The sequence below is a fragment of the Phacochoerus africanus genome, chromosome X (genome assembly GCF_016906955.1).
Source record: "Phacochoerus africanus isolate WHEZ1 chromosome X, ROS_Pafr_v1, whole genome shotgun sequence".
In the NCBI taxonomy this organism is placed as follows: Eukaryota; Metazoa; Chordata; class Mammalia; order Artiodactyla; family Suidae; genus Phacochoerus; species Phacochoerus africanus.
The window spans coordinates 98,277,617-98,565,974 of NC_062560.1; the positions used below are offsets into that span (position 1 = coordinate 98,277,617).

Here is a 288,358-nt window from a genome sequence, read left to right on the forward strand (position 1 = left end):
GTGCGGCTCTAGAAAAAGACACACACACACACACACACACACACACACACACACACACACACACACGAAGGACAGTTGCATCAAAATGACTGCATTAAAATGTACCAGTAATCAGAATGACAACAATCAAATTGTCTTGTTTTGCTATTTAATGACTCACCACTTAAGGTGATAACAAAGATTTCACTTCCTTTGTTTAATATATATTGAAAAATTATTGAAAGTCAGCTTTCCATAAAGGAAAAATTGAAATTTGAAAAGTGTAAAATTAAAAATTTTAAAGAGCCCCAGCAGCTGTCCTGAGAGTGCACAGGAAGTCACTCATTATAAGTTTGTGAAGATCCGACTTTGCCTGCAGATGTTTTCACTGTGTTGGTCAAATAGGTTACCTTGCACATGCAGGTAAGTTTACACACTCAAGCTTCAAATTGTGCCTGCACAAAACCATCTCACCTCAATCAATGGCCTTGTAAGCCTTGCCTTACAACCAAGTAAAAACCAAGATAATAAAGACCAAGGTCAGACTTGGTAGAATGTGACATAAGCCAATTTTATTTTTAGTGTCATTTTTAGTAGAAGCACATTTTAATTGAAAATGTGGCTCCAACCATTGAATTTCTTGATGAGCTGAAAGAGAAAATATGCCCTAAGTCTCATCACATGGGTGCATAAAATTGTTACCTACTTAAGCTTCTCCTAGGGTAACCTAAAAAATATATGTACAATATACTTAATATAAGAGGTTAGAGACTGATTATTTATGGTAAATAATTTTGTTAATATTGTTAAACATGTTAATTCTCATTGTATAGAGAAGAGTACCAACAGTTATAATGTTTGATGTATATGTATAAATTCACAACCTGATACTCTCCAAGTGTTTAAAATGTTAGGTACCTGGTGATTTCTGTAGCTATTTTAAGCTACATAAGATTCAATTGATCTGACAGCATAAGTCAGTTGACCTAATTTGTCTCCAGCTATCATTCGCATTTAGCAATACTTTCCCTAAAGCCCTATCTATGCTACCTTTGCTACTGTGAAATATATGTATCATAATCAAGGTAGTAATTTAGATGATGTATTCAATGTCTTCTGTGAAAAATGATCAGTTGGACAACTGTACTCCTCCAGGAAGTATCAAAGGTAAAAAAATTTTTTTCTGTAGAACCATATCAGCATTTAAAGTTTCTTCACAGAAAGGCTAATATAATAAAGAAAAAGTGTACATTCGTTGGCTCTACACTGTCATGATAGGATTTATACTTGTTGCTCGCTTGACACCTGCATTAGCAATTTAAGAATTTTATCTTTTATTTATGCATTGCTACAAATAAATACAAATTCGCTTAGAATTTTTTCAATATGAGTTCTCTGACGTAACTGAGTATTTATCATTATAGAGTTTGTTTCTCTAGATAATTAAATTACTTTATTTAAAACCTAAATAGACTATAACAAAAACTGAGCATTAACTACACTGATAGGTAATTCCATTATTTTGCTTTGCAGTGTATTGTAGTTATTTGTTTTATTCATAAATAGTTTAATTTCTTGGATTTGATGAAATAAGTATATTTTATCACTATTCAACTCTTCATTCGCTTCAAGTAAATAATACATAATCAGAACTCAACTCATGAAAGGTGTACAGAATTGTGTTAAGTGACAGAATATGGTGGATATCATGATCAAAGAGTTTATGATGTAAACAATGTTGATTTTTTTATTTCACTCAAAATATTTATTAGAATTTAGTACATATTGTTCTAATTTAAGCATATATTTTTAAATAAAATACAGATATTTTAGTGGAGTGGAAGTTTTTACATGTTGTAAGAAATTAATATTTGTGTATCAAGTCATATTTGTATTGCATTTTACTCTTATTTAAAAACATTTTACCTCCACCAAAATTAAACATGTGATCCAGACAAGTAATACATTGTATATGTGAGCTTGCTAACAATTGTTTTCTGAAATATTCCCTTTGTAAATCTAGGTAGTTGTTCATTTAGCTTTCTAAAAATTAGATATCTTTATTTGGGAGTTTCTGCTATGGCACAGTGGGTTAAGGATCTGAAAGGATCTGGTGTTGCCACAGCCATGGCAAAGGTCACAGCTGCAGCTCAGGTTTGATCCCTGGCCCAGGAACTTCCATATGCTGCAGGTGCAGCCAAAAGAAAAAATCTTTATTCGTATTTTTGAGGTACTAATGAACTAATGCTAAACTGAGAAAAAGATAATAAGAACATATGAAAATCAAGTATTTGTGGTATGTTCATTAAAATCTGTATATAATTAATTGCCATTCCATTGAGTTTTCTCATTGACTTCTTAGGGTTTTAATTATGTGAAAACATACTCTTAATGTGTTGCAAGTTTCTTGTCATTGCTAATGGCACTGTCACTTAGAGAGTTGGATTAGCAAGAAACTGTCAGTCATCCTTGAGCCTCTTCCCATTCCTTATGTCCCCTAACCAAATTCATCACTAACTCCTGTCAGCTTTAGCTCCCAAGTGTCTTCATTTCTACCATCGTTATACCAGTTTGGCTTTCCATCATCTTTTGCCTGAGTACTAGGATATCCTTCTAACTAATTTGCACCCAAGTACACATTTACATTCCCAAATTCATTCTCCCAACTTTTTTTTCTCTTAGAATAAATACCCATATTTTTTCATTTTTATTTTTATTTTATTTTGTCTTTTTGTCCTTTTTAGGGCCGCACCCACGGCATATGGAGGTTCCCAGGCTAGGGGTCCAGTCGGAGCTGTAGCCACCAGCCTACACCAGAGCCACAGCAACGCAAGATCCGAGCCACGTCTGCGACCAACACCACAGCTCAGGGCAATGCCGGGTCCCTAACCCACTGAGCCAGGCCAGGGATCGAACCCAGGTCCTCATGGATACTAGTCAGGTTCGTTAACCACTGAGCCACAATGGGAACTCTCTCAGCACCCTTTTAAACACATGAAAATTATTGAGGACCCAATCTAACTTTCTTTCTTTCTTTTTTTTTTTTTCTTTTTAGATCCACACCCGAGACATATGGAAGTTCCCAGGCTAGGGTTTGAATTGGAGCTGCAGCTGCTGGCCTACACCACAGTGACAACAATGCTGGATCAAAGCCTCATCTGCAACCTACACCACAGCTCACGGCAATGCCGGATCCTTAACCCACTGAGCAAGGCCAGGGACTGAACCCACACCCTCCTGGTTCCTAGTCAGATTCATTAACCACTGAGCCACGATGGGAACTCCCAATACCCATATTTTTATCATGGTTTATAAGAGACCACCTGATCTGGCCCCTGTCAACCTCTTCGGTATCATATTTTATCCTTTCCCCTCATGAATGCCCACCTCTCCTAACACATCACCATTTACATTTACCTTCTATTAAGCCTTCAAAACATAGCCTAAAATATGTTTCTTCTGGGAACAGGGAAGCCTTCCTACTCACACTACCTCCTAAGAAGCTTCCTCTGTTATACATTCTCAGAGATTACCCTGTAACTTTCCATCATAGCACTTATCACAGTCCATAATTATATATTTATGTTTGTGATTAGTCGAGAATTGCTATGTCTTCCACTAGATGTGAACTCCATGAGATCAGGGACTGTATTTGTATTGGCTCATTATTATACTCTTAGCATCTAACACAGTGCCCAGTATATGATTCAGTTAACTATTCATTGACTGAGTAACTGAACGAAGAAATAAGTATTATCTATTAGAAAGTCATTTGTGTAACTTTTTGAGATGGTTAATCTGTGGTTGCTCAATTGCAGAGGACTTTTTCTACTCCCCTCTCCCAGTGGTAGTTATAGATATTGCAGCCAGGTGAAAAATTAGACCCCTTGTTTACTAAGGTTTTAGCATAGGGTTGCAGATGTGAGCTATCAATTAACTTTGATAGCAGTAAAAGTATTGCTATGACTTTTTCTTTTTTTTTTTTTTTTTTGCTTTTTAGGGCCACACTCAAGGCATATGGAGGTTCCCAGGCTAAGGGTCTAATTGGAGCTACAGCTGCCAGCCTACGCCACAGCCACAGCAATGCCAGATCAGAGCCGCGTCTGAAGCCTACACCAGAGCTCATAGCAACGCCAGATCCTTAACCCACTGAGCGAGGCCAGGGATCGAACCTGCGTCCTCATGGTTGCTAGTGGGATTCGTTTCCACTGCACCATGATGGGAACTCCTAAAAGTATTGCTATGACTTTAAATGTAACATTAGCCATACAAGCAACTGACATTTATAAATGCCTGATACCACATATGAATATGAATTGTTGAACAGCCCAGCAGGGATATTGAATAGGTCTCTCTTGCCCTGTTTCATGCACCAAGAGCTTCATAATACAGATAATCAAACCATATCACTGCTAAGCATTATCTAAATAAGCAAATTCAAACTTGTGGCAAATGAAGTATAGTAGAACCAGTAAAGTATTAAGAATTATTGCTAATGTGGTTTACATTTCACACTAAAACAAAGAATATATATATATTCAATATACATTGAATTTAATTATGAATGATTATTGCTCTATATGACTGTATGGAATATACATATTGAATATATATGAATATAATTGAAATGTGATGTTACTATATGAATACATTGCTAAGTATTCTAATTCTTAGTTCATATTTCCTCCTGGCTAACTAAGCTTTCTTATTTCTGCTTTAGCCTCATACTGTACTTTATTTTTATTCCACTGAAATGCACTTTGTTATCTTGCAGTGTCCCAAATTTGTCCTAAATTACATGCATCTGCCATAACTCATACATTTTAATATCCTATTCATGTTTTTCCATTTTTCATCTGTTAAAATATTGACAAACAATTTTAAGATAGCACAATGGGTACCAGAGCAATGTTTCACAAAACTTACTGTGGAAAGAATCATCTGGGAGATCCTGTTAAACTGCAGATTCTGATTTGGTAGGTCTGGGAAGAAGCCAGGAGTCTGCATTTCTAACAAGCTCCCAGGTGATGTCGATGCTGCTGGTCCTCAGACTACATTTGCAGTCGTTACAGAGCAGGAGTCAACACACTTTTTCTGTAAAGGGTCAGATGGTAAATATTTTTGAAGTTGTGGACCATATGGTCTCTGGCAACTTCTCAGCTTTGCTGTTGTGGTATGAAGTCAGCCATAGACAACACGAACATAAATGGATATGGGTGTGGCTGGGTTCCAAGAAAACTTAATGAACACTGAAATTTGAATTTCATATAGTTTTCACTTAGTTTGATAAATTATTCATCTTTGTAATTTTTCCCCAACCATATAAAAATGTAAATGCCATTCTCAGTTCACGGGCTGTGCAAAAATAGTCGGCAGTCTGCCCACCACTCTACTGGGCCATAAAAGACAAAAGGACAACGTTGCCAGAGGCTGGAAGTGTGTGGTAGGAAAAGTTTAGAAAAGATGACGGTGGAGCTAGGCCTTGGAGAAGTAAGGCTTTCCTGGATAGAGAGGGGGGAAGTAGTGAAAGACAGAGATATAGGCTGTTTTCTAAACTGAAAGCATAGGAGTGTAACATGAGAACAAGCCCACTTGGGTTGAAAAGTCTCAAAGGAAATGGGGATTCCTTATATGCATATTTAAATAATTTCAAAGTGAGTAGTGGTGTCAGGTAGCAGAATGAGAAGTGGGGGGATGCTATTAAGTTCCAGGATTTTGGAATTTTAAGAGAACACTGGTCCCCTGGGAGGGAGAAAGAGAATGAAATCAGGAAGGAAAAAAAATACAGTTTGAAAGGTCAAGACTCTCTGCAAGTGACTGCAGACTGTTCTCATATGAAAGCTTTGCGGAAGCATTGATATAAATGATCAGGGTTTGTGCATTCATTGATGAATAGTGAAATGAGTATCACAAAGTCAGGCAAAACAAGGCAGTCAAGCCATGTGTCCGTTGTTATGAAGCACACAGAAGACTAAAAAGGGAAACTAAGAACTAAGGATTGAAGATTAAAAAGATTTTCTCCACAAATGTCTCAGCATCTGACAGACTTTGTTGCTACAGAGGAGGCATACACAATGAGGGGTCCAATGATCGTATAGATTTTATAGAAGATGTTTCTATTATTTCTATGGAAGTGGCAGTGGGATGAGATGAAATATTAAAAAAAAAAAACTCCAGAGTTGGGAATTATGAAATATGGACTACCAAGTATAAAATTAACTCAATCCCAATACTTTTGGAGGATTCTTCCTCTTCTTCTAAATCTCTTTCCATTTCACATCTCATCCCTCCCAAAAGGATTTGTCCAGTTATTTTGGAGTTGTGTTTCACTAGAATCCTGGAAGTGAATTAAGATTTATCATGAACTTATTATTATATACAAGAGACTTCAGGAATTTTTTAAATTCTCCCAACAATGTAATAAATGAGGAATATTTACTACCACTTATTTACCCAGATTGCCCCCAGAATAGGGAGTGCAACTACTACTAGCTCTGGCTTACTCATAACCCAGGGGTACAAATAAAAGATGGATGGCAGAGCACAGGGCTAGTTTTCACTTTTCCACACTAGAGGGAAAGCTCAAATTTTGATCAGAAAATTTTATTTTATTTTATTTTATTTTATTATTTTTTGTCTTTTTCTAGGGCCGCACCCGCGGCACATGGATATTCCCAGGTTAGGGGTCTAATTGGAGCTGTAGCCACCGGCCTACACCACAGCCACAGCAATGTGGGATCTGAGCCGCGTCTGCAACCTACACTACAGCTCATGGCAATGCCAGATCCTTAACCGACTGAGCAAGGCCAGGGATCAAACCCGCAACCTCATGGTTCCTAGTTGGATTTGTTAACCACTAAGCCACGATGGGAGCTCCAGAAAATTTTAGGTAATTTAAAAATATTGACTAACCATGAAAGGAAAGACAACATGTTTTTATTAATTGAAGTTACAGAATAACAAACGTAAACATAGGGAATTATAAGTTTCTTTTTAATATCCAAAGGACCTGTGAATAGGTTTCCCATCAAGTGAGAAGAAATGCTATACAGTTATAAATTATCATTTATTGAACGTCTACTCAATAGCAAGCAATATGCTGAAAAATATACAAATTATTCCATTTAATTTTCACAACAGTCCAATGAAAGTGGTTATTATTATACATACTTAATATATGAGGCCTTGAGGGCTTAAGTGAGTTTTCTAAAGTCTCCAGGGTCCTATGAACTTGCCTAAGAAAAACTACCATTATATCAATCCAGTAATAAGTACCTAGCACATACCAGATGTTAGACAGGAGGTAGCTATTGTTGTTTTTCTTGCTATTTTGTTATTAGTATCATTGTCATTTACTTCCTCAAAACCATATCTACCGCAACAGTAACATGGAAAGAAGTCAGTATGATGTAAATTTGTCAGATGAATTATATGAAACTATCCACTTAAAATTTCTTAGCATGTGGAACCTACTTAGCGAATCTCAAAACTGTGTAAACTTTTCTCTACTTTTTATTTTTAAATGAGGCTAAACAAGGCAATTGATATTGATAGTTCTAATTACTTAGTGGTGTGCCCCTGGATATAAACTTGACAGTTTGTCCTCAGAAAATAATGTTTGGGAGTTCCCGTCGTGGCGCAGTGGTTAACGAATCCGACTAGGAACCATGAAGTTGCGGGTTCGGTCCCTGCCCTTGCTCAGTGGGTTAATGATCCGGCGTTGCCGTGAGCTGTGGTGTAGGTTGCAGACGCGGCTCGGATCCCACATTGCTGTGGCTCTGGCGTAGGCCGGTGGCTGCAGCTCCAATTCAACCCCTAGCCTGGGAACCTCCATATGCCACGGGAGTGGCCCAAGAAATAGCAAAAAAAAAGACAAAAAAAAAGAAAAGAAAATAATGTTTGACTAGAAAATGACTTTGGTTTAAGTGCTTGAAATCAGGACATTAGGAGAGCTTATGGCTTAAATATTCAGCACATACTTCAAAGTTTCTGAGCTTTTTTTTCTGCTCCATCTACTACTTCCTATAGTTTGAATCTCTAAGGACTTGTACAGATATGTCCTAAGTATTTTGTGCATTTAACAAAATAGTATTATTTCTAGTGCTACTAAAATATTATAATCCATTCATTTGTGCCCCAGTTTAAACATTATCTTTTTAATGGTTAAAGCAACATTTATCAATAATATGGAAGTGCTCAATAAATGTGTTCAATAAATGTTGGATGAAAGTGTGCACAAATGACTCATGTCCATTATTATTTATTATTTTGATATCTTTAGATTTCTGCAAAGAAACTTCCTTTAAATTGGTTATATACTTATCTCTGCAAATTCATTTTAACAAAACACATCATGTTTCCCTGGATATAAAAGCATAAATGAATTAGTCTTTATTACACTTTATTTTTCAAAATGATATTTAAAATTGACTTTGGTACTTGATGTGCTAACATTTAAGTGCAGCACACCTTCCTTACATTGTTTGCTTCTTGGTACTTTTTTTCATTTAATATTCATTTTGATGAGTTTGGCACTCCTCATGCCTTTAAAGACTAAGCCAAAATTTCAGTTTACAAACAGACCTTTATATTATTGGCTAAGAGTAACCTCTGATTCTAAAAGGAAAAAAAAAATGACCAAGTATTTCTAGCATCCTAAAGAAACCTAAAATTTCAATATCTTCTCCAAATTTTTCAAATAAAGGCAGAGCCAGAAGGTACTATTTTTTTCTGGTAAAATCCATCAGTTCTAGAAAAGAATTTGCTGGAGGGGGTTATAAGACATGTGTTAAAGGAGATTTAGACTTTCCTGTGGAAATGAATTTCTCACACGTATATGGAATTTATTTATAAAGTAAATTCTGTTTCTTTCCAGGACTCTAGTTTATGAGATCAGAAGAATGTTCATTAGTTTTGGTACTGTGAAAGCCTTCGGCAATCTTGATAAGAGTTGTGTAGCAGTGGAGACAAGCCCGATTAGAGAGGGTTGAGATGTAATGAAGTGAGGACAGCATGTCCAGACAACATGGTGGAATGAGGTGGTGGGAATTGAAATGTTATCCTATTTGAAGAGCAGGACTTGGTGATTGGTCAATAGTAAGGGAAAAAGAAGAGCTTAGGATGACTCTCAGGTCTCTGGCTTGAGCAGTTAGTGATACAAGATACTATTGCTGAGATGGAGTATACAGGAGGAGGCAGAGTTTTGTTTGAGGGAAGGTACAGAGATAAATTCAGTTTAGACATGTTGGATTTGAGTTGCCTCTAAGATGCCCATTGCCTGATATCTAGTAGGCAGGTGGGTATGAAGTTTTTCTATGGCTTCCACTTTCATCTCAGCTGTCTTCCATTGTAGACATCACATTCCACTTCTCTGACTTACCTTTCAGTACAAACATATCACTGTCCTTCTAGAAATTTGTTCTCTAGTTCCCTTCCCCTTCTGATACTATTCTTTAAAAAAAAAATGAGATATACTTGACATATAGTATTAGAAAGCACATTTTTAAAGAGAGTGATTCTTGGGGCAAAACTGTTCACTTGAGAGCTTGTCATTGAAGAGATAGCTCAGGGAAAGAAAACTGTAAAGTCAATGAGGAAAAGCAAATGAAGAAAGGGTAAGATTTGTTTGTGTTGTAATAAGGTATAAGAAGTAGCCTCTGGACTTGGCTTTGAAGATGGTGTTGAATTTAGAGTGTAAAGAGGGCAGAAGGACGACCACTTCAAGTGTGTGTGGAGGAGAGGGGGGCTTCATGAAAATGTTGGAAACCAGTGAGGCAGAGCTGATGGGACCCGTGACCTTATTGGATCATACTCAATAACAAAACAAGGTGGGGTAGATAAAGTGAGTGCAACATGGAAAAGATAAAGGAAGCTGCTGACTAAGGGGTTTTAATAATATTTATAGCAGCTCTTTCAAAGACAAACCTCTATAAATACTTAGACTGGATCTCTCGTCTTTGTCTCACATTTCTGATGTTTTGGTATTGTACCCTCCAATTATTACACCTGTAACAAACATTGCCTACCACCAGGTGGCTATAGAGTGATGTGTTGCTAGGGTAGCTTTCTTGTATTTGGGGCTAGTGTGGCAAAGGTCTTTCTAAGCCACAATTTAAAAATATGATCATCTATTTAATGTCCCATCCACTCTCTAGACAACCTTTTAGGAGAAGTTAAATTAATATCATCATTTCTCAATATTCATAAGCTTAAGCTTAATATATTGATTTATATATTAAATTCCCAAGGCAGGCACCAAAGCAAATGAAATAGAAGGATAAATAGGATTTATATTTAGTTTCCATGTACCTTATACTATACGATGTGTTTTCAGACAACTTTTTTGTTTGTTATCCAACATTGAATTCTGCCACTTAGAAATAATTTTTTTTACTCTTCTCTCACAACTGACTGAGATTCCCTATAGCAGAATTATAGCTGTGAGGAGGGATAGCCAATGAATTAGAGGAAAAGAAAAGTATAGCTAGGCTCTCTGGTCAGTGGCAATTTTGATAGTAGGAGTTACCAGAATATAGATCCAGTAGTTCTGCCTTCATTATACTTTATGATATCATGCCCCAGAGAACATAAATTTCTCAATTTATTTTTTTGTGAAAAATACATAAATCTAAGATCATTATTTTTGACTCTTCCTATTAATAGGTGATGCATTAAAGTTTGCATTAGACGCGTTGCTGTGGCTCTGGCGTAGGCCGGCAACTACAGCTCCAATTCGACCCCTAGCCTGGGAACCTCCATATGCCGCAGGAGAGGCCCAAGAAATGCCAAAAAAGACCAAAAAAAAAAAAAGTTTGCATTAGAGCTAAAAATGATGCAACCTAGTTTTTAAAAAGCAAAACGCTACAATTAACATATCAAAATAACTATCACAGGAAAGGGGTGATGTTTATTGCTCTAAATTATTCAGCTTTAACACAATTTGCTGTAAATATTTGACTAATAGAAGAGTCCAGAACTAGTAGTTGATGGCCATAACACTGAATTTTATCTTTTTTTCTTTCCATTTGTGTCTCTGGAGGTTAGAATAAAGAATAAGTGGACTAAGTTACTGGCATAATATACCCTTGACTATCAGATTCATTTAACAGAATAATTATGGGGAATTGCTATGTGATCAGCGTTATGCCAGGTATTATAAGGGTTGCAGATAACTCTTGACTAGGATCTATGACATCTCAGGTTGCTCATAATCCTATTGGTGAGATAAGAATAATTTTGGTAAAACAAACAGAAAAAGTTACAGTGCTATAGAAAGCCAAATAATGAGCTCTAAGCAATAAATATTATACAGGTACAAAGGGGCAGAATCAATGAAGCCTGCATTTTAGCAGGGGAGAATCTTCAAGAAGTAAGCTTGTAAATTGGGATGAATTGTATATATATATATATTGACCATCATTATCTCTTCCACCTCATTAAGCAGTCTGTCTTTTTATATCTTATCTAGGTATTTATATAAGCATCTCATACATAGTAGGCACTGCATAAATATCTGCTGGTTGATTAAATTTTGGGGAAGGACACTAAAAGCAAGCAAAAGAAAGGCATCTTGTTTTTGTGTCAAATATATAATTATCTTGAGAAAAAATCTGTATTGACTGTGGATAGAGTACTTTATCATTAGATCATAGTGGCAGTCTGAAAGTAAACTTATGGATCTGCTTCTTAGAGTGTAGTGCCCAATAGCTTACTCACAACACAGAAGAATGAAGGTAAGAATTTGAATGCTTGTTGGATTCTGAAAACAATTTTAATTCACTGGTCTGCATCAATTAGTCATGAATTAGATTTTATTTTATTTTATTTATTTATTTATTTATTTATTTATTTTGTCTTTTTAGGGCTGCACCCATAGCATATGGAAGTTCCCAGGCTAGGGGTTGAATCAGAGCTGTAGCTGCAGGCCTACAACACAGGCACAGCAACATGAGATCCGAGCCACTTCTGCAACCTACACCACAGCTCACGGCCATGCCAGATCCTTAACCCACCAAGCAAGGCCAGTGATCCAATCCATGTCCTCATGGATACTAGTTGGGTTCATTACCGCTGGACCACGATGGTAACTCCTAGTCATGAATTATAATATCAAGATTTCAGTAAGGCCAATAGTTAAATTTTCAGTAGAAATGTTTCTCTAATGTTTCATATATCCAAAAATTGATGTAAATATTTAAATCGTGTGAGTTTGCTCTCCTTTTAGGAGCAGTATTTAAGTAGTATCTATCTTATGCCTAAGAAAAGCAAGGTTTTTTAAAAAAAACTTCATATATTTATATTAAGGAACTTTTGTTTGTTTAGACATGTTCTTCTTCTACAAAAACAAGAGCATTGAATGTATTGTTGCAATTACTGTTAAGTAAATACATAATTTTATTGCTACATGGTTAGACAGAATAATGACACATCATCAAAAATAGGGATAGAACAGCTGCCACTGAGAAAGCAAAAACTTTGACTAAATTTCTTTTGGGTGAATTATCTTTACTACAACATTACATTTTGATGAGTATGCATATTGGAACTAATAATTCAGTACTAAGGCTGTTGCAATCATACTTACATGTAAAACAATTACTCTAGAAACAACTGCTTTTCAAAATTGTAGAATGACAAACACATTTTTTCTAAACAATGAATTAAATGGGACCACAACTTCATAATCAAATGGTCTTCTAAAGGAAATGTGAACTATTAGAATCCATAATTAAAAAGCAATTTGTCACGTGTTATTTTCCATCTTTTTGTATTTATATCCATCAAATAGTCTGTACATTCAAGACAGGATCTAGGAGTTCCTGTTGTGGCGCAGTGGTTAATGAATCCGACTAGGAACCGTGAGGTTGAGGATTCGGTCCCTGGTCTTGCTCAGTGGGTTAAGGATCCGGCATTGCCATGAGCTGTGGTGTAGGTCGCAGACGCGGCTTGGATCCCGCGTTGCTGTGGCTCTGGTGTAGGCCAGCATCTACAGCTCTGATTAACCCCTAGCCTGGGAAGAGTCTAGGAGTCTACAGCTCTGATTAGACTCCATATGCCAAGGGAGTGGCCCTAGAAAAGGCAAAAAGACAAAAAAAAAAAGAGAGAGAGAGAGAGAGGATCTATATTCTAATCAATTAACCACAGTTTGGAAATCAGTCTCCTTCACTGGAAAAACAGAAACAAATATGAATTCACATTTTTCTCTTCAATTTGCCATTATTCTAGAATTTTAGGCAGGAGTGTTTGTTTTTTATGAGTCCCAGATAAGCATCTATGTGCACTTTAACTTTCGGAGTGCACTTTTTTCTACTCTTAAATTGAGTACTTCTTACTTTTGTTTTCTTACACCTCATTAAAAAAAAAAAATCTTTAACCAACACCGGCCTAGAATAACATCTGTAGTTCTCGTTTTGCTGAGAACTTTCTCATATTTGATCCCATTCTCTTTCAAACATCTAGGAAAATTTCTAAACCTCAACTTTGTTTATGAAACTTCCTTATCTAGGGAGGGCAGGCAAGAAAGAAATGGGACATTTTATACCTGCTGTGTTGATAAAATTTAAAATGTTTGAAAGTATCAAGCACTTGAGGGAACGTGAATCAAGTATGCATTACTGGCAGAAGTGTACATTTGTACAACTACTTGGGGAAAAAAGTTGGCATTAAAATTGAATATTCACAATGTGTATACACTATATTGTTTTAGTTTTTGATTGATTAATCAATTTTGTCAATAGGGCCATGTTTGATAAGATGATAATGGTGATTCACAGACCAAGGGTTATAATTGACCCTGTCCTACTCACTTAAAGCCAGAGTATTTTTAGTATTCCAGGATGGCCGAGCACCTAAGGGGGCATGCATCATTTGGCAAGGCAGCATAACAGGCTAGGGCAAAACTAGAAGGGGTATGGAGAAAGGCTTTTTTAAAAAAATAGGAACACCATACATTTATATTAATGCCTCGTTTGTAGTATTTTATTAATGACTTCATGAAGCAAAAAATGAAGAAAGAAATTAATGGTAATTATTTGCCAATGGCTGCTTGAGGTAACAAATTTTTAGTCATAACCAAGATAAAAAGTAGTAGGCACATCAAGTGGATGGTTTTCTGTTTTGTGCATGTGGAAGAATGTGAGTTCCTTGCAGATGCACAGGAAAAATGTGTCTTTGTCTTTTACATTATTTCAAAGTAATGATCTACAAATTCTCTTCAGGAAACTTTAGGCAGTTTTAAATAGTCATACTCAACATTTAAGCCAACATAAAAAATTAGGTATAAACCAACCTGGCTTTTCTAAAGGAAAATTATAAGAAAAGTAGAAAAATGTGGACTTAATTTTTAAAAAATCCAAAAAATTTTAACTAACTTCCTCACAAATGGTAATTTGAAAAAGAAAAAAAAGCATTATCATTAGTGATGTGGGAGAAATTTAGTTGTGACAATAGCTATTATTTATTGAACATCTACTGATGTCAGGTACTGGATTGGACTCTGCAAGTTATTTCTTCTAATTGTCACAACAGTCATCAGTCAATGAAGTGCTTGTTATTGATCCCACTTAAGATATGAGGAAATATAAGCCAGGAGGGCTTAAGTGAGTTTCCAAAGTTCCACAGCTAGTGAATGATAGAGCCTGAATCTGAACTCAGACTGGCCTGATTCTAAACTCACATTTTCTTCACCTGATGCTGACCTATGTATGCAGTAGCCATGCTGAGTGAATGAAACAATGGATCCTGAGGTGTTTCAGGTTTCCTATCCACTCCCTCATTCAGGCTCGTTCTTTGGCACAAAGCACAGGGTCCCAACCCTGGTTCCACTGTCTGCAGCACTGGCAAGTGACCCATTGGGCTCCTCTTTGACCAATTGGGCATCGAGCAGTGCAAAAGCAAATCCCACCACAAAGCTGGGAGAGTCATGCTGTGGGCTACTCCTGCATGCAGGTGGGTACATATCTTCTAGGTCCTGGGACCCTGACTAAGAAAAGTGAGGCGGAGTTCCCGTCGTGGCGCAGTGGTTAACGAATCCGACTAGGAACCATGAGGTTGCGGGTTCAGTCCCTGCCCTTGCTCAGTGGGTTAAGGATCCGGCGTTGCCGTGAGCTGTGGTGTAGGTCGCAGACGCGGCTCGGATCCCACGTTGCTGTGGCTCTGGCGTAGGCCGGTGGCTACAGCTCCGATTCGACCCCTAGCCTGGGAACCTCCATATGCCACGGGAGCGGCCCAAGAAATAACTAAAAAAAAAAGACCAAAAAAAAAAAGAAAGAAAAGTGAGGCGATGGAGAGACAAACCAAGCAGCTCAGCATCTGCTACTACTCGATAACGATGACTATGTCTGAATCAGCTTAAGAGCAGGTACTGTATAAATGCAAACGTTATTGCATTATTATCATCATTCTTACCGGCTGTAGAGCTCTTAGCAATTCATATTAACCCTCTCAGACTCAGTGTCCTAGTCTAACTTGGAATGATCTAATATTGTCATGGTGATTACGTTACAAAATAAATTCATTTACAATTGCTCATTAAGTGTTAGTAGGAGAAGAGAGATAAGCTATTTTCTCCTTTTGATGAGACAAAAGTGAGATTATAATTATCTTACAGATATTGGCTCCTGTGTATTTCTTTTGCACACATGCCTACAAGATTCCCGACATACTAGCCTTCCCCACTCTTCATTCCCTATAAATAATATAACAGTCTTTAAACCTAGTGCTGGTGAATTTCTTTTCCGGTTATTTCTTGTAATTTAGATCTACGCTCAAGACCCGAGCTCCCTCTTTCTTTCGTAATACCTTGGAAAATTCAAATCTCTGTGAATCTCTCCCTCTACCACACAGGTTAGCAATGACTGGTTTCCCATTTTATGTATTCATTTTTGTTATCTTATTAGCAATGCTGTAAGCTAAAAGCAATGACTTTATGTTCCCATAGATCTTAGTACTTATTGCAGCACCTAGCCCAGTGCCTTGCATAAAGTAGAAGCTCAATAAATAATCACTGATGGATAAACTCATGTAAATTACCTATGAAGTCATTCATTAATTCTTATAACCAGAACTTGAAGAAAGCTCTAGAAAATTGAATACCCTAGTTTTAGTACCATATAAAACGTAGCACTGTTTTATGTGGTAAATAAAACATAGACTGAAAACTCATTTGAGGTCCAGAAAAGATTAATATATGGGAGAGATGAATTTGTAAGTTATTTAAGCAAAAATAATTATTTTGAAATAAGACCTCACACTTTTTTATTGTTTACATCGTGGGTGGTAAAGTTACCTTCCTAGGAAATGTCTTTAGGACCCTTAGTCCAAAAGGACATTGGGGCTTACAGTTCTAACTTCAGGCCAACATTGTAAAATAATGTATGCAACTTATGGCTAATTATGATTTTACTATTTTCAGACAATTGGGATGAAGTATATCAGTGAAAAAATATATATCAAACTACATAATTTCTTGATGATTGAAATATAAAATGCAATTTTAAAAAAACTGACTTTTTTTTCTGGGTTCATTTCAGCTGGTTATAAGTTTTTTGGTTTTTTTTGTTACTCAATGAATTTATTACATTTATAGTTGTACAATGATCATCACAATCCAATTTCACAGGATTTCCATCTCACAACCCCAGCGCATCCCCCCACCCCCCGAGCTGTCTCCTTTGGAAACCATAAGTTTTCCAAAGTCTGTGAGTCAGTATCTGTACTGCAAAGAAGTTGATTGTGACTTTTTTTCCCCTGACAATTGGCAAGGAACAGACTTTTTTATACTATATATATATCTCTCTTGTTTTTTAGGGCCACACCCATGGCATATGGAGGTTCCCAGGCTAGGGGTCGAATCAGAGCTGTAGCTGCTGGCCTACATGACAGCCACAGCAACGCCAGGTCCAAGAGGTGACCTACACCACAGCTCAGGGAAACAGCAGATCCTTAACCCACTGAGCAAGGCCAGGGATCACACCTGTGTCCTCATGGATACTAGTCAGATTCACTTCTGCTGAGCCATTATGGAAACTCCTATACAGTATATATTTTTAAATTTCTTTCTTTCAGCCATATTCAGATACCACCTTTGTCTTGTTTTGTTTTACTTTTCAACTGCCATCTTTATTACCACCATTAAACCAAAGATAAAACAAATTGAACATCAAGAATGTGAGTGATACAAAATGGAATTAGAAAATGGGCCATGTGCTTCTATATAAACTTGCTTATCTTGAGGCTCCAAAAATTGGCCTCTTCTTAAAAATATGAACACAAATATCTTCTTTCTTAGACATATGGCAAAATAGAGCATTCATATGACCTTCTAACCTTGTGAATGAATGTGTTATGATACAGAGTTTTATTTTTCCTCTTATTATTTAAAGCAGAATAAATGCTATTTGAACATCCCTCTATCCCTCCCCAGCCATATACACACATATTACACTGATAACAGGATGTGTGAAGAGAGTGTTTTTAAATAGATCTTTAAAATTTAATTTCTTAAAATAATGTAGTCCAGGGACTTATCTTGGAAGTCCATGTGGGCAGGTGAGAATCTGTCAATTTAATGTCTGTTCTCAGCATTTTTCCTAAGGGCAACATGCTATTTTGCTTCCCACATAATTATTTTTGCTTTTCTTTTTCCTGCTTGTGTAGTTTAATTTCATTTAGAATGATGAGGATGGAAGAGTATGATTGTTTAGATTCTCTTATAATGTAAAACTTTCTTTGTAATGAAGACCATGAATTCTCTTTAATAAACATCTGCTTCTAGTTGAATGAAGTGTTTTTTAGTATAGAATGTAGTATTCAAAAGAAAAAGCAATTTATCTAGGAAATGCATCTTTCCTTGTTGCATTTACCCTCTTGCTGGCTTGATGTATCTGTTTTGCCTATTTGTCCTTCGTTACTGTCAAGACAGCAAATTTCTATCTGGAGCAGATGGTGTAACTGCCATTGATCAAGTGCTTAAAATGCACTCTGCTGCAGGGAGTTTTTATCATTAAACCTGTAATTTGGCAATACTAATAAATTAAAACTATGGACTGTTCTTTCTGGGATGTCTGAACCTTTGTTAAATATCTGAAGAGAAAATATATACTTGTATTATGAAAATTATATCAAAAACTTATTTGATTATTTGCTAACAAATCAATGTAAAGATTTCTTTCATTAAGTTAATACACAGTATGATGATTGGGTAAATGCTATAAAATTTTACTCAGCCATTTATTGTCTGAATTTGTCATGGACTTTGTTTCCTTTATTTATGTCTCCATATTTTATCTCCCCCCCCCCCCTCAAATTTAAATCACAGTGTGTCTTGATACTTTTTGAATGGACTGTTTAAATCTATTTTTAAACTTCAAATTTAGCTCTTTTTGTCCGTAGCTCCTACTAGCACCTGCCTCACCTGCCCCACATGAAAGCCATATTTCATGTCTTATCATCAGGAAAGAATTAAAGACAATGACAATTTTTTTCACTCTTAGCCACATTTTCAATATTGGAATGGTGACGAATGAAGCAACAGAAGTTTTGCACTTAACTTTATCCTTGCAGTTTGAAAGCAACAACTGACTGTTTTGTGGAAACATTCATAATGACTTGTAAGCAAACAAAACATGCATACGCGTATTCAGTAGAATTCCACAATGTTTATGATTTTTCAGCGATTACTTCTTTAGAAATAATTCCACTCAGTATAATAAGGTAAATTATAAACAATACCCCATAGTTTTACAATGAGCAGTGAATGATCCTGATTGAACATGCGTTGAGAAAGTCAGTTGCCCAGGATAGTCACAGTTTACACTTAATGAACAAATATGAATACTTTTTTGACTCTAAAAAGTGTCCCAATTTGTACGCTGTTACATGCTTCTTCTATTTCTTCTGCATCCATATAAACCTAAGAGTTATGTGCTGAGCTACATAAAAGAACTATAAGCAAATGTCCCTTACCCAGAGGAACATGCAGACTTATTAATGACAAAAGAAATGCACATGAAATCATTGCAAAATAATCCACAATTCTTTGTATTAAAATTCCAAATATGTGGTATAGGCAGTAAGCCCTGTGGAAATTCAAAGAGATAAATGGATAAATGGTCATAGTTCCAGTAGGGGATGAGAAGAAGAGAAGTCAAGATTTTATATAGTTGAATGAAAAGCAGAGGTGTCAGAAAAAATAGGAGCTAAAATAGGGTTTGATAATAAGTGACTGCTCTAAAGAAAGCAAATTATTAAGATTTAGAACTGAGGGGTATTTTTTTTCTCCAGATTATACCTGTACATATAGAATGGTGTAAATATTGCTATAAGGGGTTTCCCCTTGCTTTTTTGCATGGTTCAGTATAGAACAGAAAACTGAAGTCCTTTCAGGAAAATATTCCGAATGAATTCCAGGTGCTAAGAAATCTCTACTAGCTTTCCAGGTAGTCCCATTGAAAATTTTAAATTTTCAGTGCATTTTTTTTTTTCAGAAATACATGCTCCTGTACATTTAAATCTGTAAATGTACTAAAGCAACTATATAAATCATTAAATCAGAAATATGAACAGCTGAAAACTGATAGGAACCTAAAATAGATCGTAAGTAAATCATTTGGAATCTCTTTTCAGATATACTGCTCAGAATTTTAAGTCATGTTTTTAAAATTCTGCCAGTCATAGTAGACTATTCTACCTCTTGATTTACAAAATACTTAAACTTTGAAAACTTCTGACTAAAGCTGTGCACAGGGAGGGGGGGCAGTGGTGAGCATAGGGAGAGCAAAAGCAAAAGGCATATGGAATCACTTGACAATGTGCTGAAATATTAACGCACAGATATCTCTAACTAAGTCTGTTTTAAAATTAAGGCCAAATTTGAAAGTAGATTATTTCATCTAAAAATGGCTTCAGTTATTTGGTGGTATAGAAGTAAACACAATTCAAACCCCTATTCATTTTCTCTGTGTGTGTGTGTGTGTTCAATCATTGCTCTGGCAAAATAAGAGCATGATCCAAATTCGATGCCTCATTCCCAAACTTCTGGAGATTGGTGACACCTTATAGAGCTGTTGGAAGGGGGCAGGCATAAAACAAGAGAAGAAAAATTAAGATGTTAACTCACACTGAGATCTGAAGGGTTAACCAGTTATAGATAATCCAAAAAGCTGAGACTCTGAGCAAGGCAAATTTGTTTTTTTAAAAGACAGTATGATTGCAGTTGAAGAAAGCCAGCACTGGCTAAGTGTAAGAACAAAAAGAAAGGAGTCTAAGTGGAGATTTAGAAAGATAGATACTTGGAAGGAAGGGTACTCTCTTCCTGATGAGCTATGAAATTTTCTAGGGCAGAAAGCATTGTAAGAAGGTACATCTGCACCCACAGTGCTTCAGAGCAACTGACTGGACTCTATAACAAAGTTATAGATTACTTTGTCTTCTTTTTTTTTTTCATTTATAATGATTTTTATTTTTTCCATTATAGCTGGTTTACAGTGTTTTGTCAATTTTCTACTGTACAGCAAGGTGACCCAGTCACACATAAATGTATACATTCATTTTTCTCACATTATCATGCTCCATCTTAAGTGACTAGACCTAGTTCCCAGTGCTATACAGCAGGATCTCATTGCCAATCCATTCCAAAGGCAATAGTCTGCATCTATTAACCCCAAGCTCCCAATCCATCCCACTCCCTCCCCCTCCTCCCACCTTGGCAACCACAAATCTGTTCTCCATGTCCATGATTTTCTTTTCTGTGGAAAGGTTCATTTGTGCTGTATATTAGATTCCAGACCTAAATGTCCATCAACAGATGATTGGATTAAGAAGATGTGGTATATATACACAATGGAATACAACTTAGCCATAAAAAAGAACAAAATAATGCCATTTGCAGCAACATGGATGGAACTAGTGACTCTCATACTAAGTGAAGTAAGTCAAACAGAGAAAGACAAATACCATATGATATCTCTTATATCTGGAATCTAATATACTTTGTCTTTTTAATGTAGAAGGGAATGATCGATTAAATGAAATGTTTCACTGATTTTTCAAAACAAAACTACTTACAGAATCTCAGAAATGGGCAGCTCCTTCTCAGATGAACTAATGTGAACCTAATCATTTCCTGAACCACGTATTAAGAACAAAGTTGAGAAGCAGCAACAAGATAGCCAGACAGTTCAATACAATATAGAAATTCATAATTTAAGGATCAAGCTTGTCAGTTTTAATACCTTCAAATAGGGCTTTCACAGCATCTGTCGCTATCCATTTTTGAAATGCAGAGGCATGAGATGTGATATTCCCTGGGCCTAACTGTTAGTAAACATAGAGATCAAATACGTTGTAAATGGATTTTTTTTTTTCTTTTTAGGGTTGCACCCATGGCATATGGAGGTTCCCAGGCTAGGGGTTGAGGGTCCGAATCAGAGCTATAGCTACCACCCCACACCACAGCCACAGCAACTCAGGATCCGAGCTGCAGGTGCAACCTACACCATACCTTGTGGCAACGCTGGATCCTTAACCCAGTGAGCAAGGCCAGGGGTCGAACCTGCATCCTCATGGATACTAGTCAGGTTCGTTTCCACTGAGCCACAATGGGAACTCCCTGTAAATGGAATTCTTGTACAACTTTAAAAGTGATCATTTGTAATATGCCTTTGGCCGTTATGTAATATTATCTCATTACATTATATACTACTATGTCAACTGTTTCAATAATATTCTAAGGGAAGGATGAATATCCTTACTGATCTTTAATATTTTGGGTTTTGCTTTTACTTAAGCAGCTCCATAAATGAATATTCATTTGGTACATTATTTTTATTATGACAAGAAATATCAATGGCTTCTCCTGTTACAATAAATAGCTATGAATATTCTGATCAGATTTATTGATTTCTATTGTGATAAAAACCATGTGAAATAAATATCTCAAATGCCATTTACTGATGATTAAATTGTACATATTGTTAAATTCCATTTACAAATTCTGTGAGAAATTTATTTTTTAAGGAAAACATCATGATCAGAATATAGACCCATCTGTTAGGGGAGTCCAAGTCTTTTCCAGAAGGTTGTATTCTGTCATCATCATATAAAGAATCCTGATTTGTTCAAGGAATATTTTCAATCTAAAATCTAGGAGGCAGGTGCTCACTTGTCCTCCTCCATGCTTAGAAAATACAGGGAGGAGGCCAGAGTGGCAACTGTCACTACGATTGATTTCCTTGGGATATGAGATTGACCAGGTGATTGTAATCAGTGGATTGAGAACTCTTGCAGAACAGTGAGACTTATTTTCAAACTCCTCAAGGTAGAACAAAGCAGTTATGTTTTGAAATTTAAATTTTTGAAATGCAAGATACTTTTCACATGTCATCTCTTCTTCTAAACAGTACAATTAATATTTAAGCCATGTGTTGTTCGCAGACTATAAAGTTGCAATGATAAAATGTACACCCAATGACAAGCATAGTGATAACTTACTGAGATGCTTTGTTTTAGTTTTATATGGAATCTTGTACAATGCTACTTGGAAAATTTTTGATTTGTTAGTAAATGTAAGGTGATTCATATATGACCAAATATTTTATAATCTTTCTGTCCTTGAGTTTGAAGTGTATTACAGGTTAAGCCCAAGCCAGGAAGTAAGATTGTTTAAAGGAACTCTATGACTCTCAAAACTAAAATTTGAAATGACGGTGGTATATCATAATAGTAAAATAGCAATTATAAACTAAATATAATCATAATTAAAAGATAAACTCATCACTCTTTTTTTTTTGTCTTTTTGCGTTTTCTAGGGCCGCTCCCGTGGCATATGGAGGTTCCCAGGCTAGGCTCAAATTGGAGCTATAGCTGCCAACCTATGCCACAGCCACAGCAATGCGAGATCTAACACCACAGCTCACGGCAACGCAGGATCCTTAACCCACTGAGCGAGGCCAGGGATCGAACCCACAACCTCATGGTTACTAGTTGGATTTGTTTCCATTGTGCCATGACAGGAACGCCTGCATAATCTATTCTTAATGATAACCATCTCAACAACCTAGTAATGCAGGTAGTGTTATCTTCAACTGATTCTTGGTAATACATCCCAGAACCATGGAATGTAGAATTGGATATTTCACTCTTTACATTTCTGGCTACATGTATTTTACACTCTCTTTGAATGAAAAGGTGAAACATAAATATCATTAGGAGTTATTATTTAATAGGAACAATCAAGGGAAGCATCCTACATGACATGGACCTCTGGCTCAAGTGAAGTACACAGATGGTTCATTAGGAAGTGGAACATTAAAGACTTGTCTTTTGAAAGGCCACAGATAGAATTGTATCCACATTTTGAATTTAGCAGATTCCAATCTCGTTCTGCTCGGAAGATGAGTGTCACAGAATGTTTCCAGGCTATGCCATGTCACAATAAAGCTTGAGAGCAAAAGTTTAACAGCTGCAGGTTTGGTAACAAATTATGCACATTTTTAAAAATTATTGAAATTCATTTGAATTTGATATTCAGTGAAATCACACAAACATCCTTTGAAATCTTAATGGATACCAGGCTCTATGCTAATGCTATGAAGACAAAATCATATTCTGTGCATTCCGGTAGTTTACAGTTTGGGGGTAGAGAGCTCTTGACCCGTTTTTATTTTTTTTTATTTTTTTATTTTTTGTCTTTTCTAGGGCTGCACCTCCAGCATATGGAGGTTCCCAAGCTAGGGGTCTATTTGGTTCTGTAGCTGCCAGCCTATGCCACAGCCACAGCAAAGCAGGATCCAAGCTGAGTCTGCGACCTACACCGCAGCTCACGGCAACACCAGATCCTTAACCCACCGAACGAGGCCAGGGATCGACCTGCAACCTTGTGGTTCCTAGTCAGATTCGTTAACCACTGAGCCATGAGGGGAATTCCTTGACCCCTTTTTAAAAGTAGGACTTTTCTAAAAAAAAATAGTAGAACTCTTCTACCTTGTGCATTTCAGTTACACTATCTTTTATTTTATTGCGCTTTCTGTTTCTCTTTGTAGAAACAATAAACAAGAATAAACTCAAATAATTGTGTTCATTGGTAGTGGATTTTCTTTCTGCTTAAGTACTATCTGACTACATTGGCATAAGAAATTCACAAAAAAACTCAGATATTTTTTCCTAACATAAAACTGTTTTCTGCTTTTGCTGAGTCCTTATATTTAAGAACAAGAAGCCAGGGATCCTGCACTTTTTTGAGCCTCTTTTAAAATATGGAGACTTTGGCTAGTATATTCTCATTTAAAGGTGAAGAACCAATTCTGTGAAATGCTGAGAGTGATTTTCTGACTAGCTCTTATATTGAAGGGTTTTTTTTCCTAATTGATTAACTTTGGAAATTAAAAAAAAAAAAAAAAATTCCTGTCTTTCCAGGCTTGGCTAGATGCAAGTGGTAGTTCAAATAAGTTTCAACAAGGGAAAACATTTTCTTTCAGTAACTGCTTTCAACATTTTACTTTTTTTCCCCAATAAAGTTCAAATCACGCTCTAGAACAAAGTGTGACTATTTCCCAGTAGCTGATAATGAACACAGTTCATTGAAAAAGAATATTATGGCATTATATATTATGCCATTACATCAAGTGTAGACTTCATTCAGGCAATAATAAAATAAACTGCATTAATAGGTATACACCTTTGGAAATATCAAGTCTAAATTTCATAGTTTAGGTCTTATTACTGTACCTTAAATGAAAAAAGATGCAATTCAGGGAGTTCCCATTGTGGTTCAGCAAGTTACAAACCTGACTAGTATCCACGAGGATGAGGTTTTGATCCCTGGTCTGTCAGAGAGTTAAGGATCCAGCATTTCTGTGAGCTGTAGTGTAGGTGGCAGAGGCAGCTCCGATTCCACATTGCTGTAGCTGTGGCAGAGGCTGGCAGCTGCATCTCCAATTCAAGCCCTAGCCTGGGAACTTCCATAAGCTGCAGGTGCAGCCCTAAAAAGCAAAATAATAATAATAATAATAATAATACAATTTAAACAGAATTTTAACTGAATATTTGTATTAATATTATGTGATATCTATGTCAAAACTTTTTAAAAACCTAAGGAAACTTCTTATTTTGAAGCTAGTGTGGGAATATACAAGTTAGTATTTTATATATAACATGGTGGATGCCATTCAGTGTAATAAATGGGGAGTATTTATTTTTGCATGTTTTTATTGTTTATGTATTTGCTTATGCTTTTAATGGTTGTTTCTTGGTTTTTATTTTGTGTACGAGGTTACTATACCAAAATGATAAGCTTTTTCTAGCTTCTGAGTTTCTTTAGAAAAGTGTATGATGTTATAATTTAGGATTTTGAACCACAGCAGTTTTATGTAAATTAGTTTTTTTTTTTTAAATAAACACAATTCCAACCATCTTAACTAAACCTGGCAAAGGTAGTGGCTCAGCTCATATATCCAAACTAAAATAAGGTAGTAGGGAGTACAGGACTTGGAATTGATGGCATCTTAGAATTTGAAAAGTTGTCATAACTGCTCCCTTCTTCATTTTTTCATTTCTTATTTCAGCTTTTGTCCATGTGCTAGCCTCATTCTCTTAAACTGTTCTGTGTGTCAGGAAATGTGACTATTATCATCTCTAGAGACCCATCCTTACAGATGATCAGCCAGGAAAGCTGAGAATACTTCCCCTTAATTTCCAACTTGGAAAAATTGGGAAGGACTATCAACCTGCTTATTTGGATCAAATCATTGTCCCTAGGATCATTGGCATGACCAAGAGGCTGAGGTATTATTATAGACCCAGACTGATAGAGTAGCCCCCTCTGGTTGGAGGAGGGAGCTTCCACAGAACTGTATTGGTTGGGGAAAGTAGAGTTCCCCAAAAGAAGGGAGGAGGAAATATTGGAAAATCAAAAACACCTGATGTCTGCTACATAATCCAATAACAAAATTACATATACACAAATATCTGTTTATCTGTATCTATACACACATGTATATATACATATATATCTCCTTTTAGAACATTAGTAGATTTTTATAGTCATGTTTTATTAGATCCTAAACACTATCTGTTGATACTATTTTTGATTTTTTCTTTTTTATTATGGTATAATTGCAAATTAGTTTTTTATAGGAAGATTTCTTAGATTGCTAATGAATTTTCAGTTTACTCCTGACACACATATTTGTTTTCTTGTTAACAATAAATTTTAGCCCACCACCCTGATTTGATCATTGACTTCCAACTTTTGCATCTGATGGTGTTGATGAGCAAATGGTGAAAAAGAAATTTAACAATGAATTTTGCAAAACAGAGCCCACATTCTAAGAAAATAATTAGAAAATAGGAGACATGATTTTTTTAAAAGGAGAAACAATGTTATTGTTAATAAAGTGGATGTGACTTTGTGATACCATATATCCTTTGCTTCCTTTCTGTGTGTAATTTTGTTCTATGTAAGTGAGATTTCTGAATAAATCAGCTGTTACTGTTTACAGAGCATCTAAAAGAATATCACATGTCTTTTAGTGTTCATAAGAGCCCTAAAAGCTAGATTACTTATTTGAGTCCAAGAAATGGATGAAGCAGTATTGATTACATTGAGTTCTCTACTTTGTCTTCTTTAATGGATATGCTGCGGTTTTTAATACAGACTCTCACTGTCAGCCTTCACATATTATTTATTAACATCTTGGTTTTTTTAAAAAATGAAAATATGAACCACAGATAAATTGGATGATTTAACCTAAATAGTACAGGTAGGAACAGGGAGGAGTAGAGCCTTTGATCTGAGGTTTTTTTTCTCTTTGCAAAACCAAAATTAGGAGTTACCTTGTGGCACAGCTGGTGTTGTCACTGCAGCTGCTTGGATTGCTGCTGTGGCATGGGTTTGATCTCTGGCCCATGAAATTCCACATGCCATGGATGTAGCCAAAAAAGATTAACCAGTTTTAACAGGACAAAGCTCAGAGTGTGAAGAAACTTTGCTAAGAAATTATGAAAGTACAAGTTAATTAGAATACAGAATTGGAATTCCTGTTGTGGCTCAGTGGGTTAAAGAACCCAACTAGTATCCACGAGGATGTGGGTTCAATCCTTGGCATCACTCAGTGGGTTCAGTCCGTTAAGGATCCAGTGTTGCCATGAGCTGTGGTGTAGGCCAGCAGCTGCAGCTCCAATTTGACCCCTAGCCCAGGAACTTCCATATGCCACAGGAGCAGCCCTAAAAAGAAAAAAGAAAGAAAAAGAAAAAAAAAGAACAGAGCTATTTGTATGGGCTGACAGTTATTAATTACCGTCATTGTATTGGGCTGGCTCAATTTTATGCAATTTGCTGCTAAACAAAACAAAAATAGTTTCTGTTAGTTTTCAGTCTTGTAGAGAAAAACAATCCTTCAAAGCACCAACCAAAAAATAATTGCTCTATAAGGTGTAAAGAAAGCAGATTTTAGATTTAAATTTTTGGGCCAGTGTTTTTGGAGGTTTATTCCCTTGCTATATATTGCAACTCTAATTATAGTTAGTGGAACAGTTTGGGAGCTTGTGTACTTACCTAACTGAATAGCAGAAATTGTTAAAAAATCAGTGTAGCTAATGGGAGATAAATGTGAATTTGCTTTATTTTAGGCAATAGATATGTTTCTGAGAAGTTACATGTAACTGACTTTTTATCAAGCAAGTTATATTTTATGTGCATGGAAACTGTCTATAAAACCTCATGAGCCTCCTGGATTCGCATAGGAGCATTACTAGAACTACTAGTTGAAAAACAAAATTCAACTGAGTAAATTTTAAAGATCTGACAAAAGGAGACTATGTGGCAGTAGTTACCTTATTGGTTTTGACTGGAAAATTCCAAACTGACCAGTTAAGACTACATTTCTGGGGGTGGTTGTAACTGTAATTAGGTTAGGTATTAAGTCTTGGTTTGTTGACATGGGCCTTAGCATAATTAACTCCATTTGGGGCTTGTTGTTTCTTTTTTAACACACTATGTCGTTCCCCTTTAATTTTTTCCCTGTAACACTTTAATCAGATTATCATTTCATTATTAAAAATTAGGTATGCTGTTCTTATTTAATGGTTTAGTAAGTTGGCCTATCACCTGCTTATGGGATCTGAAGGTTTTGGTACTTGAACCTCTGTCAGTAAGACTAACATGCCCTTGCTAATAAAATAAGTACTGCTAGAGGCTTTGAGCTGATTCTTTTCTTAGAACTGAAAGTATTAAAAATTGGTGCCCAGCATATTGTAGAAATAAATGAAAAGTGAGAACATAGAAATGAAGTTTTAGTCCTCGATGCTGAATTTCTTAATTGTGCTTAGTCCATAATCATGATGTAAGTGTCTGAGGGCCTCAGGGTTTGGGCCAGACATACTTTGAGGAGAAGGTGAGTCAGCAGAGAATGGTGGCTCAAATAATCCCCAAAGTGGATTCTCTATGAAAAGCATTTCAGGCGGAAGGAACAAGAATACAGCATTTTTCAGGAAGGGACTGAGAGTAGTAATTGGAGGGGAAAGACGCTTGAAAACAGCCTACAGAAAAAGCCTAAGAAAAAGCAGCATTTAATACCTCTATTGTTTTGGGGGACAAAAGAATTCTGAAAAGCCACTTAACAATTACAAAAGAGAGGGGAGGAAATATAAGGAAGCTCAGGAAGAAACAGAGGAAAAGTAATATAAATATCAGGTAGTATGACAGGAATGAAAACTATAGAAGAAAAGAGATACATTGGGACTCTTGTAAAGAAAAAAGTGCCTTAGGAAAACAGCATGAAGGCAATAGCTCCATAGAGGAGAAAATAATGAATATGAGAAAATACAATAAAAAGCCTGAGAAACAGTCAGCAGCTTCCCCTGGGGATCCACTGGGGAAGCGGGAGAGATGGAAGGATAGGGGGAAAAAATTTAAAAACAAGATCATGAATGAATGACAAAGATTTAAGGAAAAAAGCTGCCCTAATTAGTTGGAAGCTGACTTCAAAAGTATAAAGAGCAAAGTCAAGAGAATTTAAGAAAGTTTCAAGGGACTCTTGAAGAACTAATTAAAATCAGACAACCAAGTGTAATACACTTGAAAGCATGTGTATGTACTGTATAGGATAAGAATGCAAAAAGCAGGATTATAAAAATGCCAAAAGTTGTGGTTTATGCAATTTCAGGGCAATAAATCAAATTTAATAGTGAAAAAAAAATGTTGTGACAAGTGGTAAATATAGATTATTTCCGAATGACCTTTATTAGTCACTAGATTTTTTTTTACAAAACAAACAGAGTTATTACAAAATGTAAGAAATCTAGGAGGAATGATGATTGTGGATGAGATGGAAAACAGGACAACAGAAAATCAGGTTTGTGAATATTAATCTCACCACAAAAGATGAGATTGCTTCTTTTCCATGGATAATCAGATGTTCCAAGGATTTTTACACTTGTTTAAAAAATAATTCTAGAGAATATTAAAGAATTTATGTATGTTATTTATGTTTTCAGATTCACTGCAGCTCATCTTTAGATCATTTAAGAAATAAACATTGGATAATTTAGTTAAATTTTATATTCAGAGAAGTAATTTAAGATCTTATTCAATGACAAATATTGATTGAAATTGTTAGAATTCTCTAGGTTATTAAAGTTATTCAAATAATATTTAAATTTTTGGTATATTCATAGAGGCATCTTTGATTTCACCATATATTTGAACATTTTATATTTAGTGCATACCAGGTATTTGCTAATGAAGGGTAAATTGTCTTTAGGTTCCAGTTTCTGTCTTAAGGAGCTATAATAAATTTAAACTGACTTTACAATTTTTCCTGAATCCAAATAGTAAGTTTAATTTGCTTTAGAAAAATAATATTAAATGTCCTTTGCACACCTGTTTTTCCATCCAGAAGTACAAGTTTTCTAAGGTACACACACTCCTCCAGGCAGTCCATATTATTTTAGAATCTATAGATCTATACCTATAACTCTATATAAAAAAACAATGTTGTAAAAAACAAAAGACAAAAAAATATTTTGCCAACATGATTTGATTCTCATTTTCCAGTATGAAAAAAATTTTTAACATGATTTGATCCTCATTTTCCAGTATGAAAAAAATTTTTAACATGATTTGATCCTCATTTTCCAGTATGAAAAAAAGTTTTTACTCTTTATTGTAAAATGAGCATTTCCATTTTCCTCAGTTTCAGGTATCTGCAGGTAGTTTGCTTAGCACGGTTGAGTTTGGTAACAGTTCACTATGTTGACTAAAAAAATACACAACCTGAAAATTGAGAGTTAAGTTTTATTTGGGGCAAAATTAGGACTTAAGCCCTGGAGACAGCACCTCAGGTAGCCCCAAGAAACCACTCCAAGGCTGTGAGGGAGGAGCTGGGATATATAGAAGTTTTTGCAACAAAGGGCAGGAAGCAGGAACCGAAGAGGCCTGGGCTCACTGAAATCATTCCTTTGATGTGCACCTCAGCTGTCAGGGCCGGTATCCTGAGTTTTCACAGCCTGCAGGACTCACTGGCTCTCACCCTTGCAGGTAACTGCATTTACAGATGACCGTGACATTCTTTATCCTTAACTACAGACCGGGCTGAAATACCACCCAAGGAGGAAAAGGGGGCACATCAGGATAGGATAAAGGGGAGGGGGGGTGTGCACGCAGCACACACACATTTGACAAAAGTTTACTACCAGTCAAAAGGAGCAGTCATCACCGTGAAGGCTTTTAGTGTTTTTCTAGATGTGAGGAGATGCAAGAGTTGGGCACATAAAATCTTCTAAAAATATCTGACTATCTGAAGGCCTGTTCTTCCAGTTTTTCCCAGAGCGCAGAGGGCCTCACTCCTGGTCTCCACCCGGGCTCCACTCAGGGGGGCTGCGGGTTGGTAGCTGCAATGGTTCATGTAGAGGCTGATGGCAAGTGCCAAACTTCAGTTCACAACTAAATGCCTACTGTGTGCCAGGCACTATGCCAGGTATTGGGAACCCAAAAAAGATTTTTATATTTGTTGTTAATTAACTGCTTCCAGTCTCATAGAGGAGAGAAATGTGCAGACAAGTAATCAAAATAAAATGGTATGAAGGTGATGGAATAAGTATGAAGTCCACAAGTAATCTAGAAAAGGGAATGGTTGGCACTGTCAGAACAGGCTTTGCAGAGGACATGATATCCAGCAGTACTCTGTCATGACTCTGAGATGACCAAGTATGGAAAGGGTCATAGGTCATTCCAGACCAAAAAAAGCATGTGCCAAGACAGAGGTGTCTTAAAACAGTGTAATCTGCATAGAAAAGGAAAAATAATTTTCCCTCTACCATTCTGAGTTCTTAGTTGAGAACCCCTTAAATAAAAGACAGATTAAGAAGTTTATTAACAAGTATAACTTCCTGAGATGGCCCAAGAGACCAACTTAAGTACTGTCTTCAGCTAAAGACAAAAGAGGATGCTGGAGGTAGGAGTTCAAAGGGGAGGAAGACAATTCACATGGAGCTAGAGAAGCAAAATATTTGGTAAATAAATATTTACTGGGCCATGCAGAAACAATGGGATACAGAATGGACTCTGATCTCAAGGCACAGTTACACCACCCCTATCCTCACCCCCACCTAGTCCATATTTTTTGCAGATATCTCTGGTGATAGCTCTAATCTGGAAACAGGCTATCTAAATTCTTTTAGGCAGTTGGGGGGAAGGTCAAAGTTTCTTCCTGAGTCTTTTAGGCCATGATTATTTTCACCTTGAAATAATATGCATGCCAAAGAGACATTTTGGGGTGGCAAGTTTTCCTCCCCTAAGTCCTCACTCCAAGGCCATTGTAGTGCATCACTTCATATGTAGGCATTATATTCTCTGTATTTTTCCAATTATTTTGTGTACATATTTTCCACATATGATCATGACAATTATATACTAAATCTATAGTTCCTAATACTCTTTTCTAGCATTTGGGAGGATATCCTATTTTTAATTATCGAATTGTTTTTTTTTTTCAATACTATCTAAACATTATGCAAAAAATATTAACAGTTGGGAGCCCATTTTGTCATTTCTGGCTATTGGCCAACAATGCAAACAGTGGTTTTTATTCTTGTGGGGTTTTTTCCTGATGACGAATTTATTTTGATTATTCCTGATACAATATGATACAGCAATCTTTCTTTTAATATGGAGAAACAGTATTTATTGTACTGTAAATTGCATTCTTCTCTGAATGCTTTGTTTTTTTTCATAGGCAGGGCATGGGTGGGGGAGGGGAGAGGATGTCAACAGGCTTTTAGGTGTAGCTGTAATAACGTGAGAAAAGCAAAGATAGTCTTTAGGCTTTCCTCTTTGGTTTTTAAAAATATCAATAGATCATCATTCTATCATTTCCTCACTGAATGACAGATATGAAGTAGGAAACACAGTTTTATCCACATACTAAGTGGCTTTGTCATTTTGCACGACCTTCTATGAAATGGAAATAGCACAGGACTGATACGTCAGTCTCCTTTTGAAACTGACAGCATTAGCAACCTGAACCTAGCCAGAATGTGAACTGGGACTTGAACCCACGTGCCAGGACTCGAACCCAGCCAAAACCCAGATTGGGACTTGAACCCTCATTTTAAATTAGCACTCGCTCGATGTCTGGACTTACTGAGGTTCAGGTTCTTTATGCCTCCGCGCAGAAAGAATTCAGCAAGAGACAAAGTGATGGGCTAGAAATAGATTTTAATAGGATAGAATGCTTGTGAGAGATGCAAGCTGGCAGGCACGGAAGCTTTGCCTTGTGTATCCGGTAGGCTACAATTTTATCTTCCAAGGGGAATGGGGGTCAGAAAAGACCAGCTCTTCCTTTACTAGCTCCTCCTTGGTATCAAGTAAGGTGTGTATTCAAATCAGCAGAAGGGCGGTCCTCAAACTCCTGCCCTAGGTCTGAATCTGAATGCTTGCCTCATCCTGTCCCCCACCCAATGACCTGAGGCAATTATCACGCCTCCACTAGTTAAGCAAGTCTGCCTTGTTCTGATGGCTTTTTTGAGCAACTTATTAACTTACAGTGATCTCCCAAAGTCCCCTAGATTTCTGTCTTTAACTATGGTCCTTTATCAGGACTTCTACAACTACCTGTGCCTACTCCATCCCTATCACTTTGGCAGATCTGGACAATGAGGCAAAATGGATGGCATAGATCTCTAAGTTGACTAAATTTAATGTCAGTTGTTAACTCTATTGCAAAGTATAATATAAACAACTAATCAATGCTTACTAAACAGAGATAAAAGGAAATCCTAAAGTCTGATTTGCAGATTATTTACAAAGTAAAGGGAACCCAGGTGAGAGTCAGATGAGGGTATTTAAGTGGATTCAGAAGTCATTGGGTAACTCTAAAGATTGGTTTTTTAGTTCATTGTAACACAGCATGCTTAAAACCATTCAGTGCCTTCTTACCTCAACTCTTTATCATGACTTGAAACACCTTAATGATAGAATCCCAGGTTTTTCTCTCTAGCTTCTTCTTATATAATTCATTCACTATTCCCCGGCCACAGTGGTTCACACCCACCTTAAGCCATTTACACTTGATGTTCTTTTTGGAACACTGTTCTCCCAGATCCTCAAAGACTAATCCCCTTCATCCTTAAAGTCTCAGGTCATATGTCACAGCCTCAAAAAATTCTACCTTGACAACCCCATCCAAACTACTCCCACCTCTCATGTTTATCTATTTTATTTTTCACAGCACTAATACTATATAAAATTATCTTATTTGGTCACTTCCTTACTGACTCCCTGCCCCTATACTATAAACTCCATGGTAGCCAGATCTTATCTGTTTTGTCTACAGCTATATCTCAAGCAACTAGTTTGCATGTTTATTGAGGTAAGAATGATAAGTAATACAAATAGACCTCAGCCAACTAATCAATTATCTTACACTGAGTTCAGAGTGGTGAAATTGGATAATGATGTAAGAACTCCTGAAAAGATTCAGAGGAGAAATACAGAGATGATGAACAGATTAGAAAACAAGACCTAAAAAAAGAAAAGAAAAGAAGACCTATGAAGAGGAGAAAATGGTGATGTGAATTGGAGTATCACTACTCCAGAGAAAGAATCCATTATAATTGCCTGTTGTTGTTTTTTTAATAGTCCACAGACCACTACTGCATGTGTAAACTCCCTTAACATTTTACATAATAAATATGTAAATTTGTTATTATTATCCCTGTTGTATAGACTTAGAAACTGCCACACAGAATTTAACTGTCTTGTCCAGAGTCACATAGTTATAAGGTATAACTCATGTTTTTTTAGTCTCATGTCCAGTAGTCTTTTCCATGACACCAGCTCTGGTTTAGTCTGCACAGAAGGAATTTAATTTGGATGTAATAAACAAAGACATTTCTTATCATAAATTCTGATAAGAATTATCCCAGGGAGTTCCCAGACATCTCTGAAATTCATTTGGAATAGATGTTCATCTCTCCGGTATGGTTTGGGAAAGGGTAGAGGGTAGACTAGAGGGTAAGAGATTACTTTAATATGGTCTCTTCAAGTGCTAAGATTTTAGTATAGTCTTTGGGCCAAGTTTTAGACTTTCAAAATAAATCATTTCAAATTTATTTAACATTTAAAATTTGACAAAATGATACTACCTTTTGAGCTTTATATCACAACTGGACTTGGCTCTAGGATGTGCTCATTGCATGGGCTGTGTATATTTTTATTCAATACCCAGAATGTGCAGTGTGAACATAATAGAGATTGAGAGACAGCCAGAAGGGTAAGACACAAATTCTTAAAGAGTAACTTTGTGCTTCATGTAGATTTATTAACTCTCCATTTTAAACTTTGTACTAAACCTGCTTCTGAACTCTCAATTCCACAATCTAGATTCCAAACTCATATGGAATCTGCTGCTTTTATTTGTATAATAGTTTCTTTATTCCTCTTTTATTTAGATTGAAAATTTGTTAAAATTTCACTTGGATAGTCAAAGTTAGCTTTCAGTAACAGGAGCATGCTTTTAATAGAATTATAAAAAGTATATATGAAAAATCAAGCATTATGGTATGTCATCATTTTATTGAAATTTCTTTTGCTAACACATCGGATACTCTCTATTTACAGTAATAATTGAAATTTCCATAGTATGATTTTAACGCATGATAATATTGATGAACATACCAGCTTGTGATCAGCTAAACGGACATTTCTTTAACTCTCTTGTTTAAAATTCTCTATAATATCTAATATTTTTACAATGAGAATTTATCACTTCGATAAGTATAAATTGATCTTATGTCCTTCAATTGAATTAGAAATTTTATTCCTAGAGTATTAGAATGAATTAGTTTGATTTGAAAGCTGTGCATAAAATCCCAAATGTAAAATATATTTGCTCCAATTGTGACTATATTTCTTATAATTAGAGATTTGTTTTGTTATTCTTATTTTGATGTCTACTTGCTTACATTAAGAACCAAAAGCTGAACTTAGATAATTAATAGCAAAATATTTCATCTCATTAAGAGATCTAGTTCAAAACATGAATAAAAAAAGTTATAGAAAAAAACAACAGGAGTTCCCATCGTGGTGCAGTGGTTAACGAATCCGACTAGGAACCATGAGGTTGCGGGTTCGGTCCCTGCCCTTGCTCAGTGGGTTAACGATCCGGCGTTGCCGTGAGCTGTGGTGTAGGTCGCAGACGCGGCTCAGATCCCACGTTGCTGTGGCTCTGGCATAGGCTGGCAGCTGCAGCTCCGATTGGACCCCTAGCCTGGGAACCTCCATATGCTGCGGGAGCAGCCCAAGAAATGGCAAAAAGACAAAAATAAATAAATAAATAAATAAAATAAAATAAAATACGGATACGAAATTATTAAAAAAAAAAGAAAAAAACAACAAAAGTGCATTTGAGTGAACCTATAAATAGAAATGGAAAAGGAGTTTATAAGTAAAGAGGAATTTTAACAAATGCTGATTATAAATATTGGGATTTTTTATAATATTAACAAACAAAATTATAGTATAATAGCTTTAAAGAAAATGTCAGAATATATTTAACACATTGTGTTTCTTCATGCCTGGCATATAGCAGGTCCTCAATAAGTATTTGTTGAAAGAATAAATGAACCAACAAGTCTTATTTGAGCACCTGTTATGTGGAGGATAAAAAACTACGACCCAAACAGAGCTTATGATCTAATATGGGAGAGAAGAAATATAAGGCAGATGAACAAATGACCACCACACAAGAAATTGTGTGATAAGAATAAAGGTGGTCTTGAAAGGTTAGACGAAAGCCAGATCATTTCCCATTTGGGAAAGTTTTAGGGAGAAAAAGGGACTTGAGCCTCAGAATTAGTAAAAATTAAGTGAATACAATTATTTGTTGTAGAAATTACAGCAAATATATACAGGTTACTAAATATTATTATAAGACATTTAATAAATCAAAACAAATATCAGATCATCAAGAAATATTTTTATAATCATCCATTCTTTAAAATTCCATTTGCCTTTTACATTATTAGAACATGAAATAATCTAGGTTCCCGCAAGCATCTTTGTGTCTTGGCTTTCTTTTTTTTTTTCCTTGATATGTTTCATACATCAATTCTAGGGAAGCATATTCAAAATGCTTCAGTAATTACTCTGTCAATCATTTTATTCTTTGGGTTAAACTTCCAGCCTAAGTTATTAAGAATTTAAATAATGAAAACGGCATTAAGTTGTTTCTAGTAAAAACTTGTCACTGTTTTCCGGATTCCTGGGAAGATCAAAGACTTAATTTTTCTCTTTATTTCCTCTTTGGTCATCTGTGTGAGAATTACCTGGTATTTTAAAATGTTGGAGTTCCCGTTGTGGATCAGTGGAAATGAATCTGAATAGTATCCATGAAGACAGAGGTTTGATCCCTGGCCTCGCTTAGTGGGTTAAGGATCCAGCATTGCCATGAGCTGCGGTGTAGGTCGCAGATGCGGCTCGGATCTGCTGTGGCTGTGGTGTAGGCCAGTGGCTACAGCTCTGATTCAACCCCTAGCCTGGGAACCTCCATATGCCATGGATGCGGCCCTTAAAAGACAAAAAAGAAAAAAAAAGACAAAAATGTTGACTTCATCAGAATATTAGGGGTAAAGCAAGCTTATTGCCCCACCCAAGATATTTATGTCTATCATGTGAATGATATGAAGATCACTTGGGTTCTAAGCTAGTTTTCTCACACTTTTCATGCACATTGCTTCTAACCTACTTTCCTGTTTATCAGACAGAACCTATCTATACCCCTTTTATTCTTCCCCTTTTCCCTTCTCTATCCCCTGCTTCTTCTTTTTTTTTTTTTTTTTTTTTTGCCATTTCTTGGGCCGCTCCCTCGGCATATGGAGGTTCCCAGGCTAGGGGTCTAATCAGAGCTATAGCTGCCGGCCTACGCCAGAGCCACAGCAACGCGGGATCCGAGCTGCATCTGCAACCTACACCACAGCTCACGGCAAGGCCAGATCCTTAACCCACTGAGCAAGGCCAGGGATCGAACCTGCAACCTCATGGTTCCTAGTCAGATTAGTTAACCACTGCGCCACAACGGGAACTCCCCCTGCTTCTTCTTCTTTATTTATGAAGTTTACAGAGATCATGCAGATTTTGTTATTTATTATTGTAATATTTCATCATTTTATTGTGAAAATAAATTCAAGCCCATGGGCTTGAGTGGGCATCCATATAAGTGTTTGTTAAATTAATAAGCACTTGGTCTGGAAAAGGAATTGCAATTATATATAGCAATCTAATCTAAGAAACACAGTATAGGAAAAACAATCTGACTTCTGAGTGTACATAGTGCATACTAAAATAAAATGTAAATGCCTTTTTATTTCATTAACTCTTTTGAAATATTTCCCCTACTGCTTCTCTAACTTTGCCAATGAGCACAGAAGACTTAGGGCCTGTCTGCCCCACACCTCTTTAACACTTCTTAGTTGTGTAACCTGGGGGCAGTGAATTAACATTTCTGAGCTTCAGGTTTTCACAATATAAAATGTGACTAATTATATCTTGCCTATCTGAAGGCAGCGGATTGAATGAGAAAATCTATTAATCCAACTCATTATGGATGAACATGGGAGTATAATTTTTTTAAATTTATGTGGAAAAATAAATGTGGAGTATTTTGCTCTTTGCCTATTAATTAAAACCAATAAGTTATTGTAACTAATTCCACATGAGATTCCAAAACCCCCTAAGTGAAAAATAATACACAAATATATATTTTTGTAATAACAAAACTCATGACACCTACTCAGCAATGCTGATTAATATTATCATTTAGAAGTGTGTAATCCATTACATTTCTAAACACAAATTAAGATCAAAAGCTTTCTGAGGTTCCATGGTGGCCTAACAGTTAAGGACCCAGCACTGTGACTGCGGTAGCATGGGTTGGATCCCTGGCCTGGGAACTTCAGTATGCTGCGGGAGTGGCCAAAATAAAGCAATTAATTTTTTTAAGAAAAGATCAAAAGCTTTGTCATATGTGATTGTATCCCTAGATGTTTAATGATATATTCTGAAGGATTAAATGTTAAAGAATGATTACTGATGGCCCTTCAATTGCAGTAAGTGCACATACTTTTCACTGGTGAGCCTTTTTTTTTTTTCGCTTGCACTGAAAGTTTACTCCATATTGTTCTTTGATTCATTCAAAAAGGTTGTACCTAGTGTTTGGTACTGTGCTAGAAGCTGCAGCTGCAGCAATAGATAAGTAAGACACAAAGCCTCTCCCTCTAAGTGATCACATTATTGGAAGAAGTGGGCAAGTAAGCAGACAATTACAATACAAGAGTTCTCTTATGGTGCAGCGGTTACGGATCTGGTGTTGTCGCTGCAGTGGCTTATGTCACTGCTATGGTGCAGTTTCGATCCCTGGCCCAGAAACTTCTGAATGCTATGGGCATGCGCTATGTGTGTGTGTGTGTGAGTGTGTGTGTATATGTATGTGTTTTTTTGTGTTGTAAATGCTACAGCAGGAATAGCCCAGGATGCATTTGGAGCACATGAAATCTCGCCCAATCCAGAATCCAGGTGGGGGAGTCAGTCAGAAGTCATAGAAAAGGTGGTATCAGTGTTGCATGTATTCTGCCTATTCATGTCCTTCCCAGCAATGTTGAAATGCAAATTATTTAAATTTTAATATCTAAATAAGAGATATAATAAGAATACATTGTTTGATTACTTTGAGTTTTGTACTACATGGTACTGCAAAACACATTTCTGGGACTAGAGGTAGAGATGAAAAGAAAAAAGAAGAGAAGAGAAAAGAAGAGAGAAAAGAAAAACCCTAAGAAACAAAGAGGCACTTTTCATGAACTTAGTAAAGAATAAAGTATGATGACAAATCAGACGTTCACTAGGACAATTCCTGGAAATTAAGATTTAGGAGGTTGAGGAGTTCCCGTCGTGGCGCAGTGGTTAACGAATCCGACTAGGAACCATGAGGTTGCGGGTTCGGTCCCTGCCCTTGCTCAGTGGGTTAACGATCCGGCGTTGCCGTGAGCTGTGGTGTGGGTTGCAGACGCGGCTCGGATCCCGCGTTGCTGTGGCTCTGGCGTAGGCCGGTGGCTACAGCTCCGATTCAACCCCTAGCCTGGGAACCTCCATATGCCGCGGGAGCGGCCCAAGAAATAGCAACAACAACAACAACAACAACAACAAAAAGACAAAAAGACAAAAAGACAAAAAAAAAAGATTTAGGAGGTTGAGTAAAATCTGATAGATGACAATGCTAAGGATTTTTCTTAGAGGATGCTGTACTTAGAATTTGAAGTTTCAAGACACACATTTTGAGTTGTGTGCATTAGGTTGTTTATAGAATTGATCACTATTACAAGGGCAATTTGCCATTGCACTACTTCTTTAGATGTGTTAAATAGTCTGGCAAACCACCTGTCCAGTCTGTTAACCAAAATGTGTTGATGTATTATAATGCTTACTTTAATATCTATTCTTGTTTTGGGGTTTTTTTTTTTGGTTTTGTTTTTTTGTTGTTGTTGTTGTTTTGTCTTTTTCCAGGGCTGCACCCACAGCATATGGAGGTTCCCAGGCTAGGGGTGTAATCGGAGCTGTAGCCGCCGGCCTACGCCACAGCCACAGCGACGCGGGATCAGAGGCACATCTGCGACCTACACCACAGCTCATGGCAACACCAGATCCTTAACCCACTGAGCGAGGCCAGGGATCGAACCCGCAACCTCATGGTTCCTTGTCGGATTCATTAACCACTGAGCCACATCAGGAACTCCTTTAATATCTATTCTTAATTACATTCCTTCGATGTGTTCACAACCCATATTAGTGTATTGCTAATGAATTATGTTTATGTTCTTTTGCCATATATGCTCATTTCATAGTTATTCAGTTACTTTTTTCATTGTTCTTCAAGTTCTTATGTATTTTCAGCATATATCATCAACTGCATGTCCCTTTACTATACTTTTATAAATAATTTTACAACTCCCTCATGTACCAATCCCAAAAATGTTAGTAAATGACTGGGCTTACTACAAATCCTAGGGGAGCTCTACCTATATCTGCCGTTTTAGGGAACTGATGAGGCCACACATTGTAGAATTCTTTGCTGCTTCTTAAATTCCTTTGACTCATTTGACTGGATTCTTTTGGAAGATACTGTACCTTCTCAAGTTTTAATTGTGTAAAACTCTACTCATTTGAATTGATCTGCTAATTAAGATTGCAAAAATAACTTGCTGAATCATAACACGTTTATTTTGATTATTCCCATCCTGGCTCTCATATTTTCATTATTACTTCAAATATGTATTTAATTTTTGTTTGCATGGTAATTTTGGCCAACTTACCTTCATTTAGGTCACTTTGTACAAGAAAATGAATTATGTTACTGTGTCATCCCTTTGATTGATTTCTGCTGCTGTGTATACTTTCGAACTGTCTCGATCTTTTCTGAGCTTCTCTGTTATCTTTTCTGAACTTTTTAATCACAGAATCACCTATCATCATTTTCTATGCTCACTTTGCTCTCTTAGATAATTTATTATCTCACTGCTTATTGTTTAACTAGGGAAATTAAAGATGGAGAAAGAGAAAAATAATTAGTTTAATTTAATCTCCCAACTTCTTCCTGTCCTTTCTGCTTTTACACCTAAAGTATTGCTTCAACATGACAAACAAAAGAATGCTCATTTAGTCACCCATCTATTTATTCATTTACTTTATAACTATCATTTGCACAATACTTTACACGCAGTGGGTTACAAATGAATGGAGATATTTATTAGCTTCTTAATGCAATAAAAAGTTCTATTTCCACTGAGTCAAGTTCTCTTTTGCTTTACCTTTAACTCCCTATAGTCTAAAATAAAGAAGAGAGAGAACTCCTGTTGTGGCTCAGTGGAAAGGAATCTGACTAGTATCCATGAGGATGCAGGTTGGATCCCTGGCCTCGCTCAGTGGATCAGGGATCTGGCACTGCCATTAGTAGGTCACAGACACAGCTCAGATCCCGTTCCTGTGGCCCTGGTGTAGGCCAGCAGCTATAGCTCTGATTCAACCCCTAGCCTGGGAACTTCCATATCCTGGGTACGGCCCTAAAAAGCAAATATAAAATAAAATAAAGAAGAGAGAGAAAGGGGAAAAAGAATACATACATATATATGTATATGTGTATATATACATATATATACACACATGTGTGTGTAATGTGTATACATAGATATAGATATAAAAGCTAAAGTATTGCTTAGAAAGGTTTTGTTAAAGTAAACTCGTGTCAGGTAATGTCCGATAATTTTCTTTCTGAAATAAGTTTTACTTTGAGCAAAAATCATCTAATATAAAAATATTCTATGTTTGAAATAGTCATCCATTATCATAAACCTTACATAGAAACCTTCTCATAGAAATAAATACATTTTTCTGAAGTCATTTTTAAATGAAGTCAAACTATATTAGGCCATGTAGCTTGAAAGTTAACACTGATAATTTCATTTAATTTCAATTTTTGTCAAAAGACATCTTGATCTAAAAAAAGGGAATCTGGAGAGTTCCTCTTGTGGTGCAGCAGAAACGAATCCGACTAGGAACCATGAGGTTGCAGGTTCAATCCCTGGCCTTACTCAATGCGTTAAGGATCTGGCGTTGCTGTGAGCTGTGGTGTAGGTCATAGGTCGCAGATGTGGCTCAGATCTTGTGTGGCTGTGGCGTGGGCTGGCAGCCATAGCTTCAATTCGACCCCTAGTCTGGGAAACTCCATATGCCGTGGATGCGGCCGTAAAAAAAAAAAAAGCAAAAAAATAAAAATAAAAAAAGAGAATCTGGTAAAAAACAAACAAAAAATTAAATATACTTGTATCATATTCAACTTGGTAGGGAAAAGGTCTAACTTATCTCAATAAATATTATGTAATAATAAAATAATAAATAATACTTATAGTGAGAGTAGGTAGTCTTATCTCCAAAAATGAACTTTCAAATTGTGATTATGAAACAATTTTATAAATAAATAGCTGTAGCTCAATGACATTTAAAGGCATATATCTTTATTTATTTATTTATTTTGCTTTTTTTAGGGCTGCACCTGCAGCATATGAAGGTTCCCAGGCTAGGGGTCAAATCGGAGCTACAACTGCGGGCCTACACCACAGCCACAGCAATGCAGGATCCGAACCACGTCTGTGACCTACACCACAGCTCATGGTAATGCCATATCCTTAACCCACTGAGAGAGGACAGGGATCAAACCTGCAACCTCATGGTTCCTCATAGGATTCGTTTCTGTGCACCATGATGGGAACTCCACATATGTCTTTAACATAATTCAATTCGTTGCTATGTCTTTTGTCACACTTCTTGATTTTCAAGATACTACTTTTAAATAGAAATATTTTCAAACATTTCTCATAACCTGATTCCTCTTTAATTTCAAAATAAGGATAGATTGGAACCAGAAAAAAATTGTCCTCTAAAAAATATTCATTCATGTGATATTTTATGTTTTTAAAGATAATTGATGTTTTGTGGTATTTACCTAAATTACATTTCACTTTTAATTGTTTGAATTTTTATTTGCCAGTAATCAATAACAGATTACATGTCTAAACCCTGCGGTAATAAGAATATGGGCATAATTTTCTACTTTATAAACAATTCATGAAAATTCAGCAATGTACCCTAAAAATGCATTTTTATGATCTACATGTAATATAGAAAGCATTTAGTGATATTAAGTAGCCAATTTTAATTAATAGATGAAATCTCTTTTAATGTGATGTCTATTTCCTTTAGAATACAGTTTGTCTATAGCAGGCATGAATATATTTCTTTTTCTTTTTCTTTTGCCTTTTTGTCTTTTTTAGGATCACACCCGTGGCATATGGAGGTTCCCAGGCTAGGGGTACAATCAGAGCTGCTGTATATGCTGGCCTACACCACAGCCACAGCAACACAGGATCCGAACCATGTCTGCGACCTACACCACAGCCCACAGCAACGCCAGATCCTTAACCCACTGAGCGAGTTCAGGGATTGAGCCTGTCTCCTCATGGATGCTAGTCGGGTTCATTAACCACTGAGCCACTACGGGAACTCCGAATATATTTCTATACATCATGATCCACCTAATCAAATTCTTCAGGGACAGTAATTATTTTATTTCATTTTCATATTTTTATTTTTTTTCATATTTTTAAATTCCAAAATTTCCACAAAAAAACTTATTATTGATAACTTAGAACTCCTGAAGAACAAGCCAACTGCTTGCTCTTTTCTTTTGATCGCTTCTGTAAAGCTATTGAACCTTAACAATTGATGGTTTGAGAAGCAGTCAATCATGCTCTGAAGATCTAATCCATCTAGACTAAAAACCAAGGTACCTTGGTTTAAAATCTCTTGGTTACTACTGGCAAGGCCCTTGATTTATTCATCTTTGAATTTCTGGTATGTAGACCAGTATATAGTAGTTTCTTCCTAAATATTACTGAGTGAATGAAATTAATTTGTTCCTTTCAGCAGGCATTTATAGGGCAGCCATTTGTCTTCTGTCTCTGAATTTCTATTACACTTCTTATTTGTACTGTCTAATTACTATTTTAATGCTTACCTTGTCTTATGATTGTTTCACTAAATCGTTAGTAGTATTTAGTTTAGTACTTTATTCATATACAGCTTATCAAGAATTAATATGTTCCTTGTAGTCAGGAATCAAGTCACTCATTTCATTTGACCCTTTCATAAAGCCAGCACATAAAAACACAATTTTCTTTTGAAATTGTCAATGAATCAGACAATATATCTATTCTGTTTTGTGAATAAGTGAGGAATCACAGTGAGGAAGGGAGAAAAACAACCTAAAAAAAATTGTGTACAATAGTATTTCCTTTTATTGTAAAGTATTTGCATAAGTAACAAGAAAATCATGATGCCTAATATAAATGTCCCAAGCTTAATAAGAGTGGCTAATCACATGAAAAAGTATTATAAAAAAAAAAGAATTATGAATTGGGGGGAGGGACATTCAAACCCTAGCAGATATGTAATCCCATTCTGTATGAAGCTTTGAGTTAAAATATGGCAAGAAGAGGATCAAAAACAACTGACATTTATGCTTGCAATTTTCATCCATAGCCCTCAGACAAGTCAACAAAAACTGAACACACATTAAAAAGAAAATAATTTACATCCTCTTGGAGAGGATTTTGTTTTGCTTGTGTTTTTGGTGGATTGGTTTTATGTGATCGTAAGACACAAACACAGGTTGGTTAAAAACACTTTTCCCTCACTCTGTGGTAGTTAAAACTGTTTCCTTTTAATTACTTATTTAATGGGTTGGCCTTCCTCCAGAAGATAAGCATGAAGACAATAAGTCAATTTACCTACCTTATCAATTTGCCAGAAGGATAGGTTGGATCTTTGTCTCAGCAGGTAGGACTCTCTAAAAAGAGGAATCAGATGAGATCAGGAGGGCACAGGGAAGGCAACTTATTAAGTTAATAGTAGTAGAAGAATCTCTGATTAGGCACGTCATGAAGAGTGACAGTAGTGAAGGTATAGGCATGTAGGAAGTTTATGTCGAAAGGCCAAACCTATGCATCAGGTAGAAATCCCAGCAATTAGGCCAATCATGATATCAGTGGAGACTAGATAGGTATCTCTCTTGCCATCTGACATACACCTGTGTGAAGTTTTTTGGTTCAGCAACAATTTTTATTTTCTAGCCACAATCACTGTGGCTGCCAATGGCTGTGAAAGTCATCTCACTTTACCCAAGTACTTTAAGTCGCTTCTTAGCTTAGGGTGGAGTTTTTCACAGTGCTGGAAACTGTTTGGTTTTCTACTGTTGATTTTCATGTAAATTTCTGGTAAATTTTTTAAACAGCCTTATTGAGCTATAATTTAAATACTTGCTTAGATTTTGATATGATTTTCTTCTTGGTACATATACCCAGTAGGAAACTAAAGGCCCCTGTGTTTTACTAGTATCCATGACACGTTATTTCCTCCTTAAGAGAGATTTTTTCATCTTAAAATGTATTCTTTATCTGTCTGATACAACAGTTGTTGTTGTTCCACCCCTATCATTTACAATCTAATTATTTCTTGGACTAAAACCTGTTATAAGGAGATAGGTTCACCTATTTCATGTTGTTGATAAAAGATTCATAGCGATAATAGGTAAAGCAACATGTTTGGTTATCAGTGAAATATAATCAGGTAGGGGAAACATATGAGAAATAATATCTAATGACCTAGTGGCTAAACAGCAGATCGAAATCATAAACTACTGTTATGAGTATTAAGCTCATGTCTGTTCTGACCCTGCTCTCTTTGCTTCAGTTGTCTCTGCAGAAATGGAATAAGTCATGCTAACCAACCTTCAGAGATAGTTGTGAGGAATGTTGCCCAAAATAATAAAATGTAATACAAACTAATATAATTTCTAGAGAAATTGAAATGAAAAGTGAACTGAGTTTCTAAATGTAGTTTTTTTGAAGTTTACTCAGAGAATAGCCTTTCTTTCTAACCATTATCTTATTTCTCTTTATGATTATCAAATTTTATCTTATTAGTGTTACCAAGGTGCCATATTATGCAGGATGGGTAGAAAACTTGAATGCTGAGCAAAAATTAGGTTTTGTAATAACAAGAGAAGATTCAAGATATGAGATTTGTGTGTGGTTATTTACATCAATATTGAATGTACTGTGTTTCTTTTTTCCTCTAGTATATTTGGTAGGTTAAAGGTCATTTACATTAGAGCTTTTTTCCCCTAACTCATACACATAACTGTCATTTATTTTCCTCTTAAGTATAATCCATTCTACAGCCAAATTTTAAAATGTTTTGAAAAGAGTTTGAAAATATCTTAAATTCAATGAATAGCAATATTGGATACTAAAATGTGTTGGGTAAATTATTTGTGATAGAACTTTATTTTTAAAGCATAGTTCACGTTTCAGAAAATGTACAGTAACAAAATTATTCCCCTATGCTTTTCCCGAATAATGCCTTTTTTTTTTTTTTTTTTTACTTAAGGTGTAACTTAGTAACTGAAGCAGTAACATAAATAATAGAGTTCCTTTACAACATCCTGGCATTATGTGTTTATTTTCTGCTAGGATTTATAGTATTCTATGTAGTCTATGGATTATCGGAATCACTGAACTCTTTTTTTAAGTCAAAATTTTTTAGTTCAGGGTGGACATATATATGGAGAATGATTAAGAAAAAGCGAAAAGAAAGGTATGAGGTTCAGGAAATATGCTAAAATTCCTCAGGTATAATAGTGTTGTGGGATAGAAACTCCTGACTTTTTCCCTTGAAAACAATTTTTTTTGTATCATGCAAGATTTTTTAAGAATGCAGCTGTCACATTATATAAGAAAAGACAGCTGAGATGATGGGTGCTGTTAATTTGATCTTGAACAATAATTTCAAATAGTCTATATTATGCGATAATATTTATCATTAAAATAGGCTACAGCAAGACCTTTACTATTTACTTCAATCATTATTTGCTATCACCATATAGTTATAAAAATAATTTAATAGTTTTAAAATTATATAACTTGTAGAATCATTGAACTATTAATCTTATTTCTTGAGTTCTAAGTGAACTCTGGGCTCTACCAAATAGAGATAAACATAATGTCACATTCTGAGGAGCTGAATAAGGCTTCTGTAATCAAAAAGTCTAAATATTAGATTATGAGCTAATCTGAAAATAATACTATTGTTTTTAAAATCTGTTGCTTTTTAAATAAAGAAAACCCCTAGAGAACAACAATAAAATATTAATTATTTACAAATGACTTTAATTCTGCTCTCTGGGAAAGGATACTTGGTTTCTGTCTTTGTTTTCCTGACAAATTGAGAATAAGATAAGTAAATTTTGGAGAAGAGGATTTCTTTAGTTGTGTCCCTTTTTAAAATTATTTTTTATTTTTTTGGTATTAGTTACCAGACCTATTTGTAATCTGAAATAAACAGTAAAATTATTAAATTAAAAGGAGCAAAACCAGGCATCCATGATAGGAAGTGGACTTATTTTTCTATTCCTCAATCTAACAATTAAAACTTACTCTTTCCTTCCAGTGTTTTATAAAATATATACTGACTTGTATTTTGAAGTCTAAACTAAATGAAAAAAAAAGGACTAATTTGCTGGACTTTGTAAAGCTTATGAGAATATTTATGTTATTATTATATTTTGACATAACTGAAGGTGAAACAGGAGCTATGAAACTAGATGACATTGAAGTCAAATGCAACAGTAATTTCTAGGAAGCCAATGAACTAAATTGGACCCAATTAACTTTTCTCAGTGTTGTGACCACAGATTGCACACAGACCCCCTTCCAAATGTGTGCCACAGACCTAAGGCAGCTATGAAAGAAGTCAGAGTGTGTGTCCTGATTATGAGCCAGAAACATGTCTTTATTGATAGGCAATGGTATATTTATGGGGTGTTTAAACATTTCTAGAGATTCACAAATTTTTTAATGTTTACATTAAAATAATTTTAGCTAAATTCATTTGCATACTTTCTTCTTTTGTATGGCAAAATTTACTTTCCTCTAATAAAAAAAATCACCTATAATCTGCCCATATCTTGGGAGAGAGAGGACATGCTAAAATTTCTACTTCATTGGTATTGAAGAGCAATATATACAGGTATCCAGGATACAAACATACCTTAGGTTTACTAAGCCTAGTAGATAATGGAAAGATTGTAATAAAATAGACTCTCAATAAATCCTGCGATTTTTTTTCCTTCTCAGTACTTCTTCCTTTATAGAAGATATTGCCTTGTTTCCAAAATGAGACTGATAATGGGTTTATCCTCCTAATATAGATGCCTGACCTGTGCTCCCTTTTAGATTAAAATAAATACTCTCAGGAAGAGCCTTACACAATAGATTTGAAGGTACTTTGCGAACACTCTTAAGAATACCTGAAATTAGTGACTAATCATCCTAATTCAAAATGACAGGTACTCTGATCTACTTTTACACCTCACCCACACATTTTTGTTTTAACATTTTTATTTAGCTCTCAGAGCACTGTGAGGGAAGCCATTCTCCAAAGGACCAAAATTCTATAATTATTTAAAAGATGTATATTTATGGCTAGATTTAAATTTAAGATAAGTGGGTGCAGAACCTGAAAAGGCATGGATAGAAAGAATAAAAGTAAGTTTTATAGTATGTGTCCCAATAAATAAATTCCATTCCATATATTTCCTTCTTGCAAATACTCTAAATCTAGTGTCACTCTATTGTGTAGCAGCAATTTACCATCGAAACAGTAATAATCATAAAAATGGGTACCAATAGTGATTTTTCTTTGTTTATAATATTTCATAAAGATGATCTTACAACTGTTCTGCTTGGGAGGATCTAAAACTCAAAATGGAAGGGAGATTATACAGTCATAATACATCTTTGGAATCACTTAGCTATTTCAAGTAATGTTAATACTTTAGATCAAAAATTATCTTCTACTTCAATTAAGACACATGATATACATTATATATATACATATATATATGATATAGTTCAGGCTATTTTTTAAATCAAGTAATTTTTGAAAGGTATTATTACTGCTGATGAATCAGGGCATAATGAATATTTCCTTTCCAGTGACTTAAAGAGATCAAAAGTAAAGATGTTTGTGTTATATGGTAGTTATGTGGTATATTTTCTATATTTGTGTGCTTTTTTTTTTTTTTTGTCTTTTTAGGGCTGCACCTGCGGCATATGGAGGTTCCCAGGCTAGGACTCCAATCAGAGCTGCAGCTGCTGGCCTACACCAGAGCCACCGCAACGCGGGATCCGATCCGCATCTGTGACCTACACTGCAGGATCCTTAACCCACTGAGTGAGGCCAGGTATTGAACTGCATCCTCATGGATGCTAGTCTGGTGGTTCATTAACCGCTGAGCCAAAATGGGAATTCCTAAAATTTTGATATGTAAAAGAACATAGGAATAATTTGCCTTATTCACTCCATTTCCTTACAACAGGTTTTTTTTTTTTTTAATAAAGTACATTTTAATAGGTAAGACGTCACTGTAAAAACTGATAAAAGATGATAGCAATCACAGGGTGGTTTTTAATCCTACAAATTAAGCTAGGAACTTTATTCACACATAAATAATTTCCCGGCAATAAATTAGACTTAGCATGTGAAATATTACTTTAATTTGATGAGCAGGTTGGTACATTAGAGCTCTTTTATTGGAGTAGAAAAACATAAAGCCTAATGCCCTGGTGATTTATGTAATACTTACTTATGTAAGCCCCCTTTGTCTATTAATTAGATGAATTATGAGTCATTTAATTGAGCATAGTCATCATCAGGTAAGCCAGTACGAGCCATGCCATTGAGCGAATGAAACTCATTAATAATGCAGATTCCAAATTAATATAATATTGCAAGTCAACTATACTCCAATGTTTAAAAAAAGCACTGATTTCTACTCTTCCCATTCAATACTTGACAAACAAGACTGTAGTTTTTCTCTTTAAAGTTTTCTTTGCAGAGAAAAAAATAAATGGTGACTCTGGCATAACTGGTTATTTCCAGACAGTCTTAACCTAAAGACTATGAATTAGTTGCACCTATGAGCTACAAAATTTTCCATGCAACTTTCATTTCTTCTGTATATACTGGGAACCAAGTCAAATCGTTTTTTGAAGAGAGGGTTAGTTAGAATTTACTTTTGAGTGGTACTTTTGAAAAGATATAGTTAACTATTTTATTGATAATATGTGCATTTCTGTCTTTTAGGCACTGACTCCAAAGACCACTTTTGTGCAAACTACGAGTGCTTTGCACTGATAACAACTCACATTCTTTGAACACTTACTGTATGCTCAGCATCATTCTAAGAGTATTACATGCATTTTCACTATCTGCTCCAACAACTTTTTATGATAAGTTTTGTTAGTATCCCTATTTAAAAGATAAGGAAGTAATCACAGAGAGGTTGAATAAATGCCCCAAGATCCTACAATTTGTACATGGCAAAGCTGAGACAAATTTTAATTTCCTTTAGAAATTTATTGCATAAAGTTTTACATTTTTATGCTCAGAGAAATCATTCTTTTTGCGTTTGGTCTTTATGAACTTTGCAAATGTTATACCGACCTTTGCTCCAAAACAGTGCAGTTGTAAGTTAAAAAAGAATTGATTTTTCTTCTTCTGAGCCTTGCATGTAACAACACATCTTTTGGTTTTTACTAATCTGATAGTGTAGATTCACTGTGTATAATGGCTATTCACTGATCAACACCAAAATGTATGCAATATATTAAATTTCATATTAAAAATATACATTTGTGGCAGATCGATGATTAATACTCCCTGTAAGCAAACCCACAGAATGTTATTATGATGGCCATGTGTTTGCTTTTAGGCACTTTGCCTGAATAAAATGTATTCAGGACCAAAATATTCTTCTCTTTCACAAAGTAGTCTGTTTTTATAATTAATGTGTGAGTTTAACTGGAGAACAGATCTAAATAAAGAATGGACCTAAAAATGTACTCTTATTTAAAGCTACTGGATGCATTCGGTGAATTATCTATTCATGGTTTTATATATATGTGTGTGTATATATATATATATATATATATATATATATACATATATATGCAGGGTGGCATGCTACTATAGACTAGCCTCATCATCAGACTTATGGCATTTATTTGATTATTTGCTCAATGATTTTAATTAGGCCATATGCAGTATCTTCCACTTTGCAAAAGTGTTTCTGTATAGTTCTTAATGCACCATGGGGGAAATCAAGCTGAGAATAACATTTAAATTTTCATGTATCTCCACTAGTACACACAAAAGGAAAAAATCCTACAGTGCTTTCTTTACTAAAATTTATGGATGATTCTTGACAAATAAATTTCAGAAATTTCAGATAAATTTAAATGAAAATTAATTAAAAAGACAAAAACAAGTATATGTAAAAATAGTTATATGCCTTGTTTTCTGATCCCAGATGCTCAATCCCCAAATTACATAAACATTATTATTAATCTCGATAATGAATATTAAAATGAGCATTTTGCTGTGTTACTGGTATCTTGCACTTTTTAATCAATAGCTGAAAATTCAAAAGTTTTGGGTTTGTAGCATTTAGACTGCTTTGGATTTGACATTTGTGTTAACTGTTAATTCAGTTATTTTTACATTTCCATCATGACTGACATTGTACAACAATATGGTGTTTATTTCTTCAGTTGTTAAGTTGATATATGATGGCTTAGAAAATATGTAATATTCCTTAATGGGTACATCTTTTGAAATACCATAAAACTTTTAGACTATTTCTTTGATCATTAAAATTATTAAATCCTACTCATTGACATTATTGATGGGGATCCTATTTTAATAATTTGGCATGCGCAGTATTGCGCTCAGGCATCAACAATATTCATTGTTGCAGTTCATTGGAAAGTAAAAGACTATTCAATACCATTTATATTTACTATCTCTTTAAAAATACAAGCAGTCCTCAACTTATGATGGTTCAACTTAATGATTTTTTCAACTTTGATGATGCAAAAGCAATATGAATTCAGTAGAAACCATACTTCAAATTTTGAATTTTAATTTATTCCTGGGTGAGCAGTATACAGTATGGTACTTTCTTATGATGCTGGACAGCAGCAGTGAGCACAGCTTCCAGTGAGCCATGCGATCATGAGGGTGAGCAACCCATGTGTTTAAAACTGTTCTGTACCCATATAACCAATCTGTTCTTCACTTTCAGTACAGCATCCAGTGTATTAAATGAAATATTCAGCATTTTATTGTAAAATAGGCTTTGTGTTAGATGATTTTGTCCAACTGTAGGCTAATATAAGTGTTCTAAGCATGTTTAGAGTAGGCTAGGCTAAGCTATGTTTAGGTGTATTAGCATTAGACGTATTAAATGCATTTTTGACTTACAATATTTTCAACTTACAGTGTATTTGAGGACATAACCCCGTTGTAAGTTGAGGAAGATTTGTATGGATAGTTGCATTCACTTAAACATACTTGAGAATGAGCCTAATATGCACTTGTCATAGAGCCTGTTCATAGAAAATGAGCAATGACTGTACCCAAACATTTATCTTTTCCTTTCTAAAGTGCAGAAATGAAAAAGGTCACTACTGATTTACATAAATACATACCAAAAATGTCAGGATTCTCTTAGACATAAAAAAAAAAAGCAAGAAACAAGTGAGAAAAAAAAAAAACACTTCATCAGGAGCATTTACCTTTATAAGAGAGAAGTACTACATCTGAAAAGTAGAGTAATTTGGACTACAAAATTAAAGTTTATCTGTAATATACTGCAAAGTAATATTTCAAATCACTTAGATAAAAATCACATAAAACTTCAATTCTATTTTATACTCTGGATTAAATAACTTCATACATAAGCATTTATTTATACAAAATAATTTTTAAAGGAATATGCTAGCTATATGACCTTGGGCAGTTTAATTAGCTTTCCTATAAAATGCAATATTCCTCACCTTTAAGATGAGGATAACAGGAGTTCCCGTCATGGCAGAGTGGAAACCAATCTGACTAGGAACCGTGAGGTTGCGAGTTAGATCCCTGGCCTTGCTCAGTGGGTTGAGGATCTGGCATTGCCATGAGCTGTGGTGCAGGTCGCAGACTTGGCTTGGATCCTGCCTTGCTATGGCTGTGGCGTAGGCCGGCAGCCGACCCCTAGCCTGGGAACCTCCATATGCCACAGGTGCGCCCCCCCTCAAAAAAAAGAGGATAACAGCTTTGATTAAATGATAACAAAGATTAAATGAAATATATAATTACATATGTAGTTTTAAATAGCTACTGCTAATATCTACGTTAAGAATATTCACAACATTTACAAATGCATGCAGATAACCAAGGCTTCAAATTAAGGCACATACACTTATTCTATGGATTTTCAAATATGACTTTGGAAAAATGGCAGCCATATATCCACACATATATTAAAGTTAATATATAGAAATGGAGACTATTAGACTGTGTTAAAATTTGCTGTTCTTAATCGGATTGTTTGGTTAGTATTTCCTTCCTTGAATTTTCATTATTAAATGAAATATGAACAGCATAGCTGTGAAGGAAGGTTATCTTCACTTCAACTATAACAAAATTAATATGGATCAGGACACTTACCTGACTGCAGCCTTAAGATCATCAGGATTTAAAATGCTGCTTCCCTATCTGTTCCTGGGCTTTGAAATTCTATGATTTCCCATTAGTGAGCCAGATATTCGCAAGGCAAAAGTTCTTTCCCAGTTGTCAAGTAGACAAACTTGAAAGCTATGTTAACTCTAAGGTTGCCAAAGAACTATAATTGGCCTAATGTAATAACTCACTGAATCCCACTTGGTAACCTGAATTAATTAGAAATTAACTTTGGTTTGGGGTAAACTTTATATTAAATAATAAATTCTAAGAAAACAAAAACACTAAGTAAAATAGTTCAGTAAAATATTCAATTTTCATTTTAAACCTCATTCATATTTTTATGTTCCTATGGCCGTTTTTAATGGATTTGATGGAAAATATATGGATTGATAAATTTGACAAATATTAGTGCTTGTTTCAGCAACACATATCCTAAAATTGGAATGATACAGAGAAAATTAGCATGGTCCCTGTGCAGGACTGATGTGCAAATTCATGAAGTGTTCCATGTTTTCATGACTTTTGGACTGTAATAAAAATTTATATATATGCTATTAAACTAAGTAAACCAAGATTTTCGAAAGCAAGGCTAAGAAATCTAAGGTTATTACAACTCAACTTAGTCTTCATATAAACTGAAAAAAGCCTCTAGGCCACTGCCCCTCTTCTCAGGATCTCCATCCTTAACGGAGGGCATGCAAATAAATTCAGAAAAGAGAAAGACATTCATTATTTGACATTTGATATTCTTGAATCCTACTATTCTTATTATAGACTATCTGGCATCATATAGTGATATGAGGTTTTATTTTCAATGAAAAATCTCAATATTAAGTAGAAAAATATGGCTATCAAATTATACATTTTCTATTTCATCTATGTGAAAATATACACATAGGGGTTTAAAAGTGGTTATAGGGGACTTCCCGCCGTGGCGCAGTGGTTAACGAATCTGACTAGGAACCATGAGGTTGTGGGTTCGATCCCTGGCCTTGCTCAGTGGGTTAAGGATCTGGCGTTGCAGTGAGCTGTGGTGTAGGTTGCAGACGTGGCTTGGATCCAGCATTGCTGTGGCTCTGGCGTAGGCTGGAGGCTACAGCTCTGATTAGACCCCTAGCCTGGGAACCTCCACATGCCGCGGGAGTGGCTCAAGAAAAGGCAAAAAGACAAAAAAAATAAATAAATAAAAGTGGTTATATATATGTCTGTTAAAATCACTTGGGATTTTTCCTTTCTTTCCCTTTTGCTTTTCAAACTTTATATGTTATACATGTATATTATATATAGGCAGTGGAAATAATGTGATATTTTAAAGCATTGGAAATTTTTTTGCCATAGAGGCCAAAAGGTATCTTAAAAATTCTTTCTATAATTTTCTGTCTATAAATCTCTTAAAATACTTACATTAATAATACATTATAATATATCCTAATAAGAAAATACATAACCTCTGGCTGCTTCAGGTTATATTTGATGAGTCTCTGAACTCTTAGCTTGTTATAGACAGTAGAGAGAATAGCTTTGTTTTCAGTAGTTGTGCTTTTCCAGACAGTAGCTCCTCAGGGCAGTGCAGGGGCATCTTTTGATACGCTAACAAAGGCATTTTTTGGTTAAACAAGGTCCAAGCTCTGCAATCACGGCCCTGTAAACAGCTTCATAATATATCTGACCACCTGTTTTATAGTCTAGTTTTCCAAGATATTTCTCCTAAGAAAATCTTTATCAGAAAAAAAAAAAAATGAGTGGCATATGATTCATTCTAATGTCTGAAGCTGTGTTTCTATGGCAACATTTAGAATTTGAAACTCTCCAAGTGCTACCATTTCTCATGTTAAACAACAAACTTTTTAGGGAAACTACTGAACCCATAGTAATAACTTTTTTTTTAAAGCAAGACACTTTTAAGAATTTATTTTTTTCTAGATCTGCAGTAGGAAGTGAAAAAAAAAGGAAAAATGTGTCTTCTGGCACCTGTTTTCCTTATCTGCTTTTTCACTTCAAACAGGTTTCTCCCTGTGTTTCTGTCCATATTTGCCCAAATCTTGAATCTAAAAATTTGAAATAAAGTATTTGTGAAAGTAATTGAGGCTGATCAATGTTAAGTCAAAATGTACAGCACAATAGCAGATGTTTCATATCACATAGTGTCTTAACCTTAACAAATTATGTCTATTATTTCATTTAAGCCCCCCAATAATTCTTCCAAATACTTATGACAGTTATTATAAACCCACTTAAATGTGTGATTGGGTTATGAGGGAATGTTTTGCCTAAAGTCAAATGTGTATTAAATGCAGTGGTAGTTCTAGAACCCATGTTTCTGACTTTAAACTCTGCTGTCTACCAAAGTCCTTTTGATGCTTTATTCATTACTGTGGTCTAAAAAGGTGGTAGAGCTTAGTTCCTATTTCACAGTTTCATATTCTGTTCACAATGGACTTTGAATGCAAAATTATATTTATCTAAACTTCAGAGAAATATGGAACTACTGTTAGTCTGATTAGAACTAAATATAGGAGGCACTGGGCCAGTTGCTACCTTTTGTTTCTACATTGTGTCTACAAAACAAGCAAACTTGTGGCTTTCTAAACATGACATTAACATGCTCCTCAACATAGATGTATTATAAATAATCTAGTGGCATGGTTATGAGAAAAGCTTGCATATTCAGCAGCAAATATTCTTTATTGTTTAAGACATCATGGTTAGCCATGTTAAAAGTTTGTTTGTATGTGATATATACACAAAAACATAGTCCTTTTTATAAATATTAGACAGATTAACCTCAAAACAATTTGGCTTTGTTTAGTTGGAATAGTCCAGCGTTACAAGTTCTGGTTAAGTCCTTTTTGTTTTTTTAACTTCAACAGTTAAAATGCATGAGTCTTCTGTTCTGCTTTTCAAATATCTAGTCTGTCATTTACATCAAAGGAAGAATTCCAAGAAATACCAAAGAGGTAATCCATCTATATTTATAGGCTCTAGAGTAGAAAGGCAACCGAGGAATGGCATGGTCTAATTTTTTCTTAATGTGTTGTACTTAGTCTAACACACGCTTGTTGAAAGGTTGTTTTATGTTGTCTCCTTGACAGTTCCAGTTTAGGGACCTTTGGCATTTACATTATTCCTTTTATTCTCTGGAGTTTGTTGTACAGTGAAATAATGAGCCATCAAATAATATGTGATGACCTGAAATAGTTGCTGTAGCTGCCCAAGATGCCAGACATAGAAATAGTTTAAATCCTGACATCTTGATCATTTCATTGAACAAAAATCCAAAGTAATAACAGTTGCCAAAAAATGTAGTGATTATAACGTTGAGAGATTTTTTAAGTTAATGGGTGTTTTGATAACCATATCTAATAGTGAGTAGATACATATTAACTCTGAAAATCATTTTCCTGCCATCCTAAACTTTGCGGGTGCCTACTATATATAAGGAAGAAAATATATAAATGAAATTGATCTAACAAAATGACTAAGCAAAAAGGCTCCATTTGTAACTCATTATTCTCCTTAATCTTGGGATATAAACACTTTTGATTGTCCATAGCCATTATTCCATGCTGAAAATAGAAATGGGTTCTACCTCAAGAGGGAAGAGAAGACACACTTTTGCAAAGGAAAAGTGGACTTCAAAATATTTCCATTTTTATTCACTTTGGAAAAATCATTGCTAAATCATTTGAAAAGAAAGAATTCATTGTGATCTGCAGGAGTGACAACTTTTGAATGGCAATATAGATGTTTTTCTTTCATGAGGATTTATTAATTGCTGAAAGAATTATTCATGAATTTTTAAATAGAAATGTGTAAAATCACTGCTCCTCACAAAAGGGCTTAAGTAATTTATTATTGCCCTATGATACTCTGGTTTTTGGTTGTTTGCTTGCTTGCTTTTTACTTTTAGATCAGAATGAATATGTTCTAGCCATGAAAATTTTTTTTCTAAAAAAAGCAATTTCCTTGGTTTTCTTTACATGAGTTTCTATGTGTTATAAAAGAGGACATTAAGATGTGTTTTTAAAAACTGCTGTTAGTAAATATGTAAACTTCATATTCTTTTTAATTGCCTCAGAAGTCTGGAAAATCTTTAGGTTATCTTTTTCTTCTTTGAATAATGTTTGCAGGAAAATAAGTCAAAAAGAAATGCAGTCCCATGCACTTTTATCACTTCTTTGAAAAGCACAAGAACTGTAATATAAAATGAGCACAGCTTTGCATAGCTAGAATGACCTGTTTCAGGTTTACAGAATTCATAAAATGGTGACCATATGCAGCCTTCAGTTTAAGGAATTTCTGATCTACTTAACGTGTATGGGTGGAATATGGCTGTTTGTCCAAGCTCAGCAAGGCGTGAAATAAAAAAACCACTCACCATTGGTGATGGATAAAGTGCAAAAGAAAAAGAAAAAAAATGCTCTAAATGAAGGGTTTTTTAAAATTATTATTCCTAAGAAACCATCAAAAGACCACTCTGGAATTATCAGTTTGTGAGCTAGAAACTAGGCAGATAACAGGTGGTATGAGTATATGAGTATGAAATTCAAGGGCTAGAAGGAAAGAGAGATTTGCTTACTTGAAATCTTCCTCTAGCTCAGTGTTTGAACTCCTTAATTAAAATACCAAGCAACTGTATTTGATTTCCTCTCTGTAATAATAAAGGCGTACACTTGAAAAAGTGCCTGACACATTCAAGAAATATATTGTGATTTGTGTTAGATGTGTGTGTGTGTGTGTGCATTTATTGTGTTTGCAGAGCCAGTACTGATGGTGGAAATGAGAAATAGGCTGTGGGAATGTTGTGAAGGACTAAAGATTTTGGACTTTATTCTGTGTTTAATATAGAATTCTTGAGCTGATGGATAACATGAGCCTATCTCATGCAGGAAGTAAGCTATAGTGGCAATATGGAGAAGAATTGGAGAGAGCAAGAGTCTAGAGGCAAGAAGAATTATGTGAGACTATTGGAATAGTCTAGACAAAAGTTGATGAGGGCCTACAGAGGAAGAGGGAACAGATTCAAAAATCTTCAGGAGTTCCCGTCGTGGCGCAGTGGTTAACGAATCCGACTAGGAACCATGAGGTTGCGGGTTCGGTCCCTGCCCTTGCTCAGTGGGTTAACGATCCGGCGTTGCCGTGAGCTGTGGTGTAGGTTGCAGACGCGGCTCGGATCCCGCGTTGCTGTGGCTCTGGCGTAGGCCGGTGGCTACAGCTCCGATTCAACCCCTAGCCTGGGAACCTCCATATGCCGCGGGAGCGGCCCAAGAAATAGCAAAAAGACAAAAAAAAAAGACAAAATAAAAAGAAAATGAAATAAAAAAAAAATCTTTTCATAAGCTTAAGCTTAAATTTTAATCATCTGGGAAAACTACCAGTGAATAATATCTCAATGAAGTATTGGTTGCTTTCTTCTTCTTGGAGGGCAACTTCATTTAATCACAAGAAAATGTTCAGCCCTAGAGAATAAAGTACTTACTCGTACTTTAACCATGGCACAATGAAACACTATACTGGACAGAGTTAAAAATTCTATTTTTCAGACACCAGCTTTTTATGACAAAATAGGCCTTTAAAACACCAAAAGACCTGAAGATTTTAGAAATTGAAGAGCTCAGCAGATAATCTTTCACTAAAGATAAATCACAATGAACTTTATGGTGGGTAAATAATCTTGAGTACTTGTCAGTAAGGAGAAAAGAATGATAATTACAAACAGGCTGAACTTTTTTGCAGTTATTATCTGCTTTCTTAAACAGAACATAATTGAGCTCAATTCTGTGTATCTGAAATGAGGAAAAAAATGAAAATATTACTATACCTATTTCTAATATTACCACTTTTCCCTTTTATGGCTTGCCAAATCATCAAAATGGACCTCTAGGCCATGGCTATAAAAACGGTTGTCCTAAAGCACTCTATTTTTTTGTTTGTTTGTTTTCTGGAGTTCTTATGATATATAGGGACATTAATTACTGCTTTGAAACAATGCCATTTTACAATTAAATTACTTTTGAACCAGAAGGTCTCACTGGACCCAGCATAAATCATGGTAAATAGACCCTGTGAATTGAGTATGAGCCAAATGATTCTTCTTTGGAACATGTATAAATATTACAGGTTGATCAGACAATATGTGCTTAAGAAGGTATTTTAAAACTGCATGTTTAGGTTCCATGAAAAAAGCACAGATGAGTGCACACACACATTCTCACATTTATAAAGACTCATGGAAAACAGACCTAAACTTAAAGGATCAAAGTAACATCGCTCAAATTCTGTCAACCTTCCTAGCTCTATTCTTACTTCTATGTTTCCAACTCAAACTGGAAAAAAAGTGATAGGCATAACCAGAAGATGTTGCTGTTGATTTAGTAGGGAGGATGGGAACAAGAGAGAGAAAACAAAGTTCTAGTGTTACAGTGGTGTTGAAAATTAGCAGCCAGACCATGCTGAGGAATGGATAGAGCCTCAATACTAATTACTGAAAAGGAAAGATAATGTTTACTTTGCTTTTTTCCTCTTGTTTTAAATTCTGGTGATCTTGATCTTGTAGGGTTCAAATAGATGAAGAATGTAAACATGATTGCAAACTGTAAAGTACCAAAGATTTTAGGGACATTATACTTTGGGATTTAGGTAACACTTGAAATGATGTAAAAACGTTCATCTCTCCTACTCAGATTTAGTTTCTCGGCTACCCACGCATCACTTTGAAAATGTTAGCCTTAAGACATTTCATTTTCATTATATAACTACTTAGAAGAGCTATGAACTTAGCTAATAAAATGTTCTTGCTGCCTAACTAATCTGACAATTAGAAGGGCTTACTTTCATCCACAAAAAGAGGTCCTCTGAGACTTCTACAAGAGTTTCCTAAAGAAAAAATACAAATAAAATATAAATGAAACAGGCAGAAATATGAAACAACAGGAAAACAAATCTGCTAAACCACAAATTGGAAACATATCATTACACTTCTTAGTAAAATGATTATGTGAACAGTTGTGAATTGAGCCCCTTCTGTGGGCATGTGCTTGATTATTTCCCTCATTCCATTGTTAATGTACAGTTGTTACATGTCCTATGTCCTCTCTTTTTCTACATGTAATGCTGGCCAATCCTTGGCAATCTGGAAGAGCATTACTATCACAGAATGTTAAATGTGAATTTAGAGATTGTCCAGTAAGAAAATCACATCCATCTAGAATGTAAGTTTCATGAAAGTAGACGCCATTTTATACTTCTGGCTGTATTCCTAAATCTAACAGCTTGAACATAATGCATAATTGCTATTTATAGAAGGGGAAATTCAGTTCTATAAACACTGAGGCTTGCCCAAGTTCATAGAATTAGAATCGTGATCTTCACTCTTAGCTTAGTGCTTTGTCTGCCATGCCACATTGTGTTTCTTTTTTTTTTAATTTCCCTCATTTAGTTTTTATTTTATTTTATTTTATTTTATTTTTGGCCATGCCGACAGCACGCACAAGTTCCCAGGGTGGGGATCGATCCCTCCCCACAGCAGTGACCCAAGCCGTAGTAGTGACAACACCAGGTTCTTAATCTCCCGAGCCAACAAGTAACACTCACATTGAGCTTCTTTAAGGATCTAATGTCATCTCCAAATGAGTAGAATCTAGGTAGAATAATATTTCCTTGGTTATTAATGCATACCTCACACTAAATCATGACTCTTAAATCTGATTATGCTGATATACACTTGGTAAATTACAAACTCTACCTACTTCACTTAGTATATCTTTGGACAGTATTTGATTACAATTTCTCAACTGAAATTTGGAAACATGGGGCAGATAATAGAATTAGGTGACCAAAATAACAAAAACAGTTATTGTCCTCTTTGAACAAGCAGTAATTAATTACTAGATCTGAAACCGCTTCTAACACCCAAGAAGTTTCTTATTGGGCAAGAATGAAAGTTAAAAAAAATCTGCAGGAGAAATTTAGGCATAAGATTAGCTGATAGGTTATATTTTGCAAGGATTGTAAGTGCTTAATTAAGTGGTCGTATATACCAAAAGACTCATGCAGAGACTCTGTTTAAAACAAACTTTGGTGGTAATAAAAGTAATGTATCTCCCTGTATCCTATTTTTGCAATTTCAAACTTAACGCTTTTCACAGAAAAAGCCTTCCATTGCCTTCTACTGACAAAACTATTGCCCTGCAGTTCATGGTGCCTATATTCAATGTCTAATTAATTCAGACCTTGCAAGAGAAGGTATTATACTGGTTAACATTGGTGACAACCACGTGGAAATCTCATTTCACCTGATTATCAATTTTGGGCTCCATCCAGAAACCTATGTCAATATTGAATTTTTTCAATAGCTTTCTTTTTTATATAAGATTTATATTGTGTCAAAAGTTATTCTCTTTCACTTTCTGTCCCCTGAGGAAGTTGGTCACCTTATTCTAAGCGAGATTACTATTTATATTTAGAATCGTTATTAAGTCACTCCCTTGGTCATTGCCAGCCTTAATAACAATTGTTATAATATACATCTATTGAATGCTTACTAGGTACTATGTACTTGCAGGATTGCATGTTTCCCACAACTCTTTGAAGTAGATATTACCTCTTTTTTAAAGTGGAGGAAACTGATACTTTGAGAGAATGACTTGTCCTAAATCAGTGAGTGGCCGATCTAGCCTTAACTTCAAGTAACACTGCAAAACACAAAAGGATAAAAGGGGGCTCAAGTTATGATTTGCAGTTAGAAAAAGGAGATAAGAAGCAATGGTGTGGTGTTTTATTCAAACTTTTGAATGAAGTGATCGCCTCTGATCATGCTTTCCCTGGTTTTGTCTTTTACCTCTCCCATTAATGTGAAAAGCACACTTCTGCGAAATCTCAGGTAGTTTAGTGATATAATCCCAGAGGGGTAATCATGATAGCCAGCTCTCTTCTTTCTATATTGGAAATCTGTGCTAAAGGGACTAGCCCTAATATTTCTGTAACCTATGAGAATAGAGTAAAGCTCATTACTGTCAAAACATGCTTCTCTCTGCCTCTCTGCTTTCTATTAACCATGTCCCCCTTTCCTTGAACATGAGGCTTCAAATACACATTTATATGGCTAGCAATGTCACAAAAGAAATAAAGAAAATGCAATCAATAACATGGGATATGGGGCACATGGATTCCCTATTTTAGTTTTTAGAAGGACTTTTCTATCTTTAGTATCCAAACAATTTAAATTAAGACTAATTCTTAGTCAAGTTTTGCCACCTAGAAAAATTAAATTGTTGGAGTTACCATATGATCCTGCAATCCCATTCCTGGGCATATATCCAGAGAAAATCTTGTTTGAAAAGATAAATGCACCCCAATGTTCACTGCAGCACTATTCACAATAACCAAGACATGGAAGCAACCTAAAAGTCCATCAACAGAGAAATAGATAAAGATGTAGTATATATATACAATAGAATATTACTCAGCCATTAAAAAAGTATGAAAAGTATGAAATAATGCCACTTGCAGCAACATGGAGGGACCTAGAGATTATCATAATAAGTAAGCCAAACAGAGAAAGACAAATACCTTATGATATATCACTTATATATAGAATCTAAAATATGGCACAAATTAACTTACCTACACAACAGAAATAGACTCACAAACAGAGAGAATTAGAGAATAGACTTATGGTTAAAAAAAGGGAAAGGGAGTGGGGAAGGGATAAACTAGGAGTTTGGGATGAGCAGATATAAACTATTATATATAAAATAAGCAACAAAGTCCTACTGTGTAGCACAGGGAATTATATTTAACATCTTGTAATAAGTCATAATGGAAAAGAATTGGAAAAAGAACATGTGTATGTGTGTGTGTGTGTGTGTGTGTGTGTATAACTTGAATCATTTTGCTGTATACCAGAAATTAATACAGAATTGTAAATCAACTATACTTCAACAACAAAAAAATGTTTAGAATGTATAAATGCCACTGATATATAACTACTTTGCATTCAGAGAAAGAATTTAAAGATTAGGAAATTCATTTCATAGGCTAACACTTGCTTTTTGGATAAAACAAGAATTGAGTACTTAGAACTGTAAAAAAGCATGTTAAAAGTATTAATGGAAGAAAAATAAGTGAATACTTTTAAAATGCTATAATTGAGATTTAATTGGTGTAGATTAAAATTTACCATTTTTCTCTCAACAATAACTTTTTATTTATTTTTTATTTTTTTATTTTTTTGTCTTTTGTCTTTTTTAGGGCCTCACCCACAGCACATGGAGGTTCCAAGGCTAGGGGTCTAAGCAGAGCTATAGCTGCCAGCCTATGCCAGAGCCACAGCAACGCCAGATCCAAGCCACGTCTGTGACCTACACCACAGCTCATGGCAACACTGGATCCTTAACCCACTGAGCAAGGGCAGGGATCGAACCCGAAATCTCATGGTTCCTAGTTGGATTCGTTAACCACTGCACCACGATGGGAACTCCTCAACAATAACTTTTTAGATGTATTTTTTAAATGAGTAGTATTATTTTAAATAGAAACTGAATATTTGATAAAACTGGACTACTTAGTATCTACAATTAGTGGGTGCTAACATTTGTATTGAAATTTCTAGATGACATTTCCATATGAAAATGTGCTTTTCATATGATTTAATATGCTGTTCTTTTTAGAATTTTAAAGTTAAGAAAAATGAGATTGCCTTAGAAATGAGATTTTTCATTCTCTTAAAAAATATTTCATTAGCTTTCCGCTGCTTATTAAGTTTTATTGTAAGGGCTTCCAACATCTTCATTGAAATAAACCTTTTCTTTCTTGCCTACCCAGAAAAAAAAAAATAGAAATCTACGATTCACTTAGAGATAAGATCTGTCTCCCTGTCTCCCTCCCCTCTTCTTTGCACCCATGCAATGCATTTTCCTTGTGGCTCTGAAACCCTATAAAATACTTGGGCACAGTAGGCTTCAGCCAGACCTCTCCTTAAGCTTCTTCTTCTTTATTTTTTTTAAGAAGCATAATAGTCAATTGCATATAACTGTTTGAAAAGGAGCAGTATGCCCTTATTCACTTCATTCAAAGGTTAATTCAACATTATTCACATGTATACAGAAGGTCCTCTTTCTGCCAAATTAGAAAGTATGTACTCATACTGATGACACCATGTAAGCAGACCTGGCTCCCTATCTTATTCCTATCATATTATGCTTACTGTAAGCATAATAATATGAGGTTGTGGAGTTCCCGTCGTGGCGCAGTGGTTAACGAATCCGACTAGGAACCATGAGGTTGCGGGTTCGGTCCCTGCCCTTGCTCAGTGGGTTAGCGATCCGGCGTTGCCGTGAGCTGTGGTGTAGGTTGCAGACGCGGCTCGGATCCCGCGTTGCTGTGGCTCTGGCGTAGGCCGGTGGCTACAGCTCCGATTCAACCCCTAGCCTGGGAACCTCCATATGCCGCGGGAGCGGCCCAAGAAATAGCAACAACAACAACAATAACAACAACAACAAAAGACAAAAAAAAATAATAATAATAATATGAGGTTGTAATTACAGTCATAAAATAAACAGATCAAATGTGACAGAGATGTCACAACTTTGTATCACTCTTGGAAGTGTGTTTTAATCCATCAGTGCTTGTTGCATGTACAATATATAAATGTTCTCTCTGTGATTTTCTTTGTAATACATGTTGAAATGCAAATAATGAATATAATAGATTGAGGATAGAAAGAGATAAATTATTTTCATACTCCTGTTCATCTATGCTAGTATATCATTTAGTCATACAAAATAATCTCATACGTAAAATGTCCCTAAATGTCATATTTGCACTTCCAAATTTTGCATCCCTAGTAAATGTAAGCTGAAATTTCATTGAAGTGTGGGGGGAGGAATTCAATATTCATGAAACTTTTATACTGGCAAAGAAGAATAAGCCTTTAAGAATCCCAGACATTCTATATTTAAAATGTTTGACTTCTGAGAATTATATTTCTACACTTAAAAATGTTGTTATGAGACTTATCTTTTAAAATAACAATATTTTCTTTACAAGTTCATCCAATTGCTAAGGTATATCCCTTTCCCTGAAAAAAATGACCTTGAATATATTTAATTAATATAAATTACATTTATATAACCTAAGCGAGCAGCTTAGGTTATAACCTAACCTAAGCGAGAACCCTTTGAGATAGTCTATACCAGCGATTAAATAAGCCACTTGATTGTTATGAACTATTTTTATATTTTTGCATCCGTTTTACCTTAGAATTCCACTGATGGATCCTAACATACTTTGTGTCATGACGGCTTTCACATTTTGTAAAATGATTTGTTTACCAAGACTGAAGAATGCAATAAAAAGACATTACTCACTGATGTAAAGATATTGTTCTAAGACCTTGTGGCCAAGTGTTAAATGTAGCTGGACAAGAATCCAAAGATTTCACTTATTTAAAAAGAGGCATTGGTTAATAAAATTATTCTTTACCAAGAAAAAGAATGCTTTGGGACGTACTTTCATTTTCTTCTTCGAAGCCAGGTGTATAATAACAGAAAATACCTGTCTTATTTCAGTCTTGAAATTTGTAAAACCTACTTTTATTTATTAGTTACCCTGGTTCTCTTATTTCATGGACAGGGGAGATATTTTTCTAAAGAAAAACAGACAGATAATTTCCACTTCCTTGAGACTATTTAAAAATACCATAAGAATAAGTGCAAAAGCTTTTTTGGCATGTAAAATATTACAGCTTTTTTGCAAAAGAGCAAATTTTTGAAAACGGGCATGATAGTGGGAGGATTGTATTTCTCCTCATGTACTTTAAAAATATGTTTTTATGTAAAAAGGACAAATTATTACAAGCTACCTTTAAAAAAATAACCATGATATAAATGATTTTGCTATTTTAAAAGTTTAATCTGATATAGCTCTCTTTAGAAGTTCCCATTGTGGCTCAGCAGTAACGAACCCAACTAGTGTCCATGAGGATTCAAGTTCCATCTGGCCTTGCTCAGTGGGTTAAGGATCCAGCATAGCCATGAGCTGTGGTGTAGATCACAGACACAGCTTGGATCCTGATTTGCTGTGGCTGTGGCTGTGACCCCTAGCCTGGGAACTTCCATGTCGCAGGTGTGGTCTTAACAAGCAAAAGAATAATTAATTAATTAAAATAGCTCTTTTTAAAATCAAAAACCTCTACTATAAAACTTTTATCTCTATGTCCAGAGATAAAACTCACTGATATAAATATTTGAATAAATACAATAGATTAAAACACTAAAATCTTTCAATAGTGATGAGTTGTAGTTCGATGCACTGGAAAGAAAGAAGAGCAATAACTGAATTTGTGTATTGCAGTCAAAACACTTTAGTAAACTAAAATTTGGTGGGCATTTTTTTCTATAGGTGATATTTGTATTTTTAAATTATTGCTTTTATTAACTTCTATCATTTATATTATATATGCCATTAATTTATGTCATTAATAAATGCCACGACAATATATTAGTGAACCAGTTAGCAACAGCTGTAAGACTGATGAATACTTAAACTTTTATTAATGGTTTCTAAATGCCCTGGGATAATTAAATTTTCTCATCCCACAAAGAACAATATTCAATTGTCTTGACTATACAGCTTATAAGCAAGATGTTAATAAAGTAGTCTTGTTTCACATATTCAATGGCACTTTGGCATTTTCGTGCTTAAAAAGCCATGGATGAGGAGTTCCTGTCGTGGCGCAGTGGTTAACGAATCCGACTAGGAACCATGAGGTTGCGGGTTCGGTCCCTGCCCTTGCTCAGTGGGTTAGCGATCCGGCGTTGCCGTGAGCTGTGGTGTAGGTCGCAGACGCGGCTCGGATCCCGCGTTGCTGTGGCTCTGGCGTAGGCCGGTGGCTACAGCTCCGATTCAACCCCTAGCCTGGGAACCTCCATATGCCACGGGAGCGGCCCAAGAAATGGCAAAAAGACAAAAAAAAAAAAGGGGGGGGGGCATGGATGAATGCAGCATAGTTCTTTATATCCTTTAATCATTGAGACCTTGTCAATAAAACTATCATTTTGTATTGTTATCACTTCAATGGACTGATCGCATAAATTCTGAATTCATCAATGAAATAGTAATCTACTACTGACAGTGACAATTTTATTATTACTGTGTGTGATTACATGTGTTAATACAGCTTTCGAGAGTTGATTTCTTTGCCTAAAATAAATAAAACAAATTAGAGGAGCCCATTACCGGGGAGATTGTCAGTCCCAAACTGATTGCCTATCCATGTCACACATTTATCTGAGGCAGTTATAATGATTATCATAGATTCCTAGGACTTTATAACAAGAAAGAATATAGTCCAATTGTTTTATTTTTAAAATGATGATTCAAATAAGTGTTTCTACCTACCCCTACATTTTCCCCATCAAAAATGTTACTACTGGAGTTCCCGTCGTGGCGCAGTGGTTAATGAATCCGACTAGGAACCATGAGGTTGCGGGTTCGGTCCCTGCCCTTGCTCAGTGGGTTAAGGATCCGGCGTTGCCGTGAGCTGTGGTGTAGGTTGCAGACGCGGCTCTGATCCCGCGTTTCTGTGGCTCTGGTGTAGGCCGGTGGCTGCAGCTCCGATTCGACCCCTAGCCTGGGAACCTCCATATGCCGCGGGAGCGGGCCAAGAAATGGCAAAAAGACAAAAAAAAAAAAAAAAGTTACTACTCAGTCAATTAAGTGTAACAGCATTAAGCCTTCAATAAAGGACAGCCGAAAAAAAGCAAATCCTTTAAAAATCAATAATATAAATTAAGGTCATTTTGAAATACTCTGACAGCCTTTCCCTATTAGCATTCACCATTTACTCTAAATATTTTATTATCTTCAGATGTGATTAAAATGTTTTTTTTCAGGAAAAAAACTTCGTTATCTAAAACTTTTGACCAGATTAGGATATGAAGATTATAAAAGCAGAGTTATGATACCTATCAAGGAAAATAGCTCTAAAACAAATACATTAAATAGCCATTGTGCAATTATGTTATAGATACAATACTTTCATAATATTTCAGATAAGAACAAAATAAATTAAATCTAAAACCTTGTGAATTTCATTTTATTTTCTTTTTGAAAGACGAATGAGAAAATTTTTAAATTATTATAATATTTGAATTTGATATATCTTATATAGTCAAAGCTTTTCTTAGGATAAATAAAATTTGTAGGTAAAGTCAATGCCTGAAATGTCATTTAGAAAATATAGCCATAGTGTAATTCATAGCACTGACTTTATTATGTTGAGATTGAGAAGAGATTTTGTGAATTAAAAATATTATTCCTGTCATTTACACTAGTTTCATTTTCTTCCCATAAGCATTTAAAACTTATTTTGGAAAATGGTATGCACAGCAGTTACTTGGTAAATATTATGAGAAATAAAGTGAAAATACATATGAAAACCTACATTGTTCAGAAAGCATCTAGGTTTCTGCTGGGTCATAGGCACAATTATATTTGTACTTTCACAATGCATTATTTTGTGCACTTGTTATCATTTAATAATCTTTCCATGTTTTATGTATTTTGTGTACTTGCATGGATTGGGGAATTTGAATGTCTTTCAGCATCACCTCAAAGTATCCTAAACCCTAGCAATTAATAGTGAATTGCTTACAAAATGTCACTTTTGTTGTATCTTTTCTGTAAAAGCATTTGTAATTCCTTTAGCAGAGAGTAGACAAGTGCTTAAAATCTGTATTTACTTTATCATGATTTTTTGTTTGTTTTTTTAGGACTGGACCCTGCTGGCACATGGAGGTTCCCAGGCTAGGGGTGGAATCGGAGCTGCAGGCACTGGCCTACACCACAGCCACAGCAACACCAGATGCGAGTCTGCAACCCACACCACAGCCCACAGCAACATAGGATCCCGAACCCACTGAGCAAGGCCAGGAATCGAACCTGCGTCCTCATGGACGCTAGTCAGATTCGCTTCTGCAGAGTCACGACGGGAACTTCTACTTTATCATGATTTATATAGCTAACAATTAAGATTAGATTATCTAACCTCAAGACCCAACCCGGTATGATCCATAGTTAGTAGGATAATTTCAGAGTAATTTAAATTTTGAGAAAAGTATTATTTTTTAGTCAACTAAATAATAGAATAGACCATTCATAGGCAAATATAAAGTGCATTAGAGATTCCTAACCTAATGTCTTTTAATGCAAAATTAATTTTATTAGCTTTCCTTTATAAATAACAATCCCATTCTTTGTCAGTTTTTAATGTCTTAGGCTCTCTTAGGCCCTTTTGTACTATGCTTCCGATTTTCATTAAAGTTATCTGTTAGATTGTAAAAAATGTTAAACTAGTCATAAATATTAAACTCTGCCCAATTGTTTTATAAAGCACAGCACTGTTTTAAAAAAATCCGGAAATGAAATTCACATTAGCATTTGGGAAAGTTCTATATCAACACTGTAGTAATTGGCCTACAGCTCACACAGCTGGCTAGAAAATGAATTATGATTACCAATTAATGATAAATATACATAACATACTGTGACATAATAAAAAAGCCATCTTATAATGTAAAAGTCAAGTTTAATAAGTAGTACGCTTAATTTAGCTATTGCTACCTGGGAATAGAAAACTCTTTTATCACTCAGTCTTTGATGAAAGCTTCACTGAAATAAGGAAATTGAGTAATAGATAGATGAGGAGAATTCTAATTTGAGCAGATTTTTATTCCTGGTCATGGAAGTGCTGATGAGAATTTCAGCTTCTGATCTACTTATGTGGAAAGATACAATACTGAAAGGAGAGAAGGGGAAAAAATGCAGGACCAAATTTTCAGATAACCCCTTTCACCTCCATCCTAAGTCCCTGTTTCTAGCCAACTCTTATTTCTCTTTCATAGTTCACTTACTATAAGGAAGTTTTTAAATTCCTGTATCTTAATGAGATGTGTTTCTTCTTGGCTCTCATAGCACCTTGTAGGTCCCTCCTTCAATAGTATATAAGTCACTGGCTTGCAATTGCCCACTTATTTTTCTGTTTCTTTTATTAGACATATCTCTCAAACCGGATAATTTAATCTTATATATCCAGCAGTTACCAATAATAGTAATAATGCTATAATAGTAACTTCTGGAGAAGTAGTAAGTATGTATTTTTTAAAAAGGTAAATAACTGTTAATTTCCAATAACCAACTTTTAATGTATAAATCTATACAACAGCCATAAAGGGCTTAAATAATAACTTTTATTCCTGTTATGATAGTGTTCCGAGGCACCACACCATCCTCACAAACCACAATTGCTGAACTTGCAAGTCTCTACCATCTTAAGGGCATGGTGCTTCTTCATAAGGTAGAGTTTTTGAGGAAATTGCAACTTAGATAAAGATTACATCAATCACTAGAGCTTTAATCAGCTCTTATTCTTAAGCAGTGGATTTTTTATTGAAGTGTCTGAGAATAGGGGAAAAAATGATACCTTTGTTTCTGTCATGATAAAAGTTCACAACAAGATAGCCATATACGGAAAAGAGAAAGGACCACAGCACTGTAGAACCAGAGCAAATCTAGTAGCATTTTGTTTGAACCAGGTCTACTTTGTATCAGTTTAGTCTCTCTGGACCAGAGGCAAGTGGTATTTCTGACAGTTATTTTTTTAATAATGAATTTAGAAGGGGGAAATCGCTACTAATGCCTACTTTCTAAAAAGCTCACAAAATTTAGACAATTGCACTTTTCAAAATGTCTGCTCAACGGAGAGAGAGAGAGTGTTGTGTTTAATGTTTAAAAAGCAAGATTTTTGGTGGCAAATGTCTCATATTCCCCAATAGTACTTTGCCATACAAATTTATCCTCTAGAGTGTGAGTGTGATCTAAAAAGGCCTACTTAATCTGGATAGAAAGTTCACTTTGAAGCTAACACAGTGTCATTCTGGTTCTATTTTACATCAATTTGGCTTCCAGAATGACTCAGTTCTTTGAAATAAGGAGATATGAGTACATTTTCTTATTTTAATTTAGTAAAATAAGCTTTTTATTTGACAATTCATCAACTTGGCTTCCAGAATGACTCAGTTCTTTGAAATAAGGAGATATGAGTACATTTTCTTATTTTAATTTAGTAAAATAAGCTTTTTATTTGACAATTCATCCTCAGTGGAATTTGGTAGTACAGTCAGGCTGGCCAAAGTCTTATTAATAAATGGAAAACTGGGAACACCTACATAACAACTACCATATCTGTGTGACTGCAAAGACAGCACCATTTTCTCCAAATGGAAGGAAGCCGGGGATTTGTAATATATCACATGATTCATTATAACTAAAACAATGCAAACCGTTAGACTACAGCTAGTTTTTATTGAATTTCAGTACAACACTAGTCTTGACATTAGTCTGTAACTTAATAGCTCACTACAATATGGTAGATTAAGTTTGGTTGGTGATACAGTCAATTTTTTAAATGAAATTAAGTTCACAGTTTTTGCTGGGGACATTTCCTGTCATTTGTAAGATAACATTTCTCATTTTTAAAAAAGTCAGTATTTATAAATGGTATTAGTTTGACAGCACTGGAGACACACTTCATATTTTTTTATTTAAATAATAGAAACAGCAACGCTGCAACTCTGCGTAATTTCCAACTAAAGCATCTGTTGTGTCTATCACTATTTTGAAAAGTCTGTTTCCTGGGTGAGGAATTATTTTGGTCAACATATTTTTGCCACATCCTGGAAAGGCAGCCTTTTTTCTTCAGAGCACTAAAGATGATCATGACACTTCCTGACTTTCGTGAGATGCAGATTTATATCTGGTTAGGAATTTCCAATTTGCACCCTCTACCAACTGAGGGCAAGAACTAAATGTCTTGACATGTGGATGTTCCTAGCATAGTGCCTGGTATTCAGGACATGATAATTTTCCTTTCCATTTTTCTTTTCCCTTCCAGAATATACCAAAACAGATAAAAACTAGCACAACATGATGTTGATTGCTTGACTGTTTTCCATCTGCTTCAATGCCTATTAAGATGTTTTTCTTTTTTATCATTTTCTTCTGATAGATCATAACAAAAAAATTCCTTATAAAAAATAGAATACTATGAAAGTACCTTATCTAAAATAATACAACTCACAAAACAAAAATAGATGAAACATAAATGACTCTTTTACTCTGTACTGAGAAATTTGTAACTAAAAAGGTAATCATCGATTCTGGAACAATAGAACAACTGTTCTTTTGTATATTATCTGATGATTAGCTTGAGATGAGCATTATAAAAATAGAACTCAGTTAATAGTGATTAAGAACAATAAGTATGAAATGTTTAACTTATTCTCTGTGATGAAAACATTAATACCTTAATACAATACTGGAAAAAATGTTTAAAATTATTAAGTTTATTGTGTTTTGAAAAACATGGCCTGCATCCTAGGCTGAGACTCCCTTTGATACTATAGGCAGCCTATTTACAGACAAGGGTTGTCTCATTATACAGGTATCCATTGAATGGGTATCACCATTTTTATTTTATCATTACAACTACATTAATAACAATAATAATCTTAATTTCTATCATTCTCAATTCTCATAACAACTCATTGAGATTGACACTATTATTACCTCCATATTATAGAAGAGGAAATTGAGGCTAAAAGTGATTCAGTGCTTATAGAACAAGGCCACACAGTGAGAAGGAAAGGGATTTCCTTTAAAAGATATATTAGAACACTGGCTTCTTTGGTTTTCTTGGAAATTATTATATGGAAATCAATTATAATTACATGGAAACCAATGGCCAACCAGTGTGTGAACTAGAAACAAGCATGTACTATTCAGTCTTATATCCAGGATTGTGGTAACATAGAAATCACACCAGCAAATGCCTGATGCTGAACATTAGAAGTGACAAAATAACAGTGTTGACATAGCCTGCTTAACATTGAAACTGAGTTAATTTTTGTTTGGCACAGACTGGTTAGAAATGTGAGTTAGGATTTTCCATATAAAACCAAAGCTTACCTGTTTATAATATAACCCTTTGCTTTTTGTTAGCTCTATATCTTTGACAAGGCAAGTTTTTAAACAATTATTTGAAATTTCTTTCCTTTTAAATTATTTCCTGTATCTTACATGTCTCCTAAATTCTATATGAATTCTTAAGAATATCTCAACTAGTTTGAGAATCTTCAATAGTATCTTCATTGAACAGATATTTACTGAACTCCTACTCTATGCCAGGTTCTGTCTTAAGGAATTTAATATCAAATATCTACACTGATAATCTGAGATATGGTTTGTATCAGTTTTGGAATTTCTGCATGTTTAAAACAAATTATTATATAATGTAAATATACTGGTACAAATAAATATGTTGTTGCATAAAACATGTTTTACTCAGATGGCTACAACTTGTTAGCAAAAAATAGTATCTGTATATCTTGTTGATATAATCACTGCTGGCTTGGGATTCTTGAAACCTTAGGAGAAAAAAAGGCAGCAACAGAAAAATGTTTCGGCTTTATTTTTCTACTAAGGGAAGACTGAATCTTCCCTAAAAGAGAAATATTATATTTCTCCTAAACTATTATCTTTATTTTCACAAGAAGAACTCCTTCAGAAGAAGTGATTATCAATTTTTCAGTATTTGTGTCTTTCATGTAAGAAGAAATGAAACAGGAATTAAGAAATGGTGTTCCTATTCCTAGCTCTACCGGCAGTGATATGTTCTAGTTAGACAAGTTAGACAAGTAGGAAGCAGAGCAAAAGAGTTGGACCCATGAGGCAAATAAGAACTTTCTCTCCCATGTAGTGCCGGAGGTCAAAAGCTTATCAAGCAAGCATTTCAGAGCCAAGAAATCAAAGTTGTGTCTGGGGAGCTAAGGCCTCTGTAGTCTCAATCTCTACAAAAGTCCTAAAACTGGGAAATTCAGATGGAGTTAAAGAATCGGAGGCATTCATTGTCAGAAGCAAATCAGGTTTTTGGCCATTTGATAATAGAAGTAGAATTGGACGGGAGCAACCTGATCCCAGTAGTCAGTAGAAGTAAGGGGCCAGAATCCCACAATGTTAGTTTAGGAAAAAAAACAGGATCTTGAGCCTGATGGTTTGCTTTCTGATCCCTTTTCCTGCTGAGAGTAGGGATCCCTGGTGCTGCAGGTGCACAGAGGAAGGGATAAGGAATCAGCTGAAGAGAAGGAACTGGAGGACTGCTGGTGTACACTGATTGCAGCTCTAGGGGTGGTAGGAGTTTGGGGATAGGGTCCAGGAATTATTCACTGTTGTATGTAGGATCTTTGTGCTGTTGTTTTTCAAATCTCTTCATTGAATTCCCAAGTCCGTTTACTTATCTCATGAGAATGAGTGCAACAATGAATTTTAAATGTCTAGATCTCTTTTGGTGAAAAGGCTCTTGAAATAAGGATCTTTAGGTTAGACAGAAAGTGTTAAAGAATTGACCAATTCTAATTTTAAAACAAGAATGAGTTCAGGTAACTGGACTCATTTTTTTTTTAATTTATAGTTTGCCCTGGTGTTTTTGCCTCAATTTAACATTTCCTTTATTACAATATAAAGCGAAAGAAAATATTGACATACATTTCCATATTTCTATACTGAAACATTTGTCCTTGGAGGAAAAATTGATTGGCAATAATTGCTCCTAATTATATAGTTTTTGCTTTCAATATTAGGTAATCTCAGAAAAAGAATTTCACTCATATTTAAAATTTTGGTAAATTATAGGTTATATATTTTATTTCAAGAATATGATTTTATTATTCATCAGGCACCATTCCTGAGCGCTTTCATTTTTCAGCTCAAAAGAAAGTAGAACACTTAAATACTTATTTCTACTTACTTCATAATAAGATTTCCATTAAGTCACCATCCATTATAAAACAATTAATGAGTTCTATAGTTGGCTAGATAGAAAATGCCAGTTCTTACAAATTTTTCCAGAGGGGATGGCCATGCTTAACTTTTTCTTTTCTAAAAATTAAGTTGCTTTACCTTATAACGTATATTTAAAATATTTGGGAATTTAGTGTGAGGTCTTTTCTATAGATACATTTATTAACTAGAGGTGTGTGGTTTGGACAGCATGAACTGAGTTAGTATCTCAATATATTCTTTAAACTCCCTGCTTCTGCTTTTGTCACCTAATTACTACACAGTATGTTTTGCATATGCTATAGACCTCCAGTGAAACTTTTCTTTCAAACTTAAAATAGCTTTGTAAGTGCTAAATAATATAGGTATTCTAACAATAAGTGTTGTGATAAAAAGATCATCAGCAGAAATGCTGCCTACAAGATAAATTTGAAAACAATTAGCACACCAAACATTGTTAGTCCATTTCAATCTTGAAGTACATAACTTGTGTTTTTTGGTGAATTACAGAAAATTTATTCAACAAATGTGTCTTGAGTGCTTACTATATACAAGAAACTCTCTTAAGTTTCAAAATTCTGAAATCCTAATTTTATTTAACCCACTTAATATCCATTTAAGATCAGTGACTTAACCTGACTACGAGGAAGAAATACATGAAGAAAATAGTCATTTTAAAGACATGGGATTTCCCTGTTGGCTCAGTGGGTTATGGATCCAGTGTTGTCACTGCTGTGGTGCTGGTTCAATCCCTGGCCCACAAGAACTCCTACATGCCTCTGGCATGGCCAAAAAAATTTTTTTTAAATATATGGTTCAATCTTGAATCACAATTGCTAAAGATAAACTGTGGTTTAAGACCTCTGGAGACTATTATACCTAAGGGGACTTTATTCTCTTCACTGAAGACTAAATGGCAAAGAAAATTAGATTTACTGAACGTACATCACAATAGCAAAGTATCAACCCCTTTTGCATCTGTGTTAAAGACAGAGTTTGTCTCTGTAGCAGCTAAGGCTGTGCTCTCCAGGACAAGATTAACAAGGGGATGGGGATCCTATGTCAATCACATCACTGTCATAAGTGATCAACTTAGCATATTAAAATTCAGATCAAAATATACCTAACAGTGTTTAATTTGGAGAATAGCAACTTAATTGAAACTTTAATTACTATCCATTGAAACTTGCTTTCAAATTGTTTAATGCAGCACTGACCTTACAATTAGAAAAAATAAATTTGAGGAGACAAAGTGCTTTAAAGACTAAAATTTTTTCTATGCTCTAAATACAATGAAGAATAAAAATTGAACTCAAAAATGTGATCATGGATTTAAAAAAATGATTTTACTTGGGTGAGGAGACTTCCATATATAATTGTCTGCTAGGTTGTTCTATTTTGTTCGAGACAATCAAGAGATTAGTGCATTGGCCACCTATTTTGAAGTACTAGTGGGCTATCAATGTATTTAATCTTGTATTCATGAAGAATATTGAGAGTAAAATGGCATCATTTGAAGAATAATTAGAGGCGTGTATAATGAGTCATGAAAGAAAAGTGCATCCATATTGAGAATTATAAATTAGCTTCAGATGACTAGTATAAGACCTCTATGTGGAATGTTCCAGAACTTCTTGGCTCTTAAAAGATGATAATGGACAATAGATTATAAAGACCTGATGTATGTGAATTATATATCATTGAATACGGAAACCTCAAAACTCTTGCTAAAGAATTACTATAAATAAAAAGGCACTAAGTCCCTGGCAAACTACAGCTACAGTAGGTTTCTCAAAGTCAGCATTATTGACATTTGGGGCCAAATAATTCTTTGTTGTGGGAGCTGTCCTATACTTTGCAGGTGGTTTTGCAGCATCTCCAGTCTTTATCCACTAGATGCCAGTAGCAACATTCTCCCAATTATGACAATCAAAAATCTCTAGACATTGCCAGCTATCTCCTAAGGGGCAAAATCACTCACAGTTAAGAACTACTGACCTAGACCCTAAATATTTTAGCTGGAGTGAAAGAAAAATTTAGAAAAGGAAGAACAACTACTATCCCAAAGATATCCACAGAATAAATGCTATAGGAAGAGCGGAAATTATGACCTAATATAGAGATATGAAACTCTCCAATATTTAAGATAACATCCATGGATTATTTTTAAATATCTTTGATGGACTTTGTTGGGCCTCCTTTTTGAAGAAAAGAGCTACTTTTACTGTCTATGATTAATAAAAACAGAAAGCAGCAAGGCCAGCAGCTTTCTATTCATTCTAGCCCCACATGAAGTCTTTTGTTAGTGCATCCTGACTAATGAGGGTGAAAGTGCCAGAAGAAATGTGGGTGAATTCATCAAAACATTTAGTTATAATTTGACATTAAATTTTTTTTCACACTTTAGTTTTTCACTGTTATCAATTAACCATTTTTCCCCCACCATGAGAAACTAAGATGAATGTTTGAGGTAGGCAATAAGGGTAAAAGGTATTACCCTTTATTAAAAATAAAAACAGGAGTTCCCAGTTGTGGCTCAGCGGTCAATGAACCCGACCAGGAACCATGAGATTTTGGGTTCGATCCCTGGTCTTGCTCAGTGGGTTAACGATCCGGCGTTGCCATGGGCTGTGGTGTAGGTCGCAGACGCGGCTCAGATCCCGCGTTGCTGTGGCTCTGGAGTAGGCCAGCGGCTACAGCTCCAATTGGACCCCTAGCCTGGGAACCTCCGTATGCCATGGGCGTGGCCCTAAAAAGCAAAAAAATAAAAAATAAAAATAAAGAAATAAAAACAAGGAGAAAAGAGAATCATAATGAGAACATATTATTCTTTTGTGTAGTTTACAATGCCTCATAACTGAATCTTAGTCATTTTTGTCTACCTATGAAAAAGTAGGCAAATAATAGTATGACCAAGCAAAATGCTAGAATAAAAGAATACGTTATTTTGTGTCAAAACATAGTTGTAATTAGCGATCAAAATTTACTTCTTTTTTTCTGAAAGTTTTAACAAGGACTATCTTTGGTTCTCTCTGTCTCAGATTTTGGAGTTACTCCACCTAGGTTTTCATTGACAAGCTCATGTTGCTCATCTAAAGAAAAAATAATAATAATTAGTGAAATTGTTTCTTTTCCTTCATGCTTGAAAGCTTGAAGAAGAATTTTATTTATAATTTTTTTCTTGGCTTCCGTTTATTAGCAATTTCCACATGGTGAAATCCAGGTGTTTTATATAGAATTTATTTATTATTATGGACACCCAAAATAAATTCCATCTGCTTGGGCTTTATAAGACCATGGATTACACATGTGTTCCAAGCTCTGTTCATTTTATTCCACAACCAAATATTCATTGAACAGTTTTAGGGTAGAAATGTCCAACAAAAAATATACAGACAGGTCAGAGGGACATATTGTTGCCTACTGAACACAATTTTGCATACTTAACTACCTCATCTTTTCTGTTTTTTCATAAACCTAGTCTAGCCCAGTCATTTTTAATTTATTTCTATCCCTTTTTTATTCTTATAAGGCCATCTCCCAAATTAGTCACTTTTAGAAATCATAGCCAACTCAAGATGATTTATGAGAAATAAACAAATTGGGAATAATATATTCAGCAAGGTGATTAATTTTTAGTTGTAATAATTTGCTACTTCTCGAAAGAATTCATTTTCTCAACAATGTAGTTTTCTTTCTCTGTTACTTTTGATCCAACTCAACATATCTTTTGTTGCCATGTTTACTAAGGGTATAAATTTTTCCATCATAAAATAAAATCACAATTATTTGGATTGTGTTTGCTACTTTGGGAGATTTTTCTTCTTATTACGAGGTGCTTTCTATATCGGTGGGGTATTTATTTGGCACACTGAATAAACAAAATTTATTTAAATTATTCAAATGAATCTTTAGAAATGTATATCTAATGTATATGTTCAGATTTTACATTGTCTCAATGTTTATGAAACCTTAGTAATTTCCAAAAATGTCCCTTGTACAAATGGCAATGTTTTTCTGATTGATCCTGAGAAAATGATGTGAAATTTTATGATAAAATCAGAAGCATGCTTGATATTAATAAAATGTTCAATGTTTTAACTCAAGATCTAGATTTTGGATTTTCCTCTAGGATATATTTAAGGAACTCTCCCCCTATTAAAATAATGTTGACCCCTAACACATTTCCAAAACAAAGATAATAGAATCTCATTTGACCTAAAAAGATGTGTCTGCTTTGCAGAATAATTCAAACATGTGTATTATTTTAGCTTCAATGTCCTCATTAACTAATTGGAGGTTTTTTGGTGAGCATACAAGGAAATGAACATTATCAGAGCAGAACATTTATTTCTTCATATAAAAAATTAATTTCTGTAATTTTCTGTGTTTTTTATGAGACTAATATTAAGTAATAATCACATTTATTACTTTTCTTTGAGCAGCTTCGTGGAAAGTAATGCATTTGAAATGAAAGCATCTGTGATTTATGTACATCATTATGTATTTTCTGAAAATTGGTGTATTCAGTTGACTACAGGCTTAATTTTATTTTATTTTATTTTATTTTATTATTATTATTATTTTTTGTCTTTTTGCTATTTCTTTGGGCTGCATATGGAGGTTCCCAGGCTAGGGGTCCAATTGGAGCTTTGGCCACTGGCCTACGCCAGAGCCACAGCAACGCGGGATCCGATCCACGTCTGCAACCTACACCACAGCTCACGGCAATGCCGGATCGTTAACCCACTGAGCAAGGGCAGGGACCGAACCCACAACCTCATGGTTCCTAGTCGGATTCGTTAACCACTGCGCCACGACGGGAATTCCCAGGCTTAACTTTAAGTTATTAAAAGAATTTTCTTTTTGGGGGACTAAGTTTTTGTAGGAACAAATGAAAAAAATAGTTATTTTAACTGCATGGTTTTCAAGACATAGCTTTATATCTCTGGATGTTAGGTGCTTAGATAAGTCACAAAGCCTTAATTTGTCACAAAGTTAGAGTTGAGGGATAATCTCAGATTGTTCTTGACCCTCTGTTTTGTTTCAACTAACAATGTAGTCTTCTACCATTGTCTCCTTACAATGAATATTTTAAGAATCATATCTCTGCTACAGACTCTGCCAGGTGCTTTGTCTTTTATTTCATTTCTTTACTTTCCCAGCCCCATTCTAACTTGCTCAGCCATGATGAACGCCATATTCTGAACTTGGCACATCTTCTAGGCAGAGATCCAGTGACGTCCTCCCCTCAGGTTATATGCCCTGAGTATATTCACCATTCACTTTTCTAAACCCTGTGTTTTCTGAGGATACTCAAAAAGCCCTTAATTTGTAGAGAAAATAATTCAGCCCATAAGGATAAGTGATCTTCACTATGAATTTTTCATAAAAGATTGTGAACCCTTTGTTGTGTTTTATTTACATGCTGGTTCCCAGAGGTCTTCCATTATGTGCCTAGCACATAGTAAACAATGAATTGAGTGAGCTTGTTGGTATGACATTTTCGTGAATAAATTTGTTTCCTACATAAAGTTATATTAATTCTTTTCTGCAATATTAACAATTGGTAGGATAATGCTGCAAATGGCTTCATGAAATTGCTTTTACAGCTTTTAATCTTTGGACAAAATAGGTATTTTTCAGGTTTTATATATTGGGCAAATCAAAGCACTTGACAGAGGATACAATGTAGAATGGTAAGATAACTTTGTCAGTCAGTGCTTCATTGTTTTGAATGCTAACATTGTTTTGAATACATGGTATTCTCTAAGTATCCTTTTAAACTTCCTCTAATAACACTATGTTCTTTGAAAACAAGTCTTAGAAAAGTGCTTCTGGAAAAGATAAGCAGAAAATATCAGACATTGTTATCTGTGCGTTTAAGAGTATTATTCTATATATCTCATAACATAATATTGGAACAAGCTTAAATAGTTTCTTTAGTCTACCTAAAGTTGGCATCACAGTGCAATGGTAGTACTCTTCACCAAACATTGTTGTTAAATTATATATTCGAATAAGGATGCAGTTAAAATACTTGCACTGTACTTTAGATTACTTAATGCCACCAGTTAATTTAACCTGATTTATCAGGGTGACTTGTACTAGCAAGATCATCAGTATTTCCAGATAAGAAAAATACAGCTTCCCAAACTCATTTTTAATTCATATTTGGACTTTTCATTCTTAAATCAATATGATAGATTAAAAATAAGTAATCAACAGAGTAACTTGATAGAAGATTGCCCATGTATTTCATGAGAACTTTGGAGATCAGGCAGATTTTCTCTCCTAAGTCATAATCATGATTTTTAATTGAAAACTCATGTTCAATAGGGGTAAAAAGATGAGGTGTAAATTTGAAAATATGTTATATTCATAGTATTCGAGAACATTTTAGAGTAGTAGTAATAGTCATATTACTCTGTGTTCATTCCCAGCGTCTGCTTAAAACCAACATCACCTATCTTCTTGGATTATGCTCTCCCATCTTTGTAGTAAAAGTTGGCTGAAACGGAAGGTTAAAAAAATAAAACAAAACAAAGACAAAATTCATCAAAAAAGGAGACAGAATCTCCCAAAAAATCTAAGGGAATTCAATGAGAGTTGATTTTTTAAAAAATACTGTACCCAAGACATCAGTAATTTTCAGACTATGATCTTCTTCTTTTTCATTCCTCCTATATTTTTTGATGCAATAACCACAAAACACAATTGCAAAGTGACCTTGTGGGTGCAACCACAAAGTTTCAGTGTTAGATTACTTGCAGGAATCTCCAAGTTCCCAGTACCAACTGCAGACCTCAGTGTCCACAATTCATCTTAAATTCAGGTCGAGGCAAAGTGCGATTTTAAAGACTCTAAGCTCTGAAAAAGTTATAGTGCCTTCCCAGATAACACTTAGAGTACCAGGAAGGCAAAATAAAAATTTTAAACTAATAAGGCAACATCGTTTAAGAATATTTTTGATTATCTATTAAATGTTGCATAAGCTCAGTGCAGAGACTTAATATTTCTTTACCTGAGACTTTAGGGCCTCTGAGATGGTTTCTTTTAATTATCCCTGGCACACTAAAACAAGGAATACTTATTCTAGTTAGAGCTATTTATTGATTTGCTTTTTCTCAAACACATTCGGCAATATCTGCTGTGTTTACACTTTCTAAGACTGCTAGGATTATATTGTATTCATATAATTGTTTTTGTTCTCCTTTGCTTTACAGAATCTCTTTCAAACCTCACAAGTAGCTAGCTGGGAACCACTAGTGCTATGCGAATAGTAGCTACAGTGAACAAATAATTCTTCCAAAGTTTTGTAAGCTTTTCAACTTGCTTAATTGAACAATAGAGTTATGTGTTCACCCCGACCCCCCAAACTCAGTAGGAGAGTTAATATGAGGGCATTTGTCTTGCACGTTGCAAATATGAAGTGCCAGATAAATGCACCGCAATAATAATGATGATGAGTTGCAGTGAATCTTAATGTGATACTCCCCATTTAATTATATCTTAAGAGTTGATTTAGCAAACTTTCCTCTTTTCATTAACAGCAGGAATCATATAGTCACACTAGGAAACAAATGAATGTCACTAATGAAACAATTTTGTTCAAGTAGCATGCTTTCAATGTATGAGTCCATTCTTCAAAGTCATATAACTGAGCATACTTCATACAGTGTTGAACAAGATTATATAGGCCTTAGTCCTTCTCCCTGCCTTCAAGTAAGACCATACCCTAAACACACTAGAAAAAATGAAAATTTATCCATTTCTAAACTGAGATAAAGTTTGACTCACTGGTACCTCTTGTTAACAACAACAGTCAGCTCACTCATCATCGCTTGCAATACAGTGACTTCTAGGCTATACCTGTATATGCTTTACTCTTCTTCTTTTCACCTCTACTTGGAAATAAAATCTGTATCTGATCAATAACATCTGCTAAGATGATGCTTTAAATTTACTGAGAAACCAGAAAGTATTTGCAGAAGAAAAAAGTTTTATATATGCCACTGAAAATCATGAAATTAAGTGTAGTATTTACCTACACTATTTGGATGTGGAAAAAAATTAGTTTAAAAACTCTTTTAAAATGCCAAGAAATTCCATGAAGATGGACTATAATACAGGAGCAAAACTGAATGAAAGAACATTCATAATAGGTTTTGTTTTTGTTTTTGTTTTTGTTTCATTTATCTTGAGTTCAAGTAGAAAGTGGTTTGACTTTCATTGATTTGGACTCAAAGATTTGTTATGCAAAAAAAAAAAGGATTTGATGATTATTGATAAAATTATACAGTATTGATGATACTTCTTGCTCCTCTTTCTTCCATTTCCTTAGAGCATGAATTCTCTGTGGAGTTAACATTTGCCCTCTGATTATATAAACCCTAAGGAAAAGAAATTACTGTCTTGTCCATGGTAGTTGCTTATTAATGGTTTTCTATGAGGTTTCACTGCAGGGAAAGGAATTAAAAACTTAATAATCCTGCTATTTCTCTGAGCAGTTAAAAGCAGCAGGAGATTTTTAAAGTTTTATGGCATTCTTCTGGGACACTATCATCTCTTTGCCTTTCCTCACATTTAAGATTTTAATTTTCTCAGTGTTTCAATAACAATTACAGCCTATTCAGGAATGTTCTTTTCATGATCTGACAGCTCTGAGTTTTAATTTCTGGGAACCTTTCCTGAAGTAGGTTATATTTGTTATCCAAAGCCTCAGAGGAATATCCGTCTGTGCAACATGGGATCAATTTCCCATTTTCTTGCTTTGGAGTCATCAGTCTTTTACCTGATTCTGTATATTAAGGAAGCAAAGCTTTTCAAAGTTTCCATTTTCTTATGTGCCACTAATCTTACAATGTACTGACTTGATCACTTGATTTATTAGTCTGCATCAATCCAAATAAAGTGTCTTCTGCTTTTTTGGCATAAATTTAATTCAATTCTTATTCATGCTTGTTCAAATTCAATAAAGCTTCTCTATTAAGATGGATTGTGGCAATGTGCAACTTCTAATTTTTTTCCCAAACTTCTTTATCCTTCAGAACATATCTCTAGAACATTTTGAGTCTGATTCTCCCATTTCTATCAAGAAGAATGCCAGAAAAAAAAATGAGTTAAGTAAATTAAAATGTAAACATTTTAAATGGCCATGAACCCATTTTCTCTAATAGAGAATAAATAGTTTCACATAACAAAGAGAATAAGACTTTGCCTACTATATCTTGTGACTCTTCTGTTCCTCGCCCCTGTTCTCTTCTAGTCATTTTTCTAAGACTCTACTTTTTGCTCTTGCCATCACCCTCACTCTTCTACCTTCCCTGATATATCACAGCAATTTATACTCCTTACACTTTGGTTCTTATTGGCTCATGTCCTCATCACAATTACAATTGAGCATTTTCCCCGCATCTCTTATGTTAACTGTATTGACTAATTGTATGTTTCCTATTGCTATGTAACAAATTACCAAAAACCTAGTGGCTTTAAAACAGTACCCATTTATTAGCTCACAGTTCTGTAGGTCAGAAGTCCAGGATTCTCTGCTTAAGGTCTCAAAAGGCTACAATCAATGTGTCTGCTGGATTAAGCTCTTATCTGGGGTGCTGGAGAAGAATATGCTTCCATGTTCATTCAGGTTGTTGGCAGATTCCAGTACCTTTGGGTTGTAGGACTGCAGTCCCTATTTTCTTGCTGGCTGCCAGCTGGAAGCCACTCTCTGCCACTCAAGGCAGCCCCATTCCTTTTCACATGGCCCCCTCTACCTTCAAAGCCAGCAACTGTATACTTTTCATGCTTCATTTCACTTACAAACTAGAGAAAATTATCAATTTATAAAGCACTAAAGGGATGAGATTAGGTCCACCTGGAGAATATCTTTCATCATATAAAGTAACAAACTCATGGATGTGATATCTCACATTTACATATTCCTGTCACACTTAAAAGGGAGGAGCTTATACCAGGGTGAGAGTCACTGAAGTCATTCTAGATTTGCCTACCATGCTAACCGATTATCACAAAAAGCCTTCCAGTCCCTTTCGAAAATTTTTGACTGATATTTACAGTATTGAAATACATTGTAGTGTGCAACTCAGAACACACACGCACATACACACACAATAATTTCGCAAGAGAGTATTCTTACTATGTGCAATAAATGATTGTTTCTCTTCTATTTCGTAAAAAGAAAAGATTTCTTTAACCTATTAAATTTGGGTGAAAACCTTTTTTTAGCCATATTGGGAAAAACTGTCACTTTTGTTTCCCTTTTTGGAAACTCAGTTGTACTTGTGGTGATCTGCAAAATTGATCCGTCAAAATTGGAATGGGATAGCATTTGAAGGGAGAAATCTATTATTTTTAATAATAATTTATCTTACTTTCCTTTTATGTTAGTGTCTCTGCCATGTGTACATGGAATTTCTTTTCATGTAAATAAAGAGGAGTAGGAATTCAATATGTAGATTGTTGCATTTAGATAGGAGTATTTTCTTTTGTGTAAAAATCTCAGTAAGACCTATCAATATAAATCACCTTTTTTAGTAATTATTGTGGTGGTCACTAGATGGCAGATATGTATTGTCCAAAATGAAAGTCACCCACAATCAGAGTCTATTTAAATATTAGAATTCTACCTCAAATATTCTATGGAATCTTGAGACTGTCCAACAATAAAGCAAGCCCTAATATGGTATCATTTAATTCCCTCCAATTTTCTTCAAAAAATATTTATAATAGATTTTACATTAAGCTCTGACTTTTTAATATACTCATCATACAACTCCAGCACCGTAAGTGGCTTTGGATCTGCTAAACTTGAGACTGACATACAATTTTTTTCCAATAACCTTGTAGCCTAATGAAAATTAGCATTGCATGAATCCTTCAGATCCTAGTTAATTGTTACTTTCTTTAAAAAGCTGTATTTGACCAACCAATCTAAATTAAATTCCCTCTTAGCACCCTATCCTTTGCCTTCTTAACACCAATCACAATCTCCCGTGATATGGAATTGATGTGATTATTCATATAAAGTCTGTTACATCCAATAGACTTATTTCTCTATACAGAAAAGGATCAAATCTATTTTGCCTGTCACTGTGTCACTAGCAACTAGCACAGTGCTTGACACATAGAAGGCCCTCAATTAAAGCGTATGCAATAAAGTAATGATGAATATGAGTATGGATTCTTTTCTTTTTCCTCATTAAGTGCTTTGTTGTTGTTGTTTGTTGTTGCTAGAGACCTGCTTACCTTTAGGTACAAACGAGCTTTTTCTCACGGAGTACCAAGGCTAAAGTGAATCATCTTTACTGTCATTACCAAAAAAAAAAAAAAAAGACAGCAACCTTAAGTATAGATTCAAAGACTGCATGTACAACTTTTTAATGAAAATACTGATTTAAAAAAATTCATCCATGGGAGTTCCCATTGTGGCTCAGCTGTAACTAACCCAACTAGTATCCATGAGGAAGTAGGTTCAATCCCTGGCCTCGCTCACTGGGTTAAAGATCTGGCATTGCCATGAGCTGTTGCATAGGTCACAGATGCAGCTTGAATCTGGCATTGGTTGCCGTGGCTGTGGCGCAGGCTGGCAGCTGCAGCTCCGATTCGACCCCTAGCCTGGGAACTTCCATATGCCGCAGGTGTGGTCCTAAAAAAAAAAAAAAAAAAATCCTTCCATACATATAATTTTCATGGAGGAAGAGAGAGATATCAAGCTACTAGCCAATGTATACTTTTTTGAAACTATTTTCTGTGATCCATCTGATTTTATATGACTGCCAGTTCCCTCATTAACATCAAAGGTTATTGCCATAGATATTGGTCTATTGCATTTCTTATGATTCAATTATGAATTTCTTGGCAAGGAAAGCATGAGTCTACAGATTTGAAAGAATATATAATACGAGCATAATAAATATGTCTCTTCATTTCATTCTAGCAGTTTAAATTGGCAGGTGATTTTGCACTCATTCGTATCCTTTTTCTTTATAATAATATAACTAATATAATGAAGTATTGAATTATTCCTTGAAGTGGAGTATGAATTATGCCTAAGTGTAAATAGGGCTGACATGCTACTCTAAATCATTATGAATAGATGTGAAGGCATGTGATTCTACCTGCCTTTGTCAATAAAAAATGTATTCTGTCATGTTCTAAAGATTGATGGACACAATACGCCTTCCCTAATTCACTGGCTCTTCATTTTATTATTGTTGTTTTATTTGAATAACAAATGCCCTGCTGAAATAGAAGCTTCAAGAATGTTTTGCTGATGGGCTTTGAATCAATATAAAGACTTTAAATAGATTGGACATGCTCTTTTTCCTACACCCAGTTGTCATAATTTTTTGAACTTAAAAGTAAAAACAACCCAGGAGTTTGACTCTTTTATGCTCATTTCAAGATTTAAGAATTGTGATCTCTTAAAATCAGTTTGCATAAATACACTCTCTAGTTGGCTGGATCCTTTTAAAATAGGCTGGATTATAGTACCATCTTATCTTGAAATCTATGGTTTTTGGTAATCCAGTTAAGAGAAAAGTAGTAACCAAATGATCACATATAATTTATAAAAGAATTAGATGGTAATAAGTTGAAATGTAATAGATCAATCTTTAAAAAATAAGATTTTAAGATTTGTCCAGGCTCTTTTGTCTACAAACAACTAAACAAAGCAAAAAAAAAAAAGGAATTCAATTATTGCTGTATATAGAGAGAAAATGCAAACTGTCAATGACTAGCAGTCAGCCATCCCAATGTAACCCAGAAAAAATATGTAAGAATTCTTTATCCTTAAAACTTCAACCTCAAAAGTTCAAAAACTATTTTTGAGTGCTTACTATGTGTCTGCCTAAATAATGATGAAGTGATAGAAGCTTCTTTTTAAAAATTTTTTAATGATTTTTATTTTTTCCATTGTAGTTGATTTACAGTGCTCTGTCAATTTTCTACTGTACAGCAAAGTGTCCCAGTCACACATACACTTATACATTCTTTTTCTCACATTATCCTCCATCATGCTCCATCATAAGTGAGTAAGATGTAATTCCCAGTGCTATACAGCAGGATCTCATTGCTTATCCATTCCAAAGGCAAGAGTTTGCATCTATTAACCCCAGGCTCCCAGTCCACCCTACTCCTTCCTCCTTCCCCTTGGCAAACACAAGTCTCTTCTCCAAGTCTATGAGTTTCTTTTCTGTGGAAAGGTTTATTTGTGCTGTATATTAGATTCCAGATATAAGTGATATCATATGGTATTTGTCTTTCTCTTTCTGACTTACTTCACTTAGTATGAGAGTCTCTAGTTCCATCCAGGTTGCTGCAAATGGCATTATTTCATTCTTTTTTATGGCTGAGTACTATTCCATTGTGTACATATAACACATTTCTTTTTTTTTTATAATTTTTTTTATTTTCCCACTGTACAGCAAGGGGGTCAGGTTATCCTTACATGTATACATTACAATTACATTTTTTCCCCCACCCTTTGTTCTGTTGCAACATGAGTATCTAGACATAGTTCTCAATGCTATTCAGCAGGATCTCCTTGTAAATCTATTCTAAGTTGTGTCTGATAAGCCCAAGCTCCCGATCCCTCCCACTCCCTCCCCCTCCCATCAGGCAGCCACAAGTCTTTTCTCCAAGTCCATGATTTTCTTTTCTGAGGAGATGTTCATTTGTGCTGGATATTAGATTCCAGTTATAAGTGATATCATATGGTATTTGTCTTTGTCTTTCTGGCTCATTTCACTCAGTATGAGATTCTCTAGCTCCATCCATGTTGCTGCAAATGGCATTATGTCATTCTTTTTTATGGCTGAGTAGTATTCCACTGTGTATATATACCACCTCTTCCGAATCCAATCCTCTGTCGATGGACATTTGGGTTGTTTCCATGTCCTGACTATTGTGAATAGTGCTGCAATGAACATGCGGGTGCACGTGTCTCTTTTAAGTAGAGTTTTGTCTGGATAGATGCCCAAGAGTGGGATTGCGGGGTCATATGGAAGTTCTATGTATAGATTTCTAAGATATCTCCAAACTGTTCTCCATAGTGGCTGTACCAGTTTACATTCCCATCAACAGTGCAGGAGGGTTCCCTTTTCTCCACAGCCCCTCCAGCACTTGATATAACACATTTCTTAATCCATTCATCTGTCAATGGACAAGTGATAGAAACTTCTTAAAGGAATTCTTACTCAAAATACTGTTACATTTAGATTAAAAGCCTGTATCTCATATTTTATAAAGTAAAGATGTGTTAATAGTGCATTGTTTTAATGGGACTGTAAACCTAAACTGAATATCTAATCAACACTTTAAAAACCTGCAGAAAAGGCCAATTAATTTGAAAGCATGTGCCTTTTTTATAGCAAAGCATTGTGATTGTTCAAATACTACTTTTCTTTTGAATGTATTTCCAAAAGCTATCAATTTCAGATCAGGATGGTACTACAATCCAGCCTATTATAAAGAGGATGAAGCTGACTAAAGAGTGTATTTATGCTGAACCTACTACTAAAGAGCTATTTTTTCCCTATAAGAAATCATTTCTCCTTTTGACAGTCCATTTATTCCCTATTTTAGTTCATGGCTTATGTGACGTCATTTCTTTCCCTACACATGTAAATTCTCTGTGTGTTTATGTATCTCCTTATTTGAGTATCATAGAAAACCCTGGTGATTTCAATTCTAGTCTGGCAAAAATACAGTCAATTCAGTCTTTCTGACTTCACCCTTTTTTTCAAGTTAAGACTACTTACATAGATGCATTATAACCATTTCTAACTAGTTTGCCTCCCAATCTTTGAAGACAAACTTAAAAAATCTAGATGAAATGAACTTTTAATGTGAATTGTTTCATTGCAAATATATTTTATTAGAGTTGCAGATTAGGAAAGTACTCAATGTTAACTAAAATAGTTTGATACCTAATCATGTTACTCTGATCATGATTTTTTAAATAATTAGATAATTCTATTAACTAATTTTAGAAAATGCACTTACTCATTAAATCAACATACCCTTTATTTTAATATCTGCCAATCATTTACCATATTACCATATGATTTCACATTTATTGGCTTTTGGCCACATGCTAGATCTTAAAAGGCATAGAAGGATTAAGTGAGTTGGCCAAAGTTATAAAGTTTGGATGTAGAAATTGGATTCAACTTTCTGTCTTTGAACTTCCTAATTCAACACTCATTCAAATGGAATATACTTCCGTCTTCCTTTAATAACAGCTAAAGTCAGTTCATCCCAGTGTTTTACACATCTTACCTTAAAGGATTAGAGACACGATGTCCTCAAAAATTGGTTACCTGACTCAAAAATATTAATGTTATTCAACTTTACATGAAATGGGCAAAATATTTTCTGTGCATAAACCATGTGACTGAGAGGGAGAAGGAATTATTTGGCAATTCTTAAGCTATAATTGGATAATATATTGCTTCAAAGGAATCTTTGCTTTCAAAACACTGGGTACAATTAAACAGTTTTATCAAGATCAAAGGCAGTGTCATCCTGTGAATCACTTGGGTTAACCCTACTGATTCAAAGCTAAAAGCGGTTCTTCCTTGCTATTTTATTTTATTTTTATTTTTTTGGTTTTTGGGGCAGCACCTGTGGCATATGGAGGTTCCCAGACTAGGGGTCCAATTGGAGCTACAGCTGCCAGCCTACACCACATCTACAGCAATGCGGGATCCGAGCCGCGTCTGGGACCTACACCACAGCTCACAGCAATGCCAGATCCTTAACCCACTGAGCAAGGCTAGGGATCGAACCTGCAACCTCATGGTTCCTAGTCAGATTAGTTTCTGCTGCGCCACGAAGGGAACTCCTCTTCCTTGCTATTTTAAACCTTTCTAGTGAAGTTTTATTTTGCCTCTAATTTTGTCAATTAATACTAAATTTACAAACTGTATTAAAATAATAATCTGGGACTATTGGCTAGTGGAATTATCTCCATGCTACTTGTTTGAATACATAAGCTAGTGTGTTTTCCAACAGAACAAAATTGCCTTCTTTACATCATTACTCTAGTCATGAAAGTGTTAATTGTATCTAAAAATCACTTTGTCCGCTTGCTATTGTTGTGAGTAAATTAAATGATCGAGAAAGCAACTGTGAGATTTAACAAAGTTTTGCATAAACAACTTATGTCTGAGAATAGTCCTGCCAACTATTCCTGCCAGAGTTAGTCCCTGGAACCGTATGCATATTGCAACCATGTTGGGCTTCCAGACATCTAGGAATTAATACAGATTTGAGAACAATTTTCTTTGCCCTCCTTCCTTCTGTTCCCTTCTTCTCTCCTTCTCCTTTCTCCATTCCTTCTTTCATTCTCTTCTTCCTCTCCTTCCTTTGTTCTTTTTTTCTTCCTGCCTTGTCTGACCCTTTTTTTTTTTGTATTTGAAGAGTGAGGTGTTCAGGGATGCATTCCAAAGAAGCTTTCTACTGCATTTAATTGTGCAGTGTATGATAATTCCTTCTTTTCTATTAAGGGAGGATATGAGACACTGGTACTAAAAGTTATGCATAACTTAGTGAGACTTTATGAACATCTGTGACCCTTAGAGGCCCTTTGCTCTTGTCAAGGCTCAGCATCAAAGGCCTGGAAAGTAGGAGACTTGGAGTTCCCGTCGTGGCGCAGTGGTTAACGAATCCGACTAGGAACCATGAGGTTGCGGGTTCAATCCCTGGCCTTGCTCAGTGGGTTAAGGATCCTGCGTTGCCGTGAGCTGTGGTGTAGGTTGCAGACGCGGCTCGGATCCTGCGTTGCTGTGGCTCTGGCGTAGGCCGGTGGCTACAGCTCCGATTCAACCCCTAGCCTGGGAACCTCCCTATGCTGCGGGAGCGGCCCCAAAAATGGCAAAAAAAAAAAAAAAAAAAAGAAAGAAAGAAAGTAGGAGACTTGCTTCTAATCTTGGCACCAACAAAAATGAACATAAGGGCATTGGACGAGTCATTTATCTTTTCTGGAACAATTGCTTCAGTGGTCAAAACAGGAAGTTGAATAGTTTCTGAGTGTCCCTTTCAATACCTTCCCTGAGCATGTACTTATTAGATATAGAAATTGACAGTGATCAATTGGAGAATTTTATAGTTTCTTATAGGCATCAAAGAACCACAGTAAGGGTCAGTGGTATAGAGTGAAAGAGTATAGTCATGGGAATGAACAATTTTGGAATTGAATCCTGCTCTACCACTTACTATCCATAGGTGGTATTTTAATATCTCAATTTATTTTTTAATTTGGTGTTACATTATCATGGCAAAGATTAATTAAGAAAAAATATTTTCCACAATGTTTGGTATATAATAATAAATTAGTATGTGTTCCCGTTGTGGCACAGAAGGTTGAGGATCCAACAGAGTCTCTGTGAGGATGTGGATTCAATCCCTGGCCTCACTCAGTGTGTTAAGGATCTGGCATTGCCGCAAGCTGTAGTGTAGGCTTCAGCTGCAGCTCCGATTTGACCTTTGGCCCAGGAACTTCCATGTGCTGCAGGTGTGGCTGTAAAATAATAATAATAAATTAGTTAATGAAAACAATTATCATGAATCCCCTGTTCATATTCTTTTCATGTTGAGAAGTTTCTGCAAGGATTACTCCATTAGGAAGATCCTTTATTCCTCAGAGTTCCCCTGGTGATGCAGTGGTTAACGAATCCGACTAGGAACCATGAGGTTGCAGGTTCGATCCCTGGCCTTGCTCAGTGGGTTAAGGATCCGGCGTTGCTGTGAGCTGTGGTATAGGTTGCAGATGCGGCTTGGATCCTGCCTTGCTATGGCTGTGGTGTAGGCCGGGCCGGTGGCTACAGCTCCGATTCGACCCCTAGCCTGGAAACCTCCATATGCTGCGGGAGCGGCTCAAGAAAAGGCAAAAAAAAAAGAAGATCCTTTATTCCTCTATCTACGTACCTTAGGGTGACAGATGGTGACTTAAGTAGTAACACTTCCCAGGGTATACCACAATGATAGATTCAGTGTCATGAACTTTATAAAGTCCTATACTGAGAGCCTCTCCACTGTCATATGCAAAGTATTAAGCCAAAGCTATGTGGGAAGCTGATGACGCGGCTCGGATCCAGCGTTGCTGTGGCTCTGGCGTAGGCTGGTGGCTATAGCTCCGATTGGACCCCTAGCCTGGGAACCTCCATATGCCGCGAGAGCGGCCCAAGAAAACGGCAAAAAGACACAAAAAAATAAATAAATAAAAATAAAAAATCATAAAAAAAAGAAAAAGAAATAATTGATAACCGGGAGTTCCCGTCGTGGCGCAGTGGTTAACGAATCCAACTAGGAACCATGAGGTTGAGGGTTCGATCCCTGGCCTTGCTCAGTGGGTTAACGATACGGCGTTGCCGTGAGCTGTGGTGTAGGTTGCAGACGCGGCTCGGATCCCGCGTTGCTGTGGCCCTGGCATAGGCTGGTGGTTACTGCTCCGATTTGACCCCTAGCCTGGGAACTTCCCATATGCCGTGGGATCGGCCCAAGAAATGGCAAAAAGACGAAAAAAGAAAAAAGGAAAAAGAAATAATTGATAACCAATGGAAAGAACAAGAATACAATTTCTACATGGGCAGGGGTCTTTTCTTTATTTACTGCTATATTACAGGTTTCTAGAATATTGCCAAGCACATACATACTAGGCATTAAATAAATGTGTTAAGTAAATGAACAATGCGCTGATGAGCACACAAGCTCTTTGCTTATATTGTCTTTCTAAATGTGCTGGGGTTTTTTAATTTCCAAAATGTTCTTTTAGAATCTTGACTTGCCATTTACCAGGTAAAACTGCTTAACCTCTTTGAATCTAGCAATTTCTTTTTCCGTACAATAAGTTGCGGAACTTAAATTAGGTGAAACTATTTATCAGAGTGTCTCACACACAGTAGGTGGTCATTAAATGTTTGTGGATCTTGTTTTATTAGAACTTTACCTGAGTTTTGAAAAAAAATAGGGCCCTATAACTTTAAACTAGAAATTGTTATTTGTAAAATTAAAAAGTGGGACTCCTCGTGACAGTTTTTGAGAAGAAACAATAGAAGTAGCAACACCGCCTATGATTTACCACTTAAAGAAGAACAAATGTTCATGTTGATGCATATGATATATTTTTGTTAAACAAATGCATAATTTAGTCAGCATCACATGCAGTTTGGAAAAGTAAAGAATTGTTTAAATGCTATTTTTGTGATATTATGAAATATTGAGCCCCTGAAATGAGAAAAAAAGAATAAAGCCCTCTCATTAACCTATTTCCCAGCATAATTTCAAAGGTCTATAAAATCATATATGAGGCAAAGGGGTCACACTGTACCTCATTGATTATTTACACCAAATACCTTTGCCTTTATAAATTTGTTGGGTGAACAGAGGTTTCTGATAAGAAATGAATACATGAAATCAAGGAAAATTTTCAATATATTTAGTCTCTGGTATTAAAAATTATGCCTAGTTGTGCATGATGGAAGCAATTTTGAATTTACAGCTGCTAGACAAATTCATAGCGAACTTAAATATTATAATATGCATATTGGATGTGAAGCTGTCAGAAAACCTTATTTACAATCATTCACCTTCCTCTAAATGATCACATTGTTGTCCTGCAAGAGTTTCAAGACGTTTACCAAATTAGAGCTATGCCTTGTAATGTCAATCACTATTATTGTATCTCCCTTGAGAGTTTAGATGAGAAAGTTCAAGTTGTTGTAAGCAGTTGTTAAGTGGAGAGGGTATACTGATGAAAAGACTAATGAATTGGTATTGGAATTGTGGTTCACTCAAGGACTGCTTTTCTCAAAATACACTATCATGATAGCCACTGGAAGAAAGCCATCAAAGAAATATGCCTACATAATTTTACAGTATCTAGAAAGATCAGTTTTTTCTAGGGAAAATAATTGTCTTCCTCATTTTATGAGATGGTTAAAATAATGTTTTGTGTTTGTTTTTAACAACTGGACTGGTGGCACATTATGTTGCTAAAAATAAAAACTGAGTTGAGCATAAAACAATGAAGGCTGCCATCTTTGAGAAAATTAAATCTTTTTCATATACATAACCTGAAAGCATATCTCATTTATAATTATAATTTCTTTTGAAAAAATTTCAAACCTACACAATAGTAGAGACAATAGTATAATGATCAACCATATGCCCATCACCCAGATTTAATAATTAATAAGATTTTCAATGATTGATTCATCTATCCCTTTCTCTTTCTCTCCCACTCCTGTTGCTGAATTATGCATTTCTAAAATTGTGAGTACTCTTATATAACCATGGTGTTAATTACCACACCTAACAATATTAAGAATAATCCATTGGTATAGTCTATTATTCCAGTCCATATTTGCATTTTCTCAGTTGTCTCCAAAACATCTTTTTATATTTTTCTTCTTAAATTTACTTTAACTTTCAGGATGAACCTGTGTAATAGCATAGTGATATTTTAGCAAAATTGACTCCCTTTGGTTTATTATACTATGAATCTATGCGATAGAAAACGATGTCTCTACTGCACACGAGTGGGTGAAACAATCTTAACTGCCTATATATAGAATAATCTTTCAGTGAAATGTTGAAGTGTTCCTGTTATGAAGCATCTGTTATTTCACAAATTGCTTATTTTTGCCAAATTTGCAGTGATCCATATTTCATAGATTTTTAATACTAGATAAGTTAATTTTCCTACTTGAAAAATATGAATGAAAATATTCAACCAACTCAAAGGGGCTTTGAGTCGTCATGAAATGATTTCAATGTATGAAATTATGGTGTTTTAGAGGATGATAAAATTGTATATTCATAGCACCTTTCTTTTCATTCCCCAGCCTCAACACACACACACACACGCACACACACTTTGAAATCATGAGCAAAAGGATTTGAAGATTTATGTTGGTTTGAACTTCTTGACAGATTTTATTTTTGTAAATTGAATTGTACAGGGGGTACTCTGGGAGGGTAGTTAGCAGAATTCTAATGCATCTAGTTAGGAAAGGAAAGTGCAAATATATCATACATCATTTGCGGTCTGATAGATTAGCTTTAATCTCACTGAAAGCAGTTATAAAATAGGCAGATCTGTTTCTCTAAATATTAACGCCACCTAGTAGCAAGTTCACAGAACTGGTGCAGAAACAGAGTATTTTCTCAAAGGTGTTGGACTGTAGTACTATTTTTCTCCCTAAATAAATAAAAAGGGAGAAGAGTACACAGATCAGTAAACAGGTTTTAGTTGAGCACTGGACACTAAAGCAGAAGTGAAATTTTAGACAGCTGTGAAACTGGCCATTACTTCTTATACTTCACTTTTCTGTAAAGTATCTTAGGCATAAGACTTTTTAAAATCAGAAAAGCACAAATAATTTTGTTTCAGAATTTGTGTGAGTCTGTGTAGTCTCCTAACTCTTTGAGAATGAGACATATTTACGAATCATTTAAGGAAGCAGAAAGAAGAGATGGAATGGAATTCGTGCACATATACTTTGTAGGATATGCAGGTGGCATCACGAGAATACTCAAGGTAAAAACCACTTTCCCACTCTTTTCAAATCAAGGGGCTTCTCAGGCGAATGTCATGTCCTACATTTAATTAGTAACAACAAGGAGTTGAATCTAACTGTAACCACACTTAGCTATTTAGAAACATCTTATTTGTAAAATAACAGAATCATGTCAAGCATTTAGAAAGAAAACCAGAATCACATCATTTCAGAGTTAGAAAGGATAAAGATCCTTTATCACAACTCTGATGTTATGGTTGAAAAAAACTGAGGCCCACGAGTTCCCTAGTGGCTCAGTAGGTTAAAGGTCCAGCATTGCCACTGCTGTGGCGCAGGTTCAGTCCCTGGCCAGGAACTTCCACGTGCCATGGATGTGACCAAAAAAACCCACAAAAAAACAAAACCCTGAAGCCCGGATAGGTTCAGTGACTTATCCTAAACCACACATCAACTAAGTGATAAAATCAAAACTAGAACCCAGGTCTCCTGCCTCCAAGCCTCATGTCCCTTTTGCTATACCTCACACATTTAACATCTAGGGTACTGAATGATACTAGAATGATGTATATATTATATCAGTTATTAGTTATACAATTAACTTTGATTTTGACTCGTATTTGTGATATATTTTACTTTCACATTATTAATCTGTTATTTAAAGGTATTGCTCAACTTTAGTAACTTATATCCATTGTGTAATAATAATAAGCTGTAAAACAATAGTAGGAGTTGCTTTTTTTAGATGGGAAAGCAGAACCAGCACTAAACTGATCCTTCCACGCCAAAGTGGCTTGTTTGTTTGTTTCTCTTCCCTTTACGTAGGTAATTCTGAAGCTGTGAGATGAAGAGCTGTTGGAAAGTCGAGAAGTTAAGAGTTCATTCGGCTGTCCAGATGTATCCAAGTACCCCGATATTTGGCAATAAATACATCTGGGCAACTGATTGAACTTTTCACTTTTCATGATTCAACTGGAACCCTCTACAGCCAGAAGGGCCTGCTATATAGCCGAAAAAGAAAAGTTTGTGATCTCTTTACATAATGAGATGGAAAGTGGGAGTTGCTTGGGGGTGGGGGGAGGGAGAAGATGCCAACGTAAATATAAGTGAGAACACATTTTAGTTTGCAGCTAAATTGAATTTTAAGTATCTTATCAAAGAATAAAGAGTTTTCCCCTCTACTTTGTGAAATTAAAATCAAACTGACAGAAAATTTGGGACTGTTGCCACCACTGACACTTGTGTGTTTAACTCACCGTGTAAAAGGTCTTTATTTTTAATTGAGATTGCGAATACCCAGCACATGCTGGCTAATATTATTAGCATGGTATAATATTTTTAAAATTTCTAATCTAAAGCTATGGCTGCATACATAGATCCATCTAAAGTATTTACCCCAGGCACTCTTTATCCCATAATGCCACTTCATTTTATTCATAGCAGTTCTTACTATCTGAAATTATTCTACTTATTTGCTTAAATGTTTATTGTCTGCATCTCCTACTAGAGTGTAAGTTCCTTGAGAGCAGAGACCTGGTTTGCTACAGCATCTGGAAAAGGGCCTAGCACATAATAGGCAATCAATACCTATTTGAATTCATGAAAGTACTGTTATACAGGGTTTTCAGTCCTGCAAATCATTCAGAATTGGTCTCCAACACAAAGATTTAGCATATGGTTTTCTCCACGAGCTCCCCTGTTTAAAAGCCTTCAAATTACTCTGCTATGTGGATACTTATGCTGAGATAATTCAGGGATAATTCTGGTACCACCTATGGAGAAAGCAGCTTCAAATTGCTGGACACCCTGCCCACTGAGACAGATTCTCTCAATGAGTGCTACTACTGTCAAGCAGGGGGAAATTTACTCCACTATCCTTCTTGAGTTCTTGTGGGTGGACTAATAAAATTGAGGCAAGACCAATTAACAGGAGAAAAAGAAACAAATTTTAATTCAGGCATATGGAAGACGCATAGAAATAGGACCTAAGAAGTGGCTAACACTGGCAGTTTTTATACTTTTTAGGCAAAGAAACAGTAAATCTGTGAGGAATTGACAGGGCAAAGAAAATTAGGTTTGGGGTGCTCAAATAGTGACAAAGAGCGTTTGAGCTTGACATAGTTACAAGTTTTATTATACATGTTTCTTGGCTTGAATTACCAATTTTGATAACAAGGGTGTCCTTCCACCTCCAGATACAGGGAGTGCACCTGTCATATGATATTAACTTCCTACTTTCCTAGAGACAGAAAGGAGGGTCAGAGTGTCCCCCTTGCATTGGCTTTTTCTTAAGTAGCTTTAATTGAAAATAATATGCCATTGAAGCATATGTGGGGGCAGCCTGACCTGGCCCCAACACTACAATCATGGAGTGATTTTTGATAGCTATTTTAACTCTATCAATTTTGAAGCTATTTTTCAAAATATTATTTTAGGTAAATGGAATAGGTCTAGCTGTGAAAAACAGGATTTTATATATTGTAGATTTTAGGAAGTAGCTATCTTGTAATGTCTCCCTAAATTAAACAATAATCACTGTCATGAAATATGCAAAATGCAAACAGAAGTATTTAGTAAATACAAATAAGAAGAAAATATTTCATGTTTCATTTTAGTTCCAAGTACCAGAGGAACAGTTGAATTTTTTTAAACAACCACTTAACATTATCTTGAGGGAGTGGGGGAAGGAAATGATAGTAATGACACTAGACCTGCATTCAAATAGAATAATTACCTTATTACCAGATCTAATGAAATGCCCAGGAGAAACCGAGAGTCTCATCCAACCCTCACTTACTAAAGTGTCTCAGTTTTGGAGAAGAAATTATAAAATTACCCAACATATATAATTATATATTCAGAAATGTTAGCTTTCTTGATGGCACTTTATGAGGAAGTGGCCATGTCTGTGTGTGAGGGGCTGCATTTTCAGGCAAACCAAAGAAAGATGCAATAAGCAAGATACTAGTACTGTGTTACCCTGTGATATAGATACTTAGTAAGAAACTAATCATTCCTGTCAAAGACTCATTTTGAGGCGGTTCACCCAGTATAAAATAACATTTTCTGGTAAAGCAGATTGCTAAACATTCAGAGGCAGTTCTAAAGAACATTCATTATCACATTTCTTAAAGTGGCTTAAATATAGACCTGTCTGAAGGCGAGGACTGGATTATTTGATCACTCATAATTTCTTCGACCTCAGGTGTAATGTGAATTCATAATTGTAGAAGAAATTAAGACCTTACTCTTGAATATGGAAGTTTTGAATTTATTTAACTTCCTAGAATAAATCTGTAAGTGAGCCTAACATGCTTGAACATCCTGGCTTGACTCATGGAAGAGCAGTTTTTAATTGCATTAATCATAACTGTATAAGTTAACAATTTTTATTAAAACTGTAAATAGTTATTACCTGATTTGACTGTAGTTGGCAAAGGTGGGGTTTTTTGTATGACAGTTGTTATATTATATTAGAGAGTCTCTACAGTACATTTGAATTTGAAAGAAAAATTCCTACAATATTTATTAGTCCCAAGGACAATTTTTTAATTAAATGATTTCCCCTCAAAATGTTGTAAATCTGTGACACATTAGCAAAGCCTTCCCAGAACTAATTTAAACATTTGTGACTAATTCACATTCGATCTAGCCATCTGCTGAAATCTCAACCGCGTGGCTCTGGTGTAGGCCAGTGGCTAGAGCTCCGATTCGACCCCTAGCCTGGGTACCTCCATATGCCGCGGGAGAGGCCCAAAGAAATAGCAAAAAGACAAAACAAAAAAATAAAAAATAAAAAAAATAAAATAAAATAAAAAAATGAAATCTCAGTCGCTATAGCAACCAAAGGGATGATTTTTGAATTATGAGTCCATAATTTATGAAGAGAGAAAATGGACAAAAATTAAACCTCTATACATATTATTATTCAATGATTAAATGCTTTATGACAAAAAGTCAAACAAGAATGATCTCAGTTGACTGTCTTGTCAATAATTTAAAAAAAAACATTCAGTGTCAGATGTAGGCTCTTCAGTATGAAAGAAAAAACACTCTGCTGCATCCCCATTATGAGCTCATGGAATTTCAAGAAACCTAATGTCAATTTATATCTTTATAGGGCTTAATCTATACCTCCAAATTTTCTTAAAACATCACGTAGAGGAGTTCCCGTCGTGGCGCAGTGGTTAACGAATCCGACTAGGAACCATGAGGTTGCAGGTTCGGTCCCTGCCCTTGCTCAGTGGGTTAACGATCCGGCGTTGCCGTGAGCTGTGGTGTAGGTTGCAGACGTGACTCAGATCCCACGTTGCCATGGCTCTGGCGTAGGCTGGTGGCTACAGCTCCGATTGGACCCCTAGCCTGGGAACCTCCATATGCCGCGAGAGCGGCCCAAGAAATGGCAAAAAGACAAAAAAAAAAAAAATCACGTAGAAATGTTAGCATTTTTTTAGTCTTATCAATATCATGTTTGACCAGGTCTTGGAAAGAAACAATAAGAAACAGTTTGAGCACAGAAAATGTGATTGAAACAGCACCAATCTCTCTTCAGTGTCAAAGGTGGAAAAGGTAATGGTTAAAGTGAATTACAAATGGTTAGCTTTAGGAGATGCAAGGAAAGGCCCAGGGTTTTCAATAAAGTTGTAGACTTCTATCCTCTACAAACACAATTTGGACAGAACCACAGCTACTTCTCTATTCTTAGGACCTTTTGATATTACCCCTTAAATCACTTCAACTCTCTCCCTTTCCCTTTCCTTCAATCATCCAATCACTTTGGACCCAGCACATGGCTAAGAGATGTGGGAGTTACATGGGAAGCATACTTTACATGGCTCCTCCTCTCAAAAAGTTGTCTTACTGATCTTGAACTTATTTCTCTGACTTAACCTATAATTTTCCCTTCATGCCTGAGACAATAATTAAGTTCAGGTCAGTGTTTTTCTGTACACAAAATTATATAGATATAGATATTTTTCAATGCTATTCCATGTTCTCAAACTATTCAACTCTCTCTCTCACACACACACACAGACACACCCCTAAATTTTTCTCATTGATCACCCACTGATACAAATTTAACATCACAATTCTGACTCTTATAATAGCTTGTGACCCCTCCAAAAGAATACAGTTAGATGGTTGATATGGGAAGAGAGTGTAATCGAAATCCTAAAATAGGAGTTCCCATTGTGGCTAGGAACCATGAGGATGCGGGTTGGATCCCTGGCCTTGCTCAGTGGGTTAAGGATCAGGCATTACCATTATCATGAGCTAGCTCGCAGACACAGCTCAGATCCGATAGTGCTGTGGCTGTGGAGTAGGCTGGCAGCTGCAGCACTGAGTCCACCCCTAGCCGGGGAACTTCCATGTGTCGCAGGTGTAGCCCTAAAAATAAATAAATAAATAATTTTTAAAATTAAAAAAAATCCTAAAATACAAGATAAAGAAAAGGCAAGATGATGAACAGGGTTTTACCACTCTATCCCCAGTTAACAATGCTAGACAGAAAAACCAAGGTATCTCTGTGTTAATCACTAGAATTCACACTGAGCATTTCTTCAATATCAGTGTAAAAATTCATAGAAATATGTTTCACTCTGCATAAAATGTTATTTCTGCAAGTAGTTCAGCAAAAATTCTCAGCAAATTTGTATCCAATCTACTTTTGGCCAATATTTTAGCACATTGAATATAGAGAGAGCTAAGTGGTGAATAATCTGTTATGTAAATATTTGGTGGAGTTTTGCAATGTAACAAATAACTCTTTCAAAAATAGCCTACAGAAATCAAAGGTACTCACTCTAAATTCTTTGATGTTCAGAGTTTTACTGTTCCCTTCCTAATTTCTTTGAAGATACATTGTTAGTGCTTAATCAATAAGTGAAGCTAAAAGTTTTTGTTTCAATCATCTAGTGCAACTGATGTTTTATTTGCAATTTTCAGCATTATTCCATGTGCCCTGACTGCAGCATACTATCTGTTGTATATTAATTACTTGGTACACAGGGTGATTGCTTTATTTAATATAGTAAGTGTAATCTACTAATTTATTTTGGTATAAATCTATTGCTACCCACTGGTAACATTGTTGGTTACTGTAAAAGTATAAATAAAGCTATTTATGAAAATGCAGCTTATTTCACTTTGAAGGCAAAAAGTTAGGAATGTTGTGCAAAATATGTTCACTTCATTTTATATATATATTTTTTTATATATATTTATATATATATTGTTTTTTATATATATATAGTTGTTGTTGTTTGGCTGGGTCCATGAAAATTCCCAGGCCAGGGATTGAACCCACACCACAGCAGCAACCCACGCCACTGCAGAGACAATGCCAGATCCTTAACCCACTGCACCACAAGAGAACTCCACTTTCATGTTTCTATAAGATGAAAGTTTTTCACTTTTTAATGCTACCTAAACATTAGATCACCCACTTTCTCCCAATGGTTTGCAATTTAAGAAACATATATTATTATTATTTTGTCTTTTTAGGGCCGCACCCATGTCATATGGAGGTTCCCAGGCTAGGGGTCTAATCTGAACTACAGATGCTGGCCTGTGCCACAGCGACAGCAATGTCAGATCTGAGCTGTGTCTGCAACCTACACCACAGCTCACGACAATGCTGGATCCCTAATCCACTGAGCGAGGCCAGGGATCAAACCCACGACCTCATGGTACCTAGTTGGATTAGTTTCCACTGTGCCATGACAGGAACTCCAAGAAACATATATACTTAATTTCTTTTTCAAAACATTGATTTGTATTCAAACAGGGGGAGATTGAAATAAAGTGTATACAAGCAATTTTAGAAAAACTATAATGGCTGTATTTGGTAAATAAATGAAAAATCTATCCTCTTTGCCATTTTTTATTACCTATATGATCTAATATCCTTACCTGTTTGCTAAGTTTAATATTGATTTTTATCACTTAATAAGTATATTTACATTTATTTAATTGAATATCATGCAAGTTATTTAAACTTTTAACTAATTGCCTTTTTCTCTCTTTTTTTTTCTCTTCCCAGAAAGGATGGCATAATGAATCCAGTCTATTAAATTTCCTCTTCTCAATTTTAAACTTTGGTTGCTTAAGACTAAAGCAATCATGGTGAACCTGAGGAAAGCGGTGCACTCGTTCCTGTAAGGATCTTTTTACTTATTATTATTATTATTATTATTTGTCTTTTTTGTCTTTTGTTGTTGTTGTTGTTGTTGCTATTTCTTGGGCCGCTCCCGCGGCATATGGAGGTTCCCAGGCTAGGGGTCGAATCGGCGCTGTTGCCCCTGGCATACGCCAGAGCCACAGCAACGCGGGATCCGAGCCGCGTCTGCGACCTACACCACAGCTCAGGGCAACGCCGGATCGTTAACCCACTGAGCAAGGGCAGGGACGGAACCCGCAACCTCATGGTTCCTAGTCGGATTCGTTAACCACTGTGCCACGACAGGAACTTCTACTTATTATTTTTTAAAATAACTTTCCATAGTAGTTTGCTCAAAAATGTTAAAAAGATTTTATATGAATATTCAGCTATATTTGCCTCAATCTGCCTAAGTGACTTACATTCCAATAAACTAATATTACTGATATTTCTTATTCAAAAAAAATAAAATGGGAAAAATAATAATTTGAACCCCAAGTAAACACAACTGCTTATATGTTCAAACAAGTAATATCATTCAAAAATAATTCTGATGCTTGTGGTTACGTTCTTTATGGTTAAAACACAGAAATAAGAAAGGTTCTTTCATTTTCCTTCCTGTAAGAACTGAATAGCCAAAAGAATAAAATGTCTTCATAAACCTCTGGTTTTATGAAGAATATTTAAGGTTGCAAAAGAAGGGGTCGGAAGTCAGAGAGTAGGGGTTGGGGGATGTAGCTGGACAGAGCAAAACAATGCCATTGTCAGAAGTCTTGAAACTATGAACCAAGAGTAAAAGTCAATAGCATGTAACATAAAAGGAATAAGAATTGGATTCAAGCACTGAACAATTCTAAGCATGATCTAATCCAGGTATATCTTCTTTTTAACTTAGTAAAAATTTGGTTTGCTTTCTTCTTGACCTACTCTTTGAGCAATGGGGCATGGCAAAAAAGATCCAGGACTCTGTAAACTCTGATCAGTACAATTGAGATGCTTTGAATCACCTTGGTCCTACACAGCCTATCTCTCTCTCTCTCTCTCAAAGCTTTTTAGGGCCACACACATGGAATATGGAAGTTCCTAGGCTAGGGGGTTTAATTGGAGCTGCAGCTGCTGGCCTAAGCCACAGCCACAGTAACACAGGATCCGAGCCATGTCTTCGACCTACACCACAACTCACAGTGACACGGGATCCTTAACTCACTGAGAGAGGCCAGAGATCAAATCCACATCCTCTTGGATACTAGTCAGGTTCATTACCACTGAGCCACAACAGGAACTCCGTACACAGTCTCTTATATGATTTCTACAAAAGTGCTCACTGAGGAAAATGTAGATCAACACTGGATCCTCTGCAATATTGGCCATTGTAGCCCATCTTGTATATTGACATTGGATCCAACTGTACATCATCATTGGATCCTCTGCAATATGGGCCATTTATAGCCCATCTTGGATGTCACTGTATATTGTAGTGGTAATAGTTTCAAGGATGTGTGATTCTAAGAAAACTAGAGCAGACAGGAAAAGGAAAGAATGAAGGATAATGATAAAGAAGGGAAAAGAAGAGCCGGGTATTGGAAAATGAAAGGACAAATGTACCTACTCCATGTGCCTGTGCCAATTGACCCATATACCAAAGTGTAGAGCTGCCTTAAAGAGCACCACATTATTCTGGTATGAAATTAAACAATTCACGTAGAATTTTTTCCATTCTATTAAGAGAAACAAGGGGAGCATTCACCTCTTCTAATAATGCCCATTGTCACATGCCATCTAAACATTCTGTAGATTTAAAATGTACTCAGACTTTTAAATTATCATTTTGTTTACCTACTAAAAATGTCAGATTATATTTTCATTAAAAATTTAGTAGCAATGAATAAGTTATTTGAATTGTTCAGAGAGAAATTGTGATTTTTTTTGTATGTATTTTATGAGACTCCTGTGGGCTTAATAACAATTAACATAAGCTTTAGGAACAAGGCCTATATTACTCCTCTTTTGTAAAAAGACTGTATGTTTTTCATGGAGCATGTAAATGTTAGAAATTAGGTTTCACTAGAATACAGCCAATTCTTGATTACAATACTGTAGGAATAGGATTAACTACAATAAAAATCATAACAGTTTTCTCATAAGTAGTGCTTAATAAGAATTTATTAGATTGAATTGAATTGAAACCAGGAAACTGAAGTAAAAACTCTTTCAGGAGTTTTCCCAATACCAAATACCATTACTTTATTTACTAATTTACAATAGATATATTTAGCTACTACAAGATTCCTCTATAATTCAGTATTTTTTCATGGACTCTTTAATAAAAATAAAAATAGGTTTGACTAGTAGAGGTAAGCAAGATGAATGTTTTAAGTGATTTTCTACCTCAAAATTCTAAGATACTCAACTTATAAAATTCATAATTGGACATAGTTTTTCATGTACTTTTGTTATGTACAATTTTATCTTGCATTCTTTTATCATTTTTATATAAAACAAAAAGATTTAGATGATTTCACAATTTACTTAGAAAAAGTTTCACTGCATATTCTGTGAGGAATATATTATCTAGGCTTAAGAATAAATATATATGTTTCTACAACTGACAATTGGAGATCCAGCATATTATTGTGAGCATAAAGTTTTGTGTGACTACTTGAAATGATCATCAACTAATTTAAACCAGAATTTTTTTTTTAATACTTTTTTTTTGTCTTTTTCTAGGGTCACACCCATGGCATATGGAGGTTCCCAGGCTAGGGGTAGAATCGGAGCTGTAGCCACCAGCCTACACCAGAGCCACAGCAACACAGGATCCGAGCCACGTCTGCGACCTACACCACAGCTCACAGCAACACCGGATCTTTAACCCACTGAGCAAAGCCAGGGGTTGAACCTGGAACCTCATGGTTCCTAGTCACTGTACCACAACGGGAACTCCAGAATTTTTTTTTTTAATGTCAGAAGAACATGTTTTTCATCAGTTAGGCCAGAAAAGAAAGACCTTGGATTTAAAGTTACTATTTGAGTCCAGTTCTATATAAGTACCTTCTTAAATTAAAACCAGGACTGAAATTCTTGATCAATTTTGAAGTACATTGCATTAGGGCATTGCTACCATAAAATACTTTAACTTTGAAGGCAGAAAGAAGGTAAGCTTCAACACTTATTGAGTGCCTTATATGACAAAGGTCTTATTTTAAGGACTTTACATATATCATTCAATTTTCACAACAATAATGTGGTGAAGATCACTCTCATTGTACAGATGAGGAAATTGATGTTCTGAGAGGTTAAGTGAGGTTAAGGTCAAAAAAAAAAATCATTGAAGTCGTACAGCCAGGACCTTGGCCATATGCCAAATGCAACAATTATGGTGATGGAATGATCAAAGCTGAAAGCAAATAGCATGCTTCTTTTTATTTGGTTCTTTCTTTCTTTTTTTTTTTTTTTTTTGTCTTTTTAGGGCTGCACCTGCGGCATATGGAGGTTCCCAGGCTAGGGGTCGAATCAGAGCTGTAGCCACTGGCCTACACCACAGCCACAGCAATGCCAGATCCGAGCCACATCTGTGACCTACACCACAGCTCATGGCAACACTGGATCCTTAACCCACTGAGCAAGCCAAGGATCAGGTCTTTGTCCTCATGAATGCTAGTCAGATTCGTTTTCACTGAGCCATGACAGGAACTCCTGGTCCTTTATTTTAAAAATTTCTATTCTTAATCACAGAATAATTATGATATAGATTTTTGAACCATATGTTATTTTAGTTTATTTTTATGTCCCAGGGAAAAATACATCCAGCAACTAAAAGAATTTAATGATTACTTCTCATTATTTGAAAAAAATTACTGTGTATGTCTCCCCACAAAATGTTACTTAGAATATCAGTAGCTTTGACTAATGAGGAAGTAGTATTAGGCTAAATGTCTGAAGTATTAGTTTTTATGTCTTGAAGAATAATAAAGTAAAAATATTTTTTATAATTTCTCCATTATCTTAAAAAACATATAGTATATTAGCAAGTATTAAGAGAAATAATTTTTAAATATGGTAGAAAATTATGATATTCTTACTTAAGTTTAAATAATGCCAATACATTTTCAGGTTTAGTGTTACAGTTTTGGATCAGAAAGTATGTATGGTGTAGGGAGTTCCTATTGTGGCACAGAAGAATTGAACCCAACTAGGATCCATGAGGATGTGGGTTAGCTCCCTGGCCTCACTCAGTGGGTTAAGGATACGGCATTACTGCGAACTGTGGTGTAAGGTCACAGACACAGCTTGGATCCCACGTTGCTGTGGTGTAGGCTGGCAGCTGTAGTACCAATTCCGACCCCTAGCCTGGAAACTTCCATATGCTCTGGGTTTGGCCCTAAAAAGCAAAAAAAAAAAAAAAGTATGGGGTGTGTGTGTGTGTGTGTGTGTGTGTGTGTGCGCGCGCACACACGCATGTGCACACAGGTGTGTATAATGTTATAGATACAATTATAATAATCATAATCATCGTTTTACTACTGCATTTCTTTGATGATTGATACACACATACATTTTCCCTGTAAAGATATAATATTTTTAGTTGAAAAAACAAGTGAATGAGATAATGAAATAATATTTACATGGAGAACTCAATGTCAACAGCTATAGTAAATGACATTTTCAATACTTCCGATGGTGGATGCTTTGTAATGTCATCTGTTCCATCTCCTCATCCAATTTTCTTTCACAGAAAATTGGTTTGCACCTATTGTAGCAGTAGAGGAAATTTTCTCCTCTCTAAATAATATTAGGGTTTAACAACCAGTACATATAGTGTACTTGTTGCTTAATATTCATTAAATAAACATTACTGAACATAGAATATACATAAGACAGTCATTCACAGATAATAATTCTTACTTTTAAGCAGTAAATATTGAATGTGCTTGTCTATTTTATTAAGGAAAATAAATGTTGGTTTTATTAGACACTTACACTAATGTACATAACCTAAATAAATCTCATATCACCATCAAGGGAAATTAATTTGTGATATGAAAAACATAACCATGTTCTTCTCTCTTACATTAGTCATTTGGCCTGAAATTCCTACTAGTAGAATCTACACAAGTACCATCAAGAGAAATGTACATTTTAAAATGACTTAAGAGATTTCGTTTCTAGCATAGGATAGCAACAACTCATAGGAATTAATTACCATAAATCATTTTCTAGCCTAGAATAGAAAACCTAGAATAGAAATGGAGAGAGGGTCAGGTAGAAGGAAAGTTGAAAGCACAAATGTTAACTGTGCTTTCAGATTAATTGCATAGAGTAAAAGTCTAAAACACAGGCTTTGAAAATCACTGGACCTGAGTACAGACCCCGCCTCTGCAATTTACTGGGTGTGTTGCCTTAAGAAAGTTACTTAACTTCTCTGAACCTCAGTCTCTCCATATACATAATAGCTATAAATCGGTGCTGACCTCCTGAGGACATTGTCTGAGATTATATATATATATATATATATGTGTATATATATATATATATATATATATATATATATATATATATTGCCATAAGCTAAGTGCCTGACTCATATTTAGTACTCAGTGAAAGTTAGTACTCTGGGGACAGGAGGAAGAAATGCTGAAGTTTAACTAAGAGGGTAGAAATGATGTTGATAATAATAATGATTGTTAAAGGAAAAGCAGTTGTTTTATATAAATAATTTATTAGGTACAAACAATACAGTATATACCTGATCTTTTTTTTTTTTTTCTTAATTTTCAGTGTGCACCTGATTGGCCTATTGGTTTGGCAATATGATATTTCTGTGAGCCCAGTAGCAGCTATAGTAACTGACATTTTCAATACCTCCGATGGTGGACGCTTCAAATTCCCAGACGGGGTACAAAACTGGCCAGCACTTTCAATCGTCATAATAATAATCTTGACAATAGGTGGCAACATTCTCGTCATCATGGCAGTAAGCTTGGAAAAGAAACTGCACAATGCCACCAATTACTTCTTAATGTCCCTAGCCATTGCTGATATGCTAGTGGGACTACTTGTCATGCCACTGTCTCTGCTTGCAATCCTTTATGGTAAGTACAATTTTGTTAGTTTTTATTTTTTTTATTAGTTTTTAAATCTCAGGTTGTGTCATAAATTTGTATCAGGTATCATAGTGAACATTCATAAATTTATTCTACTGTAGCATTTGAAAAATGAAGGAAAAAGAAAATTGTGTGACAGAGGTAATTGTGCGCATCATATTTATTATGTAAATCAGTAGCAGAGTCTTCCAAAAGCAAAACAAAGGCTTTATAATATATTAAAGTTAGATGTAGATACTCTATTGCTCAGTGTCACTTCTAAACGAAAGTTGCCCTCCAATGTACAGACTGTGACTGTAAGAGAAACACATTCCTACCCCTACATTCTGGGCTGTACACATACCTAGTACCATCTTTTACACAAAGAAGATAAAACAAGCTCATTGTCTTTAGTAAACATATTTTAAGTAATTTTCTTCAATGTTAGCAAACTAAGTGCTTGGCACATAATAAGCACTTAACAGCTATTCTTCTTATTCCTATTCATGTTTTTACAAGGAGACAGGGATAACAAATTGATTATTAATTATATTAAGTACAAATTCATATTATCACAGTAAAAATTCAAGCATTGAAGATTTTGATATATGATTTTAGAGAGGGTTTTTTTTTAATTTTCTGCCATCTCTTTGCCCTATTTATTTTAACCTAACTTGTTTCTAGTTAATATTTATAAAGAACAGTCAAAACCACTGAAACTAAACTACAAAGTATCTTTGTTGGGAAGTTGGAGAACTCAGCTTGAATGCTCATTTTATAAGGGAGTGAAAAAAACTCCCTGTTCCCTGGAGTGTGTAATGGGGTTAGATTGGAAGGATTAATATGAAAGTGTATCAAGTTCTCAAATCCTAAAAGAAGATCATTGAACCTAGGAATAATCTCTCGTGGAGCTTAAAAATTAATTATCCTATTCTAAATACACAGTGGTAATAGATCATCTCAACAGGCATTTTATAAATAGTATTCTCAGGAAATATGCTTTTCTTACTATTGAGTTTCAGTGATGCATTAATCTCAAAATGTAAGTATTTGACCTTCTCTGTGAGTATTTTATTCTAGCCCCAAATTATATATGAAAAGGTCACTGCAATGAATATGCCTTAGAAGGTATACTTTGTCTTGCGGTGTCTATTTCACTTTGCCAGTTTCTCTCTTAAAAATATATAGGTGGTCAAAAAATGGCATCAGTCTAAATCCAAATCTCTTAACACATCCATCGTCCCCGTGACAAGCAGTAAAGAACAACAGAAATGAATAAAACTATACAACACCACTACCAAATTTGGATGACATCCAAATCAAATTCCAAATTATCTGTAAGCAGAAAAATAAATAGATGGTCACAATGAGCTATCTATTAGGCTCCCACCACATGCTGTTGTGTAGAGGAAGGGCAGTCTAGGAAATACTACAATGAAAGTGAGAGGAGGAAAGCTAGTAGGAAGCCTAAGACTGATCTAAAATCATCATAAGAAAGCCTATCCCAAGTGTGAAAATTCTAAAAAAAAAACTTCTCTGGAAGCTTAGCCTTTAGGCAAGTGCCTAGAAGTGTGTGTAGGACTCAAGAAAGCAACGTTGGAGAAGGAACTCTTTGGAGGTAAAAAAAAAAAAAGATTAAAGGGAGAGGTAACTTTTGAACAAAAAAATGCACAGTGAAGGGGAAAAGAGACAAGAAGGGAAATTTTATCATCTTATAAGACAAAAAAAATGTCAACATGTAAGAACCCATCAAACTTCCCTCCCACTGCCCTCCCCTGTACCCCAAAATCCTCCAATAAAAAAACATACTTGGTTATGTGAAGATAAGAGGATGTTCTTGAGCTTGGAATCTTGGAAACCACCCACAAACTGCTCGCGATGGTCATATAAATTAAAAAATGCAATCAATCCTCATCCATATAAAGCAGAACATGAGAATCAAAAAAAAAGGGCATTTGATTAAAATTCCCACAAATAAAGAATGATTGAAAAATAAAGCTATAACAAAATACTCCAAGAGAAATTTTCTAAAACATTTAAAGATATATATTTTTTAAAAATACCTTATAGTAGAAGTCTGAAAGCTAAAAAAAGAAATGGACCAAAAAATTGGTCAACATAAAGCAAAAGTTAATTGAACATAGAACAGTAAAATAGAAGAAAAAATAAAATCATATTGGAAATGGAAATTAAAAGTACCTAAAGAAGAAAAATGAAAACTTAATAAGAAGCACTGAAGAAAAACAGGAAAAACAACAAAAAGAATGAAAACGAGATGAAGAAAGAAGTAAAAGTGTTCAGAAAGTGATATCAAAGACCAGGAAAAAAAAAAAAAAAACATAATGTATGTATAAAGAGAATCCTTGAAAAGGAAAAAAAATGGAACAGAATTAATATTTAAAACTATAATCCAGGAAAGTTTTCCAAAAATAAGAGAGTTTAAATGTACAATGATACAGCTCACCAAAAATTTGTCCTGGAACAGTCAACTCTGAGATTGATCTGAGACATTAGACTTTACATACATAGAAAAATCTTCTGGGATGCCAGGCAAAAATAAGAAATAATTTACAAAGTCATGATAATTATACTTGCCTCATAATTTTAAAAAATATCAAGCCAAAGCAACAGTGTAACAATATGTTTTTTAAGTCAACCACTTATAGGACATTCTTTTGAAAACAAAGCTATATAGACATGAAACAAAACATTAGTTTCCAGGGTCTGAAGGTGGAATGCTGACTCCAAAGGGGCATTCACTTTGGTAGCATGGAAGTGTTCTATATCTTGATTGCAATAATGGTTATATATATATTTCTCAAAACTTGAAAAACTATGTATTCTAGTATGCAGTTTTTAAGCATTAATTTTACTATATGTAAAGTATACCTTAAATCTAAAAATGGAGAAATTGTCAAACAAAGTTGGGGACAAAGATCTTGTATCCAGACAAGTTGGCCATCTAGGCTATAAAAAGTTTAATATTTTTTAAACTCAGAGTGTTCAGAACCCATAAGTCCTTCTTAAGAAATTGAATGGTGGATGAGATTCATCTAACCAAGGGATGGTTGGGAAATTTTCCTCAAAAAGGTGAATGATGAGCATTTAATATACTTAATTTTAGAGTTAAGATAAAAATAAAGATGGTATAAGGGCATAATAATAGTCACATGTTATATGACATATATTATTTGTTATATACTCTAACAAATTAGAAGCAATGAAACTAAAAATTGGGAAGAAAAGAGAAAGGAAAAGAGGGGGAAGAAAGAATAATTTCAGTGATTTTTTTTTTTTTTTATAATCAAGAGATGGGGGAGGAGTTCCTGTCATGGCGCAGTGGTTAACGAATCCGACTAGCAACCATGAGGTTGCGGGTTCGGTCCCTGCCCTTGCTCAGTGGGTTAACAGTCTGGCGTTGCCGTGAGCTGTGGTGTAGGTTGCAGACGCAGCTCAGATCCCGTGTTGCTGGGGCTCTGGCGTAGGCCAGTGGCTACAGCTCCGATTCAACCCCTAGCCTGGGAACTTCCATATGCCGCGGGAGCGGCCCAAGAAATAGCAAAAAAAAAAAGACAAAAAAAAAGAGTATCTGATCTTGAAATTGCAACAAATTTTAAACAACTCAATCAAAAGGACAAATACACACTAAAATTACAGATTTCTTTAGAAATATGATAGTATAAACACTGTATATCAAAATCTATAGAATATACTTAAAGCAGTGATCAAAGGAAAATTCATAGCCCTAATCACATTTATAAGTAAAAATGAAAGTATACAAGTGTATTAAATTCCTAGAAAGCAACCTTGAAAAAGAACTGCAAAGTAACGCAAAAGAAAGCACAAAGAAAAAAAACTAAAGATAAAAGCAGAAATTAATTAGAGAATAGTAAACAATATACTTAATTAATAAATCAAAATCCTGTTTTGTTTTTTTTTTAAAAAAAAACCTTTTTTTATGGCCACATTTGTGACATATAGATATTCCTGGGACAGGAATTGAATCCAAGCCACAGCTGCAACCTACATTGCAGCTATGGTAATGCCAGCTCCTTTAACCCACTGCACTGGGCCAGGAGTCGAACCTATGCTTCCACAGCAACCCAAGTCACTGCAGTCAGATTCTTAACTCACTGCATTACAGCAGGAACTCCCTAAAAAAGCAACTTTTAAACAAAATCAAAACGCTAGCTAACTTAAATAAGGAAAAAGGAAGAAATATAAATATTCAAAATAACATGACAAGGAAAATAACAATTGAAGAAAAATAAATTTTTAAATCATTACATTATTTTATAGATTTATATTCAAATCAATTGAAAACATAAAAAAGCGGGTACCTTCCCAGGGAAAATCAGGTTAACAAAATTGACTTCATTAGATATAGAAGGAAACAGAACAATTTCAGTGGAAGAAATAAAGTTATCAAGGATCTACCATACAATGCACACCAGATCCATATAGTTTCACTAGGGAATTTTAGAAAACCTTCAAAGACCAGCTAATCATAATGTTCCATAAACTGTTTCAGATCATTGAAAATAAAAATTAAAAAACCTTCCTAATTTTTATATGAAGCAAGCATAGTTTTATCATAAAAACCAAATAAAGACAGTACAGAGAGGTAATACTGTAGACCAACAAAACTTATGACTATTAATAAAAAAATACTTTATAAAGAATTGGTAAGCAGGGAGTTCCCGTCGTGGCGCAGTGGTTAACGAATCCGACTAGGAACCATGAGGTTGCAGGTTCGATCCCTGGCCTTGCTCAGTGGGTTAAGGATCTGCCGTTGCCGTGAGCTGTGGTGCAGGTTGCAGATGCGGCTCGGATCCCGCGTTGCTGTGGCTCTGGCGTAGGCCGGTGGCTACAGCTCCCATTCAACCCCTAGCCTGGGAACCTCCATATGCCGCGGGAGCGGCCCAAGAAATAGCAACAACAACAGCAAAAAAGACAAAAGACAAAAAAAAAAAAGAATTGGTAAGCAGAATCCAATGAAACATTAAAAAATATAAGATGAACAACAGGAATTAATTCTAGTAACACTATATTGGCTCAATACTATGGAATCCCTTAATAAAATATGTTAATATATAATGTCAACATTATTATTAATATTTATTAATAGTTAAAGCTAAAAGTAATATTACCAATACTGATATAATATTAGCACAGTATTATATTTGTGGAATTAAAATTAAAATATGATTTTTTTTTTGTCTTTTTTGCCATTTCTTGGGCCGCTCCCGTGGCATATGGAGGTTCCCAGGCCAGGGGTGGAATCGGAGCTGTAGCCACAGGCCTACGCCAGAGCCCCAGCAACACGGGATCCGAGCTGCATCTGTGACCTATACCACAGCTCACGGCGACGGCAGATCCTTAACCCACTGAGCAAGGGCAGGGACCGAACCCGCAACCTCATGGTTCCTAGTCGGATTCGTTAACTACTGAGCCACGTTGGGAACTCCTAAAATATGATTTTAAAGTAAGCGATTTAGCTCTAAAGATGTTGAGTGACAAAGCCTTTATCCTAAATATTCTAAAAAGTTATATTTAATGGAAAAAATATGTGATAAATAGAATCTTTCTGATTTCTTTGAATTGGTTAACAAATAGTAGAAGATAATTATCTCATATGTATAATACATCTCCTAAACTTGTATACCTAGAGCTCACTTCAAAATGAAACAAATTTATTATTTGTGTAAAAATGGTACCACATTCCTAAATAAAAGATATATTAAGATCTAAGACATCTAAGTGTTCACCAAAACCAGAGGTCACGACCTGGCAACTTTTTGACTTCTGACTACAGGTGAGTTTTATTTAGGCCTAGCCAATGATTTTTAAATTTTGTAAATTGAATATCTTTTATTCAATTGTGTGTGAGTTCCACCTTTGCTATGTTTCTACCACTCCGCATTTTCTTACATCTAGCAGCCTTACTCACTGATTATTACCTGCCTGGTCCCTAAAAGCATTTAAGTTTGTGACAGCTCACAGCTTGATATTGATAGCTTAAATTCACTGGCTTGTTATCCCCATATGCTAACAAAGTTACTCCAACCCCAAAAAAAGATACACACCTTCCCTACAAATACTTCTAGAAATATCCAGGAGTTGTCTCACATGCGATTATGAGTAAATCAATTTGCATCATGCATTGCTGCAACTGTTCTGGGCTTTCATCCAACATGTATGTATCCACCATCACCTCCCACCATTCACTGTATCTGCTGATCATCCATCATCTCTCACTGGTCATCCATCATCTTCCATTGGGCATCCATCATCTGCCACTGGGTATCCATCATCATTAGCTGGGCATCTGCTGAGTACCGCCATGTCTGTTGGGAATCCACAGTCTCCCAACAGGCATCGTGGTCTCTGCTGATGCTCTGCATTTCACCACCAATGCCTTCCATGAGAATGCTGCTCTACCTGTCTTGGGTGCTGTCACCTGGTATAGCCAAACCTACATACTGAATTTGCTTCAGTCTTTATTGTATTTACTGTTCCTTGCAAAAAATCGGAATACGTGGCACGCTATGTTACCTAAACTTTGAAAAAGCAACGCTCGTCTTTGCCCTCTTCACAAAAATCCCTCTGTAAAACAACTCTCTATTCTTTCTTCATTTTTACTTACTGCAGTCTACTCAGGGCTTCCATTCTACAGGGCTGATCTAATGCCTATATTTGCTGATGCCTTAATTTCTGCCCTCAGGCATCCACATAAAAACTCCCTCCTGAAAGGCTAAGCTGTGACCTTGTCACTGTTGTAAACTAGCATTTATCCTTGTATTTGGTTTTTTTTTTTTTGGTGTTTTTTTAATGAATAAAATGAAGCCCTCTTTCCCTCTTGAAAATCAGTTCATGAGGTTAGATACTTGGTATAGTCCAGCCCCACACATCTGCATATATGAATCTTTACTTTTTTGGTTCAAATGTCTACTCCCAATATTCCCCTTCCCAATACATATAGTCATTTCACCTAGGACCTTCATCCTAGGGGAGAAATTTCTTTACCAAGTAAATTTCAATTCCAAGTATAAAAGGGAAGAATAGGACTCATAATTTACAGAAAATTATGGTGACATATATTAAAGGACACAGTCCAGAGGTCCTGGTGGTTGTTCGTATGTCTAGAGTCTGCTATCTCTGGTCATTCTTTGTACCTTCTCTTTCCTCTTTCCTCCGTAGAGATACACAACTTCTGCAGATTAATTACTTCTTTAAATCTTCAGCAAATACATAATGTAATTTTAGTTAACATTCCAATTCTACTTACAAAGGTCATTTCCTACAGGCAGATGGGCAGCACTAAGCTAACTAATAACTAACACCCAAGCACTTGCTCAGTGTCAGGCCCTGTTGCAGGTGATATAAATTTACTATCCCCAAAGCATCAAGAGTTTAAGTACTACCAGGGATCTATTGCCAACTTGGGGAAAACACATCCACATTTTTCTACATTAAGAGGAAACTCTCTTCTATTTTCTCAAGTTGGGTTTGGGTTTCCTGGCCGGGTGTCCATTTCTGATGTTCCGAAGATTCACTTTACTTTATCTTTTACTTTTATTTGGCTAATCCAAAACACCGTTCCTGGCACAGGCATTTTTTGAGTTTGGAAAATCTCATTTCTTCATGGAAACTTTCAGTGGTTTTATATCATCTTCTGCTGTGCCAACTCCTAGAAAGCTAAATTCTCAGCCCTTATTTCCAAAGACTCTTTCTCCTAAATCTGCATGTATAATCCAAGAGCCTTTTAACTGGGCTCATTGATGATGTTAAAGAAGATGATGATAATGATAATTATAATAGTTAATTGTAATTGAGTGTATGGGAGGGAAAACTTTTTCCTCTACTCTCTTAGTTCAGTATCTGGGGTCCTAAAAATTAAATTGGCAAAGGATAGTTTAATAGGAGAAAGGCTTTATTTACTTACACATAACTGAGTTCTTCATAGAAAAGAAGTGAAAACCCAAAGAAGCAGTTAGACCCAAGAGTATATATATAATTTTAACAAAGGGCAATATATTGTGGAGAATTGACAATACAAAGGAAAAGCAATCTGGGTTTCTAGGGATGGGAAGGTAAATATACATGGGAAACTAATGGAAGTTAAGGGTTACACTAATAAGGATTGTTATGAAGACTCAATCTTGTTTAGTCTTGGGGATGATAAATGTGTGTCTCCAGTGATTAAGGGTCATTCTCATAGTTCCCACCGTGGCTCAGCAGGTTAAGAACACAACTAGCATCTATGAGGATGTAGGTTCAATCCCTGGCCTCACTTAGTAGGTTAAGGATCCAGCATTACCATAAGCTGTGGCATAGGTCACAGATGTGACTTGGATTCCATGTCGCTGTGGCTGTGGTGTAGGCCAGCAGCTGCACCACCAATTAGACCCTCAGCCTGGGAACTTTCATATGCCATAAGTGTGCCCCTAAAAAACCTTTTTTCAAAAAGTCATTCTCCTCTTCCTGGTAGGGTTAGAGATCGGGGCACCCTCACAAAGGGAAACTTATACCCTGACTTTAGGCAGAAAGGGGGAGGATAGAGAGCTTTTCCTGTATCTGCTATTTCTCATTTACCTTCAACTCAAAATAATCCTTATACCAAAGTGGGATACTTTGGGGAATGTTGTACTCTAATCCCTGACAGCACTTATTCTGTGTTTATTACCTCATTTAATCTCCATACCAATCTGTAGGTAGAACTTTACATTTTCCCCACTTTACATATGAGGAAAACTGAAGCACACAGTTTACCTGATATTAGAGCCATGAGAGGCTAATATCCATGCTTACTTGGATCAATGACATTAAGGGCCCCATTCTCCCTGCTAGTCAGACTGATGTTTTTGCCACTCATTCATGGAAATGTAGAAAAAAGCTATATCTTCTTGAAAACTAAACCAAACACTGATTCTTGCTTCCTGTCTTGATATACCTTTAGAGACACAGAGTAGCATAACTAAGAAAATAATCTCTTTTACATACAGGAGTAATTTCTCCAAGTCCCACGATGATAATAATAGTTAGCAGTTCTTTTATATATACAATGCTATACATCATCCTAGCTGATAGACACTCTTTTAGAACCATAGCTTTGCTCAAAGTAATTTCTTTTACATTTTAGACTCTATTGACATCAACTTCATACACAGTTTGAAGGCCCCGGCTTCAATGCCTTTGTTGCTATGTGATTGATTAGAAAATAGAATTACGGAGTTCCCATTGTGGCTCAGTGGTTAATGAATCTGACTAGTATCCATGAGGATGCGAGTTTGATCCCTGGCCTCCATCAATGGGTTAAGGATCCGGCATTGCCATGAGCTGTGGTGTAGGTCACAGATGCGGCTCGGATCCAGCATTGCTGTGGCTGTGGCATAGGCCGTCAGCTGTAGCTCCAATTTGACCCCTAGCTTGGGAACTTCCATATGCGATGGGTGCGGCCCTAAAAGGACAAAAGACAGAAAGACAGGAAAGAAAGAAAGAAAGAAAGAAAGAAAGAAAGAAAGAAAGAAAGAAAGAAAGAAAGAAAGAAAGAAAGAAAGAAAGAAAGAAAGAAAGAAAGAAAGAAAGAAAGAAAGAAAGAAAGAAAGAAAGAAAGAAAAAAGAATTAAAAGGGAGTAGTGGAGGAGCATAATATATCTTCAAATAGTTGAAGGAGCTTCATGCTCATATGCCTCCAAAAGGTGAAAGCAAGATAAATGGTAAAAGATACAGAAAGGAGCAGATTAGGGTTCATCGAAATCTTCTTTATCAGTGAAAATCTCTATCTCTCCAAGAGAGGAATCACTTCGTTACTGGAGTTTATATGAAGAATTTCTGCTTTGAGTAGGCAGTTGCACTAGATATTTTCTGTGTTTTCTTCTATGCTCTCAGATTGTATAATTATGTTTCCTACTGATGTCAATTTGAACAAATTATTTGGAATCTGAAATTATCATTATGGAAGTAGAAGGAGAGTATCTTTGTGAATGATAGGAAGATGAAAAGAATTATTTCATACAACAGGCTTACATTTCACCTGTGCTTTTATGTGCCTATGGTCTTTATAATCAATTTGATTAGTCCCTGTAAGAGACCCTGGATGAAAAACCTACTCATATTATTTAACAACTCAGAAGAAAATATCTTATTGCCATCTAAGTGAACATAAAAGAAAATTTGCTTAGAATTAATGGACAGTGTATCCAAAACTCTCACTCTTAAACATTATGAGATGAATAAGAATAGCCTACTTAGCCTTTACCTAAAACAGCAGTAATTCAATCTTGAAAGCTGTCTTTCATATGCTAAATAGAATCTCTTAAAACAATGAATCTGAATTGTTCTTAGTTATATGTATGTATTCCTAACACTGTGCTTGAATTGTGTAGTATCTGGGTTCTTGGACTAATTGTTAAAAGTTGATTTCTTTCTTTTCCTCCTTAGTCAAATTTTTATATTCTCTAATTGTTGAAATTTGTTTCGTGTTCGAAATAAAATATACCAGAAATCTAAAATCTTTGCACTCTAATTTGTCTGCATTCAAAATATAGCAAAGGCAAGCTGCTCACTCATTATTTATATAACAAAATACAAAAAAATACACTTCATAAATTGTTTTTCCATAACTTGATGCCATTGTTTCTTTTAAAATAACAATACCACCAAGATAGTCAAGGTTAAATGAGATTTTTTTTTTCAGTGTGGAACTTCTCACTTAAAAATATTTAATAAAATAGGTAGTGGAAGCAGAATTTTAATTATCAGCCTATTTATCTCTACTTTTGCTCTTTAATTACATGGTAAGAAGCATTTGAGGGTCTTTAGTGTGTACAGTTTCAAATGAGCCTAAATCACTGTAGATTTTTTATCGTTGTTTTGTAATTATAAGATCACAGCTACTGCGGATTTTAACTCTCTTCAGAATGAAGGAGGAAAGGAAGTATTTAGAATTAGCAGATACACATGAGTTAACTAGGTCAGGACAATCTTCTCTAGACCAAAAGTATTCTTTATTCTAGATCAAGATCATTTTTGGAGCCCAAAAGAATTCACTAGCTAATAAAAAAGATAGTTTCTCCTCAAAATTATGTAACAGAAAGCTTGAAGGGGAACTAAAGGAGAGACATTTGATATTTATTAAGCACTTATTCATTTTTCTATATTACTTTAACCCCATCCCATACACTCTCAGCTTAAAATCTCCATACTGTAGGCAGAAAGGACTTTTCTAGGCTTACTATTTTAAGAACAAGTATAGAAGAGGAAGCTAAATATGTGCTATTGAAGTAATAGATGAAGCTAACTTTCATGTATTTAATTTCAAATGGAAAATATATTCAAAATAGAGCACAGATAAATGATGAAAAATAAATTCCTATGTTCTTTGAAGTATTTTTTGTTTTGAAAGAGTGAAGTCTTTAATTTTCAGTTTCTCAAAAACCTAGGATTACCATCTCTGTATATACATGTTTTTCACCAGTGGGTGGCATATAAACCATTGTAATCAGTCTCTGTGTTCTCTAAAAGAGAAATTGGAGTAAAAAATAAAGATAACAATTATTTCCAAAAATTTGAATTATATTTTGCATAGTTACCAATAAAAAGGAAACATTATATGTTCAATAGAAACATTATATAGAAGTTGAACATTGGAGTTCCCCTTGTGGTGCAGCGGAAACGAATCCAATTAAGAACCATGAGGTTTCAGGTTCAGTCCCTGGCCTCGCTCAGTGGGTTAAGGATCCTGTGTTGCTGTGAGCTGTGGTGTAGGTCGCAGACGCGGCTCGGATCCCACATTGCTGTGGCTGTGGTGTAGGCTGGCAGCTGCAGCTCCGATTCATCCCCTAGCCTGGGAGCCTCCATATGCCATGGGTGCAGCCCTAGAAAAAGGCAAAAAGACAAAATAAATAAGTAAATAAAATCTTAAAACAGTCTTTTGTTACATGTATTATTATATATACTTAAAGCTATACTACAAATAATAATGGGAAAAATGCAAAAATGATGCACTTGTGATTTGAAAACATGCTAATAAGTACAAATTATACAAGAGGTTCAATAATTTTTCCCTTAAAAAAGAAGCTAACCCCTTTACATATACCTCATTAGGAATGACACATTTGGAAAAATATCAAGGTCATTATTTTTCCGCACAATTCTTACCACTATGACAATATTTTTCTGGATTTTGAAAGAGCAACTACTGCTACCTGCAACTTACTCTTGTCAACTAAATGGAGAGTTAGAGATATTTTCTATTGTACCATTTAAATTCCTTTGTTGAATATTATTAACTGTTTTTTAAATTTTCTTAGAGGCTGCTCCAGGTCTTACAATATGCATCTTTTTATTTTCATTCCTTTTAGAAAAATGAGATATAATTCATATGCCATAAAATTCATCCTTTTAAAGTATACAATTCAATGGTTTTTGGTATATTCACAAAATATCATTCATCATTATCTAATTCCAGAATATTTTAATCACTTCAAAAAGGTGCCCTGCACAAAATTGCATTTTTAATTTAAAGCAAACTTGTTAAGATTAATATTAAATTTCAATAGTATATAGAAACTTTGCTCCAGTATACTTCCATTCCCCCCCCCACTTTTGTGCTATTATTATCATGCATATTGTATCTTCTACATTATAACACATCAAAATAGTTTTGTAATTAGTGTTTTATGTAATTTTCTTTTACTTAATCTTTCATGTCTCACATTTAGGAGAAAAATGTTTTGATTTATTTTTTAAAGTGTTTTAATACATGAATTCAAGTTACCATCTAATCTTTCAATTTTACCTGGAAGATTCACTTTAGTAGATAATACAGGTCAAGTATGCTGATGACAAATTCTCTCAGTTTTTATTTATCTTTTTTTTTTTCTTTATTTCTCCTTCATATTTGAAGAATACTGTTACTGGCTATAGAATTCTTTGTTGACCGTCTTTTTGTCAGCACTTTGAATACATTGTCCCAATGCCTTCTGGTTTTGTTGGTTTCCATTGAGAAGTCAGCTATTAGTCTTTTTTGGTTCATCTTGTATGAATCATTTATTTCTTTCTACATTTAGAATTTCTTCCTTGTCTTTTTTAACTTTATGAAGTAACTAGATATCTTTCACTAAGTTTATCCTAATTGGTGTTCCTCCTAAATGTGTAAATTGCTGTTTTCCATCAAAGCTGGGAATTTTTCAGCCATTATTTTTTCAAAACTTTTTCTTCCTCTCTTCTCCTTCTGGGACTCCCATTTATGCATGCATTTGATGGTGCCCCACAGGCTCTGTTCATTTTCTTCATTTTTCTTCATTCTTTTTTCTTTCTGTTCTTCAGACTGTATAATCTCTTTTGACCTACCTTCAAGTTCACTAATTCTTTCTTCTGCTTGATAAAATCCACTGTTAAATCCATCTAATGAATTTAAAATTTCAGTTACTAAACACTTTTCAACTCTAGAATTTCTATTTGGTTTTGCTTTGTTTTAAATATTAGATTAGTTTGTATCCCTTTATTGATTTTCTCTCTTTTATGAGACATTATCATGATAGTTTCTTCTAATTCTTTAAATATAGTCTCCTTTACTTCTTTAAATATTTTTTATAACTGATTTAAACACTTTATTCAATAAGTCCAACATCTGAAACTCTTCCTGGATACTAGAAAGCGATTGTTTTTATTCCTATGCATGGGCTATATCTTCCTGTTTCTTTATTCTTTTATATTTTCTTGTTGAAAACTGGACATTTTAAATAATGTATTGTATCAACTTTGGAAGTAGACCACTTGCCTTCCAGTGTTTTTATATTTTTACTATTTTTTTCTCATTTCTGCTTACTTTAGTGACTTTCCTAGATTAATTCTGTAGGATCTATATTCCCTGCAATGTATGCCTGCCATTTTTATGGTGTTTTTTTCTTTAATTCTTTTTATTTTTAAGCCTGGCTTCTTAGGAGTCACCCCTGAATCAGCATAGTGAGTGATCAGTCAATGAAGGGTCAGAATATTTCATTAAATTCTTTAAGCCAGTTATTCTTCCACACTTGTCCAAGGGGATTTGTGTGCGTGTGTGTGTGTGTGTGTGTGTGTGTGTGTGTGTGTGAAATCATACCTTCATATTTCTGAAGGTTTACAAATCAGTTAAGACTTTTATATCCTACTTGAGAAGGGAATCAAGGAACGCAAGAGATGAATTGGTGGGATCCTCTCTGGGCTTTCTTGGGTATATGCGCAGTTATGCATGTATGCAGCCTCTGTAGGTCTAGAATGTGTTGGAGCTTTTTAAAGTCCTTTATATTGGGCATATTCCTTTTACAAAGGTATTCCTTCTAAACAGGTTCTTGTTTGTTCCAAATGAATTCACAGCCTTAGGCAGCTGTAGTGTTATGGAATCCAACTTACTGCTATTGATTCAATGATACCATAGAGATAGAACTTTTTTTGAGTAACTAAACTCAAAGTTGTAATAAATTGCCACATGCCCTGGGAATAGAGTTTTCCTAGGAAAGTACTGTAAATATTGTAAAAATGTGTGCAATGCTATATGGGTGGAATGCACATGGAGTTCCAGAGCAAGTGAGGCCCCACTCCACTGACTGCTGGCTCTTCATGGCTACTGTGCTCCATTGTTGAACTGGGAGAAGAATAGGAGAAACCTCAAGGAAAAACACAGACTCCACAGTTCTTATCAAATTTAAGTAGGCTGTTTTTGATTAAATGTCTTTTAGTTTAGTTCTGTGCCTTTGTTTAAGTTCCAGAATTCAGAACTGGTTGATTTTTATTGTTTTGCAAGTAGTTTTTATTGAGGTAAAATTAACATATAATATTGTATTAGTTTCAGGGGTACAAAATAATGATTTGATATTCATATATATTGTGAAATGATCATCACAGTAAATCAGTGAACATCCATAACCATACATAGAGAATTTTTTTTCTTGTGATAAAGACTTCTAAGATCTCCTTTCTTAGCAAATTTTGAATATTATACAATATTATTAATTATGGTCACCATGCTGTATGTTATGTCTCCATGACTTATTTATTTTATAGCCAGAAATTTGTACCTTTTGACACCCTTTATCCATTTTATCCACACCACAAACCCCCAATTCTGGCAACTACCAATATGTTCTATGTCTCTATGAGCCAGCTTTTGTTTGTTTTGTTTTCTTTTATAGATTCCACATATAAGCAAGATTGTATAGTATTTATCTTTGTCTGACTTATTTCAGTTGGCATAATACCTTTAATGTCCATCCATGTTGTTGCAAAAGGCAAGATTTACCTCTTTCTTATAGATGGGTATTATTCCATTGTATGAATATGTATGTGTGTGTATATGTATATATATTATACACATATGTCACATCTTTATTTATTCATCAATTGTTGGACACTTAGGTAGTTTCCATATCTTGGCTATTGTAACTAATGCTTCAGTGAACATGGGGTTGCATACATCTATTCAAATTAGTATCTTCATTTTCTTCAGATAAGTATCCAGAAGTGAAATTTCTGGGTCATATGATAGTTCTATTTTTAATTTTTTGAGGACCGTCTATACTGTTTTCCATAGTGGCTACACCAATTTACATTCCTAGCAGAAGTGTGCAAGGGTTTTCTTTTCTCCACATCCTCACCAATATTTGTTATTTATATATATTTTATAATAGCTATTCTATACAGTTATGAGGTGCTATCTTATTATGGTTTTGATTTGCATTTCTCTAATGCTTAGTAATGTTAAACATCTTTTCATATACCTATTGGCCATCTGTATATCTTCTTTGGAAAAAATATCTAGTTAGATCTTCCATTTTTTTTAAATCAGATAATCTAATTTTCTTTTTTGGCTACTGAGTTGTATGAACTCTTTTTATATTTTGGATATTAACCCCTTATCAGATATATGATTTGTAAATATTTTCTCTCATTCATAAGTTTAACTTTTCATTTTGTTGATGATTTATTTTGCTGGTCAAAAGGTTTTTTTCGTTTGACCTAGTCCCACTTGTTTATTTGTTTGCGGTTTTTTGGGGGGGGGGGGGGCGGGGCTTTGTTTTTGTAGTCAGAGCCAAAAAATTCCTGCCAAGACCAATGTAAAGGAGTTTCCACCTATGTTTCCTTCCAGAAATTTTATGGTTTCAGGTCTTACATTCAAGTCTTTAATGTAAAACCTGAAATGTAAGACCTTGAATGTATTTTGAGTTAACTTTTGTGTATAGTGTAAAGTAGCAGTCTAGTTTCATTCTTTTTCATGTGGCTGTACAGTTTTTCAAACACCCTTTATTGAAGAGACTGTCCTTTCCCCATTGTATATCCTTACCTCCTTCATTGTAAATTAATTGACCATATATATGTGGGTTCATTTCTGGGCTTTCTGTTCTATTCCATTGATCTATATATCTGTTTTTATGCCTGCATCATAGTGTTTTGATGACTGTAGCCTTGTAATACATTTTGAAATCAATGACTTCAGGAGTTCCTGTCGTGGTGCAGTGGTTAACGAATCCGACTAGGAACCATGAGATTGTGGGTTTGATCCCTGGCCTTGCTCAGTGGGTTAACGATCTGGCATTGCCGCGAGCTGTGGTGTAGGTTGCAGACGCAGCTCGGATCCCGTGTTGCTGTGGCTCTGGCGTAGGCCAGTGGCTACAGCTCCGATTAGACCCCTAGCCTGGGAACCTCCATATGCCGCGGGAGTAGCCCAAGAAATGGCAAAAAGCAAAAAAAAAAAAAAATGAAATCAATGACTTCAGCTTTGTTCTTCTTTCTCAATGTCCCCTTTGGTATTTGGGGTCTTTTAGGGTTTTATACAAATTTTAGGATTGTTCTATTTCTGTGACGTGTCATTGGAATTTTGATCAGCTTTTCATTAAATATGTAGATTGCTTTCAGTAGTATGGACATATTAATAATATGAATTCTTCCAATCTAAAAGCATGGAATATCTTTCCATTTATTTTTGTCTTCCTCAATTTCTTTCATCAATGTCTTATAATTTTCAGAGTACAGGTCTTTCACATCCTTTGCTAAATTTGTTCCTCAGTATTTTATTCTTTTGATGTAATTATAAACAGGATTGTTTTAATTTCTCTTTCTGATAGCACATTGTCAGTGTATAGAAATACAACAGATTTTTGTATATTGCTTTCATATCCTGCAACTTTACCAAATTTGGTTATTAGTTCTAACAGTTTTTTTTTTTTTGGTGGAATCTTTAGGGTTTTCTATGTATAATATGTCACCTGCAAATAGTGACAATTTTACTTCTTCCTTTTCAATTTGGGTGTCTTTTATTTCTTTTTCTTGGTTAATTTCTATGGCTAGGACTTTCAATATTATGTTGAATAAAAGTGGTGAGAGTGGGCATCTTTGTCTAGTTTTTGATGTTAGAAAAAGAGCTTTCAGCTTTTCACTGTTGTGTACGATGTTATTGTGGGCTTGTCATATGTGGTCTTTATTATGTTCAAGTACACTCCCTCTATGTCCCTTTTTTGGAGTTTTTTACAATAAATGGATGTTGGAATTTATTGAATGCTTTTTCTGTATCTATTGAGATGATCATATGATTTTTATCCTTCATTCTATTGATGTAATTTATTTGTTTATACGGTCATTTTAATGTATTGTTTAATTTGGTTTACTAATATTTTGTGAGGGATTTTCACAAGTAGGTGAAAATATTGGAACATTGGCCTACAATTTTCTTTTCTTGGGTTGTCTTTGCCTGGTTTTAGTATTAGGAAAATTCTGCCTTGTAAATGAGTTTGGAAGCATTTCTTCCTCTCCCACTTTTTGGAATAGTTTGAGAAGTGTTGGTATTAATTCTTTGAATTTGGTAGAATTCACCAGTGAAGCCATCTGGTCCTGTACTTGCAAGATTTTTTGTTTTTGGTTTTGGTTTTTGCCTTCATGAGAAAAGATTTCCCAACTTCCTCACTTTGCTTTCTGGAATTCTTGCCCTTGAGAATATTTCTTTATACATCTTTAATTATATTTCTGAATTGACTCAAATTAGGATCTAAACAAGTCGCTTCATTTAAGTTAAGACTCAAACAACATTCACACATTCCATTTGTTTTTTACAAAACTATTTTTGGAAAGGCTTGGTTCAGACCCTCAGGAGAGGGAATATTTATTAGACAGGAACACAAAGCCAAGGAAGTACTTTAATTGCAGATGAGACACTTGCACATGTTTGTATGTTCAAGGGAAATCATTATAGTTTCTGGCTTACAAAAAAAAAAAAAAACTTCTCCATGGTCAAAGGTCTTGTGTGCAACAATGGCAATTATTCCAGTTTAGCCTGGGGTCCAGGATAAGAAGCATAACCTGAGACTGGAAAGAATGAATTTAGAAAGGTGCCAGATCAGAAAGGAAAGATAGAGGAGGGGGGATGTAAAAGTTCTTGGGCAAACCATTAATAATGTTACTTAGGTTTACTTTATGATGCCAGACTCTTGGTGAATTACTCTTATTTGGGAACTATTTCTCTATTCTGATTTTTTTTCTTTTTTTGTGATTTCTTGGGCGGCTCCCGTGGCATATGGAGGTTCCCAGGCTAGGGGTCGAATCGGAGCTGTAGCCGCCGGCCTATGCCACAGCCACAGCAACGCGGGATCCGAGCCGCATCTGCAACCTACACCACAGCTCAAGGCAACGCCAGATCCTTAACCCACTGAGCAAGGCCAGGGATCGAACCCGCAACCTCATGGTTCCTAGTCAGATTCGTTAACCGCTGAGCCACGACAGTAACTCCCTATTCTGAATTTTTACATTCTCTTCCCACTGGTTAATACTAAGGAAGAGTAGAAAAAGCACAGAAGGCCTAGTTTGTATTTTCAGCTTTGCCAATTACTATGTGATCTTGTGAAGGCACTTGGCTTCTCTGAGCTTTTCCTGATTTGTAAAATGCGATTATTGGATGTCTCTAAAATTGCTTTTATCTAGAATACAATTATTCTAAGGCCTTTCTTAGGTATACATATGCAATAAACTGTGATTTTCTTCAATGGCTGAGCTTATCCCTTTTGTTTTCCTTACCTAAAATTCAAATCCACAAGAACTTTCTTTCTCCCACTCTCATCATAACCTGTTTATAGAAAGAATATAAATTGAAATTAAAAACTGATGTAGACTATATTAGTAGGAAAGAAATGTTGTCCTTTCTTATCATTCAAATTCAAAATAAAACAATGTTACTATGACTCATTATATTTAGTTTTTGTAATAAAAGCCAGTTTCATAAGTGAAACTACCTGAAAAAAAACCTCTTGAGGGAGTCGAAGCAAAATAATATATTGTCATTGAGAATAACCATATACAATTTCCAAAAGTTAAATCCTAGAATAATCTTTGTCAAACTGAAAAAAAAGCTCTTAAATCATCTCAAAATTTGGTCAGTTTTGCGGATATCATGGAGTCATATCCTTTTGCAGTAATAAAAGCTATTTTTGCCAATGTATTTTGCAGATATGGATCAGATATTTTAGAGATCACTTTTGTTGAACAATATGATAGATCCATTCCAAAAGTTGCAATTGCATAATCATGTATGTTATACTTTTTACTCCACCAAATGAGATAACCGAAACCACAGAATCCATTCAGTGATTGAAATTAAACATTTTCTTTGATAAACTGATTAAATAAATCAGATAAATGCTGAAACGTCTTTCACTTTGTACATCTAATCCTATAGCTATCTGATTTTGTTTCTGTATCCCTTCTAAAATATGTGTCTAAATTAAATTAAAACCTTTATTTTAACCACAGGCTTCCACATCCCACTTTATTCTGTGACCAACTCCACTTTCTTTAACACCTCAAGGAGTTCTTATGGATCCAGAAACAACTAATAAGACATCAAGATAGGGCTGTCATAACAATGATCAAACAAAGGTCATAGTTAAACTATTATAACCGATAGGCCAAACCATAAATGATATAAAAACAATTACCGAATATCTGCTCTTTTTCAGCAATGAATAAAACATAATGGAGTGTAGAAATGTGTTAGTTCCAATCCATGACTACAAGGGAGTTTATAAGTACGGATGTGTGTGTTTGTATGTGTTGGTGGGAGACAGAAATTTATATAAAAGGATAATGAACAATATAAAATTACATGCCAATACTGCAACATATTGAACACATGACAGGTAGTACAGAAGTTCAGAGGAAGGACATATCTCTGTGGTTAACTGTTGAGAATAGGACTCACAATGGTAGCATTTCAATGACTATAATAAAGTAGATAGCATTTTCCCAACTCCTGAAATACTACACAAATGGTCCTTTTCACACTTTAAATATATTATTCATAAAGCTAACCCAATTTTGAGGAGAAATAGACAAACTCAACTTAATCATCTTTCAGGATTTCATCTTTCTACTAATAATTTATTTAAAATACAAGTGGTTATATCTCTGTAACTCTTAGAGGTATATTCTTCACATACTACTATGTAATTCTTGTAAATGAAAAACAGAAGTATTTTAAGATATGACAAATGCTATGAAATAGACACAGGATGGCAAAAACATGATAAAGACTGGAGTTGCCATCATGGCTCAGTGGAAATGAATCTGACTAGCATCCATGAGGACGCAGGTTCAATCCTTGGCCTCGATCAGTGGGTTAAGGATCCCGCCTTGCTGTGAGCTCTGGTGTAGGTCACAGATGCGGCTTGGATTTGACATTGCTGTGGTTGTGGCTGTGGCCAGTGGTTATAGTTCCAATTTGACTCCTAGCCTGGGAACCTCCATATGCTGTGGGTGCAGCCCTAAACAAAAAAGACAAAAAAAAAAAAGACTTACTAATATGTCGATAAACATTTTACCTCAATTACCGTCTACTGCATTTTTTAAAATGGCACCAAAACATAAGTAAAGTGGCCATGAATAAAATGACCAATAAATGTACAACTCCCTTAACAAGGGCCTCTACTAGGCTTTATTAATTATAATTTAAAAGTGTTGAAAGTACTATAAATTTAACCTATATCTTTACTTTTTTTTCTGAAAATTTTCTTGATTGCCCTTCCCTGCATTCATACTTCACCTATCTCTAGTCCAATTAGTTTTATGTTTATGTTTTAAGACATGCCACATTCTGAATAGTTCATAGAGTCCAAGGGGAAAATGGCCTTTAGAAAACACTTTCTGGATTCATGTCACATTTCAGATCACCAAATATTTATTGAATTCTCTCTCTGTATTAGGCCTTGTGCTTAGCTTTAGGAATATAGAGGTAAATAAACAGGGCTCTAGCCCCCCAAGGAACATATTCACATTTATAAAAATATTCAAATAACTCAAACAACTTATGTAGTTTAGTATTTATTTTCTAATTAGTGTCACTAAATAAAACATCTAATTTGCAGCATAAGCTTTGAATAATTTCTGGAGAATTTTCAAAAATCACATTGACTAAATTCAGTGACTCTGACTAAAAGTAGCTAATGGAGAGCTGGAATGTCTGGTTTTCATTAAAATTCTTGAGGCAAATAATGGTTTTGTATCATTCCTTTGGAAACAAGATGAATTTCTGTTGAGATGAATAATGTCTATATTTACATAACAAAAAAATGTTCAGCAGGAAATAAAGTACTGCACTCTTTTGGGGTATTATTGTCAGTATGGGAATTAGCATCATTCCTTTTCCAAAAAGATTTCTTAATAATGCAAGTAGAATGTCTTGGAGATGCCTTGTCATTGCATCCATCAGTAAGCATTGATAATTACCAATAAGCAGTGACATTGCTTGAGGTGTTGTAGTATAGTAGAAGTGGGCTTTGGTATCAGATGAACATGGGTTTAAATTCTTACATTACCATCTTCTCACCTTTAGAAACAGAAGGGCAAGTCACCTTCTATTTCTAAATAACAATTTCCTCATCAATAAAACAGGGAAATAAATTTCTAAGTGTCATGGCATTGAGAGTTAGAGATCATGTGTATAGACTATCTGGCATTTAGTATGTGCATAATATTTTAATTATTGTTAATAAGATTACTCTTAGGAATTGATTTTAGTGGAATCTTACTTTGGAGTCCCTGAATAAAAGCAATCAAGTAAATTATGTTTGAGTTCACTTGCCAGAAACTTCTGAAAATCTGTCCCAGCTGAATGATAGCATAGTAGAATGAGATTTTTGAAAAACAGGGAAAAAAGACCCAGTATCTCATAAACACCTTACAAATGATAGTACCCTACAGCCTTGTGAGTAGGATTCGATTGGCATTTTTGTGTTCAATATATATGTCTTGAAGGAGTGGAAAATAAGCATACTATTTATACATACCTTTTTGCCATTTCCATGTTTTAAAAAAAGTTTATATCTGTCATTATGAAAACAATGCCACTTAGATAAAACTTTGTATGTAAGACACAGTAACCGACCCTCTGGGGCATAGATGGAGGATTCCAGTCAGACATGGAAAACTTTAAGTTCCAGGTTTGTCATCCAGTTGCCATCTCAATTCTATTTACTATCTCTTTAGACTATACATATACAACAACAACAACAACAACAAAAATGGAGAATAAAATATATAGGGCCAAATAAGAGAATATTGAAAGTTTTGTGTAGGAGTTCCCGTCGTGGTGCAGCGGAAACGAATCTGACTAGGAACCATGAGGTTGTGGGTTCGATCCCTGGCCTCGCTCAGTGGGTTAAGGATCTGGCATTGCTGTGGCTGTGGTGTAGGCTGGCAGCTACAGCTCCGATTAGATCCTTAGCCTGGGAACCTCCATATGCCACAGGTGCGGCCCTAAAAAGACAAAAGGCAAAAAAAAAGGGAAGTTTTGTATATAAATCTTATATCCTTAATCATAGACTGACCAAGATTCCATTTCCAAAGACATTTGACAAAAGATAAAATCAACTCTTGCAACATTAATTTCCAGTTGTCTACATAAGACTTTGAGGTAAGGAAGGGCACATAGACCTGACACTGGTTCACTGCTCTTAATAACTTATGAGGAGAGTTGAAGCATGAGCAGCAGAGGTATGTTGAATGGAAAACTGTAGTTGATATTTGAAATATTTAGCCCATCCATACACATTATTTTAATTTTGTTCCCTAGCTTTCTCACTCAAAATGAGTTTTTATTCTGTCATACTTTCCTTTGCTCTTTTTCTCTAAAACCCATCATTGCTGAAGGACTGTGGTTGATTCTTTATTCTGGTTTTCATTTTATTAAGTGACTGTGGAACAAAACAATCTGACTGACCATGGGAGATGAAAATGATGAAAGCAATTACAATTGTACACATCTGCCAAGAAATACAGACTTTGGCATGCATACTAATCAACCACTTCTGGGCAACAGAGTCTTTCCTAATTTAAAAACCCATGAGGAGTTCCACTTGTGGTTTGGCAGGTTCAGAACCCAACATATTCTCCATGAGGATGTAGCTTTGGTCCCTGGCCTCACTCGGTGGATTAAGGATCTGGTGTTGCTGTGAACTGTGGTGTAGGTCTCAGATGCAGCCTGTGGCTTAGGCTGGCAGCTGCAGCGCCAATTCAACTCCTAGCCCAGGAACTTCCACATGTGACAGGTGTGGCCATTAAAAAAGAAAAAAAAGTGAGAATCTTTTTCTGGACCACCCTATACTGAAAATGAGGGTGAACCATCTGTCCCTGGGCCTGTTTCCCCAGGGGAATCTATAACACAAAAACCCACCAAGTTTGAAATATCCTTCCAAAATTTCTTGGAAGCACACAGAGAAATTTCTTTCAGAATTATAGTTTAAGGTTTTAATAATATGGCAGAAGATAAAGGAGGATAACTAGTAAGTCATAAGTATTTGGTCATAAGAAAGTTTTTATGATTTCATAGGCCAAAAAATCTGTCGAGTTTGGAAAAAAAGAATTGAAAGTTTACAAATGCTTGAGACAACTTCTTTTAAGTATAAGAGATTAAGTAATCTGGAAAAAGAAAGCTATAAAATAGCCATGTAATTTTGGTCAAAAGGTATACATTTTTCTAATATTCAAAGCTAGGGTTTTCTTTCCATGAGGAAATAAACATGTCAAAGTTAAATTTTAAGTTTCCAAAATATTCCCTACAGTGATGAGGAGATTCATTTTCCTTTACGTTTGTACTGATCTAAATGTTTGGAGGATGAGAACATTCTGCTGAAATTCAGGGATTAGCCCTGCATTATTTATCCAATAGTACTAATAAGGCTAGGAGAAAACCAAGGAATTCCCTTTAGCTGTGCCTCCACCCTTTCCCCCCCACCTCCAGAGCAGCTGTAAGTCTTTATTAACTATATAAATTTCATATTCTAATGAGGTTTTATGCTTCATCAATATGACCCTCCCAATTCAGATGATATCAGGTATAGATTAGGACAAGGTCACAGACATTTTTGGAGATTTGTTTCATATCTTAGATTCAAGTTTTCATCTTCCTACTTTAACTTATGTCTGAGGAGGAAAGAAATGACTTTACTAATGTCAGTCACCTCAAAGTACACTTGCCATGATCTATTCTTGGAAGAAACATTAGAAAAATTCCAGCTTTCAAAAAGCTGAGACCTCTCCCTTTGTGACACCAGCTCAAGAAGAAAGTTATTTGCTTCAGACTTTTGGCCCAGGGGAGTTTTGCAGGAAAGATTTTAGAGCAGTTTAATTACCCTTTTGTGGTAATTGAAATGGAAAACAGCTTGAGATTTTAACTGTGCCACAGAATTCCAAATATTTTAGTGTATTCATTATTTTGTTACTGTACAAGAGATTTATGATTCATACTTTACATTTACAAGGAACTGAATATATCATTGTTTCTCATTAACTGCATATTATACAATGTTGAGTCAAATTTTCCCAGAGCTGCAACTTCTCATTGGAAATTAAAGCCTTTAAAAATGTCATTTCATTATTTTTCAATTGATTCCTGAAAGGAAGCTAACTTGTTACAGGCCTTTCTCAGAAAGAAAATACTTACTAGTAATCATAATTACTAGTAATCTTAATTAGAAATTATCTTAAGTATTTTTAAATTTTATTTTATATTTTTTTTTTTTTTTTGCTTTTTAGGGCCACACCTGTGGCATATGGAGGTTCCCAGGCTAGGGGTCTAATCAGAGCTGTAACCTCCGGCCTACACCAGAGCCACAGCAATGTGGGATCCGAGCCATGTCTGTGACCTACACCATAGCTCACTGCTATGCCGGATCCTTAACCCACTGAGCGAAGCTGGGGATCAAACCCTCAACCTCATGGTTCCTAGTCGGATTCATTTCCACTGCACCAAGATGGGAAGTCCATCTTATGTATTTTAAGGTAAAAATAAAATTGCAGAGTTCCCATCATGGCTCAATGGTTGGCGAATCCAACTAGGAACCATGAGGTTGTGGGTTCGATCCCTGGCCTCACTCAGTGGGTTAAGGATCCGGCGTTGCCCTGAGCTGTGGTGTAGGTTGCAGATGCCGCTTGGGTCCCACATTGATGTGGCTGTGGCATAGGCTGGCGGCTACAGCTCGGATTAGACCCCTAGCCTGGGAACCTCCATATGCCGTGGGAAGCAGCCCTAGAAAAGGCAAAAAGACAAAAATAAATAAAATAAAATAAAATAAAAAAATAAAATTGCCAAGGATTCCTAAGAACTTGAACAGTGAGCTTTGAGCTTAGCAAAAGCATAGAGGCCACAAATGGGAAATGCTGCTAACACATCCACAACCAAGGATGGTACTGATAACAAAGGGAAGAAATTTTAAAAGTCTTCTCTTGTATTTAGATAAGAGTTGGGAGGATGACAAAATGGCTCAGATATATTCCAAATTCCTCATCTGTATAGTGGGGATGATGATAGCGAGTACTTTACATGATTTGAGGACTAAGCCATGTAATAGATAAAGTTTCTAGACTAGTGCCTGGCACATAATGAGCAACATACATTACCTACTAATGCTGTAAAATAATATGTTTAATCTAAGGATTTTTTTCCTACAAATTTTTTTATATTTATCTACAAGCCTTTAGAGCGTCTTTTGAACAATGCCAAATTATGTTTGTACACCCACATATATTTTGGCTACATTTTGCAAGAAGAAAATTGCTTTGTTTATTCTTAATAGACAATAAGTGATTGTTTGGTCTGTGAAGGACATTACTGCATTGTTTTCATTATTCATATTAGAACCTAAAAATATCTATATAGTACATGTAGTTAGATGTCTGTACCATTCTTCAAGATATCTAGGAACAAAGATCCTACTGTTCTTTTTTAGGATAATCGAAGACCTTATGGTATTCAAAATTTTTTCACAATAGGTATAAATGTATATATTTACTTCTATGTCTTTCCAAAGCCTTATTCCTTTTATCAGTTCTATTAATAATCCACTTGAGATGCAATTGCCTTCCTAACAAATGGATATGTTTAGTGGAATGAATCTCCATAAGTATTGAATTAAATGTTTGAGGGAAATAAAGTCCAAAAGTACCATTATGTTGAAATGTTTTACAAAAACAAAAAGATTTCTGAATCCCAGCCAATGAATCACTTAGGTTAGGGCAAAATTTGAGTTGATCCAGTTCTTCATAGAAAAAAACATTTCTATTTTATGGAAATTCATTGTGATAAGATATGATAGCTAGATTCCACTATACTTATAAAATTTCATTTTAGAAGTTAAGTTGAAAAATTAGCGCTCAAACCAATATACATTTTTATTAGATATACAGAGTAGAAAGTGATAACCCTTTTCTTTCTCCAGTTTAGAATATAGCACTGCTTACCTTCCCACAGGTATATTGAATAGACTATAGACTATGACTCTTGTTTTGTCTGTATTCTAATGAACAACATGAAGCTTTAATCACAAGAAAAAGTATTTTGCACATTTCTTCTCAATCACAAGTTTCATTATCGAAAAAAATATAATATAAATATTCTTGGTCAAGATCATTTAGTTCATCACTGGGACATTTGAAAATTTTGAGATAAGCAAACTAAATATTTAACAATTTTCTAGCAGTAGCAATAAAGAGAAATTACCAAGGTCCTTTTAAATTCTGAACAGATGTGCCTTTTCTGAGCATGACGATTAATAGCACCATGAGCACATCGACCAGACCCAAAAATGGGATTGCATATTAAATAATAAAAATTGAATCACATTGCAGAAGTAATCATATGACTGGCAGAAAAAATAATTGTGGCCAGATACATACATCAGGTCCTAGTACATTAATCTGAACATGCTTGTGAATATTTATATATGGGCATATGCATGAGTGTGGGAATGTAATCTTACACAAAATATATGCACATCAACACAGCAAGAATTGACATAGTCTACAACCATTTTCCCAGCTCCTTTAATTCACAGAAAATCAAAGTAGAATTACTTTAAGAAAAGATAATCCATTGAATTGATACAAGGGAGGATGTATATGGGGTAGAAGTAACAAGTGAATTCTTCTTATCTTCTTGGAAAACTTTCCTCCCCCCACCTAAGTTTATAACAATTTCATGTTCAAATAATAAGTAGGAAAATGGTATCTCTTGAGCCATTCCCTCCAGTATTTGCCACTTGATAGGTAGTGAATTCAGTCATTCATTCAAATAGTTACAGAGTATCTACACTAGGTTGTGGGTTTACAACAGTAAACAAAATTAGTGTGTTTTTACCTTTAAAGAATTTATAATCTTGTAGAGAACCCCAACCATACAAGCAAAGAAATAAATGCAGATAGTGGCTTTGAATAAATAATTAGAAAGTGGCTAAGAGGTCCTGGAGATTTGAGTTTACCAGTTCACATTTCACATGTCTAAACTTGCCTTGAGATTTTTCAGGTCATTCTCATTCGTTGTAGCCACAAGATGGCAACGTGGTCATCTCCTCAGAATTACCTAGTATTTGCAGCAACATTTTAATAAGCTCCTTGGGTGACTAGTAATATCCCAAAATTCAAGACTCCCTGTTCTATATCAAGATCTTTCTTTCAGAAACACAGTTTCTACTACTAAGCCCCATGGTCCATCCATTATTGTCCAGATATTTGAAAGCAGCAGCAAAATAATTTTCTAAGGGTCATACTGCCCTTTTATCTTCTTGACCAGAGTCCCATACAATAATATATTCATCTCAGGTGGTGCAGAAGGAGAGTGACAATCTGCACAATCTTTGAAAAAAATATTATTTAATGATGAGGCTCTTACGAAGACAGTGATGTCTAACCAAGCTAATCTTTGTACTTCCAAAATTGAAGATATGCATCACTGGCTTCTCACTGTCCCTTGGACTTAACTTTCGATAGGAAAAACTACTATATAAATCAATAATATTCAAATAATATTTTAAAAATGACTTTTTCAGTACACACATAACCTGCATTACACATGTTCACCTTTCCATAGGAGAAATTATTATGGATTTTCATAGTTATCTTTCTCTTCCACTGATCAGCCTCAGGCATGGTGTAATAAAGAGAGTACAGGATTGAAAGTCAGGAGATCTAGGTTCGAGGTCTGGCTGTACTACTGAATTATGTCTAATCACAATCAAGTCGGTAACTTGCAGGAGAGGTAGAGTTTAAAGCCCAGTTCTGTCTGACTCTAAAACTTAAGGTATTTACACCATTTATAAAGCACAGTGGCACAAAGAGGAAGATGGTGGAAGCAGTATCATTCTCATGTATGGAGATATGGTGGAGAATTGAGTGCAACATCTGTAACCAAGTGCTCCTTTTTTTCCCTTCCTTCCACTTACAGCAAGAGAGAGTGATATGTTTATGGAAGTAATGGTTAACTTTGGAACCACAAATCATGTGTCACCCTTGATCCTGTCTCTTTCCACTATACCATTCTTCCTGCCAAATTGTGGCCTTCTTAACTCCAATCCACCTGTAGTTGGCCTAAGGTAAATTCTAGTGAAGACATTTAATATAAAGTCTTCTAATTATTAAGTATTCAGTTTCACTGATTAGATGACACTGTTTTGAATTTTTAACCTAAGCTACAATATATATAAATTAAATATCCCTGGGTATAAAAGTACCTACAGACTTTACTTCTAACCTTTAAATTCATTAAAGAATCAATTATTGTGCCATCAGGATTAAATAGTGGTAATGGCTATAAAAGAGCACATTGTTCCATAAGTGTTCTCACTTGGGAAGTTGGCAATAAGAATTAATCAAGCTAAAGAAAATTTTGCCAAGGAAGACAGTATGTGACGGAAATACCCCTATTCAGACTGGAATGAGGTCTGTTCTCATAAATAGAGCATCTGGCTGTAGCACAGAACAGTATATATGAAAAGGGATTAATTTCTGGGCTGTGAGGCCTGAACCATCATTGTTAGGGAAAGGGGATGGGCAATGTCCCATTGGGGCACAATAGTAGAATTAACCTTGTACTTGTCATCTCTATGAGATGTTATAGTATGCATGTGCTAAATAAGGGTCTTTGGAAATCACATCTGTAAAATAGCCATATTTCAGTAGGAATATTTGCTTTCTTCATGTGATTTCAAACACCTCTGAGAGTTAATCTTGTTGTGAATTAATGAGCATTAACATTGCCCTGTTAATATAATTTCAGCAAGCCTGAAAGAATGGTTTGAACATCTGTATATTCCCAGATGATTAGGAAGACAACTACTAGTTCATACCCAGTGTCTGAGAACTAAAAGACATCTTAAAATTCAAATAGCTCAATTTCCCTCCTTTTACTGACTGGGTAACTAAGGTAGGGTGCCAGTAACTGATTACTCTAGACATAAAGGTAAGTAGTTTGAGAGTCAGGGGTGGAGTATACGGAACTAGACTGCAGTCCTTTAAAACCAAGAAAGCCACTTAGGCACTTATGGCTTCCCAGCACACCTGGCCTTGGTTCCACCGGGAACTGAATAATCTGACCAAGTCACAATGCTTGGAGTTTCAATGTCAGAAAATGACCTAATTCTGTACTTTTCCTTGTATCTGTGTATTTCAACATGGACCTTTAATAACTAAAGACTTCAGTCACATATTATAATTGTAAGGAGTTCCTGTCGTGGCGCAGTGGTTAACGAATCCGACTAGGAACCATGAGGTTGCAGGTTCGATCCCTGGACTTTCTCAGTGGGTTAGGGATCCGGGGTTGCCATGAGCTGTGGTGTAGGTCGCAGACGCGGCTCAGATCCCGCGTTGATGTGGCTGTGGTGTAGGCCGGTGGCTACAGCTCCGATTGGACCCCAAGCCTGGGAACCTCCATGTGCTGTGGGAGCAGCCCTAGAAAAGGCAAAAAAAAAAAAAGACATATTATAATTGTATAAAATGGGAATGTGAGCAGAAAAATACATAACTTAAGGGATTTGACTGTGTGTCAGTTATGTTACCTACATACAAAAAACTTTCAAATAGTACTTATATTCTTCAGATTACAATTAAGCAAAAACCTATCATATCTTCTATACAAAAATTAAATATGTTATGGTGTTAATTATCACATAAACACACTGCTTAACCTTAATATGCTATCGTTAGTCACAGTAAAGACAATGCATTATCATAGTCCTAAAAAAAGGAAAACTTTCTCACTATACATAGCTACACTTTATTTCTAAATCCTTGACTCTGAAAACATTAAGAAACAACTATGAGTTCCATTGTTAATTAATGAATAAAAATAAATAAAGTATTTCCATACAATTAAACACCTCATAGTAGTGTGTGCAAATATATACATCATATACTATATATATAGTATATAAACATATATAGTATATACATATTCCCCCCTACAAAGGGAGAGCATTTCTCAAGTCTTCAGTACTATATAGCATTGAATTAATTATATTTAAAATTATTTCCCCATTCTAAATTTCAGTATTGTATATACAGTCTAAACTTTACTTAAATTTTTTTTTTTTATTTTCCCACTGTACAGCATGGGGGTCAGGTTATCCTTACATGTATACATTACAATTATATTTTTCCCCCACCCTTTCTTCTGTTGCAACATGAGTATCTAGACAAAGTTCTCAAAGCTACTCAGCAGGATCTCCTTGTAAATCTATTCTAAGTTGTGTCTGATAAGCCCAAGCTCCCGATCCCTCCTACTCCCTCCCCCTCCCATCAGGCAGCCACAAGTCTCTTCTCCAGGACATGGAAACAACCCAAATGTCCATCGACAGATGATTGGATTTGGAAGATGTGGTATATATACACAATGGAATAAACTTTACTTAAATTTTGACCATACCAGTTTATGACTACTTCCTTTCTATTAAAGACACAATGAAGGAGTTCCTGTTGTAGCTCAGTGAAAACGAATCTGACTAGTATTCATGAGGATGCAGGTTCAATCCCTGGCCTTGCTCAGTGGGTTAAGGATCTGGTGTTGCCTTGAGCTGTTGTGTAGTTCATAGTCGCGGCTCACATCCCACACTGCTGTGGCTGTGGTGTAGGCCAGCAGCTATAGCTTTGATTCGACCCCTAGCCTGGGAACTTCCATATGCTGTGGGTATGGCCCTAAAAAGAAAAGAAAAAAGAAAAAAAAAATACAGCAGAAAGAGTCAGAGAGAGAGAGTCCTCAATTACCTTCATTATTCTCCCCTTCAAGTGACACAGAGATACAAGACATGATCCCTACCTTTAATATTTATAGAAAGAGATTTAAAAAAAATGCAGAGCAGTTTAAACCAAGTGACAAATATATAATAAATGTCATGTGAAGTGAGAGAAGAGATGGGTAACTAAGGATTAACAGTCAGAGAGGGACTCATTAAGACAATATCAAACTCAAATTAACAATTTCTTGAAACTCAAAGTTGCTATCAGTGAATTTCAAGGACTAGAAAACTTTCATTTCAATGTGTTGATTGCTCATCAGGATGATATTCTTTGACTGTATGTAGATGTAACTGAATCACTTTGCTGTACACCTGAAATTAACACAACATTGTAAGTCAACTATATTCTGATAAAATACTTTTTTTAAATTGATACTCTTGGATAAAGAAGATGTGGTACATATATACAATGGGATGTTACACAGCCATAAAATGAATGAAATAATGCCATTTGCAGGAACACAGATGGAGCCAAGATTATCATTCTAAGTGAAGTAAATCAGAGAGAGACAAGTATCATCTGATACCACTTATATGTGGAAACTTTAAAAAAATGATGCAAATGAACTTATTTACAAAACAAAAACAGACTCACAGACATAGAAAACAAACTTATGGTTACCAAAGGGGAATTGGGGGTCAGAAGAGAGGAATAAAGTAGGAGTTTGAGATTAGCAGATACAAATTACCACATATAAAATAGATAAACAACAAGGTCCTACTCTATACCACAGGGGACTCTACTAAATATCTTGTAATAACCTATAATGGAAAAGAATCTGAAAAAGAATGTATAATCTTTTTGCTGTACACCAGACACTAACACAGTATCGTAAATCAATTATACTTCAATTTTAACAAAGATGATAATCTTCAGATAAATAATCTCTTCCACAGCTCTCTAGTAAGGCATGCCACTCAGAATATGACAAAATAACAGTAAGGCAAATGGCAACATTATGAATTCTTAGCCATTTGTTAGCATGATTTATATCACCACTTGTGAGTCACAAAGTGTTGGCATAAGCCATAAGTGCAATAGTCACTCAAAATCCCTCCTTTCTGAAAAATAAAAAGAACTACTTTAACTACAAAGATTCTGTCTTTTTTGAGGGATATTTGGAAATTTTGATATATATTCTTTCCTATCACAGTAGGCAGAAAAATTAACTCTTCAATATCTAAAATAGACTACAAAAATTCATTAAATGAAAAGATACAGCAAATACTATGGACTCGAATTTAGCAGTAAATGCATTCATTCACTCAACAAGTTAATACTGGGTATGACACTTACTTGTATTACAGAATTTGCTAGATTCTAGGAAATAAAAGTAAATCCTGGTATACATACCTGGAGTTATATTTATATCCATAAATATATTTATATGTTTATATACATCCCACTATGATAATATTTGATAGATGCTAAATTAAAAGTATACACAAACTTCTGGGAGGAAGTGTCATTCACTATTTCATTCACTTATTCAAATGACTAATACTCGCTTAGGGTCTACTGTGTATGAAGCACTATTCCACATGCTTGCCAAGAGAGTTCTTAAAGTATGACTGGGATTTTGACAGACAGAGAATGAGTAGGGCTTGACATTGCAGATAGTGGGAATGACAGAAAAATGAGTGGAAAATAAGAATACATGTTACATCAGGGAAATTAGCCCTGTGTGGTAAGAATACTAGGTGTGCCAACATTAGATTAAGCTGGAAAAGGTAGGTAGACATCAAACTATAATGTGCTATGAATTTCAAAGTTCAAGTGAATTTGGAGTTACTATTTGAACAATAGACTACTGTATTTTTCCCATTAAAATTGTGTGAAAGATTATTTTTATTTTAGAAAAATTAGTTTTATGATTATTGAATTCAAATAGAGGAAGATTAGAGGCTGCCATCTTTTATGCACACCCATCCCTAATACATTTTCTCAAGATTTTCCAAGTCACTATTATAGCTAGAGGACATTTTATGCCCTGGAAGTAGCTCATAGCATCAGACTGATCCTGGCCACCCTTCAGGTTGATGAAGAATTGAAGCATTAGCATTTATTTCTTTTTGGCTAATTATATATAATTATAGCATTTATTTCTTTTTGGCTAATTATATATAATTAGCCAAAACAATTCCTGGGCTAGGGGTCAAACCCATGCCATAGCAGTGACAAACACTGGATCCTTAACTCAGTGAGCCACCCATTATATATATATATATTTTTTTTTGACTCTCCTTATTTTTCTCATATATTCTGCCAAAGAGCAAATGTACATCCTATTTGTCAGCAGTTGGTAATAAGCAGAAAGCTCTCCATGTGTTACTGCAGCATTTACATAGTAATAAATGTTACTAGCAGAACTATAACGTATAGTCATAGCAGAATACTGTAAACCAGCTGTAACGGAAAAAAATAAAAATCATTAAAACAAAAAAGTACAATATAGTCATAGACTTTGTGGTAAAGACAAAGACCTACCTTGCTTAGAAACTAACCCAGAGCATTACCAATCATACACTACATACTGGTGCACCTGTTCCATACGAGCAAGATTTTGTGGCAGTTTATTTAGCCCTCTTATGGCTGAAGCAACTCTCGCTTTAAGATATGGCTCAGTAGGCCCTTTGATGCATGTGTAGGTCAGCCCATGTTAGTCACAGAGAAACTTAAGGCAGCCTATCAAGCAGTGGGGAACATAAGGCAGCAGTGAACAAACTTAGGGAGCCCGATTAGGTAACTCAGAGTATTCAGCTATCTTTATTAGGCAGTGAAGAAGAGAAGAGGAGTCCTACACATTAACACAGATACCAAACCCTAACTTCTGATGTTTTCCCTTATGTGTCATTTACATTTTTAATTTTTTTTCTCTGGCTTTCCTTTGCTACCCAGACACATAACATTAAGCAATACGTTTTGAAAGACATCTGCCTACATCATAATAGAGACTCCACTCAGACTCATACATGTTTTCCCCAAAGCTTTTCTTGCATCCAAGAAAAAGCAATTTACATGGAATCTAGTGTAGAAAGGAATGCAAGATCATTTCTCGCTGTGGATAGATGTGGTGTCTACATGTAAAATGAGCTCCAGTCAGGATTAGATTTCCTACACCGTTCTTGACCAATGTGATGACATATTTGCCTCCATGCTAGCAAAGTACACTTTACTCAGATTGTCTAATTTTATTATTTCCTACAAAGTTAAACATCTGCTCTCTGATAGAATTTGAGCATTTGGGAACAATTATAACCACTTTGACAAGTTCTAACTCTGCAAAGAATTTTTCCCTCAGGAAAACCTGGTCATGTGTATGTGTATATATATATATATATATATTTATATATACACATGGGTGTATATGTTTATTAAAATGAATGATACTAATTTTAAAAGACTACTGGTTTCCCTAAATTTGGATGTATTTTCTAAATCACAAAGAGTCCTCAATGAAAGTAATAGTGCCATGAGGTATAAGGACAATAAAGAATTTCCCTCTTCCAAAAAGTTCTTTTTATGAAACTTCTTGTACTGTATTCCTGAAAGAGATGCCTAAAAAATTATTTTAAACTGAGGCATTGTAATTTTGGAATCAGCAATCAAGGATTTCACCATAGAATTATGGGAGCTATCTAGTGAATTTTTAGCACTGGCTATGATGTATTCATATATGATTTGAGCTGGATAAAGTTACAAATACAAGATAATGAGCTTTCTCACCTATCTCTTTTACTTGAGCAAATAGGAATCTCTACGAAAGCCAGCTTTAAAATCTGGTCTAATGATGCTATGAGACACAGATTGAAAATCATAGAGTAAGAAGGTCAGGAATTTTTGCAGAGTTTCTGTGCTGTTTCCTGACACTTCCGTTAGGAATATGAGCTAATTAAATAAAAAAAGGGCAGTCAGAATGTGCCATGGAGCGTCACAACTCACCTTTTTTACTGGAATATGCTTCATTATTTCCAAAGAATCAAATTAATTGCTAGAAACCCCTCTTGTCTCCCTAACTAAATCCAAGCTATTATGTAGCCCATGATGACAATCAAGAGATTTCAACATGAATATATCCCTACTTCGAGTTTTGCTCAGGATAATGCCTTTTAGCTTTACATTTTCTGATCTTATTTTACTGACACACTTTATTGGGTTCTTTTTATCTACATATCTGAAAAAGTGTTACCATCCCTGTCTTTTCATTATTCCTGTAAGAAATCAAGCCACGTGAATGTTATCTATTCATCTGTCTTTTCAAACATTGAAAGAAGCATGGCAAATGTACTGGAATAAACTTTTTCTTTGTCTGTAGGAGTTGTAATAAGGGAAACTGACACAGTAGCTGATAATTTTAATACACTGTGGCCTAACTGCCAAGTTAGATCTATGCCAGGGTTTCTTGTGACTGTAAAAGGAACATAGCTAATGAGGGAGGGGAAAGAGTTTCAGGAATGACTTTATGGAGGTTATGACATCTAAGCTAGTAATATTGTGTCTCCAGTTGTGGTTTGTCTAGTTTCAAAGTCCATATTCATTCCATAGTAGTGTAAGAGTAGAGGTTGTACAATACTGAAGTAACAACTAAATGTTGGTGAATCTAAAAATAGTATATTTCTTTTTTATATAAGGTTGTTGAGATAAGAATGAAGATCTTTAAGAAATAATTGCTCTCCAAGTGAAAGTTGTATATAATTACTTTCTGGTTCTGCAAAATTTTGCAATAGCCAAGAGACGTTAAAGTGATCAGGAGGAATAAAATAAAAATTTAGAACACTTCGGCTTTAGTATATGGATTCTAGAATAAGCTTTTGTAATCTACATTTTAGAAGGAGAAAATTAGCTCACAACTGGTATTCCTAGGGACTCGTTGCAGTTACATAAATTTCAGGTAGAAAGAAATTCAAAAAGCTATCGAAGTCTTCGGTCTAGTGCCTGCATCCCCTACATTCTTTCCCTGGGCAGCACATCTGCTTTCATATTCTCAGCCACCATCTGCCATTGACACCCAAATCTAAAACTCAGGCCACAAGTTTTTTCTACACTCTGAGTCCTTTATCTTCAGATCTTATGAATTGTTCTATGCCAAAAGGAAAGCTTATCTGTGAAAAAGCCATGCCAAGAAAAAAGGAAACTGATCAGCATCCAGGGAACAAAACATACAGTTGAAATTTAGGAATGTGGCCAAATAGTACATTTAATCTGAGGGAAACAGGCAGGACAAGGACTGAAATTCACCAATGGGTTAAAGGAGGCTTTTTCCTGTTATGTTTTTCCTGGTGAGTCCCTGGAGTACCACGATTGCTCCATTCTACTTTCCAGCCATTTCTCCTTGCTCTTTTTTTCCTTGCCCCTGACTATCTGATTCTCAAACTTTAGCATATGATATATCTGTTCCTCAGCTATAGACCTGCAGCTTCATTTCCTGATCAACCTTTGTTGCCACATTAACCAGGGCTCAGGGCCATCTCTTGTGATTCATTTTTGACATCTGTCCATTATTGCAACCCTGTACCTGTCTCAACACCTTTTCTTTCATCATTTCATATCTTCAGTTGCAATTTTGTCTGTGTGTGTTTAATTATTTTTTACTTTTATTTTTTAATTTTTATTATAGTTGATTTACAATGTTCTGTCAATTTCTGCTATACAGCAAAGTGACCCAGTTATACACACACACACACACACACACACACACACGCACGCACGCATTCTTTTTCTCATAATATTTTCCATCATGTTCCATCACAAGTATTGGATATAGTTCCCTGTGCTACACAGCAGGACCTCATTGCTTATCCATTCCAAATGCAATAGTTTGCACCTACTACCCCCAAACTTTAAGTTGTTTCCATGTCTCGGCTATTGTGAATAGTGCTGCAATGAACACAGGGGTACATGTATCTTTTTGAATGAAAGTTTTGTCTGGATATATGCCCAGAACTGGGCTTACTAGATCATATGGTAGTTCTATATTTAGTTTTCTGAGGTACCTCCATACTATTTCCCACAGTGATTGTACCAATTTACATTCCCATCAATAGTAGAGGAGGGCTCCCTTTTCTCCACACCCTCTCCAGCATTTGTTATTTGTAAGCTTATTAATGATAGCCTTTCTGACCAGAGTGAAGTGGTACCTCATTGTAGTTTTGATTTGCATTTCTCTAATAATTAGTGATGTTGAGCATTTTTTCATGTGCCTGTTGGCCATCCATATGTCTTCTTTGGAGAAATATCTATTTAGGTCTTCTGCCCATTTTTCAATTGGATGGTTTGGTTTTTGTCATTGTTGAGTTGTAAGAATTGTTTGTATATTTTGGAGCTTAAGCCCTTGTCAGTTGCATCATTTGCAATTATTTTCTCCCATTCCATCAATTTCAATTTTGAAGCAAGACTTTCATCACATTAAAAAAAAAAAACTAGAAAAATTCCTATACTTCATCCCAAAGTGATTATATGATGATAGTCCAGCCAAAATGTGTAGTTTCTGTTTTTAAAACCAATTTATAAAAATATTTTATGATACATTATATTGAATATTAATGAACTAAACAAAATATGGCATAGTAAGACTAACAAACAGCAGCTTTTGTCTTAGATGGAGTGGCTAAGTGTGTTCTTTTTTTTTTTTTTTGGTCTTTTTAGGGCCACACCCAGGGCATATGGAGGTTCCCAGGCTAGGGGTGGAATTGGAGCTGTAGCTGCCAGCCTACACCACAGCCACAGCAATGCAGGATCTGAGCCACATCTGTGACCTACACCACAGCTCACAGCAACACCAGATCCTTAACTCACTGGGCAAGGCCAGGGATCAAACCTACGGCCTCATGGATACTAGTCGGGTTCATTAACCACTGAGCCACAACAGGAACTCTGAGGCTAAGTGTGTTTTTAGAAGCCTTGGAATTCTTAGAAGTTCAGAGTAAGCCTCTTATCAAGTGCGATTTGAAGGCCACTGGTAAAGTTGCTTTGCCCTCACATACAGCCAAAATCCTCCCTTATCGCCTTGTCTTTACTACAATTCCAATCATAGAAATTTAATTCAAATCACCTAGTTAAAATATAGATATTATTAATGGGAGAAAGAGGTTTGAAAGTAAAGAGACTGCCCAAAGACCAATTTCATCTTTCCATAATTCTTTCCCGACCCCACTCTACTTATTTTTCAGAAGATTCACGTCCTAATGTTTATATAATCCTTTAAAGTCTTTGGATAACAAAAGATATTTAAGTAATACAATAATAATAATAACATGGTAAAATAGCCAAAGAATTCCATACATATGGAATGCTTATATTGGGGAAACCCTTATGTATTTCCTCTTTACCTTTACGTGATATTTCTCATCACTTTAATCTTAGCAGTATCTGCCTGAAAAGACAAGAGTCAGATAATATTCCCATTGCAGACACTCATTACAAAGATTCAATTCACGAAGAAATATATTAGCATATTAAGTCTACAATTTGCTTATCAAGGCTAAATGTTCTGTCAGTATATTTCTAAATGAATAAAAGATAGGAGGAGTTATTGCAGGAAGCTTCTTCATGGAAACATTTTTTGCTTTCTGGCAAGGTACTACTTGTTCCCAGCATGTGCCTTCATTAGTTATTTATTAACAACCACCAGTCCGTGCTCCAAACATTCAAGGTTCCTCATGGTAAAGCAACCATTTCTTCCTAGTGTCACTTTTTTTTCCTATTGTTTCTAAATAGACACAATTTTTTGAGATATTTTTAGTTTCATTCCCTTCTTTTATGTCCCTATTTTGTGAATGGTTATTTACTTACCTAAATTGATTTTCCATAGAAAGCTTTATCTAGAGTGGTAGCCATCCCAAAATTCTGTGACTTCTTCCTTGGTTCCTAATTTTGCTCCCCATCCCTTTTATAGTTTCTTCACTTAACAAACTTGCACTATGAAAACCAGGCTGTATTCTATGAAGACATTCTCCAGTAGCTAAAGCAGATAGAATGTCTAAAAGGAATGATGAAAATACCACCTTGCTAAGCCCAAATAACCAGTTAGTGAATTGAAGTAGCTGATACTAATTTCCAATCTTCCTGAGTAATATCAGTTCATAAATGGAATTATTATGGTAAATAGTGGATATTTTGTTAAATAAAAGTAGAAAGGTACAAAAGAGTATAACAAATATTTGAATATTTTTATGACAAAACAGGATGTACTAAATTTTTATGATTAATTTTTAAATATACTGCGGACTTATGAAGTCAACGTCTTTATAGTTTCATCGAATTAAATTCTTTGTATTCATAAACATAGTCATGCAATCTCGCAGATGACAATCTATCCAAAAACCATCATATACATCCAAAATATATTTCACAATCTTCTTTATCAGTACATGCAAACATTTAAAACTACACCCTCGATGATTAAATAATGTCAGAAACAGACTCAAGAAATAAGGATTTAGAAACTCTTGATGACAAGTTGGTGGAGGAGGCCCATTAATACCGTCATAAATTTCTCCTAGGGTAGGATAAAATAGTTGGGCAAAAAATGCTACTCCCATCCTGGAGACTGGTTCATCAGATTGAATCCAAATTCACAAGTCTAAAGTACCAATTTAAGTTCAAACATGGAGTAAGTATCCAGACAGTCCAATGAAGCTTTTTGTGCTGGTTGTAATGTAACTTCATGTATTTTCGCTAGTCTGGATACTCAGTATTGAGAGAAGATACAACAATACAAGATATCTTATTTTTGATAGTCTTGATACTCAGTATTGAGAGAAGATTTTAATGCAGAAGAATCTAGACCTAAGATGAGATGTGGAAGACTAAAAGTAGATATTCTTCTTCCAGACAAGTGATGTAGTTCCAGAATGACAAGTTATGTCTCCTGTCTGCCAAAGATCTTTTTCTGTAAGCAAGAATGCTGGAAAACCTAAGTACCAGAAACCTATTCAGCGAGACTGAGGTGCCAAGCAGCCTGGTCACAGAAGGCAAGAGCTGGTTGTTAGGAGCTCCTAACACACTGCTAGGTCGGTCTCTCATTGGTTCAGAATGTGGGTGGAGCCGATTATGTCAATAACAAGGGAATTGCAATACCATAGAACATGTTGAGACCAACGTCTGTGTTCTTAACTGAGCTATGTGAAACATTGCTTAGTACTAAGGCAGACTGTTAACTTCAAGAGGTTTACAGTATACCAGAAAAAATAAAAAGAAAAATGTGGTAAAATATAGATACTAAGATACAGATATGCTCAGGGTACCATGGGAAAATATAGGAAGTAGTAATTAACTCTGTACGTGCAATTTTGGAAAGCTCTTCCCTAATGAAGTACTGTCCCAGCTGGATCTTTAATTATGTGTAGGAGTTTGTCTAGTGAACCAGGAAAGGGATATGAAGAAGATGTATTTTACAGATGCCTTTCTGGGCAAGAGTCAAAATGTACAAAGATATGGGAAAATGAAAGAGAAAAAATGGCTAGAGATGGGATTGGAGTAAAAAGCAAGATACTAGTTCTCAGAGAAACATAATCGTTCATGGCATAGGTTTGACCACTTTATTCAAGTTTTATAGTTAATAGGATGAGGGACTATCTCTGCAAGAGTACTTGTAAACCATAATTAGTGTTGTATTTCTCTGAAAGCTAAGCAAAATTAGCTATTTAATGCAATCCTATAGATTTATTTTTATATTGCATGTAATAGTCTTAGTGACTTTCCTATGAAATTATGTCACGGAACCTAAAACTATAACTAGTGTGTACCTAGCTAGGTGTTACAAATTTGTAGGACCACAGACCGTTTTACATGATTAATTAGTAGGAAGTTAAAATATGACTTAAGTACTAAGAATATACAGTAATATTAGATAATCAACATCTAAAATATTATGCAGGTATTAATACTGTGACAATATAATAGCAAAACATAAATTTTCCTCATCCAAAATGGAGCAATTTTGTTCAAATTATTGTTATTATTATTATTATCATTATTTGCTTTTTAGGCCTGCTCCCATGGCATATGGATGTTCCCAGGCTAGGGGTCAAATCGGAGCTGTAGCTGCTGGCCTATGCCACAGCCATAGCAACGCAGTATCTGAGCCACATCTGGGACCTATACCACTGCTCACGGCAACGCCAGATCCTTAACCCACTGAGCAAGGCCAGGGATTGAACCTGCATCCTCATGGATGCTAGTCAGATTCGTTAACCACTGAGCCACAGCAGGAATTCCTGTTCAAATTATTGACTGAAAGAAATCTTTTGTTCATCAAGCTGCACAAAAAAATTATATAATAAATAGTATTCTGCTTTGTAAATCGTTCTTCCCTTAACTAAAATGAAGTTTTACCTATCCTTGGCAGGTTTTCCAGAGAATATAGTCAGCCCTTTGTAACTTTGGGTTCTTCATCAGTGGATTCAACCAACCACACATGAAAAATATTTTTAAAAATTCCAGAAAATTTAAAAATTTAAAAATTCCAAAAAGCAAAACTTGAATTTTTCCAAATAATAGCAAATAGTTACATAGCATTTACATTGCATTTATAACTATTTACATAGTATTTACATTGTATTAGGTATTATAAGTAATCCAGAGATGATTTAAGTTTATGGGAGGACTATATGCAAATACTACACAATTTTCTGTAAGGAACTTGAGCATTTGCCCAGAGTCTTGGAACCAATCTGACTCTCCCAACTCCCCAATACCAAGGGATAACTGTGTTAACTAGTAGAGTGATTTTTCTATGAGTCTTTCATTTTTATCTGTTTCTACTTGATTATCTCCTTTCAGAATGAACGTGTTATGTTTAGAAAGGCTAAAGAGAGCTTTGGGTGACAACTTGAAATTCAAGATAGTCTATGTCAGGCAATTAGGCCCACCTTCTCCTTGATACTTTTTCCTCAAACTTGAGATAAAACTAAAAGAATACCTTTTATCTTAAAGTAACAGAATATGTAAAAATACTAGAGCTTGGTCTCAGCACTTCATACAAGTCCTGTAAAATCAAACAAAAAGAAATGTAAATCCCTACCAGAAATTAATAAGGAGCATTGGCTGCATGGTAGAACTTTTAAATGTTTATAAAAGGTACAATGATGTGACTAGAATGAGAAACAATACTAAAGTTTGTCAACAGAAAGGGCCACAAACTACAGAGGCAAAAAGGCAATTTATTTGGGGGTCTTAGGATCACAGATTCTAGAGGAACCCAAAATAGTGTCCCATTAAAGGAAAATGGATAGAGATTTTTATGAGAAAAACGGGGGAAATTCATGCAGGCTTACACAAGTTTCCCAAGTATTTGGTTTGGAGGATAAATTTGTTCTATACATACAATTGCGTTTATATATATATATATATATATAGAGAGAGAGAGAGAGAGAGAGAGAGAGAGAGAGAGAGAGTTATATCTCATCTATTACTAGAGAACGGTGTGTTTTCTCTAGTTCATAAAAAGTCCAGTTATCAGCATCTTTCTTTCCTTTTGGCATCTCAGCAACTATTCAGCAGTTTTATTTAGACTGTTTTGCAAAAGTTCAGCACGTCTCATTCATTCCTGATATTGCTCCTTTCACAAGTTCATCCAAAGTTCTTTTTCCTCAGTTGGGATAGGAAAGTAGTAAAAGGTGATCTTGACTCCCTCTCAGTCTTGTTTTCCAACTTCCTGATATGACAAGTGGAGCTGGAAGACTAGAAAATCTGCATTAATCTAAAAATTGGCAGTAGAGAAATTATGGGACACTATATAGTTGCGGTATGCACCAAATAATGTGGGAATAAACATTTTTTAAAGAACAACCTTCCTGGAAATGCACAGAGCCACATGATTTTTATGGCTACTTTTATAATCAACTTTCTACATCTCATTATAAAGTTCCTCCTTCCAGGTCTTTAACTCCTTTATTCACAAATACTGCATTCTGTGACATGATTGCTGATCTCTTTGACTTTTTGTCCAACTCTCTTGCTTCCTCCAAACTTTACTTTCTTCCCTTTCCAGCCCTCTCTGAGAAAGCATATTTCATAAATCCAAGAATTAGGCTTATCATACTCAATATTTCCAGAATGTCATGTTCACTATCTCTGTCATAGCACTTAACTCATTGTACTGAATTTTTTGCGTGCATGTTTGCCTCCCCACTATACAGTGAGTTCCTAATTATTAATATAGAAAAATTCTCAATGAAATACAATGCAAATTGAATTAACAGGGTGGAATCACAGCTTTTGTATGTATAGTCAAATCCAAATCATCAACTGCATCACTTTGAGTGTTAAAATCCCCAAACCTCAGGGGTTTTGGCTTTGATCTGTAACGACTTTATAAGGTTATTGTACGGCATAAATGATATAATCTATGTAAGTTTTCCTAGCTAACACTAGTTTCTTTTTATCTAATAAATTTAAGGATTTTTAAACATATAGTAAAATATATAAGTATGGTATTGCAGTAACTCTAACACAACAAACTATAATTCATCCTGGTAGAGGCTGAAAGCCATTTCATAAACTTCAATGCATCTTTCTTTTTTCTTTTGCTTTTTAGGGCTGCACCAGTGGCATATGGAAGTTCCCGGGCTAGGAGCCAAATCAGAGCTACAGCTGCCAGCCTACACCATAGCCACAGCAATGCGAGATCCAAGCCACGTCTGTGGCCTACATCACAGCTCAAGGCAATGCCGGATCCGAGGCCAGAGATCAAACCCGCAACCTCATGGTAACTAGTCGGATTCGTTTCTGCTGTGCCACAACAAGCACTCCATCAATGCATATTTCTAATAGTCACAGTTCAATGATGGAAATAAAAAAAGCTATACCTTAGTATATTCTAAGCCAAAAGCCAGTATAATAATGTGTGGGTGTAGGATTAAACATATTAAAACATTTTAAAAAAATTAAAAGTACAGCAATAGGTCATACTATTTATGGTAAGTGAGACATCAAATTCATTGATAAAAGAAAACATGTTACATAAATTCTCAGTTCATTCCACACACAAAATTAAATTCTAGGGAGATTAAAAAGTTGACTTTTGGGGAGTTCCCATCGTGGCTCAGTGGTTAAGGAACCCAACTAGCTTCCAGGAGGACGTGAGTTTGGTTCCTGGCCTTGCTTAGTGGGTTAAGGATCTGGCATTGCCGTGAGCTGTGATGTAGGTCACAGATGTGGCTCAGATCCCACGTTGTTGTGGCTGTGGCTTAGGCCGGCTCTGATTCGACCCCTAGCCTGGGAACCTCCATATGCTATGTGTATGACCCTAAAAAGACAAAAAGACAAAAAAAAAGTTGACTTTTAAAACTTATCCAAAAAACAAGAAGAAATGGAGAAGGATATTTTTACTCAATTATTGGATATTTACCTAACATCTAAGATGAAGAAACCATAGATGATTACACAAATGAAAAGACTGAGATTTGGCTACATAAAAATATAAAATTTCCTACAATGGCAACATTTTTTAAAAATGTAGATTAGGATAACATAATTGTAGCAAAAAAATAAACATAACCAAAATTACAAGGTATGGAGATGACTGGCAAAATATTTGAGGCAATTATCAATGTCAAAATATTGTATTAAAAATATACCTATAGGTTTATTCAGAAGAACAGTATATAATGCATCCCCCAGATACTGGGAAGTGAATATGAACATGTTGTTATTCTCATTCATACTTACATTCAAAATCACCATTTCCATTCTCTATATTAGTAATATGGTATCTGTGCAAAATTTTCTACAATTCTAAACTGTAAAACTATAAAATTTGAAGATGTATTTATAACACAAAAAAATGCATTGTGGATATCAGCAAAAATGGTGGACTACAGAGTTTCAAATTTCTCTCTTCCTTAAAAGCAATAAAAATTTTTATTTATTTATTTTTTTTGTCTTTTGAGGGCCGTACCCTCGGCATATGGAGGTTTCTGAGGCTAGGGGTCTAATTGGAGCTGTAGCTGCCGGCCTACACCAGAGCCACAGCAACGCTGGATCCTAGCTGCGTCTGCGACCCACACCACAGCTCACAGCAACACCGGATCCCCAACCCACTGAGTGAGGCCAGGGACCAAACCCACAACCTCATGGTTCCTAGTCGGACTCGTTAACCACTGCGCCACGACGGGAACTCCAAAAGCAACAAAAAATTTTTAAAAAATTGTCAGAATCCACTAATTGAGGACTCTGGAAATTATCTAAAGGCTCAAAGCAATCCAGGGAGTGTTTAGTAAAGAAAAATGACTGAATTTGGTGAGAACACTGATCTCTGTAGCATTTTAACTTACCTTATTTCCATCCCCACCCCGGCCTCTGGGATAGCCTTGAAAACCAAGAGCGTATAATCTCAGTGCAAACTAGCAATCTAATACCCACCAGAAGGAATAGAAAGAGAACCTCTTCAGAACCTCATCTCCAGAGAATTGTCATTATTTGTCATGTCTGGTGGTTCCCTGAAAGAATTAACACCAATTCTTCAAAAACCTTTTGAAAAATTTAAAAAAATGAGGAATTCTTCTTGACTCTTTTTATGAGACTGATATTATCTCAATACAAAACCAGACAAAGATAGCACAAGGAAAGAATTATGGATCAACATCCCATATGATTATAAATGCAAATGTCCTCAAAAAATTGAATCCAACATATACAAAAAAGCTGGACACCGAGAAAATGGGTATTATTCCCAAAATGCAAAGTTGATTCAACATGAAAATCAATCAGCATAATACCCCTTATTAATAGAATAAGGGGGGGGGACCTCTACCTGATTACCTTGATAGACTCAAAAAAGCATTTGACAAAATCCAACCCCTTTTGTGATAAAAACAACAAACTAGAAATGGTAGGGATCTTCCTCAACCTGATCAAGAGCTTTATGTAACGTGAAGGACACATGCATATGAGTTTATTGTGTTCATCTGAATTACATTCCTTTGATTCCTATTGAAAACAGAGGATCTCAGTGCCTAATGAAATGAAACTTCAAATGTTCAAATTCACCATGAAATTTTTAGTGGTTTGGGTGAAATGCTATTTAAATTCCTTTCTCTTTTGAATATGAATGTCCTTCAAGAAATCTAATGACTAACTAATGAGAAACTTTTTTGTGTACCTGGATTGATTTTTTAATTCCCAGCCTCACCCTAATATAAAAACAATTAGTTCTACCCCTGATAATGCCAAGTAATAGCATGAAAGATAATATTGAATCATCTCCATCAATCCTCAACCACATCTCAGATCCCCCTTCCTAACCCTCAAGGTCAGGGGGTGGATAACTAGGTCCATGTGCCAAATCATGCTGGCTGCTGGTATTGATAAAGTTTTCTTCTAGTATACTGACATCCATTCTTTTAAGGATCACCTATGACAGATTTCACCCTATAACAGCAGAGTTGAATAGTTGCAAAGACTGGAATTCCCGTTGTGGCTCAGTAGCTAATGAATCCCACCAAGAACCATGAGGTTGTGGGTTCAATCCCTGGCCTCGATCAGTGGGTTAAGGATCTGGCTTTGCTGTGAGCTGTGGTGTAGGTCACAGATGCAGCTCGGATCCTGCATTGCTGTGGCAGAGGCCACAGCTCCGATTAGACCCTTAGCCTGGGAACCTCCATATGCCGTGGGTGCGGCCCTAGAAAAGACAAAAAAAAAAGACCAAAATAGTTGCAAAGACTAAAATATATATTATTTAGCCCTTTACAGAAAATGTTCGCCATTCTCTGATCTAAGATGCAGTTTGAAAAACCCAAGTTTTTGTTTCTTTGGTTGGTTTTGTTTTGTCTTTCCTTTGGCTTTCTTCTCTCTCTTAATTGTTGCATGTGAAAAAAATGCTGTTCTACTCCATGTGTGCTTTGCTTTTGTCCAAATTAATTAATTTATTTAATATTCTGTCTTATAATACTTCTCTCTATACTATAAAATCGTGAGAACAAATATAATGTTTGCTTTCTGAATCATTATCTCCCTCTACCTAGTATATATTAAGAACTTAATATTTGTTAAGTGCACAAATCAATGCCATATGAGTAAAACACCTTAAATTTATTTTGGGACAAGGAAGAAAATAAATCCATAAATTAATAATTTCTCATAAAATTCATTTCAATGTATTTCTACCATACTAACAATTCATACTAACAGTATGAGTAAGATATTACTCTGAAAAGGACATTTCTATTATACAATATAGTAGTTACTTCAATACTTGGCTCCTGAAACACATTGTCACTGGTTTTGTAGTTTTGTTTTTTTTTTAAGGAAATTTGTGAAAGTTTTAGGTAAATACTCTTACATTTGGGAAATATTTTAAAATGGCAATCTTTTAATTTTAACCGCAACTTTATATGCCATATATCTAAAATATAGGTTTTTTAATCTATGAAATTGTATATCAATATTGCTTTCTGGTCCCCTTTAAGAAGCTTTAGGAGGAGTTTCTGCTTTTTGTTAACATTTCACAACATTATTCTGCAGTGTGGACTGCATGAATAGAGAATACATAAAAAACCAAAAGCCTTAGTAAAACTTGGGATATGGGGATGTTCGAAAATTGGGCACATGGAAAGTAGTGAATATGTATTGGTTTCAACCTACAGTGTAAAAAAAGGGAGGTCATGGGGGAATTCAAGGTTAAATATTTGTGGTTCACTTGGAGATGTATTATCAAGCCCTGGGTATTTATTGCAAGTAATCAGGAGGATCACTAACTAGAGAAAGCAGATATGAGTATGGGTTATAAATTTACAAACAACAGTTACTAAAGTACTCTAATTAAAGCTGTAGATGGTGTCTCTTTGTCCTAGCTACTTTGAGTGTTCTAAAATCATGTTATTCAATGCTTTAAGAAATGTGCTCAGTACCTGAGGCATGCTGTTGACACCAGTATCGGTAGCTATTAGATTTGATTAGGTTTTAATAAATATTAATATACAAATTTAAGATCAAAGTAAGTTGATTTTCTAGGTTTTGTCCCATATTGTTAGCTTGAATATATTGTAGAAAATGTATCCCACCGAACAGTAAGTTAATCTGTGGCAACCAAAGTTAGAAACATAGATCTAGGAGTTCTCATCGTGGCGCAGTGGTTAACGAATCCGACTAGGAACCATGAGGTTGCGGGTTCGGTCCCTGCCCTTGCTCAGTGGGTTAACGATCCGGCGTTGCCGTGAGCTGTGGTGTAGGTTGCAGACGCGGCTCGGATCCCATGTTGCTGTGGCTCTGGCGTAGGCCAGTGGCTACAGCTCCGATTCGACCCCTAGCCTGGGAACCTCCATGTGCCACGGGAGCGGCCCAAGAAATGGCAAAAAGACAAAAAAAAAAAAAAAGAAAGAAAGAAGAAACATAGATCTAAACTTTTCTAGTGACAAATTATTTGGTCAGGGATGTTATTCATTATTTGAAATACTAATCTTTAATAAAATGTACATTTTAGTGTTTATGAATGTTATTTGAGATTTAAAGGATTATTATAAAAGCATTATTCGAAAGAACATTTTATAGTTTACTTTGGTCTTCAGTGAACATTAGAATGATGGGGAGGTCACAGTACTTTTCAAGTATCTAGGAGAGTTAGCAAAATTTAATCCTGCTAGTATTTTCAAGACTTGATAAATTATGAATACTATATACATTTTTTTAAAATATATTTTCTCCTATTGACCTTACAACAGTGACACAAATAGGCTTTTTTTTTTTTTTTTGAGTAGAAAGTACCAGATTGTGTGTGTGCTTAATGTATTAAAATGAAGCCAAAAACAAAACCAAAAAATCTAGAAGCATAAAGTTAAAGCCACAATAATATCTTATTCCCTTACCTGCATCATTTCTTTTTCCCTCACTACTGTGCTAGGGTAGAGCCACATAGTACAAATAGCAAATATTCTCATTAAAGTGTACCTGATTAGCAGAGAGCACCAGGGAAATACTCATTTCTTCTTTGTCCTTCTCCCTTTCCCACCCAAGACCCATATTGCTGAGTCTTCCATTCTCTGGAAAAAAAGTATCAACAGAGAAATGGAAATCTTTGCCATATTTCCCTAGGAAAAGACCTGAAGTCAACTTGAAAGGAACTAGCTCAATTGCCAATCATATGGAAAGTTCCAGGGCAGATGGGTTGTGGGACTATCTCAAGGGAGAAAATCCAGATTGTTTTTCAAAAGTTATTATACATCCTATTGAACCTGGTGGAACTGCAGGTTCACAAATTTTTACAGGTAGAAAAGTTCTTGGAGCTGTGAGGCTTGAGATAGGAAAGTGCATAATGCAAAATTTGTTCAGCTGAAAAAACAAAGCTGATAGAATCTGTCTCTAGCTAGGTTTCTTTCTTTATTTCAGAATGTGGTGATCAGTTTGCATAGCCACAAAACAGCAAGTCTCAGGATGATGCTTTTAGACCTGTGTTTTTGGCAGATAACTTCTTGTGATATGTATGATAGTTTATTTCAACTGGGATAACCTGGGATAACTGGGATAAGTGTGTGCAGCCTATCTAGGGCCTCCCAGCAATAGAATTGTCTCCACTGCAGTATAAGTCTGTGTTTATATTATTTAGAGTGGCTTATAAAATTTAGAGTTTTATATTATTTAGTAAGGGTTGACAAAATTGGAAGTGGAACTGGAGCTTGGCAGCTGGGTCAAGAGTATTTTATTTAAGTTGATGGAAAATTATATGGTTAGAGATAATGGGCTTAAGTTTGAGTAAGAGGTGGGTTATTAATTAGTTAACAGGTTTCTAGATCATTTAGGCTATTAGTAATCACAGCCAGTTCATCAGGAACAGAAGACCAGCTTGGAAGAGGCCTTCCTGAAATGGCTCACACAGAGACACCTCAAGCAACCCCCATCCCTTCAACAGAAACTGGAACTTCACTATGCAGCAGTTAATCTTCACATGGGCGGGGAGGTTGAACATCCTGCATAGTGCTGCCAGGAAATCCCTATTTTATACTAAGAGGGGGCTGGCTGGTTGCATATGTAGGATGTCCCATCTCCCTGCCCACATCATCGAGACACACACCAGACTATCCACATCGTCAGGACATAAACCAGAAACACCGCTCTGCCTCACTGAAGAACCATAAAACCTACGTGCCAAGGAAGTACAGATGCTGAACTTCATCACTAGAAAGGCATTCTAACGAATCTACTTATGATCTATGAGCTATGGCCTTGGCTCATAAGAGAGAGTGATTGTGTGAATGGATCTGTAAGCTCAGGGTCAATAGGAAATTATTGAACCATATTAGCCAGATGAAGGACCTGCAGAGCTTCCAGCAATACCTCCAGAATTGTACCTCTTATTTCTTAGCATTATACCAAGGTAGGGGGGTTTAGTAATTGGGCCTATTTATTTAGGGTGGTCAGAGACAGAGTTAATAGAGGGAGAGAGAATTTAATTCCTACTGGAAAGAGAAGCAAAGGTTATAGCCTAAAAAGCAGACCGGAATTTCAGGTCTGAGTGTCAAGGTAAAACGGTAACATTTTAAAAATATCTCGGAGTTCCCGTCATGGCTCAGTGGTTAACAAATCCCACTAGGAACCATTAGGTTGTGGGTTTGATCCCTGGTCTCACTCAGTGGGTTGAGGATCCGGCGTTGCCTTGAGCTGTGGTGTAGGTCACAGATGCGGCTCGGATCCCGCGTTGCTGTGGCTCTGGTGTAGGCCGGCGGCTGCAGCCCCCATTGGACCCCTAGCCTGGAAACCTCCATATGCTGCAGGTGTGGCCCTAGAAAAGGCAAAAAGACAAAAAACAAAAAAATCTCAACTTTAGAACCAAGAGATTTGGGAGCAGTAGCCCAGAGAAGATCTGGTCATTCTAAATCAAGTTCAAATGGGTGGAAACACAGTCTAGCATCAGGGAAGAATCAAATTGCAGGGGTAGGGGGTGGGGGTGATTCCAAGGAGGAAGTTAGTGGTGTTCCCCAAAAGCATTTAGAAGAAATAACTGATGTAAGATGCCATACCACCCAATCATATCCAGGGAACTCTGTCAAAGGCAAGGTGATAAGAAACATCAAGAACAGGGCTTAGTCCTCGAAAACATGGAATCAGGAAAAAAGCAGTAAAGGAAAAAAAACCAGGGAGTTCCCGTCGTGGCACAGTGGAAACAAATCCGACTAGGAACCATGAGGTTGTGGGTTTGATCCCTGGCCTTGCTCCGTGGGTTAAGGATCCGGCTTTGCTGTGAGCTGTGGTTTAGGTCACAGACGCGGCTTGGATCCCGTGTTGCTGTGGCTGTGGTGTAGGCCAGCAGCTGTAGCTCTGATTCAGCCCCTAGCCTGGGAACCTCCATATGCCACAGGTGCAGCCCTAGAAGGACCAAAAAAAAAAAAAAAAAAAAAACTATTATACTTAATTTCCCAATTTTTTCCATTGCTAAAAATTTCATGATGGGCCTGTATATGGAAATTACTGATCTATAGGGGACGCTGCTGGCGATCAGTTCTGTCAATAGCACCAAACTTGAGTGACAGCCTAGGATGCCATTGAGTTTTCCACAGATTTTAAATTAGCCATGTTAATTTAAATCAGGGGCCATGTTAAACCTGGCCATCTCAAATGATTTTGGAGTTCTAAAAAGGCTTTATTCATTATGCATTCAAATCTGGGTTAAGTTTCCAGTCAACTGTCCTGGCTTTTGAACTCTTCAGTGGGTGGCAAGCAGGCCAACGTTAGGCTAAGGAAAAATCTGACTCAAGTTTGGGGATTCAGAGCACTTGTATCTTTTTTTTTTTTTTTTTAACTCAGCAGCACACTCTCCACTGAAATTCTAGCTTCAGTGCATGGTTCAGAAAATTTGTTATTTCACATCTAAAAGACCCCAAAATCCTACACAAATTTATGGACAAACCATTGTTTATAATTCCCTCATACCTCTTTCATCAGTGATACTGGTAATTTGTGTCTTCTACTTTTATTTTTTCCCTAAATCTGTCTAGAGGTTTATCAATTTTATCAGTCTTTTCAAATATCCAACATTGTATTTCATTGAATTTTGTCTATTACTGTCTTTCTTCAAATTCATTGATTCATGTTTTTATATTTATTACATCCTCTCTTCTGATACTTTGGATTTTATTTATCTTCTTTGTCTAGGACTTTCATATGGAAGTTTAGATCATAGATTTGAGGTTTCTTCTTCTCTAAATTAAATCATAAATATTAGAAACTTTCCTCTGGAGTTCCCGTCGTGGCGCAGTGGTTAACGAATCCGACTAGGAACCATGAGGTTGCGGGTTCGGTCCCTGCCCTTGCTCAGTGGGTTAAGGATCCAGCGTTGCCGTGAGCTGTGGTATAGGTTGCAGACGCGGCTCGGATCCTGCGTTGCTGTGGCTCTGGCGTAGGCCGGTGGCTACAGCTCCGATTCAACCCCTAGCTTGGGAACCTTCATATGCCGCGGGAGCGGCCCAAGAAATAGCAACAACAACAACAAAAAAAAAAAAAAAAGAAATTTTCCTCTGAACTGCTTTAACACCTTCACACGAATTTGATGTTTTATTTTTATTTTCAGTTAGTTCAAATTATTTTGCAATTTAACTTGTGTTCCTTTTTGAAACATGGATTATGTACAACTGTGTTGTTTAATTTCCAAATGCTTTGGCTTTTTCAAGATATCTCTTTGCTACCAGATTTTGGGTTAATTTTCTTATGGTCAGATAATGTACATTGTATGATATCAATTATTTTAATTTCATAAGATTTAACTTAACGGTTCAGGATATGGTGTTTCCTAGTCGATTTTCCATGAGCTCTTGAAAAGAATGTGTATACTCCTATTGTTGGGTAGAGTATTTTGTAAATGTCGACCTGTTATAGTTTGTTGTTAGTGCTGTTCAGTTTATTCATATCATAGGTGTGTCCACTCATTATATCACTTACTGAGGAAAAGATATTGAAATCTCTAAGTATAACTCCTCAGATTCCAATGGTGCAAATGTTAGACATATATATATTGTCCCATAGGTCCCTACTGTGTTCATTTATTTTTAACATTTTTTTCTCATTCTTGTTCACTTGGGAAAATTTCTGTTGATCTACATTCAGTTCTAATGACTTTTCATCTGTCACATCCATTTTTCTATTGAGCCCACCCAGAGATTTTTTTTCAGATTTTTCCTTTTAGTGCTAAACTTTTCATTTGCTTCTTTTGGTAGAACTTAAAGTTCTACTTCTTATTTGAGAAATCCTCTTTCTCTTACTATAAAGAACATCTACCCTTCCTTCATTGAGTATGGTTATTGTAGCACTGCTTTGAAGTTTTTGTCTATAAATTTCTCTTCTGTCCAATTTATTAATTTAATGTTATTAAAATGTATTTATTGCATCATCATTTTTAATATTTGTTGTTTTTTGTACATTATCACATTAAGTGGATTCTTTTTAAATAATTAATTAGTTTTAATTAGAAATGTCTTCTGTATTTTGTCAAGTTATTCTTCAAAATCTATTAAAAGATCATAAAATTTCTTTACAAATGTTAATATAAAGGATTATGTTGGCAGATTTTATTGAATTATCCTTGCATTTCTGGAATAAATTTTTTATCTACCATGATGTATTATTCAATTTACACTTTGTTGGATTCTGTTTGTGACCACTTTGTTTCTAATTTTGAATCTGTATCAATGAATTCTATTTGTCTCTAGTTTCATTTTTTCAGTATTTTATAGGCTTTGATATTGATACTCTATTATTTTATGAAATGAATTGAAGAAACCTTTAAACTTTTTCATGGTTAACATATATATGTTAACTTAGAGACATCAATTATTAGCTCTTGTTCTCGTTCTAGATTTGGGATTACTTTACAGTTCAACATTTCCAAATCTCTTAATTATATTATCAGAATACTGGAAAATTATTCTTTGTGGTGGAGTTACGACCTACAAAGTGGGGATATTCCTTTCTCCATTTAATAAATACTTATTGAGTGCCTACTCTTTGCCAGGCAAAGGTTGTTTCCATTACTTCATAGAAATAAAGCCCTTTTAATTTTTTGTAGGTTTTTTTTTTCTTTTTAGGGCAGCACTTGCAGCATATGGAAGTTCCCAGGCTAGGGGTCAAATCAGCGCTACAGCTGCCAGCCTACACCACAGCCACAGCAACATGGGATTAGAGCCACGTCTGCGACCTGCACCACAGAGCCCTTTTATTTTTCATTTGCACAAATGAACTGAAATTTTACAGTGTCTTTTATTCAGTCTTTGCAATTATTGTCAATATTGGTGGGAATGCTTCTGATTTTTTGGAATTACTAAGGCTCATGTAATCTTTGAATGAATAATGAATGAAAGAATGTAGGAAAATGGCTTATGAAACACTTTTATACAATTTTTCTTCTGAAAACAAGATTTAATATTATTCAACTACTTGACCTCCTCCATGGATTTATGGTATATGGCTTTTTCTCTGTGTAACTTCTACCAAACTTTTCACATATTTCCTGTCTGGAATGTGCCTGATCACATAAATTTATCCAAAGAAAATAAACTTTAATTCCATTGAGACAACTTAAAAAATCCACTTGCAGTCTTTCTTTTTTTTTTTTTTTTGCCACACCCACAGCATGTGGGAGTCCCCACGTCAGGGACTGAACCCGTGCCACAGCAGTGACTCATGCCACTGCAGTGATAACAGTGCAGTGACCCAAGTCATTGCTGTGACAATGTTGTCACTGCAGTGACAACACCAGATCCCTAACCCACAGTGCCTCAAGAGAATGCCTCCATTCACCTTCTTAAAAGACAAATATTAAAACTAAATTTTCTTGGAAATCCTAAATATCTTGAATTAATAGGTCTGTAGTAAAACCCAGGAAAGAACATTTTTAATAAGATTCTTAGGAGATAATTATGTTCAGCCAAGTTTGAGAAAACTTGGCTTACATAAATTGAAAGTTTTCTGCAATTATTTTTAATTATGAAGTTAATCTAGAAATTAATTATTTTATTTATTCTGATATTGCTATCTTTTGGGTAGTTTTTACTTTACATGCTTGTTCATTGACTTTATATTTTGCTGTCTTATATGATTGGAAGTGGACTTCTTGAGAAACTGGTACAAGGAATATTCTTCTCTATTGTAAAAGCAACTGTACTTGTTATTTAATACGAAGCAGTGTATGGTTATAGGAGGTACCTTAGTGTCCAGGAAAAAAATGTCAGGTTTGGAGCAAAATTCTTTACTCATACTGCAGACTTGATACATTTTCCTCACAATTTATGATAATAGAACACATTGCAGAATTTTTTGTTGAATGGAATAGAACTAAAAATGAAGTACCTAATACTGAGTTTGGCACCTGACAGTTACAATAGAACATCTATTGCAATTTTTGCCATTATTAAACATGTAACGGTTGAGAAATGACAAATATTGTATGGACTTTGCAGAATGGATATGTACCTTAATGAGAATATATATTGGCATATGGTGAAGTTGGGTTCAGGATGAGGTTAGGGTCTGTTGAAAGGGGTATATTCTTTTATACATTTAACAAATACTAATTGAGTGCCTACATTTTGCCATGCATTGATCTAAGCATTGTGAATAAAATAGTAGAAAAACAAAATAGTAACTATACTGACTCAGTGCATCTTATATTCCAGTGGTTATGGCTAAAAAATTCTCCACAAAATGGCAGTCAGGTGCTACTTGTGCATTTGAAACACAATTCCAAAAGTAATTCTACAAATTAAACAGGTCAAGAAGAATACCCAAACTTTCAACACAACCAGCTTCCATGATGGATACAATCTGAGGAGATTACAGGAAAATAACAGAAATGAACATTAGTAAACATTCTTTTTAGAGCCGCACCTGTGGCACATGGAAGTTTTCAGGCTAGGGGTCGAATCAGAGCTGCAGCTGCTAGCCTATGCCACAGCCACAGCAAAGCAGGATCTGAGCCGTGTCTGCGACCTACACTACAGCTCACTGCAATGCCGAATCCTTAACTCACTAATCGAGGCCAAGGATTGAACTCACATCTTCATGGATACTAGTCAAGTTCATAACCTGTTGAGTCACAATGGAAATTCCCATAAACATTTTTGTTTAGAAGAATTTTTAATAATGACTTTGATTTCTTTGTTGCACTCCTTGAATTCCAATGGTTGTTAGTTAAACCTCGGGTATGGCCAAGTCAGCTTCTATTGAACCAAATTGCCTGCAGACAAAAACTAAACAGAATACAAAAACAACTATCTGAAGGAACTGGAGTAAAACCTAAAGCAGAAAGAGTCTGGAGGGGCTCAAGACTTGGAAAAAGGGAACAATACTGATTGAATTTCCAAATCTTATAACTTATAGCTGAAGAGAAAGATGCAATCTATGCAGGTGAAGTGGCCAAACCTCCAAAAAAATTCTGCAGTTTTTGTAGCCTAAAGAAATTAAGGACAGGGAGTTCCCATCGTGCTACAGCAGAAATGAATCCAACTAGGAACAATGAGGTTGCGGGTTCGATCCCTGGCCTCACTCAGTGGGTTAAGGATCCTGCATTGCCCTGAGCTGTGGTGTAGGTCACAGGCACGGCTCAGATCTGGCATTGCTATGGCTCTGGCATAGGCTGGCAGCTACAGCTCTGATTAGACCCCTAACCTGGGAACCTCCATATGCCGAGGGTGCGGCCCTAAAAAGACAAAAAGACAAAAAAGAAAAAAAAGAAAGAAAGAAACTAAGGACAGAGTTTGAGGAACTCTCAGAAGTGAAAATTGAGGGAGCATCTAAGAAAGGGTAGAGATAGGGGAAACAACAAATTCTTCTCTGGGGCACCATAAATCCTATTTAAATCTCTAACCGACCTCTGAACGTGCATGTCTGAAGCATGCTTCAAGCAATCTAAGAAAAGATGAGTGACCTGAGCTGACTTTTGAGGTGCAGCCCAAGAGAGAGAGATTGTAGTTTGAGTCCAATCAAGTTAAGTGGCCAGGAAAAACAAAAAAACACCAACACTCCTCAGAGAAATATTATAGAAACCAAAATTTCAACAATATAACATTCACAATATTTAGGTTAAAATCTAAAATTTCTTACTCTAGGAAGAAGAGGAAAATAATCCATTCATATATCCATGAATCCTGTCCAAAGGAAGGATGCTGTTCATCAACCAAAATATTTCCACAGCCATACTTCCCTTCTCTTACTTCTCAAGAAAATAGTACCCTACATTGTTTATTCCGTAAAGTAGTAATGCCTACCAAAGTTGCATAAGAGCAGAGCCCAGGATTAAGATGGTTTCCACTAGCAACTCCAACAGATTAAGAACATATCATAAATCAGCTCAGCAAAAAGCAGATATAAAAGCATTGACTTTTTTTGCATTCAGTTGCTAGATCCTGGATGCCAGTGCAATTACAGAAACTTTGTACCTATAATGGGAGTCTCCAGTGTGAAACCTTTAGCACTATAGAACACCACTTGGATCTCAACTCTTTGAGATTAAGAACACCAATATTAAAAAACAAATTATTGGGCATATTCTGTCCATCTTGACACCAACTCAGAGTTAGAAATCATGCTGCACCAAAGGTCATCATCAAAATGGAATCAGGAATTCAGCTGGTAGCTAGAAGAATAGGAACAACAGAGTTTTTGCCACTTTTTAATCTTTACTTCTAATACCTGACAAAATGTTTAGCTCGTATTAAGGAAATTAATAATATAAACTAAATTAAAGCACAAATAATTTATGTGAGCGGGAGTACCAGTGTTCTGTCCTCCCACGAGAGCAAAAAAAATGACCCAGAAAAAAATGAATCAACTTTTACAGAATTCTGACATCTAGGCAAAATTTAGAATAAGTAAGGGAAAGCTTGGTGAAGAAAGAAGCACCTTGGAGTTCCTGTCATGGCGCAGTGGAAACGAATCCAACTAGGAACCATGAGGTTGCAGGTTCCATCCCTGGCCTCGCTCAGTGGGTTAAGGATCCGGCATTGCCATGAGCTGTGGTGTAGATCGCAGATGCGGCTTGGATCTGGCATTGCTGTGGCTGTGGTGTAGGCCAGCAGCTACAGCTCCGATTGGACCCCTAGCCTGGGAACCTCCATATGCCACAGGTGTGGCACTAAAAAGACAAAAAGACCAAAAGAAAAGAAAAGAAGCACCTACTTTGCAGTAAAAAAGGATCGTGGTATATTAAGTTGCCTGCCTACCATACCTTAATCTCCAGATCAGCAGTTGATTAGAGTATCACAGCCTGTACAAGTTGTTAGTGCCAGAGGGAATAATACAGACCTTATTATTTTAGAGTTCTTTGGTGGATCCCTGAAGTACAGGCACAAGGACTTGCCCTACTTTGCCTGATTTAGAACATTCCAAAATCTGGATTGTTCTTGGTGGGATTGCCTAAAAAATTTAAAGACATAAGGGTTATCTTCAACAGACTGTGACAAGAAACAATAGACCAGTCAAGCAAAAAAAAAAAAAAAAGAAGAAGAATGATCTGGGAAGAAAGAGGAGGGGAAAAGAGATATGTTGGGAAATAAAACTTCATTTTTAAGGTATATATATATTACATACATAGATATATATCTTAAAAATACACCATGGAAGGCCACGCATATGCCCAGGGCTGGATGTGTGCTTATAAAAGACCTGAAAAGACACTGTTTTTTCTCAGAACTAACCTTCAGGCTCCGAGCCTCAGTACATGCCTAAATTTAAGGCTAACACCAAGTTATAAACAGCCTCACTAATCCTTGAAGGAGGGTCCCCAAATAGACCCAATCTGTAGACTAAGAAAGTACCTTTTCTTTGCCTACAAGTGTTAAAGAAACCTCTGTGAAAACATTATATGACCATTAAGCTGATAGAACACTGATATCAGTGGCCACGAATAAAATAGAATTTATAAAAGTAGTTTAGAAAAGTCATTAAAAAGGCAAACAAAATTAACTCACAACAAATAGTAATACCTAACCTCAAGGAAGGGGCAAAATCTACTTTTCTGAGTTGCTACATTATAATACTCAAAATATTCAAGTTTAATCAAAAGTAAGAAGAATGAAAAGAAACTAGAAAGTATGGCCATTCACAGGAAAAAAATTAATAGAAAATGATCCTTAGGAAGCTTAGGCATTAGACTTACTGGACAAAAGATTTTAAATTATCTCTCTGAAATCAGCTCAAATAGCCAAAGGAAACCATGGACAAAGAACTAAAGGAAACCAGGAGAATATTATCTCAACAAACAAAGAATAGCAATCAAGGGATATAAGTTAAGAAAAAAATCAAATAGAAATGTGGGGGCTATAAAATACAAAAATTGAAATGAAAAATTTACTAGACTGATTCAATTGCGGAATTGAGCAGCATAAAGGAAGAACTGGGGAATTTGGAGATAGGTCAGTTGACATTATCCAGTATGAGGAGCATAAAGAGAAAAAAATGAAAAAAAAAAGAACTATCAAGTTTACTAACACATGCATAATGGGAGTGCCAAAAGAATAGAAGAGTAAAATGGGCAGAAAGAATATTTAAAGAAAAGTTGTTTTCCTCACAACTTTGAGGAAAGATGTGAATCTATACACCTAAGCTCAAGGAGTTCCAAGAGATCCATTCCAAGACATTATGTTAAAAATTACAAGGAATCTTTAAAAAGATTAATAATGAATTTCTCTTTAGAAACCATGGAGGCCAAAAGGCAATAGGATGACATGTTGTAAGTGCTCAATAGCAAAAAAAGCAACATTTTGTCAGCCAAGAATTCTATATATTGCAAAATTATAAACTATCCTTTAAAAATGGAGAAATTGAGATTTAATGCACAGTATACTGAACATAGATAACAGTATTGTGTTATAATTATCAAACTTTCTAAGAGACTACAACTTATTTTTCCAATAACTAAAAAGAAGGAATAATTAACTAGTGGTTACCATTGGGGAGAAAGATGGAAGGAGTGGCAAGATAGAGAAAGGGAATTAAAAGGTACAAACTACTAGGTATAAAATAAATAAGATACAAGGATGTAATATACAGCACCGGGGGTGTAATAAATATTTTATAATAACTTTAAATGGAGTATAATCTATAAAAATATTGAATCACTATGTTGTATACCTGAAACTAATATAACATTGTAAATCAACTATACTTCAATAAAAAAGGATAATTATATAACATAATAGAGGTGCTAATTACCACTACAATGTAATCATGTTACAATATATAAATCTATCAAATTAACATGTGGTATACCTTAAATATACACAATGTTATATATCAAATGTATTTCAATTTTTAAAAATTCCTTTATAAACGAAAACTGAGGAAGTTCATCACTAATATATCTGTCCTACAAGAAATGCTAAAGGGAGCCCATCAGAATGAAATGAAAAGATATTAGTAACTCAAAGGCATATGAATAAATAAATAATAAAGGTAGCTACATAGGTAAATATAAAATCCAGTGTAATTTTATTATCTGTTTGTTATTCCTCTCTTGCCTTACTATACTGTATAAAGGGCAAATACATAAAGCAATACTTATGAATCTATTTTACTGGACATATATTGTATAAAGATGTAATTTTTGACAATAACAAAAAGGGAGGGAGGTATAAAGGAGAAAATATTTTTTACTACTGAAACTAATTTGTTATTAATTAAAACTTGGCTTTTATACTGTTAAGGTGACAATTTTAATACCCAAGCTAACCTAATGAAAAATACTATAATACATACACAAAAGGAAACAAGAAGAAAATCAAGTTACCCTATAAAAATTAATCATAAATGAAGGCAATAACAGAGCGCTTTATCAGGAAAACAATATGTATCACATAGAAAACAAATAGAAGGTATTCCCATTGTGGCTCAGCGGGTTAAGAACCCAACATAGTATCTGTGAGAATTCAGGTTTAATCCCTGGCTTCCCTCATTGGGTTAAGGATCATGCATTGCCACAAGCTGTGGTCTAAGTTGCAGATGCAGCTTGGATCCGGCATTGCTGTGGCTGTGGTGTAGGCTAGCAGCTGCTACTCTGATTCAACCCCTAGCCCAGGAACTTCCATATGCCATAGGTGTGGCCCTAAAAAAAGAGAGAGAGAGAGAGAGAGAGAACAAATAGCAAAAGGTGGAAATAAGTTCTTTCTTAACTATAATTATTTTAAAGATAAATGAATAAAACTGCAGTGAAAAGGCAGAGCTTGGCAGAATGGTTAAAAATACATGATGTCAGAATAGATTTTTTGAAAACCTAAAGAGGAGTTCCCGTCGTGGCTCAGCGGAAATGATGAGGATGCAGGTTTGATCCCTGGCCTCATTCAGTGAGTTAAAGATCCGGCGTTGCTATAAGCTTTGGTATAGGTCGCAGACATGGCTTGGATCTGGCATTGCTGTGGCCGTGGCATAGGCCAGCAGTTGTAGCTCCGATTTCACCCCTTGGCTGGGAATTTCCGTATGCCGTGGGTATGGCCAAAAAAAACCACAAACCTTCCTCTACCTGCTGTCAATAAGACACTCATTTTCGATCCAAAGTCACAAATAGGTTCAAAGTAAAAGGATGAGAAAGATATTCCATGCAAATAACAACCAAAAAGAGCTGGGGTGGCTATACTAGTATCAAACAAAATAGAAATTAAGACAAAAAATGTTATGAGACAAAGAAGGGCATTATATAGTGATAAAAGGGTCAAATTATCAAGAAATAAACCATTATAAATATACATGTACCTAAAAACAGAGACAAAAATATAGGAAGCAAAACTGACAGAAATGAAGGGAGAAAAAGACAGATTCATAATACTTGGAGACATCAGTACCCCATTTTCAATAATGAATAGAACAACTAGGCAGAAGATTAATAAGAAAAGAGAGAACTTGAACAATACTGTAAAGCAACTAATCCTAACAGACGCATAGAACACTCCATCCAACAATAGCAGAAAAGATATTTTTCTCAAAGGCACGTCAGGCCTCAAAATAAGCATAAAATTTGTAAAAATACTATTACCATTCAAAGTATCATCACCACACTGGAATAAAACCAGAAATCAACAACAGAAGAAAATTAACAAATTCATAAATATGTGAAAATTAAACAGCACACTCATTATTAAACAACCAGTGGATCAAAAAAGCAATTACAAATGTAGTAAAAAAAATATTTTGAGCTCCCGTTGTGGCGCAGCCGAAATGAATCCATCCGACTAGGAACAATGAGGTTGCGGGTTCTATTCCTGCCCTCACTCAGTGGGTTAAGGACCTAGCATTGCTGTGAGCTGTGGTGTAGGTCAGACGCAGCTTGGATCTGATGTTGCTGTGGCTGTGGTGTAGGCCCACAGCTATAGCTCCGATTGAACCCCTAGCCTGGGAAACTCCATATGCTGCAGGTGTGACCCTAAAAAGCAGAAAAAAAATTTTTTTGGAGAAGGGCAAAATAAAAACAACATACCAAAACTGTTGGTATGAGAAACCATAAAAAAGAATGAAGTACTGATAGAAGCTACAAAAACACTGTGCTGAGTGAAATAAGCTAGACATAAAAGATTACCTATTGCATGATTGCATTTACATGAAACATCTGGATTAGCAAAAATCAAGTGACAAAAAGCAGATTAGAAATTGTCAGGGACTGGGGAGTGAAAATGAGGAGTTACTGCTTAATAGGTAGTGGTTTCCTTTTGCCATGATAACATGTTTAGGAACTAGAAAGGGGTGACTGTTGCATAATATTACGAATGTACTAAATGCCTCTGGATTATACACTTTACAATGATTATAATATGTAAATTTTACCTCCATAAAAAATAATGCATTTAGGAGTTCCCGTCGTGGCTCAGAGGTTAACGAATCCGACTAGGAACCATGACGTTGTGGGTTTGAACCCTGGCCTCCCTCAGTGGGTTAAGGATCTGGCGTTGTGGTGAGCTGTGGTGTAGGTCACAGACGAGGCTTGGATCCTGCGTTGCTATGGCTCTGGCACAGGCCGTGGGCTACAGCTCTGATTAGACCCCTAGCCTGGGAACCTCCATGTGTCACAGGTGCGGCCCTAAAAAAGGCAAAACGACACACACAAAAAAGTATTTAACACTGAATGCATTATTATCATCGTCATCATCATTACTATAGAAAACAATGTTTATGAAATTCCACTTTCTTTAAAAAATTTAGATTATCAGAAGAAAAACATAAGTAAACTAAATTTAAAACTACAGTCGGTATAATTTGCATAACATGTTCTTGTCTTCTCTCTGTTCTCTTTCAGATTATGTCTGGCCATTACCTAGGTATTTGTGCCCCGTCTGGATTTCTTTAGATGTTTTATTTTCTACAGCGTCCATCATGCACCTCTGCGCTATTTCGCTGGATCGGTATGTAGCAATACGTAATCCTATTGAGCATAGCCGTTTCAATTCACGGACTAAGGCCATCATGAAGATTGCTATTGTTTGGGCAATTTCTTTAGGTAATGAACTTTCTTGGCCAGTAGAATTGCAGCGGCTATGCTCAATACTTTCGGATTATGTACTGTGAACAACGTACAGACGTCGACTGGTAACATTTGCGTTTAATCGGGATATTTAATAATTATTTAATAATTATTCTTAACCTATTTAGCTGACATTTAGGTTAACAATAATGGGAGAAATGTAAAGTATATGAATATGCAAATATAGTTTCCATTTGTGCTTTTAAATTATTTTATGCATCAAAATGCCAATGAATTCTGCAACACAGATACAAAGCCTTTGAGATATTTAAAACGATTTGACGATGACAAAGATATATGATAAAGTCTAAATTTTTAAAATCTTAGAAAAGATCAATCCAGCCCAGAATATTAATCTTAATATTTTTATCTAGTTTTATATCTTCTTCAGTGGAAAAATTTATGGTGCAATATGAAGCTGCACAAACATGTCTAAATTTATGCTGTTAATCAACCTAAAATATATTATTTCTCTGTTGTTTTTAAATATCTCTTTGAATTCTGGTTATACAAAAAGAAAAAATCTATTGGTTTCTTTAAAGATATGGGGGAGGTGGAAGGGTGGTAAATGATCGTCTTATTGCTTATATTTAAAATAGTCATGCTTTGACAATGCTAATATTCAAGTCACAAAATTTAACGAATTGAAATATAAGGGCTTTTACAATCCACCTTTTCCTTTATTTTTTTTTCTCTTCCAGTTGGAACTTACATTTAGTGTCTCATGAAGTATTTCCTCCTCCAGGTTATGTTTCTGTAAAAGATTGTGATAAATTTTATAGGATCAAGATCTCTATATGTACAACATCTAAAGATTTTGACTCAATTTATTGATAACATACATTTAAGTTTTTAAAAATTGTTATTTCCCCAATACAATTTTTTTTCTGCTGTACTGCAGGGTGACCCAGTTACACATACATGTATACATTCTATTTTCTCACATTATCATGCTCATCATAAGTGACTATACATAGTTCCCAGTGCTGCACAGCAGGAAGATTGTTCTTTTATAGGTAAACACGTACATATACCTTTAGATAAAAAGCAATGAAACTTCACCCAGGAAAAAATGAATTTATATACACAATTTGAGCTACATATTCAAGGGCTTACAGATTTTACCCTCTCCATCCTGCAGAGCTTCTCTAGGAAGATGCCAGTTTCTATGATGCTTACAAAGGAAATACACAGCTAAATTAAATCAGAATATTAGAAGCATCAACTTCTCATAATTACAGACTGGGTAATTCGGACAGACTCTTGCATTAAAGACAACAAAAGTATGGAAAAAATACTATAAGTATTGAGAAGTTAATATGATAGTGAGAGATCCAGAAAAAGACAAAGATCCAGGAAAAATGATTATGACTTTTGGGTCATGTTGGCTAATGGTGCATTTGCAAACCTGAAGGTGATGACAGGTTGAGAAGCTTATTTAGTTTCACGAGACTGGCAACGGTCAATCAACTTGAACTTATTTTTGGATCCCAAAGACATGTACACTAGAAATAAGGATTAAATTACCCTTGACATGGATTTCAAGCCTGGTTCAAATCATCTATGTAACCAAAAGAAAATCTTGAGCCTGCAAAATTGGATTAAAGTGATTTCATATTCTTCACCTTTCTAAGTTTATTGGCATAAGCAAAAAAATAAAATCATCATCCTAGGCTTTAAATTATTTCTTTCAATAAATTTCAGTTTCTGTGACTGAAATACAATGATAAACAGACACAGGAAGAAACAAGACAACATGAGCCAGATATAACACAATGAAGGATAATACAACTGAATCCACAGGCACTCAAGATAGTTGAATTACCAGCTATAGACTAAACAATTATTTGTAGTGTGTACATGGAAATTACAAGCCAAATTTAAATATTTCAGCAAGAAGCTTCAAACTATTAAGACTGACATTTAAGGTATGGGGAACAACAAGAAAATCTGGAGCTTAAGCATAACATGAAAACCTTAGAACTCAAAGACAGATTAGACATGGCTAAAGGAGCATTACTGGAGGTCAGTTAGAAGAAATGGTGATGAATGAAGTAAGGAAAGTTGGGAGGATAGAAAAGAGACTAAGAAGGCAGTAGACATACAGTATATGAGAAGAGTTTCATAAAGTCAGGAAATAATGGCAGGAAAGCAATATTTGAAGAAATAACGGCTTTTCACATTGATGAAAGACACTGATTCTCACATTTAAAAAGCTCAACAGATCTCAAGCAGAATGAATAAAAAGCTATCAACATTTAGACCCATCATAGTGACACTGAAGAAAAAGAGAAAATATATATCAACCTTAAAGAAAAAAGATAAAGTTCAGTTGAATAAAGCAGCAAGATGAACACCTTCACAACAGCCGCAGTAAAAGCTAAATGATACTGAAATAATAGTGTCAATGTACTGATAAAAAAGTGAATGCTAAATTAAAGTCTTATATTCAGCAAAATTACACCTCAAGAACCAAAGTGAAAAAAAGATGTTATCAGATAAACAAAAACTAAGAGAACATGACAAAAGCAGACTCCTAGTCAATAAAATACTAAAAGGTGTTCTTCAAACAAAGGAAAATGGGCACGGATAGAAAGTTAGAGATGCAGGAGGCAATTAGGTGCAATGAAAATGGCAAATGTGGGACTTCCCGTCGTGGTGCAGTGGTTAACAAATCCGACTAGGAACCATGAGGTTGCAGGTTCGATCCCTGGCCTTGCTCAGTGGGTTAACAATCCGGTGTTGCCGTGAGCTGTGGTGTAGGTTGCAGACGCGGCTCGGAGCCTGCGTTGCTGTGGCCCTGGCATAGACTGGTGGTTATAGCTCCGATTCAACCCCTAGCCTGGGAACCTCCCATATGCCGCCGGAGCGGCCGAAGAAATGGCAAAAAGACAAAAAAAGAAAAAAAAATGGCAAATGTGTGGTTAAACATAAACATTTACTGTATCAAACAATAACGATAATGTTCTGGAGCTCGGTATAATAATGGAACAAAAATGCACAAAACGATAGTATATAAAAACAGAGGGATGAAGTAAACTTTTTTCATTGTCCAGGAGAAAATACAAATGATATTTAATATTCAGCTTTGATTAATAAAATATAACTTATCCATTCAAGGATACTCACTAATATAAAAGAAATGTTTAACTTCCAAATTTATAGAAGAATATTATAGAATAATATAACAAATCCAAAAGGAGGAGATAAAAGATAAAAAAAAGAATACAGATCAGGTGAGAAAATATAGAAACACATACTAAGGTGGTAGAATTAAAACCAAATGTATCCATAATTAGAGTTCCTGTCGTGGCTCAGTGGTTAATGAATCCGACTAAGAACCATGAGGTTGCGGGTTCGATCCCTGGCCTTGCTCAGTAAGTTAAGGATCCAGCGTTGCTGTGAACTGTGGTGTAGGTCGCAGATGTGGCTTGGATCTCACGTTGCTGTGGCTGTGGTGTAGGCCGGCAGCTACAGCTCCGATTTGACCCCTAGCCTGGGAACGTCCATATGCTGCGGGTGCGGCCCTAAAAAAGACAAAAAAAGAAAAAAGAAAAAAAATATATTTCTCCTTAGTACTTACAGATTCCAGTTTCTCCATTTCTTCTGTTGCTTTCTTAGTTTAAGCTTTCACCATTAATTATTCAGACATCCACATGTCCTTCTCTCCTATCTCTGTGCAAGAGATGGTTCTTATATCCAGACACATCTACACTTCCTTAAGTGAGCTGGGTACACCCATGACAGTAAGAACTAGAGATTCTTCTCCAAGTCCCCATGTTCAATTACTCATAATATTTCTTCAGACATTGCTTTTCTATTATTTTCTCTATGCCCTGTTTTATTCCTTGTTTGATTTCCTAATCATCTTGCTTTTGCATATTGATTCACTCTTCTGTTTTAGCCAGAGCCATTTTAGGTTGCTGAGCAAAACACTCCACCATATTAATGATTTAATTATTTGGAAACCCAGTAAGGCTCTGCTTCCTTTAAGGAACTTTATCTACAATCAAGACTATTAGCCATGATTCACAAATTCAACCCATGCCCTCAGGATATCTCCTCTATGTCATTTTTCAACAATGTCTTAACATATCAGTACATGTTGGTAGATAGTCTTTTTCAAATGTTCTTCATTTTTATTGTTTTTTTTCCACCAGTTTTATGAATTACTCATTATTTTTTCCAGATTTATTGACATATAGTTTACATATAACACTGTATAATTTTAAAGTGTTTGAAATTATGGTTCAATATACATTTATATTGCGAAATGATTACCTTAATAAGGTAACTTAATATATCCGTTTCCTTATGTAATTACCTTTTGTGTGTGTGTAGTGAGAATCTTTATGATTTACTCTCTTAGTAACTTTCAAATATACAGTAAGTTTTGGTAACTGTAGTCACCATAGTGTACATTAGATCCCCAGAACTTATTCACTTTATAACTGCAAGTTTGTACCCTTTGATCAACATATCCCAATTTTCCAACTCTCTGGCCCCTGACAACCCTCAGTGTACTCTCTGTTTCCGTGAGTTTTGCTTTTTTAGATTCCACGTATATCTGAGGTCATACAATATTCGTCTTTCTCTGTATGACTTTTTTCAGTTAGCTTAATGCCCTCAAGGTTCATCCATGCCGATGCAAATGTCAGGATTTCCTTCTTTTTTTGAAAGCTGAATGATATTCTATTGTATATCTTCTTTATCCATTTCTTCACCAACAGACACTTCGGTTGTTTCCATGTCTTGGCCGTTGTGAATAATACTGCAGTGAACATAAGGGCACAGATATCTTCAAGATAGTGATTTCATTTCCTTTGGACACATACCCAGAAGTGGGATTGTTGGCTCATGTGATAGTTAAATTTTTAATTTTTTGAAGAATCTCCATATTGTTTTCTATAGTGGCTGCACCAGTTTATACTCCCACTAACAGTGCAGTAGATTTCCTTTTTTCTCCACATCTTCACCAACGCTCGCTATCTCTTGCTTTTTTTTTGATAATAGCCATTATAACAGGAGTGAGGTGTTATCTCGTAGTTTTGATTTGCATTTCTTTGATGATTAGTGATGGTGACCATTTTTTAATGTACCTATTGTTCATTTAGGTCTTCTTTAGAAGAATGTCTATTCAGATCCTTTGCCTATTTTTAAAATTTTTTTAAAAAGCCTTTTATTTTGACATAATTTTTGATTCACATGTGATTCTAAGAAGCAATATGGAGAGATCTTATATACTCTGTTCCCAGTTTTCCCCATGGTAAATGTTTCTTAACCCATTTTTTAAATTGGGTTATTTGTTTTTTTGCTATTGATTTGTATGATTTCTTAATATATTTTGAATATTAACCTTTATCAGATATACAGTTTACAAATATTCTTTCCCACTTTATAGGTTGCCTTTTCACTCTCTTGATTATTTCCTTTGCTGTGCTGGACCTTTTTTTTTTTCACGTAGTCTCACTTCTTTATCTCTTCTTCTATTGTCTGCGCTTTTGGTGTCATAACCAACAAAAGTATTTCCGAGACCAATGTCAAGGAATGATTTCCCTACATTTTTTCTATGAGTATTAGGGGTTTAGGTCTTACTTTTAAGTCTTTAATTCATTTCAAGTTAATTTGTGTGAGTGGTATAAGATAAGGATATAAATTCATTCTTCTGCATATGAATATCCAATTTTCCTAAAACCATTTTTTGAAGAGACTATCTTTTCCCAAATAAGTACTCTTGGGTCCCTTGTCAAATATTAGTTGACTATATTCATGAATTTATTTCTGGGCTTTTGATTCTGTTACATTCATATATGTGTCTGTTTTTAACTTGCATCCTCATGGTTATTTGTTGGATTCGTTTCCACTGAGCCACAATGGGAGCTCCATTGTGTTTTTTTGTATCTGTTGAGAGGATCATATGATTTTATCTTTATTGATATAGTGTATCACATTTATTAGTTTGTATATTGTCAACCAACTTCACATCCTCAGTATAAATCCCACTTAATCATGGTGCATTTTCCTTTTAATGTGCAGTTGAATTCAGTGAATTCCTTTTAATGTGACCCTTGAACATCATGAAGGTTTGGAGTGCCAAACCCTACACAGTCAAAAACCATGTATGACTATAATCAACACTCCATACCTGCAATTCCACATCTCCGAATTCAATTATAATTGCATAGTACAGTATTTACTTATTTATTTTACTGAAGTATATTTTATTTGCAATATTATACTAGTTTCAGACGTACAACGTAGGGATTCAAATTTTTATAGATTATGTTGCATTTAAAGCTGTTAGGTAATATTGGCTATACTCACTGTTTGTGCAAAATGTCCCTATATCATGTTTATTTAATATATACTAAGTAGTTTGAACTTCTTAATCCCCTATCCTATCTTGCCCCTCCGACCTTTCCTCTTCCCACTGGTAACCACTAGTTTGTTCTCTATATCTGTGAGTCTCTTTCTGTTTTGTTTTATTCATTTGTTTTATTTGTTATATTGCACATACAGGTGATAACATATAGTATTTATCTTTCTCTGATTATTTCACTAAGCATAATACCCTCTAGATCCATCAATGTTGTTGCAAACGGCAAAACTGTATTCGATTCATAACCAATATTCCATTGTGTGTGTGTGGGCATGTGTACGTCTTAGGTTTCTTCCATATCTTAGTTATTATATATAACGTTGTTAAGAACATTGGGGTACACATCTCTTCTTCTAATTAGTGTTTTTGTTTTCTTTGGGTTAATACCCAGAAGTGGGATCGTTGAATAACATGGTAATTCTATCTTTAGTTTTAAGGGGAACCTTCATGTTATTTTCCACACTGAGTGTACCAATTTATAGTCCCATAAACTGTACAAGGGTTCCCTTTTCTCTGTATACTCATCAACATTTTCAGTTTGTGGTCTTTTTGACAGTAGCCATTCAGAAAAGTGTGAGGTGATATCTCATTGTGATTTTGATTTGCATTTGTTTGATGATTAATGATGTTGAGCATCTTTTCATGGGGCCTTTTGTAGGAGACATTCTATGCGTCCCAACAGCACACTCCCCTCTGGTCACTAGAGCTATATGTTCTAGGGATGCCCTCTATGCTGGCTTCATGGATACTTCTGTGTGTGGCAGGCTGACTACTGTAAAGCAGTCTTGTAGGAGTGGATGGCCCCCAATCTAGTTGGTTACCAGGCCCTGCTTACCTTGTGGGGAGGCTCCCGATCGCTAGTTGTCAGCACTGGGGTCATGAGGTACCTGGCTCTGGATTCCCAGGTACTCCTGGGGCTAGTGCTGGCTCACTGGTGGGCAGAGCCAGGTTCTGGGGTGGGTGGTTGTGGGGCTCTGATTCCTGGATCTAGTGTTGGCTGCTGGTGATTGGCACTGACACAGCTGGCTGAAATTCTGGGGTTTCCCAAAATGGTGTTGGCCCACTGATAAGTTGCACTGGATCCTGGTTTGGCTGAATGCTGATTCTAAGATAACTCAGAGCTGGTATTCACCTGCTATTGGATGGGGCTGGGGTCTGGGGCGTCTCAGGGTTGGTTTCAGTCTGCTGATAGACAGGGTTGGGGCCTATGGTGTCCTGGTGCTAGTACTGGCTTGCTGATGTGTGGAACTGGATCTTAGGATTCATGGCTGCAGGACCCTAGGTGTCCCAAAGCTGGTATCATCCCATTGGTGGGTAGGGTTGGGTCCAGAGGATACTGGCTGAAGAACCCAAGTTGTCCAGAGCTGGAGATGGCCTATTGCTATTTAAGGGCTGGTGACTGCCTGCTTGTGGGTGGGGTCTGAATCCAGGAAATCCTAGGGATAATGTCTGCCCACTGGTGAGTGAAAATATCAGTGCCAGTGGGTTGGCACTTGGGGATAGTGCTAACTCATTGGTGAGTAGAGCTATATCCTGGGGTTTCTAGCCACAGGGCCCAGGGATCTCAGAGTTGATATCAGACTGCTGATGGGTGGGGTCACTTCTTTTTTTTTTTTTTTTTGTCTTTTTGCTATTTCTTTGGGCCACTCCCGCGGCACATGGAGGTTCCCGGGCTAGGGGTTGAATCGGAGCTGTAGCCACTAGCCTACGCCAGAGCCACAGCAACGCGGGATCCGAGGCGCGTCTGCAACCTACACCACAGCTCACCGCAACACCGGATCGTTAACCCACTGAGCAACGGCAGGGACCGAACCCGCAACCTCAAGGTTCCTAGTCGGATTCGTTAACCACTGCGCCACGACGGGAACTCCTGGGGTCACTTCTTGATAGATTCTAGGGTGTCCTAAAGCTTATGTCAGCTTACTAGTGAATGGGGCCTGATCCCAGGGTATTGGTGTGGGGCCCACATTGTCTTAGAGCTGATGCTTACCTGCTGGTGGATAGGCAGTGTCCTGCCACACTAGGCTGCAGGACTATAGTAGTCCTGGGTCTTGTGTCTGGAGCCCAGATTCCTGGGGAAGATGACTTCCCACTGGTAAGTAAGGTGTTCCCAAGATTAGAGCCAGCTTGCTGGCAGGCTGGGCTGGGGCCCAGAGTGTCCTGGGGCTAGTGCTTGCCCATTAGTGGGAAAAGCTGGGTCCTGGGTTTCTGGCTGTTGGATCCTGGGAGTCCCAGTTCTAGTGCCTGTGTGGCAATATGTGGGGCCAGATCCTGGACACTCTGGTGGACAGGGCCATGTCCAAGGGTGACTATGGGCGCAGGGTGTCTTAAGAGAGCCTTCCTGTTGGTGAGTGGGGCTATATCCTCACCGACCTACACTGCAGTTGCAGCAACACTGGACCCTTTGACCCATTGTGCTGGGCCAGGGATTAAACCTGTACCTCTACAGCAACCTGAGCTCCTGCAGTCTGATTCTTAACCCACGGTACCAGAGCAAGAGCTCCTGTGATTCCTTCTTTATATCTTTAGTTGCAGATCTTTTCTGGTAGATTCCAGTCTTTCTCATCAATTGTTGTTCTGTAAGTAGTTGTGATTTTGGTGTGCCTGTGAGAGGAGGTGAGCTCAGGGTCTTCCTACTCCACCATCTTCATACTGTGTTTGTTGAAAAAAAAAATTCCACATATAAGTGGACCCACACAGTTCAAACTCATGCTGTTCAAGAGGCAACTTTATTTATTTAAGGATTTCTGCATCTGTATTCATCAGGGCTATTAATGTGTAGTTTTTTTATTTGTTTTGTTTTGTTTGTAGTGTCCTTATATGGCTTTGATATCAGAGTAATGCCAGCCTCATAACATGAGTGTTCCCTCCTCTTTGATTTTTTTGGAAGAGTTTGAGGACTGGCCTTATTTCTTTAAAGGTTTGGTAGAATTCACCAATGAAACCATCTGATCCTAGACTTTTCTTTGATGAGAAGTTTTTATTAGTGCTTCAATCACCTTACTTATTATTGGTCTGTTCAGATTTTCTATTTTTTCATGATTGTATGTGTCTAGCTTATTTGTTAGCATGTAACTATAGCAGTCTCCTATAAGCCTATGCATTTCTGTAGTATCAGTTGTAATGTCTCTTCTTTCATAATTTTGTCAAAGGTTTTTAGTATATTCATAAAGTCACGTAACATTCACTACTATCTAATTTCAGAATATTTTCATCACCCCCAAAATAAACCACTTACCTATTAGCAGTTACTACCCATTCCTACTCCCCCTAGCCCCAGGCAAGCAGTAACCTACTTTCCGTCTCCTTGAGTTTATGTATTTTGAACATTTTCTGTTTTAAAAACTATTCACTATGTGATCTTTGTGTATGACTTTTTTCAAATAGCATAATGTTTTCAAAGCTCACATATGTTTTAGCATGTGACAGTACTAATTTTTAAGGCTGAAAAACATTCCATTGTATGAATTACCACAATATATCCATCTTTATGTTAATTGGCATTTGGATTGTTTCCAGCCTTTTTATTATGAATGTCATGTTACTATAAACATTCAAATGCAAGTTTCTGTGTCGACCTAAGGTTTTCTCTTTTTTTAAGGTCAAATGATCAGCAGACTTTATTTCACCTGTTATCTTTTTTATATTATTTTTTTAATAGTTATTTCCCCAATACATTTTTTTCCTACTGTACAGCATGGTGACCCAGTTACACATACATGTACACATTCTATTTTTGCATATTATCATGCTCCATCTCATAGGTATACCCTAGGAGTAGAGTTTCTAGATTACATGGTAACTATATATTTAGCTCTTTAAGGAATTATCAACCTGTTGTCCAATTCAGCTATGCTGTTTTAAATTCCTAACAACCATGTAGGAGTGTTCAAATTTCTTCACATCTTCACCATTTGTTATTGTCTGTATTTATGATTATACTCATCCAAGGGTATGCTAAGTGATATCCCATTGTGCTTTTGATTTTTACTTCCCTATTTGATTTATATTTCCCTAATGGCTAATGATGTTGAGTACACTTTCATATTCATAGCAGACATTTGTTCGTCTTCTTTGGAAAAATGTATATTTAGATCCTTTGCTCAATTTTAATTGGGTATCTTTTTTTTACTATGGAGTTGTGAAAGTTCTTTATATAATCCTTGATAAAAGACACTTAGATAGATGCTATACGATTTGCAAGTATTTCCTCCCATTCTATTAGTTGTCCTTTCACTTTCTTGATGATGCATTTGTAGCACAAATTTTTTTAATTTTGATGAAGCCAAATCTATTGTTTTTCCTTTAATGGCTGATGTTTTTGGCATCATATCTAAGAAAATTTTGTCTGGCCAGGGTCATGAAGTTTTAATTCTATGTTTTCGTTTAATGTTTGTATAGTTTTAGCTCTTATATTTAGGTCTTTATTTTATTTTTTGTAAATGTTGTGAAGTCCAAATTTATCCTTTGTGAATGGATATGCAATTGTCCCAACACCATCTGTTTAGAAGACTATTCTTTCCCCACTGAATTATATAGACATCCTTGTCAAAAAGCAATTGACAAGAAATGAGTTTATTTTTGAGCTCTGCATTCTGTTTTGTTGATTACAAGACTCCTTATTTCAGTACCACACAATCTTAGCTGTGTAGTATCCTTTGAAACATTACTCTTCTTATTCAATATTGTTTTGGCTCTTCTGGGTCCCTTGCAGCTCCATATGAATTTTTAAGTAGCTTGTCAATTTTTGAAAAATAAGGCATCTAGGATTTTGATAAGTATGTATCGAATTTGTAGATCAGTTAATAGAGTATTGTCATCTTAACAATATTAAGTCTTCCAATCCATGAACATAAGATATCTTTCCATGTATTTAGATATTCTTTAATTTTTTTCAAATTTTTGTAAGTTTCATTATGTAAGACTTGAACTTCTTTTGTCAAATATATTTCTAAAAGCTTTACTTTTTTTTTTTTTGTCTTTTTGCTATTTCTTGGGCCGCTCTCGCGGCATATGGAAGTTCCCAGGCTAGGGGTTGAATCGGAGCTGTAGCTGCCAGCCTACGCCAGAGCCACAGCAACGCGGGATCCGAGCCGCGTCTGCGACCTACACCACAGCTCACAGCAACGCCGGATCGTTAACCCACTGAGCAAGGCCAGGGACCGAACCCGCAACCTCATGGTTCCTAGTCGGATTCGTTAACCACTGCGCCACGACGGGAACTCCAGCTTTACTATTTTTGATGCCATTGAAATTAAAATTGTTCTATTTAATTTATAGATTGTTCATGGCTATTATATGCTACTATAAGTGATTCTTTTATTTTGATCTTGTATCCTGAAGACTTGCTATACTTGCTTCCTTGTACCAGATTATGTAATCTTCAAATAAAGATGGTCATATGTCTTCCTTTAAAATCTAGATGCCTTTAATTTCTTTTTCTTGCCTAAATTTTCTGCTTAAGACTTCCAGTACAAAACTGAATAGAAATGGTAAAAGTAAATGTCTTCTTCTGATCTTAGGAGAAACTCTTTCAGTCTTTCATAATGAAGTATGATGTTAGCTGTAGATGTTTTATAGATGTCCTCTATAAGGTTGAGGAAGTTCTCTTCAATTTTTTTATGCTCACTATTTTATCATAAAAACACATTGGATTTTGTCCTTTATTCTATTAATATCTCATGTTACATTGATCTGTTTCCACATGCTGATACAACTTTGCATTCCTTGGATAAATCCCACTTGGTCTTGAGATATATTCATTTTTATATGTTGCTGGATTTGGTTAGCTAGTATGTTGTTGAGGATTTTTCGTACTTAATAAAAATTATTTGTGACTTCTTTTTTTATCTGCTGTCTTTGTTTTTGGTATCAGGGTAATACTGGCCTCATAAAATGAGGTGGGAAATATTATCTCTTTTTCTTTCTTTTTTTTGGGAAGAGTATTTAAATGATTGATGTTAATTCTTTAGATATTTGATAGAATTCACCCATGAAACCATCTGGGTCTGAGCTGTACTTGGAAAAGTTTCTTTTAAAGTCAAATGGAACCTCTTTATTTGTTATAGGTCTATTCAGATTTTCTTTTCCTTTGTGAATTAGTCTTCATAGCTTGTGTTTTTCTAAAAATTCAAATAGATTTTCTAATTGGCTAGCATGCAATTATTCATAGTAGTCCTTCCATTCCATTTTATTTCTGTCATATATCCTCTTTTATTCATGTTTTTAGTCATTTGTATCTTCACGCTTTATTCTGATAAGTCTAGTTCAAGTTTTATCATTATCAGAGATTGACCCCCCCAAAAAAATCAACTGTTTTTCATTTTATCCTGAAGGACTACCTTTAGATTTATTAGCAACAAATTATCTTAGCTTTGTTCACTGGAAATATTTCATTTCCCCTTCATTTTTAAAGAATAACTTTGCTAGGTATAGTATTATTGTTTGATAATATTTTTATTTCATGACTTTGAATGTTATCACAATGCCTTCTGGCCTCCATGGTTTCCACTGAGAAATCAGTAAAATTTATTTAGGATTTTTCATATGTGATGCTACTTCTTTTGCTGCTTTCTAGCTTCTCTCTTTATCTGGATTTTGACAAGTTGATTATGATGTTTCCAGGTATGGATCTTTTTGAGTTTAGTATACCTGGAATTCATTGAGCTTCTTGGACCTGTAGGTGAAAGTTTTTCTTCAAATTTGAAAAGTATTTTGCCATTATTTCTTCAGATATTCTTTCTGTCTCTTTCTGTTTCATATCTCTTTTGGGGACATGCATTTTGTATATGTTGGTACACTTGACAGTGTCTCACAGATTTCTGAGGTTCTCTTCCTTTTTCTTCATTCTTTATTCATTCTTTTCTTCAAAATGCATGATCTCAGTTGACCTGTCTTCATGTTTAATGATTCCCTGTCAGTTCAGATCTGTTACTGAGCTTCTGTAGTTAGTGTTTTAATTCAGTTATTCAGTTATAGTGGAGAAATTTTATTTAACACCATTTTATAATTTCTGTGTCTTTACTGACATTCTTTATTTAGTAAAGCATCATACTAATACTTACATTTTGTTCTTTTGACAAAGCTTTATTTTTAAAATATATTTAAAATATCTTAAAGACTTTATAGGGAGTTCCCGTCGTGGCGCAGTGGTTAACGAATCCGACTAGGAACCATGAGGTTGCGGGTTCGGTCCCTGCCCTTGCTCAGTGGGTTAAGGATCCGGCGTTGCCATGAGCTGTGGTGTAGGTTGCAGACGCGGCTCGGATCCCTTGTTGCTGTGGCTCTGGTGTAGGCCGGTGGCTACAGCTCCGATTCAACCCCTAGCCTGGGAACCTCCATATGCCACGGGAGCAGCCCAAGAAATAGCAACAACAACAACAACAACAACAACAAAAAAGACAAAAGACAAAAAAAAAGACTTTATTAAGTTCACTGTCTGTGGCTTCCTCAGGAAAAGTTTCTATTAATTGCTTTTATTCTTTGAATAGGCCATACTTTGTTTCTTTGTAGGTATCACAATTTTTTGTTGCAACCTATACATTTTAAATAATGTAATTTAACAACTTTAGAAATTAGTTTCTTCTTTCTACTAAGGGTTCAATGTTGTTGCTATTTGTAATTTTTGCTCATTTTTATTTTTGTCATTTTTCTTAAACTAATTCTGTAAATAATCCTTCTCTGCTGTGTATAGCCACTAAAATTTTGGTAAGTTAGTTTCGTGGTCAGTTAATGATTCAAGATGGATTTTCCTAAGTGTCTGGGCCAATAAGTGTCTCAATCTTTGTCAAGAGGCTCTCTGTTTATGTTGAGACACATCTGCAATGCTTAGTTGAAGTTTACAGCTCTGTTTCTGCTTGCAGAGAGCCTCAAGGCTGAGTGGGCTTTAGATGAGCACTTAGGGCATTAGATTTTCCCTAAGACTCCGCACAGCCCTATACATCCATATGGCCTTCTGGAGCCCCAGAAATATTTTGTAGTTTTGAAAATACCCCTATGGAAATCTCATTCAATGGCTTTTCCTCATAAGGCTTTTGTTCAGCATGTTTTCTACCCCAAGTAGTACCACCACCTCAGGCAACTACAATGCTTAACAACAGTCACTGTTTGGTTTTCATAAATAACACCCAGGGAAAGTCTGTTTGTCATGGATGAGCACTAAGTCAGGTCAAATAATGACAAACCCTGAAAGTGGCTTTTTCCAGGAAATGGCCAAAGAGGTTAAAAAAATAATTCTTTGGAATGGGGTTTTGGAAGATTTCCAACACCATTCTGACCTTTAATGTGCCTGCTAGGCTGCTGATCAGCATGATTGCAGGACTGTTATTTCCCAAGGTTACAACAGAGCTCGAAGGAAAGGAATGAAAATAAGACAAGTTTAAATGCAGCAAAATACTGTCCTTATGAAAATAGAGCTTTTTTCTTGAATGAATGCTCCCCAAATTACTGCAAGCCTTAGGTTATTTCCAGATAAGTTGATTTTGACAATATTTTCCAATGTTCTCATTGCTTTTATAGATAAGAGCAATTTTATATCCTTATTCCATCATTTCCATTGATGTCACCTCCAGTTATATCATCATTCTTTACTTTAATCTCTTTTTGTCTTTATAATTAAACTAGGTTTCTTATAAATAAAATATAGTCTTGTTTATTTATCTAATCTTATAGTCCCCACTGCCCACATTTATATCTTTTATATATAATTTGATTATTGGTACAGTTGAGCTTAAATCTAATCTTTTGCTATTTATTAATATTTGTCCTATCTGTTTTATTGTTATTTTCGTTCTTTTTTTTCCTTATTCTGTCTTTTTTCAGAACTCCATCACCTCAGGGTCTCTTTTATTAACTCCTTCATTTTCTGATCAGCACTTGCTCCTTCAAGGTTCTTTGTATATCTAGTACTTTTAATTGTATGCCCAACATTTTGGATATCATGCTAAAGAAATCCTTGATTTGTCACCTTTCTCTCATAAGTGTTAAATTTTATTCTAGTTGAAAGTTAAATTATCAGCATATCACCTGGATACTGTATCAGATTTTGTTTGGGAAAAGGCTATTTCACTTTACTCTTATTCCTAGAGAATATTTCTTATTCCTAGGGCATGGCCTTACTTCAGTCTCAACTAAGGGCCCTGAGTATTTTCCAAAGGCAGTTCACTATGTTGAGCAATCTCTAAAATCTCAGTTTAGCCTTCCAGCCTTCTAGTTTCTGTTATATGCTAGGACCTTAAGAGGTTCTCATCCATGTCATTTGCATCTCAAGAGTTGACTAAAGTCATGAGAAGAAATTTTATGCAAGTTTTAAAGAATCCCCTGTGTGTCCATCCTTTCCTGACATTACACCCAAATGCAGGTCTCCGTCAGCTCTAAAATATTATTTCTGTCTCAACATCCCTGTGGAATCGTCACTATTTGACTGGGCCCTATTTCCTTAAAACATAGTTTCAGAGTTGCTTATCAGGAGGAAGCTCATGTGAATGCAAGCTCAAATATTGGCTTCCTTTTTCTTAAAGACTGTAGCTTTGCATATTTGCTTATCCAATGAGTAGAAACAATTGTATAATGTATTTGGTGCAGCCATATTTTCTCTTTTTTGTTGCCGAGGTATAATTCACATACAATAAAATGTACAGATTTTTATGTATGGTGATTGATGAGAGAGAAAAGTGATCATTTCTATGTAACCACCAGAAAAAACCCAGATTTAAAATAATTCTGCCACTCAATAATTGTCCCCCACTCACTTTCCAGGCAATATGCCTGTAATGGGACAACAATTATTCTTTCTTTATGACTAACATTTAGTTTTAACTTTTCCAAATATTCAAATAAAGGAAAATAAACACTGTATTCTTTTATCTGTCTATCGTCTTTCCTCAATATAATGATTTTTTTTTTGTCTTTTTGATATTTCTTGGGCTGCTCCCACGGCATATGGAGGTTCCCAGGCTAGGGGTCTAATCGGAGCTATAGCCGCCAGCCTACACCAGAGCCGCAGCAACACGGTATCCAAGCCGCGTCTGCAACCTACACCACAGCTCACGGCAATGCCAGATCGTTAACCCACTGAGCAAGGGCAGGGATCGAACCCGCAACCTCATGGTTCCTAGTCAGATTCATCAACCACTGCGCCACGATGGGAACTCCCAATATAATGATTTTGACATACATCCATTTTGTCACACTTATCAATAAACTTGCTTTTAACTTGCTAAGTAACTGTCATCACATGAATATACCACCATTTGTTTATTCATTGATCTCTAGATGTATATGTGCATTCTTTTCAGTTCCAGACTATTAAGGATACAATTGGTATGAGGATTATTGTTCAAAGTCTATTTTAGGTTCTGTTTTATTTCTCTTGGGTAAATAATTAGAAGTGTAACTGCTGGGTCAAAACAAAGATGTGGGTTTATTTTTATTTACGAAAAACCACAAAACCATTTTTCAAAGTGCCAGTACTGTTCTGTATTCCCATTGGCAACATACATGAGTTCTAGTTGCTCCATGACTTCTCTACTACTTGGTAATGGTAGTCTTTATTATTTTTTTAGCTAACTGTAGACTTACAGAAAAGCTTCAGAATAGCACAGAGAGTCCTTTTATATCCCTCATCCTACTTCACTGCATGTTAATATCTTGTGTACCTATAATACAATTATCAAAAATAGGAAATTAACATATGATACAGTATTATTAACTAAAGTACATATTTTGTTCGAATTTCACAAATTTTTCTGCTAGTCTCCATTTGTTTTCATAACTTATTCAGGATTCTACATTGTATTTAGTTGCATTGAGCAGCTTCAGCTGCATCCAATAAATTCTGGTAAATTCTTTTCATTTTTATTCAGTTCCAAATATTTTCTAATTTTTTTCTTATTATGGCTTCTTAGAAACATCCATCATTTAAAAGTGGATGTTTAACTTCCAAATACATGGAGAATTTTAGGTATGTTTTGATGCTGTCTCATTTTTATATTAATTTCTGATTTAAATGTTTTCTTCTCTGTAATCACCCTCCATATTTTTTGTCTTTTTTTTTTTTTTTGACTTTTTGTCTTTTTAGGGCCACACCCGTGGCATATGGAGGTTCCCAGGCTAGGGGTCTAATTGGAGCTGTAGCCGCCGGCCTATGCCACAGCCACAGCAACACCAGATCCAAGCCGCGCCTGCGACCTACACCACAGCTCATGGCAACCCTGGATCCTTAACCCACTGAGCGAGGCCAGGGATGAAACCCTCAACCTCATGGTTCCTAGTAGGATTCGTTTCCGCTGCACCACGATGGGAACTCCTCAGTCTTTTAACTTTATTGAGGCTTTCAAATGACTAAGTTAAAGATCTGTTATGGATAATGTCACATTGCACTTAAAAATATGTGGGCTATTTCCAGATATTTTTTATATTGATTTCTAATATGACTCCACTGTGATAAAGGAACAGACTCTGTTTGATTTCAACCTTTAAACCATGAAATTTTGTCTTATTTTATGTCCCTGGATTTGTAATGATCTATGGGCTCTCGAATAGAATTTGTATCCTGCTATTGTGTGAAATCTTGTATAAACCTTAATTATGTTGAATTGATTCATAGTGCTTTTCAGGTCTACTGTATTTTTATACTTTTTTGTTTATTCATTCTATTAACTTTTGAGAGTTTTATATTGAAACTCCAACTAAAAATCTTAATTTATCTACTTTTCCTTTCAATTCTGCTGCTTTCGTTTCATGTATTTTGAAACTGTGTTTTTAGTTGAATATATATTTTTTAATTAGTATATTATCCTGCTGTATTACCCCACTTATACATATGCAGTCTCCTTCTTTGCCTCTAATAACAATCATATTATTAATTATGTTATCTAAAATTAATATGTCTACTATAATGTTTTATGCATATTATTTCATATAGTATAGATTTCAATTCTTTCAACCTTTATGGGCTTTTAATTAAAATATATCTCATATTAGTAGAAAAGAATGTTAGTCTCTCATTTGAACTTTTTAGTCAATGTGATGACTTTTTTGATTACAGGGTTTAGTCAGTTTAGAGTTAATGTGATTTTTGATATTGGTATTAACATTTGTTTTTTATTCATCATTCCTCTGTTCTTCCTTTCCTGTTTACTTGTTTCTTTATCAAGATATAATTAATATACCATGAAATTCACCTTTTTAAAGTATGCAATTGAATAGGTTTTAGTGTATTCACAAGGTTGTACAACCATCACCAGCATTTAATTACAGAACATTTTCATGACACCAAAAATAAAGTAAGAGTCATTCCCAGTTCCCCCTCTCCCCAGACCCTAGAAATCACTAATCTATTTTTTCTTTCTATGAATTGGCCTATTCTTGCCATTTCCTATATAGAGAGTCAAATAATATGTAGCCTTCTCTATCTGCCTTCTTTCAAATATCTTAATGTTTTCAATTCCTCTATGTTGTGGCATACGTTAGTACTTCATTTACTTTTGTCCCTTTATCTGTTAGTTTTTAGCAGTTGATTGAGATATAATTCAGATACAATACAACCTGCCTATTTAAACTATACAATTCAATGTTTTTTAGTATTTCATAGATGTGTGCAATCATCACCTACATCAGTTCTAAAACATTTTTGTCACCACAAAGACAAACTTTTTAGCTATCACCACTCTTACCTACCCATCCCCCATGCTTAGGCAAGAAATAAACTACCTGTCTCTATAGATTTGCCTACTCTGGCAATAGATGGGATATCATGTAGTTATGATCATATAATATGTGGTCTTATTCGATTGGCTTTTTCACTTGGTAATTTTTTAAAGCTTCATCCATATTGTTGCATTTATGTACAATTCCTTTTTTAAGCTTTTGAATAAGATTCTTTATACCACCATTTATTTTTTTATTCTTCTGCTGGTGGGCATTTAGTTTATTTCCAGTCTCCTTTTATCATGAATAATGCTGCTGTGAACAGTCGTGGAGTAGTTTTTGTTTGAACACCTGTTTTCAATTCTCTTGGGTATATAACTAGGGAATTTCTGGATCATACTGTAATTGCCAAACTGTTTCCAAAGCAGATATATCATTTTAAATGCCCATCAACCATATAGGAGAGTTCAAATTTCTTCATATTGTTACTTATATTTTTTGCTGTCTCTATATGCTTATACCCATCCTAGTGTGCACAAAGTGGTATCTCACTGTGGTTTTGATTTGCATTTACCTATTAGCTAATGATGTTGAGTGTATTTTGATGTATATATCGGTCATTTGTATATCTTCTTTGGAAAAAATACATATTCATATCATTTGCCCAATTTTAATTGGGTTATCTGTCTGTTACTATTGAGTTGTAAGCATTTTCATATATTCTGGATGAAAGACAAATAGAAGACATCGGGGACTCTCTATTCTGTTCCATTGGTTTATGTGTCTATTTATATGCCAGTCCCATACCATTTTAATTATTTTGCAATACATTTTGAAGTGTGATGTCTGAATTTCCATTTTTCTTTCTCATGATTCTTTGCTTATTTATGGCCTTTGGTGGGTCCATACAAATTTTAGGATTATTTTTTTCTATTTATATGAGAAATGCCAATGGAATTTTATAAGGATTATGTTGAATCTATAAATGGCTTTGGGTAGTATGGATATTTTGACAATATTAATTCTTCTGATCCATGAGCATGGAATCTTCTCACTTGTTTTTGTCCTCTTAAATTATTCTCATCAAGATCTTAAAGTTTATATTGTACAGATCTTTCATTTACTTGGTTAAATTTATTCCTAAATATTTTATTGTTTTTGAAGCTATTATGAAGGGGATAGTTTTCTTTATTTCTTTTTCAGATTTTTTGTTGCTAGTGTATAGAAATGTAACTGATTTCTTAGAGTTCCCATCGTGGCTCCATGGTTAATGAATCCGACTAGGAACCACAAGGTTGCAGTTTCGATCCCTGGCCTGGCTCAGTGGGTTAAGGATCCAGCGTTGCCATGAGCTGTGGAGTAGGTCGCAGATGCAGCCCAGATCCCACATTGCTGTGGTTGTGGCATAGGCTGACGGCTACAGCTCCAATTAGACCCCTAGCCTGGGAACCTCCATAAGCCATGGGTGCGGCCCTAGAAAAAGACAAAAAGAAAAAAGAAATGTACCTGATTTCTGATGTTGATTTTGTATCTTGACACTTTATTGAATTCATTAAAGTTCCAAAAGTTTTTTGCTTGAGTCTTTAGGATTTTCTACATATCATATCATATGCAAATAATGACGATTTTAATTATTTCTAAACTGGAAATGTCTTTGTTTGCCTAATTGCTCTGGTTAGGGCTTCTAGTTCTATGGTGAATAAGAATGATGAAGTGGGCACTTTTGTCTTATTCCTGCTCTTAGAGGAATAGCTTTCAATTTTTCACTACTGAGTATAAAGTTAGCTGTGGGTTTGTCATATATTGACTTTATTTGCGTGTTCCTTCCATACCTAACCTGGTGAAGGTTTTAATCGTGAAAGAATGTTGTATTTTGTCAAATGCTTTTTCTGCATCTATCGATATGATCATATGATCTTCATCCTTCATTTTAACAATATGGTGGATCATGTTTATTGACTTTCATATATTGAACAATCCCTGCATCCCAGGGATAAATCACACTTGGTCATGGTGTATTATCCATTAAAGCATTGTTGCTTTCAGTTTGCTAATATTTTGTTGAGCATTTTTGCATCTTTATTCATGAGAGAGATTGGTCTGTAGTTTTATTTTCTTGTAGTCTCATTATTTGGCTTTGGTATCAGGGTAATGCTGTCCTTGTAACATGAGTTTGGAAGTGTTCCCTCCTCTTCAGTTTTTCAAAAGTGCATGAGAAAGATTGGCATTAATTATTCTTTTGTTTGTTTGTTTGTTTAGTTCTGCACCCACAGCATATGGAGGTTCCCATGCTAGGGGTCTAATTGGAGCTGTAGTTGCTGGCCTATGCCACAGCCACAGCAATGTAGGATCTGAGCTGCGTCTGCAACCTACACCACAGCTCACGGCAATGACAGATCCTTAACCCACTGAGTGAGGCCTGGGATCAAACCTGTGTCCTTATGGATACTAGTTAGATTATTTTCTTCTGAGCCACAATGGAACTCGTAATTATTCTTTAAATGTTTTGTAGAATTCACTGTGAAACCATCTGGCCCTGGATTTTTCTGTGTTGGCAGGCTTCGATTACTGATATAATCTCCTTACTTGTTATTATCTGTTCAGATTTTCTATATCTTCCTGATTTTGTCTTTGTGGGTTGTATGTTTCTAAGACTTTATCCATTCCTTATAAGTTAACCAATTTGTTAGCATGTAATTGTGTGGTAGTCTCATAATCCTATGTATTTCTATGGAATCAGTTGTAACATCTCATCTTTTATTCGTGATTTTATTTGAGTCTTCCCACTTTTCTCTTAGTCTGTCTAGTTAAACAGTTTATCAATTTTTTTTTTATCTTTTGAAAAACCAGATCTTAGTTTGGTTCATCTTTTCTATTGTTTTTCTGATATCTATTTCATTTATTTCAACTCTGACATTTGTTATTCCTCCCTTCTGCTAAATTTGGCCTTAACTTTTTCTTCTTTTTCTAGTTTCTTGAGGTATAAAATTAGGTTATTTATTTGAGATCTTTCTATTTCATTAATATATGCATTTCTTGCCATAGCTTCCCTCTCAGAACTCCTTTTGCAGCATCCCATACATTTGAATATATTGTATTCCCATTTTCATTTGTTTTGAGATATTTTTTAATTCCTCTTTTGATTTCTTCTTTGACCCATTGGTTGTTCCAGAGTCTGTTCAATTTCTACATATTTGTAGATTTTCCAGATTTCTTCTTTTTGCTTATTTCTAGTTTCATTCTACTGTCCTCAGAAAGGATACTTGGTATAATTTTAATGTTAAATTTGCTGAGACTTATTTTGCAACCTATCATATGATATATCCTGGAAAAAGTTTCATATGTGCCTGAGAAGAATGTGTATTCTGTTGCCATTGGATGGAATGTGGCTATTTTTCTCTTTCAGTGCTTTGAAAATGCCTTTCCACTCTCCCCCATGGAGGGTGGGTTCTGCTGAGAAATCTGCCTAATGCAGATTCCTTTGTAGGTTACAATCCTTCCTTCTCTGGCTGCCTTTAGAATTTTTTTTTTTAAGGACACACATGCAGCCCATAGAAGTTCCCAGGATAGTGGTTGAATTGGACCTACAGCTGCTGACCTAGGTCACAGCCACAGTAATGTGGGATCCGAGCCAAGTCTGCAACCTACACTACAGCTCATGGTAATGCCGGATCCTTAATCCCCTGAGTGAGGACAGGGATCAAACTCACATCCTCATGGAAACTAGTCAGAGTTTCCACTGCAACGCAATGGGAACTCTGCTTTTAGAATTCTTTATCTTTGATTTTTGACAGTCTCTTTGTAATGTCTCGAAGAACATATTTTTTGCATCGAGATAATAGGGTGGTCAATTAGCTTCATGAACTTAAATGTACGATTCTTTCCCCAGGCTTGGGAAGTTCCCAGTTATTACTTCTTTAAATTAATTTTCTGCTTCTTTCTCCCTAATTTCTTCTGGAACCATGATTATTCTAATATTTGTGCTTTTGATGGAATCCTATAGATCATAAAATCTTTTTTTACACTTTTTCATTTTTTTCTTTGTTCTCCTCCAACTGGTATATTTCAAAATTCTAATCCTCTAACTCACTTATCCTGCCTTACAGTTGCCCTTTTCCACTGCAGATGCTCTTATTTTGCCAAAAGCCTTACTTTCGGTCTCAAGGTTCATAAGATAAGCCAACAAAATACCCATTCTGCACTTAGTTAAGCAAGAATCAGAGTTTATTGAATTAACAGAAAACTATACCACTTAAGAAAGAATAGTAAAAAATAGTCATACATCACCAAACTGGGGAAACACGTACACCCAGATGTAGGCAGTGCTTGGAAGTCCAGTGAACAGCAATCTGGAGTCCCAGTTGTGAAGGCCCCCAGGCAGTGCATTTACTCCTTGGGTGAGACTTCAGTTTGCCATTTGAAGGAGTCCAGCTTTTAGCACCAGGCTGTAGACTGATAACAATCAGCCTACCTGCAAAGCTGCAGCTCTTGTTGTTGTCAAAATGCCTTGGTTTTAACTCTTAAAATTCCTTGATCCTTGTGGGCTGGCCAAGCCCTCAAGGCTCATGAAGCTTCCTGACTTACTCCCTATCTAATCTAATGCTTTACAATGTTTGTTTACAATGTTTGTTGGTGCCAACCCTGCCAGCCTGTTTCTGGTCCAGCAGTTTGGCATGTAGGGTATGTAGCTCAGGCAAGGTCACAGTGGTCAGAGGCCTAGCATTGCCTCTGAAGCCTGAAAAGACTGCTATACTAGTTTTCCCAACAGCTCTCTATCGCTTTTTTTGTCATTTCACTCATTGAGTTCTTCAATCCCAGAACTTTTTAAATAATTTCTATTTTTTAATTAAAATCTCATTTTGATTATATATCTTTTCAAGATTTCATTGAATTGTCTTTTTGAGTTTTTTTTTTTTTTAGCCAGTTGAAATTCTTTAAAACTTCTATTTTGTTTTGTTTTTTTTAAACAACTAGATCACAAAATTCCTTGCCTTTGAACTCAGTTTTTGGAGGGTTGTTTTGTTTTTTTGTTTTTTGGATTTTCTTTTGTATGATGTCATATTTCCTTGATTTTTTTGTTTGTTTGTTTCTTGTAGTTTTGCATTGGTGTTTTTACATTTGAAGTAACAGACAACTCCTTCCGAGTTTGTTAGGAGCCTTTAGAGGGAATATTCTGTTCAATGGTGCCATTATCTGGGGTTTTCTCTGCATTTGTATGGGTATACCTGCTCCACACTTCTTGTTCCCTATTGTGCCAGAATTCTTAAGCTTTTATGTCTTCCCTGGTTCTAACTACTCAGTAAGCTAGCTATTGCAACTTCTCTTTTGTTTTCCTGAAGGTGGCACTAGGGTTCAAGCTTGTGGTTTCTACCTTACCCACAGATCCGGACCTGTTTTTTTGAGCATGCTCCCTATCTACCAGAGCTTTCCCTCACCTTCCACGTGGGAGCACACAAGAGTTGGCCACAGTGGGTGGACTTGTGGGTTTTATGTTCAAGGCATTCAGGGTGCCCACAGACCTGGTAGGAGATCCCCGGGTGTGGTACTGCCAGAACCTTATGGGTAGACTTCCTGCTGAGTGTAATTCCTTTAATGCTTTTAGAAATTTTTATCTACCTCTTTACCAATCCTCTCCTTCCCCCTAGTCATGGAGGCCCTGCATCATTACCCTGGGTGCTACTGGAGAAATCTCTTTCTCCAGCTACATCTGGTACAACTGGGTTAGCCAAGCATGCACTCATTGCTCATCATTTCCTCCTGTAGGAGAGGTCAGTCATTACTTCTTTAAATGTTTATTCTACATTTCTCTCTATCTCTCTTTTCTTTCCATCTGGCATTTCTATTATATTTATTTCAGGCTACTCAATAGTGCCCCACAATTCTCTGACACTAAGCTTATTTTTCTTCATTTTTTTTCCTACTGGTTCTTTGTTGTGCATACTCTTTATTAATATATCTCAAAGTTCACTAATCTTTCTTCTGCCAGTTCAGTTCTATTCTTGAGACCCTCACGTAATTTTTGCATTTGAGTTATTGTACTTTCAACTCCAGAATTTCCATTTGCTTATTTTTCAGTAATTTCTATTTCTATTGGTATTTCTACTTGATGCTACACATTGTCTTCATACCTTCCTTTTCTTTCTTTATCATGGTTTCCTCAAAAATATTCCTTATCCCTTAAATATATCTATAATAGCTATTTTGAAATTTTTGTTGAATGAATCTTACATTCTAATGTGTGGGTCATGCTTTCCTGTTTTGTTTTTTGCACATCTTGTAGATTTTGTTGGAAACAAGACATTTTAGATAATGTATTGTAGTAACTCTCATTACCTGCCCCTCACATCCAGGGCTTGTTATTGTTATTTGCTTTTCAACTTACTTAGTGATTGGTTGGATTACTTTAGAGATGCCTGTTCTTTCCATGCACTATTTAGCCTCTTATGTTATTCCCCAGGGACACACAGCCTTTGATATGTCCAGACACCCTGGGTGACAATGCTTTTGTCAGGTATCTCCTCTCTTTCCCTGAGCCACACCCAGCTGTTAAGCTCCTCTAATTACTGATTGAATGCTTGTATTGTTTTCAACAAGGCAATGGCCCAAATTGTTCCAAGGACTAATCCAATTAAATTTGAGCTCCTTCACAGGAGTAGTTCAGAGGTCAGTGTTTAAGATTTCTTTTGACTGTGAGAAAAAAGAATGTATACATGTATGTGTAACTGGGTCACTGTGCTGTACAGTATAAAATTGACAGAACACCGTAAACCAGCTATAATGGAAAAAAATAAAAATTATTAAACTTAAAAAAAAAAAAAAAGATTTCTTTTGACTCTAGGCAGGCAGTGTCCTCCCAACTATCTCTTTCTCAGTTCCTCTGCTTTCTCCCAGGCAAAATCTATGGGCCATTATCTGTGTAGAGATAACGACAATGGCATGCTTCTCTCTGGTGTGAAACCACTACCTTATGGGCCAGGGCAAAGGCAATTAGTGCCCAGTAGTGCCATTCTTTTCAGTAATCAAGTTCATCCTCTTATGTAGGCATGGTTTGTGATGCCACAAAAAAATTAAAATAGCAGCATCAAAGATCGTTGATCACAGATCATTATAACAGATATAATAATAAAAAAAGTTTAAAATATTGCAAGAATCACCAAAATGTGACACAGAGACACAACGTGAGCAAATACTATTGGAAAAATGGCACTGATAGACTTGCATTGACACAGGAGTGCCAAAACCTTCGATGTGTAAAAACATAGTATCTGCAAAGAGCAATAAAGCAAAGCACAATAAAATGAGGTATGCCTGTATGTTAGACCACTTGATAATATCTCAAATCTCAGGTTTATCTTTTTATTCTGTGCTCACTGATTCTTCTGGCCTTTGAAATCTGCAGTTTTGCTATCCAATGGGTTTTTTGTTATTGTTTTGGATATTGAGTTTTATAAACATTATAATTTCCACCAGGTCTTTTTACAATTGCCATTTCTCTATTCATATTGTTATTACTCCAGCCATTAATATACTTTCCTCTAATTCAATGAATATTTTAAATACCTGCTTTGAGATCTATTCTTTTAAAAAAAAAAATCTATTGAGGCATAATTAACATATAATATTAGTTTCAGGTATACATGATGATTTGACATTGGTATATATTGTGAAATGATCACCACAATAAATTAACATCTATCATATGATAGAGTTATAGAATTTTTTTTTCCTGGGATGGGAAAATTTAAGAGCTGAGATCTATTTTTTTAATCCAATATCTGTGACCAATAAATATAGTTTATTTTTTTTTTGTCTTTTTGCTATTTCTTGGGCCGCTCCCACGGCATATGGAGGTTCCCAGGCTAGGGGTTGAATCGGAGCTGTAGCCACCGGCCTACGCCAGAGCCACAGCAACGCGGGATCCGAGCCACGTCTGCAACCTACACCACAGCTCACGGCAACGCTGGATCGTTAACCCACTGAGCGAGGCCAGGGACGGAACCCGCAACCTCATGGTTCCCAGTCGGATTCATTAACCACTGCGCCACGATGGGAACTCCATATAGTTTATTTATATTGACTTTTCTTTTCACTATTTGTGGTTCTCATCTTTCCATTTCTTTGGATAGCTAATAACTTTTGATTTAAAACCAGACGTTGTTATACTTTGTGATATTCTGGAGTTTGTTTTCTCTTGTGAATATTATTGTTTTTTTCTTCCAGTAGGCAATTACCTTTCTGGACTCAAGCTATAAAATTTGTGTTCCCCACATTAGACAACATCTAATGCCTCTGCTCAGTTTTCTTGGCTTACAGCAGCTTCTTTTTCAGTGTATCCCTCCAATATTTCTTCTCTTCCTGTGTAGTTTAAAGATCAGTCAAGAATTGGAGCAGAATTTATATACAGATTTACAGGTGGCTAATATATTATTGAAAAATTCTACATCTATGTACATAAATGGTACTTTTCTATAAATGTCATATCTGGTAAAATCCTTATCAGGTTTTCATATCAGGGTTATACTGGCCTTATACAATTAGGTACAGGTATTTCTTCCTTTTCTATTATCTGAAACTTTGTGTAAATAGTTTCACTATTAAATGTTTGAAAGAATTCACCAATTAAGCCGTTTTTATTTCAGATTGGTTTGAGAGAAGTTTTAAAATATTAATTCAATTACTTTGGTAGATGAAGAATATTTCAATTTTCTATTTCTTTCCATTTTGATTCACTTTAGTTCACAGCCAGTTAAATAAGGCAAATATAAATAATAAAGATAATAAAGATTGGGGGAAAAAGTTAGAACTTTTTCTACTTAAAGATAAAAATTGTTTGTGTGGAAATTCTTAAGGAATCTACTAAAAAGAAAACTACTAATATCAATAATTTAGCAAGGTAGCAAGATACTAGATCAATATAGTACATAAAAATAAATTGTATTTACATATACTAAAAACAATTTGAAAAATTTATAATTGACATCTTTAATACCATCAAAAATGCAATACTCTTAGAAAGATGTGAAACCTCTCTATACTACTTCAACTTCAAAATGTTGCATAGAGAAATTAAAGTGAACTAATTAAATGGAGAAATATTGCATTATTCTTGAATTAGAAGATTAAAATGTAAGATATTACCCAAATCGAACTATAGAAACATAGGAAAGCCAAAAATAATCACATATATTTCTCGCACAAACTGACAAGTTGATTCAAAAATCTATACTGAAGTGCAAAGCACCTAGGATAGTCAAAATAATTTTTTAAAAAGAAAAATAAAGTAGAAACACTTTCCCTATCTGATTTCAAGACTTACTATAAAGCTAAAATAATCAAGGGAGTGGTTACTGGTAAAAGAATAAAGAAATGAATCAGTGCAGTTTTTTAAAAAATAATTTAGAAACAGACCCATACGTATATGATTAGTTGAGTTTCAAAAAGTATGCCAAGATAATTAAATGTGGAAAACGGTTTTTTCAACAAATATTTTAAGACTTACCTACATATCGGCATGAAAATATATTAACTTTGACCCTTACCTCACACTGTATACAAAACTAAATAGATCAGAACTAAATATAAAGTCTAAATTGAAAATTATTATAGATAACTTTTTAAAGAACATTTATATAACCTTGGCCAGTATTTTAAATATAGGGGAAAAAATACATTAACAATCAAATTAAAAGTTGACAAATTGATCTCCATTATAATTAGAAACTTCTCTTAGAATGACATTGTAAAGAAATGGAGAAGTTCCTGTTGTGGGAGTTCCCGTCATGGCTCAGTGGTTAACGAATCCGACTAGGAACCATGAGGTTGCGGGTTGGATCCCTGGTCTTGCTCAGTGGGTTAAGGATCCGGCGTTGCCGTGAGCTTGGTTTAGGTTGCAGATGCAGCTCGGATCCTGCATTGCTGTGGCCTTGGCGTAGACTGGCAGCTACAGCTCTGATTCAACCCCTGGCCTGGGAACCTCCATATGTCACAGGAGCGGCCCTAGAAATGGCAAAAAGTCAAAAAAAAAAAAAATGGAGAAGTTGTCATTGTGGCACAGCAGAAACGAATCTGACTAGTAACCATGAGGTTGCGGATTCGATCCCTGGCTTCACTCAGTGGGTTAAGGATCCTGCATTGCCGTGAGCTGTAGTGTAGGTCACAGATGTGGCTCGGATCCCCGGTTGCTGTGGCTGTGGTGTAGGCTGGCAGCTGTAACTCTGATTTGACCCCTAGTCTGGGAACTTCCATATGCCATGGATTCGGCCCTAAAAAAAAAAAAAGCAAAAAACATAATTAAATTATAAAAAAGAAATGGAAAAAAAGCTACAGACCTACAGCATTTGAACACTTTACAAAATAATATATGTAAATGGCAATAAGTACACAAAATAATGTTCAGTGTCATGGAGGTAATGCAATTTTAAAAACACAATGAGAAATAGCTTCTCACCCACTAGAGTAACTAAAATTGAAAAAGACTAACACTACCAAAGGTTGGCAAGAGTTATTAGCAACTGGAAATCTCATAATTTGTTGAATGGAGTACAGAATGTACTTTAGCAATTTCTTTAAAAAGTTAAACATGCATCTATCCATTATTTATCCTCTTCTTCTGAAACTCCGACTACATGTGTGTTAGAGTGCTTTATATTTTCGCACAGGTCACTGACACTGTATTTTTAATTTTTTTCTTTTTGTTCTTCTAATTAATTTGTATGAATATTTTCAATTTCATGGTTGCTTTCTTCTGACATCTCCAACTGTCTGTTAAACTTGTCCAGTTTATTTTTCATTCAGATATTTTACCTTGTAATTCCAAAATTTCCATTCCTTTCATCTTACAATTTACATTTCTCTGCCAAGAGTTAGCATCTCTTAATTCATTAGGACCACATTTGCCTTTATGACTATGAACATCTTAAAAATAGTTGCTATAAATTCCTTATCTAATCATTCCAACATTAGATGGTACAGGGCATCTTTTTTTGTTGACTTTTTTGTGTGTGATTAATATCACAATTTCCTATTTCTTTGCATATCTATTTTTTTAATTTTATGCAAGACATTGTAGATGAATCATTGAGAAGAGTCTGGAATGTGTGGTTTCTTTTTAAAAGTGTTCAATTTGGTGCTGCCATGCTATTAATTTATTGTCTGTTCTTCTCTATCATACTGAGGTTCAGTTTCAGGCTTTATTGTGATGCGTCTTTTAATGCCATGATCCTTACTTCTAGGCATGTTCATTACTTCGTTTCAGCTGAATCCTCAAGATGTTAGTGATGTATTAATGGGATCTCGTCAATCTGACTGAGACAGACATTAAATTCTAGGTCTGTGTAAACTCTAGTATCTTTGTTATGTTCTTGTCCCCATAGCCACAACTCTTTGCTAGGCTTTACCGAGTCTCTTCTGTATGTGTGCAACCCTCAATCAGGTTCCTGGAGGATATGCTCACAAATACTTCTTCCTCTACATGGTTCCCGCTTCTCTTATCCCTTTCCCAGGAAGTTCTAGGTGCTTTGGCAGCCCTGAACACTGATCTCGGCCTCTTTAGTTCAGCAGGAGAATCAATTCCTGTTCCCTGTGTCACAGTCAAGAAATTGTCTCCAGATAAAGAGGGGTAGGGTAAATATAGGACTTATCTCACGTATTGCTTATCTTAAAAAGCAAAATTTGGAGTTCCCATCATGGCACAGCAGAAACGAATCCGACAAAGAACCATGAGGTTTCAGGTTCAATCGTGGCCTCACTCAGTGGGTTAAGGATCCAGCTTTGCCATGAGCTGTGGTGTAGGTCACAGACACGGCTCGGATCTGGCGCTGCTGTGCAGCTGCAACTCTGATTAGACCCCTAGCCTGGGAACCTCCATATGCCATGGGTACAGCCCTAAAAGGACCAAAAAAAAAAAAAAGGCAAAATTTTATACCAGATATTGTCAAATGCCTGAAAAGAATTGTCTCGTATATTCTGTATAGTTTTATCATTGTTTTTGGAAGGATGTCAAATCTAATACCAAGAACTCTGTCATGCCTGAAAAAAAATTATTCTGATTTTTAAAAGTCTGTTTCATCATCATGCTTAAATTCAAATGACATTATTGATCTTCTTCAAGTTCATTGATCATTACTTCCGCTATTAATCCCATCCAGTATTTTTTCTTACTTTTAAATAATGAATTTTTTTTTCAGTTTTACATAATTTCCTCTTTTTTTAGTGTCCACATCTACCCTGAAATTCCCACGTCTACAACCATATGTTCATCATTTCTAGTAGGTTATGTAATATGTTTATCACAGTTAAAAACTTTGTCTATAATTTCAATATCTGGGTCATATGCGGATCTGTTTCTATTAGTGTATTTTCTTCTTTATTATGGGTCACATGCCTTTCTAACTTGGTGTGATGCAAACTCACAACTCTGTTTCTGCTGCAGTAGAAAACTTTTGAAATCTCTGTTAAATGTTTTCAACCTCTCAAATATTGCTCGCTTCATGAGTTCTCTGGAGAGTCACAAATAAAGGACTCAGGTGCCAAACAAGAATGTGAGATTACTTTGTATAGAAAATTCAAGCTCCCTCCTCTCTGCAGCTTGGCCTTTCTCTGATTGCACCCTTCAAATCCCAGCTGTTCTAGGAGTGCTTAATGCTGTTTTCTGACTCTACAATTCAATTAGATTGCAACTTTCTGCTTGAGTACTAACCACCATGCTGAGCAATACACTCAGGAGAAGAGACATATAAATTTGGAACTTAAGCAGCATGATTCCCTTCTCCAATGGTTGAGTCCCCAGTAGTATCTACCCACTTTTTGTTCTCTCTCAAGTACCTTCAAATGTTGGGTTTTTAAAATTTTGTTCAGACTTGATGATTGTTGTCAGCAGGAGAGCCAGTCTTCTATAAGGTATTCCACCATTATTAGAAAATGATAGGAGTTCCCGTTGTGGCACAGTGGTTAATGAATCCAACTAGGAACCATGAGGTTGCGGGTTCGATCCCTGGCCTTGCTCAGTGGGTTAAGGATCCGGCATTGCCGTGAGCTTTGGTGTGGGTTGCAGACGCGACTCAGATCCCCTGTTGCTGTGGCTCTGGCGTAGGCCGGTGGATACAGCTCCGATTAGACCCCTAGCCTGGGAACCTCCATATGCCACAGGAGTGGCCCTAGAAAAGGCAAAAAGACAAAAACAAAAAAAAAGAAAAAAGAAAGAAAGAAAGAAAGAAAGAAAGAAAGAAAGAAAGGAAGGAAGAAGGAAGAGTAAGGAAGGAATTCTGGTCATTCAAGCCTCATCCCTACCCTCCCTCCATCCACTCCCTCCCTAACCGAAAGAAAGAAAGAAAGAAAGAAAGAAAGAAAGAAAGAAAGAAAGAAAATGATAGTCTTCACTTACCAGTTTATCTGGTTGTTTGTGGCAGGAAGTTAAATCTGACTCTGATATTAACTACTGCATCACGACTATAGCTGGGAGTTTGTAAATTTTGATGGTGAAAGAAATTGCATTTTTTTTCCTTCTAATTGTTATTGAGATATAACTGACATACAGAACTGTATAAATTTAAGGTGTACAGCATAATGGTTTGACTTATATGCACCATGAAATGATTACCAAAATAAGTTTAGTGAACATCGTCATCCCATATAGATACAAAATTTAAAATATAATTTATTTCTTTGTGATAACTCTTTACTCTTTTAATAACTTTCACATATAACATATAGCAGTGTTAACTATATTTATCATGTTGTACATTACAACCCTAGTACTTATTTGTCTTATAACTAGAAATTTGTACCTTTTGACTACCTTCTTTCAATTCCCCTTCCTCTCACCTCCCACTTCCAGTGAGAACAAATCTAATCTCTTTTTCTATGACTTTATTTGTTTTTGGATTGTAATTGACCGACAGCACTATGTTAGTCCCTGGTACACAACATAGTGATTTAATGTTTCTATACATTTTAAATTGATCACCATTAGAAGTACAGTTACATGGAGCTCCCGTCATGGCGCAGTGGTTAATGAATCCGACTAGGAATCATGAGGTTGCGGGTTCGATCCCTGGCCTTGCTCAGTGGGTTAAGGATCCGGCATTGCCGTGAGCTGTGGTGTAGGTTGCAGACGTGGCTTGGATCCCCCGTTGCTGTGGCTCTGGCGTAGGCTGGCAGCTACAGCTCCAATTAAACCCCTAACCTGGGAACCTCCATATGCCGCAGGAGCGGCCCAAGAAATGGCAAAAACAAACAAACAAAAAAAGTACAGTTATGATATGTCACCACTTGAAGATATTATACAGTTATTGACTATATACCCCACACCGCACATTCAATACCCATGACTCATTTATTTTGTAATTGGAAATGTATACCTCTTAATGTCCCCACCAATACACTCTTTCTACCATCTACCTCCCCTCTGGAAACAGCCTGTTCAGTCTCTGTATCTATGACTATGTTTCTATTTTGTTATGTTTGTTCTTGTTTGTTTGTTTGTTTGTTTTATAGATTCCCCACATAATTGAAATCATATGGTATTTGTCTTTCTCTGTATGAATTATTTCACTTAGCATAATACCCTCTAGGTCCATCCATGTTGATGCAAGTGGTAAGATTTTACTTTAATTTATGGCTAACTAATATTCCATTGTGTATATATACCTAAATCTTTTTTTCCATTCGTTCATTGATGGGCTTGGGTTCCTTCTATAGCTTGGCTATTATAAATAACACTGCTATGAACATGAGATATATATATATAGAGAGAGAGATACACACACACACACACACACATATATATATGTATATATTCAAATTAGAGTTTTTGTTTTCTTTGAATAAATACCCAGGTGTGGAATTGCTGGATTGTATGGTAGTTCTGTTTGTAAATTTATTGAGGAATCTCCATACTGTTTTCCATAGTGGCGGCACCAATTTATACTCCTACCAACAGTGCACAATTGTTCCCTTTTCTCCATCCTCAGCAACAATTATTATTTGTTGTTACTTTTATAATAGCCATTCTGATAGGTATGAGGTGAATCTCACTGATTTGCATTTCCTTGATGATTGGAGTTGCTGAAGATCTTTTCATGTGCCTGTTGGCCATTTGTATATCTTCTCTAGAAAAATGATTATTCAGGTCCTTTACCAATTTTTTAAATACATTATTTTTTTTAATTTGAATTCTTTGAATTCTTTGTGTTTATTTTTGTTTATGGTGTGTGAAAGCAGTCCAGTTAGATTCTTTTGCATGTAGCTATCTAGATTTAGCAACAACATTTATTGAAGAGGCTTTCTTTTCTCCATTGTATATTCTTGCCTCCTCTACAATAGATAAATTGACAATATAACTATGGATTCATTTCTAGGCTCTCTATTCTGTTCCATTGACGTATGTCTGTTTTTTGTACCAGTACCATACTTTCTTGAATATTGCAGCTTTGCAGTGCAGTTAAAAATAAGGGGCACACGATACCACCAGCTTTGTTCTTTATTCCCAAAATAGTTTCAGCTATTCAGAGTCTTGCATTTCCATACAGATTTTAAAATTATTTGTTCACAGAGTTCCCATCATGGCTCAGTGGTTAACGAATCCGACTAGGAACCATGAGGTTGTGGGTTCGATCCCCTGGCCTTGCTCAGTGGGTTAAGGATTCAGCATTGCCATGAGCTGTGGTGTAGGTTGCAGATGCAGCTCAGATCTGGCATTGCTGTGGTTGTGGCATAGGCCGGTGGCTATAGCTCTGATTGGGACCCTTAGCCTGGGAACCTCCATATGCTGCAGGAGTGGCCCTAGAAAAGGCAAAAAGACAAAAATAAATAAATAAAGATAAAATGGTGACTTGATTTTTTAAAAAATAATAATAAATAATAAAATAAAATAAATTTATTTGTTCTAGTTCTATGAAAAATGCCATTGGCATTTGGACAGGGTTTGCATTGAATCTGTAGATTACCTTGGTTATTATAGTCATTTTAATGATCGTACTTCTTCCAATTCATGAATAAGGTATGTCTTTGTTTCTGTTGTCTTCAATTTCGTTCATCAGTGTCTTATAGTTTTGTCTTTTTAGGGCGGCACCCACAGCATATGGAGATTCCCAGGCAAGGGGAATTAGAGCTATAGTTGCCAGCCTACACCAGAGCCACAGCGACTGGGGATCCCAACCACGTCTGTGACCTACACCACAGCTCACGGCAACTCTGGAACCTTAACCCACTGAGTGAGGCCAGGGATAGAACCCGCATCCTCATGGATACCAGTCAGGTTCTTTAACAACTGAGCCACAGTGGGAACCCTGGTATTTATTCTTTTTGATGCTATTATAAATGGGATTGTTTCCTTAAATTCTGTTTCTGCTAGTTTGTTGTTGGTGTATAGAAATGTAACATATTTCTGTATATTAATTTTGTATCCTGTGAATTTACTGAATTCATCAATGAGGTGTAGTAGTTTTTTGGTGGTGTCTTTAGGATTTTCTATGTATAGTATTTTGTCATCTGCAAACAGTGACAGTTTTATTTCTTCCATTCCACTTTGGATTCCTTTTATTTCTCTTTCTTGTCTATTGCTATGGCTAGGAATTTCAATACTGTGTGGAATAAAAGTGGAGAGTGAGCATCCTTTTTTTTTGTTTCTCTTCTTAGAGGAAATGCTTTCAGCTTTTGAGATTTTCTGGTTTACTGAGTCAGGCATATATCACTCTAAACTTCCCTTCTAGAACTGCTTTTGTTCTATCTCACAGATTTTGGATCATTGTGTTTTCATTTCCATTTGTCTCCAGGTATTTTTTTATTTCTTCCACCGCTCATTGGTTGTTTAGCAGCATATTATTTAACCTCCATATGTTTGTGAATTTTGAAGTTTTTATCCTATAGTTGATTTCTAATCTCATAATGATGCTTGATATGATTTCAATCTTCTTCAATTTACTGAAAATTGTTTTGTAGCTTAGCATGGGATTTATCCTGGAGAATGTTCCATGTGCCCTTGAAAGAATGTGTATTTTGCTGCTTTGGATGGAATGTTTTATATATATCTGTTAGGTACATCCAGTATAATATATCATTTAAGGCCAGTGTTTCCTTATTGATTTTCTGTCTGAATGATCTGTCTATTGATATGTGAAGCATTAAAATCCTTACAATTATTGTGTTATTTTCAATTTCTCCTTTTACATCTGTTAATATTTACTTTATGCATTTAGGTGCTCTTATATTGTGTGTATATATATTTACAATTGTTATATCTTCTTCTTGGATTGATCCCTTGATGCTTATGTAATATCCTTCTTTATTTCTTCTAACAGTCTTTATTTTAAAGTCTATTCTTTTCATTATAAGCATTTCTATGCTGGCTTTCTTTTTATTTCCATTTGCATGGAATACTCTTTCCATGCCCTCAGTTTTAGTTTCTGTGTGTCTTTAAATCTGAAGTGAGTCTTTGGAAGGCAGTACAGAGACAGGTCTTGTTTTTATCTTTGTTTAGCCACTGTATGTCTTTGATTGGAACATTTAGTTCATTTACATGTAGAATTCTTTTAACTTTTCCTTGTCAGTAAAATTACAGATCTCTCTTTCACTTCTGAATGACTGCCTGTCAGATAGGGTATTCTTGGTTGTAGGTTTTTGTTTTTGTTTTTGTTTTTGTTTATTACTTCTAATATATCATGCCACTCTTTCTGACCTGCAGAGTTTCTGCTAAAAAGTCAGCTGATAGGAGTTCCCGTCGTGGCGCACTGGTTAACGAATCTGACTAGGAACCATGAGGTTGCGGGTTCGGTCCCTGCCCTTGCTCAGTGGGTTAACGATCCGGCATTGCCATGAGCTGTGGTGTAGGTCGCAGACGCGGCTCGGATCCCGCGTTGCCGTGGCTCTGGTGTGGGCAGGTGGCTACAGCTCCGATTCGACCCCTAGCCTGGGAACCTCCATATGCCACGGGAGCGGCCCAAGAAATATCAAAAAGACAAAAAAAAAAAAAAAAGTCAGCTGATAATGTTGTGGGAGGTTCCTTGTATATAACTTGCAGTTTCTCCTTTGGTGCTTTTTAAAGCCTCTTTTTATCTTTAATTTTTGACATTTTAATTATGATGTGTCTAGATATGTTGGTCTTTGAGTTGATCCTGTTTGGGATTCTCTGTGCTTCCTGGACCCAGATGTCTCTTTCCTTTCCCAGGTTAGAAAGGTTTTCAGCTATTATGTTCTCTTCACCTTTCTCTCTCTTCTCCTTCTGAGAACCTTACAATGCATGTGTTAAAAGCCTTGATGTCATCCTAGAAGTCTCTTAAACTGTCCTCATTTAAAAAAAAATTTTTTCTGTTCAGCTTGAGTGATTTCCACTGCTCTGTCTTCCAGCTCCTCTAATCTACTTTTGATTCCTTCTAGTGTATTTCAGTTATTGTATTCTTCAGCTCTATTTGGTTCCTACTTACACATTTTTTCTCTTTGTTGAAAACTTCTAACTTTTCAGTGTATTTTTCCATTCTTCTCCTGAGTTCTTTGAGTATCTTTATGATCATTACCTTGAACTCCTTATCAGGTAGATTGCTTATTTCCACTTAGTTCTTCTGGGGCTTTATTTTGTTCCTCCTTTAGGAATGTACTTCTCTGCTGCCTCATTTTGCCTAATTTGTTGCTTTTATTTCTATGTATCTGGTAGGTGGGTTACATTTCCTGACCTTGGAGAAGTGGCCTTATGTAGTAGATTTCCTATGCCTTCTAGCAGTGCACTCCCCTCTGGGCATCAGAGCTACATGCTCTGGTGATGCTCTCTATGTTGGCTACTCAGGCCCCTTCTGTCATGGTGCTATGACTACTATAGGCATGCTAGTAGGTGTGACTGACTGACTATCAGTCTGATTAGTTGTTGGCTGCTGGTGGGCAGGGCTGTGTCCTTTCATGTCTGCCTGCACAGCCTGGAGGATCCTGGAGTTAGTGCTGCCCTGCTAGTGGGCTGGGCTGTGTCCTGTGCTCTCTGGTGCTACAAAGTTAGAGGGAATATTCCCAAAACGGCACTTACCAGCACCAGTGTCCTCATGGTATAATGAGCTTCCCAAAATGGCTGCTGCCAGCATGTATGTCTGAGGTCAAGTACTAGTTTTCTCCAGCCTCTCCAGGAGGCTAAGATCATCAAATGGTACTGATTCAGCCTCCTTTCAAATTACTGTTTCTGTCCTGGGTCTCAGAGCTTGTGAAGTTTTGTGTGAACCCTCTAAGAGTGGAGTCTCTTTCCTACATCCCTCAAGCTTTCTCAAAAGTAAGCCCCACTGGCCTTCAAAGCCAAAAATTCTGGGTGCTCATTTTCCTAGTACAGGAATCCTGGGTTGGGAGCCCAATGAGGACATTGGACCCCTCATTCCTTGGGGAAAACCTCTACAATTGTAATTATCTTCTCATTTGTGGGTCACTTACCCAGGAGTATGAGTCTTGACTATATTGTGTCTCTGTCCTGCCTATCTATCTCATTTTGGTTCCTTCTTTATATCTTTATTGGTACCAGATCTTTTCTACTAGTTTTTAGGCTGTTCTCATGACTGGTAGCTCCATAAATAGTTGTAATTTTGATGAGCCTATGGGAGGAGGTGAGGTCATGGTCTTCCTACTTCACCATGCTGGCCACTCCTTCCTTGTATCTTTATTTTAACTAACTTATAACTAAAATTCAGGATTTACTTCATTTACAAATAAAAGCAATAAACCAAAACAGTTATTTGCAGTATCTATGTCTTTATCACCAATAGGAATTACAAATACTTGAAAATCAGTCAGCTATGGTAGATATCTTACTGCATGATAGACACTCATCACTATTTCAAATTTCAAGAGCTATTAGACGCACTAGTAGATTTTTTAATTTAATGTGCTAATTAAAATGTACATACATTACTGCTTCTAAATTTTATCTTTAATATTTTGATAGCTGAATGTCAAAATAATTTATATCCTTTGCCATTTCCTATGTTATTTTATGCATTCAAAAGAGATTCTTAGGTATGAAAAGGTTTAGAACCCTTTCACTAGATTTTTATATGATCTCTCTTTTCACCAAAGTTCTCCCTAGATCATTACCTTGAAATTTCTCTCTATAAGAAAAATCCTATTCCCAGCCCACATCTGTCTCCTGAGTTTAAACACCTATATTCACAAAGAGTTCCATATTGATAGTCACAAGCACCTCTAACTTTACACAATCCAAACTGAGTCCATTACATTCCCTGCCATAGCCCTGATCACCTACATTCTTTTGCTTAATCGCATCCCCATTTACCTAATGACACAAAATAGAAATTTACATTTACTTTTTGACCCTTACCTCTCCCTCACATGCCACATCCTTTCAATCCCCTGTCCTATCAACAGAACTTCTAAGTATCTCAAAAAAATCTATCCATTCCACCAATCCCCTCTATTCTTCCCTTAATTTAGACCCTCTTCCTTCCTTGATATAATAATCTTTTTAACCTATTACAAGAGAATCAAGGCCACCTTCTACCCAAGTCTTGCCTGGGACCCATAAGTCCATTTTTTTTCTTATATTCTCAGGGTCTGGCTCCATTGCTCAATGTTTTTTTTTCTCCTGCATCTTCAAACTCTCTCTCCTGAATATTTTTGCCATAGCAGATAAGGGTGTTCAACTGTCTGATATTATTTTTTAAAATAGCTCACTATCTACACTCATCTGTCTGCAATTGCTCTCCTTATTTCTCACTGCTTCGTGAAATCAATAGATATCCATTTAAATCACTTTATGCATCCAGTTAACAATTCTGTTCTTTTGCTACCTAACACTTTTATCTCATCTCTATCTATCCCTCTTTTACCTTTTTGTATAGAGTCTGATAAATTCTGCCACCCATTCATACTGCTACCTCTTCTAATAGAAAGTAACTTTAATCCTAGTGTAATTCTTCCAACTGTTTCTGACTTAGCTTCCTCAGGGACCTTAATCTATCCTTTTAACCTTTCTTTTTGTACCTTTAAGCTCTTCTACTCTATTGGCTTTCACCTTTAATGTGTAAGCACATTATTGCACCTTGAATATAATCTTAGTTTCCTCAATCTTCGTTAGCTTGTGAGTAATATAGGAGAGGGAAAGTAATTTTCACTCTACCCTTCTGAGTTCTTGACTTAATCTCCTATAATAAAAGTTTAACAAGAGAAAAAGCTTATATATACTATGTACATATGGAAGTTACCCAGAAAAACTAAGTAGCTCCCCCAGATGGCACAAGCAACCACCCAAAATATCATTTTCAGCTAAAGATAAAGAACAATATTGGGAGAGGGGAGACCAGTTATGGGAGATTACCAACTAGGTAAACAAGGGTAAGATTTGCTATGCAGATTTATGTGGACGCCTTCTTTATTGATAAGCTTCTCTTGTAATTTAATCATGCTTCTTTTCCTGATACAGAGAGGGAGATATTTGCAAATGGAGATTTCCTTTGTAAATGCAAATTTCCCTTAGGTTGTTTTCAGAGCTTCTTCTGTGTCTGCTATTTCTCAAAATAATCCTTATGCCAAAAAAAGCCTATTTGGGGGTGGCATATTCTGCTACCCTCAGTAGTAAGGTGGCCATATTTCAATGTTAGCTTGAATTTCACTTCCTCATTCCCTCATCCATGTTACAGTTGGACTTCCTTAGGACCTCCCCCACAGTTCAAAAACAAAATTCGAGTAAATTTGAAGATCTGATTGGATTTATGAATTGGGTAGCATCCCATCTAGTAAATAGACAAGTACTCCAAGGGCTTGTACAAAATGGAAAGTTTTTATAGGCAGAAGAAGAGGAGGGCAAAAACGTTATGAGCAAAAGAAAGAATTATTTCAGTTTGGGTCATTTTCTTTGGGGGGAGGTAATGGGAGGGACCATATTATGCAAATACCTCACTAATGCTAACAGGAAATTTCAGATCTTTAAGTCACATTACTGAGAAAAGCTGAAAGTGCAACTAAGACTTGATTTGCTGTCAATGGGAGAGATGACTCCATTTGGTCCTTGCTATTTCTTTTTAACACTCGCCTCTCCACAAACTCTTACCCAAGTTTATCTTACAAATGCAGTGGATTCCTCTTGTCACCTCATGGACTGTCTTCTCACACTTTCTTGCTTACAAATCGTCTTTTAATGCAACTTCCCTCAAAGTCATTTAAGGCATTTTCCTTACTCAATATCCTTTATTCATTTGTGCTTATGTTCCTACTCTTCCCAAAACTAAAAACCTCTTGAGTTCAAAGTTGACTCTCAACCTGATTCTGAATTCCTTTAAAGTCTCTCATCAACACTATACTAATGTACTTGCCATAGTATGCAAAACCTTTCTCACTTCAACTCTCAGTCACAATTTATCACCTGAGAACTGAGGCAGCACTGCTTGTGTGTGTTTTGTCTTTTCTGTTCTCTGAAAATAGTTCCTTCATCTTCTGTTGTCAGTTCCCGTGTTCAAAGGACTCACTTATTACTCCATGAGACAAGGACTCCAAGAGACTCACGTCAACTTGGCATTGTGTGGGCCCCCTAAGTGTCCTTGAAAATATTCTGCTCCATGAAAAACTCATGAAAATAGATACCTATGAGATAGCCCCCCAGTTTAGTAAAAAGTCCCTTAATCTGTTTTCATTTTGATATTGGCAAATCTATTCCAGGAAATTTTTTTTTCTTTTTTTTGTCTTTTTGCCTTTTCTAGGGCTGCTCCCTCAGCATATGGAGGTTCCCAGGCTAGGGGTCTAATTGGAGCTGTAGCCACCGGTCTATGCCAGAGCCACAGCAACACAGGATCCGAGCCATGTCTGCAACCTATACTGCAGCTCACGGCAACGCTGGATCCTTAACCCACTGATTGAAGCCAGGGATTGAACCTGAAACCTCATGGTTCCTCCTTGGATTCATTAACCACTGAGCTATGACGGGAACTCCAGGAAATGTATTTTTTAATTTCTCTCCTCTATATGATTACCATTTATTATTATTCATCTCTTGGCAATCTGTTTCCTGTCTTCACTACTCCACTATAATTGTTCTCTCTATAATCACCAATGACCTCCTCATTTTCAAAAACAGAGGATATGTTTCAAATTCTAGACCCTTCTGTGGCATTTGATGCTATTGACGATGCCTTCTTTAGAATATCCCCTCCTTTTGTTGCCGAAACAGCCCCTGTCCACTAATGCCAAATAGGAATTCAGAGACAGAGTTTGGGTTGAAGGAGAAAAAAATAGTTTTTATTGCTTTGCCAGGAAAAGGAGGCCACAGCAGACCTGCACTGGGAAGAATTGCAGGGAGTTTATAGTAAAAGGAGAAAAACAGGGTTCTGGATAAGAATCAGGGTTGAGGGCAAATATTCATTCTTCATCCTTTGGAGGAATCTTTAGTCATTGAGGTTGGGGTCATGAGATCTCGGCGTGATCCTGATGGTCTTCCCGGTTATCATATCTGGATTTTTCCTAAAATAAAAATATTTGAAAAAAAGGCATATTAGTCAGAGATTGGTGTAATCCAGGAAAGTCCTCAGAAAAAACCATGTGTTTATTGCCAACACCAGCTCAGCAGGATGGGGCTGAAGAACGGGTGCTGTGGAACTTAAGGGAAAAAAGTTAACATAAAACCAGACACAGAGACATTTATCTTAAGTAAAGGTGGGAACCGGGGGTCTCAAGGTCTCAGGGACCAAGAGCCCTGCCTCAAGAAACCACACTGCTTTTATTGTGCTCTTGGGGATTACGTCAAGTGAAAAGGGGGTTGTAGGTGCAGGATATAGGGGCTTTTTTTTTTTAATTATTTTATAAGTTCTTTTATTATTTTAAAAGTCACTTAGCTGGTAGATGGTTAAACTTTTACTCTAAACTTTGGGCATTTAAGAATCATTAGCATTTGAGTTAGCTATCTATGCATAGCATTTCAGAGAATCCTCCCTGTGCTTCTGCAAAGGGCATGCCTATTTGCGGCAACCCTGTGTGCCTAGGTTTGCACTTTGGTTCTCTTTTCTAATGCATATTCGGCTAACGACCACTCATGAACCACTTGGCCACGAGGTTCCTCTTTCTCTTATTCTTTAGAGGACTTATCATGCTTGTGCAAATGGCGTGCCAATCTGCACAGGTCTGGTGCACCTAGACCAATGTATTATGTCCTCCTTCAGCTGACCCCGTGAATAACCCATGCCTTTAGGTCTTTGTTCTTAAGCTTAAGTCATTTACCATCACTGTGACTGTTTCTCAAGCAGGAAGACGGGACAAAGTAAGGAAGGACAAGATGGAGTTTTCAGCAAAGAGGCTAAGAAAATACTATAAAAACATGTCTCGCAACAGTTTATAATCTTTCACCCACTGGCAACTGTGCTCAGGGTGCCTAATCTGTAGCTTACAGGTGATTGTGTTTAGGGTGCAATTAAACCAGAGAGAAGCACAAGGAAGGACTCTAAGGTATTTAACTTTAGTCATTTCTAAAAGAAGTATAAAGAATATAACTTTCCTCATAGGTGCACAAGGTGCCTACATCACTTTTGCCTATTGTGACATAACTTTTCATTCACAGTGAGTTGTTAACATGATCCTGATACTCAAGTTTCAAATTTTGCTGCTGGTAATTTTGATTTTATCAGACAATTTCAAAAAATGTCTTTCAAACCAGGCTCACACTTGCACTGACAATAACAACAACGCAATGACTGCTGTCTGGCCAACACTGCCTGTAAGATAGTATCGGTTTTAAGATGCAATGCTTTTGAAGATGTTAAAATCTAAAAGAAATGTACATTTAAGAATCGTCGGCATGTGGTATTATTATCTGATTGTTTGAAGAGAACTGATCTGTGTTGCTTGAATTCAAGGCTTTTTAAGAAATAACATGAACATCTTTATACATTCTCTGAACTTACTTGCCTTATCTGAAGTAAAGTAACTGCACCAAATTATTTTATGGCTTCCATGAGGCTAGAATAAGATGCATGTAATGCATGTAAAATACGTACTGTAGCTAAAGTACCAAATTAGTAAGTCCTCACTGAATGAGAGTCGTAGTAGTCATAGTAACATATTTTCAGTAAAAATTTGAACTAAAACTGTTACTGAATTCAGTATTTCTAAAATGCTAAGACTCTATAAGTTTATTGAAAGTATTTCTTCTGAGTTTAAGTAACCTTAATGAATAATAATCATTTTACAGAGTTTTTTGAGAACTAAATGAGATAATGCATGCAAAATATTTGTTTATTGGTTGAAGTAGTACCTGATATTTTTAGCGGAACATGAATTATAACTTTCTTGTTTCTAAAATTCTAAAGATGATATATATTCATTGAAGTTAATTTCAGAAAAATTAAGTGATTCTAGTTAATAGTTCCTTCTTTTTGTTTTTTGTCTGGATTAAATAACATATGTAAGTATATAACATTTATAAAATACTTGACTCAGTGAGTGACAAAAACACCTAGTAAAAAGTAGTTGTTATTATTGCAAGGGTTGTTATTTATACCTGATATTGTCTACGGTAGTTCATTTTCAGTTTTTCTCCTTAGTCAACTCAAAGGTTTTAAAAATATCAAAGATTACTCCATGATATTTGCTAAATTAACTCAATTTTTCTGAAGTTAACTTCACCAAATAATATGTGCTTTTCATCATCTTTTAAGACAATAAGTGAGATAGTGCATGTAAAGTATTTCTTTGCTATTATTAATGTTGTTATGTTTACCTGACATAAATCATGTGAATTTTTACTAATTGATAAATGTAAAATACTAAGAAAGACTTTATAAGTTTGTTGAATCGAACCGTTCAGGGCTTAAATAACTTTATCCATTAACATAGAACAGCAGTTTTCAAACTTTGATGTCGGGACCCCTTTATACTTTTCAAAATAATTGAGGACCTCGAAGAGCTTCTGTTTATGTGGATTATGTCTAATCCTACTTATTGTATTTAAAATTAAAACTGAGACACGTTTAAAATATTTATGAATCATTTCATTTTAAATAATAATAATGAACCATTTAACATTAATATAAATAACATATTTTTAATAAAAATTAACTGTATTTTCCAAAAATAATTGACAAGCATTGTTTTAGAGTTTTAAAATCTCTTTAATGTTTAGTTTTATGAAAAGAGAGTTGGATTATTCAACCTGTTGTGGTATGTTATTTAGGTCGAACTTTATAAAGAAAATATAAAGGTAAATAGTTTGAAAAGGAAAATCAGCAGACTCTTAAGAGTCTCAGAAGCCCCCCCAGGGTCCTTGAACCACAGTTTGAGAACTGTTGACACATATTTTTAGTTTTTGTAAAGTATTGAATAAGATATCCGTGCAGTAGTTACTGTTATTAATGCTGCTTTAGTTGCTATTATTTATATATAATTTCCAGATATTATCAAAAGAATTTGAGTTTCTTGTTTTGTTGATTGCATTCACAGTTTCTAAAAAAACAACAAAAACAAATAAAACTAATGATGATATAATTTGGTAAAATGGTTCACCAAATAATACCTGTTTTATAGGGGTTTTAACCAAATTGAAGTAACACATTTTTTAATCTATAATGTCAGTAATATGAATGGCTCAGTGCCTGGCACATAAGATAGGCTCAATAAAAGGCAGCCTGAGAATCACTCTTTGCTTAATGTACATAAAATTATACAAATAGATGTCAGGGAGAAAACTGGCCTCACATATCCCATAACACTTTTAGCTTATCTGGGATCACTCTGCTAACCTCTCTTGTTGTCCCTTGACAAGGCCTACTTTTAGGCCCAAGGATCCCTTAGGAAAGTGAATAAATCTTTTCTCAGAGGCAAGCTAATACCAGTTCATAGCTGGGCTCTGAGTAATGCTGACTTCCACTGATCTTATGATCAGTGTGTGAGGCCTTGCCTAGAAACTTCAGGTTTGTGCAGCATTTCCTTGGGGAAGTGAATCTCTACTCAAGCACTTGTTTCCTGAGTGTAGACATGTCTACCCTTGTCAGGATTCCTCCAGAATGAATCAAACTCCCCAGACCATTCCTAGCTTCAGGCTCCAGTTCCCATATTTCTGGAGGGCAGGGGAAGGGGGCAGTTTGGAAGGGGGTCCATTCTCCTATACCCCTCCTCTGGTCTTCCTATAGGATCCTGAGAAAGTGTAACAGAGTTGCCTGTCAGCATTTTGTCAGAAAATGGCCTTCTCTGCATTTATATCAAAGTGGTGAGCATTTCCACCCAGGAGGCTAAGACTTTGCTCTAGAAGTAATCACTCCAAAGTTAGCAGTGGCACTAAATTACTTGGAGACTTTAACGATCTGGTCTAATAGCCATTTCTTTCTCTGTTTCAGAAAGGACCTCTATGTCTTTTTTAAATTTCTTTCATTTTAAAATATTAAACTTTTGTTATAGAGACTTTCAAAAATTATAAAAAATAGAATTACATAATAAGACTCATATACTCATTAACCAGCTCCAAGATTTATCAGTATATGTTCTGTCTTGTTTCATCCATACTTTCATCCACTTCTCTTTCCCATATTCTTTTGAAATAAGCCTCAGAAGCATAATATTTTACCCACAGATACTTTAGTATGTATATCTAAAAATATAAGATTTTTCTACATAACCATAATACCAACGTCCTTTTAAAAATTAATGAATAATAATTATTTAATATTATCAAAAGGCCAGTCATTGTTCAGAATTTCCACTTGTGTCATGAATATTTTTAAAAATGCGTTTGTTTGCATCAAGATCCCAAGAAAGGTCCACAAATTATAATTGCTTGATGGGTCTCCTAAGTCTCTCTTAACTTTAGGTTCTTTTAAAAAAATTTTTTTCCTTGTAAATGATTTGGTTTTTAAAAATTCTTCCCTCTTTTCTTAAGCCCATATTACCTTCCTTAGCTCCAGAAAACTTCCTACAACCTAATCCTCACTAAAACATAAATCTGAAGGATAAGCCAATACTGACTTCTTTCAGGCAAGCTTGATCTACACCCTTTCTAGGTATTTCCTCATATTTATGACTTTTGGAATGAAGATTCTAACAACACAAGCTAGCAGCATTCTTACCTATCATTTTATAACTCTTAAGAAATATAACTTGTGTGGTTCTGTTGTACCCTGTATCCCCAACTGCCTGCTTAAATTTCTCTAAGCATTTCATCAAACTTGCTGAATTTTACCTTCTGATAACTTGCTACTCTTCCCATTCAAGATTCAATGGTCTCTTCACTAGGATCCTGCACTGTTACCTGAGGACAATTTCTGGTTGCAGTGCCTCCTAGTTTTCACAGTCCTTCTTACTTTCTTGAATGGCATGCCTAGGTTCAGCATTGTAGACATGTACCAGTACCCCCAGAAGTCTTGTCACATCTAACACTGCTTCTGATGCCATCACTTGGTCTCTTTCTCTAGAAAAACAAAACAAAACAAACAAAAACCCAAAAAGCAGTCACTTAAGAAATTCAGGGTCTGAGGAATTCCCATCCTGGCTCAGTGGTTAATGAATCCGACTAGGAACCATGAGGTTGTGGGCTCAATCCCTGGCCTTGCTCAGTGGGTTAAGGATCCGGCATTGCTGTGAGCTGTGGTGTAGGTTGCAGACACAGCTCGGATCCCACATTGCTGTGGCTGTGGTGTAGGCCAGCGACTACAGTTCCAATTCGACCCCTAGACCGGGAACCTCCATATGCTGTGGGTGCAGCCCTAAAAGACAAAATAAAATAAAATAAAATAAAATATTAAAAAAATTAAAAATAAAAGAAATTCAGGACCTGAGTTAGAAGACTTAAGAGATCACTTTCCAGACATTCTTTCTTCCTCATGTCTTTCTAGAAATTAAATGCCAATCAACATCCTTAAGGAGCCCTTAACAAAGAAACATTGACTAGTTTTCCCCTCTTAATCATCCAGCCAAACACTCCATACCTGACCTGTAGAGGCTTTCAGTTTCGGATTCGTCACTGTCCCTGTTCCCTAAAGCCAGCAGTGCTCTTTGAGACTGCCCTTCTATCCCTTCTCACAGTTCATAATACAGCTATCCGCCAGCTCGGGATTCCTCATAATAATCTCTGACAGAATCCTAAAAATGCAATCTGAATTTTTACAGGTTTCGACTTCCCGTGGACATGAGAGAGAATAAATTAACCTTAAATTTGAATTTCCCTTGCAGGTTATCTCTACTTATTGATGCAGGACCTCTTTGAAATCTACCATAATGATTTCTAAAAATTTCCAGGTTTCTTACTTATACTCAGGCACAAGATCACTTTCTGCTCCCACTTCCCTGTTGATATTTTCTGCCTGTGAGCTTCTTTATTTTTATTTATTTATTTATTCAAGCTTCTTTATTAATGGAGGTGCTTACCTAGATTACTACTTCTCAGTACTCTTAAAAAAAAGAAAAAAAGAAAAAAAAAGTGCTCAAAGATCCACACAGAAAGGGGAAGACTCAATCGCTCCCAACTCTGCCTTTCACTCTGTCTCTTGACCTTGCTTATGCCCAGAGTCTCAGGGAAAAACTCTTACTAAAAAGAGAGTCCTTTCAGTATCTGCATAGACATTGTCTGCATTGTGGTCAGGTCTACTCCCTCTTTGGAGACCATACTATCCTCTCCACCTCCAGTAACCCCAGAACTCCCAGGCTCTTCTTAACATTTTCCTCTGGAAAGAAAGGAGTGGAAACAGATGTCCTCAGCTAAAAACTCATCTCAAACTCGGCCCGGCTAGCCCTGATGTGCTGTTGTTACTCTTATAGATGGTATGCACATCATTTTTATTGTGTTTGGAAGATGTTCAAAAATTAACAATTGGATTTATTGATGTCATTGAGTACAGATGTAAATTTATTCATTCATTCAACAAATATTTATTGATGCCTTCTGTGAGCCAGGACAGTTCTAGTGTTGCGGAAACTGCAAAAACCGTGGCAGTGGAAGGAGACAAACAGCACTCGGAGATATGGAAAAGCAAGGTTTATACAGCACCGGTGCGGGCTCAGAGGAGTCACCTCCAGAGTCTGAGCATCAGGTCTTTGTTCTCAGTAACTTTTATACACTACAAGGTCTTGATTTTCCCATGTAAGCATCCCGGACCTCCCCCATCCCCAAGCAGACAGTGTTCCTCCCTAAGAGACTGAGCAAGCAAGGTTACAGAAGCAGAACTGATAAGCAATGCTGGGTACCTAATTAGCAGGGCTGCTGGCTTGGATATAGGGTACACAGTTGTTACATTATTACAAGAAGGGTGGTATAGTGATGAGCACAGCTGGAAAGGCTTGCAGCTGCCTTCTTAGCCAAGGGGGGGGGGGGTTGTCCTTTAGTTAAAACTCTATTTATATCACTAGAAGTTGGAGATAAAACAAAAACACAATCCACTCTTACAAGCAACTATACCTATAACTGTTTATTTCAGCAATGGTAATTCCATGCCTTCTCCAGAAATTTGGTGAGAAGGCATTCCCAACTTGAAAAAGGCTGCCGTTTTCTGATATCCTACTGCTGCTCTTTCACGTGACTATCAATTTATGCTGTGAATTGCTTTCAACAAAAATCAGTTCTAAATTTTCTCCAGTGAAATGCAGTTGAATGTCTGCCGCTCTACAAATCTGTTCAACCCTTCCGTGTGCTGTAACAATGTCCTGCCTTCTTTTCCGTTCCTGCAGGTGTGTCAGTTCCGATCCCAGTGATTGGACTGAGAGATGAAGACAAGGTGTTCGTCAACAACACCACCTGCGTGCTGAATGACCCAAACTTCGTTCTTATTGGGTCCTTCGTAGCTTTCTTCATACCGCTGACGATCATGGTGATCACCTACTGCCTGACGATCCACGTCCTTCGCCGCCAAGCTCTGATGCTCCTGCGCGGCCACACCGAGGAACCGCCGGGAATAAGCCTGGATTTCCTGAAGTGCTGCAAGAGGAATACGGATGAAGAGAACGCTGCAAACCCGAACCAAGATTTGAACCCGCGCCGAAGAAAGAAGAAAGAAAGGCGGCCCCGGGGCACCATGCAAGCTATCAACAATGAGCGGAAAGCCTCGAAAGTCCTTGGCATTGTTTTCTTTGTGTTTCTGATCATGTGGTGCCCTTTTTTCATTACTAATATTCTGTCGGTTCTTTGTGGGAAGGCTTGTAATCAAAAGCTCATGGAGAAGCTGCTGAATGTGTTTGTTTGGATTGGCTATGTTTGTTCAGGAATCAATCCTCTGGTGTACACTCTTTTCAACAAAGTTTACCGAAGGGCTTTCTCCAACTATTTGCGCTGCAATTATAAGGCAGATAAAAAACCTCCGATCAGACAGATTCCGAGAGTTGCTGCCACTGCTTTGTCTGGGAGGGAGCTTAACGTTAACATTTACCGGCACACTAATGAACCGGTGGTTAAGAAAGCTGATGACAATGAGCCTGGTATAGAGATGCAGGTTGAGAATTTGGAGCTACCTGTTAATCCCTCCAATGTGGTTAGTGAAAGGATTAGTAGTGTGTAAGAAAGAGCAGCACAGTCTTTTCCTACAGTAAAGCTACAAATGTAGGAAATTGTTCTATAATTCTTCTGTTGGTGATAACAATGTAAATATTGCTGTCTGAAACAAGTGTTTTTATATATAGCTTTGCAATCCTGTACTTTACAATCATGCTTACAGTAGTGAGATTTAGGGTTCTATATTTACTGTTTATAAGAGATTGAGAATAACTTATTTTGATTGTTCGATGCAAAAATGTTGATTTTTTCCCCCTTCCTTCCTTCCTCCTTCCGTCCCTCTCTCTCTCTCTCTCTCTCTCTCTCTCTCTCTCTCTCTCTCATGCATAAGGAAATATTGATGTTCATCTCAGGTGGCATTTGCAGGAGACCAGAATGATGCACATGACAGTGGTTATATTTCAACCACTCCAAATTGAACAAATTGAGTGAAATCCTTTGTCCAGGTTAACAGTAAATATATGCTTTAAATTCTTGCTCTGCTCATCTACACACATGAACACAGTGAGATAAGTTCTGCCTTCTGAGGCTCTATCACACCTATTAGTGAGCCAAAGGCACAGCTTAGCCTTCTTGTCACACATGGGGGAAACTTTCACATTGTCAGAAAGCTGTGTTGATATTTTACTGCGATGTCTGTCCCCAAACATAGTGGTATTTTAACATAGCAGCTAGTTAACCAGGACTACAGAAGTGGAAGGATGATACGAGATATATACACCAATAATAGCTTTTCACTTCTTAAAGACAATGTTCAAATTCTGATTATAATGACAAGCAAATTAGTGTTTTCATTCTGGTCCTTAGTAAATACCTAATTCCATGATTCAACTGGGAAACAAAATCCCAGAGTTATTTCCCAATACAGGATTCACCATCAATTGGGTTTCGAGCTCGGGATCCTGGAAATTCGTGCGCTACACACAAAGTGAAATTAGCAGTTTGAGCCTTATTAAAATATTGTATTAATTATCGTACCTCTATCTATAGGACCTAATTTAGCAGTCCATTTTTGAGTAAAACTTGCGTTGGAAGCAGCGATGATTAAAACCTTGGAAGTTTTACTTGATTAAGGACTACAGAACTGGGCCCTTAGAATGTGGACAAAAAGTAATTAAAAAGACGCTTTTACTGAACTCTGGGAAAAACAGAAATACAGAGTTTCCATTTGGATTTTAAACAAAATTTATCTCATTTTCAGATCCTTCCAATCTCTCTAGTGCAGGGAAAGGCTGCAGCTAATTCGTGAAAGTGGCAAGCTCTTCATTGTACTGCAATTATGTACCCGAAGTTTCAATCTTTGTTAAAATATAGTGTCGTGTTACAATAAGTGTTGGCCATCGTTACATTCGTGGGCCTGCTGCTCTCTAAGAATTCAGTACCATTTTACTAGTTTGTTAACCGTGAAAGGTTTTCAAACATTGCTAAAGTCAGACCTTTCCGTCTATGCTGTGTGCAGAGTATACACATGTTTCCAGTAACTGTATTTCCATGTGTGTCCATTTCCCACAACTGTGGATCAATTTCTGAAGAATTCATGATGCTATTTCTTATACCTGACAGTTACTCGCACACCTTAAGAGTATCCTGAAATTGGTGAAGACAGAATCTGAATTTCTAAAACTCCTGGTGTGTGTCCTCAACACACAGCATAGATAAATTTAACAGTCTGCCACAGGGGCAGTGGGGAGAGCTGCTGTATTTGAGGAAACTCATACAGTCCCTACGTGATTTGCAACACTGCCAAATGCCAGTCAATTGCTTGAGCATGCCCAATTATAACATGAAAGTAAAGTCTACCTGCCTATTAGCTCTGTCGAACTGCATGCTAAAACAATTATATGACATTGAAATGAGATGATCTAATTCCTACTGAGATGAAAATGTCAGAAGAAACACAACCTGCATTGAGCATGAGTTCTGCACATACGGATGGTGTCCTGCATGTATATCACGTATGTTGCATAAATCCATCGAGTTGTATTAATGGAAGGCAGAGTAGGTGATACCAAAAGGACTGAAGCAAATCCTTCAGCAGTCTTTTAAAAAACCATGCATTCAGATCTGAAGTATTATGAGTGTCAGAGAACACTGGAAACATCTGATTTCTTTCTGAACTATCAGGGCAAGCTCATAGCACATGTTTTACAAAGAAATAAAATAGAAACCACAGATTTTGAAAAGCACTAGCAATAAGTTGAATGATAATAGCTTACAGCACATTTGTTAATGATTCCTATGTCATTAAGTAGTAGTACTTCATAGTACCCGACACAGTAATTATCCTCAAATTGTGTGCTATTCGTAAGTTCCGTGCAGTTTGGTATGAAACAAGTATACTCATTTGGATATAAATCTTTCAGTTCAATGTTAAATCTATAACTTTTATAAATGTTTTAAAGTCCGTGTGATAAGTGTACATGTGGTGAATTTACTGTCAAACAAATCATTTTGATGTACTATTGTATATCTGTTTAAGACATGTGCAACAGACTGCCTTATATTATTTCCTGTAAATCTTCCTTCATTAAGTGGTACTTTTTGTGAGTGATTGCAAAGTGTTGTTTTATTCCTGGTTCCTGTATGTTATCCATTCCAAGTTTTTGTGGTACTTCCTATTAATTTATTAAATTTATTAAATGTTGCCTAATATGTCATGTGTTTTATTTTCCCTTTGCATCTTTCGAGAGAAAAATATACCACTTCATTTTCTTGGAAAATTAAATTGTAACCTGCAAAATAAGTTCATAAAGATAAATACAACCAGAAAATATGACTCTTCTGATAAAGTATGCTTTATACTCAAAGACCATGACCCCAGAGGAAAGACAAGAGGTGTAAACAACAAAAGCAATATTAACATCACGGATTCTGCATGAGCAGAATAACTGCACTCACTCTCAAATTATCCTACCTTTCTTAGCCTGGGAAGTGGCCTGGGTGTCTCACATACTCTCCCTGCTGTAAGTATCATTGCTAACTTATGCCCATCAGACTCTAAGCTCCCCAAGATCAGAGAGGACCTTGTCTATCTTGTTGATCCCCAATTGAGAGCGGCCATTCTATGTTCAACAGACAGATATTGAGCTTCAGTATCTGTAGGCACTGTATTATCTGTTTCTGTTGCCAGTATGAGCCTCACAATGCCTCACTATTCAGTCATGTGGTGTGACTTGATCACCTTACTTACCTCTATCCCGAATGGCTTTGGATACCGTGCAATCATCAGGGTCACCATACTAAGTCACTCTGTTCCTTCATGCCTGGAGCTGTGGGTGACAAAATACAACTGGCCTTTTCTTTCAACATTTATACCTTTCTGATGCTGAGTGATCCTACTGGCATAAATTCCGTTCCCTTAGAGGAGAGCAGGAATACCTCATTCTTTTGCAACCATGACCACGTTGATTCCGCAGAGTGGGATAAGGGTTGAACTGTCACTTGAAACAACAGGGTCACTGCTGCCTATGGTCAGAAACATCTTATACCTACTATTGAAGCTAGGGACTATTCTGCAAAGCAAGGCAATGGGGAGAAGTTGAAAATTCTGATGGCACAGAACTGGAGTTGTTACTACCAAGGGAAGGGAAGGAGGGGCAGAGAAAGCCTGGACTGCCTCATCTCATAGCATTGGAAGGTCTTCATGGTCTGAGGAGACAAAGATGCTTCTTGCCATCAATTAGTTAATCAGCTTCCACTTAAGTCAAAGCAATCCCCACGGTAGAGGCCCCTTTCTCTTTGCATATTCCACTAGACATAGTGGACATATCAACCAGAGAGCTAAATATATTACAAAGAGGTATTTTTATAAGCAATGCTAACAAGAATAGGTGACCTCATAGTGGTTCTCAGTATTATGTGACCCATAGGACTTATAAATAGTTCTAAGAGATAGGTTGGGTCCCCTTGGATATAAATTCTAAAATGGAAATAAAGTGTGCAGGATGTAGATTAGGAAGTAATCTTGGGATCCATCTGCATGAGGAAATGGAAGAAAGGAGGACTAGGCAGAGGGAGAAGTTGAGTTATGATGTAGTTACAATAAGGACTTACTTGCCGAGGCCAGCTCAGCGGATGGGGCTGAAGAACGGGTGCTGTGGAACTTAAGGAAAAAACCAACCCAAAACAAAACGCCAACACAAAGCAAAACACAGAGACAGAGACAGCAAAGGTGGGAACCGGGGGACTCAAGGTCTCTAGAACCAAGAGCCCCGCCTCAAGAAACCACACCACTTTTATTTTACTCTTTTGACAAGATCACATGAGGAGGGGCTATGGGTGGATAATCAAGCAAGAAGATTGGAAAAACATGTCTCGTGACACTTACTCTTAACCTGGCTCAGCAGGTTAAGGATCCAGTGTTGTCATTATTACAGCTTGGGTCACTGCTGTGACCAGGTCCATTCCTTGGCCCAGGAACTTCCATATGCCCTAAGAGTGGCCAAAAAAACAAAAAAGGACTTATTCCTTTTGTACCTTTGGAAGGGAAAATATACCACTTCACCTCATTTTCTTTGAAAGTTAAGTTGAATTCAGCAAAATAAGTTCACAAAGACATAGACAACCAAAAAGTATCACCCTTCCTGACTAATTCTGCATATACTCAAAGACTATAACATCAGGGGAAAGACAACTAAAAGGCATGAACAACAAAAGCAATACCACACTTAGCTGACTCCCATGGGGAGCTTTTAATCTAGAATATCCCTTCAGAATTGTCCTGATTTGAAGCAAGGGGGCCAATCCTCGATACCTCCACTGTCCCCAAGAGAGATAAATGATCTTATGTCAGGTCATTCTCTTCAATAGGGGCAACTGCCAAAGAGGGCTTATAAGTTCAAAGCTGTCAGGTCCACAATTTCCTATCACCCAGGGCATAAACCCTTCAGTCCTGAAGGTGGGATCTTGTCAGCATCTATAACAAATAGCAAATTTTTTGGATAGAAAAGATTCTCCACATAGTTCAAAAGGATTCAGCCCCTAGGAGCTCCCTGGTGGCCTGGAGGTCAAGGACTTGGTGTTGCTATGGCTCTGGTTACAGCTGTAGCTTGGGTTTGATCCCTGGCCCGGGGAACTTCCTCATGCCACAGACACCACCAGGAAAAAAAAAAAGATTCAGCACCTTCATAAATAACCTGAAAGAACCAAATCAAAAGGAGTGAGAGGAAACACATGTTTTTTGTTTTGTCTTTTTGCCTTATCTAGAGCCGCTCCTGCAGCATATGGAGGTTCCCAGGCTAGGGGTTGAATCGGAGCTGCAGCTGCCGGCCTACACCACAGCCACAGCAACACCAGATCCGAGCCGCGTCTGCAACCTACACCACAGCTCACGGCAATGCCGGACCCTTAACCCACTGAGCAAGGCCAGGGATCGAACCCACAACCTCATGGTTTCTAGTCAGATTCATTAACCACTGAGCCACGACGGGAACTCCGTAAATATATGTTTTTATATGTGGTTTCTCTTCTTAATAAAAGTGTTCTCAACAGCTTCCTAGGATTCTTAGATTTCTGAAAACATCTGGATAGCTCAGGCTAAACTACAGTTAAAAAAAAAAAAAAAACCAACCTCTCAATGGCTTAACAAAACAAACACCCATTTTTCACTCACACTTCTTGTCCAGTGTAGTTGCCAGGAAACTTCTTCTCATCATAGTTACTCTGGGAAAAAGTGGTGATAGAGGCTCCATCTTTACTCTTGCTTCCATGTAGCAAAGGGAAAGGAATTTAGCGAACATATTTCTTCCACTACAGCTAACTCTACCTTAGACATTCAATTTAATCCGAACTCTAGCTATATCCTCACATCTTACCTTTAACACTATTTCTGTTCTTAACTTTATCCTTAAAACTGTCTCTATGTGTAAACCTACCTAACTTTTTTTTTTTTTTTTTTTTGTCTTTCTGCTATTTCTAGGGCCGCTCCCGCGGCATATGGAGGTTCCCAGGCTAGGGGTTGAATCGAAGCTGCAGCCACCGGCCTACGCCAGAGCCACAGCAACGCGTGATCCGAGCCACGTCTGCAACCTACAGCACAGCTCACGGCAACGCCGGATCGTCAACCCACTGAGCAAGGGCAGGGACCGAACCCGCAACCTCGTGGTTCCTAGTCGGATTCGTCAACCACTGCACCATGACGGGAACTCCAATCCTACCTAACTTTATAATTAATTTGAACGTTAACTCTTGTTTCTAAATTACTTCTAACATGATCCTGCCTTCTGCAAACTCCAACCTTTCTCAAGCATCTAACCTTACCATTAACTCCAATGCTTCCTGTTTTTAACCTTTCCTTAGAGCTAATTCTAAACTATTCCTAACCTTACTTCTAAGCTCAAGCACTAGCACTAATTACTTCTATTTTACTCTAAGAAATTATTAAGATCCAAGAAGCTGGACAGGAAGACACAGAAGGAAACTTTATGGTTAATCCTTTTTTACCTCTTAGTCTTAAAACCTCATACCCAAACCAGCTTCAATTGCCTACTCCCCACACACAATCTTGATATTATTATTTCTATTATAATTATTATTTATTGAACATTGACAATGTGCAAAACACAAACATGCTTTGTTTTATGTAAATAGGTGGTTGGTACATTTAAAAATCTCCACTTTGCTATTGTGGAAATTGAGGAGAAGTAAAGTGTCTTCACCTAAATCATTTTGCTAGAAAGAGCAGAGGCGGAATTATCTGATTTCTAAATCTGTGCTGTTCCCAATGTTCCATATGACTCCTCCTTAGTGTCCCATAGGCAAAACTGGCTTCCCCTGAGCAGAAAGCAAAACCCATATCAAAGTGCATATTTCCAAGTATTACCACCTCAAAATGAGGTAAAGAAGTAAATGAGTGAAAAAGAGGAAAGTCTTTTTAAAATTTTTTCACTTCTGCCACTAAAATTAATAAGAACAGCCATGTATAGTCCAATGTGAATCCCTTTTGGAAAAAGGGATAGGGATTGAACAAACAGCAAATAAAATGAGATTCATAGTGACAAAGATAACTCTTTAAGAAGTGACTTGTTTATGCTTAAGATGAAAGTCCTTGAAACACAGTAAGATGATTTTGATGAGAAGATCATGTTGCTGATGATACTCTAACATCAAAAAAGTGATAATTACTATTTCAACAGAGGATTCATCCTAAGACTGGTGTCTTAGCCCATTCAGGCTGTTATAACAAAATACCATACATTGGGTGGCTTACAAACAATAGAAATTTATTTTTCATAGTTTTGGACCCTTGAAACTCCAAGATCATGGTGTTAGTCTGGTTACATTCTGGTGCAGGCCTTCTCCCAGCTTGTAGACTGCCTATGTGCTGCCATGCCTTCACAGGTAGAAGGGGTGAGGGAGAGCCCTTTTTTATAAGGGTACTAATCCCTTTCATGAGGGCTCCGCCCTCATAACCTAATCACCTCCCAAAGGTCCTGCCTCCTAATACCATCACATTGAGCATTAGAACTTCAAGATAAGAATTTGGGCAGGGGGGACACATAAGTATTCAGGCCATAGCAATTAATTTTACTAAGCAAAAAGGCTAGGATTTTATTTAAATGTTTAATTCAGAAATTATGCTTTTTCTGGGAAAAACTTAGCTCCTCCCAGTTGGAGTATTCTTTCTATGTAGGAGAATCTAACAAAGACAGTCAACAAAGGCTCAAAGAGAAAAAAAGGAGGGTAGATATTCAATTCCAGAAACTAGTAGGGTATTTTATTAATGGAACATGCAATAACTTACATGAAAGCTGCTCCTGAGTGTTAATATAATTTAGCATCCCCACTATATGGTGTTAAGGCAAATTTTGCAGGCCTTCAAGCATCAACATATGGGCTCTGGGAGTTCCCGTCGTGGCGCAGTGGTTAACGAATCCGACTGGGAACCATGAGGTTGCGGGTTCGGTCCCTGCCCTTGTTCAGTGGGTTAAGGGTCCGGCATTGCCGTGAGCTGTGGTGTAGGTTGCAGACGAGGCTCGGATCCTGCGTTGCTGTGGCTCTGGCGTAGGCCGGTGGCTGCAGCTCAGATTCAACCCCTAGCCTGGGAACCACCATATGCCGTGGGAGCGGCCCAAGAAATATCAAAAAGACAAAAAAAAAAAAAAAAAAAGATATGGGTTCTCAGTAAACCATTGAAATATGGAGCTAATCCTGTTTCAAGTGTCTCCAGACCCCACCATTAAGCACTTGTCCTTACTCTACTCTTCTCTCTTTTCCTCTTTATCTGTACATTTTTTTCAGTTTTACAAATATTTTATTTTTTAACAATAAATACAATTAATATTACAAGAAGCAATACGTAAGATTTTATTTGGGTTATTTTTCAGCATAGTTTTATTAAGGTACAATCTACATATCTGGGACTGGTAGTAGAAGTGGAGATTTACTGCAAATAGGCATGAAGGAAGTTTGGGGAGGTGATGGAATTATTCTAAAACTGAATTGTGGTGATGGTAGCACAATTCTGTCAACCCACTAAAAATTACTGAATTAGACACCTACAATAAGTGTCTGTATTATTTTGAATGTATGGTCTATGAACAATGCATTCAAGCAGGTAATTAATTCAAAAATACCCCCACAGTGAGTTTGACAACCTCTGGACAAACCGGAGCCCTAGTTGGCACTGGAGCTTCACAACAGCCTGAATCTCTTAGGTAGGTGGAAATTAAGGACTTTGGCAATTTTATTGGTTTCTCCAGAACACTTCGACCTTTTTACACTACCACTGCTGTGCTATGGATTACTGGGGCTTTGGAATAATCTAAACCACCCAGATGCCTCCTGGTCCTGATTCCCCAATTCAGATGGCACCTCAGGAATATGTCATCTTTAAAAATTAGAGTGGGAGTCAAGTGCCTAGAAAGTATCTCTAAAAGCAGCTGAGAAGCATACACATTAATCTATATACTTCTCAGTTACTCTTCTTGGTTTTCCAAAATGACACCATAGGCCAAGGGCTGTCTCAAAGAGACATTGCCTTAAGGGAAAGATACTATGTCCTTCATTTTGTTGTAGGAAACACCTTTTGGTTCACTTTTGGAAACTCGGCTCATTTCTCTGTCTCAATTCAATCAATAGATCTTCTGCTCTCCAAATGTACACTATTTTCATTAAGTGATTAAAGAAGAATAGAAAACAGCATATTACATATTACTTACTAGTTCAAGTCACTGTAAATCTAGTAGGTAAACACATTAAGTCTTTCCTTTGTTCCTCTCAACTGCTTTCCTTTGTCCAGCAGTTCAGAGAAGGCTGCAGCAACAAAACCAGAGAGAAGTTTATTTTATTTTATTTTATTTTATTTTATTGTCTTTTTGGCATTTCTTGGGCCGCTCCTGCGGCATATGGAGGTTCCCAGGCTAGGGGTCGAATCGGAGCTGAAGCCACCAGCCTACGCCAGGGCCAGAGCAACACAGGATCCAAGCCGCGTCTGCAACTTATACCACAGCTCACGGCAACGCTGGATCGTTAACCCACTGAGCAAGGGCAGGGATCGAACCCGCAACCTCATGGTTCCTAGTCGGATTCGTTAACCACTGCGCCACGACGGGAACTCCCCAGAGAGAAGTTTAACAGAGACATCAAAATAAGAAATGACCAAAAAGGGCCTTGTTAACGTTATACTCACTGCTGGAAATCTAGAAGGCTGTGCACGTATGCTAGGCTGCACTCACTCAGGAGAGACTAGAGTGGACACTTGAGAGCTGGGACAGAACTGAAAGCCTTCCTTGAGCCACACACAGCTCTATCCGCAAAGAATGGAGGTTTTACTGCCTCACGGGCCTCAAGAACCAATTAGGACAAACCACTAGCAGGACACTAAGTAGTGCTAACCTTAGGGATGACTTTAGGAAGCCAGACTTTAAAATAAAGACAAGGAGAAAAGACTAGAGTTGTGCCATCAGAGGCTGCACACTGTGAGAGAAATAGATTTTGCAGAATTAGTCTGGACAAACCATTAAGAAACAAAAATAAAAAACCAGGCCCTAGTGGGAAGTCAGAAACCAGACTTGCTACAATATATGATCTAAAATGTCAGAGTTCCCATTGTGGCTCAGTGGAAATGAATCTGACTAGCATCCATGAGGACGCGGGTTTGATCCCTGACCTTGCTCAATGGGTTAAGTATCCAGTGTTGCCGGAGGTCACAGATGTGGCTCGGATCCCACACTGCTATGGCTGTGGCGTAGGCCAGCAGCTACAGCTCCAATTCAGTCACTAGCCTGGGAACCTCCATATGCCGTGGGTGCGGTCCTAAAAAGGCAAAAAAAAAAATTAAAATATCTAGTTACCCATTTAAAAAAATTAGATATGCAAACAGACAAAATAGTGTGATTTATATTCAGAAAAAGAGGCAGGTGACAGAATTTGATTCTGCTAGGGCCCAGGTATTTAAACTCAGCAGAAAAAGACTTCAAAGCTGCTATTAAACCATGTGTAAGAATTAAAGGAAGTATGACAACATTTCACTAAAGAGAGAATATCAATAAAGAGATAGAAATTATAAATAAGAACCAAATAGAAAATTCTATAATTGTAAAAAGTACAATAATTGAAATGAACCTTTGTTAAGTGGAGTTTGACAAGCCATCAAAAGATTAAACATAGAGTTACCATGCAATCCAGCAATTCTATCCATAGATATATACTCAAGAGAGTTGAAAACATATGTCTACACAAAAACTTGTACACAGTAACATTATTCATAATAGCGAAAAAGTGGAAACAACTCAGATGTCCATCAACTAATGAATGAATAAGTAGTGGTAAATTGATAAAATGTAGTATTATTTGGCAATTAAAAATGAAGTACTGATAGATGCTGTGAATGAATAAATCTTGAAAATATTATGTGGAGTGATGAAGCCACATCCACAAATATATTTTCATATATTTCAATTACTTTCATATATTTTAGGAATATATGTTTATATGAAATGTCCAGAATTGATAATCAATAGACAGAACATGTAATAATGGTTTTCTAGGGCTAAAGGTGGGACTATGAATTAACTGTAAATGGTCAGGAGAGAATTGGGGCAAATGAAACATTCTAAAATTACACTTCTACATTTAAAACAGATGAATGATGAATTTTATGGTATATAGTGAAGATTCAAAAAAGCTGCTGACAGGAAGTTCCTGTCGTGGTGCAGTGGAAACGAATCCCACTAGGAACCATGAGGTTGCAGGTTTGATCCCTGGCCTCGCTCAGGGGGTTGAGGATCTGGCGTTGCCGTGACCAGTGGTGTAGGTGGCAGATGTGGCTTGGATCCTGCGTTGCTGTGGCTATGGTGTAGGCTGGCATCTGTAGTTCTGATTGGACCCCTAGCCTGGGAACCTCCATTTGCTGCGGGTGCAGCCTTAAAAAAAAAAAAAAAAAAAAAGTTGACATATTTATATAGCATATATATACACACGTGTATACATATATATGTATGCATGTGTATGTGTGTGTTGTTGTAACACTATAAAAGTGAGTGATTCACCCATGTTAGAGAAGTCAGAGGCAAAGAAACGATATCGCTAGTTTGTTATATTATTACCCTCTTTCTCAGTGGTGATTAACAGTATTTCATAAAATGAAGTAGTCTTCCCACACTGTATCTCTAAAATTGTTGGAATTTAAGTGACAAGGTCTGATTTTTTTCCTTGAAGCTTAAAAAGATTCCACCTATATATAAACCATGGGTCATAGGGCTACAAAATGTTGCCCTGGGGAATTTCTTTGGGGTTAGAGGGAACTCTCATTGACAACTTTCTCCGACTCTTCCATACAAATTAGTTTCTTTTTATTCTCTATATCTTCAAGTAGTTTTGATTTCAAATAACTAATTTCATCTTATTTTCAAATATATTTGCAGAGATATGATAAAGTATTATCTGATTCTTATTTTTTATTTTATTTTTTTATGATTCTTTTAGTTTTTTATCAAGTCTTAGTTCTAATTAAGTATACTTAATGATTTCTAAATGACTTTATTTTAGGCAAGGTGCTACTTCCATATTTGATAAATTATATTTCTTTGATATATTGATTACACTTCACCAGCTGTTTTTCAGTAGTTGCATGAATTGGTTTAATTTCTTTATAGTTATTTTAATTTTGTAAAAAACATTTTTAATTTATATTTCCCTACCAACATAAATGTAAAAATATTTATTCCCTTCCCACATATAACATGAGATATGGATTACACTTTTAGGCCCTCATTTATATTTTCCCTCTACCTGGTTTTGTTTATAATCTCAGTGACTTTTATATTGACATTATTGATTTATTTTGTACATTATTTAGATTCTGCATCAAAGAGTTTTTGACATCAATATTAATTTTATAACCTTTATATATCATCCATTAATTTCAAAGCTTACTGGTTTCAGTGATCAATGCCATGGCTCTAATGACTTGTCCCTATTTCTCAAGCTCTTGATTTATTTCCATTTTCAGTTTTATAAAAAATTTTAAAGAATCTTTTTCCATAAAGAGTAGTTATCAGTATACTTTTAAAGTTTTGACAAATCTGATATTACCTCTTTGTTATTTTTGCACATAAACGATAGTTTTGTTGGGCATAGAATTCTTGGATAAAAATATTATCTCCCCAAATCTATATATTTGCTACCCCAATTTTTTTCTTTTTTTTTTGTCTTTTTGCCTTTTCTTGGGCCACTCCCGTGGCATATGGAGGTTCCCAGGCTAGGGGTTGAATCGGAGCTGTAGCCGCCGGCCTACGCCAGAGCCACAGCAACGCGGGATCCGAGCCATGCCTGTGACCTACACCACAGCTCACGGCAATGCCAGATCCTTAACCCACTGACCAAGGGTAGGGATCGAACCCACAACCTCATAGTTCCTAGTTGGATTTGTTAACCACTGCGCCATGACGGGAACTCCACTACCCAAATTTTCTGACATGATATTTTCTTGTAAAATTTTACTTTATTTTTAAAATTCAATATTGTATACATGTAAGAAAATCTCTTTTCATTAATTTCATCTAGTACTTGGTAGCCTTTTCCAGCTTGAAAATCCTTTCCATAGCTATAGGGGCATTTTTTATTTATTATTATTCTATTATTATTTTTTGTCTTTTGTCTTTTTAGGGCTGCACCCATGGCATGTGGAGGTTCCCAGGCTAGAGATCGAATAGAGCTACAGCTGCCAGCCCGTACCACAGCCACAGCAATGTGACATCTGAGCCGCACCTATGACCTACAAATAAAGCTAGAATTAGGCTTTCTTTGTGTTGCCAAGTAAAAGTCTGCTCTGTCATTAACAGGATATCTCCACTCACTTGCCTAGGGTCATGGCCAAAACCGAGTTGCATATCTCAAGCCATAAATGATTTAAAAAAAAGAGTCCTCCTTAAATGATTGAAATGCCAGGTAATATGAGTATAGATTCCAAATTTTGCATGATATGAGTAAAATAGACACCGTGAGATAATAAACTAACACAAAAACTATTGAATTCTAGGAGTTCCCATCATGGTTCAGCAGGTTAAGGCCCCCAACTAATCTCCATGAAGAAGTGGGTTCAATCCTTGGCCTTGCTCAATGGGTTAAGGATCTGGCATTGCCACAAACTACACCATAGGTAAGAGATGCGGCTTGGATTTGATGTTGCTATAGCTGTGGCATAGACCTGTTGCAGCTCCGATTTGATCCCTAGCTCAGGAACTCCCATATGTCACATTTGTGGCTATGAAAGAAAAAAAAAAAACAAAAAACTGTTGAATTCTATCAGAACCAGGCAAGAATAACCAAAAAATATTGCAAAAAGACCCACAAAAGAGAAAACCATTGATGTTATGTTCAAAGGCAAAAATTATAAAACATGTATACCATGATAACCAAGAAACAAATGAAGAAACAATAATGAAAAATCACTCAAGGATCTAGAAATAATAGAGCATTAGGAAAGCAACTGTCAAATGTGTTTATTTTTTATGTCTTAGAAATAAGATTTATAAACTAAGAATAGGACAATATGACATAAAAATAATCAGATACTCAGACATGCGAAACAAGCAAGTAAAATCTTAGGAATAAAAAATATAGTCACTGAAAAAAATAGATCAGGTAAATAATAGGCTAGACAGAGCTAAAAGGACTATTAGTGAATTGACTAATAGATGCATTTCCCTAAATACAGTGGCAAGGGATTAAAAAAAAAAATGGAAAACTGCACAAGAAAAGTCAACAAGTATGGGTACAAATTAGGTAGCTCAAAGATTCAGTTAAAAAACTTCAGAAGAAACAAATGGATAGAATGAGATAGAAGCAAATTTTGAACATACTGTGCAATATTATTCAGCCCTAAAAAGGAAGGAAATTCTGACTTGTGCTACTATATGAATGAACTCTGAGAACATTATATTAAGTGAAATAAGCTAGTCACAAAAAGACAAATACTACATGATTGCACTTATATGAAATACTTAGAGCAGTAAACATTATAGCCAAGTAAAATGGTGGTTGCCAGAGGCTGAGGGAAAAGGAGAAATGGGGACTTATTTAGTAGACACAGAGTTTCAGTTTTACAAGATGAAAAGAGGTGGATGGTAGTGATGGCGGCACAACATTATGCAATGTATTTAATACCACTGAACTGCTCACTTAAAAATGGTTAAAATGCCAGCACCACTTGCTGAAGAGACTTTTTCCCATTTTATGTTTTTGCCTCTGTCAAAGATTAATTGACCATTGGTGTCTGGGTTTATTTCTGGTTTCTCTATTCTGTTGCACTGATCTGTATGTCTGTTTTGGTACAAGTACCACACTGTCTTGATGACTGTATCTTTGTAATATTGTCTGAAGCCTGGGAGCGTTATGCCTCCTGCTTGTTTTTTTCCATTAGGATTGCTTGGCAGTTTGGGGTCTTTTATGGTTCCATATAAGTTTTTGGATTGTTTGTTCTAGTTCTGTGAAAAATGTCATGAATAATTTGATAAGGATTACATTAAATCTATAGATTGCTTAGGGTAGTATGGCCATTTTAATAATACTAATTCTTCCAACCCAGGAGCATGGAATATATTTCCATTTCTTTGAATCCTCTTTAATTTCCTCGATTAATGTTTTATAGTTCTCAGCATATAAGTTTTTCACCTCCTTGGTCAGGTTTATTCCTAGGTATTTAATTTTTGAGGGGTGCAATTTAAAAAGGTATTTTTATATTCCTTTTCTAATATTTCATTGTTAGTATAAAGAAATGCAACCAATTTCTGAATGTTAATCTTGTATGCTGCTACTTTGCTGAATTCATTGATCAGTTCAAGTAGCTTTTACGTGGAGTCCTTAGGGCTTTCTATATATAGTATCATGTAATCTGCCTATAGTGACAATTTTATCTTTTCTCTTCCAATTTGAATAACTTTTATTTCCTTTGTTAGTCAGATTGCATATAAATTAATGAAACTAGAACACAACCTGACACCATGCACAAACATAAACTCAAAATGGCTTAAAGACTTAAACGTAAGACAAGACACCATAAAACTCCTAGAAGAGAATATAGGCAAAACATTCTCTGACATCAACCATATAAATGTTTTCTTAGGTCAGTCTCTCAAGGCAATAGAAATAAAAACAAAAATAAACCAATGGGACCTAATTAAACTTCCAGGCTTCTGTATAGCAAAGGAAAACATTAAAAAAAAAAGACAACATATGGAGTAGGAGAAAATGGTCACAAACAATGCAACTGATGAGGGCTTAATCTCTAAAATATACAAATAACTCATACAACTCAACAGCAAAAAACCAAACCACCCAATTGAAAAATGGGCAGAAAACCTAAATAGGCATTTCTCCAAAGAAGACATATGGATGGCCAACAGGCACATGAAAAAATGCTCAACATCACTAATTATTAGAGAAATGCAAATCAAAACTACAATGAGGTACCACCTCACACCAGTCAGAATGGCTATCATTCGAGTTCCCATCGTGGCTCAGTGGTTAACAAATCCGACTAGGAACCATGAGGTTGCGGGTTTGATCCCTGGCCTTGCTCAGTGGGTCAAGGATCCTTCGTTGCCGTGAGCTGTGGTGTAGGTTGCAGACGCGGCTCGGATCTGGTGTTGCTGTGGCTCTGGAGTAGGCCGGTGGCTACAGCTACCGGCCTACTAGCCTGGGACCCCTAGCCTGGGAACTTCCATGTGCTGCAGGAGCGGCCCAAGAAAAGGCAAAAAGACAAAAGAAAAAAAAAAAAGAATGGCTATAAACCTACAAATAACAAATGCTGGAGAGGGTGTGGAGAAAAGGGAACCCTCCTGCACTGTTGGGGGGAAGGTAAATTAGCACAACCACTATGGAAAACAGTATGGAGGTACTTCAGAAAACTAAATATAGAACTACCATATGATCTAGCAAGAGCCACTTCTGGGCATATATCCAGACAAAATTTATATTCAAAAAGATACATGCACCCCTATGTTCATTGCAGCACTATTCACAACAGCCAAGACATGGAAACAACTTAATGTTTGGGGGTAGTGGATGCAAACTATTGCATTTGGAATGGATAAGCAATGATGTCCTGCTGTATAGCACAGGGAACTATATCCAATCACTTGTGATGGAACATGATGGAAAATATTATGAGAAAAAGAATGCCTCTGTGTGTGTGTGTGTGTGTGTGTGTGTGTGTGTGTGTGTGTGTACACACAGAGAGAGAGAGAACTGGGTCACTTTGTTGTATAGCAGAAATTGACAGAACATTGTAAATCAACTACAATAAAAATTAAAAACAAAAATGTTTAAAACGGTAAATTTTATGTTATACTTATTTCATCACAATAAAGAACTGGGAGAAAAGAATCATAGATGTAAATGTAAAACAAACACTATAAAATCTACAAGTTACTACCAATATTGTATTTTGCTTCCAAAAGAATATTTTCTAAACTTTGAATAATAAAACTATTTTTTATCAATCATAGTAGAAAACAGACTATCTTATTGAAGCAGAATAATAACTCAGGTTGTCAGTGTAGGAGCATGGGCTTTGATGCATTCTTAACATTTGTGGCTTAAGGGTGTGGAAAGTAACAATGTCTTTTCTATCAAAGGAAATCTTGGTTACTCCATTTTGCTCTGGTTTCAGCTGAAACACCCCTGCGACCCCCTTCCTCTTTACCTCTTTTCCCAGAAACAATTTGGTTTAATTAGCTAACTGGGAAGAATGTGCACCCTGACCTGAGCAATGGGAAGGGGGCAGGTATATCACCTGCCTTAGGGATAAATAGGGGAGGGTCCTATGCTCAGGTGTGTGTGCTTTTTGGAGGACCCGCGCCCTTTTGCAGAAGTAAAGAGCCTTGTTGAGATTTCTCCTTGTCCACGTGTCTCACTTTCTGACACTGATGACTCGAGCCAGAGTTATCTTAATTTCCAACAAGGGATCCAGGGAGTAACATCCCCACAGGCTTTGTTTACTATAGGGAGCATACCTTTGCCCAGATCCCTAACCCCTGTGACTCTATGGGAAGAAAAAGGGCAAAGAAACCATGAGACTTAAGGGACATTTCCACCCCTAAGACTCCTATAGGACAAGGACTGAAATAGGAAATTGGTAAAACCACATCTTTCTGGACCCCCACGTTGGTACCCCCATCTTTAAGGGATTAAAAACCCCTAGAAGACAATAGAGGGGATGGGGCTCTTCTCCCCCCTCCAGCAGCCCTGGGAGCTATTTGCTTTCCTGTAATAAAGACTTTGTTTACTTGCTGCCTGTGCATTTGTGAAGTTTGTTCTTTGGCTGTGTGAACAAGAACCTGGATTCCGGAAACATCTTTCTGTCATCATTATCATTCAAAACATTCTATAGCAAGATATACTACAAAATTGACATATGAGGAGGTTATCAAATAAGTGCAAAAATACACAGTAAAAAAATTGATGGGTTTTAGGATAGGCTACCCCAAAATATATCACTTTGATATTTTACATTCATGTTAAAGAAATCTTCACTTACATTGTTTTCAACTGAAAACTTGGTAGAGTGCTGTCTCCTTAGCCTGAAAAATTGTTAAAGATCCAGTTCTGCCCTTTAGAAATTTGCAGCTTCCAAATTTGGTCTTGAGCAGGAAATAGCAATGTTTTCTGGAGGCTTTTCAAATTTCCAGTTTTGTCATTCTAGCCTCAGATGAATGCCAAAATCTCTACAGATCTCTTTGCCCCCCAGTAGGGACCTTCTACAAGAGGTCCAACCTACATTTGTAAACTCTAGATGAGTCCAGCATTAATAAATGACCCTAGGTAAAAAGGGCCCATACAGCCTCAGTGTTAACTCACCACTCTTTGTAGGGCTTTCATTTCTTTTCTAGGACATTGTACTTTGACCTTCTGAAGCTTTTAGCTTGGCTCTTTAACTTCCTATATAAGATCATAATAAAGCAATCTTTGTATTTAAGGTCTCTGCAATTTCCAATTTTGTCACCCCAATCCCATGTAATAAATAAAAGCTTTACTGGTTTCTCCAGATATGGCTCTTTGTTTATGCCCAGAAATACCAAGTGCCCCAGTAGGAAAACAGTGACCAATAATCTGCTCAGTTTTTCATTGTGAACTGAAGTTTGGCATCAGCCTCTACATGGAGTAAAACATAAGCCACTAAAGTTACAAACCCTCAGCACCCCCTGCGTGGAGCTCAGGGTGGAGACCAGGAGTGAGGCCCTCTGTGCTCTGGGAAAAACTGGAAGAACAGGCCTTCAGATAGTCAGATATTTTTAGGAGAAGATTTTATGTGCCCATCTCTTGCATCTCCTCACATCTAGAAAAACACTAAAAGCCTTCACGGTGATGTCTGCTCCTTGAGACTGGTAATGACCTTTAGGAGATGAGCAACAAACTTTTGTCAAATGTGTGATTGTACAATGTGTGTGCTGCTGCACCTCCCCCTCCCCTTTATCCTATCCTGATGTGCCCCCTTTTCCTCCTTGGGTGGTATTTCAGCCCGGTCTGTAGTTAAGGATAAAGAATGTCACGGTCATCTGTAAATGCAGTTACCTGCAAGGGTGAGAGCCAGTGAGTCCTGCAGGCTGTGAAAACTCAGGATACCGGCCCTGATAGCTGAGGTGCATATCAAAGGAATGATTTCAGTGAGCCCAGGCCTCTTCGGTTCCTGCTTCCTGCCCTTTGTTGCAAAAACTTCTATATATCCCAGCTCCTCCCTCACTGCCTTGGAGTGGTTTCTTGGGGCTACCTGAGGTGCTGTCTCCAGCTAGGGCTTAAGTCCTAATTTTGCCCCAAATAAAACTTTCAACTTTCAGATTGTGTATTTTTTTAGTCGACATCACTCTACGAATTTTAGCCAATTTAGCGATTGTTGCCTCTACAGTTTTCTGATGACTTTAAAATACAGCTTTGTAAAATATCCGCATTTTTTTAAGTTATGATCACTGGAAGCATTAACTTGCCATACGTTTTAGAAGTAAAAGGATTTTGCTGCTTTTCAAAAAGTGATTATGAAACTAAAACTTGCTTTGGGTAAAAATTCTTATTGTACATATAGCCAGTAAAGGAAAGGGCTCCCTCTAACTCCATACTCCATAATCTCGCATCTTAAAGGTAAATACCATCACAGATGCCTTGTGTGTCCTTTCAAAAATCTTCCAGGAGTTCCCGTCGTGGCACTGTAGGAGAAAATGTCCCAATAAAATGTAGAAAGGAGAGACCCCAGCCATGATGACTAAGCAAAGTCTAGCCAACTGCCCCAACCAGTCCTCCCCCATGCACCTGCTTCCGCATCTACTACCTTGCCTGACGTCACTCCAGTCCAACTAGTCAAGCTTGGACCTGGAAGACGTAGCCCATAAAAGCCTTGTGAAACCCTTCTTCCGGGCTCAGACTCTGGAGAGTGATCTCCTCTGAGCCCGCCGGCGTAATAAACCTGAGTTCTCCAACTCTCCGAGTGCTCGCTTGGTTTCTCGCCGGGTAAAAGAGCTGATCCCCTGCAGCCGCAAAGCTGCCAGAGCTGGTACGCTACAGCCACGGGGCTGTCGCCAGAGCTGATACGCTGCATACGCTGCAGCGCAGGGCTGCTGGGTATCTGCCATAACAGCACAGTGGTTAATGAATCCAACTAGGAACCATAAGGTTGCGGGTTTGGTCCCTGCCCTTGCTCAGTGGGTTAAGGATCTGGCGTTGCCGTGAGCTGTGGTGTAGGTTGCAGACGCGGCTCGGATCCCGCGTTGCTGTGGCTCTGGCGTAGGCCGGTGGCTGCAGCTCTGATTTGACCCCTAGCCTGGGAACCTCCGTATACTGCGGGAGTGGCCCAAAGAAATAGCAAAAAGACAAAAATCTTCCAGACATACACATACATTGTATATCAGTACTGTTTGTCTTTTATTTATAAAAGGCATTATTCTACATTTGAGACTTTCTCAGTCAAATTTATATTTTAAAAGATTTTAAACTCACCCATGAAATTTTTTGCCTTCAAAATCAGGAAATGCAGAATTATTTCATTCAGTTGCAGAAAAATGCTAATGTATATTTAAATAGACTCCTTCTGATGTAAATTTAGAGTTTTTCTAGTGTCTTAGTAGCACAGTTCTGCAGTAGGTGGTCTCTTACATATTCTGTGAATATATGAGGTAGTAGAAATGGAGGACTCATTATGTAGTTTATGTGTTAACAGATATTAATTGTTCTCTAAAGAGATTTCACCAATTGTTCTTTTTCTTCCAATTTCTTGTTGAAGGGGAATAGACTTTGTCATCCCAAAATATGCTACTTTGGCATGAGGATTATTTTGAAATAAAGGAAAGACAGATTAAAAGCCCAGCAGATTTCAGAAAAACTCTTTACTTTCCCTTCAATTACCTAAATTTACATTGGAAAGGGGCCTGTATCAGGAAGAGAGCTATTACCAGGGTTAAAAAAAACAAAATTCAACCAAGTAAATTTCAAGATTTAATTGACTTTAAGTGATTCATAAATAAAGCAGCCTCTCATCAAGAAAGTCAAAGGCCCTCTGAGGAGTCGTGCAATGGAAGGTTTTTGTAGGCAGGAAGAAGATGCAACAGGGAAGTTAAAAGGGTGAATTGTTTCAGGCAGTCATCTTCCTTTAGGGGAAGGTAGGGGGTCTTAGACAGATTACCTCACTAGTGATGACCAGGAAATTCCAAAGTGGTTCAATTCCACTCCTGTAGGGGGCTGAAACTACAAGTCTTGGTTTGCTATTCTGGAGGCAAGTGACTCCACCTTGGGGCTGTTGTTTCTTTTTCTTTCCTTTTTTTTTTTTTTTTTAACACCAGTGATGCCTTTTACTTGTGAAACTTATCTGCATAACAGGGCAAACTTTGTTTTCTAAACATCTCCTCTAAGGTCCTGTGAATGGCTTTCTTTCCCTTTGCATCTCCAGATCCCTGCTCCTTTCCTTAGCTCAGGATACTAGATAAGCTTCAGTTACCTGGCTGCCTTTGAGTTTTTCAGATCTTTATGAGGCTTTGGTATGTTTGCAGTCGTTTGTTTTTCTCCTGTTAGTCTGTCTTATATTAGTTTAATTATTATACCAGCCAAAGATCCTAGAAGGGAAGAAGAAAAAATGTTTCCATTCATACACTGTGATGGGGTTCAGGAGATGCTACCACAAAATATGGCACCTTGGCATATTGAATATTTTGAGCTGACTGAGTTTGAGAAAACAGCATAATCAGGAATGTCACTCTGACCTTCCTCACCTCTCACCTCTTTCCCCCTTCTTAACCTAGCCCTCCCAGCCCTTCTGCCCTGATCATGTCATAAACCCTCATGTGAGAAGTGCCCTCCCTTTACCTGGAAGAAAGGAACATCCTTATCTCTGAAGACAGGGGACACCTAGAAGAATCCTAACGAACAGGCCTTGCTAGGTTTTCCCCAGTTTATTACACTCACCCCATACTCCTTAACCTGTCATAGTTCTACACAATTGCTCACTCTTTATCAAACCTAGCATTAAAATACTTAAGTCTTGGTGGGGGTCTTCATTTTCTTATGAAAGTTCCTTTGTCCAATAAGACATATATTAAGCAAATTTGTATGTTTTGCACCTGTTAATCTTTGTCAGTTTCATTTTCAGACCCAGTTATGGACCCTAAGAGGGTCAAAGAAAATTTTTCTTCCTCTACACGTCAACATTGTGACTGTTACAGTGTAAAATCAATCTTTTCACCATTACTAATGTAATAAATGAAAATGTACTTCTTTTCTGTCTTATTTGAATGATTCTTATTTCAGATAAGACTTTTTTTGTCACTTGAACATTTCATTTTTTGTATCAAGAGATTAGTCTATAATTATTTTTTAGAGTTACTCCTTTTCTATTATGTGTGCTCCAAATATTTTTCTCAGTTTTACATTTAAATTATTATTTGTTTATGGAATTTTTAATTCACAGAAATTTTTAACTTTCTGGTTGTTCCAGCCCAGAGCTGGCTGCCCCCAAATATGCCCTAATTAATTATGCATATTAGTTATTTTGAATTAAAGTTACTTGAAAAGCAGCCAGTGCAAAAAGAACACTTTGATTCTCCTTTGTCTTCCTGAATGCAGGAAATAAACCCCATTTGTGAAGGGTATGGAAAGTAACATAATGTCTTTTCTATCAAAGGAAATCTTGGTTACTCCATTTTGCTCTGGTTTCAGCTGAAACACCCCTGCGACCCCCTTCCTCTTTACCTCTTTTCCCAGAAACAATTTGTTTCAAGTAGCCAACCCGGAAGAATGTGCACCCTGACCTGAGCAATGGGAAGGGGGCAGGTACATCACCTGCCTTAGGGATAAATAGGGGAGGGTCCTTTGCTAGGGGTGTATGCTTTTTGGAGGACCCGTGCCCTCCTGCAGAAGTAAAGAGCCTTGTCAAGATTTCTCCTGGTCCACGTGTCTCACTTTCTGACACTGATGACTCGAGCCAGAGTTATCTTAATTTCCAACAAGGGTATCCTCCCTACACCAGGGAGCTAACAAAAGATACCCTTATCACTAGAGATAGGGAATTCTGGGCTGAGAAACCTGTATAAACAAAACTTGCTTCTTCTTTACTAATTTACTATCAAGCCCACATTTTGCTTAAATTCCTTACTAATTAGACATCCAAAGTTAATCTTCTTTGTCCTGTCCAATCTTCACAAACTTAACAGTTCTTATGTAAAAAAGATACCAAAGCTGAATTCTTTTGGTCACTCTCTGAGCATCATTTTCATGATCTTTCTATATATATGAAATTTAATTGATTTTTCTCCTATAAATTTTTCTCAACAATTTAATTCTTAGACCAGCCAGAAGAATTTAGGAGGGTAGAGGAAGAATTTTTTTCCTCTCCAACATGATCAAAGATATTTTTTCATTGTTCAATAGTTTTTGAGATTTCAGTGTTTCAACAAAAGCTGTCAATGCTCTAAAATTACCTGAACATATATGTTGCTCAGAACTGCTACTCAGATTTTAAGGTTACAGTTTTTAAAACAGGAAACTTAGATTTAAGTAATATTTCTTTCTTTCTCTTTCTTTCTTTTTCTTTCTTTCTTTCTTTCTTTCTTTCTTTCTTTCTTTCTTTCTTTCTTTCTTTCTTTCTTTCTTTCTTTCCTCCTTCCTTCCTTCCTTCCTTCCTTCCTTCCTTCCCTTCTTCCTTCCTTTCTTTTTTTGTCTTTTGTCTTTTTTTTTAGGGCAGCACCTAAATCATATGGAGGTTCCAAGGCTAGGGGTCTAATCTGAACTACAGCTGCCGGCCTATGCCACAGCCACAGCAATGCAGAATCCGAGCCTCGTCTGCAACCTACACCACAGCTCACAGCAATGCTGGATCCCTAACCCACTGAGTGAGGCCAGGGATCGAACCGCAACCTCATGGTTCCTAGTCAGATTTGTTTCCACTGCACGGGAACTCCCAAGTTGAACATATTTTAATCAGACTAACAAAAACAAATCAGAAATGCTAGAAGTTAAAAGAGTGACATTACTATATATACAAAAGTGAATAAAAAACATGAAAATAACTTCAAACTAGTACATTGAATAATATACAAAGAAAAATTATTAGAAAAATATGTTATACAAGATGCCTTATGAAAAATTAACAAGACCGAATATTCCTATAACTACCAGAGAAATTGAGTGTTAAATATTTTTATACAAAGGAAGAACCAAAAAGTTCAGGTGAATTCTATCAAACATTCAAGGAATAACTCTTATAAAATTGTAGGGGCAGAAAACATTTCCCTTCTTCCCTTTTAGGTACTTGGGCTGGTCAAATAATTAAATTAACATTAAAGAAATACCAGGAGAGAAAAATTTAATTTGGTAGTATGGGAGTCCCAAATATATAATACCTGAGGGAAAGTCAGGTAACTAAGGTTTACATGCTGTTTAGAGCTAAAGAATGGGATAGGAACCTGGAATTTCAGAGAACAATGAAAAGAAAAATTCACAAGACAATAGGAAGAGTGGATATTTGGTAATTAGATGTTTGTACTCCATACAGATAGGTCTTTCAGTTAAAAAATTATCTCTGGTCATAGCTCTCTTTCTGAGCCTAATCTAAATTCTTTTAGGCAGTTAAAAGAGAGGTAAAAGTTTTTCCTGAGTCTGCTGGATCTTGATTACCTTCAGTTCAAAATAATCCATATGGCAAAGTGACATATTTTGGGATCACATATTCTGTTCCCCCTCACAATCTTATACAAACTCTCTCTGAGAACAAAAAAAGAATATTCTTCCAGTCATTTGATGTGGCCAGGATAAATCTGATACCAAAATCAGACTAAGAAAGTTCAAGAAAAGAAAATTGCAGGCCCAGTCGCATTCATAAATACATATGCAAAAAACCCAAACACATTATTAATGAAATTAATCTAGCAGTTTAATATTTCATGACAACCTGTTTTATCCCAGGAAAGTAAGGCTGGTTTAACTTTAATTAACCTATAAATATAATTCACTGCATTAACAAATCAAAGGATTAAAAACAACATGATTATCTCCACAAACAGAAAAAAACATTTGGTAAAATGCAACTTGCAGCAAATTATAAATAGAAAGAAATTTCTTACCCTGATAAAGCATTATCTACTAAAAATACACAGGAAACATCATTCATAAGGTCATAACATGAGAACCATTCCCTTTAAAATCAGGAAAATGGTAAGGATGCTTATTATTACTATTTGTATTTAATATAAACCAGAAGGCCTTACCCAGGACAGTATGACAAAAATAATTATAATTTAAAATTTGAAATAAATAAAATTATTTGAAATAATATGGTTTTTACCTTGAAAACCCCAAATAAGTTATAAGTAATTAGTTTTGGAAATAAAAAGTATTTATCAAGGTGGGTAGGTGAACAAACCCAATCAATTTCATTTATTTCCACAAACAATAAATATTTAGTAAATGTAATTATTTTAAAGTATGCCATTAGCAATCACATATGAGATGTATGAAGTAACTATAAATAAATCTGAAAAAAGATGAACAAATCTAGTATGGAATAAGTTATAAAATTTCATTGAGAAATATATCAAACACAAAGAAATTGAGAGATTAAAAAATGTAAGGTCAGCTCTGCCCCCAATTGATATATACAGACATGTGGTATTAATATTCCAACCGCGTTTTTCATGTAACAAGACAATATGATTCTAAAATTAATATTGAAGAGTGAAAGATAGAAAACAGGACACACCTCTTTTGAGAATTTGCCTAACAAGATATAAGGGTAGCAGAACATGTCCTCCCAAAATAATACCACTTTGGCAAATTGATTATTTCAAACTGTAGGCACTTGAAAAAACAACAAATGCAGGGAGAGGCTTTCTCTGAACTACTCTTCTTTGCCTAAAGATAGATCCGTCAAAAGGAACTGGAAAATCATAGATCCTCTCTCAGGAGTTTCATCAACCAGAGAAGACTGACTCTTACCAAAGAAGACTAGAAGCTGACTTCATATACAGACAAACTTTGCCACAAACTATCATACCTCTCATCTATTCTTCTAAGGGTCCATTCATCTTTCCTCAAAATCACTTACTCTTCCCTAAGAGATCTATCCCTTCTCCTTTCCCTATCAAGAGGATATTTAAGCCTGAATTCTAAGCCAACTTGGGAAGTTACACTTTTTCTCTGGGTATCTCCCATTTGTACATGAGGTATTATACATGTCGATAAACTTGAGTTTGTTTTTCTCTTATTTATCTGTCTTTTATTACAGAAGTCTCAGCCAAAAGCTCAGAAAAGTAGAGGGAAAATTATTTCCCTCTCCTATAGTATTAAGTTCTATTATAAAGCAATAGTAATTAAGACAGATACCGATGCTTATAAAATTTGTATGTGAGGGAGTTCCTGTTGTGGCTCAGCAGGTTACAAACCTGACTGGTATCCATGAGGATGCAGGTATGACCCATGGGCTTGCTCAGTGGGTTAAGGATCTGGTGTTGCCATGAGCTATGGTGTAGGTCACAGACGTAGCTCTGATCCTGCATTGCTGTGGCTGTGGCATAGGCCAGCAACTGCAGCTCCAGTTTGACCCCAGTCTGGGAACTTTCATATGCCTCAGGTGCAACCCTAAAAAGTAAAAGCAAAAAAAATTGTACCTGAGCTGGGGGACTTTAAAATAAAAATATATTACTTAAAATTCAGAATTAGAAATGAAAGCAGAGGAGTTCTCGTCGTGGTGCAGCGGAAATGAATCTGACTAGGAACCATGAGGTTATGGGTTTGATCCTCGGCCTCACTCAGTGGGTTAAGGGTCCAGCGTTGCTGTGAGCTGTGATGTACTTTGCAGACGCGGCTCAGATCTGGGGTTTCTGTGGCTCTGTCTTAGGCCGGCAGCAAGAGCTCTGATTAGACCCCTAGCCTGGGAACCTCCATATGCCGAGAGTGCGGCTCTAAAAAAGACAAAAAAAAAAGGAAAGAAAGAAATGAAAGCAGATATTTATGCAAAGTGAGAACAATCACAAGAAATTTCAAAACTTAAAAAGTTGACATATACCACAAATATTATAAAACCCATAATAATAATAAAATTTTTTAATAATAATTACCCTGACATAGCTCTATAATATTTGTTCCCACTTTTTTGTGTTGAATACTTTTTGATCAATCCCATTTATAACAATAATTCTGTAATATTTTTTATGAGAACAGAAGTTATCTCAGTCTTCATTTAATATGGTTGATGAAAATTTTTGTATCACTGACAGTCTGTAAAAGTTTCTTTTCAGCTTCAGAACATATTTAGCAAAGTAACTTTACTATTGCTAAATGTGGGAAACCTCTCTAAAGTCTCTTTTATATATGAACTGTAATATTCCACAACATTTCAAGTTTTCTTGTTTAGTGACTAATTGTATTAACTGTAATATTATTTGTATTGATATCACTAATTACCCGAAAAATTCAAAAGCATTTTCAAATTGTTGCTATGTTGTATTGAGCTTTATAGATGTATAACCAAATTACTTTTAGACTATATACATTGATAACTGATGAAAAAGAATAGGAATTTAAAAATGGAACGTTGCATTCTTTAGACCAGTTTGCTAGCTTACTGGCAATTCATGTTATTTCATCTGTAACTGACAGAATTCATCAGGACGAAATGCATCAGATTTAAGACAAGACCCAATATGTTAGGATGAGTAAAATATGCAAGTTCACAGATTTTTAAATTACGGTTACATGTTTGTGTACTATAACCACAGGAATTCTGTACATCTCTATTTTTTTTTTTTTTTTTTTTTTTTGCTATTTCTTTGGGCCGCTCCCACGGCATATGGAGGTTCCAGGGCTAGGGGTCGAATCGGAGCTGTAGCCACCGGCCCATGCCAGAGACACAGCAACGCGGGATCGGAGCTGCGTCTGCAACCTACACCACAGCTCACGGCAACGAAGGATCCTTAACCCACTGAGCAAGGGCAGGGACCGAACCCGCAACCTCATGGTTCCTAGTCGGATTCGTTAACCACTGTGCCACGACGGGAACTCCCATACATCTCTAATTTTATATACTGGATTATCCAGTAATCCAGACAGGAGAAAATGTTGAATTCATGAGATATCAATAACAATGAATTCTACATTTAAATTTTCATACATCTAAAAGTAGAACCACATTCCACAGACAAGTTCTGGTACCATACATTTCAAGCATAATTTCTCTATACCACCCAAATAGCTCCATTGTTAAATGTCATAGTGCATGTTCATACTGCAATACAGCCACTAACTCTACACCTTTTTATGTTGCCAAGTGAGTCGATACCTTAGGCAATAGAAATATTTTTGTGGGCAATAAAATTATTCCTGGAATATTATGCAACACTACTCAATTCACGCATGAAAGCATCTGACAAAATCTAACACCCATTCATGATTTTTAAAAATTACTTCAAGTTAATAAACTTAATAAAGAGCATATACAAAAAAAAAAAAAACCTATAGCTGATATACTTCTAAGATTGGGAACAAGGCAAAGATGCCCATTTTAACTACTCCTAGTCAACATTGTACTTTAAGTTATAACCACTAGATTAAGGCAGTAAAAAAGAAGTAAATGGCATAGACATTGGAAAGAAAGAAATAAAACTGCCCTTATTTGCAGATGACATGACTACATAGAAAGTCAAGAATTTTTAAAAATCCCTAGCAAGATAAGATCAACACACACGAAAATCACCTTTATATATATTAGTAATAAATGTGTAGAAACCAAAATCAAATACATACAAAAAATAAAATCACTGCAAAGAACATGAAATATTTAGGTATAACTTAAAATGTGGACAGAGTCTGTATGATGAAATAATAAGATAAAAGAAAGTAAATACAACATAAAATAAATATGAAGAGACATATCTTGTTCCTGAATTGAAAAATTCAATGCAGTAAAGATGTTAATTCTCCACAAATTGATATACAGATTTAATGCAATTTCTATCAAAATTCCAGCAAGGATTTTTATAGACCTAAGTAAGATTATTCTCAAATTTATATGGAAAGGCACAAGCAGGCCCTAGAATCGCTAGAACCATCTTGACAAAGAAGAATGGAGTGGAAAGAATCACTCAACCCAATATTAAAACTTATTATAGACTTTATCATTAAAGAGTGTCAGGGCGTTCCCGTTGTGGAGCAGCAGAAATGAATCCAACTAGGAACCATGAGGTTGTGGGTTTGATCCCTGGCCTCATTCAGTGGGTTAAGGACCTGGCATTGCCGCGACCTGTGGTGTAGGTCACAGACACAGATCAGATCCTGCGTTGCTGTGGCCGTGCTGTAGGCCGGTGGCTACAGCTCCAATTCAACCCCTAGCCTGGGAACTTCCATAGGCCGTGAGTGAGGGTACAGCCCTAAAATGACAAATGACAAAAGCCAAAAAAAAAAAAAGAACAAAACAAAAGAGTGTCAAGTTGGCATAGCAACAAACAGTGGAATTTAATAGAAAATATAGAAAGAGATTTAGTTGCACAGGGAAATTCACTATATGGTAAAGGTGGCATTCAAATTAATGAGAAAGATGGGGTTTTCTTTCATTTGTTGAAGTATAGTTGATTTAAAATATTATGTTTGTTTCTTAATAAGTGGTATTACGATGACTCCGTTTCCATAAAGAAAACAAAATTGTTTCCATTTCTCACAATGTACATGCAAGTACTGAAAGAAAATATGGGAGTATTTTACCATCACCTGGAATTAGGGAAAACTTTTCAAATTCTGACTCATAATCCAAAAGCAATACGGTAAATAATAAATCATTTTGATTTTTTAAATTTTACATGAAAAAAAGCACCATAAACAAAATAAAAAGACTAACATAAAATTAGATAATTGAATAATATTTTCAACGTATATCACCAAGAAAGAGTAACATCTCATATATAAAAAGCTTCTAAAAATTAAGGAGTAAGCTAAAATTCTATAGAAAAATGGGCAAGGGCTATACAAAGAGAAAGTTCACAGAAAAAAATGCAAATGTCATTTAACCATATTAAAAGGGTCTCAAACTTATATTCATGTATAAATTCAAATTACAATTTGAACTTTTTATTATGGAAAGTTGCAGTTATATTAAAATAGAATTACATAGTGAACTGTCATGTACCCATCACATAGCTTCATAAATTATCAAGAGAAATGCTGTGGTATATTCTGTAGTAAGCTATCCAGATCAAACCACATCTCTAACTCCAGAATTGAAATGATCATTTTCCAGCTGTTAGAAATATTGATGGTTGAAACTGTTAGCTGAGTCTCTTACTCTAGGAATTGCCCTCAGCTTAAGAAAGCTGCCTTGCTCAATATTATGCTCCCTTTCTGAGGAGAGACTGAACACAGGCTATAAAGGTCTGATCCCTTGCCTCAAACCGGGACATCACTTACAGTTAATCCCAGCTCTGCCATTCCCTTAAGAATCTGCTGAGGCCTTTGTTTCATATCCATCACAGTTTAAGTTCTTCCTTTACCCAACCCTACATCCATCAAATCAAGAGTACTTTTCCTGGGGAACCGACTTGCAACAAATATGAATTTGGCCAAAATCTGAAACACTGACACCACTGAATACTGAAGAAGATGTGAAGAAACAGGAACTCTCATTCATTGCTGGTGGGAATGTAAAATGGTACAGCCACTTTGGAAGATATTTTGGCAGTTTCTTAAAAAACTAAACATATTCTTACCACAGAATACAGCAATTACACTCTTTGGTACTTACCCAAAGAAATTGAAAATTTATGCCTACACAAAAATCTGCATATGGCTATTCACAGCAGCTATATCCATCATTGCCAAAACTTTGAAGCAACCAAGATGTCCTTCAGTAGGTGAATGGATAAACTGTGGAACATCCAGACAATGGAATATTATTCAGGGTTGAAAATAAAGGAGTATCAAGCCATGAAAAAAAAATGGAGGAATCTTAAAAGCATATTACTAAGTGAAGGAAGTTAATCTGAAAATGCTATATGCTGTATGATTCCATACTATAAGACATTCTGGAACAGTCAAAACTATAGACCCAATAAAAATATTAGCAGTTGTCAGGGGCAGGGGTTGAAGGAGGGATAAATAGGCAAAGCACAGAAGATTTTTTGGGGAGTGAAAATACTCTGTATGATACCATAACAACATATACATGTTATTATAGATTTGTCCAAACCCGCAGAATGTACAGCACCAAGAGCAAACCCTAATATAAATCATGGGCTTTGAGTAATAAAAATGTGTCAATGTAAGCTCATCAATTGCAACAAGTGTATTACTCTGATGAGGGATGTTAAGGGTGGGAGAAGCTACAAATATATGGGGGCAGGAGGTATACTGGAAATCTCAATTTTGCTGTGATTTTTTTTTTGGTCTTTCTGCCCTTTCTAGGGCCGCTCCGCAGCATATGGAGGTTCCCAGGCTAGGGGTCAAATCTGAGCTGTTGCTGCTGGCCTACGCCAGAGCCACAGCAATGTGGGATCTGAGCCACGTCTTCATCCTACACCACAGCTCACAGCAACGCCAGATCCTTAACCCACTGAGCAAGGTCAGGGATCGAACCCACAACCTCATAGTTCCTAGTCAGATTTGTTAACCACTGAGCCACAACGGGAACTCCAATTTTACTGTGATTTTAAACAGCTTTAAAAATGATAATCTTAATGATAAAAAGTAAATAATAATAAAAGTAATAATTTTAAAGAGAAGATATACAGATGACGCATAACACTAGTGTAACACAAGTTAAAACCACAATGTGATATGCCCCAGATAACTATTAGGACAGCTAAATCTTAAAAGACTAATTATGCCAGGTTTTGACAAAGTCGTGGAACAGGTATAACTCCTAAACACTCATGGTGGGAATGTAAAATGATACAAACACTAGTCCCTTGAGGAAATCAAGCACATGATTTGAACATTTTTTTATGTACATATGCTTGTAACTATACATACATATACTTGTGTGTGTGTGTGTATATATATATATATATATACACACAAACACAGTATTTACACACACACTTATGGAGATGTTTTTATTTATTTTTATTTTTATTTTTGCCTTTATGGGTCCGCACCCGCAGCATATGGAGGTTCCCAGGCTAGGGGTTGAATCAGAGCTATAGCCGCTGGCGTATGCCACAGCCACAGCAACGCAGGATCCGAGCCTCGTCTGCAACCTACACCACAGCTCACGGCAACGCCGGATCGTTAACCCACTGAGCAAGGCCAGGGACCGAACCCGCAACCTCATGGTTCCTAGTCGGATTCGTTAACCACTGAGCCACGACGGGAACTTCCAAATTAAGTTTGTGTTGTTTTATTTTATTTGTTTACTTTAATTTTTTTTGCTTTTTAGGGCCACACCTGCAGCATATGGAGGTTCTCAGGCTAGGGGTTTAATAGATGTTTTTAAATTAGATTGATTTCTACTATTGTTCTTTGATCTTCACAAAATTTTAGAAAGCTTTTCACCTAAATATATCCCATTCTTTTTAATCCTCATGATATTCCATAGTATGAATAAACCATAATTTATTTAATCTTGTCTCAATTAATAAATATTTAGGCAGTCCACTATTTTTTTCTAATATTATTCTTTAATGTACATTCTTCTACATGTATCCTCATAATTTTTTTTTTGGCCTCATCCACAGCATGTGGAAGTTCCTAGGTCAGGGATCAAACTCCACCACAGCAGTGACCCAGGCCACTGCAGTGATAAACCAGGATACTTAACCTGCTATGCCACAAGGGAACTCTTATCCTCTTAAATTTTATGGGTATTTCTATATGACTTCTACAACCATTGATCCAGGATTTTCATTATCATTAACAATTATCTTGAGAGAAATAATTTTTCAGAGTTTTTCTAGATATATCCAAGAGATAGAATATCTGAATCTATCACTTACAATCTAACCAGGAAAAAGGAACCACTGTGGATCTTTCAAACAGAGTGAATTTAATACTGGCATTTGTTAGTTGGAAGATGAAAATGCTGAGAAACCAAATCGCAGAAGGTGAGGCAACACAGAGATCAGAAATGACAAGTTATGCTTACCCCTATCATGGAATGACAAAGGAAAAGGAGCTAGTACTAAGCCCAGAACCTGGGATCATACTATAGAACCTAAAACTAAGGCTGGAGATGGGACCACATAGAAGGAGACCATGCAGTGGGAGGTGAAGCCAGGCAGGAAAAGTAGCCACTGTTAGGGATTCTGGAGGAAGCAGGGGTAGTGGGTGAAATATCCACCATGTTTTCTTGCCTCCTCATGCTCTCCAATATTTCATTTCCTCATATTTGCCCAACTTGTTCAGAGAGAAAAGGGTAAAGATACTTAAGAAAGACAGTTTGTTTTGATACAGAGTAGAGGAAGGAAATGGATTCAGAGCAAATAAGTAATTGACCAGCACACAGACTAAAGCAAATACTCTGATTAATGGGTTGTTGTACACAAATACGTGGAATGGAGACGTTATCAAACTTTTCCATAACTTGATTAGTTCTCAGTTCATGTTTACGGATCAGTATTCAACTTATTGATTTGACTTTTGAGATTCTTGATGCCAGGAAGTTAGAACAATTACAGATATTCCAGTATTGGCACGTTATCCTGACAATTAGGAGAACTAATGTATTAATGAACTGACATGACAACGTTTAATGTGAAAACAGAAACTGATAAAAGAAGAAAGAGGAAAAGAAAGAAGAGAAATGGTTGCAGCATAATGTGTCAGAGAAGAATTTGTTTTCTTGGCTAGATAATTTGGGGAATTACTCTGGTGCTCAAATTCTCAAATATATTTATTCCCAAGTATATTTGCTTATATTCCCAAAAATAAACTCATATCACCTTCTAAAAAAGGAATGCTTGTGACTGACTGGAGGATGGTGCTCCCTAAGGCCTTTGGTTTAGATGGGCTTCTCCTATATGTTTGTACTTGCCAAAGCTGTTTGACACACTTTGTTTTGTCTGGAGAATAATTTGGATAGAAGGCTTGTCAGTGTTTATTGTCTGGAATTAAATTGACTATGAACTTGCCTGAACAGTATTTTATTTTCTTGCCTCCATGCTGCAACAATCTTGCTCACCACACAAGACAAATTTTTTTCCATAGCCTTATCCACCATTTCATACTGTTGTTGAATGACAGAAAAAGTTTTTCTGTCTGATAACACTGTTCATAATTCAGGATTTAAATTCCATGTCTTTCTGATGTTAATTGGAAGACTGAGTTATTTCTTTGTTATGAGAACGGATATCCCATTATGTAAGCATTGATGGAGGTTCAGTTCATAGGTGTTGAAAGAATTATCTAGTTTCATCTTTTATCCAATAAGAATCTTGTATAAATATAAGCAAGCTGCATGCTTCAGCAGACCTCACCTGGCCATTTAGGTATCAACAATGAGAGAAACAACTGAAAGGCTCCAGAGCAGTGAATCTCAAATGCCTGTCTACACAGCTATGCTGGATCAGTGGTCTCATTCGCACCAGAGGAATTTGTTCAAACAAACAAACATATCAGTCAGTCAATCAATCAATCAATCTTGACTCCTGGACCCCATCCAAATCACCCAGCCCAGGATATAATCATTTATTAGGACTATGTAGGATCCAGGGATTTGTATTTCAAAAGAGTCTCCTCGTGTTTCTGATAATCGCTCATACTTGAGAAATAACGTTCTAGAGTATATCATACAGTCTATAAAGGTACCTAAAATGTGCTGGTTCAGTTCTAAACATTACCAATGTCAAAAGAAAGGTAAATTTACACATATACAGGAAATTTCTTACAACCACATCTAAATTGTCACAGCCAAGGGAGTTCCCATTGTGGCTCAGTGGAAATGAATCCGACAAGGAACCATGAGGTTGTGGGCTCGGTCCCTGGCCTTGCTCAGTGGGTTAAGGATCTGGCGTTCCGTGAGCTGTGATGTAGGTCGCAGATGCAGCTCGGATCCCACATTGCTGTTGCTGTGGTGTAGGCCAGTGGCTACAGCTCCGATTGGACCCCTAGATTGGGAACCTCCACATGCTGCAGGTGCAGCCGTAAAAAGCAAAATAAATAAATAAATTGTCACAGCCAGGAGGAGCTTGAAACATGATGGCTAAATGTAATGTGGGCTCCTGGAACAGAAAAAGGACACGAGGTAAAAACGAAAGAAATTTGAACAAAGTAAGGACTTTAATAAAAATATGTCAATATTGGTTCACTAGCTATAACAAATGTACCATACTGATGTGAGATATTAATAATAAAGAAAGCTGGATATGAGTATATTGGAACACTGTACCATATTTGCAATTTTTCTATAAATCTAAAGCTGTTGTAAAATAAAAAGTTTATTTTAAAAATACACCTATATGTATCATAATGTAAGATTAAAAAGCATCTAAACCTATACGATCCATTTTAAATTCCCCAAAACTTATGATATGTGGGACTGTTAGTATTCCCATTTTACAAGTACAAAGACGAGAGAAATTAAAGGACCTGCCTGATAACATAGCTAGTAAATGCCAGAGTAGAGATTCTTGCCCACCAGGATTTCTGAAATTCCCACCCAGTTTCCCCTATTATTAACATCTTAGGTCAATATGATATATTCATTACAATTAGTGAGTCAATGCTGTTATATCATTATTAACTAAAGTCCGTACTTTATTCAGATTTCCTTAATTTTTACCTATTTGGATTTCCTTCATTTTTGCCTAATGTCATTTCTCCATTACAGGATTTCCTCTATAATATCACATCACATGTAGTGATCATTTCTGTTTTGGGTTGAATTGTGTCCCTCCAAAATTCATATATGGAGGCTGTTAACCTCCGGCACTTCCAAATGTGACTATATTTGGAGACAGGACTTTTAAAGAGGTGATGAAGGTAAAATGAAGCCATTACAGTGGGCTCTAATCCAATCTGACTGTTGTCCTTATAAAAGGAGGAAATGTGGATACATAGGGAGACCTCAGATATGTGCACACACAGAGGAAAGACCATGTGAGGACATAGTGCAAAGGTGGCCACCTGCAAGCCAAAGACAGAGGTCTTAGGGAAACAAATTGCCTACAACTAGACCTTGGACTCCCAGCTTCCAAAACTGTGAGAAAATAAATTTCCATTATTTAAGCCACCCAGTCTGTGATTTTGCTATGGCAGCCCTGGCAAACAAATGTTATGTCAATTTAAAAATCACCTGTGGACATTTTTTAATATTAGGATTTCCATGTCCCTACCCATATTTTAGATTCAGCATGTATCGTGATAGCAAATAAGAATTTGTGTTTCAAGCACCCTAATACTCGCTATAATAGAGCGATTTTGAGACACACTGCTTTAAGCCAATGGTTTTAAACGCTCAGTGCTCCTAAAAACTCCCTGGCCCTATAGATCTAGTTAAAACAAAGATCTTAGGGTACCACCCTTAAAGTTTCTGATTAATCAAGTATGTGAAGGGCACAAAACTATTTTAACGGGTATCTTAGGTGATTCTGATGAGTAGTCTTTGTATCACAGGTTGAGACTACTTTTCTTTCTAAGTCTAATGCACACCAAAGCGGTATATATTCCCCAAGAGGGAACCCAATATGATCTATGGAGGTTTGGGAAAATAATTTAGAAGAACTATCTACGTTTGTAACTTAAACTTTAAAAATCTCAATCTTGTTTATGATTTATTTTAAATACATTCTATTTATACAGTAATACGTACATAACTGAATTCACTCATGATCAAAATTATTTTACTGAAATGAGTATACCATTAAAATTTTGGAGATTCTTGACCATATAGATGGAGAGCAAATTAATTCTTGGAAGCTTTCTGCCTAGGGGAAACAATCTATCTTTAAAAATTGTTTCTTCATATGAAATAATAAGGCTGACACAATGGAAGTCTTCATTAGAATAGTTTCAGGGCAAAACATCAGCCACAGTTCTGTCAGTCTTCACCTATATTTAAAGTTAAATAATATTAATAATTTGGATCTTGTGACCTCATTTGTGAAGTACTACTTGTTGGAGTTCCCGTCATGGAGCAGTGGTTAACGAATCCAACTAGGAACCATGAGGTTGCAGGTTTGATCCCTGGCCTTGCTCAGTGGGTCAAGGATCTGGTGTTGCCGTGAGCTGTGGTGTAGGTTGCAGACGCGGCTTGGATCCCGTGTTGCTGTGGCTCTGGCGTAGGCTGGTGGCTACGGCTCCGATTCGACCCCTAGCCTGGGAATCTCCGTATGCCACGGGGGTGGCCCTAGAAAAGGCAAAGAGACAAATAATAATAATAATAATAATGGGGAGTTCCCATCATGGCTCAGTGGTTAACAAATCCGACTAGGAACCATGAGGCTGCAGGTTCTATCCCTGGCCTTGCTCAGTGGGTTAAGGATCAGGTATTGCCGTGAGCTGTAGTGTAGGTTGCAGATTGATCCCGTGTTGCTGTGGCTGTGGCGTAGGCCGGTGGCTACAGCTCCAATTCGACCCCTAGCCTGGGAACCTCCATATGCCACGGGAGTGGCCCAAGAAATGGCAAAAAAAGACAAAAAATAATAAATAAATAAAGTACTACTTGTTAAGATTCAAACAACAGTATCTCGGGTTCTATGTGGGACCTAAAATAGCAAGAGAAAACTGATCCTGACTCTCAGGAGGAACCTGGTGATGAAACTGTAGGCACATCAAATAATGCTTGTATGTACACATAGTTATGGCTGAGTATAAAATATAATTTAATAAGTGACTAAAATGACCTCAATCAAATTATCTTAATAAATACTTACAGAGCAATTATAATGTCCCAGGCTCTATACAGATAATGCTCACAGAAGTTTCTCTCAAAGTTTCAAATTTGGTGACATCAGATTATCCTGGAAGTTAGGGTGAAAGGAAAGAGATAAAATAAAGAGGATTAATTGGAAATCTGTTAAGACACAGTAAGAATCTCTAATCTTGTTCTCACATTTAATACAACAACTATTCCCACAACAAGGTAGAAGGTTAAAAAAAAAAAAAAAGTGGGGGGTGGATTCTGGACTAGGGAACAAATGACATAATTGAGGACAGGAAAGGAAAGTTGTAGCTAACAACTATATTGAAAATAGAATGTTGAGACCTCTAGCCCTATTCCTCCAGTGGGCAATCAGAATGTTGGCAATCTTCCTGTTAGGAGTCTTCTTTGGGAATCTGACCAGACCAGGATGCAAAAACCAACAATACTGACATAGTTGATTCCCCAATGATGTGACATAGTGAGATCATCCTACAATAAATTTCAAAGTCAGCAAATCCAATATCTATGTTCAGAGATTCAAGATTGCATCCTTCCCAACATTTCATTTTGAAAATGTTCAAATATATGACAAAGTTGAAAGAAAGTATAGTGAAAGTTGTATACTGGCACAAAAATTCTGTCATTCATATATTGTTTTCCTTTTAAAAATTGAACTAGGTACAAACTTCTAGTTATAAAGTAACTAAGTTCTGAGGATGTGAGTACAACACGGGAACAATAGTTAATAGTACTATATTGTATATCTGGAAATTGCTAAGAGGGTAGATCTTAAAAGTTCTCATCACAAGGAAAAATAATTTTAACTATGTGAGGTGATGGATGGCAGCTGAACTTACTGTGGTATATATACAATTCTCGGTACATACATAATCAAGTCATTATATTGTACACCTAAAACTTACACAGTATCATATGCCAATTATATTTCAATAAAACTAGTAAAATAAACAAATGAAGTTAAATTAGGCTTTGATTCACATGCCATAGAATTCACCCTTTTAAAATGCACTGATCTGTGGTTTTAGTATACTTACTAAATCGTATAATGATCTCCCCTACCTAATTCCAGAACATTTTCATCACACCCAAAGGAATTCTACACACATTAGCAATCACTCTCCATTCCAACCTCTCTCCAGCCTCTGGACATCAATGATCTACTTTCTGTGTCTATGGATTTAGCCCTTCTGGACATTTCATATAAATGGAAGAATATAATATACACACTTTTGTCTGATTTCTTTTACTTGGCATGTTTCCAAGTTTCATCCATGTTGTAGCATAAATTAATACTTAATTCCTTTTTAGGCTGAATAATATATTCTTTTTTTATATCTTCTTTGGAGGAATGTCTATTCAGAGCCTTGTGCATTTTAAAAATTGGGTTGTTTATCCTTTTGTTATCAGATTATAAGAATTCTTGATATATTCTGGATACTAGACCATGATCAGATATATGATTTGCAGATATTTTCTCCCACTTTGTGAGTTTTCTCACTTTCTTAATAGTGTCCTTTGAAGTACAAAAATTCTTCATTTTGATGAAGTCCAATTTATCTATTTTTTCTTTTTGTTGCTTGTTTTTAGTGTCATGTCTAAGAATCCACATCAAAGCCAAGCTCATGAAGGTTTATCATTATGTTTTCACCCAAGAGTTCTGTAATCTTACATTTAGGTCTTTGATTCATTTTTGAGTTAATTTTTATATATGATACTAAGAAGGGGTCCAACTTCTTTCTTTTGCATATGGCTATTCAATATCCCAACATCATTTGTTGAAGAACCTAGTCTTTTCCCACTAGTCTTAGCAACCTTATAGAAAAATTATGAATCATTAAAATATGGATTTGGTATGGACTCTGCATTCTATTCCATTGTTCTATGTCCCTATATTCATACCAGCACAACACAGTTTTGATTACTATAGCTTTTTAGTAAGTTTTGAAATAGGGAAATGTGAATTCTCCAACTTTGTTCTCTTTCAAAGTTGTTTTGACTATTCTGTGTTTATTGACTTCCATGTTAATTTTTTTAGGATCGACTTGTCAATTTTTGCAAAAATGTCAGCTGGGAGTTGGGGCATTGTTCACTGGACCTATAGATCAATTGGGAAATATTACCATCTTAACAACACTAAAATTTGTGACGCATGAACACAAGATGTTTTTCCATTTATTTGGATTTTAACTTCTTCCAATGGTATTTTATAGATTTCACTTTGGAGGTTTTACACTGCTTTTGTTTGAATTTATTTATTTAGTTTAAATTTATTTAAATTTATTAAATATATTTATTTTGTTTAAATTTATGTTACTTTTGGAGACTAATGTAAATGAATTTCCTTTCTTAAAGTCATTTGCAGTTTGTTTATTGATGGTGTATAGAAATATAATTGAATTGTGCATTGATCTCACATTCTTTCAAACTTGCTGAACTTATTTATTGCTCTAATAAATTTGTGTGTGTGTTGTGTGTGTGCTTATGTTTTTTTGGGAGAATTGTTTTGTTTTAGTGGATTACTTAAGATTTTGTAAGTATAAAATCATGTCACTTGCAAATATGGATAGTTTACGTCTTACTTTTCTATGTGAACGCTTTTTATTTCTCTTACCTCATTGTCCTGGCTAAAACTTTCAGTGCAATGTTGAATAGAATTGGTTAGAGTAGACATCCCTGTCTTCTTCCTGATCTTAGAGGGAAAATATTAATTTTTCACCATTAGGTATAAGGTTAGATTTGAGTTTTTCGTAAATATTCTTTACCATGTTGAGGAATTTCCCCTATATTTCTTGTTTTGTGGAGTGTTTTTATTATGGATGGGTATTGGATTGTCAACTACTTTTTTGTATCTATTGAGATGATCATGTGGCTTTTGTTTTTTATTATATAATATGATGTATCACATTAATTGAGAAAGCTTTGTATTTATTCTTTTGTTGGCTGCAGTGTTCTATAAATGTCTGTAGGGTCTAGTTGATTTATAAGGTTGTTCAAGTCTTCTTTTTCCTTTCTGATCATCTATCTAGTTGTTCTATCCATTATTGAAAATGGGTTATTAGAAGTCCAAATACTACTGTTGAATTGTCTATTCCTCCCTTCAGTTCTGTTAATGCTTCATGAACATTGTTACTATCTTGTTAGATGCTTGTATGCTTATAATTTTTATAACTTTTGGATGGGTTTATCCTTTTATTATAAATACCCTTGTTTCTAGTAACAATTTTTTGTCTTAAAGTCTGTACTAGTTTCCTAGAACTATCATTAAAAAGTTACCACAAATTAAGTTGCTTAAAACAACAGAAATTTATTCTCTCACAGTTCTGGAGGCTAAAAGTTTGAAATCAAATTGTCAGCAGAACCATTTGCCTATTCCTAGATCCTAGTGGTTCCTGCAAATCCTGTGCTTACCTTGGCTTGTATTATTCATCAATCCCATATTATCCTCAGTCAGTTCATGGCATTTTCTTTGTGTCTCTGTGTCACTTTTCCTCTTCCTAAAAGGACATTGGTCATTGAATAAAGCCCACCCTAATCCAGTATTGTCTTATTATAACTTGATTATGTCTGCAAAGGCACTATTTCCAAAAAAGGTCACATTCACAGATTTCAACTGGATACAAATTTTGGGGGTGGGGGGACACTATTCAATCTAGTACAGTTTATTTTGTTTGATATTAATATAAATATTCTAGCTTTCTCTTACCATTTACATAGTTTATCTTTACCCATTCTATTCCTTTTGACCTATTTGTCACTTTGAAACTTATGTGTGTCTCTGGCAGACGACATAGAATTGAATCATTTTTTGAAAAATTCGATTTTATCAATTTTAGCCATTTAATTGGAGTGCTAAATCTATTTACATTTAATGTAATTACTGATAAGGTAGGATACATATGTGTTATATTGTCATTTGTTTTCTTATGTCTGTTTTTCTCTCTGTTCCTCCAAAACTGCTTTTTTGGAGTTAAATATTTTCTAGAGTGTCATTTTAATTCTCCTGTTCTTCTTCTTTTTTTTTTGGCCATGCCTGTGGCATGTGGAAGTTCCCAGGACAGGGATCAAACCTGCACCACAGCAACAACCCAAGCCACTGCAGTGACAACACCAGATCCTTAACCTGCTAAGACACAAGAGAACTCCCTGTCATTTCATTTACTATAATGTATTTATTTTCTTAGTGGTGGCCCTGGGGACTACAACTAACATCATAATTTATAAAAATGCAATTCAGATTAATAGCACCTCAATTTCTATAGTGCACAAATGCTGCTCCTTTTTAATTCCATTTCCTCCTTCCTCTTTTGTCCTATTATTGTTGCACACACTGCATCTATATAAACATTATGCCCCCACAGTTATAATTATTGCTTCATGTGGTTATCTTTTAAATAAAATAGGAGAAAAAAGAGTTAACAAAAAAACATACATTTATTCTATTTTTATATTAGCCTGTGTGGCAAACTTTATTGAGCTTTCTATTTCTTCACATGGATTTGAGTTACTGCTTAGTGTTTTCTCAGACTGAAAGACTCTATGATTTCCTGTAAGGAAGGTAAAGGACTAACTATCTTGTTTTTTTTTAATGTGAGGATATTTTAATTTCTTCTTCATTTTCAAAGGATAGTTTTGCCAGCTTTGTAATTCTTAAGTTAACAGTTTCTTCTTTCAGCACTCTATGCCATCTCTGACTTCTTGCTAGCCTCCATGGTTTCTGAAGAGAAATCAATAGTTAATTTTACTGAGCATCCCTTGTGTGTGATGAGTCACTCCTCCTCCTCTCTTTCCACTTTCAAGGTTCGCTGTCTTTGATTTTCAATAGCTTAGTTATGATGTGTTTAGGTATGAATTTCTTTGAGTTTACTCTTTTTGAGTTCACAGAACCTCCTGTATGTGTAGATAAATATATTTCCATAAATTTTGGGGAGTGTTCAACCATAATTCTTCAAGAATTCATTCTCCTCTTTTTTCCTCTCTCCTTGTTTTCTGGGACTTACATTATGCATATGTTGATATGCTTGCTTATGTCACATAGTTCTAAAGCTATGTTCATTTTTCCTAATTCTTTTATTTTCAGTTCCTCAGACTCACTAATTTCAACTGACCTATCTACCTCAATTTCACTGATACATTCTTCTGTCTCCTCCAATCTGATCTTAATCCCTGCCAGTGAGTTTTTTATTTCAGTTGTTTGACTTTTCATCTCCACAATTTCTATTTAGTTGCGGTTTTGGTAAATTTTTTTATTGATATTTTCTCTTTAGTGAGACATTGTTCTCATTCTTTCTTGTAGTTCTTTAGATATGGTTTCATTTAATTATTTGATCATTCTGCAAAAAACTTATTTAAAGTATTTGTGCAGTAAACAATGTCTAGGTTTCCTCTGGGACAATTTTTATTGTGTTTTTTATATCCTGTGTATGGGCCACATTTTTTTTCTGTGTATGCCTTATTCTTTTTCTTGTTGCAAACTGGACATTTTGGATAAAATAGGGTATCAAATCTGGAAATCAGATTCTCCCCCCCTCCCAGTGTCATTACTATTTGTTATTGTTGTTCTTATCACTGATTTGCTTAGTTATTTTACTAAACTAATTCCATAAAATCTATATCTTTGTCATCGGTGGTCACTATAGTCTCTGTGTAGCTAGTTTAGTGGTCAGCTAATGATTGGACAGAAGTTATTTTTAACTTCCTAAAATGAATTTTAAAATATTTTTTTAAAATTATAAAAAGCAATTAATGAAAAAGAAATTGAAGAAATTGGCAAATGAAAAGCAAATAAAATATGGTAGATATAAACCAATACAATAACAATTTCATAATGTTTAAATTAATTGTATGAAAAAAACAACTAATTATATCCTGTCTGTAAGAAATTCACTTTAAAGACACAGCCTATGAAATGAAAAAAAATATGATGTGAAAAGAGTAATCATAATAAAGTTGCAGAGACTATATTATTATCAGACAAAGAAAATATAAAAACAAAGAAATTATCAGGGATAAAGAAAAAGAGTTTTCCCTTATTTCATGAAAATAGCACTTCCAACTTAAGTCTCAACATTTCTCAATTAGGAGTTCAATCTCCAGTTATCATCATATCTTCTATCATTACTTCTTAAATCCTCCCTCAAATTCCTGCTCCAAACCAAAAGTACTCTGCTCTAGGAGTTCCATGGTGGTTCAGTGGGTTCAGGATCCAGCATTGTCACTGTTGTGGCTTGGGTCGCTGCTGTGGAGCAAATTCGATCCCTGGCCTTGGAACTTTTGCATGCCATGGGCATGGCCAAAACAACAAAACAAAACAACAACAAAAGACAAAGGAGAAGATGGTGGACTAGTATGAAGTGAAGCTCACCTACTCCCACAAACATCAAAAATGCATCTATATGTGGAATGATTCACACAAAAAATTTTCTTAATGCTGGCAAAAAAACCTCAGGATTCTGACAGAGCAAGAAAATCTTCACAAAACTGGGTAGGACAAAGGAAAAAAGAAAGAGAAAATGATAAAGGAAGCAGGATGGGACCTGCACCATTAGGAGGGAGCTGGGAAAGATGAAGAGTTTCTGCACCCTGGGAAGTCCTCCCACCAGCCAGAAGTTCAGCTGGGACAGAGGAGGAACTTTAGAGTCTTGGAGGATAATATAGCAATCGGTTTGAAGCAATTAAAATGGAGAGAGTCCTCCACAAATGGTCAGTGCTACCTCCCTGCACTCCCCAATCATCTGCTTATGCAGGCAGGGGTTGGGAACCAAAACTTGGGCTTTGGAGATCAGACTCAGAGAGAGAACTGGGGCTGACAAAGTGGGAAAAAACTGGGGCTGGTGGCACGCAAAGAGCCTGGATGGACTAGATTCTAGGGCAATCTTGAGAGTTTAAGCTAAGGAAACCCGGATGGGTTTGGAGGCCAGCCATCATTGTTTGGGGGTGCTGGAGGGAAGGAGCAGGATCTACTACCACTACAGCCTTGTTCCCTGTGTGCTCTCAGATGGCTGGACACTGCCCAATTTAGTTCCAGGAGCCATAGCACAAGAAGCTGCTGCCTAGCAAGGGGACAGACAAAGCCCAAAGTTAGTGGAAGGAAAGAAATCATAAAGATCAGGCAAAAATAAATGAAATAGAGACAAAGAAAACAATATAGAAGATCAATGAAACCAAAAATTGGTTCTTTGAAAAGATAAAAAACAGTTGATAAACATTTCGCTAGACTCATCAATAAAAAAGGGAGAGGGTTCAAATCAATAAAATTAAAAATGAAAAAGGAGAAGTTACAACTGACACCACAGAAATACAAAGGATCATAAGAGACTACTATAAGCAACTATATGCCAATAAAATGGACAACCTAGAAGAAACGGAAAGATTTTTACAAAGGTACAACCTTCTAAGACTGAACCAGGAAGAAATAGAAAATACGAAAAGATCAATCACAAGTACTGAAATTGAGGAGTTCCCATCGTCGCTCAGTGGTTAACAAATCCAACTAGGAAACATGAGGTCGTGGGTTCGATCCCTGGCCTTGCTCAGTGGGTTAAGGATCCGGTGTTGCTGTGAGCTGTGGTGTAGGTCACAGACGCAGCTCAGATCTGGCGTTGCTGTAGCTGTGGCATAGGCTAGCGGCCACAGCTCTGATTAGACCCCTAGCCTGAGACCCTCCATATGCTGCAGGAGTGGCCCCGGAAAAGGCAAAAAGATAAACAGACAAACAAATAAAAAACAAGTACTGGAATTGAAACTGTGATTTGAAAACTTCCAACAAACAAAAGTCTAAGACAAGAGTATTCTGAAACTCTTCCAAAAAATTTCAGAGGAAGGAACAATCTCAATCTCATTCTATGAGGCTACTATTATCACCTTGATATCAAAACCAAAGATACTAAAAAAAAAGGAAAATTACAGGCCAGTATCACTGAGTAACATAGAGGCAAAAATCCTCAACAAAATATTAGCAAACTGAATTCAACAATATATTAAAAGGATCATATATCATGATCAAGTGGGGTTTATCCCAAGGATGCAAGGATTCTTCAATAGCTGCAAATCAATGTGATACACCACATGATTTCAATAGATGCAGACAAAGCTCTGGACAAAATTCAACATCCATTTAAGGTAAAATATAAAAAGTCACAGAAATTGGGCATAGAGGGAACCTACTCGACATAATAAAAACCATATTTGACAAACCCAGAGCTAACATAATTCTCAATAGTGAAAAACTGAAAGCCTTTCTGCTAAGATCAGAAACATGACAAGGATATTCACTTTCACCACTATTATTCAACATAGTTTTGGAAGTCTTAGCCATGGCAAGCAGAAATGAAAGAGAAATAAAAGGAATCCAAGTTGGAAAAGAAGAAGTAAAACTATCAGTCACTGCAGATTACATGATACTATACATAGAAAATCCTAAAGATACTACCAGAAAACAGAACTCATCACTGAATTTGGTAAAGTTGCAAGATACAAAACTGACACACAAAAATCTATTGCCTTTCCATATACTAACAATGAAAGATCAGAAAGATAAAAAGAATAAAATACCTAGGAATAAACCTACCTAAAGAGACAAAAGACCTATACTCTGAAAATTATATGATGCTGATGAAAGAAATCAAAGATGACAAACAGGTGGAAAGATATACCAAGCTCTTGGATTGGAAGAATCAATACTATCAAAATGACTACACTACCCAAGACAATCTATGTTTCAATGTAATCCCTATCAAGTTATCAATGCCATTCTTCACAGAACTACAACAAAATATTTTTTAATTTGTATGGAAACACATAAGACCCTGAATAACCAAAGCAATATTGAAGGAGAAAAACAGAACTAGAGGCATCAGGCTTCCTGACTTCAAACTATACTACAAAGCTACAGTAACCAAAAGAGCATTGTACTGGCACAAAAACAGACATATAGATCAATGGAACAGGATAGAAAGCCCAGAAATAAACCCAAGTACCTATGGTCAACTAATCTATGACAAAGAAAGCAAGAACATACAGTGGAGGAAAGACAGTCTCTTCAATAAGTGGTGCTGGGAAAACTGGACAGCTTCATATAAAAGATTGAAATTAGAACATTCTCTAACACCACATACAAAAATAAACTCAAAATGGATCAAAGGCCAAATACTATAAAATTCCTAGAGGAAAACATAGGCATAACAGTCTTTGTAATACATTGCAGCAATATCTTGTTTAATCTACCCCCTAGAATAATGACAATAAAAATAAAAATAAACCAAGAGACTTAATTAAATTTAAAATCTTTTTCACAGCAAAGGAAACCATAAAACAAAACAAAACAAAATAAAAAAAACAAGAAGCAAAAAGACAACCTGCAGAATAGGAGGAAATCCTTGCAAATGAATCAACTGCAAGGGATTAACCTCCAAAATATACAAACATCTCATGCAGCTTTATATAAAAAACACAAGATCTAAACAGACATTTCCACAATTAAGACATATAGATGACCAAAAAAAACGCATGAAAAGATGCTCAACATCACTAATTATTAGAGAAATGCAAGTCAAAACTACAATGAGGTATCACCTCACACCAATCGGAATGGGCATCAACAAAAAGTCTACAAACAATAAATACTAGAGAGGGTATGGAGAAAAGGGAACCCTTTTACACTGTTGGTAAGAATGTAAATTGGTGCAGCTACTGTGGAGAAGAATATGGAGGTTCCTTAAAAAACTAAAATAGAGTTGCCATATGATCCAGCAATCCCACTCCTGGGCATATATCCAGAGAAAACTCTAATTCAAAAAGATACATGCACCCCAATGTTCATTGCAACACTATTTACAATAGCCAAGACATAGAAGCAATCTAAATGTTCATAGACAGATTAATGGATAAAGATGTGGTATGTATATACAATGGAATATTACTCAGCCATAAAAAAGAATGAAATAATGCCTTTGGCAGCAACATGGATGGACATGGAGATTATCATACTATTTGAAGTGAGATACGGAAAGACAAATATCATATGATATCACTTATATGTGAAATCTAATAAAAATGGTACAAAAGAACTTATTTAGAAAACAGAAACAGAGCCACAGATTTAAAAACCCTAAGTGAAACCATTGGGGGGGAGGAAGAATTGGGAGGATGGGAATAACACATACACAATACCGTATAAGTAGATGATTAACGAGAACCTACTGCATAATACAGGAAAATCTACTCAATCGTTTGTAATAATCTATATGGGGGAAAAGAATGGATATATTTATATGTATGACTGATTCACTTTGCTATACACCTGAAACATACAACATTGTGAATCAACTATATATACTACAATAAAATTTTTAAGAAGCAACAAAAAAATGTGTTTTGCTGTACTCTATTGAAAAACAAAATCTCCCATATAAATAAGTGAACCAAAGAGATAAGGGGATAAGGAAAAAAAATCCTCCCTCTCAACAAAGACTGGCTTTTAAGATGAAATTTGCTTCTTCAACTTAGTCCTAAACTTTCCCACAATAGAGACTCAATTCAATCTATCTTGAAGATTAGAAACATATTAACTAATTATGTATTTGGATTTCTGCTGTAATCATCCAAACCTCACCAGACACATGTGTGACACGTCTAGAATAAAAGGAAGTTCTGTACAAGAAAAAGGAAAAAAATCGTATTAATATATATCAAAAAAATTCCTTGTTATAGAGACCTTCTAAGGTAATGACTTTGAAGATAATATCATTAAAGTTTTTGTGTACACTTGGCATAATTACTTACAAAATTATCTTACTACTTTTTATGTTATAGTGCATTTATTATTGAGAGAAATCATGTTAGCACACTTTTTAAATGAAAATCTTATATTCCTGACAAGTTCTATTGTCTTCTTGCCATTTGACTCAGAAAAGCACCTCCACAACCCATCCTAAATCTATCCTCCACACTGTTATCAGAGTGATATTTCTGTAATTCTAATCACATAAATCCAGAGCTGACTCTGAATGGCTTCCCGATCCACCATCCAGATTCATGACTTCAACTATCACTTGTATGCTGATAACCCCCAAATCGTCACTCCAAATCTTTTCACAGTACCCCAAACTTATAAGCAACTCTCTACTGCATATACTCAGTGGAACAACCACACATCATCATATACCTACCCAAAATTAACCATTGATAATTTTTCCAATGTCATTACTTCTATGGCTATATACACATGCTCTTTGCTGACCATACTAAAATAAACAGTTTTAAGTTCTCAAAATGCATGCATGCTTTTTTCAGATGTTGTCAACTCTGGAAGGGAGTCCCAACCCTATAACTATTCATTCTCATTCTGATGTCCTTTCCTTACTGCCCCCCACAGCAACCTGTGGATTCATTAATAATGAACAAATATTTTAATATATACTGATTGCTTTGTATCCAGTACTTTAAATGGATCATCTCTCTTAATTTTTAGAACAACCCTATTGGATGGGCACTGTAATCATCATCATTATACATATGAGAAAAGCAAAGCCAAAAGACATTTAAGTATTTTCGTTCAGATCATATAACTGATAAAACCAAGGATGGGAACCCAACAGACAGCCAGATTCCAGAGTCAGAGCAGTTAACCCCAACTATACAGTCTTCCCTTTATATATTACATAGCCCATATCACATTCCCTATAGGTGTGAGCTTATTTATTTGCCTTCCCAACTAGACTCTGAACAATCTGAGAGATGGGATGACGTCTATCTTATTCACCGCTTTATCTTCTGTACCATGAACAATTCCTCACTCACCATATTGACTATAGGGTTGAATCAATGAATTGCTTCTTTAATGTGTTTTCTGGGTAATCCCAGTCTATCTTGTAATTAAAACAGTTTGAATCTACAAAACACACACACACACATATACATGTATGTATATAAAAAACAGCTTCATTACATTTTATTTACTTTCTAGAGGTCTTCAACTTATTAAGCTGTCAAATTACAAGGAAATGTTATTTATGTGTTCTATAATATTGTGGTGATTATGAAGCATTATCAGCCAGGGAATAAAATTATCATTAATATAAAGATTGGTTCAGTAATAAAAATCTCAAAATAAATATTAAGGCAGATATAAACTTTAGAATTCTACAATTTTATTTAGAGATTGTAGGTTGGAAGCCATACATTGCTGACACCCAGTGGTAATCTGATATACAACAAGCTTGGTTTAATGATTTTCTTTTCCAACTGCTACACTGTATGATTTTAGTCTTTATTTTATAGTTCTATTTTATTTTTATATACACAATATTTTTTAATTTTTTAAAATTACAGAAACTTGGGAGTTCCACTGTGGTTCAGCAGGAACAAATCCAACTAGGAACCATGAGGTCACAGGTTTGATCCCTGACCTCACTCAATGGGTTTAGGATCTGGCATTGCCTTGAGCTGTGATGTAGGTCACAGATGTGGCTTGGATCCAGCGTTGCTGTGGTTGTGGCGTAGGCCAGTTGCTGCAACTCTGATTCGACCCCTAGCCTGGGAACTTCCATATGCCGTGGGTGTGGCCCTAAAAAAAATTACAGAAATTCAAAGATTATTGTTTATTAGCACATCATTACACATCATTAAGAAACAACTCTAATTCTTTTAATGCAATTTTAATTATAACCGAGATCATAATAATAGTGTTTTAGAAAAAGTATACAAACACACAGCCTAGGTCTTTTCTCTAGCACATGAAAAGTGATAAAACTATGAGAAAAGCAAATAAAAAGTGGAGGAAGTAGTTTTCAAGTGGGTACCATCTAATAGTATTTTGCATTTCTCTAGTGCTTTAATCTTTGCAAAGCATTTTATTATTTATTTATTTATTTATTTATTTTCTTAGGGCTGCACCTGTGGCATATTGAAGTCCCCAGGCTAAGGGTGGAATTGGAGCTGTAGCTGCTGGCGTATGCCACAGTCACAGAAACGCCAGATCCTAGTACATCTACAGCCTACACCACAGCTCATGACAACGCTGGATCCTTAACCCACTGAGCAAGGCCAGGGATTGAACCCACATCTTCATGAATATTGGTCAAGTTCATTACTACTGAGCCACAACAGGAACTCCCTTGAAAAGCATTTTAAATGCTTTATAAAAAGGTGCATCATAAAAAGTTTCTCCTTTTTTGATAGAATTAATGTGAAAGCATTAGATAATGGAATCAATAGTCCCCTCTAATAGTCTTGTGTCTTAATTGTTTAGCTGATCAAAGCACAGTAAGTCACTTTGGTGATTGTGAAGTACATAAATAATCCTAAAATGACAACTAGGGATCACTACCACCATCGTTATGAATTTTGCCTCTTATTTAAGGTAGGAGAAAAATCTACTGCTGTGTTTAATGTCAAGACGGCAGCTGCTTTGGGAAATTGTCAATTGAAAACCAAAATCACACTCAAACACAGCTGAAAAAAATGAGTTATTTGCACTGGCAGATAGCCAAAGGAAGTAAGAATTTATATTTTGGTGCTTTAGCTTTAAGTATATCTCATAGTGATCATAGGTCTTAGTATAGTGGCTCTTAAATTATTTTATTTCACAGACCAACACAATTTTAAAAAATTGAAGGTCTGACATATGTCATTAAAATTTTTTTTCAAGTATGGGAATTTAAAAGAGGGTATTACGATCCCCCCAAATGTAGGAATGAAATAAATCTGTGTCTAAAGGACAATTCTTCTTAAGAAATGACATTTGGTAATTATACCATTTTATCTTCCTCACTTTTCACAGACTGGTGAAACATGATCAAGTGGCAATAACAGGAAACCCAACCTCCAGAACGCATTGTTAAATCTTGCCCTATGTCTTTAATTGGAAAATGCAGTTTCCCTGTGAGAGGTGGTTTAATTCACAAAAGTGTATATTTTAAGGAATGGAACTAGAATTCTATGGAAATTCTGATATGTGTTTGTAGAAAATTCTTCATTAGTTATAAGTACATAAAATTCTTCATTAGTTATAAGTACATATACAAAGAAAGAAATATTTAGCACAACTTAAGTGTCAAGGGCTGTCTGAGTTATATTCATTATCTTATTTCTCACCACAATCATATGAAGCAGGTACATAATATAGGTACCCCCATATTATGTTTGAGAAAAATGAGGCACAGAAAGTTTAAGTAACTTCCCTATGGTTATATAGCTGGCAAGGGGTAAAGAAAATATTTCAATACAAAAATAAGACTCTAAAGCCTGCACTGTCAACCAAAATACTATAACTTTGGATTTGAATAGTTCATCTGCCTTGCTTTCATAGGCACAAGACAAGAAACCAGAAAAGTTTGATTAGGTTTGAATTGGCTACTATTATTTCAAGTTGATTACATTTGGATTCTCCATCAAAGAGTATAAATGTCTACATCTCCAGTGACCCTAAAAGTGGTTTCAAGAAGTCAGGAATAAAATAGTCAGTTGTCTTGTTTCTTCTTCTTCATTCCAGAGGAAGATAGGTCTGATACAAATTAAGTCCTTATGGTGATAAAGCAAGAAATTATCTCCTATTCTCAACCAATCAGTCCTCCTCCCTTACTTGGATCAATAAATGAGCATCTACTTTGTGCGAGTGTTGGGCTATTGATTTTGGAAAATATAAAGAAGTAAAAAACATCTGGTCTCTACTCTCAACAAATTCAGAGAATATGTTGTGGTTTCCAAGCCTGGTTCCTCATTGAAATTACTGGAGAGCTTTTCAAAAAATTTATATTCCCAATTCCTGATTTTCTTCACCAGAAAGCTCAGGAGTATAGTTCGGGGATATACATATATTTAACAAATATATATCATGTATATGTTTAACAAAAGTCCCCAAGTGTTTGTGTGTGTGTGTATATTCAGGTATGAAACTCCTGCTGTACAGTACTGGAAACTCTGTTGTGACTAAAGGATCTTTTTTTTTTTTTTTTTTTTTTTGAGTCTTTTAGCCATTTCTTAGGCCGCTCCTGCGGCATATGGGAGGTTCCCAGGCTAGGGGTCTAATCAGAGCTGTAGCCGCCAGCCTACGCCAGAGCCACAGCAACGCGGGATCCGAGCCGCGTCTGCAACCTACACCACAGCTCAGGGCAACGCCAGATCGTTAACCCACTGAGCAAGGGCAGGGATCGAACCCGCAACCTCATGGTTCCTAGTCGGATTCGTTAACCACTGCGCCACGACGGGAACTCCCTAAAGGATCTTTTTATGTCAGTTACAACTCTTTCTTTTCTAGGTACCAAGCGGGGTCCCAAAGCTTCTGTTTTGAAAGCATCCTCTACTACTACAGCAGAAGCTAAGATTGTAAAGGCAGGATAGAGGATCATGTAAAGCATTGAATGCTGTACTACAGAATATGAATATTACTTTCTAAATCAGTGGTTCCCAAATCTTACTGCAAATTGGTTTTATAAAAAACAGAATTTTATAAAGTGCCCTAAATCATTATTTCTAGCAACAGAGACTGGGCATTTTTAAAAAGCATTTGCAGAGGAGTTCCCTGGTGGCTCAGCAGGTTAAAGATCCTGTGTTATCACTGCTATGGAATGGGTTTGATCCCTGGACCGGAAACTTCTGCAGGACATGGGTGCAGCACAAGAAAGAGAGAAAGAGAGAAAGAGAGAAAGAGAGAAAGAAAGAAAGAAAGGAAGGAAGGAAGGAAGGAAGGAAGGAAGGAAGGAAGGAAGGAAGAAAAACACAAAACAAAAAGTATTTGAAGAGATTCTGAAGCAGCCACCCTCTGGCAGAACTTGGGATCCACTGCATATAAGACCTGGGCCACATGCTCAACCAGGAGATTGCAGACTTGGCCACAATTCAAACTTAGTAGCTCTCCCCTTATTTTTAATCATAATTATCATAATTTAATAATAGCAGCTGCCACATATTGAATATAAATTATAAATAAGGCATAATATGAAGTGATCTACATGCATTACCTCACACAAGATCTGCAACAAATCAGTGCAGCAAATAATACATTTAGCTTCATTTCATTGAAGAGGAAAAATGAGATGCAGATAGGTTATGTCATTTTACCAAGTTAATACAACTCATAAGGGGCAGATTTAGGATTTCATTCCAATATTTCCCAAACTTAGCTCCCAGAAAATCCTTTTATTTCATATAATACCTATTAATTATAATAACACTTATAAACCAGGGTTCTATGGGGAGAAACAGAAATACTGAAGTTTTGCCTTTCTAGGCAGAGTACACATAGCCAAAATTAAGAAGACATATATGCTGAGGATGAAGGAAAAGTATAAAACTAGAAGTCAAGTCTTCTCAGAAGCTAGTAACAAATGGGCTCTACCTATAAAGTTGCAGAAATTAGAGAGAAATGATGCAGAATGATGTGATAAAGATGAATTTTGGTCAACAATTTGGCAGGTGATAGTTACTATTGAGAGCTCAAGAAGAGGGAAAGCCTAAACCAGCTGCTGTAGATCATGAAGAACAAATGGAATAATTTCATAGTAGACAGATTTAGTTGAATTTGAATATATATTAAATCCTTAGAAAAGGACTTACCTTACCTCCCATTGAATGGTATTCTCTCCATAGACTGACTATATTGAAAAAATGAAGTTTACAGAGACAAGAGCATGAACTCTGGAACCAGACTGCTTGGGTTCACATCTACATAATAGCTATGTGACTGAGAAAATTACTTAATCTCTTTATGTTTCAGGCTTCTCATTTGTAAAATGGAAATAATAATAATTACCAACCTCTTAGTGTAGTTATGAGGGTTAAAAGAGATAATACAAGTAATGCTGTCAGAATAGTCCCTGGCAAAAAGTATACACTCTATGTGAGGTTTATTATTATTAATCAACTCACTTTAAGCTCTTAATATCCATGTGCTTATCATTTCTACTTATGAAGAAAGCTTATGAACTTATTATAAGAACTAAGAAGTTAGTAACTGGTACCATAAAGTTACCATATAAAAATGAAGTAATTAACTCTGTTAGTAAAAGAAATCTAACACTCTCCTTAATGAAGTTTTCACAAACTTTTACACTATAATATTAGATTAACTTCAGATCTTTCATTACATTTCCACCCAGTACAAATTTATATGACCTCCAATGTCTACCTATATCATTTACAAATTACCACCTAAAAAAATTTTTTAAAGAGGAATAAACCATTTAACACATTATTTCTACTTATTTTGTGACTTCCAGTTTTCAGAATCAATTTGCTAATGATGGAGATAAATATAAGCAACATATACAGATATATATTATCTGCATATTCCAAACTCCATGAAGCTTTCAATTCAAGAAAGCGTATTGGCATGAGTTTATTACTGCTCAAGAGTGCTACGGAATGGGACTCTCCTCAGTGTGCGGAGAAGTAAAGTTCAGAACTCCTGCTTGCATGTAGAATATCCATCTGAATCTTTTAATGTTTTTTCCCTAAATTTAATATTTTTCCATCTAAAATCTCTCTTGAAATCCTATAACACCAGTGTAATAAGATGAGACTGAGTCTTCCTCCCCTTTGGAAGAGTCTGCTCTTTAGAAACTTGAGAAAATCAGGGAGAGATCCAAGGAAAGGAATTTATAGTGAATAGATTAAATAAAGTCTGTTTTTGGCTCAAGAGAGTTTTGATGTTTGATAGGAACACATCACGTTACCTTCTGATGACTTGTAAACTTCAGAATCTAAAACAAAACTCTACTTGCAAAACCATGTGGCCATGGGTAGATCATTTAAACTATTCAAGATCTGAACTTCTTATATTTAAAATGTTAAACGTAAAACTACCTATCTCACAGGGGTGCTATGAGTATTAAATAATGTAATACAAGTGCTTAGCACATGTCAAGCACATATTAAGTGCTCAATATATGGTAGCAATAATTCTTATGAGTGTGTTAAGACCTTCAGGGCCAAAATTAGAGTGTGGTGCTAAAGAGATCAAGGAAATTAGTTTTTTAAAAAATTTAGGAGTTCCCGTCGTGGCGCAGTGGTTAACGAATCCGACTAGGAACCATGAGGTTGCGGGTTCGGTCCCTGCCCTTGCTCAGTGGGTTAACGATCCGGCGTTGCCCTGAGCTGTGGTGTAGGTTGCAGACGCGGCTCGGATCCCGCGTTGCTGTGGCTCTGGCATAGGCCGGTGGCTACAGCTCCGATTTGACCCCTAGCCTGGGAACCTCCATATGCCGCGGGAGCTGCCCAAAGAAATAGCAAAAAGACCAAAAAATAAATAAATAAATAAATAAATAAATAAATAAAAAATAAAAAATTTAAGAGACAGAGACACATTTCAACAAACCCAGGTTTAGAATAAAAGGAGGGCCATTTTCAACATAGACACTTTAAGAGTACACACCCTAATTTAACAATGACCATATTGCTTAAGACATGATTGGAAAGTACTCTTTTAGAATTACCTGTACAGCCTGTTAACCAAAGGCGCACATTTTAAAAACTGCCTGGGAACCACAATTCAAATTTTCTGTTAACCAGCCTGAACACTCACTTATAATCCAGTCTTGGCTGCAAATTCTTTTTGGAAGTATTCCCAGCTCTGAGGACAAAGTTTTCTCACTTTGAGATTATCAAAAATTTGTAAACTCTAAGCATAATTGCCCCCTTCTTTGTTTACATTTCTCTGCCAAATTTCAAATTATTATTAGGTGTTATTTTTGTTTCAAAGTTTGCCTCTTTTCATTTTGACCTGATTTTAAAGCTAAACCACTTGGTGGATGAAAGTAAAAGACTACATGATGTAATTTGTCTTAAGGCCAGAATATTTTTCATGTCCCTAAAGATAGGTGTCATTCTATTAATGAAAAAGATGCAATTCACTGACATATGATTTTATGACTAAAGGCAAAAGTGCCAAACAAAGACACCAAGGAAGTAATGCTTGGAACAAGAATAGAAAATGACAATTAGTCCAGTTTCACTAAAGCAAAAGTCTCTATTAAAGCATAATAGGAGATAAATATGGAGATTGGGTTGGGATCTTATTGTGGAGGGCTTTAATGCTAGGCTTAAGAATTATATTTTACTCAGTAAGCAATTAAGACCCATTGAATGTGTTGAGCAGGTAAATAATATATGATGAGACTTAAGGAAACTTAACCTGGAAACTTTTCATTAGCTAGATAGAGTAGAAAGAGGCTGAATACAGAAAGACCAGTTAGAAAACTTAAAATATTACAGGAGATGAGAGCTGATACTGGGTCTTGATAATAGAATGATAGAAAAAAATGGGAGGAGATAATGTAGATAAAAATCCTAGAGTTCTTGTAACTTATGGAATGTTGGACTCAGGAGAGAGGAAGGAGCCAAAGATGAAAGATGTGAGCCCCAGTGGCTGGGTATACAATCATGTCATTAACAGAAACTGGAAATCAGAAGACAGAACAAAAATATGGCAGAAAAAAATTCGAATGGGAAAAAACACACTGTTGGTAGAGATAACAGCAGATAGTTTCCCAAAATTTAAAAAAGATATAAGCTACATATTCAAGAAGACCAACAAACTTCAGTTAGTTACTACTCCTAGGCAAATCACAGGAAAACTTCTAAAATCTCAAGATGAGGAAAAAGTTGAAAGCAGCCAGAGGAAAAAAGATTTATTTTTATTTTTCATAAAGCAGCAAAAAATAACAAGTGACTTCTTAAGTGAAAAATGAAAGCCAGTGGCATAACTTCTACCTACTAAAAAAAGAGATCAGATTATAGTTCTATACATAACAAAAATATCCATTAAGAATGAAACAAATTTTTAAACCCACCTCCCCCCCAAAAAATGAGAAAATTTGTCAACAGCTGACACAGCGTTGAGAAGCTACTAAAGGATGATATTCAGGCAAGAAAAAAAATACAAATAAATCTGAAGATGAAGGAAGGAACAAAGAACAACAAAGGGGTAGATACATGGCCACATCAAAATTAGTACTGATTATTATTAATAATGTATTGAGCAGTTTAAAAAAAATGCAGATAATTAATATTCATGACAAAAATAACACATGAAATAGAGAGAAGGTAAATGGAGTTGAAAAATTCTGTGGTCATTGAATTGTCCACAAAGAGGTAAAAGTATAATTTACATAGTACCTTGATATCAAAGATATACATTACAATACTTTTGGTAAACACTGTGAATATTACAAGAATATTTAAGTATAAAGTTAATATATGGAAATACAAAAATAATACAAAGTAAGACAAAAAATAGTGACATAAAACAGTGACACAAAGAGAAAGCAAATAGCAAGGTATCAAATTTAAACTAAAATGTATCAGTAAATACATTCCACAAAAATAGACCAAATGCAACAGTTAAAAGATAAATATTTCCAACACCTATATGCTGCTTTCTTAAAAACATTTTAGGAGCTCCTGTTGTGACTCAGCAGGTTAAGAACTTGGTATAGTGTCCCTGAGGATGTGGGTTCCATGCCTGGCCTCACTCAGTGGGTTAAGGATCCAGCAATTGCCACAAGCTGCAGCATATGTTGTGAATGCGGCTTGGATCCATCATTGCTGTGGCTGTGCTGAAGCTCCAACTCAATCTCTAGCCCAGGAACTTCCATATGCTGCAAGTGCCGCCATTAAAAAAAAAAAAAGACAGAAAATAACAATTGTTGGTGAGGATGCAAACAAAATAACATCTTCATACCTTGCTGGGGGAATGTAAAGTGGTACAGCCACTGTGGAAAAGAGTTTGGCAGTTTCTTAAAATGTAAACATTGCATTACTACATGACTGAAAAATTCTACTACTAAGTACACAGCCAAAAGAATTGAAAACAGGCATTCAAACAAAAAGTTGTTTATAAATGTCCATAGCATCATTGTTCCTAATAAATAGAGTGGAAACAACCCACATGTTCATCAACTGATGAGTGGATAAACAAAATGTGATATATTCATACATTGGAGTACTATTCAGCCATATAAAGAAATGAAGTACAGATTTGTGCCACCAAACTGATGAACCTTGAAAACATTATACAAAGTAAAAGGCCACATATTGGATGATTCCATTTTTGTGAAGCATATATGATAACCAAACCTGTAGAGACACAGAATATAGGTTAATCATTGCCTGGGACTGAAGGAGAGGTTGGAGAGAGAATGGAGAATGATTGCTAATAGGTATAAGGTTATTTTTGGAGTGATGAAATGTTATAAAATTAGATTATATGATGGTTACACACTGCATAAATATACCAAAAAATTGAATTATACATTTTAAATGGGTATACATAAATCCTGTATGTCAATATAATTTAAATGTTCAGACATATTTAAAACATTTTAAAATAATTAAAGAGATGGAATATCTATAGAAACAGCAGCCTTAGATGTGGAAAATTAGTCAAAATCTTCCAGAGACTAGAAGAGAAGGGAGTATAGATAGTATTACTTTAGATTTTAGTATTTACTTTAGATTTTAAAATAGTAATATGAATAAGAGATGAGTAAGAGAATTTGTAGGCAAATCTTACTCATGATTATAGATGCAAATATCAAAAAAACCCAAAGCAAACAGAAACTAGTGGCGCGTAAAAATTATAATACATTACTAAAGTTAGGTTGACCTCAGGAAAATACGGCTGCTTTAACATTATCAAGCCCAAGAATGCAATTCAGCTTTTAACAGATTAAAAGAGAAAATGTATATAACAATCTCAAGGGGTACAAATTTCTTTATAAAATTCAGTATGTATTCAAAATTCTTACATCTTAGCAGTGAAGAATAATATGGAATTTTGTTAATCTGATAAAGGGTATCAACCAAAGAATACAGTAAACATCATTCTCAACAGTTAAATATTTGAAATTCTTCCTTCAAAATCAAGAGGAAAACAATGATATCTACTATAACTGCTTCCATTCAACAACGCACTGCAGAACAGAATAGGGAGACCATAAATATTCATTCACATATGGAAAAGATACATGTCAGAGCTCACTGTAAATCAGTGGCGAAAGGAGGGATGGTTCAGTAAGATAAGCTGGGATAAACTGGATACTCATTTAGAAAAAACTTTTAGACTTCAACTTAAAGTCCTATATTACATCATACACAACATTTAATTCAAGATGGATTCAAGGCTTAAATGTGAAAGAGAAAGTTTTAAAAATTTTTGAAGGAAATATAAAAAGAATATTTATATGACCTTAGAAAAAGAAATGATTTCTTAAACATGAAAACAAAAAACTAACCAGGAAAACATTCCCATAGCACCTATTCTTTATTTCTATAATTCTATTATATCTTATTTTAGAGAGGACCATAATTGCTTACTTAATTGTCTACTCCACTGAACTAACAACTACTTGAGGATATGTATTGAATCCTATTTTATCTTTTCCCTCACCTTGGCATGTGTTGGTTGTGTCTCTGATATAAGAGAAGAGAAAGTTTCAAGAAAGAGGGTAGGTTTCACTTCTCCCTTGATTTGGCCCTTCAGTGCTTTACCCTCCCTGACAATTACCCAAGTTTTTCTCTCTTTGTTATACATATGAAGTGACATACATGTATAATATCATCCTACTCATCCAAGCTATGATTTTTTTTTGTCTTTTGTCTTTTGTTGTTGTTGCTATTTCTTGGGCCGCTCCCGCGGCATATGGGGGTTCCCAGGCTAGGGGTCGAATCGGAGCTGTAGCCGCCGGCCTACACCAGAGCCACAGCAACAGGGATCCGAGCCGCGTCTGCAACCTACACCACAGCTCACGTCAACGCCGGATCGTTAACCCACTGAGCAAGGGCAGGGACCGAACCCGCAACCTCATGGTTCCTAGTCGGATTCGTTAACCACTGCGCCACGACGGGAACTCCCCAAGCTATGATTTTTACTACTTACTCTTGGTCATCTACCCCATTTGTAAAATTTTAGTCCAATATCTCATTTCTTCATCGCCTGAATTTCTTGGCTTTCGAAGGGTAGAATTAAGCGAAGAATAAAGGTCTACTAATGACTAAAGGAAAAAATCCCAAGTATTGTTTGTTCAGATCTAAATTGGATCTCTGGAAGATAATCTACAGAAAAGAGATTCTAAAAGTTACAATTACAATTCAGAATAAGAGGATTACATCACTGTAGACCAGTCTTAGATCTGTAAGAGATCTTTCTAATATAATCTGTTGTAATTCTCCTTCAAATGTGAGAATTTCTTTTTCCACATTTCTGATATTTCATGAACTAGCTCATCTGTAATTCTTCAAACAGAACAATGCTGGCGACAAACAGCTCACTGTTTGAGAGGGAAGTCTGTTCCATTTTGTTTTGTCCTAACTAATCATTTTAAATCTAGAAAAGGGAACACACAAGCCCGAGGCAATAGGAGCATTGTAAAAATTTCCGTATTTCTGTAGGTAGTTTCCCAAGATATTTTCTCCAGAAACATTTTCAAAATGACCCCATAGATTGCATAACTAACGACAAACACAGAATGCCGCAAATGCTCTCATAAAAAAGGAACTTGTTGAAGCTAGTCACCATCCTCTAAATTGTGCATTCCAGAAATGTTGAGTCATTTGAAAAGGTGCAAGAAATTGAAGCATGAAAATCTACACCAGCAGCCCCACAGGGTGTGTCAACAGTCAGATTATCAGTAAATCAGAGATGAATGCACAAGGCAGCTTTAGAAAAGAGTCTAAATAAGACACAGAGGCCAAGGGGTAAATTTCGTTAAAAGAATCAAAATATGTTAGAATGGGAAAGGCCCTCAAGAGACCATTTAGTCCAGCTATATTATACAGAATATAAGTTCTACAAGAGATTCTAACTCAGAGGATTTCATGCTTAATACATGTAAAAACAAAACAAAAAAACCCCAACCACTTCATACTACAGTCTCCTCCAGATAACTCTAGAGGACATTAAAATGTTACAGGATCTCGGTAATTGAAAAAAACCTATTCAATTTTTCTTGGAGGAGTTCCTGCCGTGGTGCAGCAGAAACGAATCCCACTAAGAACCATGAGGTTGCCGGTTCACTCCCTGGCCTCGCTCAGTGGGTTAAGGATTCAAAGTTGCCGTGAGCTGTTGTGTAGGTCGCAGATGTGGCTCAGATCCCACGTTGCTTTGGCTGTGGTGTGGGCTGGCACACACCATAGCTCTGATTCGACCCCTAGCGTTAGAACCTCCATATGCCGCAGGTATGGCCGTAAAAGCAAAAAAAACCCAAAAAAACAAAAACAAAAACAACTTTGCTTGGAGCATCTCAAATATAACTAGCTGCAATGAACCTTTCTTAGTAACACCTAGCAAAATATTAGTGCAACATACGCCAAGAAATGCTAACCTAGCACTGTGGAACAATGGGATCGGCAGTGTCTCTGGAGCACTGTGATGCAGGTTCGATCCCCAGCTGCAGCTGTGGACCTGTGTCCTGTGGTCACAAGTGCAGCTTGGACCTGGGAACTCCAGAGACTGAGGAGTGGCCCAAAAAGAAAGGAAAAAAAAAAAGAAAGGATGTGGGAAGAAAGACCCAGAAAAGTTTCGAAATGCGTAAATCAGTAAACTACTTAGTTGCAGAGCCAGGACTACAACTCAGGTATCATGGCAGTTTATAAGTCTGCAGCATTCTTCTTTTATGCCTTTAGTCTCTCCGAATCCCTGAGGAAGGATGACTTCCAAACATAACCATAATTTAGTTTCTTGTTCTTTCCTTCATTTCCTCTTTTAAAACTTTATTATTTCCTGATTTGCAACCAGATGGGTGATGCTAAGGAAGATCAGGAAGAAGGGTTGCCAGAATCTGTAGGGCAAGGAGAGGTATTTTTGAAAGCATATTAAATGTTAAATACTTTTTAATTTGGAAAAAAGGATATTTCCTTTCTTTGCATAGGGCTTTCTATAGGAAAAGACATTTAGTCTCACAAAGAACAAGAAGTAATCAGCCATCCCAGGCAAAGGAGGAGTAGTCGAAGGGTTTTGCAGGCAGAGAGGCTAGTAAATTTTAAGGAATAGAGGCAAGAGAGACCCTGCCTTGACTGGGGAACTACATATAGCTTAGTGTGGTTGAAAGACAGAGAGAGGAGTTCTCATCGTGGCTCAGTGGTTAACAAATCCGACTAGGAACCATGAGGTTGCGGGTTCGGTCCCTGCCCTTGCTCAGTGGGTTAAGGATCTGGCGTTGCCATGAGCTGTGGTGTAGGCTGCAGATGCGGCTCAGATCCCACGTTGCTGTGTCTCTGGTGAAGGCCAGCGTCTACAGCTCCAATTTGACCCCTAGCCTGGGAACCTCCATATGCAGCGGGAGCAGCCCTAGAAATGGCAAAAAGACGAAAAAACAAAACAACAAAAAACAAACAAACAAACAAAAACAGTGCTGGAAAAAACAAAGACAGAGAGAGAAAGTAGTTGGTGGAGGTGGAAGAACAAAGGGAATGGGGTGTGGGAAAAGGTATGTACTCAGAAATAAGAAATAAAGTGAATGAAAAACTAATGAGGGTCTAGATGTGAAGGGCCTTATACCTCATGCAATGGAATTGATCTTTATCATGACAGTAATAGTAACACATTGAAAAGCTTAAACAAGAGAGTTACATAATCAGATCTGCATTACAGAAAAAGCACTCAATGGGAAAGTCCGTACTTTTGATAGGGTTAGAGTAGGATAATTAAATAGTCAGTTTAAAAATTTCACTAGAGGATTAAAGACAGAAAAGGATGTTAAGGGAGTTTGGGAGACAGTTGTAAGCTAATGACTACTAAGGATCCAGTAACCTAGCAAC

At 35.9% G+C, this 288,358-nt stretch overlaps 1 protein-coding gene and 2 non-coding genes across 3 annotated transcripts; all 3 read left to right on the forward strand.

The window, feature by feature from the left end:
• The first annotated feature begins 14,808 nt into the window (after positions 1-14,808).
• LOC125119011 (small nucleolar RNA SNORA35) lies at positions 14,809-14,937 on the forward strand. The gene has a single exon (XR_007132975.1). It is a non-coding gene; the product is annotated as a small nucleolar RNA SNORA35 (small nucleolar RNA).
• Positions 14,938-54,112: 39,175 nt separating this feature from the next.
• LOC125119066 (U6 spliceosomal RNA) lies at positions 54,113-54,219 on the forward strand. Its single transcript, XR_007133020.1, has one exon. It is a non-coding gene; the product is annotated as a U6 spliceosomal RNA (small nuclear RNA).
• A 50,040-nt stretch (positions 54,220-104,259) lies between these two features.
• On the forward strand, positions 104,260-224,855 carry HTR2C (5-hydroxytryptamine receptor 2C). Its single transcript, XM_047764975.1, has 4 exons — positions 104,260-104,294; positions 110,075-110,388; positions 174,158-174,358; positions 224,019-224,855. The coding sequence occupies exons 1-4, from the start codon at positions 104,260-104,262 to the stop codon at positions 224,840-224,842; spliced, it is 1,374 nt and encodes a 457-aa protein (XP_047620931.1). The 3' UTR covers positions 224,843-224,855.
• Positions 224,856-288,358: the final 63,503 nt, after the last annotated feature.

Bases quoted from the DNA above. Each gene is read 5' to 3' on its own strand.
- HTR2C (XM_047764975.1), top strand. From the start codon at position 104,260: ATGGTGAACCTGAGGAAAGCGGTGCACTCGTTCCT. The intron at 104,295-110,074 runs GTAAGGATCTTT...CTTAATTTTCAG, and splicing joins AAAGCGGTGCACTCGTTCCT to TGTGCACCTGATTGGCCTAT. The intron at 110,389-174,157 runs GTAAGTACAATT...GTTCTCTTTCAG, and splicing joins TCTGCTTGCAATCCTTTATG to ATTATGTCTGGCCATTACCT.